Source organism: Tursiops truncatus, chromosome 19 (genome assembly GCF_011762595.2).
Source record: "Tursiops truncatus isolate mTurTru1 chromosome 19, mTurTru1.mat.Y, whole genome shotgun sequence".
Classification (NCBI taxonomy): domain Eukaryota; kingdom Metazoa; phylum Chordata; class Mammalia; order Artiodactyla; family Delphinidae; genus Tursiops; species Tursiops truncatus.
This window is the reverse complement of record NC_047052.1, coordinates 56,803,544-57,090,305: the sequence shown is the minus strand read 5'-3', so window position 1 is coordinate 57,090,305 and position 286,762 is coordinate 56,803,544. Positions and strand designations below refer to the sequence as shown.

The following is a 286,762-nucleotide window of genomic DNA, read 5'->3' as shown; positions in this document are numbered from 1 at the left end:
CCTGAGTCTGTTCTTTCTTTTTTCTTTTCTTTTTTAAAAAACTTTTTGTTGCATCGGGTCTTAGTTGTGGCACACGGGATCTTTCGTTGCAGCACGCGGCTCTCCAGTTGTGGCACGTGGCTCTCCAGTTGTGGCACGCAGGCTTAGTTGCCCCGCGGCATGTGGGATTTTAGTTCCCCAACCAGGGATCGAACCCATGTCCCCTGTATTGGAAGGCGGATTCTTAACCACTGGACCACAAGGGAAGTCCCAGATGAGTCTGTTATAATGCTCTCCCATCTCCTTTTCCAGGTTCCCTTGACTATCTCAAACCACCTTGAGCTCATCATGAATAACAGAATTTTCCCCCCAATTTCAGTGAACAGTCCTGTCATCCAAACAAGTTTGAAATCCAGATTCAGCCTTTGGTCAATACTCCACACACAGTGCTGAGAAATTGTGACTGCATCACATAAGCCTGTTCAGATGTCTGGGTGTCTCTCTTTTGCAACGGGGTTCCAATATTATGAGTGTTTCTCTACAGGCATCATTTTGCCATGCATCTTTTATCCATTGTCTTCATGCGCTGATGATTCTGGGTAGTTGATTATTTTATAAGCTATTGAAACATTTGTACCTACTTCTATTGCTATTTCTGCATTTCTTAGCTAGAAATCCTGTATAAAGAAAACTTTTCCATAATTTTCTATTTGGCTACCTCAAAATACATTTTGTACAGAAAAGGGAGGAAAGAGCTAGATCTGTTCACTCCAGCAATTTTCAGGATAATTATTTGGAGCATTGTCATCCTCCTCAAACAATAACAAATGTTTATCTCTCGGGGGTAAGATGCCCCTTTTGCACACATTTTCAGACTGTGATTGTGGCAGCCAGTGTCCTAGTAAGAAATAGCATTTAGTTAAGTTGCTCTTCCTTTCCGATAAGTCTCATATTTTAAAATTAATTGTATTTGTCTCAGTCCATTTGAAACTGCTATAAGAAACCACCATAGACTGGGTGGCTTATAAACAGCAGACATTTATTTCCCACAGTTCTAGAAGCTGGAAATCCAAACTCAAGGTGCTGGCAGATCTGGTGAAAGCCCATTTCCTAGTCCATAGACAGCCTTCCTTCTTGCTATATCCTTCCATGACAGGAGGCGATGGGAAATATCTGGGGCCTCTCTTATAAGGACGCTAATTCCATTCATAAGAGTAGAGGCTTCATGAGCTAACCACTTCCCAAAGTGCCTCATTTCCTAATACCATCACGTTAGGTATTAGGTTTTGAACACATGAATTGAGGGAGACACAAACGTTGAGATCATAGCAGTATCTATTTCAGGAAATTGAGTTAGAAATATTTTATGGAAAAAATAGGGACTTCCTTGATGGCGCGTGGTTAAGAATCCACCTGCCAATGCAGGGGACTCGGGTTCGATCCCTGGTCCGGGAAGATCCCACATGCCTCGGAGCAACTAACCCAGTGCGCCACGACTACTGAGCCCATGCTCTAGAGCCCGTGAGCCACAACTACTGAAGCCTGTGCGCCTAGAGCCCGAGCTCCGCAACAAGAGAAACCCCTGCTCGCCACAACTGGAGAAAGCCCGTGCTCAGCAACAAAGCCCCAACGCCACCAAAAATAAATAAATAAAATTTAAAAATAATAAATAAATGGGAAAATAGCAGGGCTAGGGACTTCCATGGCTGTCCAGTGGTTAAGACTTTGTCTTCCAATGCAGGGGGTGCGGGTTCTATCCTTGGACAGGGAACTAAGATCCCACATGCCTCTGGACTATAAAATGCAAAACATAAAACAGAAGCAGCATTGTAACAAATTGAGGGACTTCCCTGGCTGTCCAATGGTTAAGCAACAGAGCTTCCACTACAGGGGGCATGGGTTTGATCTCTGCTCAGGGAACAAAGATCCCACATGCCCTGTGGTGTGGCCAAAAAAACAAAAACAGAAACTAAGAAACATTGTAACGAATTCAATAAAAGACTTTAAAAAATGGTCCACATCCAAAAAATATATATATTTTTTAATATAGCTGTGTGCTTCCCTGGTGGTGCAGTGGTTAAGAATCCGCCTGCCAATGCAGGGGACACGAGTTCGAGCCCTGGTCTGGGAAGATCCCACATGCCGCAGAGCAGCTAAGACTGTGCGTCACAACTACTGAGCCTGCGCTCTAGATCCCGCGAGCCACAACTACTGAGCCCGCGTGCTTCAACTACTGAAGCCCGTGCGCCTAGAGCCCATGCTCCGCAACAAGAGAAGCCACTGCAATGAGAAGCCCGCGCACTGCAACTGAGTAGCCCCTGATCACCGCAACTAGAGAAAGCCCGCGTGCAGCAACGAAGACCCAATACAGCCAAAAATAAATAAATAAAATAAATAAATGTATTTTATATATATATATATATATATATATATATATATATATATATATTAGCCGGGCTCGCTGGGGTTTCAACACAAACACTGAGGTGTACCCATGCAGGAATGAATTATTTTGTGTGGGAAGCAGGCAGAATGCCTCATCATCTACTTCCTTATGGGCCTCCTTACAGCTGTCATCCATTTCCCCTGTCATGATCCTTGCTGAAATCTTTTCTTTCTTATCCCATTGTTACTGACCAGGGTTCTTGGCCTCCTTAATCAAAATTGATCAGAGGCCAGACAAGAAATTCAGACAAGACTTTGCTGGGTCTCATGCTGCAGCACTAGGGAGCAAAAAAGCAAGTAAGTTTCCCTTGCTTGGTCCCTGATATGGGGGTGAGCTGGTCCCTTAAATGGGATGAGGGTAAGAGGAGGGTTGAGGGTTGGAACGGAGGTATGGCTTAGGTGGTCTGCCCACGCCCTTGGTGGTGCTTTGTGCAGGGCTCATGCACAGTACCCTGCTTTTGCTTCCGACACCTCAGAAGTGGCAGTTGGGTTTTTGGTCTTTTGTATTTTGCTGTTCATAATTTGCCCTAAAGCACATGTACACAGTTATACTTAGTCCCTTGTAGTTTCTTTGTATCTGTTGCTTGAGGAGATGTTCATCCAGGTGCAAGCACTACAGCAAAGCGTCCCAGGTCCCAGGTCCCAGCCTGTCTCACCTGGAATGCATACACTGACGCCTACAAAATTATCTCTAAAGTTCTGATCTATAGGAAGTTGGAGAGTGATAAGATAATATATCTTGGTTGCCAACTATTGAAAGCAGGCATATTGTGACTTAGTGACACTGCAGTGTGTGCACCAAGGTTTTTCTTTGGGCTCCTGCTTGCTGAATGGAGTCTACAATATAATGTCTCCCCTTAAAGGGATTATGTTTTCAAAAAATAGAAGGGACAGAATAAATATGAAGATATTTGGATAATAACATACACTTAAATTTATAATTTATGTTAAAGCACTTTCACTTTTTGTAAAATAAATCTTCTGTATATGTTCCAAACATACTTTTTTTTTTTTTTTTTTTTTTTGCTGTACGTGGGCCTCTCACTGTTGTGGCCTCTCCCGTTGCGGAGCATGGGCTCCGGACGCGCAGGCTCAACGGCCATAGCTTACGGGCCTAGCCGCTCTGCGGCATGTGGGATCTTCCCCGACCGGGGCATGAACCCGTGTCCCCTGCATCGGCAGGCGGACTCTCAACCACTGCGCCACCAGGGAAGCCTCCCCAAACATACTTTTGAAGATCTTCATGAATTTATTTAAACATTTATAGAAAGCAAAGTTTTTCTATTGTCCACCTGTTTAAGGGACACCCAACCTCTTCTTCTGCAACATCCTAGTAATGGCCATGTGTGAAGTCGGTTCTCTCTAGACCCTGAGCAAACACGCTGAAACGCACAGAACTGTGAAACTTCAGTCTGCATGTATTTGAACAGTAGCAAGATAAAGTTTATTAGTTCACATCTATGACTGTAGGTACTTTGTATCTGCGTGATATCATGATATCCTCGGAGCAGGCTCAACCAATCAGGAGGAGAGCCCAGACAGAGAGAGAGAGGCCCCCAAGACAAGGTCGGGCAGCGGGGGGCGGGGAGTACACAGGCAGATGTCATGAGGGAATTTCATTGGTGCCTTGTAATGTCACTAGGTCACAAGGGAGGACAAGGGGAGCTTGTGTCAGGTGCCACAGCCTCATCACTCTGGTGTACTCAGTCATCTGGGCGGGGTGCTCACAGACTGTGACGATGGGAGGCAGCAGAATACGAAGTTTAAAAAGTTTACCATATAGTATGTCCACTTGCTCAGTTAGGTGCATCTTAAATGACAAGATAAAGGAAACACAACAGGGAAACTGGGTGTGTCCCCTTTAGAAACATCCAATGCCTCGCCTCCTTCGTTGGAGCCTCTGTAGGCCCTTTGCCAGCTCCAGTCTCCCGCCTCTGGGACACTGGCTCCAAGGAGCAGACTCCCATTCCCGAGCGGATGCTGGACAAGAACTACATTACCCTGAAGACTATGCTCCACGGAATGGCTGTGAGCGCCGCTCTGATGACGTCACAGAAAACGGGCGTTAGTGGCTCGTGTTGTCAGGGGCGGGACTTCCTGTGTCGCCAGGGAGGCCGTTTGTTCGTGATGGGGCAGTTGTGTCTCTATCTTAGGTGACTTCTACCCGGGTCGTCGGGACGGAGCGGGGAGGACAGCCTGGAGGGCCCACCTGCGCCTTTGTACGACCTGGGGGAGGGTCAGCTAAGTCCGCTGGACCCGCCGGTCTCCGGCGCCCTCACGTGGTCCTACGCTCCCCGCGGTGCGATGGCGGCGCTGGTGACCCCGGCGCAGGTGAGTGGACGGCGCGCCAGGCCACGCCCGCTCGGACCCCACCCACGTGGCCGAGGCGCGCTGCTGTGCAGGATGGTGGTGTCCTGTGAGTCGTCACCTTGTCCTCCCCAGGGCATTGTTTGTCGGAGCCTCGGGATGGGGTCGCTTGTGCTTCGGGTGGGAATCCAGGTTAGGGGCTTCACACGGAGGGTCCCATTTCTGTCAGTCAGTGACTGGGACGCTGTGTGGTAGGGAGAGATGTGGCTTCTCGAATCCCCCTGACCCCATACCGGTGGCGTGGAAGGACCCGCAGGGAGGAGCGCAGGCCGCGCAGTCCGGAGACCTTTCTGTGTGTTGCGGCCCCGCCTCTTCCCGAGTCTAGGACTTTGAGCAGCTTTCCCTGCTGTTCTTGGTTATGTTTTGTTTTGTTTTTCTTGGCTGCGTGGTGAGGCATGCGGGATCCTAGTTCCCCGACCAGGGATGGAACCCGTGCTCCCTGCATTGGGAGCGCGGAGTCTTAACCACTGGACCGCCAGGGACGTCCCTGTCCTTGGCTTTTATGCTAAAGTTCCTCCAACTAGGTTGAGGGAACTAGAAAAACCACATAGGTGACGTGTATCCCCCCGAGTACAGCACGGTGCAGGGAGCATCACTCTGGATCTCTTTCCACGGAGGTGTCTCTTTAGCCTTTGTTGATCTTAGAGGCTCATCCCTGGGGGAATCTGACCCTTGGGTTCCCAGCTGTGTAACCTCTACAAAGATAAGGGCTGGGGTGAGGAAGAGGCAGAAGTAGCCTGCAGCAGCTTGGAGATTGCAGCCCTGCTAGGACAGAAAGGGTGTCAGGACAGGCAGGGCGCCCAGAAGGCCAAGGAATTTGTCTTTAAGTTTACAGCCAATGGAACTGGCTTCCCACTGAATCTGTTTTCCTATTTGAGGCTCAGTTACATATGGTAAGTGGTGATAGTGTGCAGGAGTGTGGTGTCCGTTTGGACATGAAAACACAAGAGGTCCTGGGTAATTCCATAGCCGTGACCCTGAGTACCCTCATCATAGTCCTGATCGCTGTCAGGACTTGTCTTATTTGTTAACTTCCCATTCACTTGGCTCCTTCCTCACTTTATTTCAGACTCACTCCAGTGTGCTGTCCTGCAACAGGCTTTCCCTGGTGCCCTGTCGAAAGCAGACCGTGACCTCTTGTCTTCTCACTCTACTTTCTTTCTTTTTTTCTTTCTTTTTAAAATTTATTTGTTTTATTTTTAACTGTGTTGGGTCTTTGTTGCTGCATGCAGGCTCTCTAGTTGTGGCCAGCGGAGGCTACTCTTCCTTGGGTTGTGCTGGCTTCTCATTACGGTGGCTTCTCTTGTTGTGGAGCACAGGCTGTAGGTGTGTGGGCTTCAGTAGTTGTGGCTCACAGACTCAGTAGTTGTGGCACACGGCCTCTAGAGTGCAGGCTCAGTAGTTGTGGTGCATGGGCTTAGTTGCTCCGCGCGGCACTTGGGATCTTCCCGGACCAGGGCTCAAACCCCTGTCCCCTGCATTGGCAGGCGGATTCTTAACCACTGAACCACCAGGGAAACTCTATTTTCTTGACTTTGGAATCTTTGCGTCCCTCTGACATTGTCTTGCTCATTTATATCGTTACTTGTTTAGCATCTCTTTCCAGCCCTGGACCATGAGCGCCTGTTGCTGCTCTCTGCCAAGACCTAGAACAGCCTGGGCTTGTAAAGGGCACTCAATAAATGGTTAAATGAATGAATGGGTCTGCCACTCAGGTGTTCCCATCACACTTATAATAAGTACAACCTCCTGCACTGTGGCCCACAGGCCTGTACTGGATCTGCCCCATGACTTCCTCCATGCTTCTTCTTCTCCCCTTCTTCTCTTACTCACCGCAGTCAGCCAGGAGGTCCTCAGCTTGCAAAATTCCTGCCCAATTTGCAGCTTTTCCCCTTGCATTTTCCTTCATCTGGGGCCCTGTTCCCAGATCTCTGCAGGGCTATCTCTCCCCACACTTCCTGTGCATCACTGTCACCTCTTAGGACAGTCTTTTCCTAGCTGTTTTAATTCTAGCTAAGGTACAACTTGCTCCCACCTGCCCATCTTCTGGCAACTCTGTGCCATCTTTTTCTGGCTGGATGTTCAATTCCCACTTCTGTTCCTTTATATATATATATATATATATATATATATATATATATATATATATAACAAAATTTTAATTATGTACTGAAAATAAATTACAGGAAAGAACTTTAAAATGCTACCTAAGACAAAGTCACGATAAACATTCCCATTGAATTCCCTTGGGGGGTGGTGGGGTGAGATTGCAGTGCTCAAGAAGATAAATATCACAAATATATCAAAAACTTCAAATTGTGTCTGCATTCACACACTGACATGAGCCACAAACATTCCTTCACAGTGACTGTACTCATTAGCCTACCACAGAACTAGATTTTGTCATAATCTACAAAACTTTTAATACAAAATCGTGTTTATATATTTATAATTCATATACATGCCCTATCTGCGATTTTAGAAAATAAAAGCTGCACACTGTATAGATACTCTTAACTCAGAGCTGTAGGCAACATTTTTGGTTGGAATTTCTCCCCCAATAAAATTAATGGCATATTTTATGTACACGAAGGCTAAACTGCATAAAGACAGTTCAGTTTCCCAGATATGCATCTCCTTTTTGGACAGGTTTATAAATTTTCAAAGGCAAGACAAATGTACACCTCAGGGTCATTTTCTTAGCTACAAGAGTTATCATGTAATTTCTGTGAAGTTCCTGATATATGCATTTATGTAATACTGGTATTGAAGGCAGTAAAGCAATATGTACTTTTAATGTCGTGGCTCAATAAAGGCTTCATTGTCATTGCAATCTGATTCTTGATACAGTGATTCATAACCTCTAAAAATTAAAATTTCAATGGGACACTGTGTTAAAGAGACTCTAAATAGATTTCTTAAAATATTTCCCTGAAATATCCTTTACATAAGACAGATTTCACTAACATTAGATTAAGTAAAAAGGGAAAAAAAAGAATTAAACATGGCACAAGTGTGCATGAAAACTAATGCACAGTTAGTCTTCATGTCTTAGGAGCCATAAATAGAATGCTTAAAACCAACAACTTCAACTCTGTGGCCGCCATCTGTGAAGCCAGTTATACTAAACTACTGCTACAGTTGATTGTAAACTTTGGTTTATTTTTATTTGAGTTCTCATTGTACAGCTAGCATGAAAAGAAGAAAGAGTGGAGTCCATGAGGAGATGAACTGTCAGTCTTTAATCTGGCATGATGAGACAGCTGGACAGTCAGGCTTGTTTTGATAGAGTTTGTTACAGACTGCCTTATGTTTTCCTCTGTCGAATTATCACCCAGGGGCTTCAATACCTGTTCCCATAGTGTTTCAGCAATCTGATCAATCATTGTTCAAATTTCTGTGAACTCCCCAGAGTATGTAACATATGCCCAAGTACAAAGAGGCCTCAGTGCTAACCCCATGACAAGGTTACACAGACGGCTATAGAGTTTAGGCCAACGAAACCAGTCAGTCCTGAGATTATATACATAGCAAACATGACTGCAAACAGTGTGGCAGGCGTATGAGCAGCATAGAAGATTTTTTTGCCATCATTGTGCTTTATAAAATTTGCATAGGTTTCTTTATAAAATTTGCATAGGTTTCTTCTATTTCAGCCTCAAGCTGGTCCTGATAATGACGGTAGAATTCATCTCCACCCATTTTTTTTACTGAACGAAACTGTTTAATCGCCACTTCCTTGAGATCCAGGTGTTTTCGCTTCCAGATCTGAAGGTGCAATGTAAGGCTTGTCCCCACCGCCTACCTGCTCCATACTTTCTCTCTTGCTCCTGCTACTGCAGCAAAATTATTAGCTTCAGCTGTTGCCTGAAGCATGGACTTTTTACATAAATTTTAATATAAGCCTTAAAGTATTCTACAAGATCTCTACAAATGACTTTCATCTCTTATCTCTTTTGCTACCAAATTTTCTGGGGCAAGTAGCACTGGAACCAGATTTCAAAGCTCTCGTTTAAACTCTTCATCAATATCTTTCAATCTCCCATCAAAACTAGGATGGGCTTCCCTGGTGGTGCAGTGGTTGAGAGTCCGCCTGCCGATGCAGGGGACATGGGTTCGTGTCCCTGTCCAGGAAGATCCCACATGCCGCGGAGTGGCTAGGCCCGTGAACCATGGCCGCTGAGCCTGCGCGTCCGGAACCCGTGCTGCTCAACGGGAGAGGCCACAAAAAAACTAGGATTAGTTGCAACTTTAAGACTAGGATGTGGCAAAAGGAAGCAACCAAGATTTGAGAAACAATTGTGAATGTGCTTCCTTACATTCTGTAGCTCTTCAGGTTGATTTTGTTTTACCTGCAATCTCTTTTCAAGGAATTGTTTTCCACTTTCCAAACCATATGAATGTTCATAAGGATAACTCCAGTTTCGAATCAAAAACATTAATGTCTGAAATGATTTCTGGTAGATTTCTTTCATTGCAAGTCTGCCATATTCTGTAAATAATTGCAAGTGTTGAAGATCATCTTCTTGAATATTTTGAGACAAATTATATACCTGGAGAGAGCCAGTCATAGTGCTCAGAGCAAACACTGTTGCACAATCTCTGATAGTTGACTGGCTATCAAAGACACCTTGGGTATCCATTAGCAGCACAGCCACTTTTGTTCATTCCAGACATACGCCTGTTTTTTCTCTTTTGCAACAAACTCGCCATGTAAAGCCAGTCAGTGCTTCATTGTTTCCACCAATCCAACTTTGAGAATCCTTGTTATACATACATCTAAGCATGAAGTCCAGTAAAAATGATTTCCCTTTACGAAAAGCTCCTGTCACGGATACCACTACTATGTGAAGATCTCTTATGTGCTCCTGTAGCAATATCTGCTCCAAAACTTCTTCATCAAGCTCAAAATTATGGTCATCTTCATGTGCAAGAACAATCTGTACTGGAAATGGTTTCTTCATAACCTCATCAGAGTTTACTAGGTCGTCATCTTCATAATTCTCACCTAGGAGGGTTGTGGACGAGACGTGGTTAACCCAGGTGTTTGGGTTGCTGGTTCGCCTCTGACGCCGCAGCCCCTCGTGCAGCTGCTACCTCCGCACTGCTTCGCCACCGCCCCCACCCTTTTTTTTTTTTTTTTTTTTTTTTGCCACGCAACGTCGCTTGTAGGATTTTAGTTCCCTGACCAACTATTGAGCTTAGGGCCTCAGCAGTGAAAGCGTGGAGTCCTAACCACTGAACCACCAGGGAACTCCCCCACTTTTCCTTAAATTTGAGGTTGTGGTTGATTTTCTAGAGCTGCCTGAGCCTCAGGCCTCTGGCTGTGACATGGTGGTGACGATGGCATTTACCTTGTGGGCTGTGGATTAGTAAAAGTCACAAAATACACTGAACACTTAACTGGGCCAGGCACTCCACAGCATCTGGTGTGGGAACATTTTCTCTTTAGTTCTAAGAATTGGCATAGTGGGAGTGATTGTTGTATTGATGTGGAAATTGATGCTTGGAGAAATGATGGGATGTCGTCCTCCCCATGATCACACTGCCAGCAAGTGTCAGATTTTTTTTATATATATAAATTTATTTATTTATTTGTGGCTGTGTTGGGTCTTTGTTGTTGCGTGCGGGCTTTCTCTACTTGTGGCAAGCAGGAGCTACTCTTCATTGCGGTGCGTGGGCTTCTCATTGCGGTGGCTTCTCTTTGTTGCAGAGCACGGACCCTAGAGCACATGGGCTTCAGTAGTTGTGGCATGTGGGCTCAGTAATTGTGGCTCACGGGCTCTAGAGCACAGGCTCAGTAGTTGTGGCACTCGGGCTTAGTTGCTCCGTGGCATGTGGGATGTTACCTGACCAGGGCTCAAACCCGTGTCTCCTGCATTGGCAGGCAGATTCTTAACCAGTGCACCACCAGGGAAGTCCCGAGTGTCAGATTTAAGAGTCTTCATTCAAACCCCAGAAATCTGGCTCCAGAGCGAGGGATCTCTAGTCACTTTACCGCAGCGTGTGAAGACCGCAGCCTGGGGCAGGTGCACCGTGAGGACCAGGGAGGCTCAGCACCTGTCACTTTGCTGTTACCATTGTTGGAATTATCATCATGAACATTTTCCCAGAGCACGTACCATCTGCCCCCAGTCCTCATGGAAAACCATTGTCTTTGTCATCTCTAGTGGCTTCCTTCACAGGAGGCTTTTCTCTCAGCCACAGTTGCGTTATATCCAGAGACTGCTTCCACCTCCCCCTTGAGCCCAACACAGAACTCGGCGACCAGCAGGCCTCAGTGGTTCAGGCCTGCGTCTCTCTGCATCTTCACCGGCAACAGAGTGACAGGGTTGATCCTATCCAAGTGCAAAAGCCCAACACCACTACCTATTTGACTGTCCAGGTGTTGGTGACCTTCAAGGATGTGGCCGTGACCTTTACCCGGGAGGAGTGGGGACAACTTGACCTGGATCAGAGGACCCTGTACCAAGAGGTGATGCTGGAGATCTGTGGGCTCCTGGTCTCACTGGGTAAGTGCTTAGCTCTCACACATGTGGGGAACCCCCCCCCACCTTGTTTCCAGGCTGATCAAAGTCACAGGAGTCACCTTTCCTCCTCCCCACAGGCCCTGCATTTTTCTGGTCGCTTCTCCTCCTGCCTGGTCTCCCTGTGTCTGTAGCAGTGATCAGTGGGATAGAAACAATGTCCTTATGAACACCAGCCCCATCCCAGTGCCCAGCACCCTCGGGCCTCAGTTTGAGGTCCTTGTTGCAGATTCCACAGGAGGGAAGCTGACTGACCCAGCCTGGTGATGTCAGGTATCACCACAGCCAGTTAGCAGGGCTGTTCTCAGACGAGTGGGTGAGTGAGGGAGACCCCTACATGGCATTTGTCATCAGTGCCACCCAGGGATCTTCCTAAACAGCACAATCTTGGTTCAAAGGCCCCTCATGTCTACATCATCATCACATGCTTTCTGAGGCCTGGGCCGTGATCCTCCCCTGGGCAGGAGATCATTTTAGAAGGTGCACAGGAATGTCATGGAATGCCACAGGTGGACACCCTGCAAAAGCCAGTCCTTTTACCTTCTCTGTCTGGCACGCTGATTGTTGTCAAGAGAAAGTCTCAGATCAGTGTGAGTGAGTATTCCATGGCCCCCTTTGTGGTTAATTTTTCTCTTCGACAGAGGGACCAGCCTCTAGCTCACAGCCCTGAGCCTTCTACGTGAACTTGCTAGGACCTTAATGCCATTATTTTGACTTCAGCGTTGTGGGATTTTTTGTTTTTTATTGGAGTATTCCCAGGGTCCCGTGGCTGTGTGTGAAAGTGGCATGACCCTGCATGGGGCTGGCTTCCACTGATGAAGTTTAAGGGAAGTGGTGTTGTGTAGACAGACAGCACCACCCTCTATAGCAGTTGCAGCCCAGGAGTGATGTTTGTGCCATTGGATTCCCAGTCACAGATCAACATTTTCTTTACTTTGGGAGCCGCTACATTCATGGTCTTGTTCCTGCCATGAAGTCTCAGATAGGCTGGAAGGGTTTCATTCTTCTCATCAAAACACCTGCGTCCTGTTTTTTTCTCCATCCACAGGGCATCCAGTTCCCAAACCAGAGTTGATCCACTTGCTGGAACATGGGCAGGAACTGTGGATGGGAAGGAGAGGTCTCCCACATAGCATGTGCCCAGGTAGGAGCCAATAGCTGTTGGGCAAGTGGGTTCACAGCAACCTTGAGAATGCATGGGGACCAGTGCCTCTGAGCTGCTATGTGAAACCCCCTTTGTGGGGTCTGGTGGTTTCTCTCACATCAAAGTATAGTGTGCATCAGCTGGCCAGCTTGGGACCACACCATTATTTAGAGACCCAGGCACCTTCTTTTTTTTTTTTTTAATTTTTATTTTCTCTCTTTTTTTGTTTTTATTGAAGTACAGTTGACTTACACTGTCGTGCTAATTTCTGCCATACAGCAAAATGACTCAGTTATACACATATATAATTCCTTTTTTATATCCTTTTCCATTATGGTTTATAACAGGATATTGAATATAGTTCCCTGCACTATACAGTAGGACCTTGTTGTTTATTCATCCTATATATAATAGTTTGCATTTGCTAATCCAAAACTCCCACTCCTTCCCTCCCCACCCACCCTCCTCCTTGACAAACGCAAGTCTGTTCTCTATGTCTGTGAGTCTGTTTCTCTTTCATAAGTAGGTTCATTTGTGTCATATTTTAGATTCCACATATAAGTGACATCATATGGTATTTGTCTTTCTCTTTCTGACTTACTTCACTTAGTATGATAATCTCTAGTTGCATCTAGAGATCCAGGAACCTTCTGACGTCAACGTATAGCTCTAAGGGTGGTCCAGCATAATCCAGCTGGTGGAGGGGAAACAGCAAGGGATAGGGGCCAGGTCACACCCAGATGCACACATACTTTACTCCCCTGTATCTCACAGGCAAGGACTAGGCATTTGGCCACAGCTGGATGCTCAGGACTGGAGAGTGTGGTTTTGCTCTGGGCCGAAGGAGAAGAGCCAGTGGGCTTGGTTTGTATGACCTCTGTCTACCCTACTCACCCTGCTCTCAGGAAGTCAGAGCGAGGCTAGTGTGTATGTGAGTGGGTTGTTTGAAGGTATAATGAGATAATGCAGAAAACTGCTTAGTACAGTGCCTGGTCTATAGAGAGGGTCGACTAAGGTCAGTTCTTACCGTATCCATGTAATTGTATTAATCAAAGTGAATGGTGGTATCACGCATTTTTCCTGGACTTCTAGACTCAGAGGAAAAGGGGCCTTTCTTCCCCTTGAAGTTATGATCTATGCTATACTCTCTATGGAACTCTTTCCCACCTTCTCCATCCATTTATCCATCCTCCTGTTTGTCCACAAGACACTCAGAAGCAGCCCCTTGCACTGTACCTTCCTGCCCCTCTTGCCCTTAAGAACACCAAGCGGATGTTTGGGGTTTTCAGCCCCACATCTCTGCTGCTGACTGTAGCTTGAATAATCCACAGTGAGTCACGGTCTCTACTCTCTATCGGTCCTTCAGTCTTCTCAGCCCGCCTGTAAGTGTCTTTGGCCAACTCCACTACCGATGCTCTGTTCCACACGCCACCCCGCCCCCATTTCCTTATTCCCAGATCTCCACTTTCGTGTCTCAGAGACCTCTCAAGCTTGTCATGCCTTAGAAGACCCCTGGGATCCTGCCCACTCCTATCCCGTGCCTTGTTCTGAGAACGTCCTGCCATCTAAGCTGATTAGAAGATTAGCAACACCTCAGCCAGCCTCTCTCTCCATCAAACCAACATCCGTCCATCCCCAGGCCTGCCCATTTGAGATTATCCGTGTGTCCTGAGTCCATCACCAGCACCCTAATTCAAGCTCTCGTCATCTTTTTATATATATATAAATTTATTTATTTTATTTTATTTATTTTTGGCTGTACTGGGTCTTCACTGCTGCGCGCAGGCTTTCTCTAGTTGCAGCGAGCGGGGGCTACTCTTTGTTGCGGTGTGTGGGCTTCTCATTTGCTGTGGCGGAGCACGGGCTCTAGGTGCACGATCTTCAGTAGTTGCAGCACATGCGCTCGTGGGCTCTAGAGTGCAGACTCAGTAGTTGTGGCACACGGGCTTACTTGCTCTGCGGCATGTGGGATTTTCCGTGACCAGGGATCGAACCCATTTCCCCTGCTTTGGCAGGCGGATTCTTAACCACTGCACCACCAGGGAAGTCCCTCTCATCATCTTTTTTTTTTTTTAATAAATTTATTTATTTTATTTATTTATTTATTTTTGGATCTGTTGGGTCTTCATTGTTGCACGTGAGCTTTTTCTAGTTGTGGCAAGCGGGGGCTACTCTTCGTTGCAGTGCGTGGGCTTCTCATTGCGGTGGCTTCTCTCGTGGAGCACAGGTTCTAGGCTCATGGGATTCAGTAGTTGAGGCACGCAGGCTCAGTAGTTGCGGCTCACGGGCTCTACAGCACAGGCTCAGTAGTTGTGGCTCATGGGGTTAGTTGCTCCGCGGCATGTGGGATCTTCCCAGACCACGGATCAAACCCGTGTCCCCTGCATTGGCAGGCGGATTCTTAACCACTGTGCCACCAGGGAAGCCCACAACTCTTGAAAGAGTTGTCTCATTTTGGAAATGATGGACAGTTGTCCTGTGGTGTATGTGGGGGATGGGTTCCAGTGCTCCCGCAGATACCAACATCCGTGGATGCTAAGGTCCCTTATGGGGCCGTCCCCCTCCATATGCACAGTTCCATATCTTCAGATTCAGTCAACTGCAGATTATGTAGTATTTTGATCCATGGTCGGTTGATTTCATGGATGCAGAACTCACAGATACAAAGGGCTGAAATCATGTATAAGTGGACCTATGGGTTTTAGACCCGTGTTATTCAAGGATTGACTCTATATATTTGACTTCCATACCTTTTGTTTTTAAAATCTACTTAATTTTTTTATATCGGAATTATACAGTGATACATATCAATCCTTCAGGTTCAGCTTCACTTTTTCTTTTTTCAATTTTTAAAAAATTTTTATTGCAGTATAGTTGATTTAGAATGTTGTGTTAATTTCTGCTGTACAGCAAAGTGATTCAGTTATACATATGTATACATTCTTTTCCATTATGGTGTATCACAGGATATTGAATATAGTTCCCTGTGCTATAAAATGGGACCTTGTTTATCCATCCTATATGTAATTGTTTGCATCTGCTAATCCCAAACTCCCAATCCATCTCTCTCCACCAACCCCCTTGGCAACCACAAGACTGCTCTCTATACCTGTGAGTCTGTTTCTCTTTTGTAGGTAAGTTCATTTGTGTCATTGTGTCATTTTTTTTTAGATTCCACATATAAGTGATATTATATGGTATTTGTCTTTCTCTGAGTTACTTTGCTTAGCATGACAATCTCTAGATCCATCCACGTTGCTGCAAATGGCATTATTTCATTCTTTTTCATGGCTGAGTAACATTCCATTGTATGTATGTACCACATCTTCTTTATCCATTCCTCTGTCAATGGACATTTAGGGTATTTCCATGTCTTGGCTATTGTAGATAGTGCTGCTGTGAACATAGGGGTGCATATAGCTTTTTGAATTAGAGTTTTGTCTGGATATATGCCCAAGAGTGGGAAATCATCTTTACTTTTCACATATGTATAAACTGAGGTATCCTCCACCTCACCCAAAATTTAGACTATTTCCAGTTCTGTTGCAGGTTCCTGGTGCTTCATCCTTGTCAATAGCTTGTCCTACAGTGTTACCCAGTGTTTACACTCTATTACTGTGGATAGGTTTTCTTTTTCTTTTCCTTTTGGGTGAGGGGGCGTGCCTCAAACAACAGAAATTTATTGTCTTAGTTCTAGATGCTGGGTGTCCGTAGGTTTGGTTTCTACTGAGGCCACTCTCTTTGGCCTGTAGAATAAGATGGCTTGTTCTTGCTAATGGCATTGCTGTCATCCTAACTGCCCAGTACAACAATGAGAATAATAACATTAGACTTCTTCAGAGAATCAGACCCAAAAGGAGATAAATCAGAGTTTTATTCTATTGATTGGGCTTCATGTGATTGTGAGGGTTAAGTGATTTCAAAATCTTCGGGGCAGTCCAGTAAGCTGGAAGAGTAGATGCTTGCAGTCCTGGGTCTGGAGGCAGAATCCTTTCCCTCCCAGGGCATCTCAGCCTTTTCCCTTAGGGACATTGTTTTTTTTTTTTTAAGTTTATTTATTTATTTATTTTTCTGGCTGCGTTGGGTCTTCGTTGCTCCATGTGGGCTTTCTCTAGTTGTGGTGAGCGGGGGCTACTCTTCATTGCAGTGCATGGGATTCTCATTTTGGTGGCTTCTCTTGTTGTGCAGCACGGGCTCTAGGTGCACGGGCTTCAGTAGTTGCATCACGTGGGCTCAGTAGTTGTGGTTCACGGGCTCTAGAACCCAGGCTCAGTAGTTGTGGCGCACAGGCTTAGTTGCACCGCAGCTTGTGGTATCCTCCCAGACCAGGGCTCGGACCTGTATTCCTTGAATTGGCAGGTGGATTCTTAACCCCTGCGCCACCAGGGAAGCCCCAAGGACATTGATTGATCGGATGAGGCCCACCCACATTAAGAAGGGTAACTTGCCTTTCTCAAAGTTTGATGATTCCAGTGTCAGTCATATCTAAAAAGTACCTCACAGCAACCTCCAGAATGGTGTTTGACCAAAGAGCTCAGCACAGTAGCCAAGCCAAGTTGACATATAAAATTAACCACCATACATACTCGCACTGCGTCAAGAAATGTGCTGAGAGCTTTACAGGCATTTTCTCATTTAACCCTCATGACACCTGGAGAAACTGAGAGTCCTCTAGTCTCTTAGGTGAGGAAATTATGACATAAAGAAGAAAGGAGGGGGTTTCCCTGGTGGCTCAGTGGTTAAGAATCTGTCTGCCAATGCAGGGGACACGGGTTTGAGCCCTGGTCCGGGAAGATCCCACATGCTGCAGAGCAACTACTGAGCCTGTGCTCTAGAGCCTGCATGCCACAACTACTGAAGCCCACATGCCTAGAGCCCATGCTCCGCAACAAGAGAAGCCACCGCAATGAGAAGCCCGCGCAACACAACGAAGAATAACCCCCGCTTGCCGCAACTAGAGAAAGACCACGTACAGCAACGAAGACCCAATGCAAGCAAAAATAAATAAATAAAATACATAAATTTAAAGAAAAATAAAAGAAGAAAGGAGGGACTTCCCTGACGGTCTAGTGGTTAGGGCTGTGCCCCTCCACTTCAGGGGGCACACGTTTGATTCCTCATCAGGGAACTAAGATCCCACAAGCCGCTCCTCAAACTGAGGCATTGTGACTCCAGAGCTCTCCCTGCTAACACCACTCTAATGTTTCTCAACAGAGCAGAAACTCGTCTTTCATACCGTTTGAGTTTGTGTGTCCCACTACCCCTTTTCTTCTGAGATTTTTATTCTCTTCTTCCTGTAACCGCCCCTTCAGGCTTGCCTTCCTCAGGATTCTGGTGCCACTTTCTTCTTGTAACTCTCTTTTTTTGCTGCGCTGTGTGGCTTGTGGGATCTTAGTTCCCTGACCAGGGATCAAACCCAGGACCCCTGTAGTGGAAGCATGGAGTCCTAACCACTGGACCACCAGTGAAGTACCTCTTTGTTTTTTTTTTAATTCAAACAGTATTTTCAGTGTTTTATTTATCAGCCACTTATATAGCACTTATTACATCCCAGGCCATTTTCTAGGCAATTTTTTCTTTTTTAATTGAAATATAGTTGATTTACAATGTTGTGTTTCAGGTGTATAGTAAAGTGATTCAGTTATACATATACATATATCCATTCATTTTCAGATCCTTTTGCCTTATAGGTTATTACAAGGTATTGAGTATAGTTCCTTGTGCTATACAGTAGGTGCTTGTTGTTTATATATAGTAGTGTGTATCTGCTAAACCCAAACTCCTAATTTATCTTTCCCTCCCCCCAACCTTTCCCCTTTAGTAACCATGAGTTTGTTTTCTATGTCTGTGAGCCTGTTTCTGTTTTGTAAATAAGTTCATTTGTATCATTGTTTTTTTAGATTCCACATATAAGTGATATCCTATGATATTTGTCTTTCTCTGACTCACTTCACTTAGTATGATAATCTCCAGGTCCATCCAGGTTGCTGCAAATGGCATGATTTCCTTCTTGTTTATGGCTGATTGATAGTACCTTTTCTTCTTATAACTCTTAAGCACTCTCCAAAGGTGGATCTACCCACGCTTATTCCTTCCGTTTCTACCCAGTACCCCATCCTTCTTTCTTTCTGGCAACTCTGATGTCTGCATTAGGACCCAGCTCATGGGACGCCTCCCAGGGAAGATGACCTTTTCTTCCCAGTCTTGCTAGGTGCCACTTCCCTACACTCTCACAGAACCAAGACATCAATCCTTGAGGCAGATGCTCTCCAGAGAGTATTATTGAAACTGTCCTCCCTCCCCTACTCCAGATCCTCTCTCTCCCGGTCCGGCCTCCTGCCAGATTTTCCCTTTAATGGTGTTAGGGTACAAGGGTCATAGAAAGTAACTGGAAATCTAGGATACACTGACGTTAAAACATAGCAGATATCAGAGGTGCTGATTTCATCCTCATTTGTTCACTGAAGTGTTGCTTCTGTTTCTTCTGTGTTGCATCACCGAAAGTCCCCCTTTGTGTATTGGATTCTTTCCAGATGACAGAGCAAAACGTCAGACCAGAGAGCTGGTTTTGTCTGAAGGAGTCTTGCTCCAGGGAAGCCTGACTCTGGGATCTTCAAGGGACTGCAGGTCGAGGCAAGCCATGGATCCAGAAGGGCTTTTGGAAGTGCAGAAAGGTCAGCTGAGGCCAGAGACAGACGCCCACAAGGAAACCCATCCTGGGAAAACGAGCCTTGAAGATGATGGTTTGGAGGCGGATGATGGTGTGCACTCCAGGGCGTTCCAGGAGAGAGTCTCTCAGGGAGATGTTCTCTGTGAGCGTGACCCACAGGGACCAGGAAAAGGCCCCCTGATTCATAACCTCTACAAGTGCAAGCAGTGCGGGAAGAGTTTTAACAGGAAGTGGTACCTTGTTCGACATCAGCGGATTCACACTGGAATGAAGCCCTATGAATGCAATGCGTGTGGGAAAGCTTTCAGCCAGAGCTCAACCCTGACCCGGCACTACGTCATCCACACCGGGGAGACGCCATACAAATGTGCCGAGTGTGGGAAGGCCTTCAAACGCAGGTCATACCTCCTGCAGCACCAGCCGATCCACACTGGGGAGAAGCCCTATGAGTGCGGCCAGTGTCGAAAGGCCTTCACCCACCGCTCTACTTTTATTCGCCACAATAGGACCCACACTGGAGAAAAACCCTTTGAATGCAAAGAATGTGAGAAATCATTTAGCAACAGAGCACACCTCATCCAGCACTACATCATCCACACTGGAGAGAAGCCCTACGATTGCACAGAGTGTGGGAAGGCCTTCAGGTGCAGCTCAGAACTCCTACAGCACCAGCGGATTCACACGGGGGAGAAGCCCTACGAGTGTGCCCAGTGTGGGAAGGCCTTTCACCGGAGCACGTACCTCATCCAGCACTCTGTCATCCACACCGGGGAGACGCCATACAAGTGCGCCGAGTGTGGGAAGGCCTTCAAACGCAGGTCACATCTCCTGCAGCACCAGCGGGTTCATACTTGAGAAAAAGGCCTTCACCGCTGCTCCTTTTTTGTCTTTCATGAGGGGATCCATGCTGGAGGGAAGAACCCTTTGAGTGTAAAGAATTCTGGGAGGGTTTTTTTGTCTGCTTTTCAAATGCATAAGTGGTCATGTGGGAGAAGACGCCTTGCGAATGCAGTGGAAATGTCAAAAGCCTTCGGCCCCTGCTCATCGTTCAGAGGATTCATTCTGTGGAGAAACTCAGCACATGAAGCTATGCCACCCGTGGGTCCGTCCACCTCTGTCAACATCAGAGAACATACCGGGGAAAGACGTTCTGAATGTAACCAGAAGGACGCTCCTCAGCCAAAAGAAGACTCATCCTCGCCACCTGAGAATGTGTAATGAAGAGGAACCACTTAATTATTGCCATGAGAAAGCCTCCTGTGACATGTCACCACTAGTCACGTAGAGTCATATTGGAACTTGACGGAGCTTGGGCTTTCCCTGTGAGGAAGCGCAGAGGAGACAGACTCAGGGTTCGTTATGCACTTATAACAACATTCAGCCACAGGGCTCCCCCTTGGTTTGCACTTAAGCCATCTCAGCATTATGTTAAAAAGAAAACTAACAAGGGAATTCCCTGCAGAGTCCCAGTGGCTAGGACTCCGCGCTTTCACTGTCAGAGGACCTGGCTTTGATCCCTGTCGGGGAACTAAGATCCCGCAAGCCCCACGGTGTGACGAATAAAGAAAAAAGAAAAATAACAAAGAGGTGGAGGGGATAGAGACAAAGACTATAAACGGAAAAAACCAAATGCTTTTGTAAGCTCTTTCAGACTTTCCTGCCAAGCCTGTTGCAGTTTTTCATCAGTTCTGTTTTTTGGTGGGGCAATGTTTGAGGGAGCAAAGGACCCCAGCCCTTTGTTTTTATGTGTTCACTGCTGTCTTGTATCATGAAACTTGGACGTTGAGGGCAGCTCCACCAACATTTGTTGGAAGGCTTGGTTCCGAACATCTCTAGCCATTGGCATAATTCTTTGTGAGAAATATGAGGGCTTGAGTCATGAGCTACTTGAACTTGTAAGAAATTAGAATACCGAAAATAGCATCACACAATACTTGTATTTTATATCTAAGGAGAGAATGGTCCACATAGGGATCGCGACATTAAAATGTGCACCCCTAAAGACGTTGAATTTTTTTTTAATAGGTAAACTCCTGTTCATCTGGTTTTAAATGCCTGATACTATCTCTCACTCTTTCTTCTTCTTCTTCTTCTTTTTTAGTTTAAAAAGAAGTACGTTTATTAGTATATGCACACAGTTTGCAGAATAGAAACATTTAGAGTATTTAGGGAAATTCAGTCAAATTCAACAAACCTCAGTGAAAACATGTTGTATTTGTTTAATGGCAGACAGGTAATTACTTGAGTCTATTAACTGGCTGCATTTTCAGTCTTCAATAGGTTCTTTTTTTTTTCTTTTAATTTTTTTTTTTATTTTATCTTTGACCACATTGGGTCTTCATTGCTGTGTGTGGGCTTTTCTCTGGTTGCGGTGAGCAGGAGCTACTCTTCGTTGTGGTGCACAGGCTCCTGATTGTGGTGGCTTTTCTTGTTGTGGAGCACAGACTCTAGGCACGCGGGCTCAGTAGTTGTGGCGCACGGGCTTAGTTGCTCCACAGCATGTGGGATCTTCCTGGACTAGGGCTCAAACCCATGTCCCCTGAGTTGGCAGGTGGATTCTTAACCACTGCACCACCAGGGAAACCCTCAATAGGTTCTTTGAAAAGATGTTTAGCAAGGTGGAAGATAACTTGATCCATGTCACTTAGAGGCTTTATTTATCTATTTTTAAAAATATTATTGGAGTATACTTGATTTATAATGTTGTACAGCAAAGGTGTACAGCAAAGTGATTCAGTTATACATATATACATATACTCATGTATATGAGTTATACATATACTCATTCTTTTTCAGATTATTTTCCCTTATATGTTATTACAAAATATTGAGTATAGTTCCCTGTTCTATACCGTAGGCAGTTGTTGGTTATCTGTTTTATATATAGTAGTGTGTATATGTCAATCCCAATCTCCCAATTTATCCCTCCCCCCCCCAATTCTCACTCTTGATTCCATTCTATGTGGGTTTTTTTCTTTTTCTTTTTTTAATCATTCATTCATTCACTTCGATATTTATTGGATGCCAGAATCACTGTTCTGGGCACTTGAAAGGCATCACTGAACAAAACAGGTTGAAAAAAGAAACAATCTTGCCCTGCAGAGTTTACATAAGCAGCATAATAAACAATAAATTGTATAAAATACTAGAAGGTCATAAGTGTTACTGAAGGGAAAAAATGGAGCAGTGTAAGTTCAATGATACACACCAATCTGTGAGGGGATAAGAACACGTCATAATTTTAAATAGAATGGTTAAAGTGGGGCCTCTTCTCAAAGCTGACGTTTATGCAAAGACTTGGGAAGAGAAGAAGGTGCTAACTATGTGGGTATTTGGAGAAAGTTCTCCCCATGTAGAGGGAACATCCAGTTCAAGGGCTTTACAGCTGGGACATAACCTGGAATATTCGAGGCACATCAAGGAGGTGATGGAGCTGAATCAGTGATGAAGAGAGGGAATAGTAGGAGATTAATTCAGAAAGGAAATTGGGAGTCCAACTGCAGTCAAACGCTGCATAACACTGTTAGGGTCTTGGCTTTGACTCTGAATGAAATGGGGAGACATTGGAGGATTTGAAGCAGAGGAATGGCTTGATCTGCCATGTCTTTAAAGGGTCACACCGGCTGATGTATTGAAAGTGGTTTGTTGGAGGGTTTGTTTTCTTTATTGTCTCTGACAGCAAGGTGCTCATCCTGTGTGGCTGTGGCCTTCTGAGGTGAGTGCTATTTCTTTCCTCTTTCCACTGTTTCAGCCTCTCTAACCCTGTGGAAAGGACTGGACATTTCCAAGTCCCCCTCTGCAGCTTTCTAGCGGTTGAATTATAGGTAAAACCAGTAAAATAAAACACACATCCAAGTTAAATTCATGGTAAAGGAGAAGGATCCTCCTTGTCCGATCTTATAAATGTTTGTGTGAAGCTGTTTTTTATGTTTTTACAGAGTAAAGTGCCAGGGATTTTAACAGGTGAGTCTAGATGTATACATGCAGGTCTCGTGTTTGTATGGGTTTCACAGTTGTCACCATGGACTTACTCCCTTGTGCTGGCATTGGATATGAGTACTTGAAATTTGTCCTGAGATTTTTTTTCCTTTGAGGCTAGTTTTCAAGCTACACAAGATAATCAGTATTAACTGAAATAATGTGAAAAAATGTGCCATACAGGGGCTTCCCTGGTGGTTCAGTGGTTAAGAATCTGCCTGCCAATGCAGGGGACACGGGTTTAAGCCCTGGTCCAGGAGGATCCCACACGCTGCAGAGTGACTAAGCCCATGTGCCACAGCTACTGAGCCTGCGGTGTAGAGCCCGAGAGCCACAACTACTGAGCCCATGTGCCTAGAACCTGTGCTCCACAACAAGAGAAACCACCGCAATGAGAATCCTGCACACCGCAACAAAGAGTAGCCCCCGCTCGCCACAACTAGAGAAAGCCCACACGCAGCAACGAAGACCCAATGCAGCCAAAAAGAAATTTAAAAAAAAATGTGCCGTACAGAAAAATATAAAATGATCATTTTTCTCACTCGGGGCCTTCTTCAGAGCCCTTTTTTTTTTTTTTTTTGGCTGCGCTGGGTGTTCATTGTGGTGCACGGGCTTCTCTAGTTGTGGCGTGTGGACTTAGTTGTCCCGCTGCATGTGGGCTCTTAGTTCCCCCACCAGGGATCAAACCTGTATTGGAAGGCAGATTCTTAGCCACTGGACCACCAGGAAAGTCCCTTCAGAGCCTTTTTTTTGGCTGCGTTGGGTCTTCGTTGCTGCATGTGGGTTTTCTCTAATTGTGGCACATGGGCTCAGTAGTTGTGGCTCGTGGGCTCTAGAGCACAGGCTCAGTAGTTGTAGCACACAGGCTTAGCTGCTCCGTGGCGTGTGGGATCTTCCCAGACCAGGGCTCAAACCTGTGTCCCCTGCACTAGCAGGCGGATTCTTAACCACTGCACCACCAGGGAAGCCCGTCATTTGTTTTGAATCTCAAAATTTCCCAGATTTGAGTCCATGGGAGTTCCTTTATGCTGGTTTGTCCCATTTTCATGTCACCATCACATTTTGTGCACTTAGCTCTGATACAAAAGATATTACAGTTTCATCCTGCAAATTTCCTTTCTCTGCCAGGAATCAGTCTTTTCTCTAAGGAGATTTTCTTTTTGGTAGAGAAAGGTATTGAGAAATCAAGAACTGTGTCTTGGATGTGCTCAAGGACATAGGTGAACCGTTGCTTCCGGGCCTTCTTTGACTACACTGCATTTAGGTTCACAAACACTACCCATGCCATGGCAAGATACAAGCCATTAACTAAAGTTCAGGAAGTGTTTTAAACTTTTTCAATGTAAAGTTTATTTCAGGGGAATACACGAACATCAACTGTACAATTTGATGACTGATAAATGCATTTATACATGAAAAAACTTCCCAGTCTAGGTATAGAACAATTCTGTGATGCCGAAAAATGCCCACTTGCCTGATTCCGTGAGTCTCTGAGAGTCATTCACTTTCTGATTTTTTTCAACGTAGTTGTTTTGCCTATTCTTTCATTGGTATCTAAATTTAGCCCATACTGGGGAATTCCCTGACAGTCCAGTGGTTAGGACTGGGTGCTCTCACTGCCAAGGGCCTGGGTTCAATCCCTGGTCGGGGAACTAAGATCCCACAAGTTCTGCAGAGTGGAAAAAATAATTTAGCCTGTACTAGTTTTATGAAATAGAAGTATTTTATTTGAAATGTTAAATATATTTATAAGTTTTAATTAAGGTTTTTATTGATACTTTTCCTGGGCTTTTTAATTAATTGCCCAGGCATAACAAAATTATACATACCATCTAGTCAGTTCATGTCTGTCCTTGTGTACACATAATTTGGTCTCCTTATTCAGGAACACGGTTTGCACCTTCATCTTACAGCGTTAGGCATCTCTTCCTGTGGGCCTTGCACTAAAGGATTCTATTTTGGGTTTTCCTCACAGCCTCCCCATGAAGCAGATGCCTGAAAGGCATCATTTTCCATAAAAGGAAATCGAGGCTCAGGGAGATAAATGTACTTGCTGAAAGGCAGGGAACTGATGAGCAGCTGAACCAAGCTAGAGACACAGTTTGGCTGTACATGGGGTTTGTGCTGTATAACCACAAAACTATGCCACATGGCTCCAGAATGGGCCAAGGTCTGGCACGATGGTGACCATGATGATGATGGGGATGGTGATGACAATGATGCTGATGATGGCAGCTGGGATTGTAACCATCAACAGACCCATTCATTAGGGAGCACAAGGTGCTGCCCTATGCACTTTTCATACATTAAACAATAAACCCTCCTACAGCCCTGAGCAGCAGCTACAACATTATCCTATTTTACCAAGGAGGAAACTGACACACAAACAGCTCATTGACTAGCACAGGGTCACACAGGGCATAAGCAGTGAAGCTGGAATTTGACGCATCAGTCGGCCTCCAGAACTGGACTCTTGGGTGCTACACAAAGGAGGAAAGGACATGCAGCAGGAAGGGGAAAGTGGAGGTGAGGGGTCAGTGGGATAGGGAGAATTTAATGGGATAACAGAGGGAGCCTATGGGGGACAGTGATTTGGTGATTCCCAGATGTTAGCATTTCATGAATCACTAAAAAATTTTTTTTGACTAGAAAGCTCACACAGATTTGGTAAAAAAGGACATTTCACACCCACATTTCAAAAAATAAAGGACTTTTACCTGGAAAGAAGGCAGAGGATAGCATCTCACAATGGAGGGGCATCTTCTAATGTAAGTTGAGCTTAATGAGAGACTTAATGCATTGGCTGTATTTTCATGACTTTGAGAGCAAGTGGTGTCAGAATTAAACGTGTGGTAATCGACAGTGCCTGGAACAGGCCTGACATGTGGTCAGTGTCAGTGGACATTAGTGATAGCCATTGATACCAGTGTTTTCAATTTAAATGGATGTACTTTTTATTTAACTTAAGTAGATTTATTCCAGGAGGGAAACATGCATTGCTCTGATAAATTGGAAAACCAGTTTGATTGGCTACAAATGGAGACTTGCCCTCAAAACACAACAATGAAATTGAAATAATGAAATCAAGTCCCAGGGAGCTCATGCTGCCTTCTGAAGCCTGTGAGTATAAAATTGTTCTCTCATAAAAAAGGGAAATTATTCACAGTCAGAAAAGTATCAATAACAAAGCACGAATGGAGACTTCCTTTTGAAAACTTTAAGGCAGAAAAAAGGGAAAACGTTCGTCTTCTCAGTGTGTCCATCATGGCATGTGAAGAGGGTAATTATAATCCAGGCAAACAATCAGAAATATAATACATGTTGGCAGGAAGAAAAAAAAATCCAATTGACCGTGCCTCCACTGCCGGGGGCCCGGTTCGATCCCTGGTCAGGGAGATAAGATCCCCAAGCTACATGGTGCGGCCACAACAAACATACAAACAAAATCTAATTGAATAGTAACATACAAGGATAAGTAGACGATGTTAAAATAGCTTTTACAAATATCCTACATTTGTTCTTGGAAGTCTGCAAAAGAAAGATCTTGATAAAGGTAATCCATGTACATCAGTCTGAGCAATCAACATTTTATTTTATTTTTTCATATTTATTTATTTTCATATTTATATATTTATTTAAGTCCCCACACACAGTTCTTTATGTCAGAGGGAAAAAATGTAGTAGAAAAGATGACTTAGGACTTGTTTTTGGTTAAGGGTAAGGATTATTTAAAAACCAAAAGGTGGGACTTCCCTGGTGGCACAGTGGTTAAGAATCCACCTGCCAATGCAGGGGACACAGGTTCGATCCCCGGGAAGATCCTACATGCCGTGTAGCAACTAAGCCTGTGTGCCACAACTACTGAGCCTTCACTCTAAGGCCCGGGAGCCACAACTACTCAGCCCTCGCACCTCGAGCCCGTGCTCTGCAACAAAAGAAGCCACTGCAATGAGAAGCCCGCGCACCTCAAGGAAGAGTAGCCTCTGCACTCCACAGCTAGAAATAGCCTGCGCACAGCAACAAAGACCCAATGCGACCAAAAATAAATTAATTTATAAAAATAAACAAAAATAAATAAATAAAAACACAAAGGTCATCAACCAAAGAAAATAAATTGAAGCTTAATCAAAATTAAAACTTTCCTTTTCAAGAGATAGTTAAGAAAGTAAGAACTCAAGTCACAACCTAGAGAAAGATATTTGTAAGAACTATCTCTGAAAAATGACTGTGATTCTCAATATGTAAATGGTCCTTATAACAATAACGAAAAATAACACAATTCAAAATATTCGCAAAACTTCTGAAGGCATGTGTCACCAAAGAAGTATAAATGGTAAATAAGAAAATGAAAATATACTTCTCCTTATTACTCAGCATTGTAAACACATTTTAAAGCCACAGTGAGGGACTACTACACACTCATTGGAATGACTAAAATTCAAGCACTGACAATTTCAAGTTAATGAAGAGATGAAACAGCTACAACTCATATATTTCTTGAGGGAATACAAATTGATAAATAACTTTAGAAGATACTGTTGTACTCTCTTGTAATGCTATACATACACATATCATACGACACGGTAATCTCAATTGTAGGTATATCCTTAAGAAAAATTAAATCTTATGACTCAGGAATACTTCGGTGGAAATATTCACAGTAACAGCAGCTTTATTCGTAAAATCCAAAAAACAATATAACGTTTGTGATTTTACTTTTTTTCCCCCGTCATGTGTTAAAATATCTAAACTAGTCCCAAGACAGAGTGGCTCATGCTAAGACCCAAATCTGAATGCTGAAACTTACTTCAATTTCTATTTTTTGCAGATATCTGTCTCTTTCAGGAGCGGAAATCTAAGGCCAGCCAATCAGAATATGCCTGATAAGCTTTAGTTTTTCACAACCTTGTTCCAAAACTTCCCTGTGCCCCACATAAAGAAAATTAACCTTTCTATGACGAATCAGCTATTGCCTAGTATGAATTCCTTGTTCTCAAGTATTTTTGTCTATGTAATCTGTGCATTCTGAATAGCTCTTCAGAGCTCCTCGCTATTTTCTAGACTGGATGCTTTCCAGTTCATGAGTCACTACGTAAAAGCAAACTATATCCCAAAATTAAAGTCTGTGAAATTTTCTCTTAAGATGTATTAAGTTTTTTTTTTCATAATTGTATAGGTTTACATGGTCTGAATTTTTAAAACATTTATTTTTGGCTGCTTTGTGTCTTCATTTCTGCAAGTGGGCTTTTCTCTAGTTGCGGCGAGCAGGAGCTACTCTTCGTTATGGTGCTCAGGCTTCTCATTGTGGTGGCTTCTCTTGTTGTGGAGCACGGGCTCTAGGCACGGGGGCTTCAGTAGTTGTGGCACACGGGCTCAGTAGTTGTGGCTCCCAGGCTCTAGAGCGCAGGCTCAGTAGTTGTGGCACATGGGCTTAGTTGCTCCGTGGCATTGAATTTTTTTAATTCAAATTTACATTCAAATCTTGAAATCTTTCTTTGCTTCTTTTTTTTTTTTCATGCTTTTGGTAGGTATAGCAGTGCTACTTAGAGATATCTGACATGTTTTCTTATTGATACACTGGTTTACGTAGTGCATGTATCAATAGAAAGTATTTTTTGCACAAAGGGGCAGAGGTTTAAAGTAACTGCATAACGCTAAACACTTCTGCAAAGTAATTTTAATAGATACCCAATGGCAGTTTGTGATATTTACTAATTTCTTTAGTTTTACCAACATTTGGTAATGTCAGACTTCCTTAGGCTCATCAATCTGATTCGTTTCATTTTCATTTTCCTAATGGAAAATAAGACTACTTTTTTTTTTTTTTAAGACTACTTTTTTAAAAATGTTGTTTGCTTTCATAATTCTAATCTGAAGTGACATAGAAGAATTTTGCCTTCTCAGGTTTTAAATCTTTCATTTGTAGTAATTATCGAATTTATTTATTATTTATATATTAAATCTTTAATAATTTATATATGTCTTAATATCTTCCTAAGTGTTTTCTTGTCATTTCAATTTTTACGTTTTTTTAAAGAAGTCTGCTATTATCATATAGTTTGTGTACATGCTGTGATAATTTTTATATTTGCTTTGAGAAGTCCTGTAAGGCATGCCAAATTAATAGTGTTGTGAAATGTGAAATAAAAAGGAGTCACTTCTGTCAAGGGATTTTTAAAAAATTATATATATATATATATATATATATATATATTTATTTATTTATTTATGGCTGCATTGAGTCTTCTTTGCTGCGCGCGGGCTTTCTCTAGTTGCGGCGAGCGGGGGCTACTCTTCGTTGTGGTGCGCGGGCTTCTCATTGTGGTGGCTTCTCTTGTTGTGGAGCACAGGCTCTAAGTGCGCAGGCTTCAGTAGTTGTGGCATGTGGGCTTCAGTAGTTGTAGCTCGCGGGCTTCAGTAGTTGTAGCTCGCGGGCTCTAGAGCGCAGGCTCAGTAGTTGTGGCGCATGGGCTTAGTTACTCAGCGGCATGTGGGATCTTCTCGGACCAGGGCTCGAACCCGCGTCCCCTGCATTGGCAGGCGGATTCTTAACCACTGCACCACCAGGGAAGTCCCCTGTCAAGGGATTTTTTTAACATGGAGCTGGGAGGCCATTAATTAGTGGACCTCCTGCACTTCCCCATCTTGTGAAACCATGAACTTTTGATCTGGGCCAACCTGCAAATATTCCAAGGATTCTGCAAAAACACCTGCAACTTGTCACACTAATGGACTATTACTTCCCTGTAGTGATAGCCTTAGCACTCAGTCCTGTTCAGCAGAGACTAGCTTCTGCCTCCAGCTCCAATTAAAATCCTTTGTAATGCAAACCTCTCTTTGTCTTTAAAAGCTCCTTACGTTTATTCCCTAGCCCACACCCCCGCCCCACCCCCACCCATCCCCAAACCCCCAACCCCCGTGGAAAATTGTCTTCCACGAAACCGGACCCTGTGCCAAAAGGGTTGGGGACCGATGGCCTAGCCCGACATCTTTTTTGTTGCTACTTAAATGTGTGCCCCGAATTGCAATTCTTTGGTCCCAAGGTAACGCGTTGTGCTTGATTATTGTCTCTCAGGTTAATTTAGGTTGACAGTATCCACTATACAGTTATGTTTTCTAATTTCATGTATTTTATTTTAGCCAATGATCAACATACTTTATTGCACATAATTCCCTTTTTTATTCCAAAATCTTATTAACTTGGTTTTTCTTATTTGAAAATACTTCCAAGGTTTTCATAAAAAACAAAAACAACAAATAAGGACTCTGGCTACTCTCAGTCTTTACACAACTGGAATGCTTTTTTTCTAATCTTGTATCAACTTTTATGTTGAGAAATGAGTTAAATCAGAATTTAAAAAAGATTAAACATACAGGGTTTGATGGGTCTGCTTTGATGTGTTGTTCTTCCCGCACGGACTTGGCCCATTAGTGCCCCGGAGTTTGGGGGAGGGTCTCCTCCGCCCCCGACTCGGTGGACCGATGGGAACTACATTACCCAGGAGATTGTGTGCGGACCGGCCTTGTTCTCCACACCAGTGATGGACCCGAACAGGGGCTCTTCCGGGATTGTGAACTAGGAGTGGGCGGGACTTCCGGCTCCTTCCTGAAAGAGGTCGTTTGGCTGCTTTTGCTGCCGTCTGCAGGACCCGAGGCTCAGGATCACTCGGTGGAGCCGAGCTTAGAGAAACTGGAAAGAACCCGAGGGGCGCCGTCCGCACTGCCCAGGAGTGAGCGGGTTGCGGAACCCACTTCCGGGATTTTCGGCCTAGGTCTCCGCCATTATCCTGCACGTCTCCTGGCACCACCGCCCCCACAGGGTCCTATGTCAACCAACGCGGTGCAGGACCCGGCCCAGGTGACTGTCCCGCCCCCCCACCCCCGCCCAATCCTGACCCAAATCTCAAGCCCCCAGGGAGGGTCTCCTGCTCAGGGCATTGGGGTTCAGTCCCCTGCTTCCAGAACTTTAGGTGTGCGTGTGTGGTGGTCCCATTTCTGACAGGCTGTGTGACGCCGTGTGGAGCGTGTTAAAGGCTGTGGGTTTGGCCCGTGCAAAGACTTGGAGGTGCTCAAGAGCCGGGAGCATTCGGGAAACCTGGGGTTCCAGTCATTTATGCAGGGAACAGAGAATTTAGGGAGGAGTCAACAGTCTGGGCCAACTGTCAGCATTCTGGGTGCTGCGGAGGGTTGTGAATAAATCAGGAACACGATCTGAGTTAGAGTTTTAAAGTATTCCAAAGGCTGCTCAGGGGAGAACAGACTGGAACAGACTGGGTTCTGAGGGTGGAGGCAGGGAGACCTGGGAGAGCCCAGTGCATTCCACTCCAGAGAGTAAGGTGGCTTCTGGACCAGAGTGGTGCCTATGGAAGTTGTTGAGCTGAAACAAATAGACTGCCCGCTATTTCTATTGCAAATATGGTTCCCACACTCCGCCCCTCTCCTCCTTCCCATCCTCCCCCCCCCCAACCATCATTAGGGAATTGCAATTGGGGTGTGCAGCTATGGTGGGCTATCACTTTTATGGAGATTAAAAAAGGATGTTAGAAGGGCTGTAGCCACCAAATAGTCCATGGTTTTTTTGTTTTTTAAAGAGTCCATGGCTTTGCTTTTCATTGGCTGAGTCCTTTCCAGGAAAGAAGGAGTCTTCATCCTTTTGGATTCCGTTATTGTTTCAGGTCAGTGAGGGCTGACCTCTTCTGGTGTGCCAACTCTAATTGAGGTTTCTGTTTACTATTTCTTTTACGAAGGAATATAAGTAATAAGATTCTTAATAATTCTTAAAGATAATTAGCAGGATTTCCTGGTGCAGTGAATGTGGCTCTGACCTAAGGACAGAGTAAAGGACAATAAGCATTTTCTTTTGGCTGAGCATCTGGAAGACTTGAGACCAGCAACTGATGTGAGAAGGCAGTTTCAGGGAGAGATTAAAAGTTGGATTCGGGACATGCTGCTTCTGAAATTCCAAAGTTGAGGTAACATAGGGGCCGGTGGAATCTGTAGTCTGGAATTGAAGGAGGAGGTCTGTGGCTCACTGATGTCCGTGTGGTTACAGACTAAGTCCTGGACTCCGGCCAATTCTGAATCTCAAATTTAAGAGGGAAAGTTTGGTCACTTTTCTGGGAAAGGGGACCTGAGATGAAAGAAGAGAGACCTGGGGCTGGCGGGCAGTGCAGAACAGGTGAGACTTTCTGAGGCTACCTGAAGATGGGAGGGTTCTGTGGTTCCAGAGCTTTCTGGGGAAGCAAGGGTATAAGGAGTAAGGAGTCTTGCCTGGAGTGGAGATGGAGAAGGATGTGTTAGATTGTGTAGATTCACTCCTCTGAACACTTAGCCGACTGTGCATTCGTTTTTGAGCCAGCAAAAAGTGGGCAATGTTGACCAGTCATTGAAGCCCAGGCCCAGTCAAGGGCAGAGGTGCCTCAGCTCTCCCAGGAAACTACGAAGTTAAAAAGGTATAGATTTAATAAGTTAATCTTGTGTAAGCAAATAATAACTGCTTAATATATCTGCGTATAAAATAATAATAAATACATATATATATATATATATAATTTAGTTTTTGCCTTGGGCTCTTCACATAGACCTCTGAACCCCTTGGAATTTCCTGGGGGTTAGGACTTTTTTTCACAACGACCCCATTTTGTCACACAGGAGTTTATTATGATGAGGTGACTTAGGGCAGGGCCCCTAGGTAGACTCAGGAGGGGACTGGTCACCAGAAAAACTAAGCAATTAGAAGTTTATACTCCCCCATAACCCCCCAACACTGGGGCATCCCAAGGATCAGAAGGAAACTAGAGACTAGGTATAAAAACTGCTGAAGAATGAAATTCAAGGTTCCTTCAGATTGGTGAACACATTGAAATTGCGGAAGTGCTGGGAGGGTGGCATGTACTGAAAGGGCCTGGAAACACCATGGTGCCCTCTAGCGCCCCACCCCCCCAGACCTAGATATCTCTTCCATTGGGCTGTTCCTAAGTTGTATCCATTATAATAAACCAGAGAAATAAGAAAACTGTTTTCCTAACTTTTGTGGGTCCTTTTAGCAAATTATCATAACTTAGGAAAGGTTCATGGGAAATCTTGAATTTGTAGCCAAGTAGAACAGAAGTACCGTTAGCCTGGGAACCAGACATTGGAACTGGCCTCTTTAAAGAGGGCAGTCTTATGGGACTGCGTCCTTAAACCTTTAAATTCTGTCCCTAACCTCAGGTAGTGTCAGAATATGATTAAATGTCAGTCACCCAGTTGGTATCATAGAATCAGATCATTGGTGGTGGAAGAGACATCATATATTTGGTGTCAGATAGGGAATCACAGAAACCTCAAGGTATTGATTAAAAGTCACATTTATATAATGACTTGAAAGACATGTAGGAAATACCCAGTTTTCAAAAACATTTACAGAAATGTTAATCCTGTGTTCAGTAATAGCTCAGTCTTAGCATTAGATATGCACTAATGCATTTGATGTCTACACTAACATCATGAGATAGGCACCATAAATATTGCTATTATACACATAATTGCTATTATACACATAAATATTGCTATTATACACCATAAATATTGCTATATATACACAATACACCATAAATATTGCTATTATACACATATGCTAATATGTGTATAATAGCAATACACATATTGCTATTATACACATATAATATTGCTATTATACACATAAAGACACTGAGTCTCAGGGACGTTGAGTCTTTTTGTTCAGGGCCATAGAGTTGTCAAGTTATAGCTCTGAAGACTGAGGATCCGAGGTCAGAGGTCAACCTCAGATGACTCATCTCCAGGAAAAGGAAGGGAGGAAACAGTTCAGCCTTTACATCCACACCATGATCACCTTTATCTCAGATCCTCCCTCTTTTCACAGGTTCCCATAGTAGCAGCAGCATTTATGGCCCCTGGACAGGTAAGTGGAAGAAACCCCAGTACCTACCCACACATCATCCTTACCCCTGGTCCTGACACACAGATATAGGAGACAGTGTTGTCCTGGGATTGTGGGCCCTTAGGTCTGGGCCCTGGCACCATCTCAGGCACAGGATCATTAATCAAAGCCAGCAGTTGTATGGAGGTGTTCCCATGTGTCCAATGGAGAAGGTCAAGTGGTAACATGTCCTTGGGCACAGACTGGAGATGAGACTGAGAGGGGAGTCTTCAGGGAACTGCCAAACCCATGACGTGGGCTGATAAGACTGGGGGCATGAGTCATTCCTGGGATAGCAGCCTGAGGAGCTGGGCCTCTCCTGAGGGGGCGGGTCCATGACACGTTGGCCACAGAGGAGGGAAGTGATCTGACACTGGGTCTGAAGAGGCTGTTCTGCCTGCCGAGAGGAAGACTGGGGGTGAGGGTGGAGCTGGGGGCCAAGTGGAAGGCACAGTCCTGGTGAATGTCGATTGTGACTGGATCCTGGCAATGGCTCTGCAGCAGGAGAGGAGGTGAGTCTCTGAATCTCGTTTGTGGTAGAGCTGATTTTCTGCTGTACAGGTTGAGAGAGAGTAGTCTGACATGACCCCAGAATGTTTGCCTCTAGGTGACGGTGGGGATGCCATGTCTGAGACGGGAAGTCAGAAGTAGGAGTAATGGACAGAAGGACTGTCCAGAGTTCCATGTTCCCATGCTGAGTCTGAGATATTGCTGGGGTGTCTTGTGGGAGGTCCCACAGAGGCCTGGGGAAGCACCGCGTGCTGGGTGGCATGTGGGGAACACGGTGAGGTGCTGAAGTCCTGGGGCTGAGGTGGTGGCGTGGGGTGGGGTTGGGGTCACGGTCAGGCACGTGAGGGAGCTGTGACCCTGCAGGGCTGGGCAGTGGAGAGGGAGGGAGTGTGAGCATGGACTTAGAGCCCTTGTCCCCAGGCTTTACTCCAGGTGTCTGAGCACAAGTGTCATTGTATGTGATGTGATCTGTGTGATCTCAGGAGAGTTGACTCTGAGGAGAGTGGCTGGGGGTCTGTGTGGCAACCACAGAGCGTCTGTGAGACTGCCTGTCTCCCTCTCTGTTTTAACTGAATGATGTAATGCTAGCAATTTCCTGTGGCATCAGGACCTGGTGTGTCCTCTGAGCTGGGTTACTGGGGTGGACAACCATGACCTGGGAGTCCTGGTTGCAGAGGCTGCTGTGAACTCACTTGTCCCCCTCATGACAGGGCCATGTGATCTTTGAGGATGTGGCTGTGTCCTTCTCCCAGGAGGAGTGGGGTCTCCTTAACAATGCTCAGAGACTCCTGTACTGTGACGTGATGCTGGAGAACCTGTCACTTATAGCCTCCCTGGGTAAGGACCCCTGTTCCACACCGTTGCCCCGTATGGGACTCTGCCCTTCTTTTTGCATGGCTCACTCCATCCTTCCGAGCCTGGACCTTGGACACTGCTTACTTCCCTGATTTCCTGTCACTTGAGCTGTGTTCCCCCACCCTGTGTGTTGTTCAGCCCTATACCATAGATGTTGAAGCCTTTCACAGAAGGCTTTGGTCTCAGAGGCTTGAAGCCTGCCTGACTGATACCACTTAGCTTTGCCACCAGTTGTTGTGTTGACTGTTCAGATGTGTGCAAGATCCGTGTCACATGTTCTAACCTTTTTTTGTGCACTGCCTGTGTCAGAAAATACAGACACTTACATGGTCACCACTTGTGGTCAACCCTAGATTATGTTTGCAAGACTCCTTAAGGTTCTTCTAGTGATACATCTTTTTCCTGAAGCCTGTCATTGGTTGGTTCACTCTGGGCCAGTGTCTTTCTCCTAGTGGCCCTATTTTCCTCTGAGGACTTTGATCTGGTAGTGTTCATAGTCACCCAGCCTGAGCTGAGGGATGGAGGCAACGCTGGGTGCCTGGCAAGGTAGGGCCCTCTCTAGTCATAGGAGGAGTGTTAATTGCATCCTGGGCCTGGTGAGTAGGAGCTGTAGGAAGGAGTGATACATTGATGAGTTCTAATCCTACAGGGAAATGTCCTTTCTCCACGACTGTTTTAGTCTTAAACTCATCATGGCTGTACCTCATTCTATCGTTCTTCCCCATTTTGACACTTTGCCCCTTTTATGTATCTACTGTGGGTTCTTTCTCCTGGCTCTTTCTATCTCAGTGTCATCCACATTTCTCCTTTTCCTCTCACTCTGCAATGTTGTCTAATAGTCTCTTCTTAATGTATCTTGGGAGGTGAAAGTACTTATATAGTCCTTGAACTCTTGGTAGTCAGGTGTGAATGGTGTGAATGCCTTTTCCTGGAGTGGGACACACATTCTACCCAATACACTTGTCACCACCAAAAAATTCTGCTGAACACCGTTGGCCGAGGAGTGGGTTGTTCCAGGCCTCTACTCCTAGTACAGTGCCATATCCTGGTGTCCTGTGTTCTTGCTGTTTATAAGATCTCTCCCTATTCTGTGACCATCAGAGGTCTAGTACTCACAGTAGCCCCTTCTTCTACCTGTCTGCCTCCCTTGTTTGAATCCTGCACAATGGACTTCTTCTCTGATGTGTCATACAAAAGCTATAATGGGCTCCTGTCCCACAAAAGTCTCCATGCACTTTATCAGGTTTTTTTTTGTTTTCCTTTCAGGTTGTTGGCATGGAGTAGAAGCTGAGGAGGCCGTTTCTGAACAATGTGTTTCTGTAGAACAAGTGACGGAAAACAGGAATCCAAAGCTGGAGCCATCTATCCTGAAGCCTCTTACTTCTGTTACGAGTGTCCTGGCGGAGAAAGATGTTTTGTACTTGGCTGACAATATGTTCACGTGCGGAGACGTTGAGAAGGCTTTCCTAGGCAGCTTGGGCTTTCCCCAGCACCAGCCCTCCCATGATGGAGAGCATCCACGTAGAAGCAGGCAGAGCAGGGAGGTCTCTCACCCTGGGCAAGGGCATCACAAGTGCAGCGAATGTGGTAAAGCCTTCAGTAAAAAGTTTAAATTCACGGAGCACCTGAGAGTTCACACTGGAGAAAAACCTTATGAGTGCAGTGACTGCGGGAAGTTCTTTAGACACAGCTCCAGTCTTATTCATCATCGGAAAGTTCACACAGGAGAAAGGCCTTATGAATGCTGTAATTGTGGGAAAGTCTTTGCCCACAAATATAAACTTTTTGAGCACCAGAGAATCCACACTGGAAAAAGACCATATGAGTGTAATGAATGTGGGAAAGCCTTCCTTCGCAAGGATTCACTTGTTCAGCACCAAAAAATCCACACTGGAGAAAATCCTCATAAGTGCGGTGAATGTGGAAAGTGCTTCCTGTACAAAAATAACCTTCTTGTGCACCAGAGGATCCACAGTGGAGAAAGGCCTTATGGGTGTAGCAAATGTGGAAAGTCCTTTGTCTTCAAAAAAAGGCTTCTTTATCACCAGCGAATCCACACTGGAGAAAGGCCTTACATGTGCAGTGAATGTGGGAAAGCCTATGTCTACAAAGGAAGTCTTATTGTGCATAAGAGAATTCACACTTTAGAGAAGGCTTACGGGTGTAACAAATGTGGGAAATTCTTTACAAGCAGTTTTGCCCTCAATAGACATGAGAATGTTCACACTGCACAAAGGTGTTATGAGTGCAGCGAATGTGGGAAAGCTCTCAACGGCAAAGTTAAACTTGCTGAGCACCAGAGAATCCATACTGGAGAAAGACCCTATAAGTGTAATGAATGTGAGAAAGCCTTCATGCGCAAGTATACACTTGTCCAGCACCAAAAAGTCCACACTGGAGTAAAGCCTTTTAAATGCAGTGAATGTGGGAAGCCCTTCACTTACAAAACAAGTCTTGTTGTCCACCAGAGAATCCACACTGGAGAAAGGCCTTATATGTGCAGTGAATGTGGGGAAGTCTTTGTCTACAGAAGAAGTCTTGTTGTCCATCAGAGAATCCACACTAGAGAAAAGCCTTATGAATGTAGTTCTTTGTAAGCAGCTCCAAGCTCACAAAAAACAAAGTTCACACTGGGGCAATGCCTTCTGGACTTATGCTTTCCTTCACTTGAGTTAATATCTAGCAGCACAACTCCTATGTAGTAGAGTAGGTGAATGTATACCTTATATGTGGCCAGTCAAACTTTTCTAAAATGGTAGTATGTTTTTATAGTCTCACGAGAAGCAGCAGAACATGAGTTCCTGTTTTTTACATTTTTACCAACACTTGGTATGTTCAGGCTTTCTAATTTCAGTGATGTCATAGGTGTATCTAGTGATTTTAACTAACATTTCCCTATTGACACAATGTGAGTGGTTTTCCATGTGTTAATTTCCAACCATATTTCTTTTTTTCTTTTTAGTTTTTATTGGAGTATATTTAATTTACAATGCTGTGTTTCAGGTGTACAGCAAAGTGAATCAGACAGCCATATTTCTTTTTTGAAATTTCTGTTCATATAATTTTGTCATCTTAATTACTGAGTTTTGATGTTTCTTCATGGATTATTGATTAAGGTCCTCTAATGGAAATATTTACCAATATTCTTCCAGACTTGTTCTTCTCATTTTAGTCACTTTTCCAGAGAAAGACTTTATTTTTTTTTGGGGGGGGGGGTGGTTTTGGACATGCTGTGGCATGCAGGATCTTACTTCCCCAACCAGGGATTGAACCTGTGCCCCCTGCCAGGGAAGCACAGAGTCCTAATCACTGGATCTCCAGGGAATTCCTCAATATGAAGCTCAGAATCCACTTTTCAATTTGTGCATCACAAAAAAATCCTACTAGAATTTTGACTGGGATTGCATTTAATCTTCAATTTAGAAAGAAATACTGAGTGTCCCAATCTATAAACTTGATAGATCTCCTTTTATTTAGATCTTGCTTAATTTTTATTAGCAGTCTTTTTTAGTTTTCTGTTTGTAGGTCTTACACATCTCCAGGTATTTTCTACATCTTATTGTGAAAGGGAATTTAAAAAAATCTTCAATTTATGAATTGTTCATACCGATTACACTTAGAGAGATATAAAACTAAGGACAGAAGTGATCTTTCTTTTTTTTGGGGGGGGGGGCAACGTGTGGGACCTCAGTTCCCTGGCCAGGAATTGAACCTGGGCCATGGCAGCAAAAGACCGGAATCCTAACCACTAGGTCACCACGGAACTCCCTAGTAGTGATCCTTCTTAATCTTATAAATAACATCTACAAAGAGCTATTAGAAATACTATCCCTTTGAACCATTATTAAAGTATTCCCATTAGAATAAAAGGAGGACAGCCGCTCTTTGTTCTCTTATTCAGTATCATCCTGGAGTTCCAATTTCATTCAATACAACAACAAAAATATACGGCAAAATAATGAATATTTAGCAATTGGAAAGGAAGAAATAAACCACCTAAAATATGTCCACAGTTTTCATCTTCACTATGAGTCCAAATATGGACACTCAGTGTCTGGACCCATCATAAACTCCTAATTTTTTCGTCACCTATTTGCTGCCCTTCTTACTTCCTTAGAACCCATTACCTTCTATTACACTATGCAACTTAATATCATAGATGAACTGCTTATTGTATATTTCTATCAAATACAGACTAAATTCCAGTAGGGGAATATGTATTTACATGTTGTACACTGATATATTTCATATTCCTAGAAACATGTCTGAAACACCTATGGTACATATTGATGTCTTGAAATACATAACAAAATGACAACGCTCATTTAACGTTCAATTGCACAACTGTGGGTATACTTTCTAACTCTCCTTACCCTGCCTTTCTCCTCACCCTGCCTTTTCCTTCAGTTTCGCTACCCTCAAAATGCTCTGAGTTATGGGACAAATCATATTTTGCAAAAAGCCTTTAAATCAACTAAAAAGTCCCAATAGTTATTTTATTGGCTTCCTTCTCTTATTAGATCTCAGAGGGTTTTTTTCCTCACATTCCATTGGGAGTTTGATTGTTTATTTCAAAAACAGGTTTTCCGCCATCAATTTCTGCCACTCCTGATGCATATCTATCCTTTTTTTTTTTTTTTTTTTTTTTTTTGGCTGTGCGACATGCAGGATATTATTTCCCCAACCAGGGATTGAACCCACTCTCCTTGCAGTGGAAACGTGGAGTTTTCACCCCTGGATCACCAGGGAAATCCTGATATCTATCTCATTAAACACTTTTAATAGCTCTTGGTAGTTACACAGTCCCAAATGTTTTTCAGAGTTTGTCTCCTCTCTGTCTGCAGACACTGTCAGTGCACTTACAGGTGATGTGGTAATCACCTCCAAGAGCAGATGACATCGTTGGGTTCTAAACATTTATCTCGGGCTTTTGTGTCCCCATTGCAGACTCTCAGTTTCTGCCACGGCAGTCCTTGTTACGGGAGCAAATACATATTTGGTAAGTATCTCTTCAGGTATCTGATTCTTAGAAAACATTTATGTCAGGAAACCCAACAATAACTATTCTTAAAATAAATTTCACTTCCTGAGGTCAGGACAGTAAAAAAGGAACCACCTTAGGAAGGTTATATATATATAGATACATAGATATAGACAGATAAGAACAAAGCCATAAAATCAGGAAAGGCATTTGCTGAGGAAACCAGAGGAATGTTGCCCCTCATCAACGTACATCAGGAGTGCCTGACACTTCCCCTTTCTCCTCAGTTGCATTGTTTTGAAACTTGTCTCACTGGCTTCTCACTAAACACACTGACCATAAACAGGGTTCACTGTAGAGGCTTCAAGATAAGGTAGGTTGTGAGTAATAAGATGAAGAAGATGAGTTCCTACTCTGAGTAGAGGCCTAGTGTGGTATCTGTGTGGTATCTGCTGATGAGGGGCATGTTGTGTCATGGAGACTTTAATGATGTGTCTCTAAATTTTTATCCTTGGCAGAAGGCTGTTCATTACATCTCAAGTACGTAGATGTCCTCTTTATCAGTAATCGCCACTCTCTACCCTCCTAGGGCCTTGGCTTCCATTCCTCACCTATAAAAATGGATCCATTCTTCTGTCATCTATCTATCGTCTACCTCTATATCCTCTTTACTTTATTGTGATTTCATCTCAAAGACATAATTTTTTTAAAAGATTTTCTTGGTTTGATGTGGACCATTTTTAAAATCTTTATTGAATTTGTTACAATATTGCTTCTGTTTTTGTTTTGGTTTTTTGGCACAAGGCATGTGGGATCTTAGCTCCCTGACCAGGGATCGAACCCTCACCCACTGCATTGGAAAGTGAAGTCTTAACCACTCTGCCGCCAGGGAAGTCCCCATTTATAATTTTTTTAGAGAGAAAAAAATTGGACCATACACCCTCTTAGAAGAATTGAATCATCCTACATTCAGTGAGAACAGGGCATTTAAATTAGACCCTTCCTGTGCCTTCACAGAACCTCTATGATAAGGGGAAGTTATCAATCATTATTGTCTGTGACTCACTGGAGGTCATTACGAGTAGATTGACCCATGACCTCAACAATGTCATGGTTGTCAGACTCTCAGGTTTATGCAAACTTCCAAATTCCCACGATAAATTCTGTTGACATATGTTTTTGTTATTTAACTTCACCTTGTGGTTCCTCTCAGTATTCCTGGTTACTTCCCTTGTCAATTTTCTTATTCTGCTTAATTTTCTAATTCTGTAACCTATTTTCATTATACTTGTGGATTTTTTTTTACTTTAAGAATTATGACTAACAGAACATAGTCAAATTTTAGAAATTTCATATAATATCTAGAATATTTATATCAAAGACATTTACCCATACATTATAACCTGGGAGGGTTTATCACCACTCATTTGGCAATGCTTCCCATGTAATTTCACATAGCAAATAATCCTAATTAGCTTAATATCTCTGACTCTGAGATTCTTCAGGGGCCCACTAGAGGTCAGAAGAAACTGAATTAGAATTTGATCCTTGGGAATTTTGTCATAAATATCAAAAAGGTTTTAAAACAGTTGACTAAGAAGTATCATAAGTCACTGTCAAACATGTTTAATTATGCACTTTACCAAAGTGACAATAAAAGATTTCAAAGGCAAATACAGGAAGTTATAATAGATTACTTAAAAGATAAGCTTTACAATCTGCTATCAATAGCTGATATATATATATATATATGTCTTTATTGAATTTGTTACAATATTGCTTCTTTTTTTTATATTTTGGTTTTTTGGCCATGAGGCATGTAGGATCTTAGCTCCCCAACCAGGGATTGAACCCTCAACCTCTGCTTTGGAAGGCAGAGTTTTAACCACTGGACTGCGAGGGAAGTCCCAATAGCTGAACAGTATTCTAAGAAAACACTGTCCTCAACAGAGACGAAACCAAATTTAGATTTTAGCACCATCTTACCCTTAAAATTCATTTACTCAATTAAATTTATTCTATTCTTACTCCTGACCACACACAAACCCCTCCCCCCTTCCCCCAGGGTTTCTTTTCCACAAACCTTCTATAACTTCCTTTTTTACCTTCAGATTTTTTCCTATGCCTTCTCTTTATCTCTCTCTCTTTTTAACCTCTCTTTAGGTCAAAATTACTTTCTCTTAACTAAGTGTATTTCCTTTCCTTGTACCTTCTTTTTTCTTGCATACAAAGATGTTTTCCTTAGTAATTTTTAGTGTTTTTCATTACATATATTAATTAGAATTATTCACCTTTAAAACCTTAATTTAAAGTGAAAACTAAGAAGCAAGCAATTTTGAACTATCTTTTACATTAGCATTCTGTAAGTTGGCAAACTTATAAATACTATTTATAATTTCTTTTAAAAAGTGCTTTCTTATAGAAAATGTCTCCTGTGGCACCAAACATATATATTTTTTTAAATTTATTTTTGGCTGTGTTGGGTCTTCATTGCTGCGTGTGGGCTTTCTCTACTTGTGGCGAGCAGGGGCTACTTTTCGCTGAGGTACGCGGGCTTCTCATTGCGGTGGCTTCTTGTTGCAGAGCACAGGCTCAAGGTGCGTGAGCTTCAGTAGTTGCAGCACGCGGGCTCAGTAGTTGTGGTACGCGGGCCCTGGGATGCATGGGCTTCAGTAGTTGTTGTGCACAGGTTTAGTTGCTCCGCGGCATGTGGGATCTTCCCAGACCAGAGATCGAACCTGTGTCTCCTGCATTGGCAGGAGGATTCTTAACAATTGCACCACCAGGAAAGTCCCTGGCCAAACGTTTATTAACAGTCCTAAATATCTTTAATTTCCCTGTAGAAGGAAGCCTATGTTCAGTAATTAATTTCCCAGTGTTTTATTTGGGAATGATCTAGATATTCAATAAACTTCCATCATTTAACTTAACTTAGCAAAACTCAAAAGTTTCAAGTTACGAAAATCTGGAGAGACTTTTTTCTTTTTTTAAATTGATTTATTTTATTTATTTATTTATGGCTGCGTTGGGTCTTTGTTGCTGCACGCAGACTTTCTCTAGTTGTGGCGAGCGGGCCTATTCTTTGCTGTGGTGTGCAGGCTTCTCATTACAGTGGATTCTCTTGTTGCAGAGAATGGGCTCTAAGTGCATGGGCTTCAGCAGTTGTGGCCTACGGGCTTAGCTGCTCTGCGGCATATGGGATCTTCCCAGACCAGGGCTCGAACCCGTGTCCCCTGCATTGGCAGGCGGATTCTTAACCACTGCACCACCAGGGAAGCTCTTTTCTTTTTAATTGAAATATAGTTGATTTACAATGTTGTGTTAGTTTCAGGTATACAGCAAAGTGATTCAGTTACATATGTATAATTTTTTCAGATTCTTTTCTATTATAGTTTATTACAAGATACTGAATATAGTTCCCTCTGCTATACAATAAATCTTTGTTGTTTATCTATATTAGTGTGTATCTGTTAATCTAATACTCCTAATTTCTCCCTCTCCCCACACCCCCTTTGGTAATCATAAGTTTGTTTTCTATGTCTGTGAGTCTGTTTCTGTTTTGTAAATAAATTCATTTATATTTTTCTTTAGATTCCACATATAAGTGATATCCTAAATATTTTTATTTCTCTGTCTGACTTACTTCACTCAGTATGATAATCTCTATGTCCATCCATGTTGCTGCAAATGGCAATATTTCATTCTTTTATGGCTGAGTAATATTCCATTGTGTATATATACCACAACTTGTTTATCCATTCATCTGTTGATGGACACTTGGGTTGCTTCCATGTCTTGGCTATTATGAATAGTGCTGCTATGAACATTCAGGTGCATGTATCCTTTTGAATTAGAGTTTTCATCTTTTCTTGATATATGCCCAGGAGCGGGATTTTTGGATCATATGGTAACTCTGTTTTTAGTTTTTTTAAGGAACCTCCATACTGCTTTCCATAGTGGCTGCACCAGTTGACATTCCCACCAACAGTGAAGGAGGGTTCCCTTTTCTCTACACCCTCTCTAGTGTTTATTTGTAGACTTTTTCATGATAGCCATTTTGACTGGTGTGAGGTGATACCTTATTATAGTTTTGATTTGCATTTCTCTAATAATTAGCAGTGTTGAGCATTTTTTCATGTGCCTGTTTGTCATCTTTATGTCTTCTTGGAGAAATGTCTGTTTTGGTCTTCTGCACACTTTTTATTGTGTTGTTTATTTGTTTGTTTGTTTGTTTGTTTTTTGCGGTACGCGGGCCTCTCACTGTTGCGGCCTCTCCCGTTGCGGAGCACAGGCTCCGGACGCGCAGGCTCAGCGGCCATCGCTCACGGGCCCAGCTGCTCCGTGGCATGTGGGATCTTCCCGGACCAGGGCACGAACCCGTGTCCCTAGCATCTGCAGGCGGACGCTCAACCACTGCGCCACCAGGGAAGCCCCTGTTTGTTTTTTTATATTGAGTTTTTTGAGCTGTTTGTATATTTTGGAAATTAACCCCTTGTCAGTTGCATCATTTGCAAATATTTTCTCCCAGTTGTAGATTGTCTTTTCTTTTTGTTTATGGTTTCCTTTGCTGTGCAAAGGCTTATAAGTTTGATTACGTCCCATTTGTTTATTTTTGCTTTTATTTCTTTTGCCTTGGGAGAATGAACTAAGAAAACATTAATATGATTTATGTCAGAGAATGTTTTGCCTATGTTCTCTTATAGGAGTTTTATGGTATCATATGCTTAAGTCTTTAAGCCTTTTTTTTTTTTTCCTGCACCACAAAGCATGCAGGATCTTAGTTCCCCAACCAGGGATCAAATCCGTGTCTTCTGTAGTGGAGGCACAGAGTCTTAACCACTGGGCTGCCAGGGAAGTCCCAGCCTTTAAACCATTTTGAGTTTATTTTTGTGTATGGTGTAAGGGTGTGTTGTAACTTCATTGATTTACATGCAGCTGTCCACCTTTCCCAACATCCTTTGCTGAAGAGCTTGTCTGCTTCCCATTACATATTCTTACCTCTTTTGTTGAAGATTAATTGACTGTGGGTGTGTGGGTTTATTTCTGGGCTCTCTTTTCTGTTGCATTGATCTATGTGTCTGTTTTTGTGTCAGTACCACACTATGTTGATTACTGTAGCTTTATAGTATTGTCTGAAGTCCAGTGGGTTATGCCTCCAGCTTTGTTCTTTTTACTCAGGATTGCTTTTGCAATTCTGGGTCTTTTGTGGATCCATATAAATTTTAGGATTATTTGTTCTAATTATGTGAAAAATGTCATGGGTAATTTGATAGGGATCACATTAAATCTGTAGACTGCTTTGACTAGTATGGCAATTTTAACACTATTAATTCTTCCAATGCAAGAGCATGGAATATCTTTCCATTTCTTTGAATCATCTTCAGTTTCCTTTATTAATATTTTATAGTATCAGTGTCTTTCACCTCCTTGGTCAGGTTTATTCCTAGGTATTTTATTTTATTTTATTTTTGACGTGATTTTAAATAGGATTTTGTTTTTTTACTTTCTGATACTTCATTGTTATTTTAAAGAAATGCAACAGGTTTCTGTATATTACTCTTGTATCCTGCTACTTTGCTGAATTAATTAATTAGTCCTAATCGTTTTTGTGTGGAATCTTTAGGGTTTTCTATATAGAGTATCATGTCATCTGCATATAATGACCATTTTACCTCTTTACCTTTTTCTTGTCTGATTGCTGTAGCTAGGATTTCCAATACAATGTTGATAGAAGTGGTGAGTGTGGGCATCCTTGTCTTGTTCCAGAATTTAGTGGGAAGGCTTTCAGCTTTTCACCATTGAGTATTATATTGACTGTGGGTTTGTCATAAATGGTTTTTATTATGTTGAGATATGTTCCATCTATACGCAGTTTGGTGAGAGTTTTTTTTTTTATCATGAATGGACATTGAATTTTATCAAATGCTTTTTTTGCATCTATTGAGATGATCTGTGGTTTTCGTCTTTTCTTTTTTTGATGTGGTGTATCACATTGGTTGATTTGTATATGTTGAACCATCCTTGTGACTCTGGGATGAATCCAACTAGGTCGTGGTGTATGATCTTTTTTATGTGTTGTTGGATATTGTTGCTAACATTTTGTTGAGAATTTTTGTATCTATATTCATCAAATATATTGGCTTGTGATTTTCATTCTTTTTTCTTCTTTTTCAAAGTCATTTAAATTGGTAGAATGCTTAGAAGTTTGCAAAATGCTTTTACATCATCACACTTAAAAACCTTCCCAGGGGTTTGATCCCTGGTCCGTGAAGATCCCACGTGCCATGGAGCAACTAAGCCTCTGTGCCACAACTCCTGAGCCTGCGGTGTAGAGTCTGCAAGCCACAACTACTGAAGCCCATGCACCACAACTACTGAAGTCTGCATGCCTAGAGCCTGTGCTCCGCAATGAGAAAGCACTACAATGAGAAGCCTGCACACCACAACAAAGAGTTGCTCCTGCTCGCTGCAACTAGAGAAAGCCCACGTGCAGCAACAAAGACCAAACACAGCCAAAATTAAATAATTAATTAAATAATTAATTTTAAAATAAACCTTCCCAGGTAGGCAGGGCAAATGTATGAGCATTTTGTGGATGAGAACATGGGGCCCAGGTAGATGGGGTGACACACAGCTCATATTGCTTGTAAGTGGAGGGACCATGGTAGAGCCATAGATTACAAGTCTCTTTCACTCCAGACTATTATTGGTTTTACCCTGGGGGATTTTCTTTTTTGATATTGTCTGTCTGATTTTGGTATCAGGGTGTTTGTAACTTTGGGAGGGCTCCCTCTTCACTCTTTCAGAAGAGTTTGAGAACAATCAGTATAGGTTCTTCTGTGTATGTTTGGTAGAATTCCCCAGTGAAGCCATCTGGTCCTGTACTTCTGTTTGCAGGGAATTTTTTTTTTTTTAACTACAGATTGTATTTCACGTCTAGTGATTGGTCTGTTCAAATTATCTTTCTTCTTGTTAATTTTGGCAGGCTCTGTCTTTCTAGAAACTTGTCCATTTATTCTAAGTTTTCCAATTTGTTGGCATATCATAGTATTTTCTTACTTTTTTTGTTTTTCTGTGGTATCAGTGGTTATTTCTTCTCTTTGATTTCTTCTTTTGTTTATTTGGGTCGTCTCTCTTTTCTTCTTGGTTAGTCTGACTAGAGGTTTTCAATTTTGTTTATCCTTTCAAAAAACCATCTCATGGTCTTATGGATCTTTTCTCTTGTTTTTTTTTAATCTCTATTTCCTCTCTTACATTTATAATTTTGCTCCTTCTGCTGACTTTGGATTTTGCTTGTTCTACTTTTTCTAATTTTTTTAGGTGGTAGGTTAAGTTGGGGTTTTCTTTTGAGATTTTGTTTGTTTGCTTGTTGAGGAAGGCCTGTATCACTATGAACTTCCCTCTTAGGACTGCTTTTGCTACATCTCAGATTTTGTAAGGCTGTGTTTTCATTGTCATTTGTTTCAATGTATTTTCTGATTTCCTGTTTGATTTCATCGTTGACCCACTGCTTTTTTAGTAGCATTGTTATTTAGTCTCCGTGTAATCATTTTTTTTCTCATTTTTCTTTGTGTGGTTGATTTCTAACTTTATACCATTGTGGTAAAAAAAAAGACACTTTAAATAATTTCTATCTTCTTAAGTTTGTTAAGGCTTGTTATGTGTCCTAATATGTGGTCTATCCTAGAGAATGTTCCATGTGCACTTGAAAAGTATGTATATTCTGTTTTTTTTTTTGAATTTAAAAAAATCCCAGGAAATAAAACTTCAGGACTGGATGGCTTCACAAGGGAATTCTACCAAACATATAAAGAAGAGCTAATACAAGTCCTTTTCAAACTATTCCAAAAAATTGAAGAGGATGGAACACTCCCAAATTTATTCTACAATTGCCCTGATACCAAAACCAGACAAAGTCACTCTTAAAGAAGAGAATTACATGCAGGGACAGGGGGAGAAACTATGGTTCTGAGTGTTGTTTGTGGTTGAAATCTTAGTGCATGGTTTGGCCACGTAACTTGTGGTTTTATTCTGTTGTCTTTGCGAAACAACTGAGTATCTTGTTACATACAGGATAGGGCCAGTTTTAGTCTGATTCTGCAGTTACACATTTAAGGCAGGTTACCTGGCCTTTGTTCACATTCTCATGGAAAAGAAACTTAATATCACTGACATACTTAACATGATTAATATTTTAGGTTTTGACCAAATGTGTTCTGCCTAAAGTTGGGTTTTGCAAAAGCAGAACCTGACATAGGGTTCAATGACATATGACTTATTTAGGGGAAATTAACAGGAGAAGTTTAATGATAGAGTACAAGGCAAGGAAAAGAGCTAAGTAAGGGTGTGGGCTCAACTGGAATCTCCCTCAGCCTGATCCCTTTTGGAGATCTGGAATGTAAGTGGTACCACATATTTGTCCCACCTTGAGACAAGGGAGTATCTTTTTGTAACTCCAGGTCAGACAGTCCTTAAATATTTCCCAGAGAGACTGCTTTCTTTGTTTACTTTTTCTAAAACATTGGACTTACCTGTAACTGCAGGAATTCATATATGAGGCATTTTATTTGGTGTTCTTTCTTTCTTTCTTATTATTTATTTTGGCTGTGTTGGGTCTTCGTTGCTGTGCATGGGCTTTCTCTAGTTGCAGCGAGTGGGGGCTACTCTTCATTGCAGTGCACAGGCATCTCATTGCGGTGGCTTCACTTGTTGTGGAGCACAGGCTCTAGGCACGTGTGCTTCAGTAGTTGTGGCATGTGTGCTTCAGTAGTTGTGGCTCATGGGCTCTAGAACGCAGGCTCGGTACTTGTGGTACACAGGCTTAGTTGCTCCATGACATGTGGGATCTTCCCAGACCAGGGCTCTAACCCATGTCCCCTGCATTGGGAGGCAGATGCTTAACCACTATGCCACCAGGGAAGTCCCACTTGGTGTTATTTCTGAACATGAATTTCTTCTTCTGTTGCAGAGTCTAGATTGCGTAACTATGATCATTCTAAAAAAGTCCATTAAAGGGCTTCCCTGGTAGTGCAGTGGTTAAGAATCCACCTGCCAATGCAGGCGACAAGAGTTTGATCCCTGGTTCGGGAAGATCCCACATACCGTGGAGCAACTAAGCCCATGTACCACAACTACTGAACCTGTGCTCTAGAGCCTGCAAGCCACAACTACTGAGGCCACGTGCCACAACTACTGAAGCCCATGTGCATAGAGCCTGTGCTCCACAACAAGAGAAGCCACCGCAATGAGAAGCCCGTGCACTGCAATGAAAAGTAGCCCCTGCTCACCACAACTAGAGAAGACCCATGCGCAGCAGCAAAGACCCAATGCAGCCAAAAATAAATAAATAAATTTATTTTTTAAATACAATAAAATTTAAAAGTCCATCAAAGAATAAAACTTCTCACTTGTTTTACAATAAATAAATAAATCAGAGTCCTACATTGAAATGCCTAAAGTCTGTTTCACTTGGCTGTTTGACTGACTCTAAAACAAAATATGTTCAAAAGTGAGACTCTAATATTTCCTCCTAACCTCCTCCATGAACACCACCACTACCCTTTCTATCTCAGTTAATGACAAGTCCATCCTTCCGGCTTGGACAAAAACCTTGAGCCATCTTGATTACTGTAGTGTGAGGCTGATTAGGAGGTGAAGCCATGTTCTGATCTGAGGACTTGGAGCTGTGTAACCACAATCATGTGCATATCCTCAGTAATAAAGATACTATATAATGAAAACACGTGGCATCTTCTTAGTGAATTTTTATTGGATAAAGTTTAATGTATAGAATGAAGTAATTGTGTATAATCTTGCTAGTAGACTGAAACTGGTGGGGAGTCACTTGCCTTTCACAAATGTTTTTCAGAGATACTTTCAAATCCTTTGGCAGATGTTATTGCCATTAGAGCAAACAGATCGAAATCCAGAAAACCAGAACGTTTATCTCAGAGTTTAGGTGGTCACTTTCTACACAATTCCACCACTGCAGGAAATGTCGTAGCAGGAAATGAAATTTGGTGATATCTCTCCTTTTCAAATAGATCTTAGGTGTCACACTGCTAAAAGAAATGAACATGCCTTGGAAAATGGTGTAAGAAATACTATCTTGATATAACAGCTGGGTTGGATACAAATTCAGTCAGTGAGTATAGAGGCAGAGGTGTTTTCTGACGGAAAAGCAGACGGCACCTTGCCCACGTTATTCAAGGCTGCCTAATATCGCTGCATTTTTCTCCTCTATGGAGTCTTTTCCCTCTCGTCTCTCACCAGTATTGGAGCTCACAGAATGACTCCCAAGCTTCAGTCTCCCTGAAATTGAAGAGCAGCAAGATAATATTAGGTCGAATCTTTTTTTTTTTTTTTTTTTTTTGCGGTACGCGGGCCTTTCACTGCTGTGGCCTCTCCCGTTACGGAGCACAGGCTCCGGACGCGCAGGCTCAGCCGCCATAGCTCACGGGCCTAGTTGCTTCGCGGCATGTGGGATCTTCCCAGACCGGGGCACGAACCCGTGTCCCCTGCATCGGCAGGCGGACTCTCAACCACTGCGCCACCAGGGAAGCCATAGGTCGAATCTTTGAATGGAGTCACTTTCTATCTGCATGATATCATGGTCTGGTGTGTCCCTTGGGGATTTTAGCTCTTGGGCATGTATGAAATAACACGTCTAATCATTTTCCTTAGCTGCAGAAGACACGACCCGTAAATGGGGTGGTGGCTATTTAAGAAGCAAAGACGCCTCGCTCCGCCTCCAGAGCCCGACGACTTCGTTTCCCAGAAGCCCTTACGCGGGCACCTGTGATCCTTCGCAGAGATTCCCGGAAGGGCGCCCTTCGAGGTACCAGGTGGTGCTGCGGAAGCAATATTACCCAGGAGGCTCTGCGGCAAGAGGCGGTAGCTCCGGGCCAATGACTGTGCAGGACTGGGATCCCACGTTGGGCGAGACTTCCGGCGGAATTCTCGTGACGGTCGTATTGACTGCGCCTGCGTCTGTCCTCGGGATCGCACGCAGCTCCCGAGCCATAAGCGGGCTCGAGGGCCGGGAGCAGAAAGTCTCGGGAAGAAGCTTCTTCCCCTCCCTGCACGGAGGCAGGGCTGAGGGTGGACGGGGCAGGTTAGGGACGTCAGCTGAACCGTTGGGACCCTCCCTGGTCTCCTGTGTTGCAAGGCCCAGGTCCCTGGAAAGGGTCTCATGGCCGCGGCAGAGGCACAGACGGACCCGACACTGGTGAGTGGATGGCCCCTCAGGCCCTTTGGACCTCCAGACACATCATCCCGGCGCCCCCATATAGAGCGAAATTTTCCTGGGTCTCTTCACTTCCCCTTACTCTGCCTTTGAGTCTGGGGGCCGTGGAGGCCGGTCAGTCAGTCCCAGCCTATTGCCCTGAATCCAGGCCAGGATTTATATGGAAGAGTTCCCAACTCAGTTAATTGATGATCTGTGCAGGGGTATCCCAGGCACTTGAACCACTAGGTGAAAATGCAGGGAGGTGAGGCTGAGCTGGGTGGAATTGCGAATCTCCATTTTGCCTGTTGGGGACAGAGTGGCGAGAGAGAATTCAGGTCTGGAATGGCAGGCTGAGGAACGGGGTCTCTCTTTGGTTTTTTTTTTGTTGTTGTTGTTATTTATTTATTTAGCTCTTTATTATTTATTTTTGGCTGTGCTGGGTATTTGTTGCTGCGCGTGGGCTTTCTCTAGCTGTGGCGAGCAGGGGCTACACTTCATTGCGGTGCATGGGCTTTAGAGGTACTCAGAGGTGAGTTATTCTTGGCCTATGGTCCTTAATCGAAAACGGGGATTGTGTGACGCACTTCCAATTTCTGAAACCCAATAGGATGAGGTAAGGGTTGCCAGGCACAAGAACTAGCATGTGCATATGCTTCGTTGTGGCACTGACCTGGGAATGTTCTAGAAACCACAAGTCTACACTATGTCTTTTGGGACGAGAGAGCAGGTGGGCAGGAATCAGCTGTGAAATGGCAAATGAGGAGCTGGGCCTTCTGAGGGTGGTGGGAGCCATAGACGGTTTAGAGCTGATGGAGGTGCCCTGATTCAGGTCATAACAAGCTCTCTCTGGCTACAGAACACACTGTGGGGGTGATTGTTTCCCTAGTATTCAGTCAGCTGTATTTTCCTCTGACAAGATCTAATGATACATATTTTTTTATTATTATCATTTTTTTTTCCGTATGTGGGCCTCTCACTGCTGTGGTTTCTCCTGCTGTGGAGCACAGGCTCCGGACGCGCAGGCCCAGTGGTCATGGTCCACAGGCCCAGCCGCTCCGTGGCAAGTGGGATCTTCCCGGACCGGAGTACGAACCCACGTCCCCCGCATCGGCAGGCGGACTCTCAACCACTGCACCACCAGGGAAGCCCCATACTTTATTATTTTTACTTTTTTTTAGATTTAATTTGCTCTATATTTTGTTAAGGATTTTTTTCACCTGTATTAATTAGGACTATAGTTCTGTAATTACTAATTTTTTGTAGTCATTACATTTTTATATCAATTAGGTTTTTCTCTTAAAATGAGCTGGAAAGCATTTGAGCCTTCTCTTATTTTCTGAAAGGACAAGTTATTGTAGTATTATTTACCCTGTAAATGTTTTATAGAATTTGCCAGCAGTGTTTGATAATTTTATTGTTTTTGAACATATTTTATTCAATTTATTTCTAAATACTTCATATTTTGATGGTATTGTAACGGATTTCTTTTTTTCAATTTCCAAACTTTCATTGCTAGTATATGTAAACACAAGTAATTTTTGTATATTGGCTTTTTTATCCTGGGAACTTGCTAAACTCAATCATTAGACCTAATAGCTTTTTGGTGAATGAGTTGTAATTTTCAACATAATCATGTCTTACATGAATAGACAGTTTTGGTTCTACCTTTACAATCTTTAGAATTTTTTTTTTTATGTTACTAACACAGACCACTAGTATAATGTTAAGTGATGAGCATAGACATACTTGCATTATTCCCAATATCAGGGCAAAAGCATTAGGCTTTCACCATCAAATATATTAGCTGTTGTTTTTTTCATAGATACACTATATCAGGCTGAGGAAGTTCCCATCTAATCCTAATTTGCTGAGAATTTGTATCATTCACTGGTTTTGAATTCTGTGAAATTCTTCCACTACATCTTTGAGATGATTGTTTTTATTTTAGTCTATTAATATAGATTATAGATTCAGTTGTTAAATCTTTGCTTTCCTGATAAACATCACTAGGTTATGATTTATGTGTTTATATATGTATATGGCTGGATTCAGTGTGCTAAAATTTTGTTAAGGTTTTTGTTGTATCTGTGATCATGTGGGTATTGGTCCATAGTGTTTTAATAGCATCATTCACTTAACTAGTTGGGAAGTGTTTGAATCTTGTTTTAGAAGAATTTCTGTGTAATTGGTACTGTTTCATCTTTAAATATTCTTTAAGAGTTTTTACATGTTCCAGGGATGACCTGGTAGCTGACAGCCACCAAGAAAACAGGAATATCAGCCCTACAACCACAAGGAACTGAAATTGCCTAATGACTCAAATGAACAGGAAACAGGGGCTTCCCTGGTGGCGCAGTGGTTGAGAGTCCGCCTGCTGATGCAGGGGACGCAGGTTCATGCCCCGGTCCGGGAGGATCCCACATGCCGTGGAGCGGCTAGGCCCGTGAGCCATGGCCGCTGAGCCTGAGCTCCGTGATGGGAGAGGCCACAGTGGTGAGAGGCCCGCGTATCTCAAAAAAAAGAAAAATGAGCAGGAAACAGAATTTCCTCCACTCCATGAAAAAATACACAACCCTGCCAACAACTTGAGTTTAGCACAGTGAACCAATCCCAGGTCTCAGTGGGCATATGACATATAGAACTATAATATAAATTTATGTTGTTTAAGCCATAAGTTTGTGGTAATTTTTTAGGACAGCAATAGAAAGCTAATACATCAACATTATTCATCAAGTACTTTTTTTTTTTTTTTTGGCCATGCTACGCAGCTTGTGGGATCTTAGTTCCCCGACCAGAGACTGAACACAGGCTACGGCAGTGAGAGCACTGAGTCCTCACCATTGGATCACCAGGAAATTCCCTTCAAGTACTTCTTTACTTTCTAATGCAAGAATATTTCCTATGCTCGTGTTATACTTTTCCAGCTCCAACCTGGAAATAGCCTCTTATCTAAGGAGTTCTGGTTCTTTTTATTGAAATATCATATTCATAAGCCAATAACTGGACAATAAATATGCTCACAGCTGCTGGAATGCCACTTCTTTCTAGGCTGTCTCAGAAGAGATAGGGAATGTGTTCATATATAAACATTTCTACATACGTTGTTTTTTATGTGTATTTAAATTTACAGAAATTTCACAAAATTGGATATTTATTTTTAAAATTTATTGATTTATCTATTTATTTTTGGCTGTGTTTGGTCTTTGTTGCTGTGCACAGTCTTTCTCTGGTTGTGGCAAGCAGGGGCTACTCTTCATTGTGTATTGCGGTGGCTTCTCTTGTTGCAGAGCATGGGCTCTAGGCATGCAGGCTTCAGTAATTGTGGCTTGTGGGCTCTAGAGCATGGGCTCTAGATCGCAGGCTCAATAATTGTGGTGCACGGGCTTAGTTGCTTCACAGCATGTGGGATCTACCCGGACCAGGGCTCGAACCTGTGTCCCCTGCATCGGCAGGTGGATTCTTAACCACTGTGCTGCCAGGGAAGTCCCAAGACTGGATATTTAAAAGGGTCTTAAGACTCCAATAGCATACTCAGATAAGGCTTTTTTTTACAGTCAAAGATAAGAGAAAGAGTACAATACCAAAAGTACAATCAATAAAAAACGAATGGGTAAATTGGATTTCATGAAAATTAAGAAATTCTACTCTAGGAAAGATAACGTTAAGAAATGAAAAGCAAAGCCACAGACTGTGAGGAAATATTGGTAAAGCATATATCAAATGAGTAACTTGCACCCCGAATATATTAAGAAATTACAAGACAGTTCCTTAATAGTAGGCAAAAAACTTTGAACAGATAATTCACTAAAGATATATGGATGGCAAATACACAGGGAGTCATTAGGGAAATGCAAATTAAAACCACAGTGAAATACTACTACATACCTACTAGAATGGCTAAAATGAATGGCCAGTGTCTTACATACAAAGGTCAGGAAGGATGTGAAGAAACTGGAAAACGAATACACTCCAGGAAATGTGAGATGGCATAACCATTTACAACACAAGGTGGCAAGTTCTTAAAAAGTTAAATATTTGCATCAACTTCCAGCATGGCAGTGTAAGGAGCTCTGCAAGCCCTGATTCCCAATGAAACTGGTGAAAAATTATAAAAACACCATCTAAAGCCTCTAGAAATGATCCTAAGTCTACACAGTAAATGAGGAAACATTTAAGGAAATCTAATACTCAGGACGAACAGCAAGAGCCAGTCACATCTGAACCAAGGCCACACCCTCTCTCCCTGCTTCGAACTCAGAGATGAAAACTCCAGACTGAGGCAGTCAAGAACACAGGGCTCCCTCTCATTAGAGCTGCCTGGCAGAGGACTAGCCTCTCAAGAGGAGCAGGATGTCAGCAATTCTCATCCTGCTCCAGTGTGCATGTTTGGATGAATGATATTCAATTGTTGGCTCACTCATAAAGGCTGCTCTCAGAGCTTCTATGTTTAAGTTAGGTTGACCAGGAGACAGCACATGCCCTGCACTCTTAAGGCCTTTCCCCAGTCTGAACTTTCTGGTGCCAAACAGGATTAAGACTTTGGCTGCAAACTTTCTTCAGGTCCCCGTATTCATAAGGCCTGTTTGAGCTGTGCAGTTTCTGTTGCTGAATCAGAGTGGACCTTTGCTTAAAGACTTTTCTACATTAGCTGCATTCAAGACTTTTCTCCACTGTGAACTTTATGGTGTTGAATGAGGTTGAAACGCTGGCTAAATGATTTCCCACAACTGCTGCACTCATAGGGCATTTCTCCAGTGTGAATCCTCCGATGTTTAACAAGGCTGGAGCTGTGGCGGAACAATTTCCCACATTCCCTGCACTCATAAGGCCTTGCTCCAGTGTGAACCCTCTGGTGTTTAACGAGGCTAGAATTCTCACTAAATAATCTTCCACATTCATTGCACTTAAAAGGCTTTTCTCCAGTGTGAACTTTTCGGTGTTGCATGAGGCTAGAGCTTTGGCTAAAGAATTTCCCACATTCGCTGCACTCATAAGGCCTTTCTCCAGTGTGAACTCGCCAGTGATTAATAAGGCTTGATTTGTGGCTATAGAATTTCCCACACTCGCTGCACTTATAAGGCCTTTCTCCAGTGTGAACTCTCTGATGTTTCATGAGGCTTGAGTTAAAGCTAAAGAACTTCCCACATTCGCTGCACTCATAAGGCCTCACTCCAGTGTGGATTCTGTGATGCTGAACAAGTGTGGAATTATGCCTGAAGGCTTTTCCACATTCACTACATTTAAAAGGCTTTTCTCCAGTGTGAACTCTCCGGTGTTGAATGAGGTCAGCATTGCGACTAAAAGATTTTCTGCATTCACTACACTGGTAAGGCCTTTCACCAGTGTGAACTATTTGGTGTATAAAAAGGTTGGATTTATGGCTAAATAATTTGCCACATTCGCTGCATTCATAAGGTTTTTCTCCAGTGTGTAGTCTCTGGTGCTGAACAAGTAAGTATTTCTGACCAAAGGCTTTCCCACACTCGCTGCATCTGTAATGCCTTTTTCCAGGGTGAAAGCCCTCCCCACTTTCAGTGCTCCTATGTGGCTCCCCTCTGCTGTGAGCCACCTGATGCTTGGGAAGACCAGAGCTAGTTGGGGAGACCTTCCCACCCTCCTCACCCTCTTCTCTTCTTGAGGGTTTCTCTCCAGAGCTCAGCTTCTGGTGTTGGTGAAGGTTTGCTCTGAGCACTCCCTCTACATAAACACCCTGCTCAGGTGCCACGTCCTCAGCCTCCGCTCTACACCAACAACCTGAAAGCAGAGAAATGCTGATGAATAGTATGTAGACTTTGGCGGGACGGGGCAGCACCCTCACAAATGTGTCTGACACAGCCAGTATGGAGTTCCTGGGATTACTGGCAGGGTGAGGGAGAGCTCACTGTGCAGTGCCAGACCTGACAACCTCATAGATCATGGGGACTCATGAGTAGCAAGGATACAAGATGGGTTGCATCCCAGGGAGGAAAGGCAGGGTCTCCAACACACTCCTCCTCAAATGGCTTTCAGCAGGGTTTCAGCTGCTGGTGACACAGGAACACAGTGCAGAAGGGTGTGTCCAGGCCCAGAAAAATTGAAGGCAATTGAGTAGCTGGTGTTCAAGGACTATTAAGGATATGTGTACACCTCATGACACATGGAGTGAAAGCTTGTATTGTGACCTGGAAAACTTCCCATTCTCCTGTTGCCTCAACAGCCCCACAAAAAAGCTGTAAATTATGCCACCATGTGCACCAGTGTGAGAAGGTGGACCCCTGCCACAAGTTCTCTTACCTACCTTCCTGACTGAGACCCAGGGCCATTTAAACTCACCAGTGAAATCCCCTTGCACCTTCCCCCTGTTCCTCTCCTCAGTCCTAACCAGTGATGCTGCATCCCCTTCAGAGAAGTCCACCGTGGCACTCTGTGAAGGTCGATGGTGCTGGCAACCACTTCTTCACTGCTGTCGCTCTTTGTCTCCTGATCCCATGGGTATTGGGGGCACCATTCCTGGAGATCAGTGGCTCAAGATCTTACAGGCCAGGATCTTAGCAGGAACATTTAATTCCAGCAACTCCCAATAACCAGAGGAGGTGAGCCAATTATTTCAAAGTAAAATATCTTTGCAAAATAGCTGGGCTCTACTTAGTGCCACTGCCTATCAACCTGCCAACTACTGCTCAGCTCCTGAGGTCTAAGAACGATCGGAAAAGATCTGGCCACCAGAGCTGTCCTGAATGGATCCCAACCCAGCTGAAGTCACCTTAGAAAGGGAAGCTGCTGCCTACGAGAGGGGCTACAGAAAGGAAGCATCCAAGGTCTTCTCAGACCCAGCGGCTCAAGAGCACAGGAGATCATAAGGAATTATAAGGTGAAACTTGCAATTTCACAAGACTAGAAATACCAATGATTCTTAAAGATTTCATTCAAAGAGGTGGGGAAAGGGAGCTGATTGGTTACTGAGAGCATTTAACATGGGTGCACATTCAGCCCCAGAGATGAGGCAGCTGCCAGCATTTGGAAAGAGGCTAAGATGCATAATTAAAGATATTTTGGCCCTCCAAGTTCAATTCTCACCTGATATTTTGGGGCTGAAGGACCTCAGGGAGGACAGAGGGCATCCCAAATGCCAGGGTAGGTGTGACAGAGACCAAAACTTTTGATGAGATTATATAGGCCTCAGATGAGGAATCTGAAGCCTCTACCACCACTTGGGCCTCAGAAGCCCTGCCGTTAACTGAATTGGATTTTCATGGCCTGGAGATGCCCAATGGGAAACAGTAAAGGAAGCCCATGTGCTCCTCTGCAAAAACTGGAATGGTTCAATGGATCTATCAGTTCTTTGGGCATTCAGACAAGGAGAACCCTGAGCCCGTTTCTAAACCAGGAGGCCCTCTTTGTCACAGAGTCCAGGAGTTGTTCTTGCAGGTGCCCATCCCGATACAGAGCTTTGTTGCTTAACCTTATTGGTATATCTCACACCAAATGGGAGGCCACGGATGGAACTATCTCCAGACGTGCCACAAGAGCTCTGCGCACCCTGACTCACATCCGCCGCCTGGTGTGCGGATAACCACCCCCCACGCCTAGCATTCTTTCCCGAGTGGCTGACACCCCCTACTGCCTCCAGGGTGATAGTGGTAGAACTAGTCATGGCAAACACACTGCACCAGGTGTCAACCATCTTTATCAAACAGCTGCCCGTGATGGTGACCCCTGATGCTTTGAGTTTTCCTGTGAGAGACAGATGTGTATGACACCTGAACAAGCTCAAGTCCCTCTCACAAAGTGAGAACCTGTGGAGTTGCCCCTGCTGGTGAAGGTAGTAAACATGCCATAGTATCACCTGAAACAAGGTACTGGCCTTTGACTCGTTGTTCAAGATCTACTAAAAGAAGGGGAGATGATTCCTGCTATTTCTCCTTAATAGGAGTGGCACTTAACTGTTGATTATCGAAACCTTAAAGCTCAAGTTCCCCCCGTCAGGGGTCCAACACCTAACATAATCCAATTAACTGAAGACATCAAGAGGGCACCAGTGACTACTTGGCCAGAGTGGATCTGACCCAGTATATTTTATTCTGGGCCTATGACCCCTTAATCACAGCCCCAGTTCGCCTGTACTTTTGAAGAAACCCAATATACATTTACAAAGTTGCCCGTGAGTTATTTAAACAGCCCAGCCCACAATTACTGCCAGGACGTGGACCAGGTCCCATCCTCACTCCAGTTCTTTATCCACCAGGTACCTCCCTTTTTCCATCAACCCAAGGACGCTGGGCAAAACAGGCAATTATCTATTCCCATCTTATTTTTTTATTTTTTTGGCTATGTCGTGTGGCATGCGGGATCTTAATTCCCCAACCAGGGATTGGGCCCATGCCCCCAGCAGCAGAAGTGTGGAGTCTTAAACACTGGACCACCAGGGAAGTCCCTATTTATTCCCATCTTAATCAGACTTGTGGTAGCCGCAGGAGACACCAGGTTTGGCACCAGTACAGCAGCCTTTGTCCAACAAGATCAGATCACGTCTGCCAACCAGCGCCTTTCAGCGGCCCTCTCAGATCACGTACAAAGGGTGCAGGAAACCTTCGCCCTTATTCAACAAACCTACAAGTCTCTGAGCCCAAATGGTCATGGATAACAGACTGGCTCCTGATTGCTTACTAGCCAGGAAAGGTGGCTCAGGACAGCTACAGGCCAAGCTATGAGAATTAGGACAAGTGGTAAAAATCTTTTGTAACAGAACCAAAAGCTTCCAAAAGACTCCCTTAAACCCGGAGGTGACTGATCTGTTCTCTTGCCTTTCCCCTACTACCTGCCGTGCTGGCTGCGGCCTGGGTTTCAAACCCTCATTATATATCTGGTAGGACCCTTCTTAGTTGTCACCTTTGTCAAAGATTGCCTTTGGTGGCAAGAACAAACTATTCCTGTCACCTGTAACATCGCCACAACCCAGGTGGCAAGTGTCACCCATCCCAATGAGAGTTTATAACGATGTTGAGACACCACAGGGCCAACTATATTGCAACCTTTGAAGCTCCCTGTTTTCCTGCTCCCTCGGCATCCCCACAAAGAGGCTGTGAGCCTCCCCCCAGTGGCACCAGTGTGAGGAGGCTGGTCCCTGCCACAAGTTGCCCTTCTGGTCCTCCCCTGAGTGTGACCTAGTACGTTTAAATGCACCAATAAAATCCCCTCGTGTTGGGACTTCCCTGATGGTGTAGGGGTTAAGAATCTGTCTGCCAATTCAGGGGACATGGGTTCGAGCCCTTGTCTGGGAAGATCCCACATGCCACGGAGCAGCTAATCCCATACACCACAGCTACTGGGCCTGCGCTCTAGAGCCTGCGAGCCACAACTACGGAGCCCGTATGCCACAACTACTGAAGCCCGTGTGCCTAGAGGCCACGCTCTACAACAAGAGAAGTCACCACAATGAGAAACCCATGCACTGCAACAAAGAGCAGCCCCCACTCGCCGCAACTAGAGAAAGCCCGCGCGCAGCAACAAAGACCCAACGCAGCCCCAAATAAATAAATAAATAAATCCCCTTGTGCCTTTTCTTGCATTCTCCCCCCAACCACCAACAGAGACACTTGCCAACAGATCCTCACCCTCTGCTTCCCCCCTGCTCCATTTAGCCTGCTCCCTTGCGCTCCTCCCACGTGACCCCCCTCTTGGCGTGCAGTGACTCTCTGGACCTGTGAGCATAATAAACTTTGTTTTTTTCCTTAGGCTGTCCTGTGTTTCCTCTCGTGGCTGCATCTGCCTGGCCATGTCATAAAAGAGCACAAAATGGGTCTACTGTTGGTGAGCACTGGAGAGGGAGCAGTGGAGGATGGGTGGGGTCAGCCCTGGGTCAGAAACCAGAGCTGCCCTGAGCAGCGGGCAGAGCTGAGGAAGAAAAGGAGAAAATCACCCTTGGCCCCTTGTTTGACACCAAAACATCAGGGCACCATGGAGAGACTCCTGGTATGATTTGAACCCATCCCTGAGTTCCCTCTTCCCCACTTCCTCCCTCCAAGCACCTCTTGGCGTGGCTGTGATCACGACTTCACAGGCAGGCACAAAGGGCTCTCCCCACTGCTCCAGCTGAGTAATTTCCTGGGTCCTGGAAAATGTGAGTCCTAAGGGAGGGACAAGGCAGGCAGGTCAAAACAACCCGCTCCACGGCAGCCCACAGGGATGAAGACTGAATATTACAAACAAGAAGCTTGGAGAAGGATCTTGCAGGAACAACCCAGTCAAGCAGTGGCCGTGTTGGTACCTCGATTCCTGGCACAGGCTGATCCCATGTCAGCCAAAGGGAGAGGGCAGAACTGGGGGCACAGGACTGCCATGGATCTCCACAGCATCAGGCCAGGGAAAGGCCAGTAGCATGTGATCCATCGGTTGGACTACAACACTCCTGATCCCCAAACCCTTTCCTGCACAACTTTGGGGCAGCAGCAGTTTGGGGACAGAAGGGGTAGTGTACCCAGCCCAGGCTTTCACTCACAACACCTACTACAGCACACAGGGAAGGACGCAGTACCCATGGACCAGCTTTGGGAAGGACAGACCTGCCCTTGGAGAAGGGGAAGAGCAGAGCCCCGCCTAAGCTGTGGGGTGCAAGGAACTTACCCAGAGAGGCCATCAGTGAGAAGTTCTCCAGCATCACACTGCGGTACAGGAGTCTCTGGGCTTTATCAAGGAGTCCCCACTCCTCCTGTGAGAAGTAGACAGCCACATCCTCAAATGTCACTCGGCCCTGCCAAGATGGGGATGGTTCAGTTTATGTGCAGCCTCCTTCCCAGGACTCTAAGCATCTCCCCAAATATCCACCCTCCTCCCAAGCCACCAACCTCAGAGGAGATCCCAGGCCCTGGTGCCATTGATGCCCACCCTTTGCTGGCCATCCCATCAATCACTGTGTTCGGCCCTCATCGACAACAGGCAGGGGGGTATGTGTCATCTGAGCCCTGGTGCTGGCCTGCAGAGCCTCACCCTTCTGCCCGACAGCTTACCTGGGATCCTCTAGATTGTGCTTCCCAAACACAACCAAAACTGAGTCACTGTCCTCCCCTCAGGCCCCAGTCCAAGGGCCTGGGGCCATCAGTTGACACTCCCTCCCAACATGTACATCGTTCTTTTATTTTTTTTAAATATAAATTTATTTATTTATTTTTGGCTGCGTTGGGTCTTCTTTACTGCACGCAGGCTTTCTCTATTTGTGGCGAGTGGGGGCTACTCTTCATTGCGGTGCACGGGCTTCTTATTGCACTGGCTTCTCCTGTTGTGGAGCACAGGCTCTAGGCAAGAGGGCTTCAGTAGTTGTGGAACACAGGCTCAGTATTTGTGGCTTGAGGGCTCTAGAGCGCAGGCTCAGTAGTTGTAGCACACGGGCTTAGTTGCTCCACGGCATGTGGGATCTTCCCAGACCAGGGCTCAAACCCATGTCCCCTGCATTGGCAGGTGGATTTTTAACCACTGTACCACCAGGGAAGCCCTATACATTGTTCTTTACACCACACCTCCCTTCACAGCCCCAACCCCTCACGGCCACCACCACCCACTACACCACATCCTGCATCTCCCTGGCCTCACCACGTGCCAGTGTGCACGTGGCATCCTGAGGGTGCTTGGCAAGTGCAATCAGAATCCTACTGTCCCAGTGTTCCAAAGGCACTAACTGCCAGGGGCAACCCCCAGGCCTGCTTTGAAGGCCTCCTTACTTGGCCCTTATCCTTGCTTCATCGTCAGCCACCCAAAACGATGCACAGATCTCAGGTACACTCGGCCCTCTTCCACTTCTGTGTTGCAAAGCTGTCCCCTCATCAGTCTCAGCTTCCTCTGATACTTATTCAAAGCCCAGGTCCAGGGACTTCCCTGGTGGTCCAGTGGTTAAGACTCTGTGCTTCCAATGCAGGAGGCTCGGGTTCCATCCCTTGTCGGGGAACTAAGATCCCACATGTGCGCAGCGTGGCCAAAAAATTAAAAAAAAAAAAAAAAGAACAAAAGCCCAGATCCACCTGTCTCTCACATCAGGCCTAATAGCTGTCCCAGAGGACACTGTGTGATCTTGTGCTAACCTCCAGGTCACAGTGGGGATAAGAACAAGTCTGGGGAGCCCATAGCTTGATGAATAAGCAATAGCACCAGGTTTGCTGTCATCTCCCTGCCTTGTCTCATATCCACTCCCCATGGAAACCCTGGTCACCAGCCAGATCCTCCTCACTCCTACAACGCCTCCCCATGGCCACTATGTTCCCTTACGTGTTTCTGTGAAGCCCACCACCCCATCTAGCAAGAGACCCAGTCCTCGGCCCCACACACTCCTCCCTTGTCACCTAACACACTGCCACAGGACCTGAAGGTGCCCCCTGCCAAATCTGATCACAGTTCCATCCTGGTCCACACACCATCCATATTGTGGGTGAATCCAATCTGAACTCAAGATGTGTGTGTCCAGGTATCCACTGGATGAATCCACTCAAGGGTTTTCTGGAGCATCTCAGTTCAACAGCCAGAACCTAGCTCCTAATATTCCCACTGAAAATTACTCTTGCCGCTGACTTCGACATGGTAGTACTAACCCTGCTTCTAGCTACTAAGGCCAAACATCTCAGAGTCACCCGAGTGACAGTCTTCCTCTTCTCTCTCCCACCCTCCACATCAGAAAGTCTGCTCAGACCTACTTAAAAAAAACAGACACAGACTCCAACATGTCTCCCACCTCCACTGCCACTACTCTGGTCCAGCTACCAACACTCACCTGGACTATTGCAGTAACCTCCTCCCTGGTCTCCCTGTAACCCAACAGTCTTCTCTCTACTCTGCAGCAGAAAATGCTTCTTAAGCCTGGGTCAGATCAGTTCCCTCCTCTGCTCCAAACCTTCTATGGCTCCCATCACCCTCCGGATAAAGGCCCACCTCTTCAGCCCACCATTCCAGGTCTAACGCCTGCTTCCTGCTATTTCCACCAGACATAATGGAGACCTAAGGTTGCCTGGTCATTCCCAGCTCAACCTCACCTCTAGCATCTTCTAATGTTGACCAATGTGAATGGAATTTCTTCTAAGCGTCATGCCACCGGTTGCCAGAAATGGAAACCAATCTGTATAATTCGTGGTCTGGACTCAGGGACCTGACCTTGGATGACCACCTTCCAGGGATCTCAGATGGCAGGGTAGGGAGAGTAGCAGGTAAAGTCCCAAGACACTACAATCCTGGAGCCCATGCAGGTGGGAGGTGAAAAGAGTGAAGACCGAGTATACCTTTCACTTACCTCTTCATGGTCTGCAAGTGATTCTGCAGCCACAACAACCTATGGAAAAGCAAGGCTGTGAGAAGCAGGCAATAATGTTGGACCCAAAGGCTCAATCAAGGTGCCTTACACCATCTGGGCCTCAGTCCTCAGTGATGCCTCTTACCAGCTGTGCGACCTTGGACAAATACTCGACCTCCCTGTGCCTCAGTGTTGTGGTCTGTCAAATGGGGATAACAATGGTGTCCACTCAGTGGGGCTGCTGTCTGCGTCAAATGCATTCATATGCAACAAGTTCTAAATATCAACTCTTACTGTCCTCATAAGTGATGCTTCTGTCAAGATTTCCTGGTAGGTATTAAAAATGCAGTTTTTTAACATGCCTTTTAACTAAGAAAATACAATATTGAAGATGTTTGATTTAATTGAATGCTTAGCAGTATATTGAAATTTCAACCAATTATTAAGTGTTTATAATCATTAACTTGTTAAAGCCATGTTATTTTAATTTATGTACACATGTATATATGTATTTTTACCAGTTAGTGTTAAATGAGTATTTATTTCATAAACTCACGATTTAATAAACTGGGGACTTGGGCCTGAGAATATTGAGTAGATATTAGTCCTACTGGCAACCTAACTGCCTGCTGTACACTCTCCTGAAGGGAATCCTGCTAGGGGCATTTGCACTGGAGCAGCTGCTCATCCCTCCTGCCCTAAAAGCTGGGGGAACTTAGGCACCAAAGGAGATGCTCTACTAGCCTCGCTGAGTATTCTTTTTCTCCACAAGGAGCGGAAATGAGGGCCTGCTGAGCCTGGAGTGGCAAATCTACACCACTGAACATCTCAGTCTCCACCCCAGACCTGGGTCCTTATATCCTATAACCCTCCATTCCTGCACACACCAGCCAGAACCACTTTGGAGCACAGGACTCCACCCCTTTGGGGGCAGCCCAACCCTCCAGGCTTAACTGAAATAAAAACTTTGATTCTCCTTCCTAAATAGGACCCACAGTGCTTGCCCTGGTCCAGGCCACCACCCATCATCCCTTGGATATCTCCAGCCCAGATCCCTCCGCAGAAACCCATGAATGAGTAAGCAAGCTACCCACATGACACCTCCACTCTGGGACATCTCAGGGTTACCATGTCCAAAATCCAACTCCCAGTCTTATCCCTGAAGCCTGCTCCCTGCAAACCAAGAAACAGCATCGTCCTTCCTTCCCTACTTTTTCACAGCCACATCTGGGGCAGCAGGAAATCCTGTCTGTTCAGTGCTTAAAGCCCATAAGAAATCTGATCAATCCTCCCCGCTGTTGCCACCAGCAATGGTCCAGTCCGCACCAGCACTCTCTATTAGTCTATTGTGCTTACTTGCTCACAGGTCTCCTAGTCTCCACTCTTATCACCCCCACCCCCGTCTGTTTTTCCCTGAGAAGCCTTTGGAAAACTTTGACACATAGAGTCTCTCTACTTCACAACCCTCCGTGGCCACCAGCGGCCGCAGAATGAAGGCCCAGCTGCTCCGGCTGCCTTTTCACGTGGGACTCATCCCCTTAAGCTGTTCCGTGCAGACTCTAGAGAAACTTCAAATTTAAGCCTCTCAGTTCGGTTATTGTTCCAAGTCTTTGATTGTGCCGGTCCCTCTGCCTGTAACCCTCTCCCACACCCCATCATACTGGCTGACAGAAATGGGGGACCCCTCCCCCAACGAGCTCCCTACTGACTTGGACCCAGGGGCTCGAGCAGGGGACGATCAGTGGGGCCTTTGGTGTCCGGTGGGGTGAGGGCGGTGAGAGACCGGAGGACGAGTGTTTACCTGAGCCGGGACTCTAAGCGCTGCCGCAGCCATCGGAGTCTGTGGGCGGAGCCAGGCCGGGAGCGGCGGACCAGGTCGGGCCCCAGGCATCCCTGTCCCCTACCCAGAATCGGGTCACCTCCGGGCGCTGCTGCCCGAACGTCAGACCCGCCTCAGTGCAGTGCAGCGCCTGCCTCCTCTCGTGCCTTCCCGCTCTCGTCACCCCAGTTCAAAGCAGCTTTCCGGAGACTCAGACAAGGCGGAGAGACCCAACAGACCCCAAAACGACCGCCCCTAAGCGGACGCCAAAAGTCCCGCCCAGCGTGTTCCTCACGCGCGCGGAAATGTCTGTTTTCTTGGCCGAGCACAGCCACCGGGGACAGCAGCGCCTGCTGGGTAATGTAGTTCACACACCGCCAAACCTTGAGGAATTGGACACGTAATAGGGGCGGGGCGGGCACGCAGCTGTTTGCACGCGCCGTTACAGCGCGACCGTTACCGGGCAACCGTTACCGCCAGAACGCTAGGGGTGACTGTTAGTGCCAGACCTGAGCGGGGCGCCCAGGTTAGAGGTCTCGTTGAGCTAACGGTATGACTGGTGGTGGTCCTCCAGCGGAGAGTGTGGTAAGAGACGGATCTCGGACTCCCCCCCCCACCCCAGGCCCTCTGGCCTTAGGCGGGTGGGTGAGCTGGGGGACCCTGGCGGGGAAGGCTGGGGGCTGTGTCCTGCAGAGCTCCAGAGCCGTTGCCAACGCCGCTCACTGGCGGGGCCCAGGCCTTGAGGCGACGGCAAACGTCTCCTCTCACCCCCACCTCCGTGACCTAGTGGTGGCCGCAGTCTGCATGGATCGCGGTTTGCAGAACCCTGCAGACATGCACACACACGTCTCACCACCCCGTTTGGGCAGCCTGAGGAGATCGAGGGCCAGTTGGGTCCTTGGTGCCTTGCTCCCCCAGTGATGACGACTGGGCAGGGTCTGTGGACTTGGCCCTGAGGGCACCGCCAGCTAAGATCTACCTCTTCACCTGACAGGATAACTGGCCAGAGCAGGGACCCCCTTCTTTTAGCCAGCACCTGGACCTCAGAGGGTGAAACTTGTGCCTTGGGACCTTGCCCTTTCTTGTCAGAACAGAGGATAAGAAATACAGGCCAGTCTTCTTTGGTGGAGTTTTACAGGAACACCGTTACCTGACCTCAAGAACAAAGGATCTGTTACCAAGAAGTTTGCAACAACTAACCGCGCCCCTCCCTCACCTTTCCTACAAAAGATCTTTGCTGACAGCTTTCAGAGAGTTCGGGGTTTTTAAGACATTAGTCACCCGTCTCCTTTCATCGCCCTGCAATACGCCTTTTTCTGCTCCAAACTCCGATGTTTTGATATTGTTTGGCCTCACTCTGTGTCAGGCACAAGGACTTGAGTTCAGTAACAGACAGAGCTGCAGAGATGGAGGCGGAGGGGAAATCAGGGTCACGAACTCTGCCAGACTCTCATCTAGAGACTATCCTTATTGTAGATTGGCCTGTATTTTAATGTTCCTGCGCAGCTGGTGCTCCAGGCTTTCCTTCCCTTAAGGATTTAAAGAGGATCTTGAGGGCCAATAAAGCAGTTTCCTTGGAATGAGCCAGTTATACATTACCAATTTCCTTTGACAATGGGACGCCCAATATAAAAAACAATGGTGGTAAAGCGAAGACTCTGAGTTCTGGATGTAGGTGATGAGATAGCCGAGGATCCCAAGTGTTCATCTTCCTTCTTCACCCCAAACTCATCTGTGCCCTTTCCCTTCTTAAGGGCTCAGCATTGGTGTCCAAGCAGGACAATAAACCTCAAACCCATAAGCCAACACTCCTCTCCCACCAGATTTCTCCCCTTCATCCCTTATTACTCTTTTTGTTCCACTACCCTTCCATTTCGAGATACAAAGCTAACTCCCTGCAGGTGGGAAGGATATTGGACCATTGTTGACACCAGGCAGCTGTTGATAAAAGAGATGCCAACACTTTATTATGTGCTCTCCTACCACCTACTTTACCACTGACTCCTTCTTTTGTGTCAATCTTCATTTCCCTGAGTTTTCTCCTGTAAGTTTCGTCTGTGGACTGATCAGTGACTAACCTCCTCACAGCTTTGGAATGACTCATGAGGGCAAAAGATGATGAAGACTTCACTCCTTCCTGGAACTTTCTGGAAGGGGTTGTTCAGTACTAGCTGATTCCATTGTATATATTCTTGCCTCCTTTGTCATAGATTAATTGACCATAAGTGCATGGGCCACCATCTTTTTCTTAATCACCAGTAAGCAGGGACTCAGGGGTTCTATCACTGGGAAGGGCTCTATATAGGTCTATTCAGTTTCAAGACCAGTCTCCTCAAGGAGGCATTCAGATTATCCCTGGGTCGCCAATGATGAGGTGAAAATTGTCCACTCAGGCAAAGCCTCCTGTGGCCAATGCCTTGGTGAGTGGATCCTCACAAAGAGATGGTGTGTCAAACTGACAGTCCCAGCTCACCCATATTTATAGCACATTATCTCCAAGACCAGATATTAATTTTGGGAGGGGGAGAGTTTCTAATGCCAACTGTGTCACCTCAGGTCAGCTTGGCAGGAGATCCCCAAAATGTCTGCCTCTTCTTATCAGCATGCATGGATCAGTCGTGGCTTAGTTACAGCAATGACTGAAAGTGAAGCCTCAGAAAAAAAAAAAAAAAGTGAAGGCTCCTAAGACATGGAGTCAGCCTCCAGACAAGGCTTTATTTCATGCTTGATGGAACTGACACACATACCTCAAAAGGCTCCTTCCAATTGTATAATTTATACACACATCACATCAGAAATCACACACATCATAAAAGGAGTCAATATTGGAGTTAAGAACATAGGATGATAGAAACCCAAGTTACATTAGTTATTTAGATCAGACCACAATGTGGCATGTAAATGGGAGGGAGGAGATTCAGGAGAGATAGTCCCACTGACAAGTGTGAGATGAGGTGCAGATAAACTCCCCCATTAAGCCAAGCACAGAAGATATGTGTCATTTTCTTGAAATCACATCTTAGAAGAGTAGATTCTGGATTATTCACCCTATCAATTACTGATGAGCTGTGGAAATGAGCTGACCACCATATCATGAATCTCTGTGGATAAATCTAACAAACATGTTACAGAATCTAGTCAGAAAAATGCATACATGGGCTTCTCTGGTGGCGCAGTTGTTGAGAGTCCGCCTGCCAATGCAGGGGACACGGGTTCATGCCCTGGTCCGGGAGGATCCCATATGCCACGGAGCAGCTGGGCCCGTGAGCCATGGCCGTTGGGCCTGCGCGTCCAGAGCCTCTGCTCCGCAGCGGGAGAGGCCACAGCTGTGAGAGGCCCGCGCATCGCCAAAAAAAAAAAAAAAAAAAAAAGCATACACTATGATACAATCTATGGAAAATTCAGAATTTGACAATAAAAGACAGTCTATCGTTTAGGGAAGTATAGAATAGATAAGCAGTAAAACTATAAAGACATCAAAAGAATGATTATCAAAATGTCAGGTGTGGGGACTTCCTTGGCGGTCCAGTGGTGAAGACTCCATACTTCCACTGCAGGGGTCGCAGGTTAGATCCCTGGTTGGGGAACTAAGATCCCACATGCCATGCGTTGTGGCCAAAAAATTAAAAAAAAGAAAATGTCAGGTGAGTTCTAGGGGCCCAGAGGAACATGTAAATGTAACAAGGGACAGGGGATGCCTAAAAAAAATTACACGAGGTGAGTTTTATAGGTGTGGTCTTTGTAAAAGAAAAAAACAATTTATACATCTCATATGAACATCCCACTGAATGTATGACAGTTTTTAAAATTAAAAAAGCTAGGTAGACAGTTTATTTTTATTTTTTTGCATTTAAAAAAATTTATTTTTTAAAATTTATTTTTGGCTGCATTTGGGTCTTCGTTGCTGTGCGTGGGCTTTCTCTAGTTGCGGCAAGTGGGGACTACTCTTCTTTGTGGTGCGCGGGCTTCTCATTGCAGTGGCTTCTCTTGTTGTGGAGCACGGGCTGTAGGCACGAGGGCTTCAGTAGTTGTGGTGCATGGGCTCAGTAGTTGTGGTTCGCAGGCTCCAGAGCGCAGGCTCAGTAGTTGTGGCACACGGGTTTAGTTGCTCCGCAGCATGTGGGATCTTCCTGGACCAGGGCTCAAACTGTGTCCCCTGCATTGGCAGGCGTATTCTTAACCACTGCACCACCAGGGAAGTCCCTATTTTTTTGTATTTTTAAAGTTTACTTTTTCTGTTTATACACAACCTTGTTCCAGAAATTGTTTAAGGTGGCTTAAAATCCACAAAATAAACCAAGGAATTAGTAACAGAAGAACCAGGAATAAAACATGTACAAAATGCTTATAAGATTCTACTCATTTACTCTGGGTGGACCACAAATTTGGCTCTAAGCTTTTTAGCAGGCAGTTAGAAGACGAAACTTAATTAGTTACATCATTTACAGTGTCCATAAAACAAAAACACCCAATTACCCAAGCAAAGCACTGTTATTCCTAATATTAAGACCAGAAAGAAATTTCTCAAGAGGCTTCATAAAGAGATCAGTGTATGATGTAATAATCAGTGTTCTCAGTAGCAACCTAATGGGAGACTCAGAGATGAACTTCTCAGGGCTCTTTCTTCAATACATGCAGATGGCATCACACCAACTTGAAAATCAGGAAAAGCAATTTTGTCATGAGTTTGAGGGTTGAGAGATGAACACAATGTGATCCGGTCAAGGTACTCAGCTCTCTGCTCAGCAAAACCACACTTAAATTTTAGAAAACCAGAGTTGAATCCAGTACCCAGAATGACTCCAGAGAAGTCATGAAAACCCTAAAATTCTGTGTAACATTTTTTTTCTTTTTGGCTACACCGCGACTTGTGGGATCTTAGCTCTCCAACCAGGGATTGAACCTGGGTCCAGGGCAGTGAAAGCACAGACTCCTAACCACTGGACCACCAGGGAATCCCCTATACAACCTCTTCAGAATAGGTGTATTTATTCTTCTTGACAGAAAACATAGTTTATCAGATACTCTATGTACCCAGTTGGTACCCAAAAGTTAGGACCCATTTCTTTAGACAATCTTGAGAATTAAACAAACTACAAATCATTAATACTATTCAGATACTTTTTTTTTTTAAATCACAGCCTAGCTTTTTTTCCCCTCTGCAAAAGAACATTCTTTGTTTCTATTTGGCACCACGGCTCAGGTGAAGGTTTCAGGGTGGTTAAAAACTTGCTTCCTGGCTGAAGGAAGAGGCTCGGGCAGAGATCTCGAGGAGGGCAGAGGCAGAGGGGTCCCGCAGAGGCCGCTGGGCTCCGGAGGCCCCTAGTCATGCTTGCAGGACAACCTTTGGAAGACACTTGCCCAGCCCGGCCTGGGGGCCAGCCATCCTGCGCAGGTTGGTCAGATGGTGGCCCATCTTCTTGAGGAGCTTCGTCTCCTCTTCCAGGAAGCGGCTCTCCAGGAACTCACAGAGCTGGGCGTCTGCGGCTTACAGAACCCAGGGCATGCAGATCCAAGAGGGCCTGGTTCAGGCTCTTCTCCAGGGTTATGGCGGCCTCCATGGGTCCACGCTGGCACTCCGCTCGTTCGGGGACAGCTTTTGCCCGTCCTGGACCAGGGTGCAGCTGCCCCACTGCTTCCACATCTTCAAGAGAAGCTGGGCACCTTTGTGCTTCTCCTCAGCCAACTCCCGAAAGAAGAAGCCCACACCCTCCAGAGCCACCTCGTCAGCTTCAGAGTAGAAGGTCAGGGAGAGGTAGGTGGATGAGGCCTGCAGGTGCGGGTTGATCAGGCGGCTGACGGCGGCCTCCACCTCGACATAAGAATTCTGCTAGATCTGGGTGCTCATGGTTAGTCAGCGGTGAGGAGGACTCTCTCCACAAAGTGTGGTGTGAAGCTGCAACAGTTTTATTTTGTCACAGGAATTGATAAATTGATGATCTCAACAGACTAAAACAGCTTCAAATGGGTGTGGAATTTGAAATAACTTGATTAATGAGAAAAGAACAGACTATTTAATCATTTAGTTTAGGTAAAATGATTATCTACTGTCTGAAAATGTACCTCAGATTTGTTTTAATCAGGTATGGTAACACAGACAGATACAAATAATTTTCTTGAAGGAAGAAGACTACACACAGATCCCTAGAAACAGAAGGCAGGGCATGCCATGCAGGGCCACATGGGGAAGCACCAAGGTGGATATGAGGCAGAAGGGGGAGGGGGAAAGCATGTCCCAGAGCCTTTATTGGAGTTGTCATGAAAAGGAATGGGTGAGGCTGAGTAGGTACACCGAGTAAGGCTAGGATTGCATACTTTGAATACTGTCGCCAGACTCTGGGTTAAAGGAGTAATCAGTAGGACTCCACAGCTGTTACTCCTTCTGTATGAAATCCACAACTCCATTCCTGAAAGCTGTCGATATTTTGTTTACTCCATAAAGAAGAAAGAGGCCTCCATTCACCTGCAGGAGAGCACTAGAGCAGACAGCATGGGCTATGTTTCTGAGTCTACCTCAGATTGGCTGTGTGGGACTTCAGGAAGCTGCTATGCCTCTCCTGGATTTTGTCACCACATATATTTACAATGAGGCTGACCACAGACAGGACAAGGTTGTGCATGATCAATGGTAACTGTTGATGGGAAGTGTGTTACTAACCCCAAAGCTAAATTTTGGAGGGTAGGTAACAGGGAAGACTGAGATCTTTGCCCCTTTGGCCACCGATGTGCTTTTTAAAAAATTTTTTGTGGGGCTTCCTTGGTGGCGCAGTGGTTGGGGGTCCGCCTGCCGATGCAGGGGACACGGGTTCGTGCCCAGGTCCGGGAGGATCCCACATGCCGCAGAGCGGCTGGGCCCGTGAGCCATGGCCGCTGAGCCTGCGCGTCCGGAGCCTGTGCCCCACAACGGGAGAGGCCACAACAGTGAGAGGCCCACGTACCGCAAAAAAAAAAAAAATTTTTTTTGGACGCACTGCGCAGCATGTGGGATCTTATAACCCCAGCCCAGGGTGGAACCCACGCCCCCTGCACTGTAAGTGCAGAGTCTTAACAACTAGACTACCGGGGAAGTCCCATACTGGAAGTCCCATTTGTCCACTCAAATTTGCCAAATATAACCTGATTTGTTTTGAAATCACCTTCTGTCTGATGTGTGGAGCATGAGCTGAGGTAGAGCAAGAACTGATGCTGATACAGGGTGGAGGCTGTTTTGTAGTCCAGAAATGTACTGTTGGTAGACCGGCCCAAGGGGGTGGAGTTGAAGGTGTTGAGAAGCAGATGTGACAGGACATGTGGATGGTTGTGATGACAGAGCAAGGCTCAGGCAATGAGAGTTATCCCCCTCAAACACTCTGTATCTGTGGGCCAGCAGGGCTTTTCCTGTTCTGGTTTCTTGGTCAGTGCCCAGGAAAAACATGTTTAGGGAATAAATAAAGCTGAAGGCTAATATTTCTGGGACAAGAAAAAAGGCAAGACTTATCCCTGTCCTCATGTCAGTTACCTGGGCTGTTGAATTTTCCATGACCTCATTTCTCCAACACAGAAGGGGCCAGATAGATGACATTGGATTGGAGGCTTTGTTGGGCAGTGGTTAAAGCTGTGGCTCTGTGGACTCCATTCCCAGATGTGCTACTTAACAGCCATAACTGAGAGTAAGTCATAGACCCTTTGCTGCCTCAGTTTCCTCATATTAACCTAGGTGACAAATCCACCTCATAGGACTAGTCCTGTTTCTTTTACTACTGTTTTTACCATTCTATTGATCATTTATATTCCAAATTTTTCCTTTTCTAGTTTGAAAAGTATATTCTGGTTGCATTTATTATATTTAAGCTAAAAATTGCAAAAGCTTATTTAATACATTAGAGTATAGGGTTAGAAATAAATTTATTCCTGATTGGAAATATAAGGGATTCAGAACATTAAGCAACTAGCCTCCTCTCAATGTATATGTTCTGAGGTTATACATGGAATTCCATCACTTTAACTCTATAAGGAGACATATTCATGTTTTACACAGATAACGAGCAGTTATTTTAATCAAAAGATGCACACTTCTCTCAATCCTCATTCCAGCTCTCTTTGCAGACTTTTCGTCTGGATCAGCCTTCTTTGTTTCAGTTCAGAAAATTATGTTTAGAATTTTATTTTCTGTGGGTTTGTTTTCCATTACAGTCGTCATGTTTATCCTCAAATAGTCTTACATCACACTTTCTTAAAAGGCATTTTTACTGTGTATAGAAATTTCGTATGGTAGTTATTTCTTCTGCACAGAAACAATTCTTATTGTCCTTCTAATTGACAAGTGGCATTTGGTAAATTACCTTTGTCCATGGAAAATAATCAATAAACAACCTACAATGGGAATAGAAAAGAGGTTTTTTTGATCCAAACTGAGGACTATAGCCCAGGAGACAGCTTCTCAGATTACTCTGAGGAACTGCTCTAGAGAAGCATGGTTTTGAGCACAGTTTTATATCTTGTTATAACAAGGAACATCAAACAAGTCAGGAATACACTCCTTCAACGTTTCAAAGAAACAAAAACAGATCAGCACATACACAACTCAGTATGGCCTTGTCACCTGGGAAGAAAGTCTTATGATCAAAGGAGTACTAGCATTGGCATCCCTGGAAGGGAGGCCTTTAATCTTTATCTTTAAAATGGACATTCCTTACTTCTGGTCAATGTGCCTTTTTCTTTAATAATTAAAGCAGATGTACAGTGCATATTTGGCCACAAACAGGCTGTTTTGGTTAGCCTGAAGTTCAAGTTAAATTATATATAAGCCAGAATGACTTCCCCATACCTTAAGAAGTGAACATTTCTTCCGTCACTTTTCTTTTCAGGTCTTTGTAAAATACCTAAAAGGAATTGAATACATCTGTGTATACAGAGTGATATATTTCTGTAATAGGGGCGGGGTAGGCACTAGCTATAGCAGCCTCCCTCAGCCGTTGGTCAGCACCGCAGTGGGCCCCTTCCCCTCTTTTATAAAAGGAGCCGGAATCCGGACTGAGGGATGATGGATTTTTTTGAGATACCAGTCTGCCTTATTCTGGGTCTGCTGGCTTTCCGATTAAAGTTATCCCTTGCTCCAAAAGCTCGTCTCCCAATTGATTGGCCTGTCGTGAGGCGAGCAGAACGAGCGTGGGCTCGGTGACATTTCTTGTAAAAAGTATTACTCACTGGGTTAGACACAATCACTGATTATAAAGGCAGGAGAAATATTTTCTGAGGTAACCAGAGACACCAGCATTGTCCACCTGTTCATCAGTGTCCCACATCCCTATTGCACTTAACGTGGTGCCCGTGTCTGTAGGCTCTGCTCTTGTTCCTGATTCTAAATGCTGAGGCCCACACAACAAACCCAAGTGCTTCGCGCTACGCTGTGTATATTTGATAACAAATACTACTTATTAGCTTCCAGCTATGGAGGTCTGAGCGACATTAGTATATGGTGTGTGCATTTGATTTTTCTGGTGAGCATTCCCTATGTAAAGAAGCCCCAAATAATATGTTTCTGAACATTTTTGTGATGTGTTACAGACTACACTCACCGGAAATATGGGTGCGTCTCCTTTAAGAGGAAGCAACGCTCCGCCTAATCCTCAAACTAAACGATGCAATTTCTAGGCTCCGCTAGATAGGTGGCTCCGCCTTTGACCTGGAGGTGGCGCGGAAGTCCCACTCCATCGTTGGTGCTGTGGGAACTACATTACCTAGGAGTCCTGGCCACTCTGGGCCAATGAAGGCCCAGTAAAGGGGCGTTTCCGTTCGTACGGAGGACGCCGGGGCGGGATTTCCTTTTCCGTTGTTGGGCGGACATTTTCTTTGCTTTCGGATTAGTCCACCGAGTCAATCTCCGGAACGCGGCGTCACACCCGAGGTGACAGGACAGGGAAAACGCGAGAGGCGTTGTCTGCGCTAAACAGAGACGGACCTGAGGATCGGCAGTGGCACCGTTCAGGTGACCCGGCCGCCGGAGCCTGGGACCTCGCACCTGTCGCTCTCCAGTTACTCCCCTCCCCCTCGCCCTCCCCGATCCTCAGGTGCCGATGGCGGCCGCCCTGCTGACGGACTCGGCGCAGGTGGGTGCTGCACCCCTGGATTGTTCCCCCGACCTCCATCTCTGAATCCTGAAGCCTCGAATGAGGGACGCCTCAGGTCCCTGCAGCTCAGGATCATGTGTCCAGACAGTGGGGGCTCTCTTGGTCGGGTCCCATTTCTGACAGCCAACATGATGGGATGTGGAAAGATGTTACAGGCGAGGGGCCAGCATGTGCAGAGGCTTGGAGGTGCGACACAGCCGGAGCATTTGGGAAATCTAGGGCCTTTGGTGTCTGAAAAGATCAAGAGTCCGAGCAGCTGTGCCTCAATTCTCAGGGTGATGGGAGCTACGGAAGATTCTGAACAGAGAGGCAATATCTGATGGTTTCAAAAGTATTCCGTAGACTGCCCAGGTGTGTACAGACTTGAGGTGAGGGTGCGGACAGTGGGCCCCAGAAAGGTTGAGACATAGTCCAAGGCAACACAGCTGGACTGAGGCTCAGAGGACAGACGGCCCGAGGTCTGTGGCAGGGCAGGAGTAGAAGATAGGCCTGAGCCCTTGGGCCTCTTTCATGGTTGCTTGTCTCTCATAGTCTCCCTCTTACCACAGGTTCCCCTGATCTCAGTAGTAATTATGGGCTTTATACAGGTGAGGGAAGGATGTCCAGGCTCTCATCGATTCCACCCCCACCCATGAGGGCTTCAGGATTGTGGTGTCATAGAACACTTTACTTTTTTAAAAATAAATTTATTTATTTTTGGCTGCGTTGGGTCTTCGTTACTGTGCGCGGGCTTTCTCTAGTTGCGGTGAGCTGGGGCTACTCTTGGGTGTGGTGTGCAGGCTTCTCACTGCAGTGGCTTCTCGTTGCAGAGCACAGGCTCTAGGCATGCGGGCTTCAGTAGTTGTGGCGCGCGGGCTCAGTAGTTGTGGCTCACGGGCTCTAGAGCCCAGGCTCAGTAGTTGTGGTGCGTGGGCTTAGTTGCTCTGCGGCATGTGGGATCTTCCCGGACCAGGGCTCAGACCCATGTCCCCTGCATTGGTAGGCGGATTCTTAACCACTGCACCACCAGGGAAGTCCCGAACACTTTACTTGTACTCTCCCAGCTCTTGTGTCTGAGGACCCTGGAGAAACCCCAAGCCCAGGGTTCTGGGTCTAGACCAGGGGTTACATGCAAGGGTTCCCGTTTTCTGGTGACCACTGGAATAAGGTGTGGAAGTTTGTTCCAGGAACAGGAACCAGCGTGTGCAAATACTTGAAGGAGAGATTGAGATGGGAGTTTTCAGGAAACTACAGGTCTCCACCATATCTGGTAGCAATCAAGAGCAGGTGGGCAGGAGTCAGGCCTGAAATGGACAGCTGACAAGCGAGAACTCTGTTCTGAGGGTGGTGTAGCCATGGCGGGTGTGGAGCAGAGGAGGGAGGTAATCTGATCCAGGTTTTAACAGCCTCTTTCTGGATGCCAAGTGGAGAACAGACTGTGTGTGGTGACGGAAGAGGGAATTAGGATAGAGACAAGGAGACCGGGGAGGAGACTGCTTCAGTATTCCAGGTGAGTGGTAAAGGATGGCCCAGAGGGCTGGCTCTGTAGATGGGAAAAGTGACTGGGTCATATTTTCTGATGTGTGAAAGAGACAGCCCCAAGATGTTAGGCCTTATCAGTCAGAAGGGTAGAAGCTCCATCAGCTGAGATGGGCAAATTAGCGGTAGAAGTAACTCTGCATGGGTATCAGGAGTTTATTTGTGGCCATGTGAAGAGTCTGAGATGTTCCAGAAAACACTGAGTGGAGGTGTCAAGTGAGCTGCTGGACACAGGGCTGAAGTCCTGTGGAGGGGCTCAGGATGGAGAACATCCAAAAAGCAGAAGATGGTGTGTACCTAGGTCTACAAGGGAGAATCTACACATCACAACGGCATTGCAGTTAATGAGCCAGGAAGGTGATGGTGGAGGCCAACAACTGGGTGGGGAGCCAAGAGTTGTGAGATTGAGAGTGATCCAAAAGACTGGTGTGCATGTGGCAAAGGAGTATGAACTGATGGCCCTTGGTCCCTGGTGTTGGGGACTTATGGGAGAAAGATGAGCCCAACTTTGGTTGTCTGGTAAGCATGGTCTTACCAACTCCAGGAGAACTGGCTGGAAGGACGTGGGTGGGGATGCGGTGCGGCCCCACATGCCAGCCCCAGAGCTTAGATGGCACCTTTCTGCCCACCTGCCTGTTGTTGGTGTGGGTGGACACTGTGATCAAAGGGACCTTAAGGAGAGAGCAGACATATGTGGCACCTGGCCCTGGTATTTCCAATGAGTTGATGACCTAGGTCGGAAGGAATGCTGAAGGGAGCTCTGTGGGGGCAAGATGGGGGTCCTTAGGAGAGAGACTACTCACAGACTCGGCTCTCCCCATTGTGGCAGGGGAAAGTGAACTTTGAGGACGTGTTCGTGTACTTCTCCCAGGAGGAGTGGGGGCTCCTTGATGAGGCTCAGAGGCTCCTGTACCGCGAAGTGATGCTGGAGAACTTTGCCCTTATGGCCTCACTGGGTAAGGCCCTCACATCCCCTGCAGTGTCCTGGACTGGGCTCTCCCCCTTCCCTGTTTCTTCTATCAGAGCCGTAGGCATTACCTCCCTCCCCCGTTCCCTAGGGTAGGTGCTGTGGATGCCAGGTGTGAGCTTTGTGCACTAGCACCTCTGACTTCTGAGCAGTCCCAGTACCTGCTGCCTTGAAGGCTTACATGGATGGATGCAGGCATGAAGCGTCCTGCTGTCACCCAGTGGATCATCTCCAGTTTGTTCTCTCCCTTACTGGGTGCATCTGTCCAGATCCATGCCATCCCTGTGCCCCAGGTTCTACCCCCTTCCTCTTGCTGACATTTCTAGTAGCCTGCCTGTGTCAGGAATTGCAAGGACCAGTATGGTCACTACTTGTTGGGACCGCTAGGCTATTCCTGCAAGACACTTCTTCAGAGTTATTTTTATAGTATTTAGTTGTCTTCTCTGAGGGGTGGGTCACCCAGACCAGTGCTGGCCATTTACCTGTCTTTTCCTTAGGATATGCATCTTCCATGTTCCATGGGATTGCCCCACTGGAGCTGGACAGTGAGCCCTGGCTATCTGAGTGGGCCAACATGACTCCAGCCATGACCAGAGAGGCTCAGGGTGGGGGTGGCCCTGGTGGGTCAGAGCTGGGGAAAGGTGTGATGTCGGGCTGGGTTCTAATCATTCCCCAACCTCTCTGTGCCCACAGTTGTTTGAGTGCCAAGGCCAATGGCCACACTTCATTCTTATCTTTACTTTCCCATTTACATACTTATCTTTTATGTTCTGACTTTTAGGCTTTGACTGTTCCCCACCTCTGCCCACATCTCAGCTGTTCCTCTCCACTGCTTTCCAAAACTGGCTTATATGCTTAATGTGTCATGAAATGTGCACATACCTCAAATAATTCTTAAATACCACCTAGTCTATTTGATTGTAGCTATTCAGGGAACACACCCTTCTGTACATCACCCTAGCAGCCAAGGTCTTGCTAAAATCCATTTGTGGATGAATTCATTAGACACCCTGTTCTTCCTAGGCTGTTCCCCACATTTGTGTCCTCTTCCCATCAAGGCCACTTCCATCCTGTGACCTTTAGATGCCAACTACTTCATAGCAGCCCTTTACTCAACTTGAGCTCTGGCCTCTTCTCTGATAGCAGACCTTCATGTTAGTTCTGATAGATACACATTTGTAATGAGACTGCCCCTTCCCACCAGTGTCAATGTGTCCTTCACCAGCATTTGTCTGCTTTCAGGTTGTTCGCATGGAATGGAGGAGGAGGAGATACCTTTTGAGCAGAGCGTTTCTGTAAAAGGAGTGTCACAGGTCACGATTCCTAAGACGATTCCGTCTTCCCAGAAGGCCCACCCCTGTGAGACATGTGGCCCGATCTTGAAAGATGTTTTGTACTTGGCTGAGCACCAGGAAACACACCCTGGGCAAAAACCATACATGTGTGTGGCATGTGGGAAACAACTCTGTTTCAGTGCAAACCTTCACCACCAGAAGCAGCACAGTGGAGAGAAACACTGCAGAAGGGATGAGGGTAGGGCCTTTCTTGTGAACAGCTGCTCTGTCCAACCATTGGACATGCCCTTTACCACAGGGGAGGGTTGTAAGGACTTCCCAACTAGCTCAAGCATATTCCAGCACCATGCTCCTCTTAGTAAGTGGAAGCCACAAAGTAACACCAAGTGTGCAGAGGCCTTTCACAGTGGACAAATGCATTACAAGTGCAATGAATGTGGGAAAGCCTTCAGCCGCAAAGACTCACTTGTTCAGCACCAGAGAGTCCACACTGGAGAAAGGCCTTATGAGTGCAGTGAGTGTGGGAAAACCTTCAGCCGCAAACCCATACTTGCGCAGCACCAGAGGATCCACACTGGAGAAATGCCTTACGAGTGTGGCATATGTGGGAAAGTTTTTAACCATAGCTCTAACCTTATTGTACACCAGAGAGTCCATACTGGAGCAAGGCCTTACAAATGCAGTGAATGTGGGAAAGCCTACAGTCACAAATCCACACTTGTTCAGCATGAGAGTATCCATACTGGAGAAAGGCCTTATGAGTGCAGCGAATGTGGGAAATACTTTGGTCACAAATACAGACTCATTAAACACTGGAGTGTTCATACTGGGACAAGGCCTTATGAGTGCATTGCATGTGGGAAGTTCTTCAGCCAAAGTTCCGACCTTATTGCACACCAGAGAGTTCACAATGGCGAAAAGCCATATGTGTGCAGTGAGTGTGGAAAAGCCTTTAGCCACAAACATGTGCTTGTTCAGCACCATAGAATCCACACTGGAGAAAGACCGTATAAGTGCAGTGAGTGTGGGAAGGCCTTCAGGCAAAGAGCTTCCCTCATCAGACATTGGAAAGTTCATGCTGGAGAAAGGCCTTAGGATAGCAAGGAATATGCCATAGTGGGTGACACCAGAGAGAAGCTCTGAGAGTAGCCTATGTGAGTAGCCATCAGCTGGAAGATGAGTCTCATACATTTGAACTCCCACCCTGAGGAGATGCTTCTGTGTGCCAGCTATATGGGAAGGTTTCTGGAGAAATATTGCACTTCGTAACATGCCTTTGTTCACTGTGAGAGGCCTCTGCACACTTGCCAGAAGTATATCACTGCCAGTGTCTCTGAAAGAATCCATATGTCTGTGCAACAGCAGGGTGCCACATTGTGTGTAAGTCACCCCAGAGTGCTTTGATGGGCAAGATCTCTGCTCTTCCTCCCTTCCTTGGAGGGAATCATCGGTAGCCTGAGCCCATTGAAGATCCTCACTCCTTCCTGCCCCCCTACTGGTTAAGCGTGGATGTGACCCAATTTTGGCCAGAAGAACGTAAGCTTTGTTCTGCTGGCTGCTCTCAGAGATTTCCATTTTTCAGACTTTATTGGTCTCATGTGGCACTCGTGATGGATTTGTCCAGCCCCCAAGTCACCTAACTTGGGAATTTTCTGACTCATATTCTTCTGGGTTTGCAACAAATACCTTAGTTTTTAACTACGTTGAATCCTGGGGATTCTGTTCACTTTGTGGGTTGAGTTGAGAACAGAATTGGGCTCTGCCAGCCTGAAAGAATGAACAGCTTGTGTGAGAGGTCCAACTGTTGTGTCTCAGTGGTATTTGCAGAATGGTGAAGAAAGAACAGCTCTTATTCTAGTTTCAGCCTAATTTGCATTGCTACTCAAGGCCTCCTAGGAAAGAATACCAATCTTTGCAGGCCTAATCGTGTGTCCTGTATGCCAAGATGATTTGTGTGACCAAGGTCTTCTTGAGCAATGGGCATTCGTCATGACAACTTCTGATGTGCCTGGGAGCAGCATGAATTGGGTCCCTTGTTCCCAGGGAATGCTTCATATTCCCCAGCCCTCTTTAGGAGAGTTTGATTCCCTGGGACCTACCAGCATCCCTGAAATCTATTATTTGGTAGGCAGATGTCACTGTCCCCTAAAAGGACATCTGATAAATAGGAAGTTGGGAGACTATAGCCAACTATAGGGAATATAACTCTTCTAAAGGCGTACCCACAAATGTTTCTATCACTGTGACTTTGGTATGAGGGTTTATGGAACTTCTCAGGACTCATATTTGTGTCTCATAATCTTACGGCTACAGTTACAGTCTGAGCAATCTAAACATTTTCTGCAATTAATTGCACATATTTATAGTGTATAATTTGATACATTTTGATACATGTTTTCACCTTTGAAACAAAGTTTCCTGATTCCTTTTATAATATCTCTCGCCCTCACCCATTCCCAGGCAACCACTCATCTTGCTTTCTGTCATTATAGATCTGTTTGGATTTCCTAGAATTTTAAATGTGTGTGTGTATAGAATAATTTAAAAGGTACTAGTATGTATATGGCTTTTCAAACTATGCATAATTATGTTGTGATTTATCAGTGTTCTGTGTATCAGTAATTCATTCTTTTTCATCCATACTTTTGCTTAAAGTATTCCACTTTAGAGAAACAGTTCCAAAGCAAGTGACCCAGGAGAGAACTCACAGGAATGAAGCCACAGTATCTGTGGCTCATAACCTTCACCTGGAAGTGATGTGCCATCGTTTCTGACTTACTCTGTGGGTAACACAGACTAATCCTGGTTCAGGGTGGAAGGGGACTCACTTCACAACAGTGAAAATACAAAGAGGTAGGGATTTGTGGGAGCATTTCTTGAATACTGGTGACCACAATCATAGTTGTTTTTCTTTCTTTTACCTTTTTAGTCTTTTAATGAGGAATCATGTTGACTGATTTCAAAAGTTAAACCAACCTTGCATTTCTGAGGTAAACCCTATTTGGTCATAATGTACTACTCTTTTATGCATTGTTGAATTTTATATGCTGGTTTTCTTTTTTTTTTTTTTTTAAGATTTTTGCATCTATGTTCATGAGGGATGTTAGTCTCTAATCTTTTTAATGCATGAGTTTGGTTGCTGTCAGTGTAATGCTGACTTTACATAATAAGTTGGTTAAGTGTCCCCTGCTCTTCAATTTTCTGGAAGAGTTTGTGAAGAATTGACATTATTTCTTTCTTAATTGTTTGGTGGAATTCACTGGTGAAGTATTTGGGCCTGGAGTCTATTTTGTGGGAAGGTTTCTAACTATAAATTTAATTTCCATAGTGAACATAGGTTTATAGAATTTATCTTTTTTTTCCCCCTACAGTGAGCTTTGGTGATTTGTATCTTTCTCCAAGAGTTTGTTTATTTAAGTAGTCAAATTTTTCAAGCTATCCTTTCATTATTTTAGTACGTGTAGAATCTGTAGTGATGCCACCTCTCTTATTCCCGACACTGGTAATGTCTATATTTCTCTTTTTTTCTTCATCAGTAGTTTATCAGCTTTATTGATCTTCTGAATGCACTTGATTTCACTGATTTTTCTGTTTTTTCCTGTTCCTTTTTTTCCCCCCCATTTTGACTTTTACCATTGCCTTTTGCTTTTATTGTATTTCATTTCTGTTCTTCTCCTACTTTTTAACATAGATCCTGAGATCCTTCATTTGAAACTTTTGGGTTTTTTCCTAACATAGGTGCTAAATTCTAAAAGTCACTGTGTAACAACTGCTTTAGTTGCCTCCCACAAAACTTTATATGTTGTATTTTCATTTTAATTACATTTAAAATCTTTTCTGGTTTCCTTTTAAATTTCTTCTTTGACACATGGTTCTTTTTAGAAGTGTGTTATTTGGGATTTTCCTTATCTTTTTGGTAATTGATTTCTAATTCATTGCAGTCAGAGTATATACTTTATGACTTGAATTATTTACATTTATTGATATTTTCTTTATGACCCAGAATATGGGTTATCTTGTATTTCATGTTAGCTTAAAATAAATGTATATTGTGTTCTTGTTTGATGGAGAGTTCTACAAATGTCAACTCGGTTAAGACAGTTGACAATGTCTAAGTTTTCTATATCCTTACTGGTGGTGGGTGGGGGGTGGTATTCTGTCAATTATTTGAATAAGGTTGTTGACATCTCTGAATATAAAAATGGATTTGCCTATTTCTCTATCAGGTTTAGTTCTATCAGGTTTTGCTTTGTATATTTTGAAGTCTTTTTATTAGGTGAATAAACATTTCCTACTGTTATGTCCACTTAATGAGTAGACCTATTTTATCATTAAGAAAGGGTGCTCTTTATCTATAGGAATATTCTTTGCTGTAAAATCTATCTTGTCAGATACTGTTAACGTTGTGTAGTTTTGATTGAACACTCAATTTTGCCTTTTTGGGTACTGAAAATACTTGCATTTCAGTAGATATTCTTGGTATTGTTTAAGTTCCTTGGAAGCAATATGATCTTTTGGGATCTTGATTCCAAATATTTTTAGGTTGAATTACTGCAGCATTCATTTTAAGGCTAATTTCTCTCCTCCTACTGAGACACAATCATTCTGTATTCTCTACCTCATGCTTCATAAGGATTCCCATTTAAACTGGTTAGAACAGGTGCTATTCCATTCTCTGCATTAGCCTTGGAAATTGTTTCATTGAATCCTTTTGGGTATTTCTTTACCCAGCTCTGGTTATTTCCTGCCTGCATGTACAGATTAGTACATGAGGATGTACTAATGTACATGAGGTCATACTTGAGGATGACCCTCTCTATGTTTCTGAAGTTTTCTCTCTCCTGTACTGTGCTCTATTGGATTCCAGACACCTTCGCAGGCCCAGATTCTAAATTTTGTCTCAACTCAGGGTGACTTTTGGGGTCTGACTGGACACAGCATTTTTGTATTAGGGCCTGGGAATTTCTTTTCATAGTAAGCTGGGACAGCCACGTGGCTCACATCGTTTGTCCTCTTTCATAGGTCACTGTTATTTGCTTGATGTCCAGTGTATTAAGAATCAGTTTCATGTATGTTATAAATTTTTTTCAAGAAAATCTATGAATTCCCCCTAAAGCAGACAGTTTGAATAAATTAGTAGAATTGATAATGCCTCCAAACCACATCAGAAAAAAAAAGAGAAATCACACATTTACAAATATGAGCAAGGAAAGAAGGAATAGCACTAGATGTCTTTGAAACATAATGGGTAATATGTGATTATTTTATTTCATTTTATTTTTTGGCTGCGCCATGCAGCATACAGAATCTCAGTTCCCTGACCGGGAATTGAACCCGTGCCCCCTGCATTGGAAGTGTGGAGTCTTAACCCTTGGACCACCAGGAAAGTCCCTGTGTGATTATTTTATTTTATTTTATTATTATTATTATTTTTGTGGCACGTGGACCCTTTACTGTTGTGGCCTCTCCCACCGTGGAGCACAGGCCCTGGACGCACAGGCCCAGCGGCCACGGCCCACGGACCCAGCCGCTCTGTGGCATGTGGGATCCTCCTGGACCGGGGCACGAACCCACGTCCCCTGCATCGGCAGGCGGACTCCCAACCACTGCGCCACCAGGGAAGCCCCCTGTGTAACTATTTTAAATGACTCTTTCCCAATAAATGGAAATGTGGGGGACAAAAATTCATTGAAAGATACCAACTGACCACGTTCCCTCAAGAAGAAATAGATAATCTTAAAAATCCTTTGTTCATTAAAGACATTTAATTAGTATTTCCAAATTACTAGTAATGGTAATCTACGTTTAAATGTAAGAAGCCCTCTCACTTAAAATTTAAAGCCAAGGTGGTTTCACTAACAAATCCTACCAAATATTTAATGAATAATTAAGATTCCATCAGACTCTTCCAAAAAATAAGTAATAACATATGGGGGCACTTCCCAACTAATTTTTAGAAGCCAATATTAACCCTAAGAGCAAAACTAGGTAATGAAATTAAAATTATAGACCAATGTGTGAGCATAGATGCAAAAAATCTTTCACAAAATTTTAGAGAAGTGTGTGTGTCTGTGTGTGTCTGTGTGTAGTATATTTTCAATTGTTAAAGCCAAATTTACATTCCTGATAATAATTATAATCTAGTGAGACATCATGTATATAATGTTGGTTTAACAATTGAAAATATATTAATTTAATCTATATTAACTAGAAGGTGTCCCAGGTTCCTGGCACAGAGCTTGAAATATCTTGAAATTCCTGGAGTGATAGGAGTCTTTCTTGTTCTAATGAAGTGATTCTTGGTAAGCCCCTCGAACGTTTCCGGATGGGGACTGGTTACCAGAAAAACCAATCATATGATTAGACGTTTGAAACTGAGCCAGAAAGACCTGTGGGGAGAGAAGAGGGGCTAGATGTTCAGGCATGTGGCCATGATCTAACCAGTTGTGTCTATGTAATGAGATTCCAATCGAAACACTGGACACCAAGGCTTGGTGGGGTTTCCTGGTTGGTGAACACATTGATGTGCAGGACAGTGATATGCCTTGACTCCCCAGAGAGAGAGGTTATGGAAGCCTCACACCTGGGACCCTCCCATACCTTGCTCTCTGCATTCTTTCCATGGGCTATTCCTGAGCTGTATTCTTTATAACAAAACTGGAATCGTAGGTATAGCACTTTTAGTGAGTTCTGTGAGTCATTCTAGCAAATTACCGAACTTGAGGGGATCATGGGAACCCCTGAAATTATAGCCAGCTGTTCAGAAGTGCAGTTGGACCCAACGACTTGAAGCACATGTCTGAAGTGAGGGCTTTCTGGTGGAGGACTGAACCCTTACAGATGTCTAGAATGACACAAACTCTGGGTAGTTGGTGTCAGAGAACTGGCGTCAGAATCAATTTCTTTAAACTGATATACGGCAGCATTAGAAACCTAAAGCTAACATTACGCTTAATGGGGAAAGACTGAATGCTTTCCCCCTAATATTAGGAATAAGCAGGAATGTCCACTCTCACAACTTCTATGTAATGTTGCACTGAAATCTGTGCCAGTGACATAAGAAAATTAAAGGAAATAAGCAATGTACAAATTGTAAAGGAAGAACCAAAATGGTCATTATTCACAGATGACATGCTTATCTATTTAGAACATCCTTAATTATATATTTAAAAAGTTAAGAGATCTAATAGATCAGTCAAGGTGCCAGCATACAAGGTCAGTATACAATAAATGTTTGGAAATTGGAAAACTATACCCCTTACTCTAGCATCAAAATATGAAATATTTAGGAATATATTTAACAAAATATATTCAAAAACTATTAAGCAAATTTACAAAACATTACTGAGACACACCACATTTCTGGATCTAAGGACTTAATATTTTAATTTACTCTCCCATAATTGTTCTGTAGGTTCACACAATTATCAAATTCCCAGTGATTTTGGTAGAAATTGACAAAATGATTCTAAAATTCATATGGAAATTCAAAAGACCTAAAATACCCAAAACAAATTTTGGAAAGGACAACACATTTGAAAGGTTTTAATGTAATTTTAAGAATTACTATAGGGGACTTCCCTGGTGATGCAGTGGTTAAGAATCTGTCTGCCAATGCAGGGGACACAGGTTCGAACCCTGGTCCGGGAAGATCCCACATGCCGCGGAACAACTAAGCCCATGCACCAAAACTACTGAGCCTGCGCTCTAGAGCCCGTGAGCCACAACTACTGAACCCCGTGTGCCGGGAGCCCATGCTCTGCAAAAAGAGAAGCAGCCGCAATGCGGAGCCCGCACACCTCAACGAAGAGTAGCCCCAGCTTGCCGCAACAAAGACCCAACACAGCCAAAAATAGATAAATTAATTTTAAAAAAAAGTACAAGCCAAAGTACATCTGATTAATAACTGGTGTCCAGAATTTTTAAATAACATTTACAACAATAAGAAAACATTTTTTAAAAAGTAAAAGTTTTGAATACCTATTTCACCAGAGAAGACACTTGAATAATAAGCATGTGAAAATATGGTCAACATAATTAATCACTAGGGAAGTACAAATCAAGACCACAATGAGACACAAGTACATACTCACTTGAATGGTCAAACCAACAATGCCAAGTCAGTGAAGTTGTGAAACAGAACTCCCATACATTACTGTTGGAATGCAAAATGTTAAAACCCACTTTAGAAAACTGTTGACATCTGTAAAACTACAGATGAACTTATCATGTGACACAGCCATCTAACTTGTAGGTTTATCTCCAAGAGGAATAAAATTGTGTCCACAGAAATGCTTGTACTCTAATGTTCACAGCAACACCAGCTTTACTGATAAAAGCCAATAGCTAGGGAAAAAAATAATTCTGCAAATGTTCATGCATAAGTGAATTGGTAATTGTATTAGTTTGCTAGGATTGTCATCATAAAATGCCACAGACTTGGTGGCCTGAACAGCAGATAACATATCCTCTCACAGTTCTGGAGACCAGAAGTCCAAGATCAAGATGCTGTCAGGTCTGGTTCTTCGGAGGCCTTGGTTTGCAGATGGCCGCCCTCTTGTATGGTTCCTTCCTTGCCGAGCTCGGGAGACCTCTGCGGGGGAAGGGATTCGGCCGCGGTGCCCAAGGCAGAGGTCCGCGGGGCCCGCGGGACTGGCGGGATCGTCCCGGTCGTGCCGGGCGGGCGCGCCTCGTGCTTTCTCTGGAGGTTGTAGCTGCAGATCCATGGGGAAGAGGCTGGAGCCGCGCTCATGGCCCAGGTGTGGGGCCGCTCGGTTAGTTGGATCAGCCTCCGCCGGGGCCCCTCCGGCCGCCGAGGGCAGCTGGAGGGGGTCTTCGCGTCCGGAGGTGGGAACCGGGTTGGGTGGGGAGGCCCGAGGAGGGCGCGAGAGGTTCAGCCGCGGGCTCCCCCGGGGCCGGGTCTGCGGAGGCGTCTCCGTGGGATTTTGCGGGGTTCCGATTCGGAGGCCAGACGGACTGGCTTTGCCCGCGAGCGAACCAGGAGGGAGAGTCCGGCCGCCTCTTCCCCCACGGCCCCGGGGTCGGGGAGAAGGACGGCTGGGGAGGTCGGGGCTGCGGGAGCAGGAGGACCCCGTCAGCCACGGGTCGGCCCCAAAGCAGGCGCCGTCGTTTTATTGGTTCAGCCCCCGCCTCCAGCCCTTTAGGGCTTCCCACTTCTCAATAGGTGGACATTTTTTCCACCACAACCAAGGAGTGTTTCTTTTAATGTCTGGCGCCACCTCTTTGGAAAGAAAACATCATGGAATATGGTGCCTCTGTCTCTCGGTCTCCGCGCGTGCAACAGAGGCGTCGGGCTTCCCACCTTTCCAGTCATACAGACATAGATGAGAAGCTCTAGGCTTTCTTTGGATAAAGACGAATAGCTCCTGCAGAGCATCACCCGAATTCCCAGGCACATTGAGATAAACAGTAACAAATGGGTCTGTCAAGTCCTCTTACTTGAAGGCAAGTGAGCATTCATCTTGAGCGCTTGCATGGAATGGGCTCTGTCTGCTTGGTGTATCAAAAAGGGGTGTGGTTTCTGTCTTTACAATCTCTTTAGTGGGTTGTGTGTGACATGCACCACAATTTAGTTTCGTGCTCGTGGAACAGTAAAAGTATGTTCTTTCTCTACTTTATGGAGATTTTCTGGCTGGGCAGATTTTGTTTTATTATCTCTCCAACATTGGTCACCATGTCAAATAGTATGAGATCCAGTATAGGTGAAATTGAGAAACAGGGCAAATCCTAAAACACCTATTGCAAGAAGGAAGAGTGTTTTCTAGTATCAGTTCTATAGGTTAAAGGGGGGATGAGTTATAAATGGCAGGAGAAAACTTTTGGCTTCAGAAATGTAAGTATGTGCAAAAACTTTATCAAACCATGTGCTTTTAAAATGTTTTAAGCCAATTATACTTTTTTTAAAAAATAAATTTATTTTGGCTGTGCTGGGTTTTCGTTGCTGTGTGTGGACGTTCTCTAGTTGCGGCAAGCGGGGGCTACTCTTCGTTGCTATGCGTGGGCTACTTATTGTCGTGGCTTGTTGCAGAGCACAGGCTCTAGGCACACGTGATTCAGTAGTTGTGGCACACAGGCTCAGTAGTTGTGACACATGGGCTTAGTTGCTCTGCAGCATGTGGGATCTTCCCAGGCCAGGGGTCGAACCCGCGTCCCCTGCATTGGCAGGCAGATGCTTAACCACTGTGCCACCAGGGAAGCTCAAGCCAATTTTACTTAACAAAGCCTTTTAAAAACGCAATTACGTTCTGGCATGCCCAAGACCACCCTCAGATTCTATAGAAGAACTCACAGAAGCTGTTAAATGGACTGTGGACTGTACTGTAGGTCCCAAGTTATGTACACTTTCTTACCACTTAGCCAGTTTCTGGAACATTTACAGATACCCCTTTGAAAGGGGTTTATCCACTCTACTTTGCTGAAGTCTCCCCCCCCACCCCGGTTCCAGTTAATCCAATCACTGTTTTTGTACAGAATATGTTACCCACCCTGGGCCTTGTTAAGTCTTACATGCATATACCTGCATGATTTTTCTCCTCAGGACACACAGCTCCTAGGTGGGTCTCAGGAGACAAATATCTGTCAATTATGCCATGGGACATCCACTAAATTCAAGGGCCTCATTTCATGGTACTGCCAAATACTGTTGTTGTAAGGAACGGCACCAAAAACGGAGGAGAGCTTAAACAAGCTTTATTTGGGTACGCTCTCGGGCGAGGTTCACTGGTCGGAGAGAAAGGGGCCAGAGAAGTGGCGCCTGGGCGAGGGTTTGGGCAGAATTTATAGGGGAAGAAGGGAAAGGGATGTGGTGAATCCGGGAGGGTGCAGGGTATTCCTTATTTGGTGGTCTTTTCGGGTATCGTGGGGGACCGTTAGTCCCGCCCCTCGAAAGGCGGGAACGCTGGGCAGGGTGGAAAGTCCCCAGGTCAGTTCCTGGAACTGGGTGGTCCGGAAAGTCTCCAGGTCAGTTTCAACCTGTGAGTCTGATTGTGTTCCCCTGCCTCGGGCCAGTTGGCCTTATAGTTGTTTCCAAACCACCTGCCCCAAGTGACTGTGGAACTACAAATAATCCTCACATCCTGGGCTTGAGATCGTGGTGCAGGGGTCCTTCAGACTTTCCTAGGAGGCCTCAGGCAACAATGCAATTAGGCAAAATCTACCCTGAGAATTGTTGTTTGTCCTCCTTCTATTTCCTTTGGAGCACACAAAGTTGAGAGCCCCAGAACTCTGTACTTATTATTCTGGTAGAACCAAATTCTATTCTCCCTCACAACATACAGTAAATAGAATCCCAAGAATAAAAGTAGCTTAAACAATAAGCCTTAGGGGAGGGATGGAGTAGGAGGTTGGGATTAGCAGATGTAAAAGCTTTTATATACAGAATGGATAAACAACAAGACCCTCTGTATAGCACAGAGAACTATATTCAATATCCTATGATAGAGCTTCCCTGGTGGCGCAGTGGTTGAGAGTCCGCCTGTTGATGCAGGGGACACAAGTTCGTGCCCTGGTGCGGGGAAATCTCACATGCTGCGGAGCAGCCAGGCCCGTGATCCATGGCCGCTGAGCCTGCGCGTCTGGGGTCTGTGCTCCGCAACCGGAGAGGCCACAACAGTGAGAGGCCTGCATACCGCAAAAAAAAAAAAATATATATATATATATATATATATATATATCCTATGATAAACCATAATGGAAAAGAATATTTAAAAAAATGTATATATACGTATAACTGAATCACTTTGCTGTACAGCAGTAATTAACGCAACATTGTAAATCAACTATACTTCAATTTAAAAAAAACTCAATAAGACCTTTGCTGCAAAAACCAGCAAGGTATAAAATGGATAACTAATAAGAACCTGCTGTATAAAAAAATAAAATAAAATTCAAACAAAACAAAAACCCAGCAAGGTGAGCCCGGAGTTCCTAGGGTAAGTAAAATGGAGGCTGGAAAAAATCTGTCAAGAATATCAGGAGACAATCAATAACGACCCTGAACATGGGAAACCTCTGAAAACTGCCAACCGAAGCCAGATCCAGTCCTCTGTCCAAGCTGGGTGATGTCCACACCCAAACAAATCAAGTGGGGTATGAGTTCTCACCAAAGTGCTCAAATGGCTGGCAAATACTCTAGATAAAGCAAGAGAGCACAGCAATCTGTTCTCCCTGCTTTTTAACAAAATTGAGATTTTTTTTGACCACCTCGAACCCATGGCCCCTGCAGTGGAAATGGGGAGCCCTAACCATTGGACAGCCAGGGAATTCCCAAAATTGATATAATTAACGTACAATATTTATTAGTTTCAGCTGTACAACATAATGATTCGGTATTTGTTTATATTGCAAAATGATCACCACAATGCCTACTTCATATTGTCCTCATAGTTACAAAAGTTTTTTATGTTGAGAACTTTTATGATTTACTCTCTTAGCAAGTTTCAAACTGGCAATAGAGTATTATTAACTATAGTGACCATACTCCCTTCCAGCTAATAGCGGGAGGGTAGCTTCTGTAATACACATGGGCAGTGACAGAACTCCATTGACGGCCCCAGGCAGGTCTGAAAGTGCAACAGCGTTCACCAAAGTTTCCCGCAAACTTGGCCCTTACTGTGAATCTCCCTAGTGAGGACGTCTGGATGTACGAGATGCAGTTTCTGGGGGATATCTCCCTCACAGGGGCTAATCTCCAGAGCTTACATCTGTTATTATGTTTAAAAGCCAAGAGCACAGTGGCTGCACGTGTAACGTTTTTCTCCAGTGTGAGCTTCCTGGTGTTGAATGGAGACGGACTAGTGGCTGAAGACTGTCCAACATCTGCTGTACTCCTAATACCCTGCTGGGTGTGGAGTTGTTCTGTAAGATCAAAAGGTTCTTGTTGGTGGAACACACAGAACAATGACACTGGGATACATGAAAGACAGAACTGTTTGTTACTTACAGTTCAGAATGAGAGAAAGACGTTAGGGCAACACAAAGGGCTGTGTCCAGGGACAGGATGACAGCAAGCTGGAGCTGTGGTGGGCAGTTTATGTGTGACAAGAGTGATGGGATTAGCTAGGTTTCATGAGCTGTCTGCGGACTGGCTATTTTGAATAATTGTAAGGGTTCCAGAACATAGGGGCTATCACTGTCTGACACCTTGGTGTCTGGTAGTCCAGAGTATGAGAGCCTGATAAGAAAAGTGGTTGGGGGTGTGGGCTTCATCAGATGTTCTAGAAGGGGAACAGACAGTCCACTTGATAGGGCTTCAAAACTGAGTCAAACCACTATTTAAAAACTTTAAACATATATATCAAAATGTTGTGGTATTGACATAGACACACATAGAGGAGAAAGGAATAAAATAAAGAGCACAGAAACAAACCTTCACACACATGCTCAGATGTTTTAAAAGGGTGCAGAGACCATTCAAAGGGAAATTAGTTTTTTCAGCAGATGGTGTTGAAAAAACTAGATATCCACACGCAAAAGAATTAAGTTGCACCTTTACCTAACATGATATATAAAAATGAACTCAAAATGAATGAAAGACCCAAATATTAGGACTTAAAAGTGTAATACTCTTAGAAGAAAACAGGAAAAAAGCTTCACGACACTGACAATAATTTCTTGGACGTGATACCAAAGACACAGGCAACAATAACAGAAATAAATTGGACTACACTGAAATTTAAAATTTCTGTGCAATAAAGGACTAAATGGAGAGAGTGAAAAGACAACCTCAGAGTGGAAGAAAATATTTGCAAACTATTTATCTGTTAAGGAGTTACTACACAGAATATATAAAGAACGCCAACATCTAAATAACAACAACAATAAATAATAACCTCATTAAAAAATGGGGAAAGGATTGGAAGAGACATTTTCCCAAAGACCAAATACAAACAGCCAGCCAGCAGATGAAAAAAATGTTCAAAATCATTAAATGTAAATCAAAACCACAGTGAAATAATCACCTTGTGTCCCTTAGGATAGTGTTACAAAAAATAAAACAACGAGAAGAAAATAAAGAGTGTTGCTGAGGGCGCAGAGAAATTGGAACCTTCAAGCTGCACTGGTGTAAAATGGTACAGCTACTATGGAAAACAGCCCCTCAGTTCCTCAAAAAATTTAAATATTGAATTACCACATGATGCAACAATTCTCATCTGGGAATATACCTAAAAAGGACTGAAAGCAAGGCCTCAAAGAAATACTTGTGCAATCATGCTTATAACAGCATTAGTACAATAGGCAAATAGGGAAAGCAATCCAAGAGCCAACTGATGATGGGATACAGAAAAAGTAACATATACATAAAATGGAGTATTATTCACTCAAAAAGGAAGGAAATTCTGACACATGCTAGGAAGTGGTTGAACCTTGAGGACATTGTCTTCAGTGAAGTAGGCCAGCCATAAAAGGAGAAAAACTTTATGACTCTTATATAAGCTCCCCTGAGTGGACAAATTTATAGACTTAAATTAGAATAATTGTTGTCAGGGGATAAGAAAGGGAGGATGAGGAGTTGTTGTCTAATGTGTTTAGTTCCAGTTTTACAAGATGAAAAGATTTCTGAATATTTGCTTGCACAAAAGGTGAGTGTATTATTACTGACGAACTTACTCTTAAATATGGTTAAGATTGTAAATTCTATGTTACATGTATTTTACCACACTATAAAAAATTTTTAAACACCTGCATAGCAGTACTTCCCAGTGCTAAATCAGATCAGACTTTTCTTTGAAGTCTTTCCCTGTTTGCAATACTTTTTAGCGTGAACTTCTTGGTGCTGAATGAGGTGGGAGTTTTGGCTGAAGAGTCTACCACATACACTGCACTCATAAGACCTTTCTCCTGTGTGACTTCTCTAATGCCTAATGTGATTTGAATTGTGCCTAAAGAGTTTCCCACATACACTACACTCATAAGGCCTTTCTCCAGTGTGAGCTTTCTGATGCTTCTCAAGCATGAAGTGGTACCTAAAGAATTTTCTACATTTGGTGCATTCAAAACGCCTTCCCCTAGTGTGAACTCTCTGATGAATAATGATCATGGAGCTGTCTACAAAAAATTTCCCACACACATTGCACTCATATGGCCTTTCTCCAATGTGAACTCTCTGATGTCTTTTGAGTGTGAGGCTGTACCTAAAGACTTTCCTGCATTCACTGCATTTATATGGCTTTTCTCCCGTGTGAACTCTCTGATGAACAATGAGTGTGAAGTTGTCTTTGATGCACTTCCCACACTGGCTGCACTCATAAGGTGTTGGCCTAGTGTGAACTGTCTGCTGTTCAATGAGGCAAGAGCTTTGTGTAAAGAATCTTCCACATCAAAGGTGCTCATATAGCTTCATTTCAGTATGTATTGTCTGGTGCTGAACCAGGTGGAACCTTCTGATGAAGGTCTTTCCACTTTCACTGCAATGGTTTTTCTGGTGCTTAACAAGTATGTGTTTGTGGCTAAAGGTTTTCCCACATTCACTGCACTTGTAATCATTCTGTCCACTGTCAAATGTCGCCCTGCCTTCCATGTCGCTGTGTGGCTTCCCTCCTGTGTGAAGGGCTTGGTGCTGGAGAAGGCCTGAACTGGCTGGAAAGTCTTTCACTCCCACCCTGCACGTCAAGGTCCTCTCTGCCACGTGAATGCTGCAGTTCTTCACAAATGAATTCCTCCCCTCATCCCATTGGGGGAGTTTCTTTCGACTCAGCTCCTTTTTCTTTTTTTTTTTTTTGTGGTACTTGGGCCTCTCACTGTTGTGGCCTCTCCCGTTGCGGAGCATAGGCTCCGGATGCGCAGGCTAAGCAGCCATGGCTCACGGGCCCAGCCGCTCCACGGCATCTGGGATCTTCCCGGACCAGGGCACGAACCCGTGTCCCCTGCATCGGCAGGCGGACTCTCAACCACTGCGCCACCAGGGAAGCCCTCGACTCAGCTCCTTTTAGTGCTGGGAAAGACTTGACACACACGTGTACACCTCTTGCTCGGGGTGTGTCCCATGGTGCTCAGCCAGGTGTAAAATGTGTTTCAAGAGTAGGCCACATATCTCACAAGAATGAGACTTCTGGATGGATGGATCTAGCTTTGGAGTCTTGACCTGTGACAATTACTTGCTGTACAGCAGTAATTAACACAACATTGTAAATCAACTGTACTTCAACAATAACAGCGAAACTTTGTAGATAAATAAGACAAAATAAAATAAAACAAAATTACAAGGATATCAAAGGAGGTTCTTTAAAGAAACAGCCCTGTGGTCCCCACAAGTAGTGACCAGGTCAATGCCTGAACTTCCTGGCATAGGCAGGCTCCAAAGACTGTCAGCAAAAGGCAGGGGAAGGCCTGGGACACCGAGGTTCCATGCCTCTAGACAGAGTCACCCAACCAGGGACATGCAAGGCTGGTGGGATCTTTCAGACAAACTTCAAGAGTTCTGACTCCTGAGCCCTGTCTTACAAGACCCGAGAGCAGCAGGGATGGGACTTCTGGGAGAGAAGGACTACATTGCACAGAGTCCACCCCTGGCACCAACAACACACATGCCAGGAAACCACGAAAGAAAGCAGTACCCATGGTCTCACTGTGGGAAGGTCAGAGGTGCCCCTGGGAAAATGGGGAAGAATAGAGCCCAGCCCAGGATGCTGGGGTGAGTGAGAGGGCCTTACCTATGGAAGACGAAGGTGCAATGTTCTGTAGTATCACATGACGGTACAGGAGCCTCTGAGCCTCATCAAGGAGTCCCCACTCCTCCTGGGAGAAATATATGACCACGTCCTCAAAGACAACAAGGCCCTGTAAAAAATGGGTTAGTTCACACCATGAGCAGCTTTGTGTGCTGTATTTCCTTCCATTCTGTATTTGTCTAGTCTCCATCCATCAATCCTAGGGCCAAACTAAAAGCCAAATGTGTTTATGTCTCTCCCTATCATTCAGAGCCCATGGTCTGAACCACCTCCTTATCTAACTCTCATACACCAAGTCAATATATCCCCTGCCCTAACTCAACCCAGGGCCAGATAACAGACAGCTAGGGACAGCTCTGAAGCTGTAAAATCCACCTGAATTATTCAGACTGGTCGATCATAAGCTATTCCCCTTATTCTCTACATCCTAACATGGATGAACTGAAGATCCTGAAGAGGTAAGTGTATGAACCATTGTACCCACCAGATTTGAATTTATGGACGTAAATGAGTAAATGAGCACACGGAGAGGTCAGTATTGTTGAAAAAGATTTCTATGATTTCTATTTCTCAAGTGTACAGTGAACACTATGCCAAACAGGGCCATGTGAGGAAGCACCAGATTTGAGCAGGAGGCAGAAGCAGGCGCAAGGGGAGACCTAGACCAGAGCCTTTATTGGGTTTTTCCCAGTAAAAATGTGGAGAATAAGGGGAATAGCTTAGGACTGACTAGTCTGAATGTGATACATAAAATTTTTCATCATAAGGAAATACTTAAAGGTATATTAACATGCAGACCAATTATTAAGTGTTTGGATAAATTTAACTAATTCAACATGTTCATTAACTGCCTACCTACACACATAATTTGAGGGATGTCGGTTCATTTAGTGTTTAGATCAGTAACTGTTTCATGTATTCTTCTTTTTTTCTTTTTGTGGTACGCGGACCTCTCACTGTTGTGGCCTCTCCCGCTGCGGAGCACAGGCTCCGGACGCGCAGGCACAGTGGCCATGGCCCACGGGCCCAGCCGCTCCGCGGCATGTGGGATCCTTCTGGACCGGGGCACGAACCTGCATCCGCCACATCGGCAGGCCGACTCTCAACCACTGCATCACCAGGGAAGCCTTGTTGGATATTTTTAATATCAAAAAGTATTGACTGCTAATGTAAGCATTTACTTCATACTCGTTTCATGTGATAGCTGATATAGTTGTGTTTAAATACATCTTCTGTGGGTGTGCTTTTCTTTGCCTCAGTTGATCTATACACTTCTTTTTTTAAAGTTTCTATTGAATATTTCTTTACATTTCAATTTTTCCCTCTTCAGATTTGCAGTGTATATATTCTGATTCTGTTTATTAGTGTTTAAGCTGAAAAGTGACAATGTATTTAACACGTAGTGTAGCATTATTAACATCTTTGATCTTTTTCTGGAAAATATAAGAGATTTAAACATTAATTTGCTCATCTCAGCTTATGTGCTATTGAGGATATGCAAGGTAATTCCATCATTCTGTCTCCAAAAATGAAATATTAATGTTTTATACAGATAATGAGTGGTTGTATTCATACACAAATGCACCCCCTCCCAGATTCTCATTCCTTTTATCATCGCAGACCACTCACCTGGGATCACTTTCTTCCAACCTTAAACATAGTTTTTAAAGTATTCGTGTTGGTTATTTTTTTTCATTAAATTTCTCACCTTTGGTCTCAAATAGTCATATTTTACTTACTTTCTTCAAAGATACTTTTGTTGCATACAGAAACCTGATGACGGTTATTTCTTCCAACGGTTTCATTATGTCTTTCCACTGTGTCCCTGACACATAACTTTATATTGAATGTGAGTGGAGGTACATGTATGTTGCAGAAGACATCACGTAGAGATACTAACTTTGCAATGCAGTCAGTGATGCATAGAGTTTTGGATATCACTTCAGTGAGGATATAAAAGTGTAGAATGTAAAAACAACAAACACACACACACAAAATAAAAATAAATAAATAAAAAGAGTGTAGAATGTAGAGAATGAATAATAAAGTGGGCATCTGGTGATCAAATCAATGGATTGTGCTAGAAAGTCACTAGGTGTTCACCAAAACTGTTTTCTCCTTCTGGACACCGAAGAGGACAGGCATGTCCCAGCTTCCCTTACTTAATTTGGGACCATGCAAGTGAATTTTGGCCAATTGAAATGGGCAGGAGTGATCGTGTAAAATATTTCTTTGATTTATCTTCTCATTTATGCTCCTTCTTGGGGTTGCCTCTTTGGGTCTCACTGGTTCCAGTTTTCACACCTCCCCAGGAGTTACTGATTGCTCCTTTGGGAGCTGCAGGTCCAGGTGATGGGAAGATAATATCTTCATGAGAAGGAGGACCATACCTGGTGACCCTGAGGCACTAGATATCAGGTTGGGCCATCTCATGATCATGCATTTATGCCTGGATTTCCCTGCTCTCAGAGTTCAATGGGAAGGCAGGAGGAGTTTGAGCCTTTGTTCTTGTGAATTAGACATGAAATATGACATCATCTTATGAAATAAACCATAATATGAAACTATACTAATTCCACTGTCCACTTAAGCCTAAGGACAATTAGTTTTGATAGTTCTAAGTTTTGAATAATATGTCCTGTAAAAATTTATCACTTTGACAATAGAGTTACCTGTAGTTTATGAAAACTTCCTGCAGCTAAAGTTAAAAAAAAAAGTTAAACTAAAGGTATACAGGTGTGCTTTATGCAAAAATTTTAACCATTGCCTATAATGCTACTTGCTGACTCAGGGAATGATTGTATTTTATATTTTAAAAAACATAATCAGTGATTCTGCGAAGAGGAGCCTCTGATATCCTCCTATAGCTGTATGTGTGAGAATCTTGTGGAGATGATGAATAACAATAATAGCTTGTGTGTATTTAGCACCAGGCCTTGTGGTAAGCACTTTTCATTTCACTTCCCATGAGGTAGGCTGTAGTATATTCCCATTTTAGTTGAACTTTGGGGGAAGGCGGTGCTCATGACTTTTAATGAGAGCTCCCACCCGTACATTTCATGTTTTTAAACGAAGACTGCACGAGAGAGGGATATTCATTGTTCAATTTAAATCTCAGTCCCCAAAACTCAAGAGAGGTGAAGCAGTTCTCCCAGGATGAAAGAATGCTCCACCTGCTGGAGACGGCGGAGGACGCGGCGTTGTCACAGGTGACCACGGAAATCTGGACGCGTCGCCTTTAAGAGGGGTTCTGGCCCTCCGCGACCAAATTCCTTCCCGATCTTTCTCCCTCCACCAGATTCCGCACCGCTGTCGTGGAGAGCCGGAAAGTTGGTATGAGGACACAAACTCCTTTACCCAGAAGTCTGTGCCCGGCGCATCCGCGCTGCGCCAATGACAGTCCGGAAGATGGGCGTTTCCTGCCGCCCTTGCCGGCAGAGGCGGGACTTCCGGTGTCGCGGCCGTGACGTCTTCTACTTGCGCCAAGGCTGTCGGGAGTGGCTGAGGAGGTTGGCTGGGAGGCCTTGCTGGGGTCCGCCTTCCATGCGGCTCTTCGGAAGCGAACAGGGAAGGACAGTAGAAAGGATAGGATCTCCCTCCGCGTCGTTGTTAGGATCCATGGTCCCCGTCGTGTTACGGGCCGCCTTGCGCGGAGGTGCTGGCCGGGGCTGTGCTCTTTCCGAGGCCTTCGCACCCGCCCTCCGTCCTCGTCCGCTTCCGGAGGCGGCACCCTGAGCCTGAGCGCCTTTTTACAAGGGGGAGCCTGAGGCTCTGAGTGCGATAGTCGTCCCGAGGCCACTCCGCCCAGTGTGGGGTGGGGGTTCGGCTGCTTCCGCAGAGCCCGCTCCAGTCGCCAGTTTCTCGACCCGGTTCTGCTCAGAGGATCCCATGGCGGCCGCGGCGCTTATGGACCGAGCTCAGGTGAGTGGAGGGTCCCTCAAGCCCTCACCGCTTCAGGTGTAGGGGATGGTGTGTTCTAGAGCTTTCAGCACTTCGCCTTCATCGCTCCCTTCTCTTGAGTATAAAGGCGGTGAAGGGCGGTCCTTGACGGTGGATATGTGGCGAGGTTCCCTTTCCCAGTGTTGATGGGGTGAGGCGTGAAATGGCTTCCAAGGCCCAGGAGCCAACTGGTACGAACACTTGGAGGTGAGAATGAATTAGGAGTGTTCAGGAAACCGCAGGTTTATGTTATGTTTGGTGAGAATAGAGAGCAGGCAGTCAGGAATCAGGCCTAGAATGGCAGCCTGAGGAGCTGGGCCTCTTTTCTGGTGGTGGCGGGAGCCATGGAAGGTGTGTAACAGAGAAGGGAAGTGATCTGACATAGGTGTTAATAGGCTTCCTCTTGTAGCAGAGTGGAAAGATTGGGGAAGCCTGAGGGTGGGCAGGGAGACCAGGATGGAGTCTACTGCAACAGTCCAGGTGAGTGTTGATGGTGGGTGGACCAGAGTGGTGGCAGTGGAGGTTAGAGAGGTGTATGGATTTTGTATATGTTTTAAAACTAGGGTCGTTGGAGATTTTCTGATGAGACATAGTGAGATTCTGGGACTCTTCACCTGCCCTGTCCCCTGCACTTGAGTCTGGGAGCTTTAACGGAGGGGTCCTTTCTAGCTCAGCATCCTAAATTTAGATCGAGAGTTATATGAAGAGGTTCCTGCTTCTTGCAGCCAATAGGATGAGGACTGGAAGAGTGTATTAGACCCAGGAACAGCATGTGTAAATGCTTGGAGGTAAGGTTGAGTTGGGAGTCCTTAGGCACCTGGGTGGCAGTGGTGCCTGTCATAAAGACATATGAGTACTTCCTGGATACTGTATGCAGAGTGACTTCAGGAGTGGAGGTTGCCTTGGAGGTGCATATGGTGTGGATCAGAAGGTTGTCAGTGTTAATGGGTTGTGGTCCCGATATGACGAAGGTGGTTCAGAGTGATGTACATGTTGGGAGCAGTGTGGACTGATGGCCTCAAAGTTGTGTCTGGGAGGCATGTTCTGGAGGATGCCAGCCGGAGAGTGTTTGGTGCCCCTCATGCAAGGCCCATAGCTTCCATAATATATTAATATAACTGCTCAGATGCCTGGTTCTGTTCTGGGCTGCACACAGCGATCAGAGAGACAGGAGAGAGAAGGCAATAGTGGTGTTAAGGTCTAGTATCGCCTCTGAATTGGGCAGCTGGGGAGGATAGGGACAAGGGGGTGGGTAGGTTAATGGGTAGACTGGGGACTCCTGTTGTGTGTGAGCTCAACTGTCCCCTTTGTGACAGGGCTGTGTGACCTTTGAGGATGTACTTGTGTACTTCTCCCGGGAGGAGTGGGAGCTCCTTGAGGAAGTTCAGAGACTCCTGTACCGTGATGTGATGCTGGAGAACTTTGCACTTGTGGCCTCGCTGGGTAAGTCCCTGTTTCAGTTATCTATTGGTACATGGCAAATTACTCCAAAAGTTAGTGATGTAAAACAATTAAAATGCGTTATGTAACTTTCAGTGTACCAGGAACCTCGCTTGTCACAGCTTACCTGGGTGCTTTTGGCTCAGGGTCTCTCATGAGGTTTCAGTCAAGCTGTCAGCCAAACCTGTGTTCTCATCTGAAGGCCATTCTCGGGAAGAATCCACTTACAAACTCACTCATGTTTTGTGTTTCCAAGATGTAATTTCTTGCGGCTTGTTGAACTGTGAGCGTTAGTTCCTCACTGGCTGTTGGGCAGAGGCCTCCCTTGGTTCCTTGTCATGGTGGCCTTTCTGTAGTGCACCTCATAACATGGAAAGTGCCTTCTCTGAGCAAGTGTGCAAGAGAGAACGTCCAGGATGATGGCTGGTCTTTTTCTAACCTGACCTGTAGAAAATGATCCCATCATTTTTGCCCTGTTCTGTTCCTTAGAAATGGGTCAATCAGTCCAGCCTATGGTCAAGGGAAGCGGCCTACACAGGGGCAGGAATACTGGGAGGTAGGCATTCTTGGGGGCCATCGGAGAGGCTGCCTTCCACAGGCCCTCATGCCCACTCCAGTGTCCTTGGGGTTTGCTTTCTCCCCACTTCCCTTGGGGCAGCTCTTTCAGTCCAGCCAGATCAGTGACTATTCTCCTTCCCTTCTTTGTTTCCCAGAGTAGGTGCTGTGGGTGCCAAGGCTGGGCCGTGTGTGGTGTCCCCTCCCTTGCTGAGCAGTCCCGACACCTATGCCCAAAGCCTTTCAGCATCGGGTTAGGAGTTCAGGGCTCTTTCACTCTGCTTCACAGATTCTGTCTGGCTTGGGCACTTCCATGTCCATAATGCCTCTGTGTCCATGTTCTGCCCCCATCTTCTGGCTGAGATTTCCTGGTGCATGACTATGCCAGGAATTGTAGGTACTGACATGGTCACTGCTTGTGGAAGACACAGGGATGTTCCACTGAATCCTCCTTCGGGTTTTTTTGTCTTTTTTTTTTTTTAACATTTTCTATTTTTTGTGGGATGGGTCTGTCTAGGTCACTCATCTGCTCTATGTTTTGTTTTGTTTTTTCTTGCAGTATAGTTGATTCATAATGTTGTGTTAGTTTCCCCTATGTTTTGTTTTGTTTTTTTTACAACCTCCATCTTCCGGATCCCATGTAGTTGCCCAGGTGGAGAGGGGCAGGAAGCCCCGGGTGCCTGACAGGGAGCCCTGACTCCAGCCACAGTGAGAGAGGCCATAGAGGGCCTTGCCCTGCTGCATGGGAGCTGAAAGAGAGCCATCTTAGGGCTGAGTTCACATCATACTGAACCTGCTTTGTGTTCACCAGTGTTTTCTTGCCAAGGCACATAGCAGTACCTCACTTCTCCCTTTCCTTCCCCATTCTTGGCACTTGACGTTTCTCTTCTGTCTTCCATCCCTTTGTTGTTTCCCCACCTCTCTGGCCTCTGTGTCTCTCACTCATTCTCCTCTTCTCCGTCCACATTGCTCTGCAACATTGGCTACTATAATGTGTCATGAGTTGTGCACATATCCGTATGTAGTCCTTAAGAACCAGCTACTTACTTGCAATCAGATTTTCCTGGGCTTGGACGCAGCCTTCTGCACAGAGCTCACCTGACACCAGCAGCTGAGGCCCTGCTGAAACCCTTTTGTAGAGGAGTGAGTTGGAGACCTTGCCTCTACTTCTGGTACTGTCCACCATCACTGTGTCTTAACCCAGCGTTAGAGTTCCTCCATACTGTGACGTTTAGAGGCCCAGGACTGAAAATGGATGCTTCCTCACCCTGATCCTGGCTCCCTCATCTTGCCAAAAGCCAGTGGACTCATTCATCGGTGTGTCACACATACCTATGTGATGGAGTTGCTGCTTCCCACCAAAGTCAACATGTCCTTCACTAGCATTTCTTTGCTTTCAGGTTGTTGGTGTGAATCAGACAATGAGGAGGCCCCTTCTGAGCAGAGCATTCTTGTAGGAGTATCAGAGGTCAGGACTCCTGAGTCATGTCCATTTATCCAGAAAGCCCACCCATGTGAGATATGTGACCCACTCTTGAAAGACATTTTGCACCTGGCTGAACACCAGAGATCATGCCCTGCACAGAAACAGTACACATGTGACCCCTGTGGGCAAGGATTCCTGTTCAGTGAAAACTTTTATCAGCCTCAGAAGCAATATAGTGGGAAGAATCCCATCAGAAGGGATGATGATGGGGCCTTACTTGTGAAGAGCTGTGCTGTCCACATGTTAGGGAGACCTTTTACTTGCAGGGAGGAAGGGATGGACTTGCCAGATAGCTCTGGCCTCTTCCAGCACCAAAGTACTCACAATGGAATGAGTCCATGCAGAAGGGCTGAGTTCATGGAGCCCTTTCCACAAAGCTCCAGACTCGGGCGACACCAGGGAGACCATGATGAACTGATGCTTCTTAATTGCAGTGACAATGGGAAAGCCTTCCTGAACACCTTCACTCTCCATGACAACCAGATAACTCAGGCTGAAGTGCGAGCTTTTAGGTGCCTACCATGTGGAGATCTGTCCAAGGAGAATTCGGCTCTTACTCATCACAATAAAATTCATAGTGGAGAAATTTCACATGTGTGTAAGGAGTGTAGAAAGTCCTTCATTCACCTGTCTCACCTAAAAACCCACCAGAAATTTCACACTGGAAAACGACAGTATACATGCAGTGAATGTGGAAAAGCTTACAGCAGAAGCTCCCACCTTGTTCAGCACCAAAGAATTCACACTGGAGAAAGGCCTTATGAGTGCGGCGAATGTGGAAAAGCTTTTAGCCGCAAAAACACGCTTGTTCAGCACCAGAGAGTTCACACTGGAGAAAGGTCTTATGACTGCAGTGAATGTGGAAAAGCCTACAGCAGAAGCTCCCACCTTGTGCAGCACCAGAGAGTTCACACTGGAGAAAGGCCTTATGAGTGCAGTGAATGTGGGAAATTCTTTAGCCAAAGCTCTCACCTTATTGAGCACTGGAGAATTCACACTGGGGCAAGGCCTTACGAGTGCATAGAATGTGGAAAATTCTTTAGCCATAACTCCAGCCTCATTAAACATAGGAGAGTCCACACAGGAGCAAGGTCTTATGTGTGTGGCAAATGTGGGAAGGCTTTTGGCTGCAAAGACACACTTGTTCAGCACCAGATAATTCACACTGGAGCAAGGCCTTATGAGTGCAGCAAGTGTGGAAAGGCCTTCAGCCGTAAAGACACGCTAGTACAGCACCGGAAAATCCACACCGGAGAAAGGCCTTATGAGTGTAGCGAATGTGGAAATTTCTTTAGCCATAGCTACAACCTCATTGTGCATCAGAGAATTCACACTGGAGCGAAGCCTTTTGAGTGCAGTGAATGTGGGAAATGCTTTAGCCACAACTCCAGCCTCATTCTACACCAGAGGGGTCACAGTGGGGTAAGGCCTTATGTGTGTAGTGAATGTGGGAAAGCCTACATTAGTAGCTCCCACCTTGTTCAGCACAAGAAAGTCCACACTGGAGCAAGGCCTTATGAGTGCAGTGAATGTGGGAAATTCTTTAGCCGCAACTCTAGCCTCATCCTTCACCAGAGGGTTCACACTGGAGAGAAGCCTTACGTGTGCAGTGAATGTGGGAAAGCCTATAGCAGAAACTCCCATCTTGTTCGGCACCAGAAAGTTCACACTGGTGAAGGGCCTCATGAATGCAACATCTTTGGTGGCCCTTTAGCTGCATCTGTTACACTTGTTTAGCAGCCAGAAGGTTCACGCTAGAGAAAGGCCTTATGAATGCAGAAAATGTGCTGTATCCTTGTTCAAGGTATTAGGACTCACACCAGAGAAGAGCTCTGTGAGTGCCCTTTGTGAGGGAGCCAGCAGGTCAACCTTGTACAATCGTACATCCACCCTGGGGAGATTCCCGATAAGTACCACATAGGTGAGAAGCTCTCATGAGGTGCATTGCACTTCCTCAACTGTCCAGGGCTCTTGACAGTTATATCACTGCCAGTGCCTGTGGTGGAAGCCATCTCATTGGTGTTAAGTTTCCACAGTGTCTGTCAGTTACTCCAATATGGTCAGGAAAGGTGGAGCCCTGTGCTGTCTCTCCTGATCCCTCTAGGGGATCGTGAATGTTCTGAGTGTATTGAAGATCCTCATTTCCTTCCCCATGATGGGGTTCTGAGTGACCATGATCTATCTCTGGCTGAAAGGATCTGAACTGGAATCTGCTGGTGATTACCAGACAAGATATCCTTGACAATGTTGACTGTAACATGATAGCTGTGACTTATTTATCCTGCTTTCAAGTCACCCAACTTTGGAACTCCCTGCCCCATGCTACTCTGGTTTGTGCAGTGATAAAGGCCTGCTGTGGCAGCTTTTACTCTTGGGAGGTCAGTTCATTGTGTCTAATGGATTGAAAATTGGGTTTCGCCAGCCTGAAGGGAGGAACACCTATTGTTGGCACCAACTTTATGTGCCTCAGAAGGAACAGTAGGATGGCAGAGAATACCTCTCAGTCTAGTTTGGCCTAGTTTGCATTGTTGCCCAAGGCTTGCTAGAAAAGACTGAAGAGCTTTGTGCACCTAATCCTGTGGCTTAGAAGTCAGGATTTCCTGTGAGCCCAGAGTTCATTCTGAGGAGGGCACAGTTGGTGTGGAAATCTCCAGTGCTTGTGGAAGCAACATGAATTGGGTCCTTTTTTCCTAGGGAATGTCCCATATTCCCCATCACTTTTGAGGGATTTCTGTCTCCTGGACCTGTACAGGAGCCAGTCCTTGATGTCCAGAATCCCATAGGCAAGTATCATTGACTGGAAGTCTTTAGCCTTTTAGGGCAATATGGGAATCATAGTTGGTATAGAAACGCTGAGATACTGGAGTGAGGATGACTGTGGCTAGTGAGAGGATGTGTGCCTATTCTAACGGAGGCATCTGTAAATGTCCATGTGATTTTGGCTGTATGGCATGAATGGTACAGAAATTCTAAGGACCTTCAGATATCTGAGTCTTCTGTGGCCAACGGACTGTCACAGTAGATAATCTAAAGGTTTGCAGATTTCTGTACCTCCCTCGGCTGTTGATGTTATGGCCATCACAGGCACAGGTAGGAACCCCAGCACTGACAAAAGGGAGATCCAGGGATCGGGCTTGTCTGACCCAGCCAACATTCCTAGTGACAGTAGTGGATGTGGACTTCATTGTTCTCCAGTTTTTGCTGATATTGAGGAAGGGCTTATCCCCCTAAATTGTGGGGAGAGGGATATGGTTGAACCAGAACAGTTGCCAGATGTGACTTTCCAAGAGGAATGGTAAATACGGATTTTTATGGGGAACATTGAGTTCTTAACATCTTTATTGAGGTATTGTGACATGAAATAAAATGAATATATGTAAAGTGTAAAACGTGTTATGTTTCACCATGTGTGTATATACTGATGAGACCATACAACCAAGATAATGGAGATATCCCACACAACCTAAATATTCCTTGTGTCCCTTTATAATCCTTTCCTTCCAGTCCTTTCTAACCCCCTTTCTCACAATTCACAAGTAATAGCAAGCACTTTCTAGTATTTCATATAAACAGAATCCTATGGTATATACTTTCTGGGAAGTGGGACTCTGGCATTTTTCACTAACTATAACTATTTTGAGATTAATCCATCTTGTTTCATGTATCAGTTGTTCGTTTGTATTGTTGAGAATTATTCCATTGTATAGATATACCACATTTGTTTTTTATCTATTCACCTGTTAGTGGATGTTTAGGTTGTTTCCAATTTTTGGCTGTTACAAATAAAGCTCCAATGAAGATTTGTGTATAAGGTATTACTGAATAACATTCCATTGTATGGCTATACCACAGTTTGTTTATCCACTCACTGACTGAGGGGCATCTTGATTGCTTCCAAGTTTTGGCACTTATCAATAAACCTGCATTATGCATTGTGTGTAGGTTTTGTGTGGGTATAAGTTTTCAATTTGTTTGGGTTCAAGCCAAGGAGCATGATTTACTGGGTCATATAGTAAGAGTATGTTTAGTTTTGTAAGAAACTCTCTTCCAAAGTGGCTGTCATTCTGCACTCCCACCAGCAGTGGGTGAGTGTTCCTGTTGCTCCATATCCTCATCAGCATTTGATGTCAGTGTTTTGGACTTTTGCCATTCACATAGGTGTGTAGTAATAGTATATTGTTGTTGCTTTCACTTGCAGTTCCCTAATAATATATGATGAATATCTTCATATTCTTCTTTTTTTAATAAGCTTTTGATGGCTAGCTTTTTTTGGCTGCATCAGGTCTTAGTTGCAGCACGTGGGATCCTTTGTGGTGGCATGCACGTTCTTCGTTGTGGTGCATAGTCTTCTCTCTAGTTGTGGCATGTGGGTTTTCTCTGCCTAGTTGTGGCATGCGGGCTCCAGGGTGCATGGGCTCTGTAGTTTGCAGCACGTGGGCTCTCTCATTGAGGTGCGTGAGCTCAGCTGTGGCATGCAGGCTTAGTTGCCCTGTGGCATGTGGGATCTTAGTTCCCCGACCAGGGATCGAACCCATGTTCCCTGCATTGGAAGGCAGATTCTTTATCACTGGACCACCAGGGAAGTCCCTCTTCATATTCTTTTAACAGTGTCTTGCAGAGCAGAAATTTTAAATTTTAGTCAAGTCCAGATTACTATGTTTTTCTTTCATGGATTGTGTTTTTGGTGTTGCATCTAAAAAGTGATTGCTAAACCCAAGGTAACTTACATTGTCTCCTATGTTATCTTCGAGGTGTTTTATAGTTTTGAGAAAATATTTGTAAAAGGTATAAGATGTGTGTCTGGATCACTTTTTTTTTGGCTGTGCTGCACAGTTTGTGGGATCTTAGTTCCCCTACGAGGTATCAAACCCATGCCCCCTGCAGTGGAAATGGAGCCCTAACCACTGGACCACCAGGGAATTCCCTAGGTCACTTTTTTATTGTTTCTTTATTTATTTTATAAACAGGATACATAATTTATTACCTATTTTACTATCTCTTAGCATTTTTTTTAATTAATTAATTTTATTTTGGCTCACTGGGTCTTCACTGTGGCATACAGGCTTCTCTAGTTGCAGTGCGCAGGCGCACTTGCGGTATGTGGGATCTTTATGTGTATAAAGATCTTTATCTTTATGTTCCCCTACTGGAGCCCCTGCATTGGGAGCATGGAGTCTTTTTTCTTTTTTTTTAAATAAATGTATTTATTTATTTATATTTTTGTCTTCATTAGGTCTTCAGTGCTGCGTGCAGGCTTTCTCTAGTTGTGGCTAGCGGGGGCTACTCTTCATTGCAGTGTGGAGGCTTCTCATTGTGGTGGTTTCTCTTGTTGTGGAGCATAGGCTGTAGGCGCACTGGCTTCAGTAGCTGTGGCACACAGGCTCAGTAGTTATGGCTCACGGGCTCTAGAGTGCAGGATCAGTAGTTATGGCACACGGGCTTAGTTGCACTGTGGCATGTGGGATCTTCTTGGACCAGGGCTCGACCCCACGACCCCTGCATTGGCAGGTGGCGTCTTAACCACTGCGCCACCAGGGAAGTCCCTGGATCACTTTTTAAAGCCCATTTGTTGAAAAGACTTTTTTCTCCATTCCTTTTCCTTTGTTCCCTTTTCAAAAACCACTTGAATGTATTTGTGTTCGTCTATTTCTACACTCTCCATTCCAGTTTTTTCCATTTATTGAGATAATAATCGTGTGGCTGTGTGTGGGGGTCTTATTGCCTTTTATTTTATTATATGGTTTATTCCATTAATTGATATTCAGATGTTAAGCCAACATTGCATTTCCTGGGACAAATCCCCCAGATCATGTTGTATACTCCTTTGTGTATGTTGCCGAGACAGTTTTCTGATATTTTGTTAATGTATTTTATATCTATATAGATGAGTGATAATGGCTTTGTAGATTTGGGGATTTTTAAAAAATATTTAATTATTTATTTGGTTGCACCAGGTCTTAGTTGCAACAGGCAGGCTCCTTAGTTGCAGCTCACGGGCTCCTTAGTTGTGACATGTGAACTCTTAGTTGTGGCATGAATGTGAGATCTAGTTCCCTGACCAGGAATCGAACCTGGGCTCCCTGCATTGGGGGTGCGGAGTCTTAACCACTGCACCACCAGGGGAGTTCCTACATCAATTTTTATATGTAGCATTTTTATCTTCATCTAGTTCAAAATATTTATGTTTTTTAAATTTCCCTTGTAATTTCTCCTTTTACCCATAGGATAATTAGCAGCATGTAGTTTAGTAAGTCTTTTTCTATTAAATTTACAGGGATGGTATCACAGAGCAGGAGGAATGCTTGTGATTTTTCAGTCAATGGTCCAAGTGTTACTGTTGAAATGGGGAAAATCTGTGAGTTATTTGAAGTAACTTGGTTTTTCTTCATAAGATGGGAGATGCTTTTTTCCAGTTTCTCTTCTATTGACAGTATTTACAAGTGTCCTTTTCAATAGGTGGTTGGTTGGGATGTGGGCCCCATAGTCCCTGCTGATCTGCAAGGACACATGTTTTCTTCAGATCCTGTCTTGTAAATATGAGCTGCCAGGCTTTGTAGTTCAAAAGGGGCTAATTATTCTTTTTTTAAATTATTATTTATTTACTTTGTTTATTTTTGGCTGCATCAGGTCTTCAGTTGTGGCACGTGTGGGATCTTCGTTGAGGCGCACGGGCTCAGTAGTTTTGGCACGCGGGATCTTAGTTCCCTGACCAGGGATCGAACCCGCATCCCCTGCATTGTATGGCGGATTATTTACCACTGGAACACCAGGGATGTCCCAGGGCTAATTATTCCAAGTTCTATTTTTGAATTAAGTCTCCACCTTCACATTTAACACCATTGGCAAAATGACATGAAACAGCTGCTCTTAACATCAGCACCTCTGTGACTCCCAACTGTTGAAATTAGGAATTCTTTCTAGTCTGTCTGAAAATCTCCTATAGTTTAAAAATATTTTTGTTTTAATGATTAAATTACTATACAGTCGATTTTTCCTGGTCATGGACCACCAGACAAGAGACTCATAAATCATAGGCATCCTTATTCCTGAAACTATGATTAAGAAATGTCACCAGATGATTAAACCCGGCTTCTTTGTTCCTCCCCTCTAAAACCCCACAACTCAAAGACCCAATTGCAGTGGGTGTCAGACTTGTCTCCCACTCCCTTGATTGGTGCCCTGCAACAAACTCTTACTTTGCTGCAAACACTCAATGTCAGTTTGGCTTTTGCTCAGTTACAGTAGGGGGTCTGAGCAAAAGGGAAAGAGTAGGGGGAGAGGTGCTAAGGAGAGAGATCAGAAGGATAAGGGGGTGGGAGCACTGGATGTGGGAGGCTACTGCAGGACAAAGAGAGGGTGGATTTACAGGGGAATGAGTCTACTTTTTTCCTGCTGAAGTTTGTCGACTTGCTCATTAGTTTTGGCCAAAAAATCTTTTAGTGATGTAACTTTTTAAACTTTTTTTTTTCATGTGTATTTATTTTTGGCTGTGTTGGGTCTTCGTTTCTGTGCGAGGGCTTTCTCCAGTTGTGGCAAGTGGGGGCCACTCTTCATCGCAGTGTGTGGGCCTCTCACTATCACGGCCTCTCATTGTGGAGCACAAGCTCCAGACGCGCAGCCTTAGTAGTTGTGGCTCACGGGCACAGTTGCTCTGCGGCATGTGGGATCTTCCCAGACCAGGGCTCGAACCCGTGTCCCCTGCATTGGCAGGCAGATTCTCAACCACTGCACCACCAGAGAAGCCCTAGGGATGTAACTTTTATTTCAGAATTTAATTTGGAGTCCTCTGCATACTAAGAAAAAATACTATCCATTGGGCCTGAGAACTCTTATTTCCTTTATTTTCAAAGGTGTCTTTCAAATTAACCCTTTTGTTCAAATCAAGTGTCCCCCAGAGTGGCCATTGAAGGCCCAAATCATCCTTAGGATAGTTATGCTATTCAGAAACATAGGCACACAGGACTTCTCCGTGTGATCCAGACAGCCCAGGAAAAAAAACCCAAAAAACAAAAAACATAACTCAAAGGACATCAAAAACAGTATGAAAAAGAATGGCGTGATCCACCAAGTATCTCAAACAACAGGGAACTAACAATAAAATCCAGGTGTCAAACTGAGAACAAAAAGCCACGAAACTCAACACAGAGCAGAGTTTAGACCTACTGCTGACTTACCATGTCTTCAAGGACTCAAGTTGACCTTGAGCAGCAAGGCACAAGGGACATATGTGGGTACTGCAGCTGGTGGAAGGCTGGGGTCTGCGGTGACAGGCAGTGCAGACGGTATCTCAATGGGACTTCCACAATAAACATAATAGGTTGTAACATAGCTTCTACAGTGGATATATCCAGTTTATCTTGTTCCTTTTGTCCACTGAACATTGATTAGTGAGACACAGGCTCAACAGTAGCGTGAGCTGGAGGACTGATGATACTCAGTGTGGAAGCTCCTTACAACTTCTCCTATTACTATTTTACTTTCTTAATCTGAATTTGTCTTAAAAATCATTTTTTCACTTGCTTTGACACTAGTTGAGGAAATCATACATCTCTCATGCTTAACAGTTAGTAACCTGTCCATCATTTTCAATTTTGAATGAACAACTGCGTATCATACAAAGACCTCGGAGAGGACTTTTACCACATTTAGTGAATATCCACTCTTCAGGAAATTCATCACAAAATTTACATTTGCATTTTCCATTTCTGTATTCAGTATATGTAAAATATAGATAACAGCAAGTTCAGCAAGAATAGAAAATATTGCCTTTTCAATCTCACGTGTGTATCAGTTTGTCACAAGTCCAAACTCATAACTGTCATAAGTTTTAACAGGTTGAACCGTTGAAAGGTTTGCAAACTTGTGAACTAACAGTGAATTGAACTTGGTATCTGACTCAACAACAAAAAAAGGAAATTCCTGTTTGCCTGCCTGTAAGGGAGAGTTCTAATTGTCAGGCAGTCACCTCAAAAAAAGCCAGAGCAGGTCTCATATGAGTTTTTGGGAAGTCTGGCATTCAGGAATCGGCAGACTTTCAGAAACAGGCATATTTAAGGATTGAAACCTATCCATAAAGGAGAGCGAATTATCACATGTCATTTCCTGCCAAGATAGCTTGTGACCTTCTAACCTTCGAAGCCTGGGTACGAAAGGGGCATCCCACTCAAGAGACAAAGGTTTGGGATTCCATGATCCCATCTCCTTGATGGGAACTGATTTATCAAGTAACCTGAAATTGCAGCAACACTGAATGCACAGGGAGTTGAAATCATCTCTGAAAAATACTTGAAATGAATATTACAGAAAGTTATTAACAGTGATTATGTAGTTACTCAATTAAATTAGGAAAAATAGTTCTAGAGGGCTTCCCTGGTGGTGCAGTGGTTAAGAATCCGCCTGCCAATGCAGGGGACACGGGTTCGAGCCCTGGTCCGGGAAGATCCCACATGCTGCAAAGCAACTAAGCCCGTGCACCACAACTACTGAGCCTGTGCTCTAGAGCCCGTGAGCCACAACTACTGAGCCCGTGTGCCACAACTACTGAAGCCTGTGCACCTAGAGCCGGTGCTCTGCAACAAGAGAAGCCACGACAATGAGAAGCCCGCGCAGTGCAATGAAGAGTAGCCCCCACTCACTGCAACTAGAGAAAGCCCGTGCACAGCAACGAGACCCAACACAGCCATAAATAAATAAATAAATAAATAAATAAAACCTGAATACATATCAAAATGTGGAGTAAGAAATATGTGTTGGTCACTGGATGGGACACCATCACTGGCTCTATGACTGAAGCCCACGCCTATAGCCCGTGCTCCACAACAAGAAGCCACCACAATGAGAAGCCCGTGCAACACAATGAAGAGTAGCTTGCTGCAACTAGAGAAAGCCCACGAGTAGCAACAAAGACCCAAGCAGCCAAAAAAAAAAAAAAATAGTTCTAGAGAAACATATCTGTTACAGGTGAAAGAAAGTTAAAGAAAGTTAAGCTCAGTAGCTACAGTTTATTACAGTGAAAGGATACAGATTAAAAGCAGTAAAGGAAGATGGCGCTATAGGACAGAGTCCAAGTGGGACCACATTGCCAGGTTCCAGTTGCCCCCTCGCTTAAGTCTCACAGCATCAATTTGTGACAGCACACATGGAGTACTGTTACCAGGGAACCTCACACAAGCCTTGGTGTTGTCCAGGGTTCTTTTGGAATATCTGTCACACACAGGGACACCTGTGTGGTTGACCTTACTCTCTAGCTTCTCCAAATGTCAAACTGATACAGAGACCTAAGGCCCCCCCACCATAAATCACAGTATTAGCATAAACTGCCTAGCACAACCCAAGGACCAGGTAAATAAAGACACTTTTATTAGTGAATGTATCAAGAGCTTGGAGATTGTCTCGCAGGAGTTGGACAAGTAAGTGCCACACATTTCTTTGGAATGAATAGACTGGACAACTCAGGCCTGTGATGTCATCCTTTACACAGGTCAAGTGAAAACACTCAAAACTTGTCCCTTCGGAATTCTTTTACAATTTATCCTAATCTATGTTCTCAGTGTTATTTATGGGTATCTGTATAATGGAAACAGACTGTAATGGTGTGCTACTTCACATCTTCCCAAGTCCACACTGGGTGACCTTGAAACCATGCCCCATAGGGTTAACCGAAGCTGGTGAGTAACAGAAATCCTTGAGTTTGTCTTACAGAACCACAGATAATGGAACAGCTTGTCAAAACCCCTCTGCTTGTAAACTGCCTTCACTGATTAAGCTTGTTTTAGCTTTTTTCTCTCTTTAGTTGCATATGCTCCAAGCTTCATATGGCCTAAGTAATATCACAAGACTCCCTAACAACCCCTGTAAATAACACCTCTGATGTATGGATCACTATAGTAAAGGGAGCCCCAGTTGTTTTTGTTTTTGTTTTTGGCTGTCTTGGGTCTTTGTTGCTGCATGCGGGCTTTCTCTACTTGTGGCGAACAGGGACTACTCATCGTTGTGGTGCACCAGCTTCTCATTGCAGAGCACAGGCTCTAGGCGCGTTGGCTTAATTGCTCCACGTCGTGTGGGATCCTCCCGGACCAGGGCTTGAACCCGTGTTCCCTGCATTGGCAGGCAGATTCTTTTTTTTTTTTTTTTTTTTTTGCGGTACGTGGGCCTCTCACTGTTGTGGCCTCTCCCGTTGCGGAGCACAGGCTCCGGACGCGCAGGCTCAGCAGCCATGGCTCACGGGCCCAGCCTCTCCGCGGCATGTGGGATCTTCCCAGACCGGGGCATGAACCCGTGTCCCCTGCATTGGCAGGTGGACTCTCAACCACTGTGCCACAAGGGAAGCCCAGCAAGCAGATTCTTAACCACTGTGCCACCAGGGAAGTCCACCCAGTTGTTATTTTAGGAACTTAAGAGTCAGCTCTTACACACTTTGAGCTAGTTAAGACTGATTGTAACTACCAAACCGTAAAATTTGGCCTGCACAGGTGTTCAGTGAATGCCCTTTGGACATCAGATGGCCAAAAACTCCACCCTCAGATCATGCAAAGTGACTATTTCTGAACATGCATCCCATGAAGAAACATGTAATGCAGATACATCCGCACACACCAATCACCTCACATTTTCTCACACCCTATCACCTTTCCCCACACCTAAGACCATCTTGTGTCTTTATCCCATAAATAACTCAAGGACCCCAACTCCAGGGAGGTGGATCTCAGGCTTGCTCTCCTGTCTCCTCCATTGGCTGCCCTGTGAATGAATTTTTTCTCTCCCGCAAACCTTGGTGTCTCAGTGTTTGGCTTGTGCACCTCTGGAAATGCTACCTGGTTTGGTAACAACCTCATGTTCACAACTTGAAATTGCCACAGTTGGAGTATGTGTACCAGGGAAATTGGCAAACACTACAACCAAGGGTCGATTCATTGTTTTATTACTTGTCTAGACTTAAGAAAGTAACGGGGCTTCCCTGGTGGTGCAGTGGTTGATAATCTGCATGCCAATGCAGGGGACACGGGTTCAAGCTCTGGTCCGGGAAGATGTCACATTCCACAGAACAACTAAGCCCATGTGCCACAACTACTGAACCTGTGCTCTAGAGGCCATGAGCTACAACTACTGAAGCCTGCATGCCTAGAACCTGTGCTCCGCAGCGAGAGAAGCCACCGCAATGAGAAGCCTGCACACCACAACAAAGAGCAGCCCCCGCTCGCCGCAACTAGAGAAAGCCCGGTCCCACCAACGAAGATTCAACCCAGCCAAAAATCAATTTAAAAAAAAAAGTAATGGAGAATAAGTTAATGGGGACTGTACGCTGGGAATAGCACAAACATTCCACCCAGCAAAGTAACTTCAGAAAACTCAATTTCTAACACATTTCTTTTATTGTCTTCTTAGTTATTATAAAAAGGGAAATATCAGCCAACATTCACTACCAGTTGGAAAATAACTACTGTGAACATCTAAGATACACAGCTGGCAAATGAACACATTAAAAATGTTCAACATGATGAACCATTAGGGAAATGTCATCAGACCACAGTAAGATAACTCTACACACTTTTAAAACAGGTTAATATTTAATACATTTAATATAACAACCAAGTACAGGTGAAGGATATAGGGGAACTTGAATCCTCCCATACAATTAATGGGAATGCAAAAGGGTCCAGTCATTCACTTTAGAAGATGAAACCATATATTCATATAAAGGATTTTATGTACATTCATAATAAGATTATCTGTGATAGCCAAACCAGAAACAAACCACAAAACCCCATCATTTAACAGATGAATGGATAAACAATCAAAGGGTGGTATATCCAAACAGTGTATTTTTCAGGAATTAAAACAATAAACTATTATGGAATTCCCTAGTGGTCAAGTGGTTAGGACTCCGTGCTTTCACCGCTCAGGGCCTGGGTTCAGACCCTGGTCAGGGAACTAAGATCCCACAAGCCTTGTGGCATGGCAAAAAGAAAAAAAAAACAGAACTATTCACATCAGCAACTTGGATGATTCTCAAGATAATCATGCACCATGAAAGAAAAAGGCAAATACAAAAGTAAACACATTAAGATTCCAATGATATTAAAACTCTAGAAAACATTAACTAATTGAATGTGAAAGAAAGTCAACAGTAGTTGCCTGGGAGCCCATGGAGAGATGCCAATGTAGATATGGAACTGATGGATGTTTGTTATTATAATGATGGTTGTGATTTTACACATACTAAAACTTACCAAGCTGTACATTTTAAGTATATTCAGTTGAGTGCCTACCAACGATATAGCTCGATTAAGTTTTAATAAAAATTGGCTTCACATAAAAATCTGAATCTCCTTTTTGGAAAAGTAGAACTCTGGAAACCAACACATCAACTCCATCAACTCTTCTTGTCTCATGGGAGGGACTGTCACAGTAGCAATAAAGACACCTGTCTTTATAGCAATGAAAGGTGTTTCTACTTGAGTTATCCAGGACCTCTTCCCGAGTCATAAAAATAACATGCCAGGATTACACGATTTTCCCCTTCCTCATTTTTTCTTTTCACTGCAACAACGGCCTTGAGATAAACAATTTAGAGATGTTGTGGGATCCTAAAACCTTTACAGTATTCAGTCTGACACTGACTTGGACCTCAGGAGAAGAGAAACAGCCCTGTACCTCCTAAGGATTTCTGCAAAAACTTTATCCTTTATGGCCATAATCCCGGTACATTTGTGAATGCAACTTTATTTTTTATTTTCCTAAAGATCCCAAATTACAGCAATTTGTCTTTTTATCAGAGTACAGTTGCTTTACTGGATGCAGCTTTAGAAAAGGCTCATCCCTACTTGTTTTCTTGTCTCTCACTTCCTACTAATTCCCTGAGTGTTTCTGTACCAAATATGGTTCCCACCTAATGTCTGTAATCTAACGCTCAGCAACACCAGCCTACGACGTTGTGGACATTATGGCTTATGGCTCTTTTCCAGCTGGACTTAGAGAACTTCTTCTCTAGAACAGTACAGGGGGTATGATGTGACATCCTCTGTGAAAAAGAGAACAACTCATGCTGCTCCAAAAAACACTGGTGGGGCTTCCCTGGTGGCGCAGTGGTTGAGAGTCTGCCTGCTGATGCAGGGGACACGGGTTCGTGCCCCAGTCCGGGAAGATCCCACATGCTGCAGAGCGGCTGGGCCCGTGAGCCATGGCCGCTGAGCCTGTGCATCCAGAGCCTGTGCTCCACAATGGGAGAGGCCACAACAGTGAGAGGCCCACGTACGACACAAAAAGAAAGAAACAAACAAACAAAAAAACACTGGTGGTTCTCACAACTCTCCTCTCCTAAGGGTGATGTAAGGACCCACCAAAAATTCTGATATCCAGGTCACAACATTATTCCCACAAAGCCCTGCAGGAGGCCTTGGACAGCAATGCAAATTAGACACAAACTGCAATGAAAACTATTCTCTGCCATTATACTATCCCCACTGAGGTATACAAAATTCCCAAACAGGTGACATAGAGCTAGAAAAATCCATCCGGAGTATGACATGAAATAATGCCACTGAAAAAGGTAACCCTCTGTAAGCCACCAGCAGAACCCAGACTGGGTCACCTTGGTCAAAGCTGGTTAAGTCCATGGCCTAGTCAGTTAGACACAAGAGAATGCTAACACCCAAGTGCTCAGGCTACTCATGCTTCCCTCCACAGGATGCGAGAAAACAGAGGTCTACCTACCCTGATTACATTGAGGTGACTGCCACTTGGTAGAGGTAAGATGATTTTTACCACAGAAACTCACACTGACGTTAGTCTGGCAAGGGCCCTGCACAGGTTAGAAAGTAGAGTGTAGCTCCTTAAAAGCTTCCTCTGAACCTGGTACTCAGAGGCAATCTACACACTAGGGCTGTTCAGATGTATGGCATTCAACTTCCAGTTGATGACTCCCTCACAGAGCCTATTCAGTATGATGTATTAACTAAGGAGACAGCTCATTCACTGCTCTTCTCATCTCATTTGAAGGCCTTTCTCCAGTATGAACTTTCTGGTGACGAATGAGGTTAGACCTTCGGCTGAAAGCTTTCCTACATTCGCTGCACTCAAAGGGTCTGTCTGGGCTGTGAAGTTTCTGGTGCTCAGTCAGAGCAGACCTTTGACTGAAGACTTTTCCACATTTGCTACACTCAAGAGGCCTCTCTGTAGTGTGAACTTTTCGGTGTTGAGTAAGTTGGGTGTTTTGGCTAAAGAATTCTCCACATTCAGTGCACTCATATGGTCTTTCTCCAGTGTGAATTCTCTGGTGTTGAGTGAGGCCAAAGCTTTGGCTAAAAAGTTTCCCACATTCAATGCATTTATAAGGCCTTACTCCAGTGTGAACTCTCTGGTGCTTAATGAGAGTAGAGCTTTGGCTAAAAAGTTTCCCACATTCACTGCATTCATATGGCCGTTCACCAGTGTGGATTCTCTGATGTTTAATGAGGCTGGGACTTTGGTTAAAGAATTTCCCACATTCACTGCACTCATAAGGCCTTGTGCCTGTGTGAACTCGCCGGTGTTTAATTAGGTTGGAGTTGGACGTAAAGAATTTTCCACATTCATTGCATTTATAAGGCCGTGATCCAGTGTGAATTCTCTGATGTTCACTGAGGCTGGAGCTTTGGCTAAAGAATTTGCCACATTCACTACACTCATAAGGCCTTTCTCCAGTGTGAATTCGCTGATGCCGAACAAGTGTGGGTTTGTTGCTAAAAGCCTTCCCACATTCCCTGCACTCATAAGGCCTTTCTCCAGTGTGGACTCTCTGGTGCTGAATAAGTATGTGTTTATAGCTGAAGGTTTTCCCACATTCACTGCATTCATAAGGCCTCTCTCCAGTGTGGACTCTCTGGTGCTGAGCAAGCCTGTACTTGCGGCAGAAGGCTTTACCACATTCACTGCACTTATAATGCCGTTGTTCATTGTGAAAGGCTTCCACACATTCGGCGTCCTTTTGTGGAGTGACCTGGTGCTGGAGAAGGCTAGAGCTACCAGGGAAATTCTTCCCAGCCTCCTGGCATGTGGAAGACTTCTTGGATGCATGGACTATGTGGCTGTTCATAAAGGCCTTACCCACATCTCTTCTAAAGAGTTTCTTTCCACTGTGCTGGTGAAATTTCACACTTGGCCCACACAGTTTCTGGCCAGGGTTTGTTCCGAGGTCCTCAGCTAGATGCAAACCACCTTCTAAGTCTGGGCTACACCTCTCCCAGGGATAGGCCTCCTGGGTGGACAGGTTTGTCTTTGAAGTATTTATTCGTGGCACTTCTACAAAAACATTCTGTTCAGAAGGTGTCTCCTTGACCTCTGCTCCATGCCAACAACCTGAAAGCACAGACATATGTATGAACTTCATGTAGATTTTGGTAGAAGGAGGCAGCCCCATCACAAATATCAAATATGTGTCTGACATACCAAGGAAATAATCCATGGGACTGTTTTCAGGACAAGGGAGCTGGGGGCAGGTAAAGAAAGCGCAGCTGTGCAGGACTGTGCCTCTCCACGTCACAGAACAGGGAGGACTCACCAGGCAAAAGGCACAAGGATGGGGTGGAGCACACGGAGGAGCTGGGGTCCACAACTCACTCCTCCAGGAATGGTTTTCACCAGGGCCTTGGTTGCTGGTGACACATGTGTGCTGTATGGAAAGCTGTGTCCAGGCCCAGGAAAATCCGATTGTCACTGAGTAGCTGGTGTTCAAGGACTATTTTGAGGATAGGTGCAGAACTCATGACACGTTAAGTGTAGGCCAATACTGAAAAGCACAGAGGAGTGAGGATGGAGAGGACCAATGCAGAATGGAAGACAGAGAAGTGAGGGATAATCCTGGGTTCGAAGTCAGAGTAGATATGACAGAAGAAGTAAAGTGTCAAGAATGGGTAGGAAAGATAGAAATGAGGTACACAGTCACTGTCCTTGGCACCAAAACAGTGCTAGGCACAGGACATGTTCCTGATATAACTTGACTCCAACCATAATATCACATCCTTCCCCTGATGCCAATCACCAGACCCAGGTTCACTTTGAGCCCCTCATGTTGTGCCTGGAGTCATGTCCACTCTGTCAAGTACCCAGGGTTCTCCTCTCAGCTTCACTTGTACAACATGCAACCTAGAAAATGCAAGTCCTAAGGGAAAGACAGGACAGGTGAGCGGTCAACACTGGCCCACAAGGGCAATCAATTCCAAAACAATCTAAGGAAAGAAAAACAGTATCACATATTGAATCTTTGAGGAGAATATCACAGCAACAGCCAGGTGGACCCCACAAAAAGTGACCATGTCTGGTCCGAGCAATTCCTGGTACTGTCAGGCCCCAGAAAATGACAGCCAGAAAAGGGCAGAACATGGAGTACAGAGGTAGCATGGGTCTACAGTCAACTTAGCAGGGAGTGGCTGAGACTAATGAAACCCACTGGACTAATTCCAAGTCATCTGACACAGAAAACCTTCACTGAAAAAACTTCAGAGCACTTGGCATTAGGTCTACTTGTGAAAGGAGGTCATATACACACTTAGCCTTAACACCGACAGCACAGATGACAGGGAAGCAGTAATAGAGATGTGCACACTGTCTAGCTGTGAAAAAACAGACTTGCCTTTGGAAAAAAGGGGAAAGGCAGAGGCCTGCCCAGGATGCTGGGATAGGTGTGAGGGCCTTACCCAATGATGCAACAAGTGCAAAGGTCTCCAGCATGACATCATGGTACAGGAATCTCTGGGCCTCATCAAGAAGCCTCCATTCCTCCTGGGAAAAGTATACAGCCACGTCCTCAAAGGTCACAGAGCCCTGTGATGACAGGGACAGATGTCTCCATAAGCAGCCTCTCTCCCCAGGACCCCATAAGTACCCCTAACCCATACTCACTCTGGGTTCATCATCCTCCCCAGCTCCCTAACTCAGAGGGCACTGGTACTGAATAACTCTTTGTGCTTCCTTGAGCACTAGGTACAACTCTAAGCAGCAACAGGCAGGTGGACAGATAGATGCCATCTAAGCTGTGGACCTGGTATGCAGGGCCCCCTCCCTCTCTTGTGCGACAACAGCCTGAGAGTCCCCAGGATCACGTTACCTAGACACAAACAAACTTGGGCTCATTGTCCTCTCAAACTCCTTGTATGAGGGCCCTGGGGCAACGTGGTCACACACCTTCCCCACATGCGTATTACTCACTGGCTAACTCCTCATACATCTGATCCCCATCACCACCACCCGGCCCACAAAATTGGCATGTCTCCTGCCTCCTCACATATCCTCTGCACATGGCATCAGAAAGTGCCTGCCAATGCAACTGGATCCCACCGTACCCCATCTCTCCACTGGTGGTTCCCCAGCCCTGTTCTGAAGGCTTCCCCAGCAGGCCTTGTTCCTGACTTTAACCTCAGTCAAAACATGCAGATCTAAATACCCCTGGTCTGGTTCCACTTCTGTATTCCTCACTATGTCTCTTCACCAATTAGAACCTTTAAACACCCATTTAAAATCCACACCCACTTGACACACCTAAGGTAAACTCATGTGACACTGTGACAGAAACTCCCCAAGTTCCACCACAAAAGTCTGGTGAGTGCATAGGAGGAGAAATAACAGCAGCCTGACTTCACTATCACTTCACCTCCATTTCTGCTTTCCCTTTGCATCAATTTCACAGCCACTCTCCCATAAAAACCTGGGCCACCTGCTGGACTTTCACCACCCCCTTCTGTGTCACTGATGATCAGTCCTGTTCCTTGAATGTCTTTGTGACACCCACAGCCCCCCTTTCCTCCCTTGTCCCCTAATGCATCCTGAACCCTCCCCAGCACTCTAGATCTGCATGTTCAGCTGTCCACTTGTCTCTTATACTTGGGAGTCACTGAAACAGCTGAAACTCAACATGGCCAAAACCCAAATCCTAATACTCTCGGTAAAAAGGACTCCTACCACTGACTTCTGCATCTCAGTTTGATGGTACTACCACACTCCCAGATGCAAAGGGAAAAAACTCTGGAGTCATCTGTGATCCCTCTACCTTAGAAAATCTGGTTAGTCCCTACTTTAAAAGCAAATCCAGAAGCCAAGTGTTTCTCCTACCTCCACATCCACCCACCCTGTCCAGCCACAACCAATGCTTATCTGGATAACTGCAACAGCCTCCTTGATAATCTCCTTGTCTTCCTCTCCCCCAGTCTGTTCTGCATTCTGCACCCAGGGGTAGCCTTTTAAATCCTAAGTAAGATCATTTTTCTCCTCTGTTCCAAATATACCATGGCTGCTATCACTCTCAGAACAGACTTCTGAGAGTACCATTCTAGGTGCAACTTCTCAAAGTACCACTCTAGGCCTGACTCTGGCCCCCTTGCTCTCCATCCTCACCAGACATTAATAGAGACCTAGAAGTCCTAGAACACTCCCATCTCACTCTCATCCCCAAGCATTTGTACATACTAACCCCTGTACCTAAGACAACCTTTCACATCTCAGTCCACTGGCTGCCAAAAATGAGTATCTGTCCATATAACCTCTGGCCTGGACTTAGAAACCTGGGCTTACGGTTTCTCTAGGGTCTTGAGATACCAAGGCCAGGAAGGGTGGCAGCAAAAGAGTTCCAGGACACCTGACACTCACCAGTGCAGTGTCCATAAGTGGTTCTGCTGAGTGTGGAACCTGTGGGAAGAGCAGGGCCATGTAACTTTAATTCCCAGCAGCAACATAGACGAAAAAGAAGATTAATGAGTGAACCGTTTAATACTGAAGTCAAAGATAAATGCTCAAGGGAAAAATAAAGCATGTAAAAGAGGGCAGAAAAATGTTATAGAGTTGTGCCATAAAGTCACATGGATAACTTGAGAAAAGGCTTCCCAGAAGTGGGACAAAAAGGTGAAAATCCTCTCTGTCAGAGTCATGCCTGGTGTGTTTGAGCAGCACCCACGAGGATGGTGTGACTGAAGCCCAGTAAGCCAGAAGAATAAGGGATCGTGTTGGCGAGGAAGTGGTGTTGGCAGGTCATATAGCACTATTAAAGCCCTGAGCAACAAATATCAAAATTTAGTCTCATTTTACGTACAGGTCTGTTTCTTACACTTCCAGACACTTCCATTTGTTTCCCTTTTTCTATCTGTTTGTCCCTTGCCTATATCATATTTTTCTCTTCCCATAGCTTGTAGCTGGCCCTAACAGGTGGCCAGGAGTTCTCATACTTCCTTTTCAAATTTTACTCTGGTTATATTAAAAATTATTGTTTTATATAAAATCCCAGCTTACATAATCCATAGATTAAATTCTGATTTGAAATTACTATAACATTGTACAGTATAATTTAAGAATATGTACTTTTAATACTTATCCATATTCTTTGGTGTTAAATTTTCCATAAATATTCAGATTATCTGTAATTTCCTACATGCTTTTCTCTCTGGTGGAAGAGAACAGAACCACCATTTTTCTGACTATGCATTCAAAATGAATCTCTGATAAAGGGGTTGTTCCTAGAATCAGTAAAAGTGCTTGGCCTCCAGCAGTTGGGGATAACTGGACCTCATTTTGGACTCTTTAAACTTAAGAGAAAGGAAATAAGATATATGACCTAGCCTCTATTCCATCTTCATAGACATGGAAATATCTTCTTGAGCTCTTAATATCCTGCTAGGGTTTCGAAGCATTATGACTTTTTATCCTTACAATGATTCTTTTCAGCCCTCTTAAAACAAGTATTTTAACAAAATATTTTAATCATTTTCTCTTACAAGATCACCAGAGGAAAATTATTTAACAGTAAAATAAATATTAGTGGAAGAGCACAATCTCTTAAAACACGAAAACCCTCTGTGTGTGTGCAGACTGTAAAAAAGTAAGTTTATGTAAGGCATAAGTGTGTGTCAAAATATAATTATGAAATAGTTTAAGTATAATTTTCATTCAAAGAACTAAGTTAAAATTAGTAACACAGAGCAAAACAAGATGAGTAAGTGGAAATGTTAATTTAAATACAATAAAAATTTTAACATATAAACTAGACAGATGTGTGCTTTATATACTCCAGAACACATTCCAAGTATGGCTACAGTACTAGTGCTTATAGATACAGAAAGCAAACCGAAAAAAAAAAAAAACCAAACAAAACCTAAACAAAAAACCATAGGCAAAAAAAGGCTTTCAACAGCAAAACGTACAGACATTTTACTCATGTATTCATATCTACAGAATACTACACAAAAAGGAAAATAGATACCCTGCATGAAAAACATGCGTAAGGTCACACCATATTGTGCAAATGAAGAAAAACACATCATAATACTTATACGATTCCATTAATTAAGTTTTAAAACAAGCGACCGGAACTAAACTACAGCCATCGAATATTTTCCACATAGTTAGCAAAACTATCAAGAAAAGCAAGGAAACGCTTACTTTAAACAACAGACAATACTTTAACTTTTGAGAGATGGGTATAATTGTTTTGAAGGACCCCACTGGCGGCTTCTGGGATCGCATTTTTTGACCTCAGCGCTTAACAGATACTAATTTTAGAGCTGCTTATTCAACTGTATGTATAAGTTCTGTGCAATTTTTCTCCACGCAGGTCATTATTTTAAAATTCGGAAAACCAAGGTTTGGGGGCACGAATAAATATAAACATAGGACACGCGTAAGAAAAAATTGGTAAGATCAGAAACAGTGCAGAATGAGAAGAGTTGGGGGAGGGCCCTGAGGGCGCAGCGTTTACCTGAATCGGACCCATCAGCGCTGCCGCCGCCAAGGGAGTCTGTGTGCGAAGGTGGGGCCCGGGCACTGCAGCCCCCGTCCCGGCCCCGCAACAGAGTCAGGCTGGATGGCGCCCACGCCGAGCCTTAGACCGCCTCAGAGCTGCCTCAGAGCAGCTGGCACAGCAGCTTCCTAGTTCCTTGATCTCGGGCTAGACCAGCGTCCTCAACCTCACCACCAGTGAACAGATCCGTGTTTACAAAATGTCGCCGATCCACGCCGGAAGGCCCACCCAAACGCCGTCCTCCAGAACGGAAGTGCCTCTTCCCGAGTCTTCATTGGTCCAGTGCCCCTGACGCACGGCGCAGTGCTTTCAGGGTAATGTAGTTCACAACGCTCCCGTCCCCGGCAAGAGGCGGTGACCCCCAACCTCCAGAGAAATGTTCCGCCTCACCCGGAGGGTTGCTGGGAAGTACAAAGGCTGTGAGCACGGGGCGGGGTTTCACGTTTCTTAAAGGGGACGCACCCAGATTTCCTTGAAATGTAGTCTGTGCTGATCACAGAGAGGTACAGTGACAATAATATTTCAGATGACCCCCAAACCGGCAAAACCAAATGGGCACATAATACCGGGTTTTCGCTCAGACACAAAGTGCATCCATGCTGAGCTGGAGTCCAATAAACATTGTCTTGTTGATCTTCCAGTACATGTAAGCTGAAGCTTTAGACTCAACTTATGAGCCTCACTGTGTTAGGTCAGTGTCAAGAAAGTAAAGACTTCAGACAGGGCCATGCCGGGCAAGACAGAGGAGGGATGTGGGGCAGCCAGAAGCAGGTGGACCAGGCGCTGTGTCTCTGTGTCTCTTGTGATTCCATCACAAAAAATCGGAAAGCCTGTGACACTGTCCCATTCAGGGACCGACACATATTTCTTGCTCCACATTTTAATATGTATTCAGTTCTTCTCTAGAAGCTAAGATCTACCTATCTGAAAAGGAAGAGGGACTTACCATATGTAACTTTCTGTCAGGAGAGTGACTCATAGTTTATTTGGAAAGGGAGCATCTGAACCCAGAGATAAAGAATTGGATTACATGGTCTCCTTTCCTTGCTGGGGAGTCAATATAATTTCACCTGCAAGTGCAGTGAAAATGCATGGAGAGTTGAGCTTATCTCAGGAAAATATTTGTGAAATGTTGAAATTGCTGAAATCAATCATTATTTAGTTATTCAAAAGTGGTGGCCAAAATAGCTCTTGACCATGTGAAAGAGGTTAGGATCTCAGTGAAGACTGAAGGAACACTGAAGTCTGAGAATGAGGGAATGAAGCTGAGCGCGTAGGTACACAAGAAAATTGGCTAATCTGTAGATATAGCTCTCCAAGTTGTGATTTATTATTTATTTATTTAAATAATTTTTTAGTATACCAAACAATGCCAGCTTGAAGGGTGACATAGAGAGAGCAGATATCTTTGCCAGAATGCTAGAAAAAACAGGGCATCTGTGCCATCATATTTATACCCTCCTTAACAAGCACTCATGAAGTGCCTACTCCATTCCAAGCACTATTTTGGCTGCATGGGACCCATCAAGATCCAAAGAGACAAATATCCCTACCCTCATGAGTCTGACTTTCTGGTCAAAGGAGATGGACAGTAAAAATTAATGACAACATAGTCTATTGCATAATACTTTTATGTGTTATGAGTGTTAACCAAAATTTCGGAAACGAATACCTGATTGAAGTTAAGACACATTTATTTGGGGCTTGTTAGGACTGCAGCCTGGGAGACACAGTTTTGAGAAGCACTAAAATTGTGGTTCCCTGGACTACAAAATGGAGGAAGGTTATAAAGGCAAAAAACAGAAGGTCACAGTTAGTTCCATAAATTTTTAATGAAGAATTATAATTGGAGCTGTCATGAGGTAAGGCTGCTTGTAAAGCAAGGATTGACTGGAGTTGGAAATGTCTGCGTAGTTACAAGGGGGACTCTTGAAACCGCAAGGCTGTAGGTAGCAGATTTTTAAAATGTCTAATGTCTGCTATCAAACTGAACTTGGGTCTACTAGCCCGCTGTGCAGCAAAGCTAATCTACTAACACTGGGTTGTGGTGAAGGAAAGTACAGTGTTAATTGCAGGGTATCAAGCAAGGAGAACAAGCAGCTGTAGCTCAAAAGACCCAAACTTCCTGATAGATTTTAGGGACGGGCATTTAGAGGGTTGAGGGATGCAGCTCGTGGACCTTCTTCTGATTGGTTGCTGTTGAGGTAAGAGGGTGATGTTTCTGGAATATAACGGTTGTGGTCAGCATCCTCCACCTGGGTGGGGGTCTAAGTTTCTGCAAAACAGCTCAAGTATATGTGTCAGGTTATGTGTGTGTGAAGGTACCATGTCACTCATTAGACATCAGAGAATTCATACTGGAGAAAGGTCTTATGAGTGTTTTGATGTAGGAAATTCTTTCGTTGCAGCTCCACACTCATGAGACATTGGACAAATACCACTAGAGAAAGGCCTTATTAGTGCAGCTAATGTGAGAAATTTTGTAGTAAAACGCCAGATTTGTTACACACCAGCAAGTTCATGTTGATACAAGGCCTTATAAGAACAGCGAATATGGGGGACTTCCCTGGTGGTGCAGTGGTTAAGAATTCGCCTGCCAATGCAGGGGACACGGGTTCTATCCCTGGTCCAGGAAGATCCCACATACATCGGAGCAACTGAGCCCGCGTGCCACAAGTACTGAAGCCCGTGCTCCTAGAGCTGGTGCTCCGCAACAAGAGAATCCACCTCAATGAGAAGACTGTGCACTACAAAGAAGAGTAGCCCCTGCTCCAAGCAACTAGAGAAAGCCCGCGTACAGCAACAAAGACTGAACGCAGCCAAAAAAAAAAAAAAAAGAACAGCAAATATGGGAACTTCTTTACATATGATTCTGGCCTCATTAAACATTGTTGAATTTACACTGGAGAAATGCCTTCTGAGTGCAGTGAATGTTGGAAAGTCTATAGCCAAAACTCTCATTCATTTGGCTCCAAAAAATTCACACCAGAGAGAGAACTTATGAAGGAAGCAAATGGGGAAAGGACTTCAGCCAAAAGTCTGCTCTGAATGGCATTGTGAAGTACATATTATGTACTTTGGGGTTTTTTTTTCCCTTCTTACTGTGTTAAAACACACATACATAAAACTTGCTATCTTATGTATTTCATTTTATTTATATTTTTTAAAGTGATTTTTTTACAATTTATTTTTGGCTGCATTGGGTCTTCGTTGCTGCACGTGGGCTTTCTCTAGTTGCAGTGAGCAGGGGCTATTCGTTGCACTGCACGGGCTTCTCACTGCGGTGACTTCTGTTGCGGAGCATGGGCTCTAGGCACACGGGCTTCGGTAGTTGTGACACACGGGTTTGATTGCTGTGTGGCATGTGGGATCTTCCCAGACCAAGGATCGAACCCGTGTCCCCTGCATTGGCAGGTGGATTCTTAACCACTGCGCCACCAGAGAAGTCCCCAGTTTGTGTCTTTTTGTGAATACCTTACTTCAGTTATAATAATCTCAAGATTAATCTATCATGTGTCATGTTTCAGAATTCCCTTCCTTTTTAAGGCTGAATAATACTCCATTGTATGCATATACCACATCCTCATGCATTCTTCCATTGATGGACACTTCCTTAGTTTCCATATTTTAGCTATTGTAAAGAGTGCAGCTGTGAGAATGACTGCACAAATATCTCCTTGAGATTCTGCTTTCAATTCTTTTGGGTGTATAGCCAGAAGTGGAATTGCTGGATCATATGGTCATTCTATTTCTTTTAAATAAATTAATTTATTTAATTTATTTTTTGTTGCATTGGGTCTTTGTTGCTGCACACGGGCTTTGTCTAGTTGCGGCGAGCGGGGCTACTCTTTGTTGTGGTGGGCGGGTTTCTCATTGTGGTGGCTTCTCTTGTTTCAGAGCACGGGCTCTAGGCGCGTGGGCTTCAGTAGTTGCAGCACGTGGGCTCAGTAGTTGTGGCACGTGGGCTTAGTTGCTCCACGGCATGTGGGATCTTCCCGGACCAGGGCTCAAACCCATGTCCCTCACATTGGCAGGCAGATTGTTAACCACTGCACCACCAGGGAAGTCCCGGTCATTCTATTTTTAGTATTTTGAACTGTTTCCTTTATTGGCTGTACATTTTATGTTCCCATCAAAGGTCCACAGAGTTCTAGTATCTCCACATCCTCTTCAACATAATTTTATTTTCCATTTCATGTTTACTAGTAGTTATCCTAATGAATGTGTAGTGTCTCATTGTGATTTTATTTAGCATTTCCCTAATGATTAATGATCACATACTTCTTGGCCAATTGTGTATATTCTTTTTTTTTTAATTATTTATTTATTTATTTATTTATTTTTGGCTGTGTTTGGTCTTCGTTGTTACGTGGACTTTCTCTAGTTGCAGCGAGTGGGGGCTACTCTTCGTTGCAGTGCATGGGCTTCTTATTGCGGTGGCTTCTCTTGTTGCAGAGCACAGGCTGTAGGCACAGGTTTCAGTAGTTGTGGCATACAAGCTCAGTAGTTGTGGCTCACAGGCTCTAGAACGCAGCCTCGGTAATTGTGGCTCACGGGCTTAGCTGCTCCACAGCATGTGGGATCTGCCCGGACCAGGGCTCAAACCCGTGTCCCTGCATTGGCAGGCGTGTTCTTAACAACTGAGCCGCCAGGGAAGTCCTGTATATTCTTTTTTTAAATGGCTATATTTTCCCCTTTTAAAATCAGATTATTTTCTGATTGTTGAGTTGTAGCAGTTCTTTGTGTATATCTAGATACTTATCAAATATATGATTTGCAAATGTTTTTCTTCCATTCAATAGGTTGTCGTTTCACTCTGTCGATTGTGTCCTTTGCACAGAAGTTTGTAATTTTATCGAGTTTTGCTTTTGTTTCCTATGTTTTTCCAATGCCAAGAAGTTATTTCCAAATCCAGGATCATGAAGCTTTTTCCCTTTGTCTTCACCTAAGAGTTTATGGGTTTATATCTTACTGTTAGGTCTTTGATCCATTTTGAGCTCATTTTTGGGTGTGGTGTAAGGTAAGGGTCCAATTTCATTCATTTGAATGCAGATATCCACTTTACTACAATTTGTTGATAAGACTTTTCTCCTCCCAGGACTTCCCTGGTGGTCCAGTGTCTAAGGTTCCACGCTCCCAATGCAGGGGGCCCAGGTTCAATCCCTGGTCAGGGAAATAGATCCCACATGCTGCAACCAAGAGTTCAAATGTCGCTACTAAAAGATCCCACATGCCTCAACGAAGATCCCACGTGATGCAACTGAGACCTGGCGCAGCCAAATAAATAAATAAATAATAAATATTAAAAAAAGACTTTCCTCCTCCCATTGAATTGTCTTAGCACACTTGTCGATTATTTGATCAAATATATTGGCTTCCAGTTCTGGGCACTCTGTTGTTTCATTGGTCTAAATGTTTGTCTTTATGACAGTACCACAGTGTTTTGATATATAGTTTTATGAAAATACTGTCTTGCTCCAGTTTTGAGTCCCTGGCTTGATGCTAGTCATTTTCCCTTTTGGAGCAGCTGATTAAGTCCACACCCAATCACTGTCTATATCAGGCACTCACACTCTGGACTGCTATACCCCATCCCTTATGTCCTAGAGCCAGGATACCAGGCAACTGGAGACAGCCTCTATGCCCCTGACACCATGAAATTATTCCAGCCACGTCATCCATGGGGAGCCTCAGAGACCTAGCTAGCCCCAGACCTCTTGCTATACATAGGGTGCTCCGTACAGCTCCAGGTTGCTTACTGTGTCCCTGTACAGCCCGTTGTGTGCCCTGCCTGATGCCCTTGTCTCATTCTAAGCCCTAGGTAACACAGAATTCTGCCTTTTATCTACCCAAGTGTCACCAAGAACATATTTTTTCAAGGTTAGGAAGTCCAGCACCTCTTTTTTTTTTTTTTTTTTTTTTTGGGTGAGTTGGGTCTTCTTCGTTGCTGTGCACAGGTTTTCTCTAGTTGCGGCAAGCAGGGGCCACTCCTTGCTGCAGTTCGCAGGCTTCTCCTTGTGGTGACCTCTCGTTGTGGAGCCTGGGCTCTAGGCACGTGGGCCTCAGCAGCTGTGGCACGCGGGCTCAGCAGCTGTGGCGCACAGGCCCAGTTGCTCCGCGGCATGTGGGATCTTCCTGGACGAGGTCTCGAACCAGTGTCCCCTGCATTGGCAGGCGGACTCTTAAGCAATGCACCACCAAAGTCCCCTAGGGAGATTCTCTTAAGTACCACATATATTGGAAGCTTTCATGATACACCTTGCACTTCCAGACCTTCCTGGAGTCCTTGCCAGAAATAAGTTGTTGCCAGTATCTGTTACGTTAGCCTTCCCTCCTCTGCCACACGGCAGGGTGCCGCAGTGTGTATGAATCATCTGTACAGTGCTCAGCAGGCAGGAAACTATGCTTTCTCCCTTCATCTGGAGGACTCACCCGTCTCTTGATTTTTGGGGTATCTCATTCCCTTCCCACTGATTGTTTTGGGTGGGATATTACCCAGTTCTGGAAAAGAGGACTCCAGCTGGCTTCTGCAGGCAGCTTGTGGAGATTGCCCTTCTTAGTGAGTATATTTGATTGACTTGTAATGGTTGGGTTGATTTTTCCACCCTCAAAGTCACCCGACCCAGGACTCTCCAGCTCACACTGCTGGTGTTTGTGATGGTAAAGTTCTTATTGATTAAGGGACATAGAGTTCTATTTACTGTATGCTGTGGATTGACAACAGAATGAAACAGTGAACGGATTTAGTGGGCACCTCTAGTTTGTATTTGCTATTCAGGATGGAATAGCAAGAGGATAAAGAATAGCTGTCAGTCCATATTTGGTTCAGTTTGCATTGCTGCACGAGGCCTCCTGGGAATGTCTGAAGGACCTCACCAATTTCTTACCCTGGATATGAAGATTATTTGCCTCCCAGAATCAGCTTGAGGAGGGGCATTTGGCAGTAGCCTGAGTTGGGTCCCTTGTCCAAAGAAGATGTCCCATATTCCTCAGCATTGTTGGGGATAGCTAACAGGGCATGTGATTTCATGAGGGGGAAGTGTCAGGTTAAGGACCCTGCAGGCTGCTTGGCCAAACAAAATGGATGCCAAGGTAGCAACACGACGGAGTAGCTTAGCTAAACTCTCAACACCCTAAAAATGAGAGTCTCAGCAATCCACGGATGTCCACATGAAACCTAGTCACATGCAGGAGGTAAAGGGTGGGGATTATACTACCCTCCTAAATTAGAAAAAAATCCCAGAAAAGAATCAAGGGTTATTATTACTTTTTGTAACACAGTAACTCTTGGAGGTACACAGCCTCTCTCAGCTCTCAGAGATCATTCTTTTATTTGTTTGTTTATTTATGGCTGTGTTGGTTCTTCGTTGCTGTGTGTGGGCTTTCTCCAGTTGCGGCGAGTGGGAGCTACTCTTCGTTGCGGTGCGCGGGCTTCTAATTGTGGTGGCTTCTCCTGTTGCGGAGCATGAGATCTAGGTGCACTGGCTTCAGTAGTTGTGGCACGTGAGCTCAGGAGTTGTGGCACACGGGCTCAGTAGTTGTAGCTCGTGGGTTCTAGAGCACAGGCTCAGCACCTGTGGTGCACGGGCTTAATTGCTCCATGACATGTGGGATCTTCCTAGACCAGGGCTTGAACCCATGTCCTCTGTATTGTCAGGAGGATTCTCAACCACTGCACCACCAGGGAAGACCCAAGGGTTATCTTAAAGCAAAAGGACAGCTTATCGTTCACAAGGTTTGCAAACCAGAGATGTACAGCCTTCAGCTATAAATGAAACTACGTTTGGGAGGGGTGGTGAAGGGGGTGAGGAATTTTTAAAAGCAAAACCTACAAAAGCCACAGTTGGCAGACTTGTAAAAGGAATGGATGGTCCTTGCAGCTTGACCACAAGCCCTTGTGAAATGGAGCAGGACCCTGTATGGCCTTCCCATGAAGAGAACTCCCCACCCCTGTGTCCCCTGCCTCTTACTTGTTGGAAAGTTTTAGCCTTTTAGGCCTTCTTTCAGTTCCAAAGAACAAATTTAATCAGAGAAGTAAGAAAATGTAGAAACAAAGGAAAGCATTCAAGTGAGACAAAATGATGATAGTTTAGCCATGAAACAAAGTCAAGGACCTTTAGTTCCTTCTCAAAGCCTGTAGATAATATCTTGAGCCATATCCTTGAGTTGTTTTGCAGATACTAAAACCCCCACCAGGTGGAGGAAGTTCACTGCATGCTACCACCAGACAGGTTGGAGCCAGGTAATTGATAATTGAGATTTCTGAAATACCACCCTGTTACCTAACCATCAACCAATCAGGAATTGTTCATGAGCTGATCACACACCCTGTGACCCTCTCCTGTCATTAAAAACCCTTCCCTGAAAGCCCATCAGGGAGTTCAGATCTTCTGAGCATAAGGTACCCATTCTCCTTGCTTGGTGCCCTGCAATAAACCTGGTACTTTCCTTCACCACAACCCAGTGTCAGTAGATTGGCATTACTGTGCATGGGGCAAGTGGACCCAAGTTTGGTTCAGTAACATATGCAGCTTGACTTCAAGTTTTTGATGATTGGCTGTTATCAGAGCTTCTCCTCAGGGACTATTCTAGGTAGGACCCTTAGCAGAATCTGAAGTCCTTACAGTTTTTGGTCATGGTTTTTCTAAGAACACAGAGTACATGACTGAACACCAGGTCTGTCATGACTGCCTGACTCCATTTTATTTAATTTTTTCATAGCACAAGGTACTCTTTATTGTGATATTCAATGGAAAACATCTATAAACCAGCTTACTGTAGTGATGACAGTTGCAACCATGCTAAGGCCCTTTTATTATATTAAAAAAGGGTGGGTGTGGGAGTTCTGTTCACTCCTATGTAACAGAAAATGGGACCTGAATTCAGAGATTTTTAGGTGTATGTAGTTTTATATATCTTCATGATTTCTTGAGATTTGTTTTCATTTAAAAGAATGTCTTCTTTGCCATAAGTAAGTCTAAATGCAGCATATACAGAACAGTTAGGAATACAGGAAAATTTAGCCATAAGTGTAGACCAGTGTAGGACAAGCTACTCTCTTTTAGATGTGGTTCCAAAGGAAAGGCAGTGATGAAGACTTGGAATTTTACCATATATTCAGGAAAAGGGAGAAAAGAAAACTTTTTTTTCTTCTAAAAATATCCAGGGAGGGCTTCCCTTGTGGCACAGTGGTTAAGAATCCGCCTGCCAATTCAGGGGACACGGGTTCAAGCCCTGGTCCGGGAAGATCCCACATGCCGCAGAGCAGCTAAGCCCATGCACCACAACTGCTAAGCCTGCACTCTAGAGCCCGCTAGCCACAACTACTGAGCCCGTGTACTACAACTACTGAAACCCACGTGCCTAGAGCCTGTGCTCCAAACAAGAGAAGCCACTGCAATGAGAAGCCCGCGCACTGGAACAGTTGCCCCCGCTCACCACAACTAGAGAAAGCCTGTGTGCAGCAGTGAAGACCCAATGCAGCCAAAAATAAATAAAATAAATTTATAAAAAAAAAAATCCGGGGAATTCCTTGGCAGTCCAGTGGTTAGGACTCCGTGCTTCCACTGCAGGGGTCACAGGTTCGATCCCTGGTCGGGGAATTAAGATCCCGAGTGCCGCATGGTGCAGTCAATAAATAAATAAATAAAAATATCTATGCCATGGCGGAGTTCTGAACTATACTGAATCAACGGTGCAGATCAACTACCCTCGGATCCTAGTCCTGGAGTAGGTTCAAGATTGTGTGGGAGGGTTTCTGGCCCTTTCTACTGTTCTAGCTGTCAGACTTGGGACGAGTCCCTTAACCATTAAATATATTTTGTCCCCAAGAGTATTGGGAGAGGCCTCTGCTGGCCTTTCCAGATTGGCCCCTTGGCCCTCTCTGCTTGGATCAACAGCCCTTCTATGGAGGGGGCGGGCTGCCCTAGGCCAAGGAGAGAAGGGGGTCATCATTGCGCTAGAAATATTTTAGAATCAAGAAGCGGACAGTGGAGCTGCCCAGCGGGGGTGGGGAGGAAGGCCCCTCCCTCCCGACTCCATTTTATTTTGGGTCCCTGTTAGACACACTGGGTCCGTTTTCTATGTCCTTTTCTTAGGGAATTTATCTTATTTTTACTTTTCCTTAGTGGAGGTTACTTAATTTCTACAATGCTTTTATGGCTAAAGAAGCACAGAATACCTAGGTGGACACATCCCTTATTTAGCAAGAAGAAAAAACACATGTTAGGGTTTGTCCTAGGGGTGTTTATAATATGTAATATTAATATTAAATATACAATATATTTGAGAGCCTGTGAAAACTGAATTGCAAGAGAGAGAAATGATTTGTTTGGTCTTGCCACAAAAGAATGCTAAATAGACAAATACAGAATTTTAGGAAATATGCAACATTCCTGCATACACAGAGCAGCCGGCAAACCTATTCCACATGTGTCACATTCACCTACAATTGTGCCTAAAACCCAGTAGGTGCTCACTGAACATTTCTTAGAACAGTAAATACACACTACAACATAGCTTCCGTATTCATTCTCACGTTTCTGGCAAGACTTTCAAAAGATTGTCTCAATCTATCACTCCAAGGAGTTAATGAGCCATGTTTTCAAGTATTAAAAAGAAGCACATTTTGGAGAGAAAAGCCACAGGCTCAGCTTCATTTTCTGGCTTTTCAGACTTCACTATCTCTTGCTTAAACTTGGCTAAGAGCTTAACTTTTTTTTTTTTTTACATGTCACACATATGCTTTTCTAGAACTATTTCTGCTGCTTTATTTTAATAACTACATAATCAATAATACCTTTCAGTAATTTCCATTTCACAAGTGTTTTTCTCAGATAATTTAAATTCCCTGTGAAGACACTGTTGCTGCAATTTGAGGTGAAGTGATAAATAACTTCCTAGCAAGAAGAGGAGAGACTAGAATCCCACACATTTGTCTCGGGGGCAAGGTGCTCCCCTTGTACACGTGCTCTATTAAAAGATCACACAGTGTCCCAGCAGAAGATGGAATGTGATAGATCACTATTCTTTTTCAGGTAGGTTTCAGATTCTTAAAAGAATTGGAAAATATCTCAGACATGGAGTAATAAATATTGTTTGAAGAAACTGTTGTTCACTAGGTTCAAACAGAATCACTGACTGTACAGCCAGAAAAGCTGTTTTTCTGGGAACCAGAGTCACAGTTTCACCCTTTCAAGCAATTCTGCATTTCCTGTCATTCTTCCTCCATTATCCCTACCATGGCTCTATCTGAAGTCTTTTCTTTCTTGTCCTGGACCAAATATGCTGAAGGTCATTAAACCGAATACAGAGCTTCAGTCTGTTACCGAAGCAAAATTGGGTCCACTTGCCCATAGGCAGGAAAGCCAATCTGCTGACATCGGGTTGTGGTAAAGGAAAGGGCAGTGTTCATTGCAGGGTGCCAAGCAAGGAATTCAGGGCAGCTAGTACTTAAAAGACCCGAACTCCCCAAAGGCTTCCAGGGAAAGGTTTTCAAAGATAGGATGAGGGAGGGGGTTGTAGAGTGTGTGATCAGCTCGTGGACATTCTTCTGATTGGTTGGTGGTGAGGTAATCTGGAGTCAACATCACCAACCTTCTGGTTCCAAACATTCTGGTGTTTATGTGCTTGCAGGCTGCATGTAGTTCATTTTTCCCACTTGGTGCAGGTTTCAGTATCTGTAAAAGAGCTCAAAGGTCATGGCTCAGAATATTATCTATAACCCTTGAAGAGGAACTAAAAGTCCTTGACTTTGTTTAACAAGTAAACAATTATTATTTTGTCTTGTTTGACTGTTTTACTTCCCGTCTGGATTTTCTCACTTTGTGATTAAATTTACTCTCTGGAACTCAGGGAATGATTTTAGCTAACGAGAGGATCTCGGTCTTTGTTTTCTTTGGAGAAAGAATTCAACAAAGAGACTAAGATTGCAAGGCAGGCACAGAATTCATTAGAAGCACAGTACATGTGGGAAAGCACAAGGGGAGCTCACGGAGTGAGCTGCGTGCAATAGGGGCAGCTTAGTTTGTTAGTATGGGGTTAATCTTCCAGGGTTTGGGCCAGGGTGACTCCCCTTTTCCCTCCCCTACGATAGTGTCATCTGCAATTCCTTATTTGGGCTTCCACCAGGCTCCATTTTGAATCTTTCCCAAGAACACCTAAGCAAAACCTATTGGGGGTGGGTGTCAAAATTGCAATGCTAATGATATTATAATGATATTACAATGTAACCAAAGTTACTAGAGGACGACTTGAGAACCCCCTCTGCGCATGTGTGGGGCTGGGAAATCTTGACCACAAGAATGTGGAGGCTGGGGTGGACCCTCTCATCTTTCATCCAATTAGGGCTCCTAGTCCCAACAGTAGTTTATCAAAAGGGTCAGCATGAAACCAGTTGCAGCAGGTTACCCCGAAGCCTATCTATCTCCTACCTCAAAGCACACGCTGGCTCCATGGTTTTCACCGTCAAGAGTTCCTTGCTGAGATGTTGCAAAGTTTCTGTTTTAGATGCCATTCCAGGGAATTCCCTGGCTGTCCAGTGGTCAGGACACGGCGCTTCCACTGCCGTGGGCTGGGGTTCTGTCTCTGGTCGGGGAACTAAAATCCCACAAGAGCGCAGCACCGCAAAAAAAAAAAAAACCCCAGCCATTCCTCCATGCACCATGGCCGCATTAAGTGCAAAACAAGTAGGTGGTTTTGATTCTGCTTAATCCTTATGCATGAAGAGGCTGTCCTTGGGCCTGTCCCTGTCTTTCCTGCCTCCGGGAGGCCTAGGAGGCTACACTTTTTCTACAGACAACAGGCAGTCAGAGGACATGGGATGGGGGAGAGGAATCTGTTCTAGGAAAGTCTCATAGGGACCTGTTAGGTTTCAAGTTGTTGAAAAGCGACAGCATAGCTGACAGCCATGAGTGCACATAGAGTATCATTATAATATAGTGTGTCCCTTTGGATGTGTAGATTTGGGAACTTGCTCTGTTTCACAGTCTGAAATAACACGTCACTAAACTTTCTGTAAGTATTCCTGGACTGCTCTCCAGAAATCTGGGTGCGTCCCCTTTAAGATACGGGGACGCCCCGCCCACCGTTGGAGACAGGAAACTCCGCTTCTCAGAGCCCCTGAAGGAGTCTCAAAGCCACTACCAGCCACTTAGGGAGTGAGTTCTGCTCAGATCTTAGACATAAGTGGTGGCAGCGGAAACTACATTACCCAGAAGCAGCTACGGTGCGAAGCGGCGGTGACTGAGCCAATGAAAGCTTAGGGGGGGGACGCATACGTGCGTGCTCATCGCCTGGGGGCGGGACTTCCGGCGTTGTCTCTGGTAGTGGTTGGGTGGTTGTCGGGCTGTTCACCGGTTCAGGGTGTCGGCGTCCCTTGGTGGGCACCGAGGTGACGGAGCGAAGAGCGGGAGGAGAGAAGTTGGCCCCGCTGCCCAGAGGCGGCTGTGAGGCCCCCTGCGCCCGTAGTTGACGACGGTGCCCTAGTTCCCGCCCCGCTCGCCGCCTCTCCCGGCTCCGTTCTTCCCACCTGCCGGTGACGGAGGCGGCCCTGATGAGGCCGGCTCAGGTGGGTGCTGCGTCTCCCGAGCCCCCACCCGGCCCGACCCCCGCCTCCGAGTCCCAAATCCGGAAGGAGGTGGGTCCGCTCAATTCCTTGCCGGTCAGCCCCAGAGTCCAGAACAGAGGGCGGCCTTGGGAGGGGTCCCTTTTCCACCAGTGGACTGGGGTGAAGGAGAGAGTACCCTCGGGGCCGCCGGTGCACGGATTGCAGGTGCTACGGAGTCGGAAGCATTGGGGAAACCTGGGGTCCCTTTTGTCGGGGACAGAGGGGGACGAGGTGTCTCACCTGAAACGGCAACCTGAGCAGGTAGAATCCATGGAAGGTTGTGAAGGGATTGGGGATGGGAGAACCGTGTTCAGAGTTAGAAGTTAAAAATTGGGAGAATAGGATGCGAATGGAGGCAGGGAGATTGCTGAAGAGACCACCGCGATAGACCCCAGGAGAATTATGGCAGGGGCTGGGCCAGGAAGGTAGTGCGACATTGGGAGATGGGATGAGATTCTGGAAAAATCTCAAACTTGGAGTAAATGGGATTTCCTGCTGCATAAAATACGGTTGTAAGCAAAAGTAGGGAATGAAGTACCATCCAAATTTTTTTGCCTGAACATCTGAAAGTGGGGAGATGAGGAAGTCAGCGCGAGGAGCAGGTTCGGGGGGAAGATCATGAGTTGTATTTGGACATGTTGATCCTGACATGTATCAAGATGGAGATGTCACCAAATGGAGATACCATATATGGAGGTGAACATAAAGTCTGGAAGTAGAGGAAGGGGACAGTGTTGGAAATATCAAAGGTATGGAGGGTGTGGACTGGACCAGGGCATGACCTGGGGATCAGATTGAGGAGGGAGGCTTAAGATTGTTTTGTTTGTTTGTTTTTATTTTTGGCTGCATTGAGTCTTTGTTGCTTCACGCGGGCTTTCTCTAGTTGCGGTGAGCAGGGGTTACTCTTCGTTGTGGTGCGTGGGCTTCTAATTGCAGTGGCTTCTTTTCTTGCGGAGCATGGGCTCTAGGGTGCACGGGCTTCAGTATTTGCATCACTTGGGCTCAGTAGTTGTGGCTTGCAGGCTCTAGAGCGCGGGCTCAGTAGTTGTGGCGTATGGGCCTAGTTGCTCCGCGGCATGTGGGATCTTCCTGGACAAGGGCTCAAAGCTGTGTCTCCTGCATTGGCAGACGGATTCTCAACCACTGCGTCACCAGGGAGGCTTAAGATTGTTACATGAGATGGGCCCTGTGGTGAGGGAGGGGCGAGAGTTTGAGGGGAGGACATGAGGGCTGGGTGCTGGCATCCCTGGTGCTCCCTTCAGAAAAGAGCAGACCTGACATAGGAGGGCTTCTGGCCTGTGTCTGTAGGAAGGGAGGCCTGGATGGGGTAAGGAACGTCCCTTCTGTGGAGCCTGCAGTGTGTGCTGGTGTGAGTTCTCCACTTGCAGGCTCTACTGATCCTCAGGGCCACTCCTGATGGAGCAAGGGGAAGGTGAGCCAGAGTGGTGCAGCCAGTGGGTCCTAGACGAGGGCACTGCCAGCTCACCTCCAACCCTCAGGGCAAGAGGGATGATCCACTGTTCCCTTTTGAGGATTATTTAATGGGTAGGCCTGGTTGCTGAATGAACTAATAGCTGACCTGCCTGCTCAGCCCCTTGCTACAACTTATTAACTTAAGAATGTATGAGGGCTTCCCTGGTGACGCAGTGGTTGAGAAGCTGCCTGCCGATGCAGGGGACACGGGTTCATGCCCCGGTCTGGGAAGATCCCACATGCCGCGGAGCGGCTAGGCCCGTGAGCCATGGCCGCTGAGCCTGCGCGTCCGCAACGGGAGAGGCCACAACAGTGAGAGGCCCACGTACCGCAAAAAGAATGTATGAAAATTAATTTAAACACTAATTTATCAATATTCCTCTAAATACATACACATAGGTAATTAGAAATAAGCCTGTTCACTCAGTTAAATTTATGCAAACAATTTGTAATTGGCTTGGCATTGATTTGCCTCTAGGTATTTGCTTAACAATGCAAAGTTTTATATATGACATCCTCTGAGATCTTAAAAAAGCAGTAAAAATAAAGACCCCAGTTTTCAAAACTGTATCACTTCAGTTGCACTGAAAATATATACAAAACCGTTGTTCCTATGGTCAGTCATAGCTGACACATGGTATGTACTCCTTACGTTAGGTAACAATATGACCCTTGTGAGGTTGGAAGCATTCTTAATCTTCATAAACTTTTTCTTTTCCCTGAGGCTCAGGGAGGTTTAACCCTTCTCCAGTGTCACTCAGCTAGTAAGAGACAATACTGTTTTGTGAGGAACTGAGCTTAGACTCTCAGGCTGAGATCTAATTACACCAGGGTAGGGCAGAAGTGGTGGTCCAGCTCTGCTGTAGGATCCTGCCACTGTTACCCATTTCACATGGCTTCCTTCCCCCAGGGTCCCATGGCAGTGACAGAAATGCTTATGGACCCTGTACAGGTGAATGGAGGGGTCCCACCTCTCACCCATCCCAATTATCACCCTGATAGTTTTATCATCCTGATCTGTATGCCCTCAGGGAATGGTAGTGTCCCAGGACTTCTATCCCTTTTTTGTCTCTTGCCTCTGTAGACCCTGTGCTTTCACCAGGTCCAGGATCCTATATTTAGTCCCAGGTTATATAGAATAGTTCCATTTCTGACAATTGATGGGGTAAGATGTGGCAGACAGTCCTGACTACATTCAGGATTCTGAATGTTCAGACAGTTGCAGGTGACACTGAGGTGGGATGTTCAGAGAACTGCAGGTCTCTGTTATATCTGGTGGGAATGGGGAGCTGGGATAGGGGTTCACAGGTATCAGGCCTTGAATGATAGCCTGAGGTCCTGGTTCTCTCATCTCAGGTTGATGGGAGGTATGGAAGGTTTGAAGCAGAGGAGGAAGGTGCTATGACTCATGTTTTAACAGATTCCCTCTGGCTGTAGAATAAAAGACAGACAACGGTGCGAGTGAAGGTAGGGAGACCTGAGGGGAATTTCTGCAGTCATCTAGGTGAATGTTGGTGGTGGCTACATCCTAGTGGTGGCTATGGAAGTAGGGAGTGGTTGTTTTCTGGATGTGTTTTGAACTAGAGCTGCCCGTGTTTTATTTATTTTTTAAAATGTATCAGTATATTTTTAATTGAAGTATAGATGATTTACAGTATTGTACTGTCCATATTTTATCTAATGGAGAGTGAGGGACTCAAGAAAGTGGGCTGATAGGAAGAATTGGGGATGACTTCATGTTTCTGGACTTGTTAGGAAGGATGGATGCCTCATCAACTAAAATGGGCAAAGTCAGCTTTAGGAGGAATTTGCAGGTGGAATAAGGAGAGTCCGTTTTTGTCCACGTCACAAATGTTCCAGAGACACCCAAGGGGAGGTGTTGAGTGGGCACTTTTACACAGAGAGCTGGAGTTCAGAGGATGGATTCAGGATGGAGACAGCCACAACAGAGTGGCTGTGTGGACTACGATGAAGCCAAAGGTAAGATTTAGGCGGCATCATTTCTAGTTTATGGTGGTGATGCCACTAGAGGACAAGGAGTGAGAATGAAGGGCCTCAGGACTAAGTCTGTGGGTTGGGTACCTGGCTGGTGGTGATGCGCATCACGAAGACAGATGAGGGAGCAGAGTGTTCTTGTCAGTGCATGACAGCGGGATGTAGGCGTGAGAGTCTTCTGAGGCCAGAGCGAACATGAGATGGATGTTGAGGGAGGAAATGGGATCAGCTAGGAGAGTCGCTAGACTTAGGGTGCAGTCACAGTGTGGGTGGGGAGGTCGGTGTACCTGGGCTTCATGTGAGGAGAGAAGTTGCTGACTGCTTATGGGACAGTTCGTGCAACATGGAAGAGGGAGAGGGCTAAGGGGACATGAGGTCTCACATAAAAAGGGTGGCTGGGGAGGAAGGAAAAAACAGGGCCAGGTGGTGAGGCCTTCTAAGAAGGGCTTTGGGCAAGCCCTGGCCCCAGGGGACTTTGGTGTTCAGGGGCAGGACTGGGCTGAGATGAATGCTGGATGCATTTCCATTCACTGCCTGGATTCCATGTGCAGAGTGCCCTATAAGGAGGTGAAGGAAGTGCCTATGGTGTGGGCTGGGGCTGTCTGTGGAACTGTCACTGTGGAAGGGTTAGAGTCACGAGGAAGGTGCAGTCCAATGAGTGAGATGCAGGTAACGAGGAGTGTGAATGGTTGGCCCTGGGCCCTGGCACTGGGCGCTTGAGGACAGGGATGAGTCTGAATGTGTCTGAGGGTCAACACCTGGGGAACCCCTGGGAAACTGTGTGGCAGGAGAGGGGTAGGGCCATGCATGCAGTTCCACACCTTAGGTGGTGGTTTTCTGCTCCCTCCCCCATGTGTTTTATGCTGTGTGCCGGACACAGTGATCAATGGTAATAAGGAGAGAGCAGGCACTGGTGCCACTGGGACCTGGTATATATTCCATGGTGGGACGTGTGGGAGGAGGATGAGCAGGGATGGATGTGTAGGGGGAGGGCTGAAGGTCCTGGAAAGGGAAGTGCATCAGTGATTGCACCCACAGGATTTTAACTAGTGGAGACGAGTGAGTCGTGATACAGAGAGGCCAAGGACATTAAAAGACAGTTTTATTACTTATATTTCCCAAGAGGAGGAGGTACACTATGTAACAGAGCTACCTCTAGAAGCACCAGATTCGGTCAGGAGGCGTGAGCACAAGCTAAGGGACACCAAAGGTCAGAGCCTTTATTAGACTTTTGAGGGAAATGCAGGGAGGATTGGATGAAAAGTTTATGGGTGACTAGTTTGTATAATTCTGTGTACCTGGTGTATGGGAACTGTCCCCAGCTGTCTGTTACCTGGCCCTGGGCTGCTTTAGGGCAGGGGAAATACTGACCTGGTTCGTGAGAGTTAGTTAAGGAGTTGGTTGAGAGTATGGGCTCTGGATTGCAAGGGAGATGTAAACAAATTTGGGCATTAGTTTAGCCCTGTAATTAATGGATGGCAAATAGATAAATACAGAATCCACAAAAATATAGTTGAAACAAGAAGCTGTCCATGAACCAAACTCTTCCAATTTTGGCAGGACCGTGTGGTCTTTGAGGACGTGGCTGTGTATTTCTCCCAGGAGGAGTGGGGCCTCCTTGATGAAGCTCAGAGACACTTGTACCATGCTGTGATGACGGAGAACTTTGCACTTGTGACCTCCCTAGGTAAGGTCCACAAGCTCAGCCAGTTCCCTGAGCTGTGCTCTGTTCTTTCCCTTTTCCCAGGGGGCAGCTCTCTACCCCCCACACTGAGACCACGGATACTGCTTCCTTTCCTGGTTTCCTGGCATACGTGTTGTTGGTGTCGGGGCTGGACTGTGTGTACAGTGTCATTTTTCTCCACAGTGAGCCCCATCTCTTCTACTCTGAGTCCTTCCAAGATAGGGCTCAGGAGTCAGAAATCTAGATTTTGTCTGAGACCCCTTCAGACTTGGCCTGTTCTTGGTTGGGTCCTCAGTCTAGATGCTTGGACTCTTGTTGTGCCAGGCCTTACCCCTCCCTCTTGCTGACTTTTCTTAGGACCTTCTGTGCCAGGAATTTTAGCACCAACCTAATTACTAATTTGGGGAACCACTGATTGTTACTACAGTCTCCCCTGTGAAGTTCTTATAATTTTAGAATGCCGAAAGCCCTGTGTTGGATCTCTGTCTACATGTGCTGGCCCCTTCTTTTTCTGTCTTTCACGTAAGACTAACCTCTTTCAGGTGCCACATCAATGCTCACCTGCAGCAATGGGGAGGACTCTGGGTACCTGCTAGTCTAGTGTGGTCACTACTACATCAATGGCAGGAGACACTCAGAAGTACCCGGGCTTGGTGTGAGGTCCTGGGAAATGGTGTGATGTCAGAGCTCGGAATCTGTCCTGCGTTCACTATTGATTGATGCTTGGACCAGTGCCACACCTCATTTCTTCCCCACTCTTATTTCTTCTGTCACACTCCAACCACACTTTTGTGACTCTCACTTGTCACATGTTCTGTTTCATTGCTCCCTTTGCAATGTTCAACATTTGACCTATATGTAAGATATCGTGAGGTCTGCATGTATCCTTATATAGTCCTTGAACTTTAGCATTTCTTTTGCATCAAGTATTTGTAGGTCTGGGCACAACCTTCGACACAGTGCTCATCTGTCACCAGTAGCCATGGCCATGTTGACTTGGAGGCCTGCCTCTCCTCCCTGCTCTGGTGTGAATGTTTGTGTTCCCCCATGTTCCATATGTTGAAAACCCCATGCAGTGACAGTATTAGGAGATGGGGCCTTTGGGGTGATTAGATCATGAGGGAAGAGCCCTCATGAATGAGATTTGTGCCTTTATGAAAGGGACCCCACAGAGCCTCCTAGCTCCTTCCAACATGTGAGGACACTATGAGAAGTCTGCAACCCAGGAGAGTACAGGCTGATCTGTGGGTTCAAGTCTCCAGAAGTGTGAGAAATAACTTTCTGGTTTTATAAGCCAGCCAGTCTGTGGTATTTTGTCATAGCATCCGAAATGGACTGAGACAGTAACTCATCCTTCAGTCCTTGCCTATTGTCAGGGCTCTCTCATCATGGGAGCTATGCAGGCCCATCTCTGCACAGCAGACCTTCCTCTCTCTGGCTTTAGTCTTCGGTGTGTCATTTCTGATGGGGCTGCCCCTTCTACCAAAATAATCATGCACTTCATCAGCATTTCTCTGCTTACAGGTTGTTGGCATGGAGCACAGGATGAGGAGGCACCTTCTGAGCAAAGTGTTTCTGTAGGGATGTCAGAGGTTGGGACTCCAAAGCCAGATCCATCCACCAAGAAGGCCCAGCCCTATGAGATGTGTGACCCACTGTCCAAAGACCATTTGCACCTACCTGAGCATGACGGAATGTACCCTGATGAAGGGCTGTATATTTGTGGGGCAAACCTTTTCCAGCACCAGAAGGAGCAGATTAGAGACAAACTTTCCAGAAGGGATGAGGGGCAGCCTTCATTTCTTACCAACAGCAACATTCACTCGGCAGAGAGGACCTTGACATGCAGCAGAGACAGAAAGGACTTCCCAGGCAGCATAGGCCTTCTGAAGCAGCCGACCCCTCACAATGCGGGGAAGCCACACAGGGACACTGAGTGTGGGGAAGCTTTTGATAGTGGGCAGAGTGATTACAGGTGCACTCAGTGTGGGAAAGCCTTCCGTCAAAAACAGATCCTTGTTGAGCACCAGAAAATCCACACTGGTGTAAGGCCTTATGAGTGCAGCAAATGTGGTATGGCCTTCATTAGAAAGTTTCACCTTGTTCAGCACCAGAGAATCCATACTGGAGAAAGGCCTTTTCAGTGCAGTGAATGTGGGAAATGCTTTAGGTACAACTCCACACTCATTAGTCATCAGAGAGTTCACACTGGATTGAGCCCTTATGAGTGCAGCAAATGTGGGGAATTCTTCAAGTACAATGCCAACTTCATGAAACATCAGAGAAAACACAATGGAGAAAGGCCTTATGAGTGCAGAGAATGTGGAAAATTCTTTAGGTACAACTATAGACTGGTAAGGCATGGGAGAGTTCACAGTGGAGAACGACCTTATAAGTGCAGCGAATGTGGGAAATTTTTCAGGTACAGCTCCACATTCATTAGACATCAGAGAGTTCATACTTCAGAAAGGCCTTATAAGTGTAATGAATGTGGGAAATATTTTAGGTATAATTCCACACTCATTAAACACCAGAGAGTTCACACTGGAGAAAGGCCTTATGAGTGCACTGAATGTGGGAAATTCTTTAGGTACACATCCACCCTCATTAGACATCAAAGAGTTCATACTGTAGAAAGGCCTTATGAGTGCAGCTTGTGTGGGGAATACTTTAGGTCCAAGTCCAAACTCATTAAACATTGGCAAAATCACACTGGAGAAAGGCCTTACGAGTGCAGTGAATGTGGGAAGGCATTTAGGTACCACTGCAGACTCATTAGACATAAGAGAGTTCACAGTGGAGAGAGGCCTTTCGAGTGCAGCGAATGTGGGAAATTCTTTCGATACAACTCCAACCTCATTAAACATTGGAGAAATCACACAGGCGAGAGGCCTTATGAGTGCAGAGAGTGTGGGAAAGCCTTTAGCCACAAGCATATACTTGTTGAGCATCAGAAAATCCATACTGGAGAAAGACCTTATGAGTGCAGCAGATGTCAGAAAGCCTTCATTAGGAAGTCCCACCTTGTTCATCACCAGAAAATCCACACTGAAGACAATATGAGTGCTGTGAATGTGGGGAATTCATTAGATACAACTCCAACCTCATGAAGCAGAGAATTCACAGTGGTAAAGGCCTTATGAAAGGGCCTACTGTATAGCACAGGGAATTATATTCAGTATCTTGTAATAACTTATAATGGAAAAGAATTTGGAAAAGAATTATATATATATAATATATATATAAACTAAATCACTTTGCTGTACACCTGAAACATTGTAAATCAACTATACTTCAATTAAAAAACAAAAGACCTTACAAGTGCAGAGGTTATGGTAAATTATGTACTACTCCTAACACTGAAGAAATACCTCATGAGTTATGTTGGAGTGGGCCTTCTCAGTACAGTGAGCATGGAAAGTTGTTTTGGTACAGCTCCCCACTCGTTAGACATCGAGTTCACACCAGACGAAGGCCTTCTAAGTACAGTGAATGGAAGTCTTCAGGTGAAACTCCAACTCCATTAAACATCTATTTCACAATGGAGAAAGGTCTAAGTGCAGCAAATATGGGCATATGTTCAGCCAAAATTCCCACCTCATTCAGCACCAAAAAGTTCACACCAGAGAGAGTATTGCAAATGTGGAAAGACTTTAGCAAAACGTCTGCTCTAATCTGTCCCTGAGAACTATTGTTTTTTCTTTGATTGTGGTAAAATATATGTAACAAAGTTTACCCTCTACCTTTTAAATTGTTGGGTGTGGTGTGTTTAAAAATTCACATCTAATCTCCAGAATTTTTTTCATCTTGCAGAAATGAAACTATGCCTCTTAAACAACATCTCTTTCTACTCCTTCCCTACCTCACCTGGCAACCTCTTTTTTACACTCAGTCGATTAATTTGATTACTGTGGATGCTTTATACAAGTATAATCATACAGTTTTCACCTCTTTGCAACTGGATTATTTAGCTTAGCATAATTTCCCCATGTTGAAGCACTTGTCAGCATTTTCTTCTGTTTTGAGAAGGAATCAGAATTGACCTAAGACATGGGGAAGGATTCTGATGGTCAATACAAATTTGCCTGATATGATGCTATTTAGAGAAAGAGGAGATCCAGATTTTATATGGAATATTTATTGACAGCTTTATTGAGGTACTGACATACTCAATTTCATATTAAAATTGTAAAATGTATTTTCACATCTGTGTGCACAATGGGACTATCACCAAAGTCACGAGGGCTTCCCTGGTGGTGCAGTGGTTGAGTCCGCCTGCCAATGCAGGGGACACGGGTTCGTGCCCTGGTCCGGGAAGATCCCACGTGCCGCGGAGCGGCTAGGTCCGTGAGCCATGGCTGCTGAGCCTGCGCGTCTGGAGCCTGTGCTCTGCAACGAAAGAGGCCACAACAGTGAGAGGTCCGTGTACCGCAACAACAACAACAACAAAAATAAGTCACAATAATGAACATGTCCATTACTTAATGGAGTTTCCATTAGCCACTTTGTATTCTCTCTCCCAAGCCTACCCAAGTTGCCATCTCCAGGTAGACACTGTAGTTTCCATTTTCTAGAATTTCATATAAAGGGAATCCTACAGGTTTCCTTGTTATGACTGTTTTCACTGAGTGCATGAATATATTTTTAGTATTATTCATGTGTGTGCAAAGGAATGACACTAAATAAAAATAAGGAAGGCTTTGTTATGTATTAGGGCTGCATTGTTTGTAAGAAACGTGGTTTTTTTTCTGACAATGAGAAAAAGTTGTTTAAAGTGGGAAGTGAAGTTGAAACTAAGTAATTTAAACTGAAATTCAGTTTCATATGAATTCATTATAAAAGAAAGAATTTTGAACCATCTGCGTCGTACAGAAGCTTCCACTGACACATCGTTCTAGATTTTTCTCTTATTTGGCTTCTTTTTTCTAGTCGTGTCTTTAAGCTATATCTTTGTGTCATAAAGGTTCTTAGGGAATTTAAAAAATCATTTGTTGTGGTAAAATTCACTTAACATACACTTTATCATCTCATTATTTTAAGTGTTCTGTGATATATTGGGATCTCCAGTGAAATAGAACCATCTGTGTATGTGTGTGAGCGCGTGCATTTTTTGTAGAGACAGAGAAAGGAGAGAGAGATTTTTAAAGGAATTAGCTGATGTGATTGTGATAGCCAGCAAAGTCTAAAATTTGCAGGGTAGGCCAGTAGGCTGGAGACCCAGTGAAGAGTTGCCGTCAAGACAAAAGGCAGTCTGCTGGTACAATTCCTTGTCATCTTTTTATCATGTAATCCTCAAACCAGGTGGCTCTTGAGAAAATGAAAATTTACAAAGGTCAGCAGGCATTATAGACCAGGAAATCAAAAGAGAATAGTTTTAGAGTGAGAGCTAGGAAACAATCACAGAGGCCACTGTCTGGTTGTATTTTTAAAGTCCCAATGTGCACAATGTACTTAATGAAAAATTTAAGATAATTGTATCTGAATTTAAGTCTTTCTGTTTCATGAAGTTCATGACAGTCAAAATTTAGAGATTTGAGGCATTAAGAGAAGATACTTAAAATATCTAAATGTGCCTATTTTTGTGTAATTTTAGACATACGAGTTTTAGATTCGTATTAAGAAATAAGTCAAAGACCCTAGAAATGAAGAAAATAAGAGCAGATAGAGGGAATTCCGTTTTCTGTCCTGGCGTGTAAGAAGCTGGAAGTTATCACTCCATCCTAACAGCAAGTAAAAAGCTGAAAATACTGAAAATCAACAACTCTTATTAGGTTCCTGAGAGCAGTCTTGAGTTCTATTTTATATTTGCTGTACCCGTTGCCAATTTGTATAGTCAATCTCTCCTACCTAAAAAAAGTAGTGAGATTTCTTGTTTTCTTAACTGGTCACATGTTGAACTTTATTTTAGTTTTCACTCATTGTCCATCACCCACCCTACACCTTTGTCTTTGCCAGACCTTCAGCTAGGCAGAGGTTTCTTTGTTTTGGTTTGCTTTTTAATTTGGTGGATGAACCAAAATTTCAAAACCAGAATGTTCCGACTCTCCAAGGGATCCTGCCTTCATTGTATTGTTGCAGGTTTATTTTTGGACATGGATTTACCGTCACATTCCCTGGAGAATCCCCCAGATTCCGGACATAGTGCTCCAGGATTCCATTGAGAGCAGCAACTCAGTTTCCTCTAGTAAAAAATAGTAATCATCATCACCTGGGCAGTAGAGCATTTCACTTTTTTTCTAAGTGGCATGAGGAGCCCAAAATGACCAATTGGCTGTCTCATATCCCAATTCAGGTTTATAATGTTATTCTGCTGGTGGAATTTTTCTCCCTTAAAGAAAAAGTCCTCCCAACATGCAGAATTTACCATTGAGGGGATGAGTAGCAAAAATTACTTGAGAGGGTTATTAGGTAATATAACGTGGAAAAGTAGGCTTGCTAGATTTAGTAAACAATATCTGGCTCAGTAAATTTTGAAAATTTCTAACTCCCTATGCACATATACACTGAAATAAGAAGGAAATGTTGCATAGGACATACTTATATAAAAATCATTTGTTGTGTTTCTGAAGGAAATTATAACTAAGTTTCATACCTCTTTAAGTATACTTACCTGGTAATTTGCTTCTTCTTAACTTTTCCTTGTTTTGTAGTATTTGTTTATAAAATTCCTTGTAATTACCCTCTATATTCCATTTAGTTTGTTTCATAGTTTCCAGGGTAGTCTCATCCAATTTATTTGATTCCTTTGTCCACTGAACATTCCTCATGGAGACACAGGCTGTAAGTAGCATTGTGAGCTGGAGGACAGATGATACTGTCCAGTGTGGAAGACCACTACAATTTCTCCTTTGATTTTTAAAAATCTTTTTCACCCACATTCTTCTTAATAACAATCTTATTTTATCGTCTTCTTTGCTAGTAGTGGAAAATTTATATCTCTCATGCTTAACTGTTATTACATGCTGTTTTATAGTTGACTGCCCATCATTTCCAATATTGATCAAACAATTGCACTGTGTCAACTTTTTGCAAACCATTACAAAAAGTGGACTACAAGAGACTTAAGGCATCCTAACAAATCAGTATAGGAACCGGAACGAAAATCATTAAATATAGGCAATACCCTGTATAGACAGAACTGGCCACCCTATTGCAGATGTGTCTCATGAACCTACCACTGTTCCTGAAACTGAGTAGAGGTTTATTGAACACGTGTTAGAGCAGTAAATACACATGACATTATGGTTCTCCTATTTATTTTTTACATTTCCAGTAAGTTCTTCAAAATGTCATCTCAACCCTATCTCTCCAAGTTGTTAGAGTCCAACGTTTTCAAATGTGAAAAGGAGCACTGTTTGGAGATAAAAACCTGAGTGTGGTGAAGGTTCTAGCACAGCCACAGGTGCAATTTCATTCTATGACTTTTTCAGACGTCTCTGTCTCTCACTCCAACTTCACTGAGATCTTAACTTTCTTTTGGCTGTAACATACGTTTCTCTACAATTTTTGTCAATTTTGTTGCATAGCTACATAATTATTATTATTAACTTTTTGTAATATCCATTTCGTAAGTAATTTTCAGAGATAATTTCAACTCCCTGTGCATTCACTGTTGCTGCAATTTCAGGTGAATTGCTAAATCAGTTTCCATAAAGGAGATGAGACCATGGAATGCCAAACCTTTTTTTCCATGGTAAGATGCCCCCTTTGCACAAAGTTTTCGACAGTTAGAAGGTCACCTGCTATCTTGGCAGAAAATGGCATGTGATTATTTGCTCTCCTTTACAGACAGGTTTCAGATTTTAAAAGAAATGGAAAATATCTCAGAGAATAATAAATATCTCAATAAATTTTACTTGCTAGGTCAGAAAGCAATCAATGATTATCAAGGCCAGAAAGATATCCCTCTCCAACTCTCCCTTATGCCCTGTCTTTTCTTGAATATTGAAGGTCATGAAACATCTTCCAAAACTTCAGTCAACATGTCTTTGACAAGCAAGAAGATAGCTGATAGCATAGAGGGAACATACCTCAACTTAAAAAAGGCCATAAAAACCTACAGCTAATATCGTACTCAATGGTGAAAAGCTAAAAGCATTTCCTCTAAGATTGGAAACAAAATAAGACAAGTGACTTGCTACTTTTATTCAACATAGTTTTGGAAGTCCTAGCTATGGCAATCAGAGAAGAAAAAGAAATAAAAGGAATCCAAATGGGAAAAGAAGTTAAACTCTCACTGTTTCCAGATGACATGATACTATACATAGAAAATCCTAAAGACACTACCAGAAAACTACTCGAGCTCATCAATGAATTTGGTAAAGTTGCAGGTTACAAAATTAATACACAGAAATCTGTTGCATTTTTATACACTAACAATGAAAGATCAGAAAGAGAAATTCAAGAAATAATTCCATTTACCATTACATCAAAAAGAATAAAATAACTAGGAATAAACCTACCTAAGGAGATAAAAGACCTGTACTCTGAAAACTATAAGATGCTGATGAAAGAAATTGATGATGACACAAACAAATGGAAAGATATACCATGTTTTGGATTGGAAGAATCAACATTGTCAAAATGACTATACTACCCAAGGCAATCTACAGATTCCATACAATACCTATCAAATTTTAAAATGGCATTTTTTACAGAACTAGAACAAAAAAATCTTAAAATTTGTGTGGAGACACAAAAGACCCTGAATAGCCAAAGCAACCTTGAGAAAGAAAAACAAAGTTGGAGGAATCATTCTCCCTGACTTCGGACTATACTACAAAGCTATAGTCATTAAAACAGTATGGTACTGGCACCAAAAACAGTAATATAGATCAATAGAGCAGGATAGAAAGCCCAGAGACAAACCCACACACCTATGGTCAATTAATCTGTGGCAAACGAGGCAAGACTATACAATGGAGGAAAGACAGTCTCTTCAATAAATAGTGTTAGGGGACTTCCCTGGTGGTGCAGTGGTTAAGAATCCGCTTACCAATGCAGGGGACACAGGTTCAATCCCTGGTCCTGGAAGATCCCACATGCTGCAGAGCAACCAAGCCTGTGCGCCACAACTACTGAGCCTGTGCTCTAGAGACCACGAGCCACAACTACTGAGCCCATGTGCCACAGCTACTAAGGCCCACTTGCTCTAGGACCTGTGCTCCACAACAAGAGAAGCCACTGCAATGAGAAGCCCATGCACCACAACGAAGAGTAGCCCCCGCTTGCCACAACTAGAGAAAGCCCACACAGCAATGAAGACCCAATGCAGCCAAAAATAAATAAAATTAAAAAAAAATAGTGCTGGAGAAACTGGACAGCTAAATGTAAAAAAATTAAAGTAGAACATTCTTTAAGACCATACACGAAAATAAACTCAAAATGGATTAAAGACCTAATTCTGAGACCAGACACTATAAAACTCTTAGAGGAAAACATAGGCAGAACATTCTCTGATATAAATTGCAGCAAGAGCTTTTTTGATCCATCTCCCAGAGTAATGGAAATAAAAACAAAAATAAACAAATGGGACCTAATTAAACTCAAAAACTTTTGCACAGCAAAGGAAACCATAAACAAAATGAAAAGACAACCCACAGATGGGAGAAAATATTTTCAAATGATGTGACCGACAAGGGATTAGTCTCCAAAATTTACAAACAGCTCATGCAGCTTAATATCATCAAAATAGACAACCCGATTAAAACATGGGCAGAAGACCTAAATAGACATTTCTCCAAAGTAGACATACAGATGGCCAAGAGACACATGAAAAGATGTTCAACATCACTAATTCTTAGAGAAGTGCAAATCAAAACTACAATGAGATATCACCTCACACCAGTTAGAATGGCTATCATCAAAAAATCCACAAACGGGCTTCCCTGGTGGCGCAGTGGTTGAGAGTCCGCCTGCCAATGCAGGGGACACAGGTTCGTACCCCGGTCCGGGAAGATCCCACATGCCGTGGAGCGGCTGGGCCCGTGAGCCATGGCCGCTGAGCCTGTGCATCCAGAGCCTGTGCTTCGCAACAGGAGAGGTCACGACAGTGAGAGACCCGCGTACCACAAAAAAAAAATTTAAAAATCCACAAACAATAAATGCAGGAGAGGATGTGGAGAGAGGAAACCCTCCTACGCTGTTGGTGGGAATGTAAATTGGTGCAGCCACTATGAAGAACAGTATGGAGGTTCCTTAAGAAACTAAAAATAGAGCTACCATGTGATCCTGTAATCCCACTCCTGGATATATATCTGGAGAAAATCATGGTCCAAAGGGATACATGCACCAAAATGTTCATTGCAGTGTTCTTTACAATAGCCAAGACATGGAAGCAGCCTAAATGTCCATTGACAGAAGAATGGATAAAGAAGGTGTGGATGTGTTACATATATACAATGGAATATTACTTAGCCATTAAAAAGAATGAAATAGGGCTTCCCTGGTGGCGCAGTGGTTGAGAGTATGCCTGCCAATGCAGGGGACGCGGGTTCGTGCCCCGGTCTGGGAAGATCCCACATGCCGCGGAGCAGCTGGGCCCGTGAGCCATGGCCGCTGAGCCTGCACGTCTGGAGCCTGTGCTCTGCAACGGGAGAGGCCACAACAGTGAGAGGCCCACGTACCGCAAAAAAAAAAAAAAAAAAAAATGAATGAAATAATGCCATTTGCAGCAACATGGATGGACTTAGAAATTGTCATACTGAGTGAAGTAAGTCAGACAAAGATAAATATTGTATGATATCACTTATATACAAAATATAAGAAATGATACAAATGAACTTATTCACAAACAGAAACAGACTTACAGACTTAGAGAACGAACTTATGGTTACCAGAGGGAAGGGCAGGCAGGGGGGACAGATAGGGAGTTTGGGACTGACATGTACACATTGGTATACTTAAAATGGATAACCAACAAGGACTTACTGAATAGCACAGGGAACTCTGCTCAAAATTCTGTAACAGCTAATTGGGAAACGAATTTGGAAAAGAGTAGATACACATATATGTATACTGAATCACTTTGCTGTACACTTGAAACTAACACAATATTGTTAATGAACTGTACCCCAATATAAAATAAGTTAAAAATAAAACGTCGAGGATTGGCTCTCAAAGTGTGTCTGAGGCTGAAATGTCTCTATTTACAGAGCTAGGGAAAACTCTAGGGGTCACTTCCTGTTACCCAATCAGCACAGTGATTGGATAAATGTCATGGAAGGAACTATTTTAGAGAATCCGAATAGATTCAGTTTCCCATGGAAACTCCAATAGGAGAAACCATGATTTATTAAAGAGGCCTCCACATTGGTTTGGTGGTAGATTTTCTTTATTGTATTTTATCTATTTTAGACTTTATGGGTTGCATTTTGGGGGGAAACAGATTGGTTTTCCTGATCTAGGGAATTTTTTCTCATTGCCTGGAGAGTTTGAGGGAGTCAGAGAATTGAGATCTGGTAGTTGTAATCGAATTGGGTTACCTAATCTATTTTTCTTTTTTTCATGAAATAAGTCTTAAAAGACTTTTTGTCTAAAATCAGCTGATGAGCTAAAGTGTGCGAAGAACCTATTTCGGAGTAGGCATTTAGAAAACCAGAGGTTGTACACCAGTAGGGAAAAATAATGACACCTATCAATTTAGGGAACCTTCCTTCTTCTAAATAACTAAGGAAGCAATACGCAAACAAGTATAGAGGGTACAAATCTCAACGAAATAAAGGCCACATGGACAAAAACACAGCTATTATCTACTCCATGTAGAAAATCTTGGAGAAGGAAATACGCAAACACTCTTTGACAGAAATGTATTTGTTTATTTGAAATTTAAATTTCATTGATTATCCTATGTTTAATCTGGCCGCCCTACCTGGAACATCCTATTTTACAAATCATGCCTAACATGAAGACAATCAGCAGTAGCCTCAGTTTCATGCTGAAGTACTAAAAGCCAATGAGACATGCATTCATTGGAAGAAAAAGAACAACACAAAGCAAAAACTTATAAGAAAATAGGCTATATAAAGAAGAAAACAAAAGCCAAAGGGAAAATAAGTCATCACTCAAAGATCCTCCTAATTCATGTGGATGGAACCCAACTGGGTTCCAGTATCCTCCTAAGTTCTTCACATGTCATCCATCCTTTGTATCTCAGAGGTGACAAGTCATCCTGAATTTCCTTCTTGGAGCACAAGGGACTTGGATCTGAGAGCAGAGTCCCGGGTGAGTCATTTTTTTAAAAATTTATTTTATTTATTTATTTTTGGCTGTGTTGGGTCTTCATTGCTGCGCTTGGGCTTTCTCTAGTTATGGCGAGTGGGGGTTACTCTTCGTTGCAGTGTGTGGGCTTCTCATTGTAGTGGCTTCTCTTGTTGTGGAGCACGGGCTCTAGGCGTGCGGGCTTCAGTAGTTGTGATGTGGGGGCTCAGTACTTGTGGCTTGCGGGCTCTAGAGCGCAGGCTCAGTACTTGTGGCGCACGGGCTTAGTTGCTCCGCGGCATGTGGGATCTTCCCGGGCCAGGGCTCGAACACGTGTCCGCTGCATTGGCAGGCGGATTCTTAACCACTGAGCCACCAGGGAAGCCCCTGGGTGAGTCATTTTGAATGTGTTTTCTGGTGGCATTTGAAACTTCCCAGCTGACGGAGGGCGCTGTGACACTCGGGGCACACGTACGGTTTGAGCCCAGAGTGGGTGCATCGGTGAACGCTGAGGTTCCCTCTGTGGCTGAAGGCTTTGTCACAGTGCTCATATCGGAAAGGCTTCTCCTTGGTGTGGGTCCTCTTGTGAGCACGCAACGTGGAGTTGTGGGTTAACTTCTTGGGGCAGAGATCACAGCAGTATGGCTTCTCGCCTGTGTGGATCCACTCGTGAGTTTACAGGTCGGAAGACTGCATGGACCCTTCGGCACAGATATTGCATTGAAAGGGTCTCTCTCCTGTGTGTGTCCTCTGGTGAAGGGTAACCTGATATTGACAAGGAAATCTCTTCTTGCATACCCTACATTAATAGAGTGCCTATCCCTGGGCTCCTTTTCCCTCAGGAAGACTTGTTGGTCCCACTGTGCTAGGTGAAACAACAGAATGGGACTCAAATTGTCCTGAGAACTGTCCTTTGTACAAAGATGTGGCTCCTTTTTTTTTTAAATAAATCTATTTATTTATTTATTTTTGGCTGCGTTGGGTCTTCGTTGCTGTGCACGGGCTTTCTCTAGTTGTGGCACGCGGGGGTTACTCTTCGTTGCAGTGTGTGGGCTTCTCATTGTGGTGGCTTCTCTTGTTGAGGAGCATGGGCTCTAGGCGCACAGGCTTCAGTAGTTGCGGCACATGGGCTCTGTAGTTGTGGCTCACAGGCTCTAGAGCTCAGGCTCAGTAGGTGTGGTGCACGGGCTTTGTTGTTCTGCAGCATGTGGGATCTTCCCGGACCAGGGCTCGAACCCGTGTCCGCTGCACAGGCAGGCAGATTCTTAACCACTGCACCACCAGGGAAGTCCTTGTGGCTCCTTCTTGATGCACTTCATGGGAACTGGGAATGTTGGCCAGTTTCCTTTTGAAACGTCTGAGACCCCTTGGAGAGCCTCTTCTGTATCCACTCTTAGTCGAAACTTCTCCTTCTGGAACACAAGAGGAAAACATTCAGCATTCACATTTGAAATATCAATTCCTTCTTGGGGATTCTTGCCGCCCTCTACCCTCCCAGAATGTGCTGAAAGAAGAGATTCAGCACACAACATTTAACAAGGAGCGTTTTCCGTGGTGCCAACCTCACTGGAACCCAGCACTGATGTTGGCTGAGGACTTCCCATCAACCAAAATACCTAAGAGTCTAGATTATTAAACACCCTGGAAAGGTAATGATGGAGAAGTTTGGCATTAGAGAACCAGCTACCCCCTGCCCCCCACAAGGAATGTTAATGCTGGGTACCCAGCTCCGTGCCACCATTGGAAGCAAGTCACTAACTCCTCTGGATTCCAAGTTTTTATACTCACCACGACGCTTTGGAAGTTCAAGCTCTTGAGACTGACGGGTTCTTGTCTCTTCCGTGTCTTCCATCAGGTCCTTCTCCAAGTTTTCCTTGGGTGTCACACCCTCTAATTCACCTGTTTCAGGAATGATCTCTGGCAGGAGACCTTTCTGGTCCTGTCAATGGATAACCAAGCAGAGTCAATAACCCATCCATCTTAGCCCATAGAAAGCTCTGTCTCCTCTTCCCTCATCCCCCTCATATCCTAGTCTAAGACTCCAACTTTCTAAATATAATTTTGGGGGATATACCCTGACTTCTTCTGGGCCACCCTAACACCCAGATTGATAATTGTCTCCTAATTCCCAAGTCTGTCCTTAATCTATACTGACCCCATCTTGCAATCCAGTCCGGACATCACAGTTGGCACTGTGAATTCGCTACGCATATGTCTCTCCAAGTCATCGCAAATTCTCTCTGCCCCTGACTCTGGAGCAAAGGACTCTAGGTCCAGGTCTCCCAACTTCAGCACATTTTGATACATTGCCTAGATTTGTCTTTATGATGACAGTTGTCCTGTGAATGGTATGATGATGAGCAGCAAATCCCTAGTCTCTACTCACTAGAAAACAATAGCATCCCCCACCCCCATCCCCATTTGGACAAATCAACTGTCTCCAGACATTCTCTAATATCTTCTGAGAGGCAAAACCACTCCAATTGGGAACTCCTCATTCAACTCAAGGGATTAACAATATTCCAAAATAAGAAGTGCCTCTGAGGAAAACGACCATGGGGAAACAGCTGTCAAAGAATTCACCCGTGGCAAATTGACCCAGCACCATCCCATTGAGACAGGATTTCTTCCTCCTCACGCTTATGGCCACAAGCTTTCATGGCGGAGGGACAAAGATGGATGAGTCTTCATTCTCACACTGTCTTGAAAATGTCTAGGAACCGAATGCATCCATGGGAATTCATGGAGTCAATGGGTCCATTTCTGTCCTTTGCCAAATCTACCAATTACTCTAGCAGCCACGCCCGTCTGAACCTCTTTTACCTTCTCCCAGACTCTCTCTAGGTATCAGCACATCACACACTCACCCGCCCTCTTGACAGTTCTTTGGCTCTTGCTGGATTCTGCAGCTCTTGGCTTACCTGCTGGCCATTCTTTGGAGGTATCTCACTAACAAGGGATTGGGGATCCCTGGGTAGGTCTTTCTCATCGTTTGTGTCACTGAGCTCAATTTCAAACGTCTCAATATCCAAGCTTTGCACAAGATATTCATCTCCTTGTATGCGAACTGTAGTCTGTGAGGGAAAAACTAAATTGAGATTGGTCTCCTATAAGACCTGGAAAGTAGCTCTCAAGGCATCCGATGACATCATACCACACAAGCATACGTTTTTTTTTTTGTTTGTTTGTTTAAAAGATCAATATCTCTCAACGATGCCCAACGCAAACTCTCACCCATTTGGGAATCACTGATTTAGAGTCAATCACTCAGGTCCTATCTGTTCAATCCCCAGCTTGCAGATCCCATCCCACCTCTCCCTTTCCCATACCAATCATAAGGGTCCAACTCACCCATTTCCTGGGTTTCTGGTTATTTCTTAGTATGTCCTCCATGTCTTTGCAACTCTGCACTCCACTTTCCTTGACTAAGACCTGGCACTCCAGCAGCATGCAGATCATAAACTGATCCAGCACTAGCTTGTCCATCGTCTGCTCCTTTGTGTGAAGATCTGGCATCAGTTACTAATGGCAGAGCTCACAGAGTCTCCTCAGATCCTGGACGGGGTCGGATTCCTCTGAGCTTCTAAATGTTCTGAAGCGAACGTGCCACATCTCCCAGTCACAGTCTGGCTTTTCCATAAGTGTATGTTGGCATGGCAGAGACACTGGTGACTCTGAACTAGGGCCTCTGGGGAGTTTTCCACGACCCTGGAAAAATGTCTGGTCCTCAGCCATATTGAGGGAGGAATTTTCCAATAGGACTCTGAGCAAACGCTTCTAGAAGCTGGTGGCCAGTTGACCCCTATGGAAAGGGATTTCCTCTGCTTTTCCTCTGCAATAGAGTCACTGTTCAGAAGGCTGGGGACAAAAACAAACAAACAAACAAAAAGAATGAACCTGATGTCTTTCACTTTATTCCACCTTTCCATCTCTCCTACATCCCTCATCCCAGTATTGGACACCACTCCCCCACTGTTTCAATATTTGATACCAGGAACTATAATCCATTCTGTTATTCTTCTGACATCCACCTTTATAGCAAAGCAAAAAAGTATCTGGTCAAAAATGTCTATAGGGCCGCGGTTCAGAAACTTGTTGAAAAAATGAACCACAACACACCACACCACACCAACGTGTGTGGAAACATTCTTCTCATCTCACAGAAGAGTTCAACAATCAACCATAGTTAATGTGGGGTTTGAGGGAGATCCATTGCTTTCACAAGGTCTCTGAGCTAATGCAAGGTGAATAGGAAGCCAAAGCTTTCTGAAGCCCGCCTCCATCTGTCCTGATTTCTAAGGACTCTCTTTAGACATTCCCTCTTGTCACTTACCCCTTCGAACCCTCTTGCCTTCAGTCTCCTCAAGTCAGGGACTGGCTCTCAAAATGTGTCTGAGCTGAAATGTCTCTATGTAGAGCTGGGGGAAATTCCAGGGGTGCATTCCCATCACCTCATCATCCCAGTGACTTGATAAAGGTCACGGAAGGAACCATTTTAGATAATCCGGGTAGATTCAATTTCCCATGAAAACTCCATCAGGAGAAACCTTGATTTATTCAAGAGGCCTCCATATGATTTGGAGGGTGCTGGAGGAAAAGGAACCCTCCTACACTGTTGGTAGGAATATAATATGGCTCACAGTCACTATGGAGAAGAGTGTGGAGGTTCCACAAAAAACTAAAACTAGAGCTACCATATGATCCAGCAATCCAATTCCTGGACATAAATCTGGAGAAAATAATCATTGGAAATTATACACGCACCACAATATTCATTGCAGCACTATTTACAATAGTCAAGACATGGAAGCAACCTAAATGTCTATCAACAGATTAATGGGTAAAGGAGATGTGGTATATATACACAATGAAATATTATTCAGATAGAAAAAAAAGAATGAAGTAATGCTACTTGCAGCAACATGGATGGACCTAGAGATTATCATCCTAAATGAAGTAAGTCAGAGAAAGACAAATATAATATGATTTGTGGAATCTAAAAAAATGATTCAAATCAGCTTATTTACAAAACAGAAACAGACTCACAGACATGGAAAACAAACTTATGGTTACCAAAGGATAAATATGGTGGGGAGAGATAAATTAGGAGTTTGGGATTAACACATACACACTACTATATATAAAACAGACAACCAACAAGGATCTACTGTATATAACAGGGAACTGTACTCAATATTTTGCAATAACCTGTATTTGAAAAAAGTCTGAAAAAGAATTGATATATGTATACGTATAACTGAATCACTTTGCTGTACACCTGAAACCAATATAATTTTGTAAATAACTATACTTCAATATAAAATAAAAATTAAAAAGAAGAAAGTAGGTGATTAGACCCAAGTTCAGTTTGATAGCAGATACTAGACGTTTTTAAAACATCTGCTAGCTACAACCTTGTGGTTTCAATATTTCCCCTTGCAATTCTAAAGCCATTTCCAATTCCAACCAATGCTTGTTTACAAACACCCTTACATCTTGACTGCTCCAATTGTAATTCTTGACAAACGATTTATGGAACTAACTGTGGCCTTCCGTTTTTTGCCTTTATAACCTTCCTCCATTTTGTAGTCCAGGGGAACTCAATGCACGTGCTTCTCGAATCTGTGTCTCCCAGCTGCAGTTGTATCAAGCCCCAAATACATGCTTCTTTCTTTCATTCAGGCCTTTGTTTCTGAAATTTTGGTTAACACTCATAACACATAAAAGTATGTAATTGACTATGTTGTCATTAGTTTTTACTGTCTGTCTCCTTTGACTGGAAGTTCAGACTCACGAGGGCAGGCATCTTTGACATTTTGAATATTGATGTGTCCCATGCAGCCAAAATAGTACTTGGAATGGGATAGGCACTTAATGAGTGTTGGTTAAGGAGGGAATAAATATGGTGGGACAGATACTTGTTTGTTTTTAGGCAAAGCTATCTGCTGTCTTTTCATGTCCCCTAAGGCTGTACTAAAAAATAAGATTTAAATATATAATGAATCGCAATTTAGAAAGCCATTTCCACAGGCTAGCCAAGTTTCCTGTGTAATTACGTGCTCTGCTTCATTCCCTCACTTCTCAGACTTCAATGTTCCTTCAGTCTTCACTGAGACCCTAACCTTGTTCACATGGCCAAGAGCTATTTCAGCAACCACTTTTTAAAAATTTTTATTTCTTTATTTTTTTGAGGCACGCGGGCCTCTCACTGCCGTGACCTCTCCCGTCGTGGAGCACAGGATCCGGACGCGCAGGCCCAGTGGCCATGGCTCACGGGCCCAGCCGTTCCACGGCACGTGGGATCCTCCCGGACCAGGGCACGAACCTGTGTCCCCTGCATCAGCAGGCGGACTCCCAACCACTGTGCCATTAGGGAAGACCTAAGCAACCACTTTTGAGTAACTAAAATTATGGTCGATATCAGCACTTTCAACATTTCACAAATATTTTTCTGAGATAATCTCAAGTCTCCATGCATTGTCACTGCAATTGCAGGTGAAATTATATTGACTACCCAGCAAAGAAAGTAGATCATGTAGTCCAGTCCTTTATCTCTGGGTTCAGAGGCCCCCTTTCCAAATAAAGTATGACTGTGACCATAGAGTCACACTCCAGGCAGAAAGCAGCAAGTGGTAAGTCACTCTTCTTTTCAGTCAGGTAGAACTTGGCTTCTCAAAAAGAACTGGGGCTTCCCTGGTGGCACAGTGGTTAAGAATCCGCCTGCCAATGCAAGGGACACGGGTTCAAGCCCTGGTCCGGGAAGATCCCACATGCTGCAGAGCAACCAAGCCTGTGTGCCACAACTACTGAGCCTGCGCTCTAGAGCCCATGAACCACAACAACTGAGCCCGCGTGCCACAGCTACTGAAGCCTGCACACCTAGAGCTGGTGCTCTGAAACAAGAGAAGCCACTACAATGAGAAGCCCACACACCACAGTGAAGACCCAACACAGCCATAAATAAATAAATAAATTTATACAATAAATAAATAAATAAATTAGAACTGAATATATATCAAAATGTGGAGTAAGAAGTATGTGTCTGTCACTGGATGGGACACCGTCACTGGCTCTACGTTTTTTGTGAGGGAACCAGAGACACAGCACGTGGTCCACCTGCTTTTGGCCACCCCACATTCCTTCTCTGTCTTGCCAGTCATGGCCGTGTCTGGAGCCTTTGCTCGCTTGACCCTGACCGAACACAGTGAAACTCTTAAGTTGAGTGTAAAGCTTCAGCTTGTATGTATTGGAAGTGCAATAAGACACTGTTTATTAGACCTTAAGTATGGCTGGATGCACTTTGTGTCTGAGCAACACCCAGGTATCATGTGCCCACTTGGTTTTGTAGGTTCGGGGAACATCTGGAATATTATGTCTCTGTACCTCTCTGTGATCAGCACAGACTACATTCCACGCAAATCTGGGTGCGTCCCCTTTAAGAAGTGTGAAACCCCGCCCTGGTACTGAGAGATTCTGGACACTCCTTCCCAGCAACCCTCTGGGTGAGGCGGAACTTTTCCGGAGGCGGGGAGTACCGCCCCTTGCTAGGGCCCGGAGTGCTGTGAACTACATTACCCGAAAGGCACTGCTCCTGAGCGTCGACCTAGAGGACCGCGTCTGAGCGGGTTTTCTGGCGTGGACGGCGGGCGACATTTTGTAAGCTCGGGTCTGTTCACCGGTGGTGAGCTTCGCAACACTAGGCCGGCGCGAGGTCAGGGAGGCTGGAGGGCGTTGTGCTGGCTGCTCTGAGGCGGGTCTGAGGCTCGGTGTGGGCGCCATCCGCATTGACTCCGTCTCGGGGCCGGGATAGGGACCGCAGGGCCTGGGCCCCTGCTTCGCCCACAAACTGTGCTGGAGGGGCCGCGCTGATGGATCCGATTCAGGTAAATGCTGCGCCCCCCGGGCCCTCAGCCAACTCTTCTTATTCTGCAGAATTTTTGTTCTTAGTAATATTCTCTTACAAGTGTCCTATATTTATATTTATTTGTCCCGCCAAACCTTGTCTTTCTGAATATTGAAATATTACCCGTGTAGAAAAAAATTGCAGAGAACTTCCCAGTGTAGTTGAATAAGCAGCTCTAAAATTGATATTCGGCCACTGCTCAAGTCAAGAAATGCGATATAAATAGGACCTCAGAAGCCGCCAGTGGGGTCCTTCAAAACGATTATCCCCATCCCCCAAAAGTTAAGGTATTGTCTGATGTTTTAAGTAAACTTTTCTTTTTTAAAAATTTATTTATTTATTCATTTTTGGCTGCATTGGGTCTTTGTTGCTGCGCGCGGGCTTTCTCTAGTTGCAGAGATGGGGGCTGCTCTTCGTTGCGGTGCGCGGGCCTCATTGCGGTGGCTTCTCTTGTTGTGGAGCACGGGCTCTAGGCACGTGGGCTTCAGTAGTTGTGACATGCGGTCTCAGTAGTTGTAGCGCACAGGCTTAGTTGCTCCGTGGCACGTGGGATCTTCTCGGACCAAGGCTCGAACCTGTGTCCCCTGCGTTGGCAGGCGGATTCTTAACCACTGCAATGCCAGGGAAGCCGCCTTCTTGCTATTCTTTTTTTTAAAAAATAAATTTATTTATTTATTTTTGGCTGTGTTGTGTCTTCGTTGTTACACGCAGACTTTCTCTAGTTGCGGCGAGCGGGGCCTACTTTTTGTTGCGGTGCGCAGGCTTCTCATTGGGTGGCTTCTCTTGTTGCGGAGCACGGACTCTAGGTGCGCGGGCTTCAGTAGTTATGGTGTATGGGCTTAGTTGCTCCGCAGCACGTGGGATCTTTCTGGACCAGGGCTCGAATCCGTATCCCATGCATTGGCAGGCAGATTCTTAACCACTGCGCCACCAGGGAAGCCCCTGCTATTCTTGATACTTTTGCCAACTACGTGGAAATTATTCCACGACTGTAGTTTACCTTCGCTCAATTGTTTTAAAACTTTTTATGAATGGAATCAAGTAAATATTGTGATGTGTTTTCCTTCATTTGCAAAACATGGCATGACTTTACTCATGTTTTTCATAGCTGTCCGTTAATTTTTATGTGTGTGTGCAGTATTCTTTACTATGGATATATGAGTAAAATGTCCTTTGAAATTCTGCTGTTGAAGGCTTTTTTGTTTTGTTTTGTTTTGCTTTGTTTTTTGGTCTGCTTTCTGTATTTTTTTTAACATCTTTATTGGAGTATAATTGCTTTACAGTGGTGTGTGCTTTCTGTATTGATAAACATTGCTACTGTAGTCATATCTGCCATGTCTTCTGGCGTATATCAAGCATACATTTGTCTAGGGTGTATGTTAAAATTATTATTGTATTTAAATGAACATTTCCACTTTTTGATCTTGTTTTGCTCCATGTTACTAATTTTAGCTTAGGTCTTTGAATGAGATGATTCTACTTAATCTATTCCATAGTTACATTTTTTAAAGGAATAGTTTATTTATTTATTTTGGCTGCACTGGGTCTTAGTCGCGGCACACAGGATCTTCATTGCGGCACGTGGACTCTTCCTTGTGGCATGTGGACTGTTATTTGTGGCATGTGGACTCCTTAGTTGTGACATGCAGAATTCTATGTTGTGGCATGTGAACTCTTAGTTGCGGCACACATGTGGGATCTAGTTCCTTGACCAGGGATCAAACCTGGGCCCCTGCATTGGGAGCGCTTTACCCACTGGACCACCAGGGAAGTCCCCCTTAGTTACATTTTGACACACACTTATTATGTATTAGGTAAACTTACAGTCTTACATTGTACGTCCACTTAGAGAGTTTGTGCTTTTTCAGTGATTGTACTCATAATAATATATATTTTACTGTTAAGTTTTCTTACTCTGGTGGTATTGGAAGAGAAAATGATTAAGAAATATCTTGTTAAAATACTTGTTTGAAGGGGGACAAAGTGAATCATTGTGAGGGTAATAAGTTATAAGGCTTCAAATCCCTTTCAAGACGTTTAGAAAGCAAGAAGATATTTCCATAGAGGATGGAATAGAGGTCAGGTCCTATAGCTTGTTTCCTTTCTCTTAAGATTATTTTATTTTACTTTACTTTTACTTTACTTTTTTCCCCACCATGTTGCTTGTGGGATCTTGCTTCCCAGACCAGGGATCAAACCTGCATCCTCGTCAGTGAAAGCACGGAGTCCTAATCACTGGTTTGCCAGGGAATTCCCCTCTCTTAAGTTTAAGTTATCAGAAATGACAACCGGTTATCCCAAACTGCTGAAGGGCAAGCACTTTTACTCTGATTCTAGCAACAACCCCTTTATCACAGATTCACTTTGGATGTGAAGCCAGTAAGCAGTAGTTCCATTCTCTATCACATGCGAAAAAAGCATTTAGGAAATTACAAATAATCTCTGAACATTTGTGGGGAAAAAAATGGATATATCAAAGAATAGGAATAAATGAAAAAAGTACATGTTCTTGAATCTTATTATGTAATGTTATAATAATTTCAAATCAGAACTTAATCTATGGATTATGTAAGTTGGAATTTTATATAAAACAATTTTTAACATAACCAAAGTAAAATTTGAAAAGGAAGTATAAAAACTCCTTGTCAGCTGTTATGGCCAACGACAAGCCACAAGAAGAGAAAAATGCGTTATTGGCAAGGGAGAGACAGAATAAGGGAATCAAATGCAAGTGTCAGAAATAGCTGTACATGAAATGAGTCTTAATTTTGATATTTGTGGCTTAGGGATATAATAGTGTTATATATCCTGGCACAACCATTTCTTTGCCAACATGATCCTGTATTCTTTTTTCTCATTGGGCTCCAGTCACACTGTCCTCATAGATGGTAGTCAAACATGTCAGAGGTGACTCTGACAAAGAGTCTTTGCACTTGTGTTTTCCACTTCTGGAAAGTCTTTTCTCAAGATATCCTCATGACTTTATAGCACAACTCCAAAATACTTTCTGCCCTCTTTTACATGCTTTGTTTTTCCCTTAAGTATTTGCCTTTGCCTGAAATATTAAATGTTCACTCACTAATCTTCTTTTTTGTCTATTTTGCTGATGAGAATTAATATTACATGGCCCTAGTCTTCCCACAGATTCCACATTCAACAGAACCACTTATGAACACTGCACCAGTGAGTGTAGGTGTCCTGAAAGTATTTTGCTGTCACTCTTCCTGGACTTGGTGGCTGTAGACCCTAGAGAAACCCTCAGCCCATGTTTCCAAGTCCAGGCCAGAGGTTATATGGACAGATTCCCATTTTTAGCAGCCAGTGGACTAGGATGTGAAAGGTTGTCTTAGGTACGGGGGTAGTACGTACAAATGTTTGAGGATGAGATTGAGATGGGAGTGTTTTAGGACTTGTAGGTCTCTGTTAATGTCTGGTGAGAACAGAGAACAAGGGGGCCAGAGTCAGGCCTAGGATGGTAGCCTGAGAAGTTGGGTTTTTGTTCTGAGAATGATGGCAGATATGGAATTTTTGGAACAGGGGGGAAAAGTGATGTGACTTAGGTTTTAAGAGGTTACCTCTGGCTGCAGTGTGCACAGCAGATTCGGGGGAAGGAAGACAAGGAGATAATCAAGAAGGCTCTTGTAATCATCTAGAAGCACATTTGTTGTGCCTGGACGAGAGTGACAGATGTAGAGGTAAGAAATACTTGGCTTCTGGATTTGTTTCTTAAGTAGAAGTGGACCAGATTTTCTAATGTGGAGGGCTCACAGATGACTCCAAAAGTTTTTTTCCCTTTGCATCTGGAAGGGGGTATGTGCCATGAACTGGGATGGGGAAGTCAGTGGTAGGAGTCATTTTCAGTGAGAATATTAGGAATTGGCTTTTGGCTGTGTTGAGTCTCAAAAGTTCCATTGACTCCCAGGTATAGGAGACAACTGGCTGAACATGCAGCACTAGAGTGCTGGGGGAGGCTTCAGGATGCCCTTATGGGACAAAGGAAGAGACTTGGGCTGTCAGAAAGAACTACAAGAGCAGTGAACATCAACCGGAAGGTGGGGGTAGGGAAAGTCCAGCGGGTGGCCCAGGTTTTTATGGGGGAGTGGCCATGAAATTAATGCAGAGGGAAAGCAGTAATGGAGGTGAAGTGATAGCAAAGTCAGGCTGGTGCTTATTTCTCCTCCTATGCACTGACCAGACTTTTGTGGTGGAACTTGGGAAGTTTCTGTCACAATGTCAGATGAGTTTTACCTAAGGTGTGTCAAGTGGGTGTGGATTTTGAATGGGTGTTATACGGACAAAGATTGTAACTGTTGAAGAGACATAACTTGCAATATAAAAGTGGAACCTGACCAGGCGTATTTAGATCTGCATGTTTTGACTGAGGTTAAAGTTAGGAACAAGGCCTGGTGGGGAAGCATTCAGAACAGGGCTGGGGAACCGCCAGTGGAGAGTTGGGGTATGGCGGGATCCTGTTGCATTGGCAGGAACTTTCTGATGCTGCGTGCATAAGGGTATGTGAGGAGGCAGGAGACATGCCAATTTTGTGGGCCAGGTGGTGGTGATGGGTATCAGATGTATGAGGAGTTAGCCAGTGAGTAATACGCATGTGGGGAAGGTGTGTGACCAAATTGCCCCAGAGCCCTCATACCAGGAGTTTAAGAGAGGACGATGAGCCCAAGTTTGTTTGTGTCTAGGAGACATGATCCTGGGGCCTCTCAGGCTGTTGTCTTGCTGGAGAGGGAGGGAGCCCTGAATACCAGGCCAACAGCTTAGATGGCATCTATCTGTCCACCTGCCTGTTGTTGCTGAGAGTTGTACCTAGTGCTCAAGGAAGTATGAAGAGTTATTAGGTACCAGTGCCCTCTAAGTTAGGGAGCTGGGGAGGATGATGAACCCAGAGTGAGTATGGGTTAGGGGTACTTATGGGGTCCTGGGGAGAGAGGCTGCTTATGTACACATCTGTCCCCATCATCACAGGGCTCTGTGACCTTTGAGGACGTGGCTGTGTACTTTTCCCAGGAGGAATGGAGGCTTCTTGATGAGGCCCAGAGACTCCTGTACCGTGATGTGATCCTGGAGACCTTTGCACTTGTTGCATCATTGGGTAAGGCCCTCACACCTATCCCAGCATCCTGGGCAGGTCTCTGCCTTTCCCCTTTTTTCCAAGGACAACTCTGTTCTTTTCACAGCTAGACAGTGACCACATCTCTATTACTGCTTCCTTTTCAGCTGTGCTGTGGGTGCCAAGGCTGAGTGAGTGTATATACAATCTCCTTTCAGAAGTATCCCCAATACCAGATGCTCTGAAGGTTTTTCAGCGAAGGTTTTCTGGGTCAAATGACTTGGAATTAGTTCAATGGGTTCCATTAGTCTCAGCCACTCCCTGTTAAGTTGACTCTGTAGACCCATACACCACCATGCTCCAGGCTGTGCCCTTTAGCTAACATTTCCTGGGGTCTCACTATTTCAGGAATTGTTGGGACTCAATGTGGTAACTGTTTGTGGGGTCCACTTGGCTGTTGCTGTGAGACCTTCCTCAAAGATTTTTTTTGTGATATTATTTTTCTTTCCTGAGGTTGTTTTGGGATTGGTTCCCCCTGGGCCAGTACTGAGCTGTCGTGTCTTTCACTTAGGACTTGCATTTTCTAGGTCCCATGTTGTTTTCCAGTTCGAGCTGGGAGATGAACCCTGGGTACATGACAGAGTGGACATGACTCCAGGCACAGCTAGAGAGACCCAAAGTGGGACCCACATTGGTGATTGGCATCAGGAGGAGGAAGTGATATCATGGCTGGGTTCAGATCATATCAGGAACACGTCCTGTGCCCCACAATGTTTTAGGACCAAGGCCAGTGACTGTGTACCTCATTTCTATCTTTCCTACCTATTCTTGATACTTTGCTCCTTCTGTCATTTCAACTCTGAATCTGAACCCAGGATTATCCCTCACCTCTCTGTCTTCCACTCTTTATTGGTCTTCTCCATCATCACTCTGATGTGCTCTCCAATATTGGCCTACATTAACATGTCATGAGTTCCCCCCGTATCCTTAAAATAGTCCTTGAACACTACCTACTCAGTGACAGTCAGATTTTCCTGAGCCTGGACAAACATTTCCACACAGCACATGTGGCACCAGCAGCCAAGGCCCTGGTGAAAACCACTCCCAGAGGAGTGAGTTGTGGACCCCAGCTCCTCTGTGTGTTCCACTCCATCCTGTGTCTTTCACCTGGTGTGTCATCCATGTTCTGTGACATGTAGAGGCCCAATACTGCACAGCAGTCCTTTCATAACCTGCCCCAGCTCTCTTGTCCTGAAAATAGTCCCATGGATTTATTCGTTTCTATGTCAGCCGCATATTTGTAATGGGGCTGCATCCTTCTACCAAAATCTACATGAAGTTCACCCACATTTCTCTGCTTTCAGGGTATTGGCATAGAGCAGAGGATGAGGAGACACCTTCTGAGCAGAAAGTTTCTGTAGAAGTGCCACAAATAAATACTTCAAAGACAGACCTGTCCACCCTGAAGTCCTATCCCTGGCAGAGGTTCTGCCTGTACTTAGAAGGAGGTTTGCATCTAGCTGAGGACCTTGGCACAAACCATGGTCAGAAACTGTGGGGCAGGTGTGAACTTTCACCAGCACAGTGGAGAGGAACTCTTTAGAAGACATGTGGGTAAGACCTTTATGAAGAGCCACACAGTCCATGCATACAAGAAGTCTTTCACATGCCAGGAGCCTGGGAAGGATTTCCCTGGTACCTCTGGCCTTCTCCAGCAGCAGGTCACTTCACCAAAAGACACCAAGTGTGTAGAGGCCTCTCACAATGGACAAAGGCAGTATAAATGCCACGAATGTGGGAAAGCCTTCTACCGGAAGTCTAGGCTTGCTCAGCACCAGAGAGTCCACACTGGAGAGAGACCTTATGAATGTGATGAATGTGGGAAAGCCTTTGGCTGTAAATACATACTTGTTCAGCACTGGAGTGTCCACACTAGAGAAAAGCCTTATGGGTGCAGCGAATGTGGGAAAGCTTTTAGCGACAAACACACACTTGTTCGGCACCAGCAAATTCACACTGGAGAAAGGCCTTACAAATGCAGTGAATGTGAGAAAGCCTTCTGTCGCAAATACAGACTTGCTCAGCACCAGAGTCCACACTGGAGAGAGGCCTTATGAGTGCTGTGAATGTGGGAAAACCTTCACCCGTAAACCCATACTATTTAAGCACCAGAGAATCCACACTGGAGAAAGGCCTTATAAGTGCAGTGAATGTGGTAAAGTCTTTAGATGCAACTCCAGCCTCATTACTCATAGAAGAATTCACACAGGGGAAAGGCCTTATGAGTGTAGAGAATGTGGGAAGTTCTTTAGCCAAAGCTCTCAACTTATTGTGCACCAGAGAATTCACACTGGAGCCAAGCCTTATGAGTGCAGTGAATGTGGGAAAACCTTCACCACTAAAAGCAAACTTGTTCAGCACCAGAGAGTCCACACAGGAGAAAGGCCTTATGAATGTGGAGAATGCAAGAGAGCCTTCAGCTGTAAACGCATGCTTGTTCAGCACCAGAGAATCCACACTGGAGAGAGGCCTTATGAGTGCAGTGAATGTGGGAAAGTCTTTAGGTACATCTCCAGCCTCATTAAACATAGAAGAATTCACACTGGGGAAAGGCCTTATGAGTAGTGAATGTGGAAAGTTCTTTAGGCAAAGCTCCCACCTTAAAGTCCACCAGAGAATTCACACTATAGCAAACACTTATGAGTGTAGTGAATGTGGGAAACATTTTAGCCAAAACTCTACTCTCATTTTGCACCAGAGAGTTCACACTGGAGCAAAGGCTTATAAGTGCAGTGAATGTGGGAAACGTTTTAGCCAAAGCTCTACTCTTATTAAGCACCAGAGTTCACATTGGAGAAAAACCACGAGTGCACTAAATGTGGTGATTTCTTCAGCCAAAACTCCCAGCTTACTCAACACAAAAAAGTTCATGCTACAGAAAGGCATCGCCAGTACAGGAAATGTGGAAAATTTTTCTGTCAAAGTCTGCTCTGACTGAGCACCAGAAACTTAACAGCCAAGATGGACCCTATGAGTGCAGTGAATGTAAGAAAGCTTTCAGCTGAAGGTCTAACCTCATTCATCACCAGAAAGTTCCTACTGGAGAAAGGCCTTCAAATGAGATGAGGAGAGCAGCGAATAAGCTGTCTTCTTAGTTAATACATCATACTGAATAGGCTCTGTGAGGGAGTCATCAACTGGAAGTTGAATGCCATACATATAAACAGCTCTAGTGTGCAGATTGCCTATGAGTACCAGGTTCGTAGGGAGCTTTTAAGTAGCTATGCTGTACTTTCTGACTTAATGTCACTGTGAGTTTCTTACATCACCCAAGTGGTAGATCCCCATTCTTGGCACCAGCCACCTCAGTGTGATCAGGGTATGTAGATCTTTGTGCTCTCTTATCCCCTTAGAAATGCATGAATAGCCTGAGCACTTGGGTGTTGTCATTCTCTTTGGTCCTGCCAGGACCAAAGCAGCTTTGACCAATGGAATCCAGTCTCGGTTCTGCTGGTGGCTCACAACTTATTTGGTGGCATTGTCTCATATCATGCTCAGGATAGGTTTTTCAAGGTCTAAGTCACTCTGTTTGGGAACTATTTGCCTCAGTTTGCTCCACTCTATACCATAATGAAGACTATTTAAGCCACCTTTCATCTTGGGGTTTGTTCACTTTCAGACTGGTGTTGAGAACCAAATTGGACTCTCAGGATGATGAGGAACTGGTTTTGTGAGTGTTCCAAACTTCTTATACCTCAATGAGGATAGTATCATGGCAGAGAATAGTTTTCACTCCAGTTTTGGTCCAATCTGTTGTCCAAGGCCTCCTACGGTAGACTGCAGGGTTCTGTGGGACTAATGTTGAATTCTGGATGTCAGAATTTTTGGCGGGTCCTGAGGTCACCTGAGATGAGGACAGTTGTGAGAACCACCAGTGATTTTCGGAGCAACATGAATGGTTCTCTTTTTCACATGGGATATCATGTCATGCCCCCAGTACTGTTCAAGAGAAGAAATTCTCTAGGTCCAGCTGGAAAAGAGCCATGTGCCATAATGTGCCCAAAGTGGTAGGCTGGTGTTCCTGAGTGTTATATTACAGGCATCAGGTGGGAACCATATTTCATACAGAAACACTCATGGAATTAATAGGGACTGAGAGACAAGCAAACAAGAAGGGATGAGCCTTTTCTAAAGTTTCATCCACAAATATTCCAGTGACTCTGTCGCTTTAGGATAATGTGTTTGAAGACATTCTCAGGAGTTCCAGAGCTGTTCCTCTCCTCCTGAGCCCCTAGTCAGTGTCAGATTGAATAATGTAAAGGTTTTAGGAATCAGCATCTGCAAACAATTTATCTCAAGGCCATTGCTGCACAGTGAAAACAGTGAGGATTGAGAGTGGAAATTGTGTAGTCCAGGCATGTGAATTTTAGTACCCAGGCAGAGTTCCTGGATAACTTAAGTGGAAAGAACTTTCACTGCTCACAAGTCTTCTTTGCTACTGCTACAGATTCCCTCCCATGGGCAAGGGGATGTGATGGGGTTAATGTGAGGTTGCCAGAGTCCTACTGAAAAGGAGATTCAGCAAAGAGATTAAGATTTTTATTTGAAGCCAATTTCTATTGAAATTTAATTAGCTGTATAGTTGGTATGCACTGAACAGAACATACCTAAAATGCACAGCTTGGTAAGTTTTAGTACTTGTAAAGCCACGGAACCATCATAATAACAAACATCTGTCACTGCCATATCTACTTTCTGACATCTCTCTCAGGGCTTTCAGGCAACTACTATTGACTGACTTTTCTCTCATTTCAATTAGTTAGTGTTTTCTAGACTTTTAATATTATTGGAGCCTTAATGTTTACTTTTGTGTTTGTCTTTTTTTATCTCCATGCATAGTTACTTTGAGAATCATCTAAGTTGCCGATGTGAATAATTCACTTTTTTCATGATAATATACTGTTTGGATATACCATTACTTCACTGGTATTGATCTGTTAAAGGATGGCGTTTTGTGGTTTCTAGTTTGTCTCACAGATAAGCTTACTATTAGCGTACATAAAATCCTTTATATGAGCACATGGTTTCATTCTAAAATGAATGACTGTACCCAAATGCATTCCCATTGACAGTATGGGAACATTCCAGTTCCCCTGTGTTCCTCACCAGTACTTGGTTGGTATGGTCAGTAGTTTGAATATTTCCTGTTTTAAAAGCATGGAGACATATCTCACTGTGGTGTGATTGCATTTCCCTAATGATTCATGATGTTGAACATTTTTGTGTTCATTTGCCAAGTGTATATCTTCTTTGACAAAATGTCTGCTTTCTTATTAGTAACTGAGAAGTTAATAAATGTGTTGGAATTTGACTTTTCTTCGGTGACTTTGCTGGGTGGAATAGGTATTTGTACTCAACATTATTACTATGTATACTCATTATTAAGATACTTCTATTACTTTAAGCCTAGACACTTAATAAAAAAGCCAACCGACCCTTCATTGTTGTGTGTGCCAATTTCCCTGGTATGAATACTCCAACTGTGGGCAATTTCAAACTGTGTGTATGAGGTTATTACTGAACCGGAGGCACAGCAAGCCAAACTCTGAGATGCCAAAGTTTGCTGGGGAGTATTTCATTCACAAGGCAGGCAAGTGAGAACACAGAAGAACAATTCTCAGATCCACCCTCCCGGTGGCAAGGTGCCTGTGATATTTAGGGGATAAAGAGGCAGGGTGGTCTTAAGTGTGGGGAAAGGGCAATCAGAGTTAGAGAAAAGCGAGGTAATTGGTGTGTACAGGTGTGTTTCATTACATGCTTCTTCACGATGCATGTTTAGAAGTGGTGTCCATAAGTGGACAACGTCACTGGCTCTACTCTTTTCTGAGGGAGCCAGAGAAGCAACAAATTGTCCCCCTGCTTCTGGCCGCCCCACATTCCTCCTTTGTGTTGTCCACCATGGCCCTGTCTGGATCCTGACCTAACACAGTGAAACTCATAAATTGAGTCTACAGCTTTAGCCTACATCCATTGGAAGAGCAATAATACAGCGTTAATTAGACCCCAGCTATGGATGGATGCACTTTGTGTCTGAGTGACAACCTGGTATCATCTGCCCATTTGGTTTTGTAGGTTTGGGGAACAACTCATATATTATGTCCGTGTACCTCTCTGTGATCATCAAAGACTACATGAAAATCTGGTGCGTCCCTTTTAAGAAGCGTGAAACCTCGCCCCCTTCCTCAGAGCCTCACTCCCAGCAACCCTGGCGGAGAGGCGGCACCTTTCCTGGAGGAGGGGAGCACCGCTCCTTGCCAGGTCCTGGAGGCCTGTGAACTACATTACCCTGAAGGCTCTGCGCCCGTTCTTCGGCGCCCCTGGACCAATAAAGGCTCAGTAAAGAGGCACTTCCGAGCTAGTGGACTGCGTCTGGGCGGCTTTTCCGGCGTCTGCCGTGGTCGTCATTTTGTAAACTCGGATGTGTTCAAAGGTTAGCAACGCAGGGCCGGCCCGAGATCAGGGAGTCAGGAAGGAACTGTGCCCGCTGCTCTGAGCTTAGTCTGAGGCTCGGCGTGGTTGCTCTTTGGCCTGACTCTCTCCCGGGTCCGGGAGGGGCGTCCGTGCTCGGGCCCCACCTTCGCCCACAAACTCTAGCGACGGCGACAGCCCAGATGTGTCGGATTCAGGTAAATGCTGCGTCATCCGGGCCTCACCCAACTCTTCTCATTCAGCAGTGTTTTATTTTATCTGTGTTCTCTTACCAGTGTTCTATAGTTATTTTTATTCCCCAAAACCTTGGTTTTCCGGATTTTCAAATATGACCTGCGTGGAAAAAGAAAATTGCAGAGAACTTCAATGTGCAGTTCAGTAAGCTCTAAAACTAATATCCGTTCACCACTCAGGTCAAAAAATGCGATATAAATAGGACCCCCAGAAGCCGCCTGCGGGGTTCTTCCAAAACAATTATCCGCATCCCCCCAAAATGAACGTACTGGCTGATGTTTCAAGTAAGCATTTTCTTTCTTTTCTTGATAGTTTTGCCAACCATGTGGGAAATATTTGATGATTCTAGTTTTGCACGCTTGTTTTAAAATTTTTTATGAATTGAATCATGTAAGAATTCTGTGTTTTTTTTCATTTGCACAATATGGTGTTATTTTACCCATGTTTTTCGTGAGTATCCATTCATTTTTCTTTCTATGAAGTATTTTATAGATATTACTATATGATTAAAATGTTTTTATAGATCCTCTTCTTAAAGGCTTTTCTTTGTTTATGGTTTTTGGTTTGCTTTTTTGTTTGGTCTACTTTCGTATTTATAAACTTCGTACTGCAGTCATATCTGCTATGTGTTCTGGGATATATAAAGAATGCACTTGTCTAGCGTGTATATTAAAGTTACTATTATATTTAAATGAACATTTCCACTTTTTGATCTTTTTTAGCTTCAAGTTACTAATTTTAACTTAGTTCTTTGAATGAGATGATTATACTTAGTCTTAATCTATCCCATAGTTGTATTTTCATACACACTCATTGTGCATTAGGTAAACTTAACAGTTTTACAGTATACAGGCACTTAGAGGGTTTTTGCCTTTTCAGTGATTTTACTCTTCTAATAGTATTTATTCTACTGGTACATCATTGTTCTCTGGTGGTATTGGAAGAGAAAATGATTAAGACATCTTGTTAAAATCCTTTTTTGGAGGGGGATATAATGAACCATGGTAAGGTTAAAAAGTTATAATGCTGGGAATCCCTATCAGGATGTTTAGAACCCAAGAACCCATGTTTATATAATGAGGGTGCAGTAAAGGTCAGGTCCTGTAGATTGTTTCCTTTGTCTTAAGTTTAAAGAGTTATCAATGATGTCCAGTTATCTCAAACTACTCTGATTCTAGCCACAACCTCTTTATCACAAATTAATTTTCTGGTGCCATTTCCTTCTCATTGCTCCCTCTCTCTCCCTCTTTTTTTGGCTGTACCATGCGGCTTGCAGGGATCTTAGTTCCGTGACCAGTAATCATACCCTTGCCCATGGCAGTGAAAACACCAGGTGAACTGGGTTTCAGCCATGTTGAGTCTCAGATGTTCCAGTGACTCCCAAATATAGGAGAAAAGTGGACAGCTGAACATGCAGTGCTAGAGTGCTGGGGAAGGCTTCAGGATGCCATTAGGCAACAAGGGAAGAGAGGCAGGCTGTCACAAAGACAGACAAGAGGAGTGATCATCAGCGGGAAGGTAGGGGGTAGGGAAAGTGCAGCAGGTGGCCCAGGTTTTTATGGGAGATTGGCCATGAAATTGATGCAGAGGTAAGGCAGAAATGGAGGTGAAGTAATAGCAAAGTCAGGCTTGTTCTTATTTCTTTTCCTATGCACTCACCAGGATTTTGTGGTAGAACTTGGGGAGTTTGTCACAACGTCAGATGAGTTTACCTAAGGTGTGTCAAGTGGGTGTGGATTTTGAATGGGTGTTATATGGGCAAAGATTGTAACTGGTGAAGAGACATAATGTGCTATATGGAAATGAACATGACCAGGCGTATTTAGATCTGCATGTTGTGACTGAGGTAGAAGTCATGAATGAGGCCTAGTGGAAAAGCCTTCAGAAGAGGACTGGGGAACCGGCAGTGGATAGTTGGGGTACAGTGGGATCCTGTTGCTTTGGCAGGCACTTTCTGATGCCATGTGCAGAAGGGTATGTGAGGAGGCAGGAGACATGCCAATTTTGTGGGCCGGGTGGTGGTGATGGGTATCAGATGTATGAGGAGGTCCACTGAGTAATATGCATGTGGGGAAGGTGTATGAAGTAATTGCCCCAGGCCCTGATACTAGGAGTATAAGAGAGAAGGATGGGGCTAAGTTTGCTTGTGTCTGGGAGACATGATAGTGGGTACACTCAGGCTGTTGTCTTGGAGGAAAGGGAAAGGGCCCTGCATACCAGGCTCACAGATTACATGGTATCTCTCTGTCCACCTGCCTGTTGTTGCTCAGGGTTGTACATACTGATCAAGGAAGCATGAAGAGTTATTGGGCCTCACTGCCCTCTAAGTCACAGAGCTGGGGTGGATGGTGAACCCAGAGTGAGTACAGGCTGGGGTTAAAAGTACTTATGGTGTCCTGGGGAGAGAGGCTGCTTATGTACAAATCTGTCCCATCATCACAGGGCCCTGTGACCTTTGAGGATGTGGCTGTGTACTTTTCCCAGGAGGAATGGAAGCTTCTTGATGAGGCCCAGAGACTCCTGTACCATGATGTGTTGCTGGAGACCTTTGTACTTGTTGCATCATTGGGTAAGACCCTCACACCTATCCCAGAATCCTGAGCTGCTCCCTGCCTTTCTTTCTTTTTCCAAGGGGAAGTCTGCTCTTTTCACAGCTAGACAGTGGGCACATCTCTATTAATGCTTCCTTGTCATCTGTGCTGTAAGTGCCAAGGCTGGGTGAGTGTGTAGATTGCCTCCTTTCACAAGGAGCCCCAATACCACCTGCTCTGAGGTTTGGTCAGTGAAGATTTTCTGCTTCAAAAACTTGGAATTTATTCAGTGGGTTCCATAATTCTCAGCCACTCCCAGGTACGTTGACTCTATAGACTCATGCCATCTCTGTGCTCCAGCTTCTGTCCTCTTTTAGGTGACATTTCCTGGGTGCTGAGTGTACCAGGCATTGTTGTGAACCAACATGGTCACTATTTGTGGGGTCCACTAGGCTGTTTCTATGATACCCTCCTCAACGAGTATTTTTGTGACATTATTTTTCTTTCCTTAGGTTTTTTTTGGGGGATTGGTTGTTCCCCTGGCCAGTACTGACCACTCACCTGTGCTATCTTTCCCTCAGAAGTTGCATCTTCTAGGTTCCATGTTGTTCTCCAACTGGAGCTGGGAGGAGAACCCTGGGTACGTGACAGAGTGGACATGACTCCAACCCCAGTTAGGGGGGCTCAAAGTGGGCCTGGCCCTGGTGATTGGCATCAGGGGGAGGAAGTAATACCATGGCTGGGTTCAGATCATATCAGGCACATGTCCTGTGCTGAACACTGTTTTGGTGCCAAGGACAGTGACTGTTTTTCTCATATCTATCTTTCCTACCCATTCATGATACTTTGCTCCTTCTTTCATTTCTACCCTTTCAACCCAGGATTACCCCTCACCTCTCTGTCTTCCACTCCTTATTGGACCTCTCCATCCTCACTCTGCTGTGCTCTCCAATATTGGCCTACACTTAATGTGTCATGAGGTCTGCACCTATTTATAAAATACTCCTTTTATACCAGCTACTCAGTGACAGTCGGATTTTCCTGGTCCAGGATACAGCTTTCCACACAGCACACAAATGTCACCAGCAACCAAGGCCTGTGAAAACTGTTTCCGGAAGAGTCAGTTGTGGACCCGTGGCTCCTCCGTGAGCTCCCACCACCCTTGTGTCTTTTGCCTGGTTAGTCCTCCCTGTTCTGTGACATGGAGAGGCACAGTGCTGCACAGAGGCCCTTTCCTTAACATGCTGCCAGCTCCCTTGTCCAGAAAATAGTCCCATGGATTTATTTCTTGGTACATCACACACATATTTGTGATGGGGCCGCCTCCTTCTTCCAAAATCTACATGAAGTTCATCCATATGTCTGTGCTTTCAGGTTGTTGGCATGGAGCAGAGCACAAGGAGATAACTTCTGAGCAGAATGTTTCTATAGAAGTGCCACAAATAAATACTTCAAAGACAGACCTGTCCATCCGGAAGTCCTATCCCTGGGAGAGGTGCTGCCTGGCCTTAGACAGTAGTTTGTGTGTAGCTGAAGACCTGGGAACAATTCCTGGCCAGAAACTGTGTGTGTCAGGTGTGAAATTTCACCAGCACAGTGGAGGGAAACTCTTTAGAAGAGACATGGGTAAGACCTTTATGAGGAGCCACATAGTCCATGCATCCAAGAACTCTTTCACATGCCAGGAGGCTGGGAAGGATTTCCCTGGTAGCTCTAGCCTTCTGCAGCCACAGGTCACTCCACAAAAGGAAGCCAAGTGTGCAGAGGCCTTTCACAATGGACATAGCCTCTATAAATACTATCTATGTGAGAAAGCCTTCAGCTGCAAACACAAACTGGCTCATCACCCGAGTGTCCACACTGGAAAGAGGCCTTACGAATGCAGTGAATGTGGGAAAACCTTCAGCTTTAAAGGGATACTTGTTAAGCACCAGAGAATCCACACTAGAGAAAGGCCTTATGAGTGCTGTGAGTGTGGGAAAGCCTTCAGCTGGAAAAGCTCGCTTGTTCAGCACCAGAGAGTCCACACCAGAGAATGGCCTTATAAGTGCAGCGAATGTGGGAAAGCCTACAAACACAAAAATTCACTTGTTAAGCACCAGAGAGTCCACACTGGAGAATGGCCTTACAAGTGCAGTGAATGTGGAAAAGCCTTCAGACACAAAAAGTCACTTGTTCACCAGAGAGTCCACACTGGAGAATGGCCTTATAAGTGCAGTGAATGTGGGAAAGCCTTCAGACACAAAAAGTCATTTGTTGAGCACCAGAGACTCCATGTTGGAGAACTGCTTTATAAGTGCTGTGAATGTGGGAAAGCCTTTATTTCTAAAGTAAACCTTTGTCGTCACCAGAGAGTCCACACTGGAGAAAGGCCTTATGAATGCAGTGAATGTGGAAAAACCTTCATTTATAAAGACAGTCTTGTTCGGCACTGGAGAGTCCACACTGGAGAAAGGCCTTATGAGTGCAGTGAATGTGGAAAAGCCTTTAGCCGCAAAGACTCACTTGTTAAGCACCAGAGAGTCCACAGTGGAAAATAGCCTTATAAGTGTAGTGAATGTGGGAAAACTTTTTTTAAAAAAATATTTATTGTTTGGTTGATTGATTTAGCTGTGCTGGGTCTTAGTTGCAGCACCCTGGATCTTTGATCTTTTTTGCGGCATGCAGGATCTTTAGTTGAGGCGTCTTTAGTTGAAGCCCCTGGGAAAACTTTTAAATAGTGACCCACTCACACTTGTCTGGCACCAGTGAATTCATATTGGAGAAAGGCCTTATGAGCACAGTGAAAGGGGAAGTTCTTTAGCCAAATCTCCAACCTTATTGTACACCAGAGAATTCACACTGGCACAAAGACTTCTGAGGGCAGTGAGTGTGGGAAGTGATTTAGCCAAACTGCTCTCGTTTTACACAAGAGAGTTTACACTGGGGAAAGGCCTTATAAGTGCATTGAATATGGGAAACATTTTAGTCAATACTCCACTGTCATTAAGCACCAGAGTTCACACTGGAGAAAAACCATATGAGTGCACTGTATGTGGAGGATTCTTCAGCCAAAACTCCCAGCTTACTCAACACTGAAAAGCTCATGCTACAGAAAGGCATCGCCGGTACAGCAAATGTGGAAAATTTTTCTGTCAGAGTCTGCTCTGACTGAGCACCAGAAACTTAACAGCCCAGATGGATCCTGTGAGCACAGTGAATGTAAGAAAGCTTTCAACTGAAGGTCTAACCTCATTCATCACCAGAAAGTTCCTACTGGAGAAAGACCTTCAAATGAGATGAGGAGAGCAGCGAATGAGCTGTCTCCTTAGTTAATACATCATACTAAGTAGGCTCTGTGAGGGACTCATCATCTGGAAGTTGAATGCCATACATCTGAACAGCCCTAGTGTGCAGATTGCCTGTAAGTTCCAGGTTCATAGGAAGCTTTTAAGGAGATATGCTCTACTTCTGACCTGTGCAGGGCCCTTGCCATATTTAATGTCACTGTGAGTTTCTTATCTCTACTAAGTGGCAGATCCCAATACTGGAATCAGTCACCTCAGTGTGATCAGGGTAGGTTGGCTTTTGTGCTCTCCTATCCCTTGTAGAAAAGCATGGATACCCTGAGCACTTGGGTTTTGTCGTTCTCTTAGTTCCTGTCAACTGCCTATGACAGGACCAAAGCAGCTTTGATCATGGGGATCCAGTCCATTTTCTCCTGGTGGCTCACAGTAGTTTGCCTTCTTTGGTGGCATTGTCTAATACCATGTTAATGGTGGATTTTATTTAGGTCCAAATCACCCTGTTTGGGAATTATCTGCCTCAGTTTTTCTGCTCTATGCCATAATAAAAACTATTATTTAAGCCACCTTTCATCTTGGGCTTTGTCCACTGTTAGACTGATGTTGAGAAGCAAATTGGACTCTCAGGATGAAGAGGAGCAGGTTTTGTGGGTGTTCCAAAGTTTGTATACCTCACTGGGGATAGTATCATGGTGGAGAATAGTTTTCACTAATTTGAATTGTTGTTGAAGGTTTCCTGGGGTAGACTGCAGGGCTCTGTGGGACTAATGTTGTGACCTGGATGTTAGAATTTTTGGTGGGTCCCGAGGTCACCCTGAGATGAGGACAGTTGTATGAACCACCAGTGTTTTTTGGAGCTGCATAAGTTCTCTTTTTTCACATGGAATGTCACATCATGACCTCAGTACTGTTCAAGAGAAGAATTTCTCTAGGTCCAGCTGGAAAAGAGCCGTGTGCCATAATGTCCACGTGTGCTATGATGTCCGCAATGTGGTAGGCTGGTGTTCATGACTGTTAGATTACAGATATCAGGAGGGAACCATATTTGGTACAGAAACACTGGGAATTAATAGGATGTGAGAAGGGATGCAACAAGAAGGGATGAGCCTTTTCTAAAGCTGCATCCACGAATGTTCCCATGACTGGCTGTTTAGGATAAGGTTTTTGCAGAAATTCTCAGGAGCTACAGAGCTATTTCTCTCCCCCTGAGCCCCCAGTCTGTGTCAGACTGAATAACGTAAAGGTTTTAGGATTCCTATAGCATCTGCAAATTTTTTCTCTGAAGTCCACTGCTGCACAGTGAAGACAATGGGGAATGAGAGTGGAAATCATGTAGTTCAGGCATGTGAATTTTAGGACCCAGGCAGAGTTCCTGGATAACTTAAGTGGAAACACGTTTTATTGCTTGCAAGTCTTCATTGCTGCTGTGACAGAATCCCCTCATGAGAGTAGGAGAGGTGATGGAATTGAGCTGTGGTTGCCACAGTTTTACTGAAAAGAGATTCAGAAAAGAAGTTCAGATTTTTATGTGAAACCAATTCCTATTACAATTTAATTGAGCTGTATAGTTTTTATGCATTGAAATGAACATACCTAAAATGTACAGCTTGGTAAATTTTAATACTTCTAAAGCCATGGAATCATCATCATAATAACAAACATCCATCATTCCCATATCAGCTTCTGACATCTCTCCCAGGACTCTCAGGTAGCTAGTATTGATTTACTTTTTTTTTTCCCCCAGCTATGCTGCACAGCTTGTGTGATCTTAGTTCCCCAACCAGGGATTATACCTTGGCTGTGGCAGTGAAAGCACAGATTTCCAATCCCTGGACTGCCAGGGAAGTCCTTTGATTTACTTTTTTCCCATTTAATTAGGTAGTGTTTTCTAGACTTTTAATATCACTGTGATCTTTTTTTTTTTTTTTTCCAGTACGCGGGCCTCTCACTGTTGTGGCCTCTCCCGTTGCGGAGCACAGGCTCCGGACGCACAGGCTCAGCAGCCATGGCTCACGGGCCCAGCCGCTCCACGGCATGTGGGATCTTCCCGGACCGGGGCGTGAACCCGTGTCCCCTGCATCGGCAGGTGGACTCTCAACCACTGCGCCACCAGGGAAGCCCCCATCACTGTGATCTTAATGTTTACTTTTGTATTTGTTTTCTTCTTTAATGATGCATAATTATATTGAGAATCATCTAATTTGTCTACATGAAGAGATCATTTTTTAAATATCTGAAAAATGTACTGTTTAAATATGCCAACATTTGACTGTTTATCCATCTCTCTGTTAAAGGATGAGGTTTTGTGGTTTGTTTCCAGTTTGGCTATCACAGATAAACTTACTATGAACGTGTACATAAAATTTTTTATATGAACATAGGGATTCTTAGTCTAAAGTGAGTGGCTGTACCCATTTGCATTCCCATCGGCAGTATGGGAGCATTCCAGTTCCCCTGTATTCCTTACAAGAACTAGGTTGGTATGGTCTGTATTTTTAATATTATCTGTTTTAAAAGTGTGGAGATGTATCTCACTGTGGTCTGATTGCATTTCCCTAGTGATTCATGATGTTGAACATTTTTGTGTTCATTTGTCAGATGTATGTCTTCTTTTTAGTACGTAAGAAGACAATAAATGTGTTGGAACTTGACTTTTCTTCAGTGACTTTGCTGGGTGGAATAAATGTTTCTGCTATTCACAACATTACTCACCATGTGTAGTCCTCATTATTAGCATAGTTTCCATTACTTTAAGTCTAGACAGTTAGTAAAAAGAAAAAAAACTCGGCTAACCCTTGATTATTGCATTTGCCAATTTCCCTGGTATAAATGTTCCAACCCTGGGCAGTTTCAAGCTGTTAATATGAGGTTGTTACCAAACCAGAGTCAGATCAAGCCAAGTGAAACCTCTGAGCTTCCCACAGTGAGACCATGGGCACTGCTTCCTTTCCTGGTTTCCTGGCATGTGTGTCATTGGTGCCAGCACTGGGCTCTGTGCACTGTATTCCTTCGCTCCCAGCAGTCCCATCCTTGCTGCTCTGAGGTCTTATAAGACAGGGCTCAGAAATCTTGATGTTTGTGTGAAAGATCCCACCAGCCTTCCCTGTCCCTGGTTGGGTGACTCTGTCCAGAGGCGTGGAACCTTGGTGTCCCAGGCCTTCCACTGTCCTTTGCTGACAGACTCTGGGACCTGCTTATGCCAGGATGTTCACATACTGACCTGGTCACTACTTGAGGGGACCACTGGCTTGTTTCCTTTAAGACCTTCCTTTAATGTCCTTATAATTTTAGAATGTGTGATCTCATGGGACGGGGCCCACTCCCTTTCCCTGTCTTTCCTCTTTGACTGGCCTCCTCAGGCCCAGGTGGTTTCTCACCTTGAGCAATAGGAGGGCCCTGGGTGCCTGACAGGGTGGATGTTTTTCCTGCAGCATCAAGGGAGGCTGAAATGAACGTGGCCCACGTGCGTGGGGGTGAGGAAATGGTGAGGTATCAGAGCTGGGTTCCCATCACACCAGGCCTGTGTCCTATATCCACCAGTGTGTGGTACCAGTGACAGATTTCAAGAGTTTCTACCTTTACTTTCTTGTTGATGTTTTTTGTTTTGTTTTGTTTTATAAGTTTATTTTAGTTTATTTATTTATTTTTGGCTGTGTTGGGTCTTCGCCACTGCGTGCGGGCTTTCTCTAGTTGGCGGTGAGTGGGGGCTACTCTTCATTGCAGTGCACTGGCTTCTCATTGTGGTGGCTTCTCATTGCAGAGCATGGGCTCTAGGCGTGCAGGCTTCAAGCAACAAGAAGCAGGCTTCAGTAGTTGTGGCATGCGGGCTCAGAGCACAGGCTTAGTAGTTATGGCACATGGGCTTAGTTGCTCTGCGGCATGTGGGATCTTCCTGGACCAGGGATCAAACCCAGGTCCCCTGCATTGACAGGCGGGTTCTCAACCACTGCACCATCAGGGAAGCCCGCTGTTGATGCTGTGACTCTTCACTTCTGGCCCTGGTTCTCACCCATTCCCTTCCACTGCTCCCTTTGCAGTGCTGTCAACATTGACCTGCACTTAAAGTGTTGGGATATGTGCATGTGTCCTTAAATACTCCTTGTAGCCCAGCTGCTGTGATGCATTCAGACATTCTGGGTCTGGACACAGCCTTCTACTCATTGCTCACCAGTCACCAGTAGCCAGGCTTTGTTGAAAGGTAAGTTGAAGACCCTTCCTCGTGTTCTTACCCATCATCTGTGCTCTGCCATCAGATGAGCTTCCCAGGCTCAGCTCTGCACAGCAGGCCTTCCTCACACAGGCTCTGGCCCCATGCATCTCAACAATCTTAAGGACTTACTGCTGGGTGTGTCTGAGACACATTTCTGCTGGGGCCACGTTTATTGACATGTCTCTCCTTTCAGGTTTTCAACATGGAGCCCAGGATGAGGAGGTGCTTTCAGAGCAAGGTGATGCAGTTATAGAGTCACAGGTCAAGACTCCAAAGCCAGGTCCATCTATCCAGAAGTCTCATTCTTTTCTTTTCTTTTTTTAAATTAATTTATTTATCTTTTTATTTTGGGCTGCATTGGGTATTCGTTGCTGCACAGGCTGTCTCTAGTTGCAGCACTCAGGGGCTACTCTTCATTGTGGTGGCTTCTCTTGTTGTGGAGCACTGTCTCTAGGCACATGGGCTTCATTAGTTGTGGCATCAGGGCTCAGTAGTTGTGGCTCACGGGCTCTAGACTGCCTGCTCAGCAGTCGTGGCATGGGCTTCGTGGCTCCGCTGCATGTGGGATCTTCCCGGACCAGGGCTCAAACCCATGTCCTCTGCATTGGCAGGAGGGTTCTTAACCACTGTGCCCCCAGGGAAGTCCCAGAAGTCTCATTCTTAATGTGATGTGTGGCCCACTCTTGAAAGACATTTTGCGCCTGGTTGAGTATGATGGGACACAGCGCGAGCAAGAGGTGTACCCGTGTGGTGAGTCTTTCCCAGCACCAAAAGGAGCCGAGTAGGAAGAAACTCCCCAGATGGGATGAAGGGAGGACTTCATTGGTGAAGAACTGCAGCTTTCACGTGGCAGAAAGGACCTTGACGTGCTGAACGGGAGGGAAGGACTTTCCGGCCAGTTCAGGCCTTCTCCAGAACCAGGCCCCTCACACGAGGGAAGACACACAGTGACATGGAGGGCAGGGAGACCTTTGAAAGTGGATAGAATGATTACAAGTGCAGTGAATGTGGGAAAACCTTTAGCCGTGAACACATACTTGTTGAGCACCAGAAAAACCATTGCAGTGAAAGTGGGAAGACTTTAATCAGACCGTCCCATGTGGTTCAGCACCAGAAAATCCACACTGAAACCAGGCTATATGAGCACCTTGGATGTGGAGGGTTCTTTACACGAAGATCTGGCCTCATTGAACACCAGAGAGCTCACACTAGGCCAATGTCTTATGAGTGCAGCCAGTGTGGGAAGCACATTAAAAGACCACTTTACGCTCATTTTTCATCAGAGCGTTCACATGGGAGAAAAGCCATATAAATGCAGTGAATGTGGGAAAAGTCTGGTCTGACTTAGCGCTGGGAAGTACTGCTATGCAGGTGTTTAAAATTTTTTTAAATTGTGATACAATGCTTGTAACATAGCATTTACAGTCTTAACCATATTTAACTGTAAGTTTATCGGTAATAATACATTCACCTTTTGTGCAGACAAATATTCAGAAGTATTTTCATCTTATAAAACTGAAAGTAAACCCATTAGACAACAACTCCTCATCCCCACTCTCTTATCCCCTGACAACAACTATTCTACTTTCTATCTATGAATTTGTCCACTCTGGGTACCTTATATAAGAGTCATAAAGGTTTTCTCCTCTTGTGGCTGGCTTATTTCACTGAAGACAATGTCCTCAAGTTTCATCTGCGTCCTAGCATGTGTCAGAATTTCCGTCTTTTTTGAGTGAGTAGTACTCCATTTTATGTATAAGCTACTTTTTCTGTATCCCTTCATCAGTGAGCTCTTGGGTTGCTTTCACTATTTGGCTATTGCGTATAATGCTGTTGTAAGCACGATTGCACAAATATTTCTTTGAGGCCCTGGTTTCTGTCCTTTTTAGGTATGTTTCCAGATGGAAAATTGTTGGATCATTATTTCAATATGTAAATTTCTTGAGGAACTAAGGGGCTGTTTTCCACAGTAGCTGTACCATTTTACACCGATACAGCTATATCATGTAAGGTGCATGTGCAACTTCATTCTTTTATGTATGGTTATCTAGTTTTTTCAACACCACCTGCTGAAAAAACTCATTTCTCTTTGAATGGTCTCTGCACCCTTTAAAAACATCTGAGTATGTATGCGAAGGTTTGTTTCTGTGCTCTTTTATTCCATTCTCCTATATGTTTGTGTATGTCAATAACACAGCATTTTGATATATACTTTTTAAGTTTTTGAAAGTGGTTTGACTCAGTTTTGAAGCCCTGGCAGGAGAAGAACTGTCCGTTCCCCTTCTAGAACAGCTGATGAAGCCCACAACCCCAACCACTTTCCTTATCAGGCTCTCATTCTCTGGACTACCAGACACCAAGGTGTCAGACATTTAGTGATAGCTCCTATGTTCTGGAACCCATACAATTATTCAAAATAGCCAATCCACAGACAGCTCATGAAACCTAGCTAATCCCATCACTCTTGCCAAATATAAACTGCCCACCACAGCTCCAGCTTTCTGTTAATCCTGTCCCTGGGCTCAGCCCTCTTTGTTGGCCTGTCTAACGTCTTTCATTCTGAGCTGTAAGTAACAAAGTGTTCTGTCTTTCATGTATCCCAGTATCATTGTGCTGTGTATTCCACCATCAAGAAACTTTTGGTCTTACAGAACTATTCCACACCCAGCAGGGTATTAGGAATACAGCAGATGTTGGACAGTCTTCAGCCACTAGTCTGTCTCCATTCAGCACCAGGAAGCTCACACTGGAGAAAGACGTTACACGTGCAGCCACTGTGCTCTTGGCTTTTTAACATAATAACAGATGTAAGCTCTGGAGATTAGCCCCTGTGAGGGAGATATCCCCCAGAAACTGCATCTTGTACATCCAGACATCCTCACTGGGAAATTCACGGTAAGGGCCAGGTTTGTGGGAAACTGGTGAATTCTGTTGCACTTTCAGACCTGCCTGGGGCCGTCACTGGAGTTCTGTCACTGCCCATGTGTATTATAGAAGCCACTCTCCTGGTATTAGCTGGCAGGGAGTATGGTCACTATAGTTAGTAATACTGTATTGGGTGTTTAAAACTTGCTAAGAGTAAATCATAGAAGTTCTCAACACAAAAAACTTATGTAACTATGAGGAAAACGTGAAGTAGACCTATTGTGGTGATCATTTTGCAATATAAACCAATACTGAATCATTATGTTATACATCTGAAACTAATAAATGTTATATGTTAATTATATCTCAATTTTTTTTAGAAAGCAGAGAGAACAGATTGCTGTAGTCTCTTGCTTTTCCTGGACTATTCGCCAGCCATTTGAGCCCTTTGGTGAGATCTCATGCCCACCCCTTTGATTTGTTCAGGTGTGGACATCACCCACTTTGGACAGAGGACTCGCTTACAGAGGTTTCGCTTGTTTCAGGGTCATTATTGATTGTCTTATGACATTCTTGACAGATTTTTTCGAGCCTCAATTTTACCCACCCTAGGAACTGCTCACCTTGCTGGTTTTTGCGATAAAGTTATTATTGGGTGTTTTTCTTTGTTTCTTTCTTTTTTATTGAAGTACAGTTGATTTGCAGTGTTGTGTTTATTACTGGTATACAGCAAAGGGATTCAGATATATGTATATTTTTTTCCATATGGTTTATCACAGGATTTAAAATAAACAAATAAATAAATTTAATTATTTTTGTCTGTGTTGGGTCTTCATTGCTGCGCGCGGGCTTTCTCTAGTTGTGGCAAGGGGGGACTACTCTTCATTGTGGTGCATGGGCTTCTCACTGTGGTGGCTTCTCTTGTTGCGGAGCACAGGCTCTAGGCGTGCGGGCTTCAGTATTTGTGGCACATGGGCTCAGTAGTTGTGGCTTGCGAGCTCTAGAGCACAGGTTCGGTAGTTGTGGCGCACAGGCTTAGTTGCTCCGCAGCCTGTGGGATCTTCCTGGACCAGGGCTCGGACACGGGTCCCCTGCATTGGTAGGCAGATTCTTAAACACTGTACTACCAGGGAAGCCCTATCATAGGATATTGAATATGGTTCCCTGTGCTATACAGTAGGACTTTGTTGTTTATTTATTCTGTATAAAAGTTTACATCTGCTACCCCCAAACTCCCACTCCATCCCTCCCCTAGGTCTTATTGTTTAAGCCACCTTTACTCTTGGGTTTCTGTTTACTGTATGCTGTGGGTTGAGAACAGAATTGGGCTCTGCCAGAATAAAAAGTACAGACTTCTGGGGCCCTCAACTTTGTGTGCTCCAAAGGAAACAGCAGGAGGACAAAACACAACTCTAAGTGTAGATTTGGCCTAGTTGCATTGCTGCTTGAGGCCTCCTAGGAAAGTCTGAATGACCCTTGCACCAAGATCTCCTGCCCTTGTTGTGAAGATTATTTGTGGCTCCGCAGTCACTTGGGGCAGTTGGTTTGCAAACAATAGCATATTTGACAGTACCATGAACTTCGTGGATGTTCCATGGTATTATTGAGAGATAGCTTTCTCCTGATACCCACCTAGGAGCTCTGTGTCCTGAGGAAGAAAAATCATGTAGGTTTATGTCCATGGACATAAAACTTTTAACAAGGCCCAGGCTGGGAACCATATTGTGTACAGAAATTGTGACTGGATTAATAGGGACTGGACTGGTGGAGACTGCCCCAAAGTAGAGTGGATAAACCACTTCCAAAGGGGCCTCTGTGAATATCTGAGTAACTGGCCAGGTGGAAAGAGAGTGTACAGAACTCGGGACCTGCAGACCAGTCCCCGTAGCCAGTTTATTGGCAGAGCAGCAGAGCCAGAGGTTTTATGGATCCCTGTAGCCTCTCTGGGCTGTTTTTCTCAAACAATAATGGCAAAGCAGGAACCTCATGAGGGAGTGAAGGGAGATTCTCTTCTTCAGGGATGGGTCTTTTGTGTCCTAGCCATCATTCTTGGTGACACGAGTGGACATGTTTCCATTATTCCCCCGTTTTGTAGACAAAGAATCAGAGTTGACTCATGTAAGATGTGGGGAGAGGGTCCTGATGATCAGTACAGCTTTGTCAGTTGTTTGATATTCTAGAAGGAATAGCATTTTAACGCTTTATGGGAAAAAGTTTTCCCCAAACAACTTCATTGAGGGATTACTGATGTAGATTAACTGCATTTATATAAAGTGTCCAACATGACATATTTTCACATATGTATAGACATTGAACCCTTCATCAGAGTTGTCAATGAATATTCCCGTTGCCTCAGTAAGGGTTTCAGTGCCCTTCTCTTTTCTTTTCCTTGCATCCCCACCCAAATTGCCATCTATACATAGCCATTAACTCTAAACTCATAAGAAACCATAAACAAATGTTGAACCATTGAAAAGTTTACAAACTTCTGAGCTAACAATCAATTGAACTTAATATTTATACAAAAAATGTGGACCTTATGCATGCATACGAGGGAGAGCTGTAGTTGTCAGGCAGTGTCCTATAACAAAGCTTGAGCTGCATTTATCTTTTATGGAGCCAGTCATTAAGGAATGGAGGAATTTCAGAAGTGTGTGTTGAAGGATTTCTGGACTTTCCGCAGTGTTAGTGTGGTCACTCCTGTTGACCAGCTGACTTTAAGAAGCTGGGGCATGGAACTGAGGTAGTTGCTGATTGACTGTTGCTTAGGAGCCTGGAGCTGTCACTGATAGGCTGTCTTTCAGGACTCGGGTTGGAGAGCAGTAGTCTTATCACCGATTGGTTAAATTTCAAAAGCTTGTCCCTATCAATGATTTGCTAACTTCCAGAAGCTTAGTTTCTCTCTTGAGGCTGTCGTTGACCCTGCTGATTTTGAGGACACATGTATTCATCGAAAGTTATCTCTTAGAAATGATGATTATTTGTTCATGACTTTGGACTGTGGCCAAGGAACACATTTTCCCTCTCCTGACTATGTAAAGTAAGCACTTTATTTGTTAATATCTGTTTTTAGTCTTCCCTCAGCCAAACCTGAGAGAAACCATAAAGCATTTTCCAAATTAACTGACGGCATTTTGGAAATCATTGCAAAAAGCGGGATGTACGATGTTTATGTCGTGCTGACGAAGTAAAAGGACTGTGGACAAAATTGTGAAATACAGGACTTGTGCTGTATACATGAAACAGCTGACAACCCTATTCCCAATATGTCCCATGCACCTACTATTGTGGTTGAAACTCCTTAGGTGCTTGTGGTACATTTGTTAGGCCAGTGAATACATACCACAGTACAGCTTCTTTATTCATTTTTACCTTTCTGGCAAGTCTAAACATTGTCTTTACCTTTCCTGCTAAGTAGTTAAGTACCCGTGTTTTCAAGTATGAAAATAAATCACATTTTGGAGATCTACATGCTTCATTTGGGAACTGTATTACCCAGAAGTCACTTCAGTCTGCAGGTACAGTGACTGAGCCAGTGAAGGCTTAGCAAAGTGCTCTTAAGATGCAGTGCACAACAGGTGAGTGGAACTTCCTGCATCCTTTAGGGATGGCGTTGTTATGGACTCTGGATTTTTCCCACCTGTATGGGCTTCTAGAGCTCTGGGTCCACGCAGAGGTGACCAAGAGGAAAAGCACAAGAAGAGACGTTACAGAGGTGTCTCTGAGGCCTAGCTGAACCAGGCTTTGCAAGCCATGGCACCCTTGTTTCTGAAACTGAACAGGACCCTGCAGGGCCCCCCTGGGTACAAAAGTCTGTCCTCCTTGTTTCTTTTTTTTTTTTAATATTTATTTATTTATTTGGTTGTGTCAGGTCTTAGTTGTGGTGGGTGAACTCCTTAGTTGTGGCATGTGAACTCTTAATTGAGGCATGCATGTGGGATCTAGTTCCCTGTCCAGGGATCGAACTCAGGCCGACCTGCGTTGGGAGCACAGAGTCTTAACCCACTGTGCTACCAGGGAAGTCTCCCTTGTTTCCTGAACATAGAGAAAGACTTTAGTTTCCTAGGCCTTCCCTGAGTTCCAAAGAGCAGATTCAAGTAGTTACTAATTAGAGAGGTGAGAGTGTAGAAAGAAAGGAAAAGCAGTCAAAACCAGTAATGACAGTTGGAACAATAGTTCAGTGATAAAACACTCACAGGAATTCTAGTTCCTTCTGAAAGGTTATAGATAACAATCTGATGCATATCCTTGAGTTGTTTTGCAGAAACAAGACCTCCAGCCAGGTGGAGGATGGTGACTACATGATGACAACAAGCACATAAGCCTGAGACTGGTTGGAAACAGAAAGTTGATGATGAATATTCCTGAAAATCACCCTGTGACCTTACCAGCAACCAATCAGAAGAAAGTAGGTGAGCAGACCCAGGTTCAGTTTGATAACAGACACGAGACATTTTTAAAACTTCTGCTAACTACAACCTTGCAGTTTCAACATTCCCCCCTTTGTAACTATATAGCCATTTCTGACCCTAACCAATCCTTGCTTTATAAGCACCCTTACTTCTTGACAGCTCCAATTATAATTCTTGACAAACAACTTATGGAACTAACTGTGGCCTTCCATTTTTTGCCTTTATAGGCTTCCTCCATTTGTAGTTCAGGTAACAATTCAAGTGCTTCTCTCACCTACGTTTCCTGGGTGTCCTAACAAGCCCTAAATAAATACCTGATCAATCACGTCTTCATTTCTGAAATTTTGGCTAACACTCAAAACACATAAATGTATTCTGTAATTGACTGTGTTGTCATTAATTCTTACTGTTCATCTCCTTTGACCGGAAGGTCAGACTCATGAGGGCAGGCATCTTTTTCTCTTTTGATCTTGATGCAACCAAAGTAGTGCCTGGAATGGGGTAGGCACTTAATGAATGTTTCTTAAGAGGGAAACTTAAAGAATGTTTCTTAAGGAGGGAATAAATATGATGCTACAGATACCCTGTTTGTTTTTAGCTGTCTGCTCTCTTTACATAGCCCTTCTAGCTGTACTTAAATAAAAAAAATTTAAATAAATAAATAATAGATCACATGTTACAAAGCTATAACCACAAGCTAGCCAAGTTTCCTGTGTAACTACGTGCTCTGCTTTATTCCCTCACTTCTCAGACTTCAGTGTCTCTAGAAACTGCACTGAGAGCCTAACCTTGTTCACATGGTCAAGGGCTATTTTGGCCACTAACTTTGAATAATTAAATAATGATGGATTTCAGCAATTTCCAAATTTCACAAATATTTTTCTGAGATGATATCAACTCTCCATGCATTGTTACTGCAATTGTGGGTAAAATTATATTGTACCCAGCAAGGAACGAGGATCATGTAAACCAATCCTTTATCTCAGGATTCAAATGCCCCCTTTGTAAATAAACTATGACTGGGACCGTAGAGTCACTGTCCAGGGAGAAAATGGCATGTGGTAAGTCACTCTTTTGAGATAGGTAGATCTTAGATTCTAGAAAAGAACTGAATACATATCTAAATGTGGAGTAAGAATTATGTGTCCACCCCTGAATGGGACACCGTCACTGGCTCTACGTTTCTTCTGAGGGAAGCAGAGACACAACACATTGTCCACCTGCTTCTGGCCATCCCACATCCCTCCTCTGTCTTCCCCACCATGGCCCTGTCTGGAAACTTTGCTTTCTTGACCCTGACCTAACACACTGAGACTCATAAATTGAGTCTAAAGCATCAGCCTACATACTTTGGAAAAGCAGTAAGACCGTGTTTATTAGACCCCAACTATGGATGGATGCACTTTGTGGCTGAGTGACAATTTGGTATCATGTGCGCATTTGTTTTTTTTAGGTTTGGGGAACATCTGAACTATAACTCTATTATAGTTTATATATATATATATATATATATATATATATATATATATATATATATATATATATATATGAATATAACTCTATTATATCTGAGTACCTCTCTCTGAACAGCACAGACTACATTCCACGGAAATCTGGGTGCGTCCCCTTTAAGAAACGTGGTTCTGCGGATATCTCGGTGCGTCCCCTTTAAGAAGCGTGAACCCCGCCAGTACTCAGAGCCTTGGGACACTCCTTCCCAGCTACCCTCAGGGTGAGGAGGAACTTTCCCAGAGGTGGGGAGCACCGCCACTTGACAGGTCGTAGAGCGCTGTGAACCACATTACCCTGAAGGCAAAGCGCGGCGCGTAAGGGCCCCTGAACCAATGACGGCTCAGGAGAGAGCCACTTCCGTTCTAGGGGGGCGGTGTCTGGGCGGGCCTTCCGGCGTCGACCGCGGGCGACATTTTTAAACTCGGACCTGTTCGCTGGTGCCCGCTCCGGTACCTTGGGTCGGCACCAGGTGAAGGGAGCCAGGAAGGCACTGTGTCCGCTGCTCTGAGGAAAGGCTGAGGCTCCGCGTGGGCGCCATCCGGCCTGACTCTGTCTCGGGGCCGGGACGGGCCTCCGTGCCTGGGCCCCACCATTGCCCACAGACTCCGCTGGGACGGCCAAGCGGATGGGTGCGATTCAGGTAAATGCTGCTCCCTCCGGACCCTCAGACAACTCTTCTCATTCTGCAGTATTTTCGTTCTTATCAATGTTCTATAACGAGCATCCTATGTTTGTGTTTTTTTGTTTCCCAAAACCTTGGTTTTCCGAATATTGAAATAAGACGTGCGTGGGGAAAAAAAAAATTGCAGGGAACTTCCATGTTCAGTTGAATAAGCAGCTCTTACTAATACCCGTTCTTTGCTCAAGTCAAGATATGAGATATAAGTAGGACCCCAGAAGCCGCCTATGGGTTCCTTTCATAACAGTTATCCCCATCCCCCAAAAGTTAAGGTATTGTCTGATGTTTCAAGTAAGCATTTCGTTGCTTTTCCTGATAGTTTCAGCTGTGTGGAAAATATTCGACGACTGTAGTTTACCTTCGCTCAGTTATCTTAAAACTCTCTTATGACTGGAATCATATAAGTATTATGATGTGTCACACCCAATATGGTGGGACTTTACCCATTTTTTCATGGCTATCCGTTAATTTTCCTTCTTTTGCAGTGTTCTAATAGTGTGAATACAGTATATGAGTAAAATATCTTTATAAATCCTGCTGTTGAAGGCTTTCTTTGTTTTTTTCTTTTGGCTTGTTTATTTTTGGTCTCCTTTCTGTAATTATAAATATTGCTATGCTGGCCATACCTTCTTTGCTTTCTGGGGTATATAAAGCACACATTTGTTTAGCGTATATGTTAAAATTATTATTGTATTTAAATGGACATTTCCACTTTTTGATCTTGTTTTGCTCCATGTTACTAATTTTAATTTAGTGCTTTGAATGAGATTGTTATACTTAGTCTTAATCTATCCCGTAGTTAGTTGTATTTTTTTTAATATCTTTATTGGAGTATAATTGCTTTACAATGGTGTGTTACTTTCTGCTTTATAACAAAGTGAATCAGCTATATGTACACATATATCCCCATATCTTCTCCCTCTTGCGTCTCCCTCCCACCCTCCCTATCCCATCCCTCTAGGTGGTCACAAAGCACTGAGCTGATCGAGCTGATCTCCCTGTGCTATGCGGCTGCTTCCCACTAGCTATCTGTTTTACATTTGGTAGTGTATATCTGTCAGTGCCACTCTCTCACTTCGTCCCAGCTTACCCTTCCCCCTCCCCGTGTCCTCAAGTCCATTTTCTACATCTGCGTCTTTATTCCTGTCCTGCCCCTACGTTCTTCATAACCTATTTTTTTTAAGATTCCATACATATGTGTTAGCATACGGTATTTGTTTTTCTCTTTCTGACTTCACTCTGTGTGACAGACTCTAGGTCCATCCACCTCACTACAAATAACTCAGTTTCGTTTCTTTTTATGGCTGAGTAATATTCCATTGTATATATGTGCCACATCTTCTTTATCCAGTCATCTGTCGATGGACACTTAGGTTGCTTCCATGTCCTGGCTATTGTCAATAGCGCTGCAGTGAACATTGTGGTATATGACACTTTTTGAATTATGGTTTTCTCAGGGTATATGCCCAGTAGTGGGATTGCTGGGTCGTATGGTAGTTCTATTTTTAGTTTTTTAAAGAACCTCCATACTGTTCTCCATAGTGGCTGTATCAATTTACATCCCCATCAACAGTGCAAGAGACTTCCCTTTTCTTCACACTCTCTCTACAATTTATTGTTCGTAGATTTTTTGATGATGGCCATTCTGACTGGTGTGAGGTGATACCTTATTGTAGTTTTGATTTGCATTTCTCTAATGATTAGTGATGCCGTAGTTGTATTTTTATACACATCATGCATTAGGTAAACTTACAGTTTTACAGTATGCAGCCACTTAGAGGGTTTCTGCTTTTGCAGTGATTATACTCTGTTAATAGTATTTATTTTACTGTTACGTCATCATCCTCTGCTGGTATTGGAAGAGAAAATGATTAAGACATCTGGTTAAAATACTTGTTTTAAGGGGGACAAAATGAATCCTTTTAAGGATAAAAAGTTATAATGCTGGGAATCCTTATCAAGATGTTTAGAACCAAAGAAATTTCCATGTTTTTATAATGAGGTTGGAATAGAGGTCAGGTCTCATATGTTGTTTCCTTTGTCTTAAGTTTAAGGAGTCATCTTTGACAGCCACTTATCTCAAACTGCTGGAGGCCAAGCACTTTTACTCTGATGCCAGCAACAACCCCTTTATCACAGATTAATTTTCTGGTGCCATTTTCTTCTTGTAACTCTCTCTCTCTCTCTTTTTTTTTTAGGCCACACTGTGCAGCTAGCAGGATCTTAGTTCCCAGACCAGGGATTGAAATCGAACCCATGGCAGTGAAAGCACCAAGTTTTAGCCACTGAACCACCAGGGAATTCTGAGATTCATTTTCACTGTGAAGTCAACAAATGGTGGTTCCCTTCTCTACTGCAGGAGAAAAAAGCAGGTAGGAAATTACAGAAAATCTGTCTGAATATTTATGAAAGAAAAAGGATATATAAATAACATGGATAAAAATTTAAAATTTGTATTCTTGAATTCTATTATATAATGTTATAATAATTTTCTTGAGTTTTATTATTTCTTTTATATACAGCAGGTTCTTATTAGTTATTTATTTTATACATACTAGTGTGTATATGTCAATCCCAATCTCCCAATTCATTCCCCGCACCCCAACATCCCCCCTTGGTGTCCATACATTTGTTCTCTACATCTGTGTGTCTATTTCTGCCCTGCAGACCAGTTCATCTGTACTATTTTTCTAGGTTCCACATATATGTGTTAACATACAATATTTGTTTTTCTATTTCTGACTTACTTCACTCTGTATAACAGTCTCTAGATCCATCCACGTCTCTACAAATGACCCAATTTCGTTCCTTTTTATGGCTGAGTAATATTCCATTGTATATATGTACCACATCTTTATCCAGTCATCTGTCGATGGGCATTTAGGTTGTTTCCATGACCTGGCTCTTGTAAATAGTGCTGCAGTGAACTTTGGGGTGCATGCGTCATTTATTTATTTATTTATGGCTATGTTGGGTCTTCGTTGCTGTGCGTGGCTTTCTCTGGTTGCGGCAAGAAGGGGCTACTCTTCATTGTAGTGCGTGGGCTTCTCGTTGCAGTTCCTTGTTGCGGAGCATGGGCTTTAGGCATGTGGGCTTCAGTAGTTGTGGCTCTTGGGCTCAGTAGTTGTGGCTTGTGGGCTCTACAGTGCAGGCTTAGTAGTTGTGACGCACAGGCTTAGTTGCTCTGCAGCGTGTGGAATCTTCCCAGACCCGGGCTTGAACCCTTGTCCCCTGCATTGGCAGGCAGATTCTTAACCACTGTGCCACCAGGGAAGTCCCTGCATGAGTCTTTTTTATTTACAATTTTCTCTGGGTATATGCCCAGTAGTGAATTGCTGGGTCATATGGTAATTCTATTTTTAGCTTTTTAAGGAACCTCCATACTCTTCGTCATATGGCTGTATCAATTTACATTCCCACCAACAGTGAAAGACAGTTCCCTTTTCTCCACACCCTCTCTAGCATTTGTTGTTTGCAGATTTTCTTATGATGCCCATTCTAACTGGTGTGAGATGACACCTCATTGCAGTTTTGATTTGCATTTCTCTAATAATTAGTGATGTTGAGTGACTTTTCATGTGCTTCTTCGTCATCTGTATGTCTTTGGAGAAATGTCTAATTAGGTCTTCTGCCCATTTTTGGATTGGGTTGTATGTTTTTTTAATATTGAGCTGCATGATCTGTTTACATATTTTGGAGATTAATCCTTTGTCCGTTGATTCATTTGCAAGTATTTTCTCCCATTCTGAGGGCTGTCTTTTTGTCTTGTTTGTGGTTTCCTTTGCTTTGCAAAAGCTTTTAACCTTTATTAGGTCCCATTTGTTTATTTTTGTTTTTATTTCCATTACTCTAGGAGGTGGATCAAAAAAGATCTTGCTGTGATTTATGTCAAAGAGTGTTCTTCCTATATTTTCCTCTGAGAGTTTTATAGTGTCCAGTCTTACATTTAGGTCTCTAATCCATTTTGAGTTTATTTTTGTGTATGGTGTTAGGGAGTGTTCTAATTTCATTCTCTACATGTAGCTGTCCAGTTTTCCCAGCACCACTTATTGAAGAGACTGTCTTTTCTCCATTGTATATCCTTGCCTCTTTTGTCATAGATTAGTTGACCATAGGTGCTTGAGTTTTTCTCTGGGCTTTCTGTCCTGTTCCATTGATTTATATTTCTGTTCTTGTGTCAGTACCATATTGTTTTGATTACTGTAGCTTTGTAGTGTAGTCTAAAGACAGGGAGTCTGATTCCTCCAGTGCCATTTTATTCCCTCAACACTGCTTTTGCTATTCGGGGTCTTTTGTGTCTCCATACAGATTTTAAGATTTTTTTGTTCTAGTTCTGTAAAAAATGCCACTGGTAATTTGATAGAGATTGCATTGAATCTGTAGATTGCTTTGGGTAGTATAGTCATTTTCACAATATTGATTCTTCCAATCCAAGAACATGGTATATCTCTCCATCTGTGTAATCTTTGTTTTCTTTCATCAGTGTATTACAGTTTCTGAGTACAGGTCTTTTACCTCCTTGGTACATTTATTCCTAGGTATTTTATTCTTTTTTGTTACAATGGTGAATGGGATTATTTCCTTAATTTCTCTTTCTGATCTTTCATTGTTAGTGTATAGGAATGCAAGAGACTTTTATGCATTAATTTTGTATCCTGCAACTTTACCAAATTCATTGATGAGCTCTAGTAGTTTTCTGGTGGCATCTTTAGGATTCTCTATGTATAGTATCATGTCATCTGCAAACAGTGACACTTTTACTTCTTCTTTTCCAATTTGTATTCCTTTTATTTTTTCTTCTCTGATTGCCATGGCTACTACTTCAAGAATTATGTTGAATAATAGTGGCAAGAATGGACATCCTTGTCTTGTTCCTGATCTTACAAGAAATGCTTTCAGTTTTCCACCATTGAGAATGATGTTTGCTGTGGGTTTATTGTATATGACCTTTATTATGTTGAGGTAGGTTCCCTCGATGCCCACTTTCTGGAGAGTTTTTATCATGTAAATGAATGTTGAATTTTGTCAGAAGCTTTTTCTGCATCTATTGAGATGATCATATGGCTTTTATTCTTCAATTAAAATTTTTATTTATTTATTTATTTTATTTATTTTTGGCTGCATTGGGTCTTTGTTGCAGTGTGTGGACTCCTCAGTGTGGCAGCTTCTCTTGTTGTGGAGCACAAGCTCTAGGCATGCAGGCTTCATTAGTTGTGGCACCTGGGCTCAGTAGTTGTGGTGCACGGGCTTAGTTGCTCCACGGCATGTGGGATTATCCCAGAGCAGGGCCCAAACCTGTGTCCCCTGCATTGGCAGGTGGATTCTTAACCACTGTACCACCAGGGAAGTCCCTTAGTAGTCTCTTACGATGCTTTGTATTTCTGTGGTGTCTGTTGTAACTTCTCATTTTTCATTTCTAATTTTATTGATTTGAGTCCTCTCCCTCTTTTTCTTGATGAGTCTGGCTAAAGGTTTATCAGTTTTGTTTATCTTCTCAAAGAACCAGCTTTTAGTTGTATTGATCTTTGCTATTGTTTTCTTTGTTTCTATTTCATTTATTTCTGCTCTTATCTTTATGATTTCTTTCCTTCTACTAACTTTGAGTTTTGTTTGTTCTTCTTTTTCTAGTTCCTTTAGGTCTAAGTTTAGATTATTTGAGATTTTTCTTGTTTCTTGAGGTAGGCTTGTATTGCTATAAACTTCCCTCTTAGAACTGCTTTTGCTGTATCCCATAGGTTTTGGATAGTTGTGTTTTCATTGTCATTTGTCTCTAGATATTTTTTGATTTCTTCAGTGATCTCTTGGTTATTTAGTAACATACTGTTTAGCCTCTGTGTGTGTTTTTTACCTTTTTCCCCTGTAATTGATTTCTAATCTCATAGCATTGTGGTTGGAAAAGATCCTTAATATGATTTCAATTTTCTTAAATTTACTGAGGCTTGATTTGTGACCCAGGATGTGATCTATCCTGGAGAATGTTCTGTGTGCACTTGAGAAGAAAGTGTAATCTGCTGTTTTTGGATGGAATGTTCTATAAATATCAATTAAATCTATCTGGCCTACTGCATCATTTAAAGCTTGTGTTTCTTTATTAATTTTCTGTCTGGATGATCTGTCCATTAATGTAAGTGAGGTCTTAAAGTCCCCCATCATTATTGTGTTACTGTCAATTTCCTCTTTTATGGCTGTTAGCATTTGCCTTATGTATTGAGGTGCTCCTATGTTGGGTGCATATATATTTATAATTGTTATATCTTCTTCTTGGATTGATCCCTTTGTCATTATGTAGTGTCCTTCCTAGTCTCTTGTAACATTCTTTATCTTAAAGTCTATTTTATCTGATATGAGTATTGCTACTCCAGCTGTCTTTTGATTTCCATTTGCATAGAATATCTTTTTCCATCCCCTCACTTTCAGTCTTATGTGTCCCTAAGTCTTACCCCTTAAGTGGGTCTCTTGTAGACAGCATGTATATGGGTCTTGTTTTTGTATCCATTCAGTGAGCCTGTGTCTTTTGGTTGGAGCATTTAATCCATTCACGTTTAAGGTAATTACCGATATGGATGTTCCTGTCACAATTTTCTTAATTGTTTTGGGTTTGTTTTTGTAGGTCCTTTTCTTCTCTTGTGTTTCCCACTTAGAGAAGTTCCTTTAGCATTTGTTATAGAGCTGGTTTTGTGATGCTGAATTCTCTTAGCTTTTGCTGGTCTGTAAAGGTTTTGATTTCTCCGTCAAATCTGAATGAGATCCTGAATGAGATTAATCTTCGTGTAGGTTCTTTTCATCACTTTAAATATATCATGCCACTCCCTTCTGGCTTGTAGAGTTTCTGCTGAGAAATCAGCTTTTAACCTTATGGGAGTTCCCTTGTATGTTATTTGTCATTTTTCCCTTGCTGCTTTCAATAATTTTTCTTTGTCTTTCATTTTTTTAGTTTGATTACTATGTGTCTCAGCATGTTACTCCTTGGGTTTGTTCTGCTGGGACTCTCTGTGATTCCCGGACTTGGGTGGCTATTTCCTTTCCCATGTTAGGGAAGTTTTCAACTATAATCTCTTCAAATAGTTTCTCAGGTCCGTTGTCTCTCTCTTCTGCTTCTGGGACCTGTATAATACGAATGCTGTTGCATTTAACTTTGTCCCAGAGGTCTCTTAGGCTGTCTTCTTTTCTTTTCATTCTTTTTTCTTTGTTCTGCAGCAGTGAATTCCACCATTCTGACTTCCAGGTGAGTTCTGCCTCAGTTATTCTGGTATTGATTCCTTCTAGTATATTTTTCGTTTTGGTTATTGTATTATTCATCTCTGTTTGTTTGTTCTTTAATTCTTCTAGGTCTTTTTAAACATTTTTTGCATCTTCTTGATCTTTGCCTCCATTCTTTTTCCGAGTTTTGCCTATCTCCACTTCATTTAGTAGTTTTTCTGGGATTTTATCTTGTTTCTTCATCTGGTACATAGTCATCTGCCTTTTCATTTTGTTTGTTTTTCTGTGAACGTGGTTTTCATTCCACAGGCTGCAGCAATGTAGTTTTTCTTGCTTCTGCTGTCTGCCCTCTGGTGGATGAGGCTATCTAAGAGGCTTTTGCAAGCTTCCTGATGGGAGGGACTGGTGGTGGGTAGAGCTGGGTGTTGCTCTGGTGGGCAGAGCTCAGTAAAACTTTAATTGTTTTGTCTGCTGATGGGTGGGGCTGAGTTCCCTCCCTGTTGGTTGTTTGGCCTGAGGCGACGCAGCACTGGAGGCTACAGCCTCTTTGATGGGGCTAATTGTGGACTCTGGGAGGGCTCATGCCAAGTACTTCCCAGAGCTTCTGCTGCCGCTATTCTTGTCCCTGTGGTGAGCCACAGCCATATTCTGCATCTGCAGGATACCTTCCAACACTAGCTGGTAGGTCTGGTTCAGTCTCCTATGGAGTCACTACTCCTTCCCCTTGGGTCCTGATGTGCACACTACTTTGTGTATGCCCTCCAAGCTTGGAGTATATGTTTCCCCCAGTCCTGTCGAAGTCCTGTAGTCAAATCCTGCTAGCCTTCAAAGTCTGTTTCTCTGGGAATTCCTCCTCCTGTTGCCAGACCCCAAGGTTGGAACCCTGACTTGGGGCTCAGAACCTTCACTCCAGTGGGTGGATTCCTGTGCTATAAGTGTTCTCCAGTTTGTGAGTCACCCATCCAGTAGTTATGGAATTTGATTTTATTGTGATTACACCTCTCCTACTCTCTCATTGTGGTTTCTGCTTTGTCTTTGGATGTGGGGTATCTTTTTTCCTGAGTTCCAGTGTCTTCCTGTCAATGATCGTTCAGTAGTAAGTTGTAATTCCAGTGCGCTCACAAAAGGCAGTGAACACACATCCTTCTACTCTGCCATCTTGAACCAGTTTCCATAATGTTATAATAATTTCTAATCAGAACTTAGTATATGGATTATGTAAGCTGAAATTTTATATAAAGCAATAATTTATAAGATAACAAAGGGGCCTCCCTGGTGGTGCAGTTGTTGAGAGTCCACCTGCCAATGCAGGGGACACGGGTTTGTGTCCTGGTCCGGGAAGACCCCACATGCCACAGAGTGGCTGGGCCCGTGAGCCATGGCCGCTGAGCCTGCGTGTCTGGAGCCTGTGCTCCACAACGGGAGAGGCCACAACAGTGAGAGGCCCGCATACTGCAAAAACAACAACAACAACAACAACAAAACAAAAAGATAACCAAGTAAAATTGGAAAAGGAAGTATAATATACGAACTTCTGATCAGATGTGAGGGCCAACTACAAGCTACAAGAAGAGAAAAATATATTATTAGCAAGGGAGAAATAGAAGAGGGAATCAAATGGAAGTGTCAGAAACAGACCTGTATGTAAAATGAGACTTAATTTTGATATTTGTGACTTAGGACTATAATAGTGCTTTATGACATGCCAACACCATTTCCTTGCCAACACGATCCCTTATTCTTCTGGGCTCACTGGGCTCCAGTCATACTAGCTTTGTAAATGCTGCTCAAAGACACCAGGCATGACTCTGATAGAGTGGCTTTGTACTTGTTTGTCCCACTTTTGGAAGGCCTTTTCTCAAGATGTCCACATGACCTTATGGTACAACTGTAACATTTTCTGCCCTCTTTTATGCTTTAGTTTCCTCTTGAGCATTTGTCTTCATCTGAAATATTAAATGGTTCACTCATTAACCTTTTTTGTCTATGTTGCTGATGGGAATTAATATTACATGGCCCTACTCTTCCCACAGGTTCCACATTCAGCAGAACCACTTATGGACCCTGCACTGGTGAGTGTCAGGTGTCCTAGAAGTCTTTTGCTGCCACTCTTCCTGGACTTGGTGTCTGGGGACCCTAAGCCCAGGTTTCCAAGTCCAGGCCAGAGGTTATATGGACAGATTCCCATTTTTGGCAGCCAGTGGACTGAGATGTGAAAGGTTGTCTTAGGTATAGCGGGTAATATGTATAAATGTTTGAGGATGAGATTGAGATGGGAGTGTTTTAGGACTTGTAGGTCTTTGTTAACAGCTGGTAAGAACAGAGAGCAAGGGGGCCAGAGTTAGACCTAGAATGGTAGACTGAGAAGAGGTTTCTGTTCTGAGAATGATGGAAGACATGGAATTTTTGGAACAGAGAGGGAAAGTGATGTGACTTAGGTTTTAAGAGGCTACTCCTGGCTGCAGAGTGCACAAGAGACTGGGGGAGAGAAAGAAAAGGAGATAATGAAGGAGGCTATTGCAGTCATCCAGATGCACATTAGTTCTTGCTGGACCAAAGTGGTGCATGAGGAGGTAGGAGAAATACTTGGCTTCTGGATTTGCTTTTAAAGTAGGGGCTGATCAGATTTTCTAATGTGGAGGGCTCACGGATAACTCCAAGTTTTTTTCCCCTTTGCATCTGGAAGGGTGGCAGTGCCATCAACTGAGATGGGGAAGTCAGTGGTAGCAGTCCTTTTCTGTGAGAATATTAGGAATTGGGTTTTGGCTGTTTTGATTCTCAGATGTTCCAGTGACTCCAAGTATAGGAGACAAGGGGACGGCTGAACGTGCAGATCTAGAGTGCTGGCGGAGGCTTCAGGATGCCATTAGGGGACAAGGGAAGATAAGGGGGCTGTCACAAAGACAGATAAGAAGAGTGGTCATCAGTGGGAAGGTGGGGGGCGGGAGGGAAAGTCCATCAGGTGGCTCAGGTTTTTATGGGGGAGTGCCTATGAAATTGATTAATTGATGCAGAGGGAAAGCAGAATGTAGGTGAAGTGAAAGTAAAGTCAGGCTGGTGGTTATTTTTCTTCCTGTGCACTCACTAGGCTTTTGTGGTGGAACTTGGGTAGTTTCTGACAGAATGTCAGATGAGTTTACCTAAGGTGTGTCAAGTGGGTGTGGATTTTGAATGGGTGTTATATGGACAGAGATTGCAACTGGTGAAGAGACATAATGTGCAATACAGAGGTGGAACATGAACAGGCGTATTTAGATTTGCATGTTTTGACTGAGGTTAAAGTCAGGAACAAGGCCTGGTGGGGAAGCCTTCAGAACAGACCGGTGGAGAGTTGGGGTATGGTGGGATCCTGTTGCATTGGCAGGAACTTTCTGATGCCATGTGCAGGACGGTATGTGAGGAGGCAGGAGACATGCCAGTTTTGTGGGCTGGGTGGTGGTGATGGGGATCAGATGTATGAGGAGTTAGCCAGTGAGTATGCATGTGGGGAAGGTGTGTGACCAAATTGTCCCAGAGCCCTCATACCAGGAGTTTAAGAGAGAATGATGAGCCCAAGTTTGTTTGTGTCCGGGAGACATGATCCTGGGGACTCTCAGGCTGTTGTCTTGCAGGAGAGGGAGGGAGACATGCATACCAGGCCCACAGCTTAGATGGCATCTGTCTGCCCACCTACCTACCTGTTGTTGCTGAGAGTTGTACCTAGTGCTCAAGGAAGTATGAAGAGTTATTAGGTACCAGTGCCCTCTAAGTTAGGGAGCTGGGGAGGAAGATGAACCGAGTGAGTATGGATTAGGGGCACTTATGGGGTCCTGGGGAGAGAGGCTGCTTATGGAGACATCTGTCCCTGTCATCACAGGGCTCTGTGACCTTTGAGGACGTGGCTGTATACTTTTCCCAGGAGGAATGGAAGCTTCTTGATGAGGCCCAGAGATTCCTGTACCACGATGTCATGCTGGAGACCTTTGCACTTGCTGCGTCATTGGGTAAGGCCCTCACACCTCTCCCAGCATCCCAGGCAGGTTTCCGCCTTTCCCCATTTTTCCAAAAGCAAGCCTGTTTTTTTCACAGCTAGACAGTGGGCACATCTATATTACTGCTTCCCTCTCATCTGTGTTGTTGGTGCCAAGGCTGAGTGAATGTGTATACGATCTCCTTTCAGGAGTATCCCCAATACCAGCGGCTCTGAAGTTTTTTCAGTGAAGTTTTTCTGGGTCATAAGACTTGGAATTAGTTCAATGGGTTCCATTAGTCTCAGCCACTCCCTGCTAAGTTGACTCCATAGACCCTTGCACCTCTGTGCTCCAGGCTCTGCCACCTTCCAGCTGACATTTCTTGGGGCTTTACCATTCCAGGAATTGTTGGGACTTAATGTGGTCAGTATTTGTGGGGTCTTCTTGACTGTTTCTGTGAGACCCTCATCTCAAAGATTCTTTTTGTTACATATGTTTTTCCTGAGGTTGTTTTGGGATTGGTTGCACCTCAGGCCAGTACCAACTGTTCACCTGTCGTGTCTTTCTCTTAGGACTTTCATCTTCTAGGTACCATGTTGTCCAGCTGGAGCTGAGAGGAGAACCCTGGGTACATGACAGAGTGGACATGACTCCAGACAGAGCAAGAGGGGCTCAAATATGGCCTGGCCCTGGTAATTAGCATTGGGGGAGGAAGTGACATCATGGTTTGATTCACATCATATCAGGAACATGTCCCATACCCAACACTGTTTTGGTGTCAAGGCCAGTGACTGTGTACCTCATTTCTGTTTCTCCTCCATCCTTGACACTTGCCTCCTGTGATTTTTCCTCTGACTTCCAACCCAGAATTATCCCTCACCTCTCTGTCTTCCACTCCTAATTGTTCCTCTCCATCCTCCCTCTGCTGTGCTTTCCACTATTCACCTACACTTAATGTTTCATGAGGTCTGCACCTCTCCTCAAAATAGTCCTTGAACGCCAGCTACTTAGTGAAAATCAGATTTTCCTGGACCTGGATACAGCTTTCCACATAGCACACACATGTCACCAGCGCCAAGGTCCTAGTGAAAACTGTTCCTGGAGGAATGAGTTGTGGACCCCTAGCTCCTTTATGCATTCCATCGCATCCTTCTGTCATTTGCCTGGTGAGTGCTCCCTGTCCTGTGATGTGTAGAGGGTCAGTACTGTACAGCAAGACTTGCCTAGCCTCCCTGCAACTTCTTGTCTTGAAAACAGTCCCATAGATTTATTCCTTTCTATGTCAGACAAACATTTGTGATGGGGCTGCCTCCTTATACCAAAATCCTATGTCAAGTTTACCCGTATTTCTCTGCTTTCAGGGTGTTGGTATATAGCAGAGAACAAGCAGACACCTTCTGAGCAGAATGTTTCTGTAGAAGTGCCACAAATAAATACTTCAGAGGCAGACCTGTCCACCCTGAAGTCCTATCCCTGGCAGACGTGCTGCCTGTCCTTAGAAGGTGGTTTGCATCTAGCTGAGGACCTTGGCACAAACCCTGGCCAGAAACTCTGTGGGGCACGTGTGCAGTTTCACCAGCACACTGGAGAGGAACTCTTTAGAAGAGACGTGGGTAAGACCTTTATGAAGAGCCACACCGTCCATGCATCCAAGAAGTCTTTCACATTCCAGGAGTCTGGGAAGGATTTCCCTTGTAGCTCTGGCCTTCTCCAGCACCAGGTCACTCCACAAAAGGACACCGAGTTTGTAGAGGCCTTTCACAATGGAGAAAAGCGTTACAAGTGCAGTGAATGTGGGAAAGCTTTCTGCCGTAAATACAGGCTTGCTCAGCACCAGAGAGTCCACACTGGAGAAAGACCTTATGAATGCAGTGAATGTGGGAAAGTCTTTAGATGCAACTCCAACCTTGTTATACATAGAAGAATTCACACTGGGGAAAGGCCTTATGAGTGTAGAGAATGTGGGAAGTTCTTTAGACAAAACGCCCAACTTATTGTTCACCAGAGAATTCACACTGGAGCCAAGCCTTACGAGTGCAGTGAATGTGGGAAAACCTTCATTACTAAAAGCAAACTTATTCAGCACCAGAGAGTCCACACTGGAGAGAGACCTTATGAATGTGGAGAATGCAGAAAAGCCTTCACCTATAAACGCATGCTTGTTCAGCATCAGAGAGTCCACACTGGAGAGAGGCCTTATGAGTGCAGTGAATGTGGGAAAGTCTTTAGGTACATCGCCAGCCTCATTAAACATAGAAGAATTCACACTGGGGAAAGGCCTTATGAGTGTAGTGAATGTGGGAAGTCCTTTAGGCAAAGGGCCCACCTTCAGGTCCACCAGAGAATTCACACTGGAGCAAAGACTTACAAGTGCAGTGAATGTGGGAAATGTTTTAGCCAAAACTCTATTCTCACTACGCACCAGAGAGTTCACACTGGTGAAAGGCCTTATAAGTGCAGTGAATGTGGAAAGTGTTTTAGCCAAAGCTCTACTCTTATTAAGCACCAGAGTTCACATTGGAGAAAAACCATATGAGGAGAATTCTGAATGAGGAGAATTCTTTGGCCAAAGCATCCAGCTTACTCAACACCGAAAAGCTCACACCCCAGAAAGGCCTCATCAGTGCAGCAGATGTGGAAAAGTTTTCTGTCAAAGTCTGCTCTGACTGAGCACTAGAAACTTCACAGCTCAGATAGACCCTATGAGTACAGCAAATGTAGGAAAGCTTTCAGCCAAAGGTCTTACCTTATTTGATACCAGAAAGTTCATCTAGAGAAGGGCCTTCAAATGAGATGAGAGCAGTGAATGAGTTGTCTCCTTAGTTAATACATCATACTGAATAGACTCTCTGAGGAAGTCATCAACTGGAAGTTGAATGCCATACATCTGAACAGCCCTTGTGTGCAGATTGCCTATGAGTACTGGCTTCATAGGAAGCTTTTCAGGAGCTATACTCTACTTTCTAGCCTGTGCAAGCCCCTTGCTGGATTCAATATCACTGTAAGTTTTTTACCTCTCCCAAGTGGCAGATCCCAGTACTGGGCATCAGTCATCGCATTGTGATCAGGGTAGGTAGACCTTTGTGCTGTCCTGTTCTCTGGAGGGAAGCATGAATAGCCTGAGCACTTGGGTGTTGTCATGCTCTTCTGTCAAGGACAGGACCTAAGCAGCTTTGACCACTGTGACCCAATGTGGGTTCCCTTGGCAGCTTACAGTTTACTTTCCTTGGTGGTATTGTCTTATGTCATGCTCACGATGGATGTTTCTAGCTCCAGATCACCCTGTTTGGGAACTATCTGCCTCCATTTGCTCTACTCTGTGAAAAAATAAAGACTATAGTTTAAGCCACGTCTTTTGTGGGTGTTCCAATCTTTGTATTCTTCAATAAGGATAGTATCATGGCGGAGAATGGTTTTCACTCCAGTTTTGATCTAATTTGAATTGTTGTCCAAAGCCTCCTGGAGTAGACTACAGGGCTCTGGGACTAATGTGACCTGGATGTTAGAATTTTTGGTGGGTCCCGAGGTCACCCTGAGATGAGGACAGTTTTATGAACCACGAGTGTTTTTTGGAGCTGCATAAGTTCTCTTTTTTCACATGGGATGTCAGATCATGACCCCAGTACTGTTCAAGAGAAGAAGTTCTCTAGGTCCAGCTGGAAAAGAGCCATGTGCCATAATGTCCGTAACATGGTAGGCTGGTTTTGCTGAGCGTTAGATTACAGACATCAGATGGGAACCATATTTGGTACAGAAACAGGGAATTTAATAGGGAGTGAGTGACTAGCAAACAAAAAGAGATGAACCTATTCTAAAATTGCATCCATGAATGTTCCCTTGACTGTGGCTGTTTAAGATAATGTTTTTGCAAAAATTCTCAGGAGATACAGAGCGGTTTCTCTCCTGAGGTCCCAGTCAGTGTCAGGCTAAATAATGTAAAGGTTTTGAGATCCCGTAGCATCTTCAGATTGTTTATCTCAAGGCCATTGGTGCATAGCAAAGATAATGGGTAATAAAAGTGGAAATCGTGTAGTCCAGGCATGTGGTTTTTAGGATGCAGGCAGTTCCTGGATAACTCATGTGGAAACACCTTTCATTGCTCACCAGTCTTCACCGCTACCACAACAGACTCCCTCCCATTAGACAAGGAGATGTGATGGGGTTAACATGTGGTTGCCAGAGTTCTACTGAAAAGGAGATTCAGAAAAGATTCAGATTTTTTATGTGAATCCAATTTTTATTAAATTTAATTGAGCTGTATAGTTGGTATGCGCTGAACTGAACATACCTAAAATGTACAGCTTGGTTAAGTTTTAATATGTGTAAACCCACAGAACCATCATAATTACAAACATCCATCACTCCCATATCCACCTTCTGACATCTCTCCCAGGACTCCCAGGCAACTAGTATTGATTTACTTTTTTCCCATTCAGTTAGTGTTTTCTACACTTAATATCATTGGGGTCTTAATGTTTACTTTTATATTTGTTTCTTTTTCATGATGCATAATTATTTTGAGAATCATTTAAGTTGCTGATAAGTATAATTCATTTTTTTTCCTGAAAAATATACTGTTTGGATATACCACCCACTGACTGTTTATCCATACATCTGTTAAAGGATGGGTTTTTGTGGTTTGTATCCTTTTTGTCTATGACAGATAAGTTTAATAAATTATATGTATGTATGGTTTCATATTCAAAATTCAATGACTATACCCTTTTGTGTGCCATTCACAGTATGGGAGCATTCCGGTTTTCCTGTATTCCTCTCTAGTACTTGGTTGATATGGCTAGTGTTTCAGCATTACCTGTTTAAATGTGTAGAGGTGTCTCACTATGGTCTGATTGCATTTCCCTAATGATTCATGATGTTGAACATTTTTGTGTTTATTTGCCAGGTGTATGTCTTCTTTGATAAAATGTCTGTCTTTTATTAGTAACTGAGAAGGCAAAAACCTGTTGGAGCTTGACTTTTCTTCAATGACTTCGCTGGGTGGAGTAAATGTGCTCACATCGTTATTCATCAAGTATGGTCCTCATTATTAACATAGTCTCCGTTACTTTAAGTCTAGACACGTATAAAACAACTAACCGAACCTTGATTGTTGTGTTTGCCAATTTCCCTGGTATGAATACTCCAACTGTGGGCAATTCCAAACAGTGAATATGAAGTTTTTACTGCACCAGCGGCGCAAGAAGCCAAACACTGAGATGCCAATGTTTGCAGGGGAGAAGGCAGCCAAGCCAGGAGCTAGAAGAAGTCTCAGATCCACCTTCCCGGAGGCGATGTGCTTGAGATATTTAAGGTATAAAGAGGCAGTGTGGTCTTAGGTGTGGGGAAAGGCCATCAGAGTTAGAGAAAAGGTGAGGTAATTGCTGTGTGCAGGTGTATTTCATTACATGCTTCTTCACAGATGCATGTTCAAAAATGGTGTCCCTGAATGGGACATCACTGGCTCTACTCTTTAATGAGGGAACCAGAGAAGCAACACATGGTCCACCTGCTTATGGCCACCCCACATTCCTCCTCTGTCTTGTTCACTATGGCTCCCTGTCTGGAGTCTATGTTCTCTTGACTCTGACCTAACACAGTGAGGTCTAAAGCCTTAGGCTACATCCTTTGGAAGAGCAATAAGACAATGTTTAATAGACCCCAGCTATGGATGCATGAACTTTGTGTCATAGTGACAACCTGGTATCATGTGCCCGTTTGGTTTTGTAGGTTTCGGAAACATCTGAAATATTATGGCTGTCTCTCTGGGACCAGCGAAGACTACATTCCATGGAAATCTGGGTTCGTCTCCTTTAAGAAGCGTGAAACTCCGCCCCCGTCCTCAGAGCCTCCAGGACACTCTTTCCCAGGAGCCCGGGCAGTGAGGCGGGGCTTTTCCTGTAGGCGGGGAGCACCACCCTTTGACAGGTTCTAGAGGCCTGTGAACTGCATTACCCGGAAAAAAACTACGCCAGTTCGTGGGCGCCCCTGGGCCAATGAAGGCTCAGGAAAGAGTCACTTCCGTTCTAGAGGACGGAGTCTGGGCGGCTTTTCCGGCGTCGACTGAGGTCGTTATTTTGTAAACTCGGCTGTGTTCACAGGCGGGGAACTTCGCAACGCTGTGAAGGCCAGAGGTCAGGGAGCCAGCAAGGCGCCGTGCCCGCTTCTCTGAGCTTCGTCTGAGGCTCGGCGTGGGCGCTATCCGGCCTGACTCTGTCGGGCGGTTGGTGCCGCAGTGCCCGGGCCCCACCTTCACCCACAAACTCCGCTGGCGCCGGCGCAGATGTGTCTGATTCAGGTAAATGCTGCGTCATCCGGGCCCTCCCCCAACTCTTCTCATTCAGCAGTGTTTTATCTGTGTTCTTTTACTAGTGTCCTATAGTTATTATTTGTACCCCCAAAACTTGGCTTTCCGAAGTTTGAAATATGACCTGCCTGGGAAAAAAAAATTGCAGAGGACTTCAATGTGCGGTTGAAGAAGCTCTGAGATTAATATCACCGCTCAGGCCAAAATTGCTATATAAATAGGACCTCAGAAGCAGCCTGTGGGATTTTTCCAAACAATTATCCCCATCACCAGCAAGTTAATGTATTGGCTGCTGTTTGAAGTAAGCATTTCCTTTCTTTTCTTGATAGTTTTGCCAACTATGTGGAAACTATTTGACGTGTCTTGTTTAGTTTCACTTGTTTTAAAAGTTTTTTATGAATGTAATATGTTTTATGATGTGTTTTTCTTCTTTTGCGCAATGTGGTGTGACTTTACCCATGTTTTTCATGGCTATCCCTTTGTGGAAGAAAGAGGTGAAACAGGAGGGAAGGGGCAGGGCACAGCCTTTAAAGGAATGACATATCCATAGGACTTGACTAAAACAAACAGGTTTGAACCAATTAGGTCCAAGATGGCGGAAGATTTGATTTCCAGTGGATCTTGAGGCTCATTATACTCCCATTGTAATACATGAGCATGTAAATAACACACCCACCAGCGACCTGCCAGTTCTAAGTCTAACTCTAAAAGGCCAAAAAGTGGGTGGTGGCCCAATTCCTGGAAATACCTTCCCCTTCCCGGGAAGTAGTTGGAATAATCCTCCCACTCAGCCTGTGAAATTACGTAGAACATAAAAAGTAACCACGTCATATTTTGAGGCCTCTCGCCTTCTGAGATGGCCCACACTCTGTGGAGTGTATTCCTCGCTAAATAAATCCAATTCTTACCTATCACGTTGTCTCACTGAACTCTTTCTGTGAGGAGACTTCAAGAACCTGAGGTTCATTAAGTCCTGAGACCAGGTGTGTGATATCAAGTAAAGTCCCAATCTGAGTTGCATGGTTTCAGGAGGACCCCTTGCAGGGTCTGAGAGTGGGCATTTGTGTAACACTCGTAAATTAATTGTCCAAGGAGACACACATGCTGACAAAGCAAGAGAATTTATTGGAAAGGGGTGCCTAGGCGAAGAACAACACAGTAGGGAACCCAGGAGAATTGCTCTGCCATGCTGCTGGCAATCTCAGCTTTTATGGTAATAGGGTTAGTTTCCGGGTTGTCTATGGCCAGTTGTTCTGACTCAGGGTCCTTCCTGGTGGTGCACTCACCTCTCAGCCAAGGTGGATTCCAGCGTGAGGGGGATTCTGGGAGGTAGGCAGGACATATCATCTCTTCCCTCCTCCTTTCAGATCCTCCCAAATTCTCCCAGTTAGCTTTCAGAGGCAGCACCTCTTTATCAGAACTTCCTGTTGTGAGACAATTCAGGCAAGTGGTTATCATTGTGCCTGGCCAAGGTGGGCGGTTTCAGTTCCCTAACACATTCATTTTCCTTTCTTGTGCTGTATTGTGTAGATATGAGTATATGAGTAAAATGTCTTTATAAGTTCCCCTGTTGAAGGCTCTTCTTTGTTTACGTGTTTCTTTTTTCTTCTTTTTTTTTTTTTTGGTCTACTTTCTGTATTTATAGCCATACCTGCCATCTGTTCTTGTGTACATATGCATTTATCTAGCATATATGTTAAAATTATTTATTTAAATGAACATTTCCAGTTTTTAATTTTGTTCTTACTAATTTTAACTTAGTTCTTTGAATGAAATTACACATATTTTTCAACTACCCCATTGTTAGATTTTGATACAGACTTATTATACATTACATAAACTCAGTTTTACAGCGTACACACACTTAGAGGGTTTTGGGGTTTTTTAAATAATTTTTATTGGAGTATAGTTGATTTACAATGTTGTGTTAGTTTCAAGTGTACAGCAAAGTAAATCACTTATAAATATACATATATTCATTCTTTTCTAGTCTTCTCCCATATAGGTCATTACAGGGTACTGAGTAGAGTTCCCTGTGCTATAAAGTAAGTCCTAATTAGTTATCTGTTTTATATATAGTAGTGTGTATATATCAATCCCAGTCTCCCAAATTATCCCCCCCTCCCCGCTTTCCCCCGGTAATAAGAAGTTTGTTTCTACACCTGTGGCTCTGTTTCTGCTTTGTAAATAAGTTTATTTCTATTATTTTTTGTTTTTTAGAAATATCATCATGTCTTTTTCTGTTTGACTTACTTCACTCAGTATGACAGTCTCTAGGTCCATCCATGTTGCTACCGATGGCATTATTTTGTTCTTTTTTATGGTTTTTTTTATCCAGTGTGTATATGTACCACATCTTTATCCACTCCTCCATTGGTGGACACTTAAGTTGCTTCCTTGTCTTGGCTGTTGTAAATAGTGGTGCAGTAAACATTGTGCTGCTTGTATCTTTTCAGATTGTGGTTTTCTATGGATATATGCACAGGAGTTGGATTGCTGGATTATATGGTACTTCTATATTTAGTTTTTTAAGGAACCTCTATACTGTTCTCCATAGCTGTACCAATTTACATTCCCACCAGCAGTGTAGGAGGGTTCCCATTTTTCCACATCCTCTCCAGCATTTATTAATTGTAGACTTTTTGATGATGGCCATTCTGACCAGTGTGAGGTGGTTCCCACTGTAGTTTTTATTTACATTTCTCTAATAGTAGTGATGTTGAGCATCTTTTCATGTGCATTTGCCCATCTGAATGTCTTTGGAGAAATGTCTATTTAGGTCTTCTGCCAATTTATTGATTGGATTGTTTGTGTTTTTTTCGATACTGATCTGCATGAACTGTTTGATTATTTTGGAAATTAATCCCTTGTCAGTTGCTTCGTTTGCAAATATTTTCTCCCATTTTGTGGGTTGTCTTTTCATCTTTTTTATGGTTTCCTTTGCTGTGCACAACCTTGTAAGGTTAATTAGGTTCCATTTGTTTTTGTTTTTATTCTCATTACTCTAGGAGGTGGGTCAAAAAAGATCTTGCTGCGCTTTATGTCAAAAGTGTTCTGCCTATGTTTTCCTCTAAGAGTTTTATAGTGTCTGGCCTTCACTTAGGTCTTTAATCAATTTTGACTTTATTTTTGTGTATGGTGTTAGTGGGTGTTCTCATTTCATTCTTTTACATGTAGCTGTCTAGTTTTCCTAACACCACTTATTGAAGACACTGTCCTTTCTCCATTTTACATTCTTGCCTCCTTGGTCATAGATTAGGTGACCATAGGTGTGTGGGTTTATCTCTTGACTTTCTATCTATCCTGTTCCATCAATCTGTATTTCTGTTTTTGTGCCAGTGCCAAACTTTTGGTTACTCTAACTTTGTAGTATAGTCTGGAGTCAGGGAGCCTGATTCTTCCAGCTCCATTTTTCTTTCTCAGGCTTGCTTTGGCTATTCGAGGTCTTTCTGTTTCCATACAAATGGTAAAATTATTTGTTCTAGTTCTGTGAAAAATGCCATTGGTAATTTGTTAGGGACTACACTGAATCTGTAGACTGCTTTGGGTAGTATAGTCATTTTCACAATATAGATTCTTCCAATCCAAGAACATGGTCTATCTCTCTGTTTATGTCATGTTTGATTGCTTTCATCAGCATCTTACAGTTTTCTGAGTACAGGTCTTTGGCCTCCTTAGGTACGTTTATTTTTATTATTATTTTAATAAATTTATTTATGTATTTATCTTGGGCTGCATTAGGTCTTTGTTGCTCCACGCAGGCTTTCTCTAGTCGTGCCGAGCAGGGGCTACTTCCTCGTTGTGGTGCATAGGCTTCTTGTTGCAGTGGCGTTTCTTTCTTGTTGCAGAGCACAGGCTCTAGGCATGCAGGCTTCAGTAGTTATGGTATGGGGGCTCAGCTGTTCTGCGGCATGTGGGATCTTCTCGGACGAAGGCTCGAACCCACATCCCCTGCATTGGCAGGTGGATTCTTAACCACTGCGCCACCAGGGAAGCCCCTTAGGTAGGTTTATTCCTAGGTAGTTTATTCTTTTTGTTGCAGTGGTGAATGGGATTGTTTCCTTAATTTCTCTTTCTGATCTTTCATTGTTAGTGTATAGGAATGCAAGAGATTTTTGTGCATTCATTTTGTATTCTGCAGGTTTACCAAATTCACTGATGAGCATAGTAGTTTTCTGATAGTATCTTGAGGATTTTCTCTGAGTAGTATCATGTCATCTGCAAACAGTGATAGTTTTACTACTTCCAATTTGCATTTCTTTTCTTTTTGTTCTCTGATTGCTGTGGCTAGAACTTCTGAAACTATTGGCAGGAGTGGACATCCTTGTACCTGATCTTTGAGGAAATGCTTTCAGTGTTTCACCATTGAGAATGATGTTAGCTGTGGGTTTGTTGTATATGGCCTTTATTATGTTGAGGTAGGTTCCCCCATGCCAACTTTCTGGAGAGTTTTTATCATAAATGAGTTTTGAATTTTGTCAAAAGCTTTTTCTGCATCTATTGAGATGATCATATGGGTTTTATTCTTTAATTTGTTAATACGGTGTATACATTGATTGATTTGCATATATTGAAGAATCCTTGCATCCCTGGGTAAATCCTACTTGATCATGGTGTATGATCCTTTTAATGTGTTGTAGTCAGTTTGCTAGTATTTTATTGAGGATTTTTTGCATGTATGTTCATCAGTGATATTGGCCTGTAATTTTCTTGTGTGTGGGTGGTATGTTTGATTTTGATATCAGGGTGATGATGACCTCAAAGAATGAGCTTGGGAGTGTCTCCTCTTCTGCAGTTTTTTATAGGTGTTTTCTTTTTAAATGTTTGATAAGTTCTTCTATGAGGCCATCTAGTCCTGGCCTTTCTGTTTGTTGGAAGTTTTTTTCTAAATCAGTTTTAATTTCAGTACTGGTCAGTGGTTTGTTCATATTTTCTTTTTCTTCCTGGCTCAGTCTTGGTAGGTTGTATCTTTCTAGGAATTTGCCTATTTCTTCTAGGTTGTCCATTTTATTGTATATAGTTCCTTGCAGTAGTCTCTTCGGAGCATTTGTATTTTTGTGGTGTCCGTTTTTATTGATTTGAGCCCTCACCTGTTGTTCTTGATGACTCTAGCAAGGTTTATGTTTTCAAAAAAACAGCTTTTAGTTTCATTGATCTTTGCTATTATTTGCTTTAGGTGTAAGTAAGATTAGGTTGTTTATTGAAGATTTTTCTTGTTTCCTGAGGAAAGATTGTATTGTTATAAACTTCGCTCTTAGAACTGTTTTTGCTACATCCCATAGTTTTGGATCAGTGTGTTTTCATCATCCTTTGTCTCTAGGTAGTTTTTTTTTTTTTTTTTTTTTTTGGTACGCAGGCCTCTCACTGTTGTGGCCTCTCCCGTTGCGCAGCACAGGCTCTGGACGCGCAGGCTCAGGGGCCATGGCTCACAGGCCCAGCTGCTCCGCGTCATGTGGGATCTTCCCATGCCGGGGCACAAAACTGTGTCCCCTGCATCGGCAGGCAGACTCTCAACCACTGCGCCACCAGGGAAACCCTCTAGGTAGTTTTTGATTTTCTTTCATGTATTCAGTGATCCATTGTTTTTTAGTAGCATGTTCAGCCTCCATGTGTGGGTTTTTTTTTTTAATAGTTTGTTGTGTAATTTATTTCTAATCTCATATGGACAAGGTGCTTGATATGATTTCATGTAAATTTGCCAAGGTTTTCTTTGTGGCCCAGGATGTGTTCTATCCTGGAGAATGTTCTAGGTATACTTGAAAAGAATGTGTATTCAGTTGCTTTTGGATGCAATGTGGTTTAAATATCAATGCCATCTTGTCTAATGTGTCATTTAAGGCTTGTTTTTCCATATTGATTCCATGGATGATCTGTCCATTGGTGTAAGTGGGGTGTTAAAGTCCCCCCATCATTGTGTTGCTGTCAGTTTCTCTTCTTATGGCTGTTAGCATTTTTTGCATTATAGATTGATCCCTTGATCATTCTGCAGTACTTCTTTGTCTCTTGTACCATAAAGTCTATTTTGTGTGATATGAGTATTGCTACTCCAGCTTTCTTTGGATTTCATATAAGCAATTTCTTTTATTTTTTCTTCTTCCCATGGCTTGAGGGATCATAGTTCCCCAACTTTGGATTTGTTTTTGTCTGGTGTTCTGTCTTCCCTTCCTTTTGATTTCATCTCTTGTGGTTTGATGATTATCTTTAGTGTTGTGTTTGGGGTTTTTTTTTTCTTTTTTTGAACCTATTGTAATTTTTTGGTTTGCAGTCTGCCTGTATGTTTTTTTTCTTTTTGGCTGAGTTGGGTGTTTGTTGCTGTGTGTGGGCTTTCTCTAGTTGCGGCAATTGGGGGCTACTCTTCATTGCAGTGTGCAGGCTTCTCATTTACATGGCTTCTCATTGCAGAGCATTGGCTCTAGGCACGTGAGCTCAGTAATTGTGGCTTGGGGGCTCTAGAGTGCACACTCGGTAGTTGTGGCACACAGGCTTACTTGCTCCATGGCATGTGCGATCTTACCCGACCAGGACTTGAACCCGTGTCCCCTGCATCTATGTGGTTTTTATATAGCAGTCTATGTATGTACAGGATTGTTTTGAGGTGCTGGTGTCTTAATTTCCAATGTAATTCCCATTTCCTGCATTTGTACTCCTCATGGTTGCTGTTTTGATAATCATATTTCGTGTGTGGATGGTTTCCTTCTTTTACTGTCTGTTTGCCTTTACTGATGAGCTTTCCCTTTTGTGATTTTCTTGTTTCTAGTTGTGACCTTTTCTTTTCTGCCTAGAGAAGTTCTTTTAGCACTTTTTGCAAAGTTGGTCTGGTGGTGCTGAATTCTCTTTGCTTTTGCTTGTCTTGTCTGTAAAGCTTTTAATTTCTCCATCTAATCTGAATGAAAGCCTTGCTGAGTAGAGTATTACTGGTTGTAGGTTTTTTCCCTTTCACCATTTAAATATATTTTGTGCCACTTTGGCCTGCAGAGTTTCTGTTGAAAAATCAGCTAATATAGCCTTATGGTTATCATTCCTTTGTGTGTTATTTGTTGCTTTTCCCTTGCTGCTTTTAATATTTTTCCTTTGTGTTTAATTTGTATCAGTTTGATTAATATGTGTTTTGGTGTGTTTCTCCTTGGGTTTATCCTGTATGGGACTCTGCACTTCTTGGACTCGGGTGTTTCCTTTCCCATGTTAGGGATGTTTTCGGCTGTAATCTCCTCAAATATTTTCTCAGTCCCTTTCCCTTTCTCTTCTTCGACCCTTATAATGCAAATGTTGGTTCATTAAATGTTGTTATTTCCACCACTCTGTCATCCAAGCTCACTTACTCGTTCTTCTATCTTAGTTATCCTGCTATTGAATCCCTCCAGTGTATTTTTCATTTCAGTTATTGTATTGTTCATCAAGTCTATCTTTCTTTTAAACATTTCTTGTATCTTCTCCATCTGTTTCCATTCTTTTTCTAAGATTTTGAATCATCTTTACTATCATTACTCTGAATTCTTTTTCAGGTAGAATGTGACTGTACACTTCAAATAATGCTTATGTATTGTTTATTTTTGGCTGTGTCAGGTCTTAGTTGCAGCACACAGGATCTTTCGTTGAAGCACATGGGCTCAGTTGCCCCACCACAGTATGTGGGATCCAACCTGCATCCCCTGCATTGGAAGGCAGATTTTTAATCACTGGACCACCAGGGAAGTTCCTGAATAATACTTATTTTAGTGGAAAATCATAAATGATTAAGCTATCTTGTTAAAATACTTGTTTTAAGGGTGACAAAATGAATCATTGTAAGTGTAAAAAGTGATAATGCTTTGTGAATCCCTAGCAAGATGTTAAGAACTCAATAAGGTATTTCTGTGTTTCTACAATGCAGATGGACTAGAGGCCAAGTCCTATAGCTTGTTGCAGTTCTTTTAAGTTTAAAGAGTGGAGAAGAAATCTAGTAGGAAATTAGTCTCTCTGAACAGGTATGGGGGGAAAAATGGATATATCAAAGAATATGGTGGATGAGTATAAAAAGTATATATTCTTGAATCCTATTATGTAATGTTAGCATAATTCCAAATCAGAATTTAATCTATGGATTATGTAAGGTGGAGATTTTTATAAAGTAATAATTTTTAATATAACCAAAGTAAAATTTGAAAAGAACCATTTCCTCTCCAACACAATCCTTTATTCTTCTGGCTCAATGGGCTCCAGTCACACTAGCCTTGTGGATGCTGCTCATACACACCAGACATGACTCTGATAGAGAGGCTTTGCACTTTTTTGTCCCACTTCTGGACAGCTTTTTCTCAAGGTATCCACATGACCTTATGTCACAACTCTATAACATTTTCTGCCCTCTTTTACATGCTTTATTTTTCTCTTGAGTATTTGTCTTTGCCTGAAATATTAAATGGTTCGCTCAGCAGAACCATTTATGGCCCCTGCACTGGTGTCAGGTGTCTTCGTGGACTTGGTGTCTGTAGACCCTAGGTTTTATGGACAGATTCCCATTTTTGGCAGCCAGCGGACTGAGACATGAAAGGTTGTCTTAGTAATGGGGCTAGTATATACAAATGCTTGAGGATGTGATTGTGATGGGAGTGCTCTAGGACATGTAGGTCTGTTAACAACTGATAAGGACAGAGAGCAAGGGGGGCAGAATTAGAATGGTAGCACGAGGTTTCTGTTCTGAGAATGATGGTAGACATGTAATGTATGAGGAGGTTCAGTGAGTAATATGCATGTGAGGAAAGTGTGTGAAGTAATTGCCCCAGGCCCTAGTACTAGAAGTATAAGAGAGAAGGATGGGGCAAAGTTTGCTTGTATCTGGGAGACATGATAGTGGGTACACTCAGGGTGTTGTCTTGGAGGAAAGGGAAAGGGCCCTGCATACCAGGCTCACAGATTACATGGTATCTCTCTGTCCACCTGCCTGTTGTTGCTCAGAGTTGTACATACTGATCAAGGAAGCATGAAGAGTTATTTGGCCCACTGCCCTCTAAGTCACGGAGCTGGGGTGGATGGTGAACCCAGAGTATGGGCTGGGTTTAGAAGTACTTATGGGGTCCTGGGGAGAGAGGCTGCTTATGTACAAATCTGTCCCATCATCACAGGGCCCTGTGACCTTTGAGGACGTGGCTGGGTACTTTTCCCAGGAGGAATGGAAGCTTCTTGATGAGGCCCAGAGATTCCTGTACCGTGATGTGATCCTGGAGCCCTTTGCGCTTGTTGCATCATTGGGTAAGGCCCTCCCACCTATCCCAGCATCCTGGGCAGGTCTCTGCCTTTCCCTTTTCCAAAGACAAGTCTGTTTTTTCACAGACTCCTAGACAGTGGGCACATCTCTATTACTGCTTCCCTCTCATCTGTGTTGTTGGTGCCAAGGCTGAATGAGTACGACCTCGTTTCAGAAGTATCCCCAGTACCAGCAGCTCTGAAGTTTTTTCAGTGAAGTTTTTCTGGGTCATAAGACTTGGAATTAGTTCAGTGGGTTCCATCAGTCTCAGCCACTCCCTGCTAAGTTGACTCTGTAGACCCACACACCTCTGTGCGCTAGGTTCTGCCCCCTTCCAGCTGATATTTCCTGGGCCCTGACTGTACCAGGAATTGTTGGGATCCAGCAGGGACACTGGTTCTTTTTGTGACACTGTTTTTCTTTCCTCAGGTTTTTTGGGGGATTGGTTGTTCTCCTGGGCTAGTACTGACTGTTCACCTGTCCTGTCTTTCCCTTAGGACTTGCATTTTCTAGGTTCCATGTTGTTGTCCAACTGGAGCTGGGAGGTGAACCCTGGGACATGACAGAGTGGACATGACTCCAAGCCCCAGCATGAGGGGTTCAAAGTGGGCTTGGCCCCATTGATTTGGCATCAGGGGTTCAAATTATATCAGGATCATGTCCTGTGCCCCACAGTGTTTTGGTGCCAAAGCCAGTGACTGTGTACCTCATTTGTGTGCACTCCCCCCAACATTGTGTCATTTCTCTGCTTTCAGTTTGTTGGCATGGAGCAGAGCACAAGGAGATAATTTCTGAGCAGAATGTTTCTGTAGAAGTGCCATGAATAAATACTTCAGAGACCTGTCCATCCAAAGTCCTGTCCCTGGAAGATGTGTAGCCTGGCCTTAAACAGTAAGTTTGCCTCTAGGTGAAGACCTGGGAACAATTCCTGGTCAGAAACTGTGTGTGTCAGGTGTGAAATTTCACCAGAACAGTGGAGGGAAACTCTTTAGAAGAGACAGGGGTAAGGCATTTATGAGGAGCCACATAGTCCATGCATCCAAGAACTCCTTCACATGCCAGGAGGCTGGGATGGATTTCCCTGGTAGCTCTAGCCTTCTCCAGCACCAGGTCACTCCACAAAAGGATGCTGACTGCACAGCAGTGTTTCACAATGGTAAAAGTCTCTATAAGTGCTATGAGTGTGGGAAAGCCTACTCCTGGATGTATAGGCTTGCAGAGCATGAGAGAGTCCACACAGGAGAGAGGCCTTAAGAAGACAGTCACACTGGAGGAAAAAAACACATGCATGCACTAAATATGGAGAATTCTTCAGCCAAAACACCCAGCTTACTGAACACCAAACAGGTCACGCCACAGAAAAAGACCATGAGTGCAGCAAATGTAAGAAATCTTTCAGCCAAAGGTCTATAACCTCATCTATCACCAGAGTTCATACTGGAGAAAGGCCTTGAGATGAGATGAGGAGAGTAGCACAGGAGCTGTCTCCTTAGTTAATACATCATACTGAATAGGCTTTGTGAGGGACTCATCAACGGAAGTTGAATGCCATACAACTGAACAACCCTAGTGTGCAGATTGCCTGTGAGTACGAGGTTTGTAGGAAGCTTTTCAGGAGCTATGCTCTACTTTCTGACTTACTGTCACTGTGAGTTTCTTACCTTTTCCAAGTGGCAGATCCCCATACTGGGACTCAGTCATCTAAGTGTGATCAGGGTAGGTAGCCTTTTGTGCTCTCATATCGCCTGTAGAAAAGCATGGGTTCCCTGAGCACGTGGGGTTTGTCATTCTCTTCCATCAACTGGCTAGGACAGGACACAGGAACAGGTTTTGTGGGTGTTCCAAACTTAGTATACCTCACTGGGGGTAGTATCATGGCAGAGAATAGTTTTCACTCCAGTTCTGGCCCATTTTGCATCGTTGTCCAAGGCCTTCTGGGGTAGAGTGCAGGGCTCTCTGTGGGACTAAAACAGGGAATTATAGGGAGAGACTACCAAAGAAGAAGGAATAAAATATAAAATTGCATTCATGTATGTTCCCACCACTGTGGCTGTTTTGCATAAACGTTTTTGCAGAAACCTCCTGAGCCTCAGTCAGTGTCAGACTAACGTAAAGGTTTTAGGATTCCCTCAGCATCTGCAAATAGTTTATCTCAAGGCCATTTGATGCACAGTGAAAACAATGGGGAATGAGTGTGGAAATCGTGTAGTACAGGCATGTGATTTTTAGGACCCAGGCAGAGTTCTCGGATAACTTAAGTGGAAACACTTTTCAGGGATTCCCCTGGTGGCACGGTGATTAAGAATCCACCTGCTGCAGGGGACAGGGGTTCAAGCCCTGGCCTGGGAAGATCCCACATGCCTCATAGCAGCTAGGCCTGTGTGCCACAACTTCCAGAGCCTGTGCTCTGCAACAAGAGAGACCACTGCAATGAGAATCACCCACACCACAACAAAGAGTAGCCTCTGCTCACCACAGCTAGAGAAAGCCCAGGCACAGCAACAACGGCCCAACACAACGAAAAATAAAATAAACCTTTCATTGCTCACCAGTCTTCATCGCTACTACTACAGAATCCCTCCCATGAGACAAGGAGTCAAGGACGGGGTTGTGGTTTGCCAGAGTTCTACTGAAAAGGAGATTCAGAGTAAGATTCCAGGGGGATCCTTGGCTCCTGCAAGGCACATGGCACACACACCCCAAATTCAGATTTTTATGTGGAGCCAAAATTTATTTGAGCTGTATATGGGCATGTATTGAATTTGAACATACCTCATAAAATGTGCAGCTTGATTAAATTTTGATACATATAAACCCCCAGAACCAGTGTCATAATTGTCATAATTACAAACATCCACCATCACACCCCCTCACAACTCCCAGGCAACTACTATTGATTTCCTTTTTTCCCATTCAGTTAGTGTTTTCTAGACTTTTAATATCTTTGGGGGTCTTTATGTTTCATATTCTAATTTTTTTTTTTTTTGCCACATCACACACCATGGGGCATCTACCCCAACAAGGGATTGAAACTGTGGCCCCTGCAGTGGAAGTACAGAGTCTTATACCCCTGGACCAGGGAAACCCCTGGTTTCATATTTCAAAACGAATGAATAGGGTTGTATCCTTTTTGCATTGGGAACCTTCCATCCCCTGTGTTCCGCACCAGTAGTGGGTTGGTATGGTTACTGTTTTGAATATTACTTTTTTTGCGGTACACGGGCCTCTCACTGTTGTGGCCTCTCCCGTTGCAGAGCACAGGCTCTGGACGTGCAGGCTCAGCTGCCATGGCTCACGGGCCCAGCCACTCTGCAGCATGTGGGATCTTCCCGGACCGGGGCACGAACCCCGTGTCCCCGCATCGGCAGACAGACTCTCAACCATTGCATCACTAGAGAAGCCCCTGAATATTAGCTGTTTTAAAAGTGTGGATACATACCTCACTGTGGTCTGATGTATTTCCCTAGTGATTCATGATGTTGAACATTCCTGTGTTCTCTGCCAGGTGTATTGTCTTCTTTGATTAAAATGTCTTTTTATTAGTAACTGTGGAGAGAATAAAAAGAAATGTGTTGCAACTTGTTTTTCTCAGTGACTTTGCTGGATGGAATAAATGTTTAGTGCCCCACATGTAGTCCTTATTAACATAAGTCTCCATTACTGTAAGTCTAAACACCTACTTAAAAAAAAACCCAACACCCCCCCCAATTATTGTGTTTGCCAATTTCCCTGGTATGAATACTCCAACTGTGGGGAGTTTCACACTGTGAACAGGAGGTTATTTTACTGAACCAGAGGTGCAAGAAGCCAAACAGTGGGACGTCAAAGCTTGCCGGAGAGGAATTTCACTCACAAGGCAGCACAAGCCAGGAGACAAAAAAGTCTCACAGCCACCTTCCTGGAGGTGAGGTGCTGTAGGGGACAAAGAGGCAGGGTAGTCTTAGGTGGGGGGAAGGGCAATCAGAGAAAAGGTGAGGCAGTAGTCAGTGTGTACAGCTGTATCTGCATTACAGGCTTCTGTTCTTCACACATAGCTGGATAAGAGCTGACTCCAATTTCCTAAAAAACAACTGAGGCTCCCTTCCCTACAGTGTCCCCACCCTGTCAGAGATGTTTTCTACAGTGGGAGACTTCCCTGGTGGTCCAGTGGTAAAGAATCCACCTTCCAATATAGGGGATGGGGGTGATACAATCCCTGGTCAGGGAACTACGATCCCACATGCAGTGGGGCAACTAAGCCTTACATGCCACAAACTGAGCCCACTCCACAACTAGAGAAGAGAAAACCTACATGGCCCAACTAGGGAGGAAGTTGGAGCACATGCAAGTAGGAGAAAAAAAACCCTACCCAAGTGAGCTTAACCAATTAAGGCAGTTCACAAGCGAGGGGTTTTGACATGATATTCCCTTTTTTTAATAATTCTAGCTCAAGAAGTTGTTAGTCATCAGCTTCTGTTAACCCCTATGGGGCACAGTTTCAAGGTCATCCAATGTGGACTGGGGAACACATGCAGTAGCACTCCTTTCTACTATTTCCCTTATACAGATGCCCATAAATAAGGTTGAGGACATAGATAATAAGTACCGACATGTGCTAAAACAAGGGTCCGAGTTTTGAGTATTTTTACTTGACCTGTATAAAGGATTACACCACAGGCCTGTGTTGTCCAATGTGTATTCATTTGAAAGAAACGTTTGGCAGAGTGGCCCGACTCTTGGGAGATAACTTCTAAGCCCTTGAAACATTTGGACTAATAAGAGTTGTGTTTACCCGGGGCCTTGTGCCATGCTAGCTAATTTATACTAATAATCTGACATGCCAGTGGGTAGGGGAGCCTTAGGGTCTCTGTAGCTGTTTGACATTCAGAGAAGCTAGAGAGTAAGTTCAGCCACACAGGTGTCCCTTGTGCATGACATACTAAAAAAAGCCTGTATAATACCAGGTCTTGTGTGAGGTCCCCCCTTAGCAGTACACTTCATATTGTCACCCACGGATGCTGTGAGGCCTAAGTGACAGGGCACAGGAAACTGGCACTGTGGTCCCTCTGTGACTTTATCCTATTGTGCCATCTTTCCTGCTTTTCATCTGTATCCTTTCACTGTAACAGATCATTAGCCCTTAATTCATAATAGCTTCTCTAACTTCTGGAAGTGTGGATAGCAATTTATTTAACCTGAAGGTGGTCTTCCACATTCCAGAACGTAATTGTGCTTTTTAAAAAGTTTTGTTACGTATAATCAACTTAAAAATAAAATGCATTTTAAGTGCAGGGTTTGAAAAACATTGGCACAGGGTTACACTTCTGAAACCAAAGGTTTTCTCCTAGCCATTTGTAATTAATCCCCCCTTTAGCCTACAGAATTGATATTAGAAAATACTCTTCCTTCTTGCAATAGCCGTTGTTTTAGGATTTGCCACGTTTCTCAATTTCACCTGTATTGGATCTTATACTGTTTGACACGGTGACCAATGTTGGGGAGATAATAAAACAAGACCTTTTCCACAAAGTAGAGAAAAAACATACTTCCTTCTATGAGCTCGAAACTAAACTGATGCACATCACAGACAACCCACTAAAGACACTATAAAGACAGAAACCGCACCCATTCATGATACACCAAGCAGACAGCGCCCATTCAACGCAAAAAACTCCTTGGCTGTGATTGAAATGTTTACTTTACCTCTTGACGAGTAGGGGAAGCCCTTCAGAGCTGGAGACCAGGGCTGCATCACTAATTCCCTTGTGAAGAAAATGACAGAACCTGCTGACAGCCCGGCTTACCCTACCTGGTTCGCCCGCAGGCAGTGCGGGGCCGGCCGGCCTCTGAATTAGGACCCGGGAAAACCCCACAGGGGAACCTCTGCAGACCAGGCCACGCGAGCCCGCGGCCGAACGGCTCACGCCCTCCTCGGGCCTCCCCACCCGGCCCGGTTCCCACCTCCGGAGCCGGGAGACCCCCTTCCTGCTCCCTTCGGCAACCGGAGGGGATCCAGCCTCTTCCCTATAAGCCTGCAGGTACAACCTCCGGAGAGAGCACTAAGCGCGCCCGCCCGGCAAGACCGGAATGATCCCGCCAGCCCCGCCGACCTCCCGGAACTCTGCCTCGGGCATCGCGGCCGAATCCCATCCCCTGCAGACATCGCCCGAGCTCCGGACGGGAAGGGACAAAATAAACGTGACCGCCAGATGGCGCCCGACAACCGGCGGGAACATTAGCGGGACGGATCCGGATCGTTGGCCGGCGAGGGGGCACTGCCGGCCGCCCAGATGCCCGACCTCGTTACGTCCCGGCCCACCTCCGAGCTGGTCTCATGGCCACGGGTTACAAACTCCCAGCTATAGCATGTGTGTTTTTGCTTCCTGCCCACTAGTGGAAGTCACTACCTAGTTCTTCCCGCCACTGTGGTCATAAAGGCACAGCCCCAGCTCCTCTCTGCTTCCTGACACCTGCATGTGACAGGCTTCACGTGGTCTTACGTGTCCTGCTGTGCCTGTCGTTTCCTTGGAGAACTTTCAACGGCAGTAGCCTCTCCTGTCCTCACTCAGTCACCTCCATAAATTAAAATCCCGGGAGCACATTTTTACACAGTTGTAAAACTGACAAGAGGATTATTTAGCTTTTCGAAAGTTTTATGTACGTCTCAAAGGGACAGAGAAAGAATTCAGAATTAGAAGTTTGCTAACGGAAATGCTCTAAGAAAAGAGATTGGAGGAGATTCATGGCACAAAGCTCCAAATACCCAACATTCCGAAAAGGTTACGGTGAATCCCAGTGAACAAGATAACACACTGTGAGCAAACAACCCAGTGCCTGCTTGCTTGCAGATTTTGGCAACCTACAGTAACATTTTCCAAGCCGGTCCTTTCTTGGATATGCCTGCCCCCCAGGCTTAATACTTCAGTCCAGTGCTTTGAGAGCTATCTCCCTGTCTCCTTACTTGTCACAAGTAATAAATGCTTCTGCTTTAACTGAAAGTACTTGGTGTGTTCACTGGCTATGCACCCCAAGGGAAGGACCCACTGAGTCCGGTAACAATAATGATACACCTCAGCACAACTTGGAGGCCCGTGCACAGGCATCCTGGGGACACTGTGATGAGGTCTGCATGCTGACACCCCTCAACAAGCCTATGCACACACATGCATTACACCACGTCCACAACAGAAAAGACATGTGATAGTCATGAGACACACAACCAGTGTATGTGGCACATATTAGAGGCTTGTGGGAATAGAGAGAGGTGCTGAACTACCACACCAGGTATGAGGACACAAATGCACAAATGCTCCAGGGAGATTTGTGAGACAAACATGGGATAGGGAGGCCCAAAAGCCTAGTGTGTGGATATACACACAGGATCACACAATCATGCACGTGGACCGAGTGTGACAGGTGGTTTCAACCTGGCTGGGAGATAACCCCTGCTCTTCCCCATCCTAGCACCATCCCTGTAGGTTTGATGATGTGCTGATGGCAGCCAGAACAGGAGCCGGGTGCTCATCTTGCCACAACCTGCAGTCTCACACGTTTGAAGACCGAATGTAAACACTAAAGGTCACGTGATGGAAGCAAATCAGCCCAAGCCCTGGTAGCAGAAAACTATATCCGAAATGCCTGCTAACAAGGCCCAGGAATCACAGTCTGAAGGGGACAGAGTTGGGGGAGGTTATGGTCTCTACTGGAGGGTCAGTATGCGTTGAGGAAGTTTCAGGGACAGCGGATCAAGGATGGTTTGGCAAAGGGAGGAATTATTTCCCTGGATTGTTAGCCATTGTTTGGGAAGTTTGTATTTTACCCAGAGGGGTGAGGATGATCATGTAGCTGTGTTGTCATCCCAGGTGAGTCCTAAGTCTTTCCTCTTCCTGGTGTTTCTTGAAGTCTTTACTCCTGAGTAGACCGGCGTTTCTAATTTTCTATGTGCTGAACTGCAACTACAACAAAGACAATAAAACACATAGCTAAGTTAAATTCAGAGAAACAAACATGGAAAAGAAGGCTCATTGCTTAATTTTATAAAAGTTTCTTGGCCGTCCGGCAGATCTCTCATTTCAACAGCATTTGGACTGAACAAACCCAGGGGCGCCCCTTCCTCCTGACTCTGACCACTCTCCAACTTTTTTTCCAGTCACAACCTTGGAACCACCCACTCAGCTCTCCTCGCCCTCCGGGACCAGCCAACACCACTTTCTGAGCTTAGCTCCTTGTTGCCGACCAAGCATGAGCTCCCAGATTCGTCACAATTACTCCGCCAGGTGGAGGCCGCAGTCACCCGCCTGATAACGTGCATCTGCCTCTCTCCCATACCTACCTGTCTCTGCGCTTCTCGAGGGCGTGAGACATCGTTTCGCGAACTGGCCGAGGAGAAGCCGGAGGGCCCGAGCTCCCTGGAAAAGGCAAAAGCAGCGCCTGTGGCCGCGCCCTCTTACAGGACGTGCCGAAGCCGTCCCAGGAGCGTGGGTAAAGCCCAGGACGCCGTGGAAGCCGCCCGCTGACGGAGAAGAACCTGCGCCAGGCCCTGTGGGTCCGCAGGTCCTGGGCTCTGCCCGCGCAGACTCCACCTCTGGACTTCCTGGAGCCACTTCCTGGATGAGCAGGTGAAATTCATCAAGAAGATTGGCGACCACCTGACCAACCTCCGCAGGCTGCTTGGCCTCAGGCTGGGCTGGGCGAATGTCTCTTCCAAAGGCTCAGCCTCAAGCACCACTAGGAGCTCCTGGAGCCCAGCGGCCTGTGAGGAGCCCCTCTGGGGTCAGGGCTTCTCCCTGAAGCCTGTCCCTGCAGCCACTGGGCAGCTTGTTAACCACCCTGGAGCCCTCTCCAAGCCTTGGGCCAAATGGAAAAAATAGCGCTTTTTGCAGGGGAAAAAAATTTTCTGTGAAACATTGTAAAGTGACTGGAACTTTAACAGGAAAACCAGGATGCATACAGGTAGCCACGTATGGGTTTCACAGTTACTACTGTGGTCTTATTCTCAGGATGCTCTTATCAGTCAGGTTGTGTTGAAATTCCTCCCTTGGGACTGTCTTTGGGGCTAATTTCAAAGCTGCATGAAATAATCAATATGACCTTTGGTTTAAAAAAATGTACTGTCCAGTTGAGCCCTCCTTGGAGCCTTTTATATAATCAAATACATACTTTTGTGTTGCCAAGGTGGACACGAACCCTTTATGTTGTGTTTTATCCAATATTGTTACTGCACACACGGCTCTCAGTGAGAAAAAACATCATTTTTTCCACTAAATTTATAATGTTTTGAGAATAGCTTGTGTGGTTCCTGTATTCTGTAGGAAAGTAAGTTGCGTTTTGAAGACACTACCCTCTTATATCTCCTCTCAAGATAATTGTCTGGGTTGTAGCTGTAGCTGTACATGAATCTGAGCCTTGGGATCCATGAGAGTCAGAGAATCCACTCTCAGGAAACAATTCTTGGTTCAAAGCAGAGGGTTATTCTTTCCATAACTGGGAGCTCCTTGGGACAAGGTGGCCCATAAAGGGACCTGGGCCCCAAACTGCAAGACATGTGAGATGCATCCCAGTGGGTGAAGGACCCACTAGGGTTCATTCTCTCACCATCCAGTTTTCTCTGCCTTGTCTTCATATCTGTGGTCACTCAGAGGGTCTGGCTGTGGCCTTGCTGCTCCACCCACCAAGCACTGTGTTCTGAGTAGTGGGATGATATGGATGACAGAGATATTGGTCCTGCCCTTGAGCAGGGAAGGAGCTCGTCATTAAGTATGGTACACATATGTGAAAGCAGGTGCATGCAGTGAAACAATTCTACTGCTATGGCAGAAATGTATCCTGAGTTCATGAGTGAGAGAAGGGTTGAATCTTGGAGTCATGGGACAGGTGAGCAGGGTAGTGTTCCCTGGTGTCTGAGAGCTTTGATTCTGGGGATAGAGCGGAATTCAAACCCTTCTAAGCTCTGCTGATAGTCCTGGGTCGAGTGACTCTGAGGGTGGAAAAATCAACCCAACCATTACAAGTCAATCAAATATACTCACGAAGAAGGGAAATCTCCACAAGCTGCCTGCAGAAGCCAGCTGGAGTCCTCTTTTCCAGAACTGGGTAATATCCCACCCAAAACAATCAGTGGGAAGTGAATGAGATACCCCAAAAGTCAAGAGACGGGTGAGTCCTCCAGATGAAGGAAGAAAGTGTAGCTTCCTGCCTCCCAAGCACTGTAAGGATGATTCATACACAGTGCGGCACCCTGCCGTGTGGCAGAGGAGGGAAGGCTAACGTAACAGATACTGATAACAACTTATTTCTGGCAAGGACTCCAGGCAGGTCCGGAAGTGCAAGGTGTTATCATGAAAGCTTCCAATATACTTGGTACTTAAGAGAATCTTCCTGGGATGTCTGGAGGCATGAAGTTCAATTTATGGCTGAGTTCTCTTTCACAAAGACTAATCTCCAAATGTCGCTCTGTAATTACGTAGAACAAGGAAACAGCATGTTGCCTGCACTCCGAAGATGTTTCTCCGATTTAAATTTACCAGTGCTGTTTGAGTTTAGGCTAATAGCTGAATAACTTTCAACATTCACTGCATTCCTAACACTCTTCTGGGTTTGTAGTTGTTTTGTAAGATTTAAAAGTTCTTGATGACACTTGGGTAGATAAAAAGAAGAATTCTGTTACCTAGGGCTTAGGATGAAACAAGGGCATCAGGCAGGGCACACAACAGGCTGTACAGGGACACAGTAAGTAACCTGGGGCTGTAGGGAGCACCCTATACATAGCAGGTGGTCAGGGGCTACCTAGGTTTTCCAGGCTCCCCATGGATGACCTAGCTGGAATAATTTCATGGGGTCAGGGGCATACAGGCTGTCTCCAGTTGCCTGGTTTCCTGGCCCTGGGACATAAGGGATGGTGTCCAGAGTGTGAGTGCCTGATATAGACAGTGATTGGTTGTGGTCTTAATCAGCTGCTGCTCTAAAAGAGGAAATGACTAACATCAAGCCAGGGACTCAAAACTGAAATATAACTAATAAGGAGCTACTGTCTAACACAGGGAACTCTACTCAAAACTCTGTAATTGTCTATATGGGAAAAGAATCTAAAAAAGAGTGGATATATGTATACAAATAACTGATTCACTTTGCTGTACACCTGAAACTAACACAACATTGTAAATTAACTACATTGTAATAAAAATTTTTAAAAAGCAAAAACAAAACACTGGTACTGCCATAAACACAAAACTTTAGGCCAATGAAACAGAACAGAGTGCCCCGAACTGGAAGCCAGTATATTTGATCAAATAATCAACAAGAGTGCCAACGCAATTCAGTGGGAGGAGGACAGTCTCTCCAACAAATTACAGTGGATATCTGCATTCAAATGAATGAAGTTGGACCCTTACCTTACACCACACCCAAAAATGAACTCAAAATAAACAAAGACCTGACAGTACGATGTAAGCTCAAAAACTCTTAGATGAAGACATAGGGGAAAAGCTTCATGACATTGGATTTATAACTTCTTGGCATTGACATGAAAAGCATAGGAAACAAAAGCAAAAATAAGGGTACAAACTTCTGTGCAAAGGACACAATCAACAGAGTGAAATGGCAAGCTACTGAATGGAAGAAAAGCATTTGCAAATCATATATTTGATAAGTGGTCAGTATCCAGATTATATAAAGAACTGCTAAAACTCACCAATAAGAAAAATTTTAAAGGGGTAAACATAGAGATTTTTACAAAGAATATACACAAATGGCCAAGAAGACATGATCATTAATCATTAGGGAAATGCTAAACAAAACTACAGTAAGGGAACTTCCCTGGTGGTCCAGTGGTAAAGAATCCACCTTGCAATGCAGGGGATGTGGGTTCGATCCCTAGTTGGGGAACTAAGATCCCAAATGCCACAGGGCAACTAAGCCCACGCATCACAACTACTGAGCTCGTGCTCCTCAACTAGAGAGCCCGCATGCTGCAAACTACAGAGCCCACACGTTCTGGAGCCTGCATGCCACAACTATACAGCCCATATGCTCTGGAGCCCACGCGCCACAACGAAGAACAGAAAACCTGCACACCGCACCTAGAGAGAAGCCCACGTGCCACAGCAAGAGAAAATCTGCATGCCACACTAGAGAAGCCCGTGTGCCACAACAAAGAGCCCACATGCTGCAACTAAGACCCGACACAGCCATAAAAAATATATATATAAAATAAAATAAACAAAACTACAGTGAGATATTACCTCACATCCATTAGGATAGCTACTATTAAACATGAAACGGAAAATAGAATTATGTCAATGAGGATGTGGAGATACTGGAACTCTGTGGACGTTTGATGGGAGCATAAAATGGTATAGCCAATAAAGGAAAGAGTTCAAAATGTTAAAAATAGATTGGGGACTTCCCTGGTGGTGCAGTGGTTAAGAATCTGCCTGCCAATGCAGGGGACATGAGTTCGAGCCCTGGCCTGGGAAGATCCCACATGCCACGGAGCAACTAAGCCCGTGTGCCACAACTACTGAGCCTGCGAGCCACAACTACTGAAGCCCACGTGCCTAGAGCTGGTGCTCCACAACGAGAAGTCACTGCAATGAGAAGCCCGCACTCCACAACTACAGAAAGGCCGTGTGCAGCAATGAAGACCCAATGCAGCCAAAAATAAATTTAAAAAAACAATTGACCATATGATCCAGGAATTCCACTTCTGGCTATACACTGAAAATAACTGAAAACAGGATCTCAAGGAGATATTTGTGCAGTCGTTCTCACAGCTGCACTCTTTACAACAGCTAAAATATGGAAACAAGGGAAGTCTTCATCACCAGATGAATGGATAAAGATGTGTATATGCATACAATGGAGTATAACTCAGGCTTAAAAAGGAAAGGACTTCTGAAACAGAACACGTGATACGTGAAATGTGAGATTCTGGTAAATGAAGTCCTCACAAAACTACAAAAACTGTATGATTCTTCTTACATGAGGCAGCTGGGGCACTCAAATTCAAGGAGACAGAGAATAGTGGTTTCCAGGGGCTGGAGAAGGAGAGGAGTACGAGTTGTTATTTAATGAGTACAGGGTTTCATTTTTGCAAAACAAGAGGAGCTCTGGAGATTAGGTTGCACAACAGTGTGAATGTACCTCACGGTATTGAACGGCACACTAAAATACTTAAAAGATGGCAAGTTTTATGTGTGTGTATTTTAACACAATAAGAAGGAAAAAAAAACCCCAAAAGTACATAATATGTACTTCACAGTGCCAATCAGAGCAGACTTTCGGCTGAAGTCCTTTCCCCATTTGCTTCCTTCATAAGTTCTTTCTCTGGTGTGAACTTTTTGGAGCCAAATGAATGGAAGTTTTGACTACAGACTTTCCAGCACTCACTGCACTCAGAAGGCTTTTCTCTGGTGTAAATTCAACAGTGTTTAACAAGACCAGAGCTGTATGTAAAGATGTTCCCTTATTTGCTGTTCTTATAATGCCTCACATCAACGTGAACTCGCTAGTGTGTACTGACTCTGGAGTTTTACTACAAAAATTTCCCACATTAGGTGCACTAATAAGGCCTTTCTCCAGTGGGATTTGTCCGATGTCTAATGAGTGTGGAGCTGCAACAAAAGGATTTCGTACATCGATGCACTCATAAGGCCTTTCTCCAGTATGATTTCTCTGATGTCTAATAAGGGTGTAGCGGTACCTAAAGAATTTTCCACATTTGGGGCTTCCCTCGTGGCACAGTGGTTAAGAATCCTCCTGCCAATGCAGGGGACACGGGTTCGAGCCCTGGTCCAGGAAGATCCCACATGTCGTGAAGCAACTAAGCCTGTGTGCCACAACTACTGAGCCTGAGCTCTAGAGCCCACAAGCCACAACTACTGAGCCCATGCGCTGCAACTATTGAAGCCCACGTGCCCTAGAGCCCATGCTCAACAACAAGAGAAGACACCACAATGAGAAGCCCGTGCACCACAACGAAGAGTAGCCCCCGCTCCCCACAACTAGAGAAAGCCCACGTGCATCAACAAAGACCCAACGCAGCCAAAAATAAATAAATTAAAATAAATTAAAAAAATTTTTTTCCACATTTGCCATACTCATAACGTCTTTGTCCAGTGTGAACTTTCTAATGAATAATGAGTGAGGAGCTGTCCATAAGGAATTTCCCACATTTGCTGCACTTGTAAGGCCTTTCTCCAGTGTGGATTTTCTGGTGCTCAACAACTGTCTTTGTGGCTGAAAAAGTCTTTTCACCACTGTGGATTTTCTGGTACTCAACAAGCCTATGTTTGCAGGTGAAGGCTCTCCCGCATTCAGTGCACTCAAAAGGCCTTTCTCCAGTGTGAACTCTCTGGTGTCTAATGAGTGTGGAACAGTTCCTAAAGAATTTTCCAAACTCACTACCACCGTAAGTTCTTTCTTCAGTGTGGATTTTCTGGTGACCAACGAGTTGGGACGGTCTAAAGAAGGCTGCACTCAAAAGGCCTTGGCCTTGTGTGAATTCTCTGGTGGTCATTGAGGCCAGATATTTCTGTAACGAATACTCCACATTCTGAGTGCTCATAAAGCCCAGGCTCAGTGTGGACTTTCTGATGCTGCTCGTGGTGGGACTTTCTAAGAAAGGCCTTCCCACATTCCCTATGCTCATAAAACTATTCTCCAGTGTGGATCTTCTCTTGGTCAACAAGTGTATGGTTATGGCTGAAGGCTTTCCCACACTGAGTGCACTTGTAAGCACTTTTCCCAGTTTGAAAGTCCTCTCCATCTGCAATGTCCCCATGTGGCTTTCCCACACCATGAAGAGGCTGGTGCTGGAGAGGGCCTGTGCTGGCTGGGAAGTCCTTCCCACCTTCCCTGCATGTGAAGGTCCTCTGTGTCATGTGGACAGTACAGTTTTTCACAAATGAAGGCCTCTCCTTGTCCTTTCAGGAAAGTTTCTCTCTAATGTGACGTTTTTGGTGCTGGCAAAGCTTTGCCTCACAAGTGTATAGTCCTTGCCCAGGGTGCATTCCACCCTGCTCAGCCAGGGACAGAATGTCTTTCAAGAGTGAGCTGCATGTCCCACAGGGCTGGGCATTCCTGATGGAGGGACCTGGCTTTGGCGTCCTGGCCAGTGACACTTCTATAGAAACACCTTGCTCTGAAGCTGGCTCCTCATCCTGGGCTCCATGCCAACAACCTGCAACCAGAGAAATGCTGGTGAAGCATATTGACACTGGTGGGAGGAGCAGCCCCACCACAAATATGTGTCACCCACACCTACGAATAAATCCATAGGACTGATGATAAGCAACAGGGGCCAGAGCCAGTGAGAAGGCCTGCTGTGCAGAGCTGTGCCTGGGAAGCTCAGATGATGGGAGAGCCCTGACAGTAGGCAAGGACACAAGGAAGGGGTACAGTGCAGGGAGGAGAAGGGTCCCCAGCTCACTCCTCTGAAAATGGCTTTCCACAAAGCCATGGCTGCTGGTGAGAAGTGAGTACTGGGTAGAAGACTGTGTCCAGAGCCAGAGATGTCTGATTGTGACCCAGTAGTTGGTATCCAAGGACTGTTTAAAGATATGTGCAAATAGAATGGCCATTCATTAAAAACTCTACAAATAACAAATGCTGGAGAGAGTGTGGAGAAAAGGGAACCCTCCTACACTGTTGGTGGGAATGTTAGTTGGTGCTGTCACTGGAAAATACTATGGAGCTTTCTCAGAAAACTAAAAAGAGAAGTACCATATGATCCTGCAATCCCACTCCTGGGCATATATCCAGATAAAACTCTAATTCAAAAAGATAAATGCACCCGTATGTTCACAGCAGCACTATTCACAATAGCCAGGACATAGAAGCAACCTAAATGTCCATCGCCAGACAAATATATAAAGAAGATGTGCTACATATATACAATAGAATACTGCTCAACCGTAAAAAAGAATGAAATAATACCATTTGCAGCAACATGGATGCAGCCATAAATTATCATACTAAGTGAAGTAAGTCAGAAAGAGAAAGACAAATACCATATGATTTCACTTATATGTGGAATCTAAAATATGACACAAATGAACATATCTATGAAACAGACTCGTGGACATAGAAAACAGACTGGTGGTTGCCAAGGGGAGGGTGTTGGAGGAGGGATGGAGTGAGAGGTTGGGGTTAACAGATGTAAGCTACTATACATAGGATGGATAAACAACAAGGTACTACTGTATAGTACAGGGGACTATATTCAATATCCTGTGATAAACCATAATGGAAAAGAATATTAAAAAATAAAAGGATGTATATCTATGTATAACTGCATCACTTTGCTGTACAGTAGAGATTAACACAACATTGTAAATCAATTGTACTTCAATTAAAAAAATACAGGAACTTGTAACTTAGATAAAAAAGATATGTGCAAATGTCACAATAGCTTAAGTGTGGGTCAAATGTTGACAGCACGGCAAAGGAACAAATAGGAGGTGGAGACTACAAAAGTCAGGGGAGCCGAGGACTGGAAGATTAGAAATGACAATAGGAAAGAAAATGTAGAAATGAAGTGTGACCACTGTCCCTGGCATCACCCAGTGGTGGACAAAGGCCTGGCTTCCAGTGTGATTTGAAGCCAGCTTTGACAACACACCCTCTCCCAGCTCCTAAGCTCCAGAGCCACTTCTTTTTGGCACTGATGGAGTAATGTCCATCCTTTCAAGACACTCAGGCCCCTCTCGCTGCCTCATGGTGAGCACTTCTATGGGACCTGGCACAGACCAACCCAGGTGAAACACAGGAAAAAGGAGTGGACAGCATGCCCCCAGAGCGAGCCAACACATGACGGCCCCCATTCAAAAATCGCAAGAACTACAGAGGAGGGTCTCGCAGAGTCAGTGGTCTCTACAAGTAGTAAGCATGTATTTCTGCCACAGGCAGGCCCCCCAAAACATCAGCAAGAAGGGGGAAGGCCTCCATGCATCTGAACAGAGTAACTTGACCAAGGACAGGCAAGGTTTCAGAGCAACATGGGATGGGGCTGCTTGGGGAGAGGCAGTACGGTGCACACAGCCTGGGAATGGCTCCCACACATATATGCTAGGAAACCAAGGAAGGAAGGATTACTCATGGTTTGGTTGGAAAAAACAGCCCAGCCCAGGACACTGGGGTGGGGGAAGGGTTATGAGGGCCTTACCTAGTCATGAGAGAAGTGCAAAGTTCTCCAGCATCACATGGTGGTACAGGTGTCTCTGAGCCTCATCAAGGAGACCCCACTCCTCCTGAGAGAAATGTATGACCACGTCTGTAAAAACCACAAGTCCTGCCAAAATGGGGATGGTTCAATCAATGCGCAGCTCATTTCTCCAGGATCTTTACTCTTTCCCCCGACAAGCCCATTCCCTCCTCAACCTCCACCCCCACTTCCCAAATGTGGAAGAGATACAAGGTCCAGTGACACCAGTGCCTCTCTCTGCTTATTTCTACTGATCACTGTGTCCAGAACACATCTTTCCAGAGAAAGCTAGAAACTTGGGGTCACCTCTGACTTGCCCTTCCATCCCATCTCCCAGTCCCACGCTCTTCACATCACTCAATGTGGGCAGGTCTGTTCAGAACACAAACAGAAGGCAACAACTTCGCTACCTCCACGGCAGTGACTCTTGTCCAGCGACAACCAACGTCCACCACAGTCACTTACCCCATGTCACTCTACCTCTACATTCCCTCTCACACAGCCAGTTACAACCTGGGTCAAATACCTGGCTCCTCTACTTCAAATCTTCCCTAGCTCCTACTTCCCTCGGATTAGAGGCCCAAAACCTCAGGCTGTAATTGAGACCTGATAACTGTGTGCTCCTACCCTCCACTCACTCCCTGCAACCATAATCCTATCACATGTAACAGACTTGCAGTTCCCTGAATATTTCAGCTCAGTCTCACCTCCAGTCGTCTGGACATTCTGGATCCTGTGCCCACGACATCCTTCCACATCTTACTCCATCAGTTGTTGGAAATGGGAACAGCTCCATATAATCTGGGACTGAGTTCAAGACCCTAGGCCTTGGTGAAACCACAGGGACTTCAGACCCAAGGAAGGGAGTATGGGTGAACAATCTCAGGTCACCAGCATTCTTTATATGAGAGTGGCAGAACCATCAGGGTGATAACTGGGGTGGATGAAGGTCTGGCACATCCTCCATTCACCTGTACAGGTCCATAAGCATTTCTGCAAATGCCATGGGAACCTGTGGGAAGAGGGAGGCCATGAGAAATGGGCAACCACGTTAGGATTCTACAGGCTGGGCTAGACTATCACCTCTGGCCTGCCCTGGAGCAAAATGGTCTCAGCCTGATGGTCTATGCTGTTACTCTGACCTCAGTGTCACTATTATCAGCTGTGTGACTCTTCTTTAATGACTGAACCTCCCTGAGCCTCAATTCCTTTACTATAAAATAGGGATAACAATGGTTTCTACCTCATAAGGCTGACAGTAGTATTAAACATAAGAGGACACACTACCTATCAGCTGTAACTATACATAAGATTCACAATTTTTCATGTTTTCAGTTCAAATGAAGGGACTGGGTTTTCAAAATGTGGGTTTGCATTATTTCTGCTTTTTTTAAAAAAGTAGTTTTATTGGAGTATAGTTGCTTTACAGTGTTGTGTTAGTTTCTGCTGTACAGCAAAGTGAATCAGTTATACGTATACATATATCCTCTCTTTTTTAGATTTCCTTCCCATTTAGGTCACACAGAGCATTGAGTAGAGCTCCCTGTGCTATACAGTAGGTTCTCATCAGTTATCTACTTTATACATAGAGTATATATATGTCAATCCCAATCTCCCAACTCATCCCACCCCTCCTGTTTCTGCTTTTTAAGGTTTTCAGAAATTGAGATATATAACATTCCACTAAATTTGCTAACACCTAAAGTATTACCAATACTACAGGTAAATTAAATTTCAAGCAATTTTTAATAAAGTGTTCCTATGTTTAATCTATTGAATGTCATCATTTCTAACTGCCCCTCTACGTGTACATATTTAGAAGGATACTGGTTAACAGATGTTTTGATCAGTAAGTATGTTTCATACATTTTAAATTTAATGAGTTGTAGGGAGAGTCTGAACAGGCAGGTCAGGTACTTTTCCTTTTTGCAAACGAGACTGTTTCCTGTTTGCAAAGGATCCGCTCAAGTGCACTGCAGGAGTCCCTTGACTATAGAGCTCTCATTCCTCTTGCCCTGAGTGGTGGAAGAGGTGTGTCAGAAGTGTGCTTGTCTGGAACCAATCTGCTCCACAAACCTGGCTATTTCTTTGTTCCACAGGGATTCTCCTCTAGGAGAAGAGCTGACCTGCAGGGCTCATTCTACACGACCTTACACCTTCATCTCCATCCAGGCCAGCAATTCATCACATCCAGGTATCCTTTTCTACAGACACAGGCCAGAGTAACTCCTATGGCAGATATGCTCCTTTATGGAGAGAACATCAGGGACGATGAACCCCCTAAAGCCCCAAACTCAAAGTCTCAGCTCTCCTGACACTCACTACAGGGCCCATCAGAAATAACAACCTTAAAAATCTCCCTCCTCGGGCTTCCCTGGTGGCACAGTGGTTGAGAAACCGCCTGTTAATGCAGGGGACACGGGTTCGAGCCCTGGTCTGGGAGGATCCCACATGCCGTGGAACAACTAGGCCCGTGAGCCACAACTACTGAGCCTGTGCGTCTGAAGCCTGTGATCCGCAACAAGAGAGGCCGCGATAGTGAGAGCCCCGAGCACCGCGATGAAGAGTGGCCCCCGCTTGCCACAACTAGAGAAAGCCCTCGCACAGAAACGAAGACCCAACACAGAAAAAATAAATTAATTAATTAATAAACTCCTACCCCCAACATCTTCTTAAAAAAAAAAATCTCTCTCCTCAATCTGATCCCCAGGCCATGCCCTGGTTCAGTCCACACCCTGCACTCGTTTGACGGCTTCAGTCCAGCCCTCTTCCCCCGCATCCAGACCTTCATGTCCACATACTTATGTGCCGTCTCCACCTTGAGGTATCTTAGGGTCACACATCCACAGTTTAACTCATTATCTTCTGAAACCTGATCCTTGTGGTTGCTTCCTGCCAAAAACGCAAAAACAAAACAAAAACAAAAAAAACCTTGAGATGGTCCTTCACTCCCTACTTCTGCTCACAGCTATACATGGCACATCAGAAAGTCCTGTAGGCTCTATTAATGAAATCTATGCAGAATCTCATCCCATCTCCCATGTCGCGCTACCTTCCTGGGCCAGCCCGCCATAATTCTCCTGGGGTCTATCGCGGTGGTCTCCTCAGCAGTCTCCCTGCCTCCATTCGCATCCCATTCTCCCAATTTTTAACTTCTAATTCTGGACACGGTTCTCCCATCCCCAATCCCTTCACAACGTTCCACGGATTGCACCTGCTCAGGTTGCCGTTTCAGGTGAGGTAACTCCTCCCCCTCTGTCCACGACAAAAACGACCCCAGGTGTCCCCAATGCTGCCGACTCCGTAGCACCTGCAAGCCGTGCACAGGGGGCCCCCCGAGGGAACTCTCCCTCACCCCAGTCCACGGGCTGAAAGGGGAACCCCTCCCAAGGCCGCCCTCTGTTCTGGACTCTGGGGCTGACTGTCAGGGAACCGAGCGGGCGCCCCTCCGTCCGTATTTAGGACTCGGAGGCGGCAGTCGGACCGGGTGGGGTCCCGGGAGACGCAGCACCCACCTGAGCGGGCCTCATCGGCGCAGCCTCGGTCACCGGGGTCACCGGTCGGTGGGAAGAACGGAGCCGGAAGAGGCGGCGGGCGGGGCGGGAACGAGGTCACTGCCGTCAACTACGGGCTCGGGGGGGGCCTCACAGCCGCCTCTGGGCACCGGGGCCAACGCCTCTCCTCGCCTGTTCCATTCTCTTCGGTCCCGACTCAGGACTCACTGCCCTGAAAAAGGTGAAAAAACACGGAAACCGGACCCCACATGAAGCCTACGGAAGTCCCGCCCCCGAATGCGTGCAGAGGAAAACGTTCATCAGCTGAGCCTTCATTAGCTCGGTGACCGGCGGCGGCGCGGTAACTGGGCCAATGAAAGCTTAGAGGAGGGACTGATGGTTGCGTGCGCATCATCTGGGGCGGGACTTCCGGAGTTCCTTCCTGTCTTTGGGGGGGGTCTCTCTGGACGTTTAGGAGTTCCGGGCTTAAACGCCGCTTGGCGGGCATGGAGGTGACCGAGCGAAAAAGCAGGTGGAGAGGCTTAGGGATGAGCCCAGCTCAGGTGGGTGATGTGTCTCCCAGGGCCCCACCCGGTGGTGCGCCCATTCAATTCCCTGCCGGTCAGCCCCAGCGCCCAGAACAGAAGGCGGCCTTGGGAGGGGTCCCCTTTCAGCCCGTGGACTGGGGTGAGGGAGAGAGTTCCCTCGGGGGGTCCCCGCTGCACGGCTTGCAGGTGCTACGGAGTCGGCAGCATTGGGGACACCTGGAGTCTCTTGTGTCGTGGACAGAGGGGGAGGAGTTGTCTCACCTGAAACGGCAACCTGAGCAGGTGGAATCCATGGAAGGTTGTGAAGGGAATGGGGATGGGAGAACCGTATCCAGAGTTAGAAGTTAAAAATTGGGAGAACGGGATGAGAATGGAGGCAGGGAGACTGCTGAGGAGACCACCATGATAGACCCCAGGAGAATTATGGCAGGGGCTGGGCCAGGAAGGTAGTGCGACATTGGGAGATGGGATGAGATTCTGGAAAAATCTCTAACTTGGAGGAAACGGGATTTCCTGCTGCATAAAATACGGTTGTAAGCAAAAGTAGGGAATGAAGTACCATCCAAGTTTTTTGCCTGAACATCTTATAGTGGGGAGATGAGGAAGTCAGCGCGAGGAGCAGGTTCAGGGGGAAGATCATGAGTTGTATTTGGACATGTTGATCCTGACATGTATCAAGATGGAGATGTCACCAAATGGAGATACCATACGTGGAGGTGAACATATAGTCTGGAAGCAGAGGAAGGGGACAGGGTTGGAAATATCAAAGGCATGGAGAGTGTGGATTGGACCAGGGCATGGCCTGGGGATCAGATTGAGGAGGGAGTCTTAAGAGTGTTGCTTGAGATGGGCCCTGTGGTGAGGGAGGGGAGGGCTGAGAGTTGGAGGGCAGGGAATGAGGGCTGGTGCTGGCATCCCTGATGCTCCCTCCAGAAAAGAGCAGACCTGACATAGGAGGGATTCTGGGATACGTCTGTAGAAAGGGAGGCCTGGATGGAGTAAGGAGCTTTCCTTCTGTAGAGCCTGAAGTGTGTGCTGGTGCGGATTCTCCACTTGCAGGCTCTGCCAACCCTCAGGGCCACTCAGCCAGGCTAATGCAGCCAGTGGGTCCCAGACAAGGGCACTGCCAACTCACCTCCACCTCTCAAGGCAAGAGGGATGATCAACTGCTTCGGTCAAGGGTCCCCAACAAGCTCTGTTTTGAGGATTATTTAGTGATAGGCCTGGTGCTGAATGGACTAATAGCTGACCTGCCTGCCCAGCCCCTCCCCATGACTCATTAACTTAAGAATGTATGAAAACTAATTTAAACACTAATTAATCAACATTCCTCTAAATACATACAGGCAATTAGAAATGAGCCTGTTCACTCAGTTAAATTTATGCAAACACTTTTTAAATGGCTTGGCATTGATTTACCTCTAGGTATTTGCTTACAATGCAAAGTTCTATATATGACATCCTCTGAAATCTTAAAAAGCAGTAAAAATGAAGACCCTAAGTTTCAAAACTCTGCTGCTTCACTTGCACTGAAAATATGTACAAAACTATTGATCCTATGTACAATCATAGCTGATACATGGTATGTCCTCCTTACATTAGATCCCTATGAGTTTGGAAGCATTCTTATCTTCATAAACATTTTCTTTTCCCTGAGGCTCAGGGAGGCTTAGTCCTTCTCCAGTGTCACTGAGCTAGTAAGAGGCAGTACTGTTTTCTGAAGAACTGACCATAGACTGTCAGGCTGAGATCCCGTTATACCAGGGCAGGGCAAGGCTGGGGTGGTGGTCCAGCTCAGCTGTAGGATCCTACAATGCTACCCATTTCTCAAGGCTTCCTTCTTCCTCAGGGTCCCACGGCAGTGGCAGAAATGGTTATGGACCCTGTACAGGTGAGTGGAGGGGTCCTACCTTTCATCCATCCCAATTATCACCCTGATGTTTTTTTCACTCTGATATATATGCCCTCAGGGAATGGTAGCTCCCAAGACTTCTATCCATTCTCCTCTCTCGCATCTATAGATCATGTGCTTTCACCAGGCCCAGGATCCTATATTTAGTACCAGGTTACATGGAACAGTTCCATTTCTGACAACTGATGGGGTAAGGTGTGGCAGAGAGTCCTGACTACAGGATGCAGAATATTCAGACAGTTGCATGGGAGACTTAGCTGGGAAGGTCAGGGAACTGCATGTCTCTGTTATATCTAGTGGAAATGGGGAGCTGAGTGAGAATTACACAGGTATGAGGCCCTTAATGATAGCCTGAAGTCCTGAGCTTCTACTGAGGAAGGTGGGTTGTAGGGAAAGTTTGAATCAGAGGAGAAAGGTGCTATGACCTAGCCTAACAGGCTTCCTCTGGCTGCAAATTGGAAGAAAGATGGGGCTGGGGGTACGGATGAGTGAAGGCAGGAATATTTGGAGGGGGGATTTCCTGCAGCAATCCAGCTGAGTGTTGGTGGTGTTACACAAGAATGCTAGTTGTTGAGATAGAGGATCGGTTGGTTTCTGGATGTATTTTGAACTAGAGCTGCCCATGTTTTATGTAATGGAGAGTGAGGGACTCAAGAAAGTGGGCTGATAGGAAGAATTGGGGATGACTTCAGGTTTCTGGGCTTGTTAGGAAGGATGGATGCCTCATCAACTAAAATGGGCAAAGTCAGCTTTAGGAGGAATTTGCAGGTGGAATAAGGAGAGTCCGTTTTTTGTCCACGTCACAAATGTTCCAGAGACTCCCAAGGGGAGGTGTTGAGTGGGCACTTTTACACAGAGGGCTGGAGTTCAGAGGACGGGTTCAGGATGGAGACAGCCACAACATAGTGGCCCGTGTGTGGACTACGATGAAGCCGAAGGTAAGATTTAGGCGGCATCACTTCTAGTTTATGGTGGTGATGCCACTAGAGGACAAGGAGTGAGAATGAAGGGCCTCAGGACTAAGTCTGTGGGTTGGGTACCTGGCTGGTGGTGATGCGCATCACAAAGACAGATGAGGGAGCAGAGTGTCCTTGTCTGTGCATGACAGCAGGATGTAGGCGTGAGAGTCTTCTGAGGCCAGAGCGAACATGAGATGGATGTTGAGGGAGGAAATGGGATCAGCTAGGAGAGTTGCTAGACTTAGGGTGCAGTCACAGTGTGGGTGGGGAGGTCGGTGTACCTGGGCTTCACGTGAGGAGAGAAGTTGCTGACTGCTTATGGGACAGTTCGTGCAACACGGAAGAGGGAGAGGGCTAAGGGGACATGAGGTCTCACATAAAAAGGGTGGCTGGGGAGGAAGGAAAAAACAGGGCCAGGTGGTGAGGCCTTCTAAGAAGGGCTTGGGGCAAGCCCTGGCCCCAGGGGACTTTGGTGTTCAGGGGCAGAACTGGGCTGAGATGAATGCTGGATGCATTTCCATTCACTGCCTGGATTCCATGTGCAGAGTGCCCTATAAGGAGGTGAAGGAAGTGCCTATGGTGTGGGCTGGGGCTGTCTGTGGAACTGTCACTCTGGAAGGGTTAGAGTCATGAGGAAGGTGCAGTCCAACTAGTGAGATGCAGGTAAGGAGGAGTGTGAATGGTTGGCCCTGGGCCCTGGCACTGGGTGCTTGAGGACAGGGACGAGTCTGAATGTGTCTGAGGGTCAACACCTGGGGAACCCCAGGGAAACTGTGTGGCAGGAGAGGGGTAGGGCCATGCATGCAGTTCCACACCTTAGGTGGTGGTTTTCTGCTCCCTCCCCCATGTGTTTTATGCTGTGTGCCGGACACAGTGATCAATGGTAATAAGGAGAGAGCAGGCACTGGTGCCACTGGGACCTGGTATATATTCCATGGTGGGACGTGTGGGAGGAGGATGAGCAGGGATGGATGTGTAGGGGGAGGGCTGAAGGTCCTGGAAAGGGAAGTGCATCAGTGATTGCACCCACAGGATTTTAACTAGTGGAGACGAGTGAGTCGTGATACAGAGAGGCCAATGACATTAAAAGATAGTTTTATTACTTATATTTCCCAAGAGGAGGAGGTACACAATGTAACAGAGTTACCTCTAGAAGCACCAGATTCGGTCAGGAGGCGTGAGCACAAGCTAAGGGACACCAAAGGTCAGAGCCTTTATTAGACTTTTGAGGGAAATGCAGGGAGGATTGGATGAAAAGTTTATGGGTGACTAGTTTGTATAATTCTGTGTACCTGGGGTATGGGAACTGTCCCCAGCTGTCTGTTACCTGGCCCTGGGCTGCTTTAGGGCAGGGGAAATACTGACCTGGTTCGTGAGAGTTAGTTAAGGAGTTGGTTGAGAGTATGGGCTCTGGATTGCAAGGGAGATGTAAACAAATTTGGGCATTAGTTTAGCCCTGTAATTAATGGATGGCAAATAGATAAATACAGAATCCACAAAAATATAGTTGAAACAAGAAGCTGTCCATGAACCAAACTCTTCCAATTTTGGCAGGACCGTGTGGTCTTTGAGGACGTGGCTGTGTATTTCTCCCAGGAGGAGTGGGGCCTCCTTGATGAAGCTCAGAGACACTTGTACCATGCTGTGATGACGGAGAACTTTGCACTTGTGACCTCCCTAGGTAAGGTCCACAAGCTCAGCCAGTTCCCTGAGCTGTGCTCTGTTCTTTCCCTTTTCCCAGGGGGCAGCTCTGTACTCCCCACACTGAGACCACGGGTACTGCTTCCTTTCCTGGTTTCCTGGCATATGTGTTGTTGGTGTCGGGGCTGGACTGTGTGTACAGCGTCATTTTTCTCCGCAGGGAGCCCCATCTCTTCTACTCTGAGTCCTTCCAAGATAGAGCTCAGGAGTCAGAAATCTAGATTTTGTCTGAGACCCCTTCAGACTTGGCCTGTTCTTGGTTGGGTCCTCAGTCTAGATGTTTAGACTCTTGTTGTGCCAGGCTTAACCCATTCCTCTTGCTGACATTTCTTAGGGCCTCCTGTGCCAGGAATTTTAGCACCAACCTAGTTACTAATTTGGGGAACCACTGATTGTCACTAGTCCCCCCTGTGAAGTTCTTATAATTTTAGAAAGCTGGAAGCCCTGCGTTGGATCTCTATCTACGTGTGCTGGCCCCTTCTTTTTCTGTCTTTCATGTAGGACTAGCCTCTTTCAGGTGCTATATCAATGCTCACCTGGAACAATGGGGAGGACTCGTGGTATCTGCTAGTGTGGCCATTACTACATCAATGACAGGAGACACTCAGAAGTACTTGGGCTTGGTGTGAGGTCCTGGGAAAGGTCACATGTCAGAGCTGGGAACCTGTCCTGTGTTCACCATTGATTGATGTTTGGACCAGTGCCACACCTCATTTCTTACTTTTCATTTTTATTTCTTCTGTCACACTCCAGCCACACTTTTGTGACTCTCACATGTGACATGTCACATGTTGTTTCATTGCTCCCTTTGCAATGTTCAACATTTGACCTATATGTAAGATGTTGTGAGGTCTGCATGTATCCTTAAATAGTCCTTGAACTTTAGCATGTCTTTTGTATCAAGTATTTCTAGGTCTGGGTACAACCTTTGACACAGTGCTCACCTGTCACCAGTAGCCATGGCCATGTTGACTTGGAGGCCTGTCTCTCCTCCCTGCTCTGGTCTGAATGTTTGTGTCCCCACCACGTTCTGTATGTTGAAAACGTCATGCCTAAGGTGACAGTATTAGGAGATGGGGCCTTTGGGGTGATTAGGTCATGCGGGAAAAGCCCTCATGAATGAGATTTGTGCCCTTATAAAAGTGACCCCACAGAGCTTCCTAGCTCCTTCCACCACGTGAGGACACTATGAGAAGTCTGTGACGCAGGGGAGTGCAAACTGATCTATGGGTTCCAGTCTCCAGAAGTGTGAGAAATAAATTTCTGTTCTTTATAAGCCAGCCAGTCTGTGGTATTTTGTCATAGCAAAATAGGACTGAGACAGTAACTTTTCCTTCAGTCCTTACCTATTGTCAGGGCTCTCTCATGGGAGCTATGCAGGTCCATCTCTGCACAGCAGACCTTCCTCTCTCTGGCTTTAGTCTTCGGTGTGTCATTTCTGATGGGGCTGCCCCTTCTACCAAAATAATCATGCACTTCACCAGCATTTCTCTGCTTACAGGTTGTTGGCATGGAGTCCAGGATGAGGAGACAACTTCTGAGCAAGATGTTTCTGTAGGAGTGTCACCGGTCAGGACTCCAAAGCCAGATCCATCCTCCAGGAAGGCCCAGCCCTGTGAGATACATGGCCCACTCTTGAAAGACTTTTTGCAGCTGCTTGAGCATGACAGAATATTCTCTGATCCCAGACTATACTTTGGTGGGGCAAACCTTTTCCACACCAGAAGGAGCAGATTAGAGACAAACTTTCCAGAAGGGGTGAGGGGCAGCCTTCATTTCTGACCAACACCAGCGTTCACATGGCAGAGAGGACCTTGACATGCAACAGAGACAGAAAGGACTTCTCAGGCAGTGCAGGCCTTCTGCAGCAGCCGGCCCCTCATAGTGTGGGGAAGCCACACAGGGACACTGAGTGCAGGGAGGCCTTTGGTAGTGGACAGAGTGATTACAGGTGTACTCAGTGTGGGAGAGCCTTCAGCTGAGAAAAGATGCTTGTTGAGCACCAGAAAAGCCACACTGGAGTAAGGCTTTATGAGTGCAGCAGATGCGGGGAATTCTTCAAGTACAATGCTAACTTCATAAAACATCAGAGAATTCACAATGGAGAAAGCCCTTATGAGTGCAGAGAATGTGGAAAATTCTTTAGATATAACTACAGACTGGTAAGACATGAGAGAATTCACACCGGAGAAAGGCCATATGAGTGCAGTGAATGTGGGAAATCTTTCATGTACAGCTCAACATTCATTAGATATCAGAGAGGTCACATTGCAGGAAGGCCTTATAAGTGCAGTGTATGTGGGAAATTCTTTCAGTATAACTCCACACTCATTAAACATCAGAGAGTTCACACTGGAGAAAGGCTTTATTTATAAGTGCAGTGAATGTGGAAAATTCTTTAGGTACAACACTGCATTCATTAAACTTCAGAGAGTCTACAGTGGAGAAAGGCCTTATGGGTGCAGTGAATGTGGGAAATTCTTTAGGTACACCTCCACACTCACTAGACATCAAAGAATTCATACTGTATAAAGGCCTTATGAGTGCAGTGAATGTGGGGAATTCTTTAACTACAAGTCCAAGCTTATTAAACATTGGCAAAATCACACTGGAGAAAGGTCTTACGAGTGCAGTGAATGTGGGAAAGGCTTCAGGTACCACTGTAGACTCATTAGACATAAGACAGTTCACAGTGGAGAGAGGCCGTATGAGTGCAGCGAATGTGGGAAAGCCTTTAGCCATAAGAATGTACTTCTTCAGCATCAGAAAACCCATACTGGAGAAAGGCCTTATGAGTGCAGAAAATGTCAGAAGGCCTTCATTAGGAAGTCCTACCTCATACATCACCAGAAAATCCACAGTGAAAACGATATGAGTGCCCTTAATGTGGCGAACTCTTTAGATACAACTCCAACCTCATTCAGCAGAGAATTCACAGTGGTCAAAAACTTATGAGTTCAGAGAATATGGTAAATTCTTTAGGTACTACTCCAAACTCCTTACACTGGAGGAGCACCTTATGAGTTGATGTTGGAATGGGCCTTATGAGTACAGAAAATATGGGAAATTGGTACAGCTCCCCACTCATTAGACATCAAGAGTTCACATTGGAGGAAGGCCTTCTGAGTGCAGTGAATGTGGATAAGTCTTTAGGTGAAACGTCAGGCCCATTGCACATCACAGATTTCACAATGCAGAAAGACCTTGTAAGTACAGTGAATATGGGCATATGTTCAGCCAAAATTTCTACCTCATTTACCAAAAATTTCACAACAGGGGGAGTGTTGCAAATGGGGAAAGACTTCAGCAACATATCTGCTGTAATCTATCCTTAATAGTATCCTAATACAGTATTTTTTTTTTTTACATTTTTGATTGTGGCAAAATACATGTAACAAAGTTTACCCTCTACGTTTTTGTTTTTTTGTTTTTGCGGTACACGGGCCTCTCACTGTTGTGGCCTCTCCCGTTGCGGAGCAGGGGCTCCGGACGTGCAGGCTCAGTGGCCATGGCTCACGGGCCCAGCCACTCCGCAGCATGTGGGACCTTCCCGGACCAGGGCACGAACCCATGTCCCCTGCATCAGCAGGCAGACTCTCAACCACTGTACCACCAGGGAAGCCCTACCCTCTACCTTTTTAATTGTACAGTTTAGTGTGTTTAAAAATTCAAGTATTTGTGCAACTAATCTCCAGAATTCTTTTCATCTTGCAAAAATGAAACTCTATACCCATTAAACAACATCTCTTCCTATGCCCTCTCTATTGGACCTGTCTCTATGAATTTGATTACTCTGGATAATTTATATAAGTGTAATCATACATTTTTCATCTCTTTGTAACTGGCTTATTTAGCTTAGAATAACTTCCCCATGTTGAAGCATTTGTCAGCATTTCCTTCTGTTTTGAGAAGGAATCAGAATTGACCCACCCAAGACATGGGGAAGGGTGCTGATGGAGTCAATACTACCTTGCCAGATATGATTTTTGTAGAGGAAGAGATTTAGATTTTCTTAACACCTTTATTGTTGTACTGACATACAATAAACGGCATTTATTAAAAATGTAAGATGTATTTTCACATGTGTGCATAATGGGACCATCACCAAAGTCATGATAATGAACATGTCTGTCATAGCGTTTCCATTGGCCCCTTTGTATTCTGTCAGCCCTAGCCAACCTGCCATCTCTAGGGAGACATTATAGTTTTTTTTCTTTTTTCTTTTTTTTTTTTGGCTGTGCCACACATCTTGCGGGATCTTGTTCCCTGACCAGGGATTGAACCCGGGCCCTCAGCAGGGAAAGTGTGGAGTCCTAACCCCTGGACCTCCAGGGAATTCCCAATATAGTTTTTATTTTCTAGAATTTTATATAAATGGAATCCTATAGTTATTCTTGTATGGCTGCTTTCACTAAGTGTATAAATATATATTTAGTGTTATCCCTTTTGTGTGCACAAAAGCATGGCATCATATAAGAATAAACAAGCCTCTGTTATGTAGTAAAGCTGTGTGTTCTGACAGGCACTTTGAGAAAAAGTTGTTTAAAGTGGGAAAGTGAAGTTTAAGTAAATTTAAATTCAATTTCATAGGAAATTAATATCTTTAAAAATTTTGAACCATGTGCCTCGTAAACAAGCTTCCACCGACACATCTTTCTAGATTTTTCTTATTTGACTTCTTTTTTCTTGTAGTGTCTTTCAGCTATGTCTTTGTGTCATAAAAGTTCTTAGCACATTTTTAAATCATTAATCATTTTGTTGTGGTTGTGGTAAAATACACATAAAATTTATCTACCATCTTTAAATGTTCAGTGATGTATCTTGGCAGGAGATGGCGTGTGACAATTCGCTGTCCTTTAGAGCTAGGCTTCAGATTTTGAAAAAAATCTTAGTAATAAATATCATTTCAATAAAAGTGTTGTTTGCTAGGTTGGAACGCGATCACTGATTATCAAGGCAGGAAAGTTACCTGTCTCCAATTCTTCCTCATGCCCTGTCTGGGTTCTTTTCTTGCATATTCAATATCATGAAACAGCCTCTAAAATTTCAGTCTATTTGACAGTCAACAAGACAGCTGACAACTATGTGTGGACATAGAATGTCATGATATAGTGTGTCTGTTTCGGTGTGTAGATTTGGGAACTTGCTGTAGTTCATAGAGTCTGAAATTACAGGTCCCTAATCTTTGTGGGCTTTTCCAAGACTGCTCTCCAAATCTGGGTGCGATTTAAGAGTAAGCAAGGCCTGTCCCATGGTTGGAGCAGGGAACTCCTTTTCCCAGTGTCCCTGAGGGTGCCTCTTGGCTTTTAATAGGCCAGGTAGGAAGTAACTCATTCTGTGAGAGATAGTAGGTGGTGTTAGCAGCGGAAACTACATTACCCAGAAGTCTCTCCGGTGGGCGGTCGCCGCTGCACAGCCTTGTGGGTAGAGTAGTTTCCACTACGGGTGTTACCTGTGCTTTCTCAATGTTGGTAGTTCCAGATTGTGGCTAAAGGCCGAGCGAGGGCACGAAGGGCTCTGGGAAATGCGGTTCTTAGGCTGTAAACCCGGCAGGGCTTCTCTGCCTCTTTAAGGCGTTATACCCAGATTTCCTTGGAGTGTAGTCTACGGCAAGTCACAGAAATGTTTAGAGACATATTATTTCAGACTGCATGAATCGCAGCAAATTTCCAAAGACTGCACATAGAAAGGGATCCACCATACCATAATGTTACTTGTCGTCCTCTCATACCTGTCGGCTATCTTGCTGCTTGTCAAAAACACGTACACTCCCGCTTTTCATGAGTTTCAGTAGCTTCGCTCAAGCGCAATATAAAAAGCCCCCAGACAGGGCTTAGGATGGTGAACTTGGAGAAGGGATGTCTGGAGGCACCAGAAAGGGTGACGATGTGCACCTGATTCCCACAGAAAACATCCTTCCTGCCTGAATAGTCAGTGATGGTGTTTCAACAACATTGCTATTTAAGATAATATTACTTCATGTCTGAGATATACACCATTTTGGGACTTCCCTGGCAGTCCAGTCATTAAGATTCCGTGCTCCCAATGCAGGGGGGATGGGTTCAATCGCTGGTCGGGGAACTAAGATCTTGAATGCTGCACAGCAGGGCCTAAATAAATTAATTAACTCTGAGGTTACTCCATTTCTTTTAAGAAATGTGAAACCTCTCTAAAAGAACAGGGACTTATCACATGCCATCTTCTGCCAGGACAGAATATGTCTCTCCTGAGAATTTGACCACGTGTGCAAAGGGGCCATCTTATTCCTGACATAAAGGTTTGGGATTCTGTGATCTCATTTCCTTGCTGGAAAATGGTTTGTCATTTCAACTGTAATTGCAGCAACAGTATACACAGGGAGTTGAGATTATCTCTGGGAAAACAGTTGTTAAATGGGTATTACTAAATGTTATTAATAATAATTTTATAGGTTTTCAAGGAAAGTGGCAGAAATGGTTCTAGAGAAATTTATCTGTGAGAGTGGAGGAAAAAAAGGTAAGAAATCAATGAAGTCTGAAAAAGAGTCACTGAGTCTGAGAAGTCAGAGAATGAAGCTGAGACTTCAAGGCTTGCTGAAACCTTAGCCACACTCAGAGTTTGGTTCCAAAATGTGATTATTTTTTTTAAATACTTGAAAACATGATGCATTAACACCTTGGAGGGAGAGGTAAAGACAATATTTAAAAAGAGTTGCCAGAGAGGTAAAAATGAATAAAGAAGTTGTGCTGTTGTGTATTTACTGATCTACAACTGTTCAGTGAGCACTAACAAGGATTCAGGTCCAAAAGTAGGTGCATGACAGACATCAGGAATAGGACTGCCAGCTGTTCTGCATATAGAGCACACATCCTGTATCCTGTATTGATACTGTCAGAATGCCCTAAATATCCTGTATTTAGCTTTTTACAATATATTACAAAAACTCAGCAGTTAGAGCTATTCTTCTCTCACTGTAATTGGCAGTTAAATCACTTAGTGGCAACATTAGCTCATAAACATAGCCCCAGAAATAACCTTCTGGACAATGTCTTCTGGTCTCTCCTTAGGGTCTGGCTAAGGAAGAACAAAAGAGGGGACTAATAATTAAAGTGTTTATTTTTCATAACAGGAAAGCAAAGACTGTTCTTTAGCCCAATTCCAAAATCTTGAACAGAAAACATGGTTTTTTAGAGATAACTTCAGATAACCTGTGAAAGCCAGCCAGTCAGCAACAGCCTCACCCCAGTAAACTGAAGCTTCTGAAAATTCACAAATAATTGATAGTCCCAACCTTCTAGAATTCAGCCTATCAGTGTTCAGGCCCCAGTCCTGAAAGACAGCCAATCAGTGACAGCCCCAGCCCCTAGGCAACAACCAATCAGTAAGTGCCTCACTATAGCAACCTTGCTTCTGAAAGTCCTAGTCAACAGTAGTGAGCAAAGTAACACACCTGGAAGTCCATCAATCATTAAACATGCCCATTTCTGAAAGTCTGCCAATTCCTGAATGCCAGACTTCCCAAAAGCTCCTATGAGAACCGCTCTGGGTTTTTTTCAGGTGACTGCCTGACAATTAGAGAAGGCAGGCAAACAGAATGTTCCCCCTCTTTTTTTTTTTTTTTTTTTTTTTTGTATCAGATACCAAGTTCAATTCACTGTTAGTTCACAAGTTTGAAAACCTTTCAACGGTTCAACCTGTTAGCAGTTATGAGTTTGGACTTGTAACAGACAAATTGACACACGTGAGATTTCAAAGGCAATGTTTTCTATTCTTGCTGAAATTGCTATTATCTATTTTTTGTATTTACTGAATATAAAAATGCAAAATGCAAATATAAATTTTGTGATGGGGCTTCCCTGGTGGCACAGTGGTTGAGAGTCCGCCTGCCGATGCAGAGGACACGGGTTCGTGCCCCAGTCCAGAAAGATCCCACATGCCGCGGAGCAGCTGGGCCCGTGAGCCATGGCCGCTGGGCCTGCGCGTCCGGAGCCTGTACTCCGCAGCGGGAGAGGCCACAACAGGGAGAGGCCCGCGTACCGCAAAAAAAAGAAAAAAAATTTTTGTGATGAATTTTCTTAAGAGTGGTTATTTATTAAATGTGGTAAAAGTCCTCTTTGAGGTCTCTGAATGATATACAATTGTTCATTCAATATTGAAAATGATGGACAGATGTAAATCAACATTACTAAAGTTAATCATGAGAGTTATGTGATTTCCTCAACTAGTATTAAAGCAAGTGAAATAGTAATTGTTACGAGAAATTCAGATTAAGAAGGGAAAATAGTAACAGGAGAAGTTGTAAGGAGCTTCCACACTGTATATAATCAGTCCTCCAGCTCACACTACTGTTGAGCCTGTGTCTCACTAATCAACGTTCAATGGACAAAAGGAACAAGATAAAATTGGATGTATCCACTGTAGAAGCTATGTTACAACCTATTATGTTTACTGTGGAAGTCCCACTGAAATGTGGTTTACGCTGTCACCGCAAACCCTAGCCTTCCACAAGGTGCAGTACCCACAGATGTCCATGTGCCTTGCTGCTCAAGGGCAACTTGAGTCTATGACGACGTGGTAAATCAGCAGTAGGTCTAAACTCTGCTCTGTGTTGATTTTCTTGGCTTTTTGTTCTCAGTTTGACACGTGGACTTTGTTGATAGTTCCCTGTTGAGATACTTGGGTGAATCAGGCTATTCCTTTTCATACCTTTCTTGATGTCCTTTGAGTTACTGGTTGTTTTTGTTTTTCCTGTGCTGTCTAAAAATGTAGTTTCTCATGAGAATATGAACCACAGGGTAGAACACAGGCACTGCCCTATAAGCCTGTTGTTCAGGCCAGCCTCACAGACCAGTGGGTTTGCAGTTCTCATAGTACTGGAGGCTACATGGACAAACTTTCTTGCAGGTTACCAATAAACCAAATGAGGTCTCCTTCCATCTTAAAACTGTTGTATTGAGAGCTGGGCTATAAGCTAGAGAGAGCATTCTCTCTGGTTTCCGCATGCCAGGGGAACACGATGGGTCTGTGTGGTGAGGAGCCAACCATCAGGTTAGGGACTTGAGGTCCACAAGCATTCCATACCTACTGATCACTGCCTGCCCTCTGGGGTGGTCTAAGTTTAAATCTTCATATTCTTGTTAAAATCCTAATTCTTGTGCCTGTGTTTCTTTTCTTTTTCTTTCTTTCTTTGTTTGGCTGCGCCAGGTCTTACTTGCAGCATGCATGATCTTTTTAGTTGTGGCATGCAAACTCTTAGTTGCAGCACCAGGATCAAAATCGGGCCCACTGCATTGGAAGCACGGAGTCTTTTTTTTAAATAAATAAATTTATTTATTTATTTTTGGCTGTGTTGTGTCTTCGTTGTTGCACGTGGGTTTCCTCTAGTTGCAGCAAGCGGGGGCTACTCTTTGTTGCGGTGCACGGGCTTCTCATTGTGGTGGCTTCTCTTGTTGCAGAGCATGGGCTCTAGGTGCACAGGCTTCAGTAGTTGTGGCACGTGGCTCAGTAGTTGTGGCTTGCAGGCTCTAGAGCACAGGCTCAGTAGTTGTGGTGCACGGACTTAGTTGCTCCGTGGCATGTGGGGTCTTCCTGGGCCAGGGCTCAAACCCGTGTCCCTTGCATTGGCAGGCAGATTCTTAACCACTGCACCACCTGGGAAGCCCAGGAGCACCGAGTCTTAGCCACTGGACCACCAGGGAAGTCCCTTGTGCCTGTGTAAAGCCACCCTCTCCTTGTCCTGCAGTAGCCTCCCCCATCCAGCGCTCCCACCTCCTTATCCTTCTGATCTCTCTCCTTAGCACGTCTCCCCCTACTCTCTCCCTTGTTCAGACCCCCTACTGTAATTGAGCAAAAGCCAAACTGACATTGGGTGTTTGCAGCAAAGTAAGAGTTTGTTGCAGGGCACCAATCAAGGCAGTGGGAGACAAGTCTGACACCCACTGCAACTGGGTCTTTGAGTTGTGGGGTTTTAGAGGGGAGGAACAAAGAAGCTGGGGTTAATCGTCTTGTGACGTTTCTTAATCATAGTTTCAGGAACAAGAATGCCTATTGTTTACGAGTCTATGGTCTGGTGGTCCATGACCTGGAAGTTCTGTTAGCTCATCTTGCCCTGGAGAAACACCCCGGTCTGTACATTAACGATGTTATCAACAACGGCAATTTTAGTCATCTGACTCTGGTTGATTAGGGTTCAGTTAGCACAGGACTGAGGTAGAAAGGGACAAGAAAGGGAAGAGAGTTTTGGATAGAGAGGTTAATCATAAACTCAGCAGGGGAACTCGGTTTTAGGGGGACTCAGTTTCATCACCTTTTCCCAACTCTTATAAAACCCCAAATGCCAGTTACCTCTAAATATCCACCCCAGCCATGAGTCAGGCATGCAGAAAATTTTAGAATTTAAACCTTGTACCTGAGCTGAATTAAGAGGTATAACTAAAGATTCTTTTTAACTCAAATAAGACAAGAAAGTAATCATTAAAAAGTTTAGAATTCTTTAGGGTACATCTGACCAAGGTCACCTAACTTACACAACTTTTATACATGGTGGTTGGAAGCTAAGATGCTAAATCAAAGGTGACAAAAGCTGACTGGACTGACCAGGAAGGGACTGACGGGAGTTCTCTTTCCACAATAAGCCTGAGGGTCATAGAAAGTTCAGGAAACTAGGTCCAAGTCTCCTGAAAGCTATATCTGAAGTATTAACAGCAAAAATCCACTGTAATTTAATCATTAAAACAAAAATACTTTTAAACTATGAGAGATTTTCAGGACAGACTAGAAAAAATTCCTAATTTCAACAGTTGGGAGTCACAGAGGTGCTTATGTAAGAGCAGCTGTTTCATGTCATTTTACCAGTGGTGTTAAGTTTGAACTTGGAGACCTAATTCAAAAACAGAACTTAGAATAATTAGACCCTTTAGCTGAACTATAAAACCTGGCAGCTACATATCTACAAGACAGGATCTGAGGAAAACATGTGTCCCTGCAGATCAGCAGGGGCTAAGGGGCCCATGTCCCAACCAACCACCTATTGACAAGGACACTTGTAAATATTGTAAATAGAAGGGACACTGGAAAAAAGGTTGTCCCATCTTATGAAGAAAAACCAAGACAAAGAAAACCCCTCAGGGGCTCCCTGCTCCCTATGCAGGGGGCCCGGGTTCGACCCCTGGTCAGGGAACTAGATCCCGCATGCTGCAACAAAGATCCTGTGTGCCGCAACTAAATGCCCGGAACAGCCAAATTAATTAATTATTTTTAAAAAGAAAATCCCTCAAATCAGAGCAGTCAGGGTGCTTTAAGGAAGGAAAAGTGGCCAATAACCTGCCATATCCTTTAAGCCCTCAAGATGAGTTAATTATAGATGATCATCTTCATCAATTCCTGGTAGGTATGGTTGCTATTTTTTCTCCATTAAACACCAACAGCTTAGCTCAATCTCTTCCTAAGAGTGGAAGGTATTTCAAATAACCCACAGATTTTCCCCACTTCAACTGAAAAAGCCATTGACTGAAAAAGCATTGACTGAAAAAGCAAAAGCATTCTTCCCGCTCTGTGATACCATCCCTGCAAATTTAATAGAAAAAGTTATTAAACTGTCAAAATCCTATAGGTAAAAGAAGAAATTACAGGGAAAATGTTACAAACATAAATATTTTGAACTAGATAAAGATAAAAATGTTACGTACAAAAAATTGATATGCTACAACTAAATTAAATGATTAGAGGGAAATTATAGCTTTAAAAAGCTTATTACAGGGCTTCCCTGGTGGCCCAGTGGTTGAGAATCCGCCTGCCAATGCAGGGGACCCAGGTACGAGCCCTGGTCTGGGAAGATCCCACATGCCACAGAGCAACTAAGCCCGTGTGCCACAACTACTGAATCTGTGCTCTAAAGCCTGCATGCTGCAACTACTGAAGCCCACACACCTAGAGCCCATGCTCTGCAACAAGAGAAGCCACCACAGTGATAAGCCCGCGCACCGCAATGAAGAGTAGCCTTCACTCGCTGCAACCAGAGAAAGCCCACGCACAGCAACAAAAACTCAATGCAGCCAAAAAAAATTTAAAAAAGAAAAGCTTATTACAAAAGAAGAATGATGTCAATAACCTAATATTCCATATTAAGAAACCTGGAAAATAAGACCAAACTAATCCCAAAGCAAGGATAAGAAAGGAAATAATAAAGAATAGAACAAAACACTGAAACAGGAAACAGAAAAAATTTTTTTAAAAATCAATGAAAGAAAAAATGTTGTTTGTTTCAAAAGATCAACAAAATTGACAAAACTCTAAGTTGGCTCACAAAAAAAGAAGACAACTAACTAACAAAGTCAAGAATGAAGACACTACAGAAATTAAAAGTATCATAAGGGAATATTATAAACAATCTTATTCCTCCCAAATTAGACAATTAAGTTAAAATGGACAAATTCTTAGAAGACACCAATGATCAAATCTGACATAAGTAGAGAATGTATATAGGACTATACAAAGTAGTTTTTATTGAAAATCTTCCCACAAGAAAATTCCAGGCTCAGGTGCCTTCACTAAGGAATTCCAGCAAGCATTTAAAAAAGAAATATCACTGATCCTTCAAAAACTCTTCCAAAAAAGAGGAGGAAACACTTCCCAACTTATTCTATGAGATCAGAATTACTGTGATACAGCAGCAGTCCCCAAACATTTTGGCACCAGAGACTCGTTTTGAAGAAGACAATTTTCCAATGGACCGGGTGGGAGGGTTGTTGGGGGGGGGATGGTTCAGGCGGTAACACGAGCCATGGGGAGCAGCAGGTGAAGCTTCGCTCCCCGGGTGCCCTCCCGCAGCTCGCCTCCTGTGGTGCAGCCCGGATCCTAATAGGCCACGGACCGGTACCAGTCCATGGCCCGGGGGTTGGGGACCCCTGTGATACAGAGGTATCAGAAGAAAACAAATATACAAACTCATTATTGTTCATCTATATAGATGTAAAATACATTAACAAAGTATCAGAAAACTGTCTCGGCAACATATACAAAGGATTATACAACATGATCCAGTGGGATTTGTCCCAGGAAAGGCAAGGTTGGCTTAACATTTGGATATCAATTAATGGAATAAACCATATAAATAAAATAAAAGACAACAAGAAAAAACCCCCCAAAGCCACACGATGATTATCACAATAAATGGAGAAAACTGGAACAGAGAGTCTAGAAATACATCCATGCTAATACAGTCAAGTGATCTTTGAAAAGGGAGCAAAGGCAAAGGAATGGAGAAAGGATAGTCTTTTCAACACATAGGGCTTTAAAAAAGTGACCCAGACACAGATCTTACACCTTTCACAAATATTTTCGTAAAATGGATAATAAACCTAAATACAAAACTATAGAATAGGGCTTCCCTGGTGACACAGTGGTTGAGAGTCCTCCTGCCGATGCAGGGGACACGGGTTCGTGCCCCGGTCCAGGAAGATCCCACATGCTGCGGAGCGGCTGGGCCTGTGAGCCATGACCGCTAAGCCTGCGCGTCCGGAACCTGTGCTCCACAATGGGAGAGGCCACAGCGGTGAGAGGCCCGCGTACCGCAAAAAAACAAACAAAAACAAAAACTATAGAATACCTAGAAGATAACACAGGAGACAATGAAGACCTTGGGTTTGGCAATGAGTTTTTAGATACAACACCAAACCACAATCCATGAAAGAAAAACCGAGTATTTTGGACTTGACTAAAATTTAGAAGTTCTGCTCTGCAAAAGACACTGTTAAAAGAATATTGAAAGATATTCATCATATGTCGTTAGGGAATTGCAAATTAAAGCAACAAAAACATACTGTTACTACACACCTATGTGAGTGGCAAAAATCGAAAACACTGACAACACCAAATGCTGACAGGGACATGGAGCAACAGAACTCTCACCTACTGCTCATGGGAATGCAAAATGATACAGCCACTTTGGAAGACAGTTTCTTACAAAACTAAATATACTCTTACTATATGACCCAGCAAATCATGCCTTGGCTTGAAACCAAACAAACTGAAATCTGAGGTCTACAAACTTATGTCCTCCTACACACAATGCATATTGCAGGTTTATTCATAACTGCCAAAACTTGGAAGCAATCAAGATGTCCTTCAGCCAGTGAATGGATAAGCAAACTGTTACATCCATACAATGGAATGTTATTCAGTGATAACTTATAAGCAAATCTTCACAGCAGCTTTATTTGTAACAGCCAAATGCTGGAAATAACCCAAACATCCACTAACAGGCAAATGGATAAAAAACCAATTGTAGTATATCCATACAATGGAATAATACTCAACAATACAAATGAACAATTAATACATGCAACACGATGGCTTAATCTCAAAATAGTTACGGTTAGTGAAAAATGTCAGAGTCCCCACTCCCCAGAAAGTATATACCATGATTCTATTTATATGAAATTCTAGAAAATGCTTGCTATTACTTGTGAACTGTGGGAAAGGGGGCCAGAAAGGACTGGGAGGAAAGGATTATAAAGGAAGGAAAGGATTACAAGGAATCTTTTGGTTGTGTGGGATATCTCCATTATCTTGATGGTGTGGTCTCATCAGTATTTACACATGGTGAAACATAACACGTTTTACACTTTACATATTCAGTTTATTTCATGTCACCATACCTTAATGAAGATGTTAAGAACTAAATGTTCCCTATGAAAATCCATATTTACCGTTCCTCTTGGAAAGTCACATCTGCCAACTGTTCTGGTTCTAGCATATCCCTCTCCCCACAGTTTAGGGGGATGAGCCCTGCCTCAGTATCAGCAATGAAGTCCACGTCCACTTCAGTCACTAGAAATGTTGGCTGGGTCAGAGAAGCCTGATCCCTGGATCTCTCATCAGTGCTGGGGTTCCTGCCTGTGCAGTGATGGCCATAACATCAACAGCCCAGGGAGGTACAGGAATCCACAAATCTTTAGATTATTTACTGTAACAGTGCATTGGCCGCAGGAGACTCAGACGTCTGAAGGTCCTGAGAATTTCTGTACACTTTCATGCCATACAGCCAAAATCACATGGATGTTTATAGATGCCACTGTTAGAATAGACACACATACTCTCACTAGCCACAGTCATCCCCACTCCATTATATCAGTGTTTCTGTACCAACTATGATTCCTACCTTGCCCTAAAGGGCTAAAGCCTTCCAGTCAATGATACTTGCCTATGAGATTCTGGACATCAGGGACTGGCTCCTGTACAGGTCCAGGAGACAGAAATCCCTCAAAAGTGCTGGGGAATATGGGATATTCCCTAGGAACAAAGGACCCAATTCATGTTGCTTCCACAAGCACTGGAGATTTCCACACCAACTGTGCCCTCCTCAGAATGAACTCTGGGCTCACAGTAAATCCTGACTTCTAAGCCACAGGATTAGGTGCATAAAGCTCTTCAGACTTTTCTAGCAAGCCTTGGGCAACAATGCAAACTAGGCCAGACTAGACTGAGAGCTGTTCTCTACCACCCTGCTGTCCCTTCTGAGGCACATAACATTGGTGTCAACATAAGGTGTTCCTCCCTTCATGTCAGTAAAACCCAATTTTTTCTCAATCCATTAGACACAGTGAACTGACCTCCCGTGAGTAAAGACTGCCACAGCAGGCCTTTATCACTGCACAAACTAGAGTAGCACAGACAGGGAGTTCCAAAGTTGGGTGACTTGGGAGCAAGATAAATAAGTCACAGCTATCATCTGACAGTCAACATTGTCCAGGAAGAAGTGAAATCTTGTCTGGAAATCCCCAGTAGACTCTGGTCCTTTCGGCCAGAGCTAGATCATGGTCACTCAGTACCCAGTCATGGGGAAGGAAATGAGGACCTTCTGTGCACTCAGAACATTCACAATCCCCTAGAGGGATCAGGAGAGACAGCACAGGGCTCCACCTTTCCTGAGCATATTGGAGTAACTGACAGACACTGTGGGAACTTAACAGCAATGAGATGGCTTCCACCACAGGCACTGGCAGTGATATAACTGTCAAGAGCCCTGGACAGTTGAGGAAGTGCAATGCACCTCATGAGAGCTTCTCACCTATGTGGTACTTATCGGGAATCTCCCCAGGGTGGATGTACGATTGTACAAGGTTGACCTGCTGGCTCCCTCACAAAGGGCACTCACAGAGCTCCCTCACAAAGGGCACTCACAGAGCTCTTCTCTGGTGTGAGTCCTAATACTTTGAACAAGGATACAGCACATTTTCTGCATTCATAAGGCCTTTCTCTAGCGTGAACCTTCTGGCTGCTAAACAAGTGTAACAGATGCAGCTAAAGGGCCATCAAAACTGTTGCATTCATGAGGCCCTTCACCAGTGTGAACTTTCTGGTGCCGAACAAGATGGGAGCTTCTGCTATAGGCTTTCCCACATTCACTGCACACGTAAGGCTTCTCTCCAGTGTGAACCCTCTGGTGAAGGATGAGGCTAGAGTTGCGGCTAAAGAATTTCCCACATTCATTGCACTCATAAGGCCTCGCTCCAGTGTGGACTTTCTTGTGCTGAACAAGGTGGGAGCTACTAATGTAGGCTTTCCCACATTCACTACACACATAAGGCCTTGCTCCACTGTGAACCCTCTGGTGTAGAATGAGGCTAGAGTTGTGGCTAAAGCATTTCCCACATTCACTGCACTCATAAGGCTTCGCTCCAGTGTGAATTCTCTGATGCACAATGAGGTTGGAGCTATGGCTAAAGAATTTTCCACATTCGCCACACTCATAAGGCCTTTCTCCGGTGTGGATTTTCCGGTGCTGTACAAGCGTGTCTTTACGGCTGAAGGCCTTTCCACACTCACTGCACTCATAAGGCCTTGCTCCAGTGTGAATTATCTGGTGCTGAACAAGTGTGTCTTTGCAGCCAAAAGCCTTCCCACATTTGCCACACACATAAGACCTTGCTCCTGTGTGGACTCTCCTATGTTTAATGAGGCTGGAGTTATGGCTAAAGAATTTTCCACATTCTATGCACTCGTAAGGCCTTGCCCCAGTGTGAATTCTCCAGTGCTCAATAAGGTGAGAGCTTTGGCTAAAGAATTTCCCACATTCACTGCACTCATAAGGCCTTTCTCCAGTATGAAATCTCTGGTGCTGAACAAGTGTGTCTTTACGGCTAAAGGCTTTTCCACATTCAGTGCACTTATAAGGCCTTTCTCCGGTGTGAATTCTCTGGTGCTGAACAAGGTGGGAGCTTCTGCTGTAGGCTTTTCCACATTCGCTGCAGTCATAAGACCTTTCTCCAGTGTGGACTCTCTGGTGTTGTACAAGCGTGTCTTTGCGGCTGAAGGCCTTCCCACATTCACTGCATGTATATTGTCTTTTCCCATTGTGAAATTTCTGGTGGGTTTTTAGGTGAGACAGGTGAATGAAGGCCTTTCCACATTCCTTACACACATGTGATGTTTCTCCACTATGAATTTTTGTATGATGAATAAGAACTGATTTCTCCTTGGACAGATTTCCACATGGTAGGCACCTAAAAGCTCGCACTTCAGCCTGAGTTATCTGGTTGTCAAGGAGAGTGAAGGTGTTCAGGAACGTTTTCCCATTGTCACTGCAATTGAGAAGCATCAGTTCATCATGGTCTCCCTGGTGTCGCCCGAGTCTGGAGCTTTGTGGAAAGGGCTCCATGAACTCAGCCTTTTTGCATGGACTCATTCCATTGTAAGTGCTTTGGTACTGGAACAGGTCAGAGCTACCTGGCAAGTCCATCCCTTCCTCCCTGCAAGTAAAAGGTCTCCCTAACATGTGGACAGCACAGCTCTTCACAAGTGAGGCCCCATCATCACCCCTTCTGACAGGATTCTTCCCACTATATTGCTTCTGGTGCTGATAAAAGTTTTCACTGAACAGGAATCCTTGCCCACAGGAGTCACATGTGTACAGTTTCTGTGCAGGGCATGATCCCTGGTGTTCAGCCAGGTGCAAAATGTCTTTCAAGAGTGGGTCACATATCTCACACGGCTGGGCTTTCTGGATAAATGGACATGACTCAGGAGTCCTGACCTCTGACACTCCTTCTACAAAAACGCTCTGCTCAGAAGGGGCCTCCTCATTGTCTGCTTCACACCAACAACCTGAAATCAAAGAAATTCTAGTGAAGGACATGTTGACTTTGGTGGGAAGCAGCAACTCCATCACATAGGTATGTGTGACACACCAATGAATGAGTCCATTGGCTTTTGGCAGGATGAGGGAGCCAGGATCAGGAAGGGCTCACTGTCAGTCATGGGCCTCTAAAGATCACAGTATGAAGGAACTCTAACGATGGGTAAAGACACAATGATGTTGGACAGTACTGGAAGTAGAGGCGAGGTCTCCAACTCACTCCTCTACAAAAGCATTTCAGCAGGGCCTCGGCTGCTGGTGTCAGGTGAGCTCTGTGCAGAAAGCTGTGTCCAGGCCCAGGAAAATCTGATTGCAAGTAAGTAGCTGGTTCTTAAGGACTACATATGGATATGTGCACAACTCATGACACTTTATAGTAGCCAGTGTTGCTGAGCACTGCGGACGGAGAATGAGTGAGAGACATGGAGGCCAGAGAGGTGGGGAAACAGCCAAGGGATGGAAGACAGAAATGTCAAGTGCCAAGAACGGGGAAGGAAAGGGAGAAGTGAGGTACTGCTATGTGCCTTGGCAAGAAAACACTGGTGAACACAAAGCAGGTTGATGGTACGATGTGAACCCAGCCCTAAGATCGCTCTCTTTCAGCTCCCATGCAGCAGGGCCAGGCCCTCTCTGGCCTCTCTCACTGTGGCTGGAGTCATGGCTCCCTGTCAGGAACCTGGGGCTTCCTGTCCCTCTCCAACTGGAAAACTACATGTGATCAGGAAGATGGAAGTTGTAAAAAAATCATAGGGCAGATGGGTGGCCCAGGTAGACCCATTCCACAGAGAAGAAGAGAATATGTTTTTAAAAAAGGAGAGAGAGAAAAACCCGAAGGAGGATTTGGTGGAACACCCCTGTGTCTGCCACAAGCAGTGACCATGTCAGTACCTACAATTCCTGGCATAGTCATGCCCCAGGAAATCTCAGCCAGAGGACAGGGGCAGAACATGGATGCAGAGGCATCATGGATCTGGAAGTGCCCAACCGAGGCAGAATCTGTGAAGCAGACTGAAAGAGCCCTGAACTCCTAACCTGATCCTGAAAGACTTTGGGCAGAGGTGTTGAGACTGCTCAGCGAGGGAGGGGACACCACACACGGCCCAGCCTCGGCACCCACAGTGCCTACTCTGGGAACCAAAGAAGGGAAGGAGAAGAGTCACTGATCTGGCTGGACCGAAAGACCTGCCCCAAGGGAAGTGGGGAAAAAGCAAACCCCAAGGACACTGGAGCGGGCATGAGGGCCTGTGGAAGGCAGCCTCTCCGATGGCCCCCAAGAATGCCTACCTCCCAGTATTCCCGCCCCTGTGTAGGCTGCTTCCCTTGACCATAGGCGGGACTGATTGACCCATTTGAATAGGGCAAAAATGATGGGATCATTTTCTCCAAGTCAGGTTAGAAAAAGACCAGTCATCATCCTGGACATTCTCTCTCGCACACTTGCTCAGAGAAGGCACGTTATGAGGTGCACTACATGTTATGAGGTGCACTACAGAAAGGCCACCATGACAAGGAACCGAGGGAGGCCTCTGACCAACAGCCAGTTGGAACTAATTCTCACAGTTCAACAAGCCGCAAGAAACTACATCTTGGAAACACAAAACATGAGTGAATTTGTAAGTGGATTCTTCCTGAGAATGGCCTTCAGATGAGAACACAGGTTTGGCTGACAGCTTGACTGAAACCTCATGAGAGACCCTGAGCCAAAAGCACCCAGGTAAGCTGTGACGAGCGAGGTTCCTGATACACTGAAAGTTACATAACGCATTTTAATTGTTTTAAGTCACTAACTTTTGGAGTAATTTGCCATGTACCAATAGATAACTGAAACAGGGACTTACCCAGTGAGGCCACAAGTGCAAAGTTCTCCAGCATCACATCACGGTACAGGAGTCTCTGAGCTTCCTCAAGGAGCTCCCACTCTTCCCGGGAGAAGTACACGAACACATCCTCGAAGGTCACACAGCCCTGCCACGATGGGGACAATTGAGCCCACGGACAACAGGACTCCCCAGTCTACCCATTAACCTATCCCACCCCGGTCCTCCCCAGCCTCCCAATTCAGAGGCGATACTAGGCCTTGACACAACTACTGCCTGCTCTCTCCTGTCCCTCTGATCACTGTGTGCAGCCCAGAGCAGAACCAGGCAGGTGGGCAGATATATATTATATAAGCTATGGGTCTTGCATGAAGGGCACAAAACACTCTCCTGCTGGTATCCTCAAGAACATGCCTCCCAGAAACAACTAAGGCCATCAGGTCACACTCCTCCCAACATGTGTCACTCTGAACCACACTTTCCTCATATCTGGGACCACACCCCATTAACACTGACAAACTTCTGATCCACAACATATGCACCTCCAAGGCAACCCCCACTCCTGAAGCCACTCTGCATACAGTATCCAGGAAGTACTCATGTCTTTATGACAGGCACCACTGCCACCCAGGTGCCTGAGCACGATGCCAAGTCCTCAGGACCCAGTTTCCACTTTCTTTGCCACCATCAACACTTATGTGGACTATTGCAGTAAGCTCCTCCCTCATTCCCACACTCCATTCTCAATTAGACAGCAGCCAGAGGGAGCCTGTTAAGATCCGATTCAGAGCATCTCTCTTCTGCTCCAAATCGTCAATGTTTTTCAACACCATCAGAATAGAAACCCAGCTCCTCAGCCTGCCATTCTTGCCTGACTCCTGGCCCTTTTCCCAACACACATAATGAAGACCTGTGGTTCCTTGAGGACTCCCAACTCAATCTTACCTCCAAGCATTTACACATGCTGTTCCTGGGTCTAATACACCCTTCCAGTCCTCATCCCATTGGCTACCAGAAGCAGGAACCTCTTCATATAACTGTTGGCTTAGATTCAGGATACTGGGCTAGAAAGGACCCCTCCTTTAAGGCCCCCAGACTCAAGTGCAGGGAGAGGGACAGGTGAAGAGTCCCAGTATCTCACTATGTCTCATCAGAAAATCTCCAACGACCCTAGTTTAAAAACATATACAAAATCCATACACCTCTCTAACCTCCACTGCCACCACTCTGGTCCACCCACCATCAACACTCACCTGGACTATTGCAGTAGACTCCATCCTGGTCTCCCTGCCCACCCTCAGGCTTCCCCAATCTTTCCACTCTGCTACAAGAGGAAGCCTGTTAACACCTATGTCAGATCACCTCCCTTCTCTGTTACAAACTTTCTATGGCTCCCGCCACCACAGAAAAGAGGCCGAGCTCCTCAGGCTGCCATTCCAGGCCTGATCCCTGACTGCCTGCTCTCTATTCTCAACAAACATAACAGAGACCTGCGGTTTCCTGAACACTCCTAATTCATTCTCACCTTCAAGTGTTTGTACCAGATGGCTCCTGGGCCTTGGAAACCATTTCACGCCTCACCCCATCAACACTGGGAATGGGAAACTCGCCACATATCCACCGTCAAGGACCGCCCTTTACCGCCTTTATACTCAAGAAAAGGGAGCGATGAAGGCGAAGTGCTGAAAGCCCTAGAACACACCATCCCTTACACCTGAAGCGGTGAGGGCTCGAGGGACCCTCCACTCACCTGAGCCCGGTCCATAAGCGTCGCGGCCGCCATGGGATCCTCTGAGCAGAACCGGGTCGAGAAACTGGCGACTGGAGTGGGCTCTGCGGGAGCAGCCGAACCCCCACCCCACACTGGGCAAAGTGGCCTTGGGACGACTATCGCACTCAGAGCCCCAGGCTCCCCCTTGTAAAAAGGCGCTCAGGCTCAGGGTGCCGCCTCTGGAAGCGGACGAGGACGGAGGGCGGGTGCGAAGGCCTCGGGAAGAGCGCAGCTCCGGCTCACACCTCCGCGCAAGGCGGCCCGTAACACGACGGGGACCATGGATCCTAACAACGGCGCGGAGGGAGGTCCTATCCTTTCTACTGTCCTTCCCGGTTAGCTTCCGAAGAGCCGCACGGAAGGCGAACCCCAGTCAGGCCTCCCAGCCTCCACAGCCACTCTAGACAGCCCTGGCGCAAGCAAAAGACGTCACGGCCGCGACGCCGGAAGTCCCGCCTCTGCCGGCAGGGGCGTCAGGAAACGCCCATCTTCCGGACTGTCATTGGCGCAGCACGGATGCGCCGGGCACAGACTTATGGGTAAAGGAATTTGTGTCCTCCATCCAAGCAGGTAAGAGGTACTTTTCCGGCTCTCCCCGACCGCAGTGCGGAGGCAGGTAGAGGGAAAAAGGTCGGGGAGGAATTGGGTCGCGGAGGGCCAGAGCTCTTCTTAAAGGCGACGCGTCCAGATTTCCGTGGTCACCTGTGACAAAGCCGCGTCCTCCGCCGTCTCCAGCAGGTAGACCATTCTTTCATCCTGGGAGAACTGCTTCACCTCCGAGTTTTGGGGACTGAGATTTAAATTGAACGATGAAGGGAATTCCCTGGCCCTCCAGTTGTTAGGACTCCACGTTTCCAGTTCGGGGGCGTGAGTTTGACCCCTGGTCGGGGGAACTAAGATCCCGCAAACCGCGCGGGCCGGCCAAAAAAATAATTGAATAATTAATATCCCTCCTGCGGTCTTCGGGTAGTAACATATGGTCCTCCTATTCCTTGCTACCCAAAATTGGGTTAGCAGCACTTGTGAACTTACTGAAAATGCAAGTTCTCGGATCCAACCTACACCTTCCGACACAGAAACCCCCCGGAGGTGGGAGCTCTTATTAAAAGTCATGACCACCTCCCTCCCCCAAAGTACGACAACTAAAATGGAAAAATACTACAACCTACCTCATGGGAAGTGAGATGAAACATGCTTAGCACAAGGCCTGCTGCTAAATACACACAAGCTATTATTGTTATTATTCCTCATCTCCACAAGTTTCTCACATATACAGCTATAGGAGGATGTCAGAGGCCTCTCTTTGCAGAATCACTGATCACGTTTTTTAAAACAGAAAATACAATCACTCCCTGAGTCAGCAAGTAGCGTTATAGATAGTGGTAAAAATTTTGCATAGAGCACACCTGTATACCTGTAGGTTCATTCTACTTTTTTTTTTAAAACATTAGATGAAGAAGTCTTGTCAAAGGGATGCATTTTTACAGACCGTATGATTCAAATTAGAACTATGAAGACTAATTGCTCTTAGGCTTAAGTGGGCAGTGGAGTTAACACAGTTTCATATCATGGTATACTTCATAAGATGACATCATAGTTCATGTCTAATTCACAAGAACAAAGACTCAAACTCCTCCTGCCTTCCCCTCTAACTCTCAGGGCAGGCAGACCTAGGTACAAATGTATGATCATGACATGGTCCAGTCTGATATCTAGTGGCTCAAGGTCACCAGGTCTGGTCCTCCTTCTCTTCAGCTCCCAAAGGAGCAATAATTCGTGGGGAGGTGTGAAAACTGGAAACAGTGAGGTCCAAAGAGGCAACCCCAGGAAGGAACATAAATAAGAAGATAAACTGAAGACACATTATTCACAATCACTCTTGCCCATTTCCATTGGCCAAAATTTATTTGCATGGTCCCAAATTAAATAAGGGAAGCTGGGACATGACTGTCCTCTTAGGTGTCCAGGAGGAGAAAACAGTATTGGTGAATGACTAGCCAGTTTCTAGCACAATCCTTGATTTGATCACCAGACACCCATTTTTTATTCATCTTCTACATTCTACACTCTTACACCCTCATTCATGTGACCAGATCATAATTTGTTTAAGCATGTTCCCATTTATGGTTGAGTGAGTTGTTTCAACCTCTTGGCTGTTATCAATAAAGTTGTTATAAACCTTCATGTATATATATTTTGGAGAAAAAAAATGCCCTAATTTCTAATGGGTATACGCTTAGAATTGGAGTTGCTTGGTTATAATATATACATATGTTGAAATTTAATGGTAATCTTGACACATAAGAGTTAAAACTGAAATTAATGAAAGCACTGTGAGAATTAATTGGCATGTGGAATTTACAGTAGAGACTGTTGGATATATTATCATCATTTGTAAATTGTGTGCTATGCATCCTTTATGTCTGTAAAGTTTGTAATGAATTTATGTAATCTGTGTGCACTTTCTTCTTAAGAGCAGGTGTTAAACATTTATTATCACATTCCTATGTGTACAGATCTGATTATCTGCATTTGGGAACGCCTGTATAATTGTGTATGTGACCGAGTGAGCTCTTGTGTGTCTCTCTGGATGGCTATACCTATTTATGTATGACCATTTGTACATCTGCTTCTGTCAACATGGCTGTGCAAAGGTGTCTACCTTTGGCTCTGTACATGGAGCCCTCTCTCAATGTACCTGTTTCCGCTGTCCCTGTGATCTCCTGTGTAGTCTTTCTGTGTGTCTAGGAGTTTCTTTCTCTGTGTCTCCATACTCTTTCTGCATGCCTGTGCCCGTGTCTGCACGTACATGTTTGTGCCAATGGGTGCATCTGCCTTTTGCCCATGATGTCCCTGTGAGCACCGTTCTTGGTATATATGGGATTTGTGTGCACACGTGTCTGGGTGTCTATGTCTGTTTTCATGTGTGTGTCTTTAGTTAATATAAATATATCCTCTCTATTCTGTTTGTGTCCTGGTGGGAATTTGTGTGTGCATCTGCATAGGATTTTGTGTCCCACATATGTGTCTGTGCACATCTGCCGATTCATTTTTGGGGAGTCCTATGTGTGATGGTCCTGTAGAGTCCACTCCTGGTCTATACATGTCCCACGGCATGTCTGGGTGTGCCCTGCGTGTGCCTCCCTCTAGGTGCCTATGCTGACCCCATGTCCCTTGTTCTGCCCTAGCCCAGTCACCATAAGGGGACCTCTTAGTGCCACTCAGGCTCTGCAAGCAGTTGGGCACTCCTGGAACAGGGTGTCTGCTGGGATATCTGTGCCCTCAGCTTGTCCCAACTCAGAATTCACCTGTTCTGAGAGGCCTCTCTGACCAGTCCCCAGGCCCTGGCCTCAGAGTTCCCTACACTGAACTTTCAATTTCTCAAGTGCCCCAGGATCACTCCCACACCCCCATCACTGCACAGGATGTTCCCTCTGCCTAGAACTCTGTGTGTGGTGCTGATCTGTATTACAGGTTTAAATTATATGCCATGGAAGGGGTTATGACTGGAAGGGGGAAAGCAGAGTTCAGGGGGATCCTGGGGGCCAGGCTGCTGGTCTGGCACTCACCTCTGAACTCTGGGTTTCTCCTGTTGAATATTGTTCACCTAAAAGAAAGACTGCCATATATTGCTCCAGCAAAGATTGGCTTACTCAGGGTCAGCTGAGAATTGTAACTCGGAGTCTGCAACCATGGTGAGCCACCAGGCAAGGACCTGCACAGCAAAGGTAGAACACTTTTATAGAGGTAAAAAGTAAATTAAGAGGGCTGTAGTAAAGAAAGAGTCGAGGGCTATTCACTGGCTGAGTCCTTGCCAAGAAAGAGGAGGAGTCTTTCTTCTTCCTGTTGAGCTCTGCTGTCAGTTGCAGGGTGTGAGAGTCTCCCCTGCTGGCCTCCTTTTTTTTTTTAATGTTTTATTTTATTATTATTATTTTTTTGGCTGTGCCACATGGCTTGTGAGATCTTAGTTCTCAGACCAGAGATGGAACCTGGGCCCTGGCAGTGAAATCGCCGAGTCTTAACCACTGGACCGCCAGGGAATTCCCTCCTGACTCTATTTAACCTAGGTTTTTATTTACTATTTTTTACAATATAAACAAGTTCACAGAACACCAACATCAGTCAGGGCCACTCAGTGACCATGATGAAATGAGACAATGACAAAACCACCCTATCATCATATCTGAGCAAAGACAACCAGAGTCCTGTGCAAACAAGCAGATAGCCCCCTCTCCTGGGTAACATGAGTGACAGCTGCATCTTCCAGTAGCTGCTGCTTTAGTGCCGCTGCCTTCCCCTGCCTTGTAAATAACAAATTTCAGGATATCTGATCATAAAACCAACTCCGTTTCCTGACAGCATCCAGTTCAGACCAAAGCTCCATTTCCTTAAACTCTTCTCCAAATCACTGAACACAAGCCCAGAGCCTAGAAAATGTCCTAACACCTTCATACTGAGGGCCCCACATTTCCCACGGTGTGGTAACCCACACTGCAGCACACCAATAAACCTCACTGCTCCACCACAGGTGTCAGACACGTTCCTGGTGCTGGACGCACTAGCACCACATATCTGCAGACCCGAATGACCCCCAAACTCCAGACTGCACATCCAACTAGATCGACCTTTCCTCTTAGATGTCTGACACGCATCTCAAACTGCACGAGTACAACCCAACTCATCTCTCCCTGCCCTGCTTTCACTGCCCACCCCTCTCCCCTCTACGGCTGCAGTGACTGTCAACTGGTTCCTGCACCAGACAATGCTCTTGTCAGTCTGTGTTGACACCTGTTACCTTTGCTGGAGATGTTCTTCTGCGACTCCAACCCTGCCTGGGGGTCCTGCATCATTCAGGGGTCTCCACATCAAGCTCTTCCTTCTTTCTAATTTGCTTCCTAAGCTTTAGTTCAATGTCCATCTTCCCATTTTACACACAAGAACACTGAACCCCGAGGATAAGTGACAAGACCAAGGTCATGTGGTTGGGGATAGGCATGGTGGAGACAGGCTGCAACCCCAATCAATCCCAACTCCAAACTCTGAAGGAAATAAAAACAGGTTTTTAAAGAGATATATGCACTTCCATGTTTATTGTAGTTCACAATAGCCGGGATATGGAAACAACCTAAGTGTCCATCAATGGATGAATGGATAAAAATGTATATATACCTACAATGGAATACTACTACTCAGCCTTGAGAAAAAAGGAAATTCTGCCATTTTCGACAACACAGATGGACCTTGAGGATGTTATGCTAAGTGAGATATGTCAGACAGAGAAAGACAAATACCGTACAATATCCCTTATATGTGGAATCTAAAAAGACAAAACAAAACCAAAAACTGAACTGGAAAACAGTAGAATGACGTTTACCAAAGGCTGGAGGTGGGTGAGGGGATGGGAGAGGTGATGATGTTTAAGGGTACCTACTTACAACTAATAATTCCTGGAGATGTAATATAAAGTACAGGATTACAGACAACAAAACAGCATTATAAACATTAAACTTGCCAAGAGACAAGATCTTATTTGTTCCCACCACTAGAAGAAATGATACTTCTGTGGCACAACAGAGGCTAAGGCTACAATGGCACTCATACTGCAATATAAATGTATCGAATTAAATATGTTGTACATTCTTAAACTTACACACCGTTATGTCAATTATATCTCAATAATTAATGAATAAATTAAAAAATGAAAATGAAGCCTTAAATGGTTTTAAGCGGTACACTAAAATGTACCCATTCATAAGTGTGTCCTTATCTCCTTAGATCTAATTTTAAACAACATTCTTAGTATCCTAATTTCTTTTCAGTTTTAAATGCTTCATAATTCAAGGCTTCACATAAGACAATATTTTGCAACAAATAAATATTTGCAGGGCTGTTCTCAAGTGTCCAGCTCTCCAGCTCTCCTGGCATGGCATGGCAGACAGTGCATATGTAGTAATTTAGGTGTTTACCTCTCAAACACTGCTCCTCCCCTGCCACCCAATAACAACAAAAAACAACCAATAAATTGTCACAAGTTTGCCAGGAAAACTGGAAAGAAGTCATAAATATATTTCTTTTCCTGTTACATCTACTTCTTTTCTTCTTCCTCCCTTGTTTTTGTCTTTTAAATATTCCTGTGGTTGCTTTTTCAGTGTATACTAAGGGTAGAGCTATAGCTGAAGATTTTTGAAATTGCACAATAGTCACTGGTTCTCTCTTCTTTGTAAATTCTCAGGTGCAAAGTCCTAGGATGGGTCCATTTCCAGTATGACTCTTTAGATGACAATAAGTGATGATTGGCCTCAGAAGATTTTCTCACAGCAATGACACTTACATGGTTTCTCTTTGGTATAATTTCTCAGAGTAAGACGTTTCCTCTGGTCAGATGATTTTCCTTAGGAGTTACATTCGAAAGGTCTTTCCCCAGTATGAGTTCTCTGATATCACAATAAGTCCACTTGTGAAAGGCTTTCCCCCATCTCTTACGCTCATATGGTTTCTCCCCAGAATGAATACTTCGAGGCTTGGTGAAGGATGAACGAAGGCTGAAGGACTGTCCACATTCACTATATTCATGGGGTTTCTCCTCAGTATGATGCTTCATGTGTTGAGTCAGGGAAGAGCTGTTGTGAAAGGCTCTCTGATATTCTTACACTCAAAGGGTTTCTGTCCATTGTGGATCCTATTAGGCCAGATAGAAAAGGGTGAATGAAGGCCTTTCCACATTCATTGCACTCAGGGATCCTCTCCTGTGAGAACCCTCACATGATGAGTGAATAAAACAGCTGTCAAAAAGGGTTTACCCGCATACTTTGCATTCGAAGTGACTTTTTCTGGAGTGGGAAATATTATTTGGGACAAAAACAGACCTGACACAAGAGACTTTCCCACATTCTTTGCATTCATAAGGCTTCTCCTCAGTGTGAATCTGTTGATAGCTGCATGAGCTCTGACCTGCAGTTGAAGGCCTTCCCACAGTGGAAGCAGTCATGTGGTTCTGCTAAGCATAAATCCTCATGAGTTGACCGAGGTCTGCCCTCTTGAGAAAGGCACGTCAACGTTTGTTAAACCATTTCCCACATTTCTTCCACTTGCAGAGATTCTTCCCTGCGTAGATCATGGAAGCTTTACCTGGTCCATGTTGAGTTCTGTTCATGAAAAGCATCTCCCGGAGGATTGCTCTAGTAAAACTCCTGAGTGCAGATTATCATCTGTCCTCACACCATTGTGTTCAGAGCTCATCCTCCGGAGAAAACTCTCCTTGTGGGAAACTGTCCCTGGGTTCTTCCTGCAGTTCTAATGGCCCTCACTGTTTCCTGGTTTGCCCCCAACAGAGAGTTAAAGAATCAAATGACCCTGGAGCAACATTCCCTCCATGAGGGCAGCTAAGAAGCTTTATGGCCTGAGGTTGTGCCTTCTGGCCTAACGGGAATCCAATACCCAAAAGGGCCTATTAGTGAGGACAGCAGAGAATAAGCTCCCAACACTCCGGTGTGGCTTCTCCCCACTGTGAGGGGTCAGGTGCTGGCCAAGAAGTTCTTCTGACCCTCCCTGCAAGTGAAGGCCTTCTCTGATACACTGGATCTGCAGCACTTCACAAATGAGGCCTGGATTTTCTCTTCTGAAGACTCCACTCCACTGCTTCTGCATCCAGTCAAGGTTTAAACTATACAAAAAGTCTCTCCTCCATGATTCACATGTTGGGAGTATGAGTGCTGCCCAGATGGTGTTCCCTGTGGCTCAGCCAGGTGCAAAAATGTCTTTCAAGACTGGGCCACACATGTCACAGGGGTGAGCCTTTCGGGTGGAAGGATCTGCCTTGGGAGTTCTCATGTGTGACACTCTCACAGAAACTCCCTGCTCAGAAGGTGCAGCCACATCCTCCACTCCATGCCAACAACCTGAAAAAAGATGAATGCTGGTGAAGTCTATGTTCAGTTGGTAGCAAATGGCATCCAGTAACAAATATGTGTCTGATACAACTGGCAACTAGTCTATGAGACTATGGGCATCATAGGGGACCCAGAATCAGGATGAGGAAAGGCTGCTGTGTGCTGTGGGCCTCTAAAGCTTAAAGAATGAAGGACAGGTTTTCCTGGTGGCGCAGTGGCTGAGAGTCCACCTGCCAATGCAGGGGACACGGGTTCGTGTCCCAGTCCAGGAAGATCCCACATGCCGCGGAGCGGCTGGACCCGTGAGCCATGGCCGCTGGGCCTGCGCGTCCAGAGCCTGTGCTCTGCAACGGGAGAGGCCACAACAGTGAGAGGCCCACGTACCGCAAAAAAGAAAAAAAAAAAGAATGAAGGAAACCTTGCAGGAGAGGATACCAGGATGGGATACAGTGTGAGCAAGAGAGGCATGCTCTCTGAATGACACTTTGCAAATGATCTCCCAGCAAGGCTCCTGGTTCCTTGTGACAGGTGAGTGCTATGAAAAAGGGTCTAGCCAGGACCAGAAAAATCTGGCCAGATAGAACATTTAGTGTTCAAGGAAAATTTAAGGATATGTGCACATCTCGTGACACGTTAAAAGAAACCCAGTGCTGTAGAGTTCCGCATGGAGCAGCAAGAGAAGAGCAGATAAGATGTGCGACTAGAAAGGGGGGTGGGACTAACAGGTACCTAAGGTCAGAGTAAAAGTGACAAATGAGCAAGGCATCAAAATTGGGGAAGGAAAAGTGGGATAAGTTTCGCCACTGGTGTTGCCACCTAAACACTAGTAGACATGGCACAAAGTGCTGGTATAAAGTGAAGCCAGCCCTGGGCTTCCCTGGTGGCACAGTGGTTAAGAATCTGCCTGCCAGTGAAGGGGACACAGGTTTGAGCCCTGGTCCGGGAAGATCCCACATGCCGCGGAGCAACTAAGCCTGTGCACTACAAGTACTGAGCCTGCACTCTAGAGCCCACGAGTCACAGCTACTGAGCCCACGTGCTGCAACTACTGAAGTCCGTGCTCCACAGCAAGAGAAGCCACTGCAAGGAGAAGCCCATGCACCACAAGGAAGAGTAGCCCCTGCTCGCCGCAGCAACGAACCCAACACAGCCAAAAATAAATAAATAAAATAAATAAATTTCTAAAAATATAAATAAATAAATAATAAAATAAAATAAAGTGAAGCCAGCCCTGATTCCCGCATCTTCTGCTCACCAGGCCTAGGCCTCCTCCAGGTCTTCTCTGCTGTGACTGGAGCCACGTCTACCTTCTCAGGCACCCTGGGTTCCCCTCTGGCTCCAGCTGGGTGGCTCCATGAGACCTGGAAACCGCAAGTCCTGATGGGAAGGAAGAGCTGGTGAGTGGTCAGCACTGACCCAGGGAGACACTCTCCGCAGAGAAGATAATTAAATACTAAAAAAAGAATCTTGGAAGAGGGCTTACAGGAAGCGCTCAGTGTTCACCACAAGGAGTAACAATATCAGTGCCTGCAATTCCATGTCAGACCTTGGAAAATTAGAGGAAGGAGGCAGAACTTGGGCCAGGGATTTGGACAGACACCTAGCCAAGGAGCGGCCAGGCCATCTGGAATCTCTGGGGCAGAGGGGAAGACTGCAAGACTTCTCACCCCCAAATTCTTCATCTCAAAGCTTTGGGGCAGTACAGGTTGGTGGTGCACATCACCCAGCCCTGATACTCACACTACTTACCCCAGGGAACCAAGGAAAGAAGCCGTGCCGTGACAGAACTGTGAGACAGAACTGCCCCTTGAGAAGAACAAAAACCAGCCCAGGAAACTGGGAATCATGTCCTTGTTAACTCCCTCCTGCTGAGTGTTGGCTGGACCTAAAAATTACTTTCTAATGAATAGAATATGGCAAAAACGATGAGATGGCACTTGCGAGATTAGGTGATAAAAATACCAGTTTCCATCTTGGATGCTGTTTCTTGCTCATTATCATGGCTATCAGCTGCCTTGTTGTGACCTGCTTATGGAGAAGACAACATGGCAAGAAACTGTGGGAGGGTTCTGGCCAGCAGCCAACGAGGAAATGACTAGTCTAACCAGGTGAGCTTTCAGATCAGATGGCAGCCCTGGGCAGCTTGCCAGCAAGGTCATGAAAGACCCTGAGCTAGGGGTATCCAAGCAGGGTATGCCTGATTCCTGACCAAAACCAACTGTGAGATAAACGTTTGTCTTTCCAATGCACTTAGCTTTGGAGTAATTTGCCATGTAGCAACACATAACTAAAACAGAGACTTACCCAGTGATGACACAAGTGCAAAGTTCTCCAGCATCACATCACGGTACAGGAGTCTCTGAGCTTCCTCAAGGAGCTCCCACTCCTCCCGGGAGAAGTACACGAACACATCCTCGAAGGTCACACAGCCCTGCCACGATGGGGACAGTTGAGCTCACGGACAACAGGACTCCCCAGTCTACCCACTCACCTAATCCCCCCACCCCGTCCCTCTCCTCCCCGGCCTCCCAGCTCAGAGGCGATGCCAGGCTTGGCACCACTAGTGCCTGCTCTCCCCTCATGTCCCTCTGATTACTGTGTCCAGCCCAGAGCAAAACCAGGCACGCGGGCAGACAAAATACTATCTCAGCTGAGTATGGCATGACAGACCTCAAACACTCTCCTGTCAGCCAGTCCTCCTGGTGTCATCCAGAGCCTACTCCCGAGGCACAACTACACTTAGGCTCAGCCTTCCCCCACAAGCCCCCAGGACTTGGGCCTTAAGGCTGTCTGTTCACCCTCCTCCCCGGTCTCCCTGCCTCCTCCTCATTTCCACAGTCTCCACTGTGCAGCCAGAGGAAAGCTTTCCAATGAATTATGTGTTAAATCACCTCCACCTTCTGTCCAAACTTTCAGAAGGGAGGTCTAGCTCCTCGGGCTGCCATTCCAGGCCTGACTTCTGCCCGGCTGCTCTGTTCCCTGATCACTCCCAACTCAGTCTCACCGAGTATTTGCACATGCACTAGGACACCGTTCTGATATTTACTCCCTTGGTTGCCAGTACAGGAAACTATGCATAAAATCCTTGGTCTGAATTCAGTACCCTGCGCCACAAGTGACTCCCTCCAGAGACTCCACGACCAAGAACTGGGAGAAGAAAAGGCAGAGTCCCAGGACACCATCAGCTATCGCAAGGGGCGGGGACCATGAGGGTGTGGCCCTGGGTGACCCTCCACTCACCTGCGCTGGATTCATCAGTGCTGCTGCACCTGCCACCGCCAAAGGACCCAGTGGGCTGAATGGGGCCCTGAGAGGCGGGAGACCAGGGCGGAGTCACCTCGGGCTGCGTGTCACACTCCGAATCTCGCTATGAAATGTCAAACGCTCGAAAGGCCCAGGCCGCCGCCTTCGGGGGCCTGTCAACGGAGCGCGTGAGAAGACCCGGGAAACCGTGAGGTCCCGGCAGGGCCTGGCAAACACGAGGCGCGAAGTCTCCTGTCCCACGGACGGGGACACAGTGTCACAGTGAAGGAGCCGGGGCTGGGGGCGTCACGGCTCGGACAAGGTGCGGAGATAGCCCCCGGCACCTCGCTCTCCTTCCCCGTCCTGCCCTAGAGATGCGGCCCCAGTGCAACGCTCGAGTCCACGTGGCCGCCGTCCAACCAGCACCCGCTCACGGACGGATGTTCTCCTGCAGCGAGGCCGGAAGTCCCGCCCCGAAGCCGAAGGAAACGCCCCCCTCCTAGGTCGTGATTGGCTTAGGGCTGGGGGCGGTAGCGCCGGTGGCATCCACTTTTGGGTTACGTAGTTAACGCCCAGCCTGTGCCCACGCGCGTGCGCCATTTCCCTTCTCCATGGCGACGGCCCAGCGGCACCGCGGGAAGAGACTGGGAAATAATTTAGCTCCAGGAATCCTCATACGGGGTGGGGCGGGGCTTCGCTTCCTTTTAAAGAAAAGTGCCCAGATTTCCGTAGGCCTGGGGGTAATGCCCCGCCCTCCCTAATCGTGCCACCGCAGGACCTGGGAACCTGTTAGCAATGCAAGCTCTGGGGCCTTACCCAGACCTAGAGAATCAGAAACCCTGGGGACGGGGCTCAGCACTCTGTTTTCAGGAATCCTGGTACCGCTCATTCAAGTTTAAGAACCATGGCTCTACTGTGACTAGAATGGGAAATACTAAGTCCCTCGTGGTTATTTACATAAAAAGTGCCTATCTCATAGTTCATGCTCAGTAAATAAGAACGATTATTATTACTGTCATTAGTATTAACATCACAATGCTTTCACGTACAGGGCTTGGGAGGATAAGTCAGGGATACCTCTTTGCAGGATCCTTGGCGTTATTTGTGAAAAAGCAATGATTCTTTGACGTGGCAAGTAGCCTCATAGGCATTGATTAAACGCTTTACATAAAATCATACATTTGTATGTACTACCTGGCATATTTATTTCTTAAAGAGCACCGCAGGAAGGTTTTGTTTTTTTTGCCATGCCGAGTGCCATGCAGGATCTTTGTTGCCCGACCAGAGATTGAAGCCGAGCTCTCTGCACTAGAAGCGCAGAGTCCTAACCACTGGACCACCATGGAAGTCCAGGACGGCTTCTTAAACTACAGGTAAGCATGATGCCCAAAGAGTTGCATCATTACAAATAAAGCCACATGATTCAGATCTTCAGAACATCAGGACTAACTGTCCTCAGGTCTAACTGGAGTGGAGCTGATATGGTTTCATGTTTGTGACATAAGATGACATGTCATCTAGTTCACAGTAACTGGGGCCTCCCTCTCCCTCTCCTGTCCTCCCCTTGACCTTCAGGACAGGTAGACCCAGGTACAAATATGTGATCAGGAGATGGCCCAGCTTGAAGCTTAGAGGTTTTTCAGGTCATCAGGTCCTGTCCTCATCAAAACACCATCAACCCATCTCCTGAACCTACAGTACGCAATGGAGCACTAAATCCTGGGGAGGGGTGAAATCTAGAACCACTGAGGAGATTCCCAGAATGGTGCACAAATGCAAGAACAGTTAAGACACACATTCACAATCAATTCTGCCTGTATTTAACTGGCCATGTCTCATTCACATGGTCCCAAAGTTAACTGTAAAGAAAGCGGAGACACGCTGTCCTCCCAGGCATCCAGAAAGAGAAAATTGGGGTTGTTAATCATCTAGTCAGTTTATGTCACAATCCATCAACCTGGTCACCAGATACATATTATTTCTCCTATGCATTCTACACTGTCATCCTTTTATTATTCCAACAACTCAAAACCCCATCTAATGACTAAGCCCATCTCACCGTTACAATTTCTAGGGTGTGTTGTTCTTTGTATCAGGTTCAAGTACTGTTCCTTAACACCAGGAAACTATCAACACAAAATAAATCGTCTCCACTCACACCTAACATATAGTGGGGTCAGGGACATAATGGAAGGACATGTGAAGGTGCTGAGGAAATAACCGCCAACACAGATTTCTATACTCAACAAAAGTGTTTTTCAAAACAGAGCACGAAATATGAGAATCATAATAGAAAACTAACCCACACAAAATGAATCCTAAGGTTAAATTTAAGGCCAGAGGAAAGTGATCCCAGGTGAAAAGTCTGCAGTGACAGAAGGAATGAAGATCCAAGAGAAGGATGCACGTGTGAATCAATACAATTGATTCATTATCTGTGTAAAACATGAAAAACATCTCCTTGTTGAGAACAATAAAACTACCATGCAGGGGCTTCCCTGGTGGTGCAGTGGTTGAGAGTCCGCCTGCCGATGCAGGGGACACGAGTTCGTGCCCCTGTCCGGGAAGATCCCTATATGCCGCGGAGCGGCTGGCCCCGTGAGCCATGGCCACTAAGCCTGTGCGTCCAGAGCCTGTGCTCCACAACGGGAAAGGCCACAACAGAGAGAGGCCTGCGTACCGCAAAAAACAAAACAAAACAAAACAAAAAAACCTACCATGCAATCCTCAATAATATCCCTTACATCGTGCAAAAGGAGGGTAATGGTATTAACTCTATACTTTTTTGTGTTAAAGACATTATAATTTTTAGCTTAAGCAATAATAAAATAGGAGTATATACATTCCCAACTAAAAGCGAAGTTTAGAATGTAAATAATCTACACAAAATTTTAAAAGAATGTATATAAGACACAGAACTGAAGTAAAGATAAGCACACAACAGGAAGATGCATCATACAGGAAATGTATATGGAATAAATGTTTGAATTAGTAGTCAGTAGTTTTCAGTGGTTTGAAAAATATACAGCAATATTCAGTTTATAAGTCACAGTTCGAAGATATGTTACAGAAATAAAGCAAATAAAAATTTGGAAAATATATACACTTATTAAACAAAAACATAAAAATGTGTATTTGTATCTGAAAAATAGATACAAGGAAGAAAATAGCAGGAAGACATTATACTTTAAAATTTGTACACAATTTTAAACATCAATTCAATTTACATAAAACAATTTTACTATAAGAATAAAGAGTTAAATCTATAAACAAATTAGAATATTTTAATGTTATCTCAGTAATTAATTTTTATAAGGCAGGAATAATGTTGGTTATGTTCTGTTAGGTTCATACACCAAAATGCATAAATCTGACCTAACAGATACATATAGAACTGCATACACCAACTGCAGGATGTTTGCTTTTTAGCACAAACTGAATATAGGTAAAACTGACAATATATAGGACCATAAAAAAAAAAAATCTCTAACTTGCATAGAATGTAATAAAACAGAGACTGTAATAAAACAGAGACTGAAATAAAACAGGACAGAGAATAGAAACAGAAGATGTGATTGAAAACATTTAAAGATATAGGACCACAAAAAAATTCTTTAACTTGCATAGAATGAAACAAAATGGAGAATGAAATAAAACAGGACAGACGTTAGTAACAGAAGATGTGAATGAAAACATTTAAAGATGTGCTTGGAAATTAAGTTATGAAATACGAAATAATCCATGCCTGAAGGAAGCAAAGATAATCAAAACTGGAGAACATGTTTTTTGAAAATAATGACATCCCCAATGCCGATTTGATGGGCTTTTTGGGGTTGTTTTCTTTGTTTGTTTGTTTTTGTGGTACACAGGCCTCTCACTGCTGTGACCTCTCCCGTTGCGGAGTGCTCTGGACGCGCAGGTCCAGCAGCCATGGCTCACGGGCGCAGCCGCTCTGCGGCATGTGGGATCTTCCCAGACTGGGGCACGAACCCGTGTCCCCTGCATCAGCAGGCGAACTCTCAACCACTGCGCCACCAGGGAAGACCTGATAGGGCTTTTATAAGCAGTATAATGGACAGCAGTCCAGTAAGTTAGGAGAAATAGATGGGATCTGCCCTTGTCTGGAGAATATGGGCTTGGGCTGGTCACCTGGCTTCTCTGCACCTCAGTTTTCTCATCATTAAATTGAAGGGGTCTCTATGGTCCTTTAAAGTGTTCAAGCCCTATTATTCAAAGCATAACCTTGTTTTTAAATTATTATAGGATATTCAACTTGAGACTTCGCTTTACAATGTTTGAGAACTAATGACATCCCTATATATTCTCATGAGATGCAATTAATAAATTACATTAAAAGGAATCTCCAGGCCCAAATGGTTTCACCAGAGAATTCTACCAAACATTTAGAGAAGAAATAAAACCAATTCCTCAAAATCTCATCCAGGTTGGGGGGGAGGGGGTGGGGGTGGGGGAACACTTCTTAGTTCATTTTGGGAGGCCAATATTACTCAGATACCAATAACAGTATAAAAATAAATAAATAAAATATAGACCAATATGCTCATGATTTTACACATAAAATTTCTCAACAAAACACTGGCAAAAGGAATGTGTGTATATATACACACACACATACATATCATTATATTCCATGTTCCATGACTGCAGGGATTACTGCAGAAATGCAAGGCTGGTTCAACATTCAAATCCAGTCAATCCATCATATCAACAGGCTACAGAAGAAAAGACATATGATCACATCAACTGAAGGAGAAAAGGCATCTGACAAAATCCAACACCTATTCATAATGAAAGCTCTTAGCAAATGAAGGAAACCTTCCAAACTAAAAAACATCTATATAAAAACCCACACTAT

At 44.5% G+C, this 286,762-nt stretch overlaps 10 protein-coding genes, 1 long non-coding RNA gene and 4 pseudogenes across 36 annotated transcripts; 8 read left to right on the top strand and 7 right to left on the bottom strand.

The window, feature by feature from the left end:
• The first annotated feature begins 4,429 nt into the window (after positions 1–4,429).
• On the top strand, positions 4,430–22,804 carry ZNF550 (zinc finger protein 550). The gene is made up of 4 exons (XM_019928879.3): positions 4,430–4,755; positions 11,177–11,303; positions 12,367–12,462; positions 18,996–22,804. The coding sequence occupies exons 1-4, from the start codon at positions 4,729–4,731 to the stop codon at positions 19,985–19,987; spliced, it is 1,242 nt and encodes a 413-aa protein (XP_019784438.2). The 5' UTR covers positions 4,430–4,728; the 3' UTR covers positions 19,988–22,804.
• Positions 8,066–9,874, bottom strand: LOC109548890 (atlastin-2 pseudogene; annotated as a pseudogene).
• Positions 22,805–25,290: 2,486 nt separating the features above from the next.
• Positions 25,291–39,423, top strand: LOC109548921 (uncharacterized). The gene is made up of 5 exons (XM_033844068.2): positions 25,291–25,353; positions 30,543–30,968; positions 33,996–34,034; positions 35,273–35,399; positions 36,684–39,423. Exons 1-5 carry the CDS (start codon positions 25,291–25,293, stop codon positions 38,012–38,014), a joined length of 1,986 nt encoding a protein of 661 aa, XP_033699959.1. The 3' UTR covers positions 38,015–39,423.
• A 15,891-nt stretch (positions 39,424–55,314) lies between these two features.
• Positions 55,315–66,992, bottom strand: LOC101334410 (uncharacterized). Its single transcript, XM_033846018.2, has 5 exons — positions 66,673–66,992; positions 64,872–64,910; positions 62,228–62,354; positions 61,633–61,731; positions 55,315–57,379 (listed from the first exon to the last, which is right to left on the bottom strand). Exons 1-5 carry the CDS (start codon positions 66,760–66,762, stop codon positions 56,280–56,282), a joined length of 1,455 nt encoding a protein of 484 aa, XP_033701909.1. The 5' UTR covers positions 66,763–66,992; the 3' UTR covers positions 55,315–56,279.
• Positions 66,993–72,016: 5,024 nt separating this feature from the next.
• LOC141277128 (ferritin light chain pseudogene) lies at positions 72,017–72,538 on the bottom strand (annotated as a pseudogene).
• A 3,950-nt stretch (positions 72,539–76,488) lies between these two features.
• On the top strand, positions 76,489–92,245 carry LOC101332674 (zinc finger protein 772). Of its 5 annotated transcripts, XM_073796325.1 has the most exons (4): positions 76,489–76,778; positions 79,147–79,273; positions 79,782–79,904; positions 80,527–92,245. In XM_073796325.1, the coding sequence occupies exons 1-4, from the start codon at positions 76,746–76,748 to the stop codon at positions 81,672–81,674; spliced, it is 1,431 nt and encodes a 476-aa protein (XP_073652426.1). In that variant the 5' UTR covers positions 76,489–76,745; the 3' UTR covers positions 81,675–92,245. The 5 variants fall into 5 exon arrangements, with proteins under 5 accessions (XP_073652426.1, XP_019784446.1, XP_019784448.1 ...); XM_019928887.3 differs by lacking the exon at positions 79,782–79,904 and having other exon boundaries at positions 76,490–76,778; XM_019928889.3 differs by lacking the exon at positions 79,782–79,904 and having other exon boundaries at positions 76,490–78,288.
• Positions 92,246–95,089: 2,844 nt separating this feature from the next.
• On the bottom strand, positions 95,090–96,117 carry LOC117308948 (uncharacterized; annotated as a pseudogene).
• Positions 96,118–100,734: 4,617 nt separating this feature from the next.
• On the top strand, positions 100,735–106,569 carry LOC117309273 (uncharacterized). The gene is made up of 3 exons (XM_033846305.2): positions 100,735–101,188; positions 102,523–102,649; positions 104,602–106,569. Exons 1-3 carry the CDS (start codon positions 101,156–101,158, stop codon positions 106,422–106,424), a joined length of 1,983 nt encoding a protein of 660 aa, XP_033702196.1. The 5' UTR covers positions 100,735–101,155; the 3' UTR covers positions 106,425–106,569.
• Positions 106,570–109,863: 3,294 nt separating this feature from the next.
• Positions 109,864–126,680, bottom strand: LOC101327299 (uncharacterized). Its single transcript, XM_019928877.3, has 4 exons — positions 126,403–126,680; positions 124,305–124,343; positions 122,360–122,486; positions 109,864–121,022 (listed from the first exon to the last, which is right to left on the bottom strand). The coding sequence occupies exons 1-4, from the start codon at positions 126,415–126,417 to the stop codon at positions 119,641–119,643; spliced, it is 1,563 nt and encodes a 520-aa protein (XP_019784436.1). The 5' UTR covers positions 126,418–126,680; the 3' UTR covers positions 109,864–119,640.
• Positions 126,681–139,386: 12,706 nt separating this feature from the next.
• LOC101327584 (uncharacterized) lies at positions 139,387–175,741 on the top strand. Its single transcript, XM_073795675.1, is given in 10 exon segments — positions 139,387–140,011; positions 143,279–143,503; positions 145,079–145,205; positions 146,727–148,250; positions 148,253–148,356; positions 170,281–170,407; positions 171,730–171,782; positions 171,886–172,454; positions 172,456–172,986; positions 172,988–175,741. Coding segments are annotated over 10 exon segments (3,651 nt in total). The 5' UTR covers positions 139,387–139,996; the 3' UTR covers positions 173,364–175,741.
• Positions 175,742–176,940: 1,199 nt separating this feature from the next.
• Positions 176,941–185,554, top strand: LOC101327880 (uncharacterized). Its single transcript, XM_033844066.2, has 3 exons — positions 176,941–177,051; positions 179,531–179,657; positions 180,994–185,554. Exons 1-3 carry the CDS (start codon positions 177,037–177,039, stop codon positions 182,157–182,159), a joined length of 1,308 nt encoding a protein of 435 aa, XP_033699957.2. The 5' UTR covers positions 176,941–177,036; the 3' UTR covers positions 182,160–185,554.
• Positions 185,555–190,916: 5,362 nt separating this feature from the next.
• LOC101328175 (zinc finger protein 671-like) lies at positions 190,917–211,080 on the top strand. Its single transcript, XM_073796322.1, has 6 exons — positions 190,917–194,390; positions 198,780–198,953; positions 205,815–205,853; positions 207,638–207,764; positions 208,304–208,423; positions 209,093–211,080. Exons 3-6 carry the CDS (start codon positions 205,839–205,841, stop codon positions 210,265–210,267), a joined length of 1,437 nt encoding a protein of 478 aa, XP_073652423.1. The 5' UTR covers positions 190,917–194,390; positions 198,780–198,953; positions 205,815–205,838; the 3' UTR covers positions 210,268–211,080.
• Positions 211,081–215,140: 4,060 nt separating this feature from the next.
• On the bottom strand, positions 215,141–244,244 carry LOC109548924 (uncharacterized). 22 transcript variants are annotated; one of them, XR_012328111.1, is made up of 11 exons: positions 243,652–244,243; positions 243,239–243,329; positions 242,514–242,683; positions 241,145–241,449; positions 240,399–240,524; positions 231,570–231,645; positions 231,057–231,192; positions 225,808–226,804; positions 225,115–225,222; positions 224,920–225,003; positions 215,141–215,459 (listed from the first exon to the last, which is right to left on the bottom strand). It is a non-coding gene; the product is annotated as an uncharacterized lncRNA (long non-coding RNA). The 22 variants fall into 22 exon arrangements; XR_004523540.2 differs by having other exon boundaries at positions 224,920–225,222; positions 225,808–225,887; positions 226,698–226,804; positions 243,652–244,241; XR_012328109.1 differs by having other exon boundaries at positions 224,920–225,222; positions 225,808–225,884; positions 226,698–226,804; positions 243,652–244,241.
• A 122-nt stretch (positions 244,245–244,366) lies between these two features.
• LOC109547079 (uncharacterized) lies at positions 244,367–253,801 on the top strand (annotated as a pseudogene).
• A 7,709-nt stretch (positions 253,802–261,510) lies between these two features.
• ZNF304 (zinc finger protein 304) lies at positions 261,511–271,177 on the bottom strand. The gene is made up of 3 exons (XM_033844791.2): positions 270,734–271,177; positions 269,005–269,131; positions 261,511–267,135 (listed from the first exon to the last, which is right to left on the bottom strand). Exons 1-3 carry the CDS (start codon positions 270,764–270,766, stop codon positions 265,310–265,312), a joined length of 1,986 nt encoding a protein of 661 aa, XP_033700682.1. The 5' UTR covers positions 270,767–271,177; the 3' UTR covers positions 261,511–265,309.
• Between the last annotated feature and the right edge of the window lie 15,585 nt (positions 271,178–286,762).

Excerpts from the sequence above, each read along its gene's own strand:
- LOC117309273 (XM_033846305.2), top strand. The coding sequence starts at position 101,156 with ATGGCGGCCGCGGCGCTTATGGACCGAGCTCAG. Across the intron at positions 101,189-102,522 it reads CGCTTATGGACCGAGCTCAG|GGCTGTGTGACCTTTGAGGA; the intron begins GTGAGTGGAGGG and ends CCTTTGTGACAG. Across the intron at positions 102,650-104,601 it reads TGCACTTGTGGCCTCGCTGG|GTTGTTGGTGTGAATCAGAC; the intron begins GTAAGTCCCTGT and ends CTTTGCTTTCAG.
- LOC101327880 (XM_033844066.2), top strand. Across the intron at positions 179,658-180,993 it reads TGTACTTGTTGCATCATTGG|GTTGTTGGCATGGAGCAGAG; the intron begins GTAAGACCCTCA and ends CTGTGCTTTCAG.
- ZNF550 (XM_019928879.3), top strand. The coding sequence starts at position 4,729 with ATGGCGGCGCTGGTGACCCCGGCGCAG. Across the intron at positions 11,304-12,366 it reads TGGGCTCCTGGTCTCACTGG|GGCATCCAGTTCCCAAACCA; the intron begins GTAAGTGCTTAG and ends CTCCATCCACAG. Across the intron at positions 12,463-18,995 it reads CCCACATAGCATGTGCCCAG|ATGACAGAGCAAAACGTCAG; the intron begins GTAGGAGCCAAT and ends GATTCTTTCCAG.
- LOC101332674 (XM_073796325.1), top strand. The coding sequence starts at position 76,746 with ATGGCGGCCGCCCTGCTGACGGACTCGGCGCAG. Across the intron at positions 76,779-79,146 it reads TGCTGACGGACTCGGCGCAG|GGGAAAGTGAACTTTGAGGA; the intron begins GTGGGTGCTGCA and ends CCATTGTGGCAG. Across the intron at positions 79,274-79,781 it reads TGCCCTTATGGCCTCACTGG|GATATGCATCTTCCATGTTC; the intron begins GTAAGGCCCTCA and ends TCTTTTCCTTAG.
- LOC109548921 (XM_033844068.2), top strand. The coding sequence starts at position 25,291 with ATGGTGACCATGATGATGATGGGGATGGTGATGACAATGATGCTGATG. Across the intron at positions 34,035-35,272 it reads CATTTATGGCCCCTGGACAG|GGCCATGTGATCTTTGAGGA; the intron begins GTAAGTGGAAGA and ends CCCTCATGACAG. Across the intron at positions 35,400-36,683 it reads GTCACTTATAGCCTCCCTGG|GTTGTTGGCATGGAGTAGAA; the intron begins GTAAGGACCCCT and ends TTTTCCTTTCAG.
- LOC101334410 (XM_033846018.2), bottom strand. The coding sequence starts at position 66,762 with ATGCCTGGGGCCCGACCTGGTCCGCCGCTCCCGGCCTGGCTCCGCCCA. Across the intron at positions 64,911-66,672 it reads CGCTTAGAGTCCCGGCTCAG|GTTGTTGTGGCTGCAGAATC; the intron begins GTAAACACTCGT and ends GCTTTTCCATAG. Across the intron at positions 62,355-64,871 it reads CACTTGCAGACCATGAAGAG|GGCCGAGTGACATTTGAGGA; the intron begins GTAAGTGAAAGG and ends CCATCTTGGCAG.
- ZNF304 (XM_033844791.2), bottom strand. The coding sequence starts at position 270,766 with ATGGCGGCCGCGACGCTTATGGACCGGGCTCAG. Across the intron at positions 269,132-270,733 it reads CGCTTATGGACCGGGCTCAG|GGCTGTGTGACCTTCGAGGA; the intron begins GTGAGTGGAGGG and ends CCATCGTGGCAG. Across the intron at positions 267,136-269,004 it reads TGCACTTGTGGCCTCACTGG|GTTGTTGGTGTGAAGCAGAC; the intron begins GTAAGTCCCTGT and ends CTTTGATTTCAG.
- LOC101327299 (XM_019928877.3), bottom strand. Across the intron at positions 122,487-124,304 it reads CACTTATGGACACTGCACTG|GGCTCTGTGACCTTTGAGGA; the intron begins GTGAGTGTCAGG and ends CTGTCATCACAG. Across the intron at positions 121,023-122,359 it reads TGCACTTGTTGCATCATTGG|GTTGTTGGCATGGAGCAGAG; the intron begins GTAAGGCCCTCA and ends CTGTGCTTTCAG.
- LOC101328175 (XM_073796322.1), top strand. Across the intron at positions 207,765-208,303 it reads TGCACTTGCTGCGTCATTGG|GACTTTCATCTTCTAGGTAC; the intron begins GTAAGGCCCTCA and ends TCTTTCTCTTAG. Across the intron at positions 208,424-209,092 it reads TCAAATATGGCCTGGCCCTG|GGTGTTGGTATATAGCAGAG; the intron begins GTAATTAGCATT and ends CTCTGCTTTCAG.